General features: G+C 42.7%; 7 protein-coding genes across 14 annotated transcripts; 5 read left to right on the top strand and 2 right to left on the bottom strand.

Annotated features, from left to right (window-relative positions):
* The first annotated feature begins 100,958 nt into the window (after positions 1 to 100,958).
* On the top strand, positions 100,959 to 114,868 carry HSF2 (heat shock transcription factor 2). 8 transcript variants are annotated; one of them, XM_083435021.1, is made up of 13 exons: positions 100,959 to 101,314; positions 105,532 to 105,640; positions 106,641 to 106,768; positions 107,334 to 107,458; positions 108,401 to 108,476; positions 109,044 to 109,105; positions 109,234 to 109,318; positions 110,155 to 110,300; positions 111,511 to 111,774; positions 112,787 to 112,892; positions 113,180 to 113,233; positions 113,841 to 113,925; positions 114,168 to 114,868. In XM_083435021.1, the coding sequence occupies exons 1-13, from the start codon at positions 101,186 to 101,188 to the stop codon at positions 114,452 to 114,454; spliced, it is 1,656 nt and encodes a 551-aa protein (XP_083291147.1). In that variant the 5' UTR covers positions 100,959 to 101,185; the 3' UTR covers positions 114,455 to 114,868. The 8 variants fall into 8 exon arrangements, with proteins under 8 accessions (XP_083291147.1, XP_083291148.1, XP_083291152.1 ...); XM_083435023.1 differs by lacking the exon at positions 100,959 to 101,314 and adding an exon at positions 101,681 to 101,781; XM_083435024.1 differs by lacking the exon at positions 100,959 to 101,314 and adding an exon at positions 102,196 to 102,306.
* Positions 114,777 to 126,101, bottom strand: SERINC1 (serine incorporator 1). Its single transcript, XM_083435078.1, has 10 exons — positions 125,873 to 126,101; positions 123,754 to 123,915; positions 123,059 to 123,219; positions 121,593 to 121,672; positions 120,291 to 120,428; positions 119,612 to 119,781; positions 119,048 to 119,138; positions 118,192 to 118,333; positions 117,871 to 118,101; positions 114,777 to 117,596 (listed from the first exon to the last, which is right to left on the bottom strand). Exons 1-10 carry the CDS (start codon positions 125,909 to 125,911, stop codon positions 117,458 to 117,460), a joined length of 1,353 nt encoding a protein of 450 aa, XP_083291204.1. The 5' UTR covers positions 125,912 to 126,101; the 3' UTR covers positions 114,777 to 117,457.
* A 13,268-nt stretch (positions 126,102 to 139,369) lies between these two features.
* PKIB (cAMP-dependent protein kinase inhibitor beta) lies at positions 139,370 to 180,416 on the top strand. Its single transcript, XM_083435172.1, has 3 exons — positions 139,370 to 139,833; positions 177,443 to 177,620; positions 178,558 to 180,416. The coding sequence occupies exons 2-3, from the start codon at positions 177,473 to 177,475 to the stop codon at positions 178,641 to 178,643; spliced, it is 234 nt and encodes a 77-aa protein (XP_083291298.1). The 5' UTR covers positions 139,370 to 139,833; positions 177,443 to 177,472; the 3' UTR covers positions 178,644 to 180,416.
* Positions 180,417 to 185,363: 4,947 nt separating this feature from the next.
* Positions 185,364 to 189,617, top strand: FABP7 (fatty acid binding protein 7). Its single transcript, XM_083433659.1, has 4 exons — positions 185,364 to 185,572; positions 187,004 to 187,176; positions 188,388 to 188,489; positions 189,378 to 189,617. The coding sequence occupies exons 1-4, from the start codon at positions 185,500 to 185,502 to the stop codon at positions 189,426 to 189,428; spliced, it is 399 nt and encodes a 132-aa protein (XP_083289785.1). The 5' UTR covers positions 185,364 to 185,499; the 3' UTR covers positions 189,429 to 189,617.
* Positions 189,618 to 196,061: 6,444 nt separating this feature from the next.
* On the top strand, positions 196,062 to 214,746 carry SMPDL3A (sphingomyelin phosphodiesterase acid like 3A). Its single transcript, XM_083432306.1, has 8 exons — positions 196,062 to 196,793; positions 200,251 to 200,464; positions 201,110 to 201,254; positions 201,958 to 202,054; positions 205,346 to 205,524; positions 206,416 to 206,596; positions 209,597 to 209,721; positions 212,711 to 214,746. The coding sequence occupies exons 1-8, from the start codon at positions 196,682 to 196,684 to the stop codon at positions 213,026 to 213,028; spliced, it is 1,371 nt and encodes a 456-aa protein (XP_083288432.1). The 5' UTR covers positions 196,062 to 196,681; the 3' UTR covers positions 213,029 to 214,746.
* Positions 214,747 to 229,527: 14,781 nt separating this feature from the next.
* Positions 229,528 to 231,756, bottom strand: CCDC185 (coiled-coil domain containing 185). Its single transcript, XM_083433637.1, has one exon. It carries the CDS (start codon positions 231,716 to 231,718, stop codon positions 229,628 to 229,630), a length of 2,091 nt encoding a protein of 696 aa, XP_083289763.1. The 5' UTR covers positions 231,719 to 231,756; the 3' UTR covers positions 229,528 to 229,627.
* A 21,395-nt stretch (positions 231,757 to 253,151) lies between these two features.
* On the top strand, positions 253,152 to 287,798 carry CLVS2 (clavesin 2). Its single transcript, XM_083435110.1, has 5 exons — positions 253,152 to 254,538; positions 260,576 to 260,750; positions 280,380 to 280,490; positions 282,819 to 283,039; positions 287,075 to 287,798. The coding sequence occupies exons 1-5, from the start codon at positions 254,150 to 254,152 to the stop codon at positions 287,160 to 287,162; spliced, it is 984 nt and encodes a 327-aa protein (XP_083291236.1). The 5' UTR covers positions 253,152 to 254,149; the 3' UTR covers positions 287,163 to 287,798.
* Positions 287,799 to 288,358: the final 560 nt, after the last annotated feature.

The following is a 288,358-nucleotide window of genomic DNA, read 5'->3' as shown; positions in this document are numbered from 1 at the left end:
TTAATGGAAAAGTTGCAGATCATCTTGTTTTAAAACTGTATCTCTTTCATATGGTGCCAGAACAATGGGAGATGCTTAGTTTATGAGTCCTGAGGGTTCCTTCCCCACCCTTACCTTCATACCCACATGCAAACTCTATTCCAATGAGCCACGACTCTGCTAGGCTTTTGGGAAACAGACACCCGGTAGCTGCCAAATAAGACTGGAAATATATTATGCTGAAGTAAGAGATAAAGAGATAAAGAGTTAGGTGAAAGGACGATCTGGACATGCTCCTCTATTCAACCTGTTAAGGCTTGCGCTGCTCCCGTGGTTTCACATGGGAAAATATCTAGCACAATTATAGTTATAGTAAATACGTGTGTGTGTGTGTGTGTGTGTGTGTGTAACTAACCTAGCATACCAAATGTTGACGAAGAGCTTATCTTCTATGGGAACATAGAAACTAGTTTTTTTAGAATGTAGAAACTAATTTTCAAGGGTTATAATTGGATGTCTCTAAATCTGAACAAGTGATGTCAGTTTGCTCCTGTGGCTGTATGATTCCAGCAATCTTCGCCAACCTGAGGGGGTTGCCAACCTTATGGGTGGAACCACGATGTTAGCTTCCTGGCTCGTGAGTCACTGTTGCTTACTGGGAACCACAATGGGAAGCCATGGCCAAAGGCAATCTAAGTGACAGCGATTGTAGTTAATGATGTGTGGAAACAGAAATGGAAAGGATCCATGAGTGTGCAAGGTTGCCAAAAGAAGATGGGCCTAGTTGTCAATTGGACGCACCGCAGAGAACTCACACGGTGTAACAACTTGAGTCCAAAGGTGATATTGAACTGAGGGATGTCAGACTAGGCCTGAATGAATGTGGGAAAGGTGGCTGCATCTCCATGAAGCCACCTAGCGCCAATACATCAGGGGTCCCTTCCAACTCTACAATTCTATGATCCTTTATGAAAGCGTCTGGGTGCACACACTGTTGTGCACCAGTTTCAGGCTACCTACAGGCATCTGTTTGGCTACTGTAAAGAACAGGATGCTAGACTGCTAGTGGACCGGGTGGGCCATTGGCCTGATCCAAGAAGGCTCTTCTAGGGTCTGATTAAGTCCTTTAGAGTCCCAAGATTATGAAAAGTTTATCGTGCCCATATGCATAATTCACAGTACAATAAAATGTTATTTTTCAAAATGGCACAAAACGTAAAGGTTTGTTGAAATAGACATACATGCATATAATGTGCAACACATTACAAGATCTGTTTTCCTGTTTAACTGGGGATAAGGAATAAAAGGAGAACAGAAAAGTGTGGGGTGGAGTGTAAGAAAGTCTTGACAAAGGTCTAAATTTTCAATTCTTTTTTTAAAAAAAATCAAATGTCAAATTCCTTCTGGAATTTCTCTCTCTCTCTCTCTCTGGTGTTCCTGCTTTGCTGATGCCCCAAGCACATGGTTAGTCTGCCTATTGGGTAATCTAGCACTGGGCTCATTTTATACACTTCTTTGATTGCACAGGCAGTATTACAGCCAACCTCATGGGTGTAGCCGGGAGGGAGGCAGAGAGTGGCAGCTGCCCCCCCATCAACAAAAATCAAGAAAAATACATAGCTAACTGAGGTTCTCCCCCCCCCCCGCAAAAGGCCTGCCCCCCCCAACAAAAATCCTGGCTACTCCCATGGCCAATGGTTAGAATATCAGACTAGGACCTGGGAAGGCAGGGTTCGATTCCCCTGTTGGCTATGGAGTTCACTGGGTGACCTTGGGCCAGTCACTGCATGTCAGTGTAACCTACCTCATAGGGTTGTTGTGAGGATAAAATGTGGAGATGGAGAGCTATGCCACCTTGAGCTCCTTGAAGAAAAAGGTAGGATATAAATCCAAGAAATGAAAAAAACAACAACAAACATTTGTCTTACCCTCTTTCATCTGATTCAAAAAATCACCTTTTTTGGTGACGTTTTCGTAATAAAATAAAAGCTCAACAGGTTTCAGGGTTTGAAATATGGCAGCCCATAGGCCCATGCAACACACCATTTTTAGACACACACATTGATCCTCAAGTGAAACAGCTAGGTGGCTGAAGGAACATAGGAAGAACAGACAATATTAAAACAGGATTGTCTAGTGTCTAATTGCTATGTTTAGAAAATTAACTTTCCTTTAAAGCAGGATTGTCTAGTGACTTAATTGCTATGTTTAGAAAATTAACTTTCCTTTTCTTAGAGGCTGCCACAAATGAAGGTCAGGGGAGAGACCTCACTGGTGTGATGAAACCCAGATGGTAAGGAAGCTCACATTATCAGGATCTCTCTGCTGACACACCCATGATAATACATGCAAGACAATGTAATTTCTGCAGCAAGCTAAAACAAACCTGTGCATTTGCCAGCAGTTCCTCCCACTCAAACCAGATCATACATTTCCGAGTAACTACGTTTTGAAAGTCTTATCTGATTGCACTGCTTGGGTGAGGGTGCATCTATGACTCAGAAACTCTATCTACGTGCTGATGTGACTCTAGTTGTGCTAAAAGCAATGAGCTAATTTAGCTCAGCCAAACAAGTCATTGCTAAATTAAGATTTATGCCCCGGTCTTCAACTACATTACTAAAATGATTTACAATAGAATATTTTAAAAACCATAATGAAATACCTTAAAATAAACTTTAAAAGGCAGAGCCTGGTGGAAGTAGGTGGAGGAACGCCACTGCCCAATACACCACCATCCCAGCCTGACAAAAAAAGGAGGCTGAATTGCAGAGTCATTCCAAAAGCAGACATTGGTGGAATCTACACACATATAAAAACTGTTCTGAAAATGCTTTTTTTTAAAGCGTTTTTAAAAATACATTGAATTTTCCATAAGGCTCACCATCACGTGCCACATTGTATATTGCGCTTAAAGCACTCTTAAAATGTTTTATTTCCAGCTGTATAGCTGAATCCCTTAAAGCCCACCTCCTTCAACCACATACACACAATCACAGTCACTAAGAAGTAAGCCAGCTAAAACATCCACAGGCCTTGGCCCAGGATACCTGAAGGAGCGTCTCCAGCCCCATCGTTCAGCCCAGCACCTTCTGGCAGTTTCCTCACTGCGAGAAGTGAGGTTACAGGGAACCAGGCATAGGGCCTTCTCAATAGTGGCGCCCATCCTGTGAAATGCCTTTCCATCAGATGTCAAACAGATAAACAACTATTTGACTTTTAGACGACATCTGAAGGCAGCTCTTTACAGGGAAGTTTTTAATGTTTGATATTTTATCACTTTTTTTAATATTCTGTTGGGAGCCATCCAGAGTGACTGGGGAAACCCAGCCAGATGGGCGGGGTATAAATCATCATCATCATCATCAAATGCCCAGGGAAGGAGGGAATTCTTTGACTGTCACTGAAAATATGTCAGTGTAGATGCTGGGCAAGTCTTCTTGGGGACAGCATTCATGATGGGTGGACCACCACTAAAAAGACCCTTTCCTTTTTTTTCACCCTCCAAGCTTATGTCAGATGGGGTACTTGGAGTAGGGGCCTCAACAATGATCCAACAGTGATGAATCATTGATCAGTTTTCCATCTCCAGGTAAGGCTAGAAAAGAATCCTACCTAAAATCCTGGAGAACTGCTGTCCGTCAGTGCAGAAAACATGGTGCTAGATGGACTAGTAGTATGACACAGTACAAGGCAGCTTCTTATATCAGGCTTATGTTGGAAGAGACTTTCCATAAACTATTGTGGTTGTGACCTAGCAGAGGAGATCTGGACCTGAGAGAACAGGCTCCGAAACACTGTTCTGTCCTAAAACCACTGTGCTGAATTGCCTTGAGGAAGTCATTGGCTCTCATCCCCAGGTTCTCCATTTGCAACATGGTGACCTTTAAGAAATGACAACCCAGCATCCGCACAGGAATGTCACATGGATTCCTAATTTATTGTGTTTCCTCCAAGGAGCTCAAGGTGGCATACATAGTTCTCCTCCCCAGCAACAACCCTGTAATGTAGGTTAGACTGAGAGTGAGTGTCTGGCCCAAGGCCACTGAGCTTCATGGCTGAGAAGGGGATGTGAGCCATGGTCTCCCAGGTCCTAGCCCGATACCCTAACCACTGCACCCCTATTAAACAATGAAATGCTTTATGGGCAGTCACAGATCAAACAGTAGCTTGCTTTTGAATGCCAATTATCTTGTAGTCAAACTTACTACAAAAGCCTTTTCTTTTTAGCTGGGGAAAAATCCAGTGCTTTCTGATTGGATTAGTTTTTAATGCCGGAAAAGGCTTTCTTTCATGAATAGCAGATTGTAAGGTAATTCTTCGATGCCCATAATATCGCTGGTTTTCCCTTGCCTCGTAGAAGAAATCTGCTTCAGATTTTATTGCTGAAGCAAACGTCCATTTGTGCCGCTTTTTGCAAAATTGCATTCCTTTCCTTTTCTTTCTTTCTTTTTCAAAGTGAGGAGGATGTAGAGCACACCTGCACCACCTTATTAAAGTGCTGGTCCTTTGAGTGAAATGTGGAAAATACTGAATTCCACTGAAACAATGCCTTTCCTTTATAATCCAGACCCCTGCCCAATGTGGCAATAATATATTACAAACTGTGATCTGGAAATGAAGTGTCAGACTGCTGCAGCTCTTGCCGTCACTGTCGGGGGGCTGGAAAGCAGTGGAATCACACACATGTGGACCGCAGGCTGCCTCCCTGGCCCAGCGCAGCCGATGACCAACTCTCAATAAAATGCTGGCTGCTGGACATCTCTTGGTCAGATAATTGGAAGCAGAAGGACCCAGGCCTTTGGTGCCTTCCTTTCAGTCCCAAAAGCCTGCTCTGTTACAATTTGTGCAATCTTGGCTACAAAACCTGCACACTTACTTGGGAGACTGCCCACGGAAATCAGTGTGTCTTCCTTCTGACTAAACACCCATACATTTGGGTTTATTGATCTCGCCTAGTTGGAGAGGAATTGACAAGACTGGAATTATGTCCTGACAAGACAGAAGTACTGGTTTGGGAGGACAGGAGGCGGGCAGGTGTGGAGGACGCCCTGGGGTAACTGTGACCCTGAAGGACCAGGTGTGCAGCCTGGGAGTCATTTTGGACTCGCAGCTGTCAATGGAGGCGCAGGTCAATTCTGTGTCCAGGGCAGCTGTTTACCAGCTCCATTTGGTATGCAGGCTCAGACCCTATCTGCCCGCGGATTGTCTCGCCAGAGTGGTACATGCTCTGGTTATCTCTCAATTTGGACTACTGCAATGCACTATACATGGGGCTACCTTTGAAAGTGACCTGGAAACTACAACTAATCCAGAATGCAGCAACTAGACTGGTGACTGGGAGCAGCCGCCGAGACCACATAACACCAGTCTTGAAAGACCTACATTGGCTCCTGGTACATTTCCGAGCACAATTCAAAGTGTTGGTGCTGACCTTTAAAGCCCTAAATGGCCTCAGTCCAGTATACCTGAAGGAGCGTCTCCACCCCCATCGTTCTGCCCGGACACTGAGATCCAGCTCCGAGGGCCTTCTGGCGGTTCCCTCACTGTGAAAAGCCAAGTTACAGGGAACCAGGCAGAGGGCCTTCTTGGTAGTGGCACCCACCCTGTGGAATGCCCTCCCACCAGATGTCAAAGAGAACAACTACCAAACTTTTAGAAGATATCTGAAGGCAGCCCGGCCACAGTGGCTGGGGAAACTCAGCCAGATGGGCGGGGTATAAATAAATTATTATTATTATTATTATTATTATTATTATTATTAAGCCCTCACTCAGGGGCAGGCAACACAGCACCCTTCAGGTGCTGCCGAACTACAACTCCCACATGTGGGGTAGCATTCCTGTTGCAATAGGACAGGCACCCGCTCTCTGCACTTTTTGAAAAATACCTGAAGATGCTTTTGTTCTAACAGGCTTCCTCATTTGGATGAAATGATTTTTCCCATGAGTGTCCACTTGTTAGGGTCTCAGTCTTGTTTGAAATGTATTTGTCGCTTTTCTGTTTCAAAATGTTTTTAATCATCTCTTGCGTAAATATCCTTGAGATGGTGGAATAGAAGGCAATTCATAAATCAACAGTAATCATAATAATCAACATCTGCCATGTTGACTGAGGCTGATAGGAGTTGTGGTCCATATGGATGGCACATTGCTACACCTGACTTAAATATGTGGGGCGGACTATTTATCACTGTGAGCAGATAGCGCAAGGCAAGAGCTTCCTGCAGCCGCAGGAAGATGAGGGAGAGACACTTACGCTTTGCCAGGACTGACCACAGCCTGTGCATCTCCACCCAACATGTCTGGATCATACAAGTCTCTTTTCTGGACTTTTGGCTCACTGGTGTCCTCTTTGGGCTCCGGCGAGGGTCTCCTCATGAGCCACAAGGACTTTCCAGCTCTCTCCTGCCATTTCAGGTTGGAACTGATTTATTCACCTCGCATATACGTGGTCATGTGCGAGTTGATCGCATGAAAGTGGGGATGCCTATACTCCATTTAAGCTGATGGTTGACAAATCTCCTCCAATACTCACAAATAATCTGAAAGTACTCCTGAAGGGCTCCAACAAACATACCCAAGAACTATCAAAGTTACCCAGCTTCTGAAGAGTGTCACTACACTATCAATGGCTCCCACTTGTCTTTTTTGTTTTCCAGTTGTACTGCCCCTGACAATGCTGGCCCCACTGGGGGCATTGCATGTCACTCTGTGAATTTATTTTTCATGAATGCCATCACAAATCCCATTTCTTCCCCATAGCGGCAACACTGCTACAGAACCTGCCACTGCCAACAAATCTGAGATGGATCAGCTGAGTCACAGAGAAGTCATGGTGGGTTGTATCCAGCTCACATACAAGCAAGCTGAACAAACACTGCATCAGCTTTCCGATAAACCACATTTCTGATAGGCTTGTGGCTTGAGAGGAGGATTACACAAGGGTAAAGCATGATTAATAAAATATCAGAAAACTTTCCACCACGCCCATGAAATTTTCAAAGTAATATTTCTTTTTTCACTACATTTTGAAAGAATGTCCAGTCAATCAGAAGCAAAAATGAAAGCATCTACAAAGTAAAAATATAATTATGAGTGAAACATTCAGTCACATGTTCCCATACTTCTGATGCATATCAAATCAGTAGGAATAAGGTACACAACAACACTTTCACATCATGAGCGGGTTTCAAAAAAAATGTGCCCCTTTTTGAAAAGGCAGAAGTCAATACCTTTCCCACTGCATATAAATTCAATATTATTTTAAGATCACTAGGCTTTTGCTAGCAGTAAGGAATACATATAAATGTTATAGAAATGATGACTAATCATTGTCATTACTATAAGCAGATATGGATTGCTAAACTTTTCTGGTTAAACATAAAATGATGGGCATCGAGTTTGGCGCACCGCAAAATGGCTGCTGCGGCTTATGAAAACAGAAAAGAAGTATTCCTGCGATAAGAGAAAGGAAAGGAGTAATGGAATACATGTCAAAATTTATGAGGGACTTTACAGTAGCTGGCTTGTGATGTTTAGTTGTTATTGTTAGTTTCAGTTTATTTTTACTGGTTGTATTTTAATATTTTTGATACACTTGTATCCAGCATGCATGTATGTACATTCAGTATATATATCCATATAAATCTATATTTCCAAAAAAAAAAAAATGCCCCCTCAATGAGCAAAAGCACCTACATCAGCTACTATTTCACTTCTTCAGAGAGAAGTCTTTGCAAATTGCCTTTGTTCAGAATGGAAGAGTGTCCAATCTAGGCACCCCATTAAATGTGGGCTTCTTTAAGGGAATGTGTTCAATGGCTGAGAGACCAAGCCAGTGCAAACAGGAACTGCACAGAAGAGGAGACATTTTTCAGGGGATATTTTCTGAAACCTTTCACGGGTGCCAAAGAAAGTACTGCTGCCCATGGGCACTGCGTTGATGACTCCTGCGTTGGTGTCTACCTGTGCCAGTAAACGAAAAACTAGGTTGTAAACTCTCCTTTTCCTAATTCCTAATTTCACCTTCCGTTTAGCCTAGATTGGACTGTGTTCAGGACAACTTCTTGATGCTGCTGAGTAATCCATAGCTCAAGCCACCCCCCTCCCCTTTCCCCTCCACCTCATATCATAAGAGAGCTGTGACTGTGGTGATGAACAAGCCACTGGGTGCAGCGAGTTCTCACACCAAGGCCACCAAGGCCTGTCGTCACATATGCTTCGTGCACTTACAAAACCAACCACTCTGTCATGTTTCCAGAATGCTATGACGCTAACCACTCTTTCCGTAAACCATCCTCAGTGATCTGTGTTCACACCATTATAGTGTAATGCTGCACAATTTATTTCAGCCCTCCCATAATTATATTTCACCGTGAAAGAATTTTGCTCTCTCAAGGATTTCCCTTTAACTTGCTTCACAGAGTTTGCTTGCAAACGACATACCTGCTGGAAATTGTGTGTGCCAACTTGGAAATACTTTTCCTGAGCTTTTAAGCTGTAAAGAAAAATGACAATATTTCGGCGCAATCAAGCAAGAGAGGGGAAGGTTTGTGTTTGTTTCATGAGTTTCCAAGACACCAAGGGGGGTGGGGGAAGGATGTACCACAATATAAAGTTTTCAGATTTCTTTAGCATGAGGGAACAATTTCCAGCTGTCGGGAGATTCTTTATTAACTGATGGCTTTATATCACCTGATACTTCATCCTTGTGCTTTCATAAATCATCCCTCCAGTGCAACATGAAGGGGGCAGCCTCCTGGGGTCTCCCCAGATCTCTTTTAAATGAAAAGGGTTGAGGTGTTTCTTATGCAGCAGAGAGGGAGATATGAGCCAGAAGCTAGTCTTTACAAAGGGCCCAGTTGGGCTGCCAGACAGTCTGAGGAAAACAACACCCCGTCCTCAGCCATCTTGCTTTTTTTACATGCTGATTCCCTAGCCCCTTGAGATTGTCAAGAGTGGCAAAGAAAGTGCGAATAACAACGAACAAATCTGTTTTGTATCAGTTCCAACCCCCTTGAATCGGAGGTTCTTGGATTAAACGTAATCCCATGCCAAACAGGCCCAGCTGGCATGGATATTATCATCTCTGCTGTTAAATATCCAAAGCCTTACTCGTGTCCTTGGATTAGAGATGGAAATTCCTCTGGAAAGCACTCTCTTCCCTTGGTATTTCCGTGGAAAATACCACTGGATTACCAGCTGTCCTGAAAAATGGGGCGGGGGGTGGAGAAAACTGTATTTTCAATTTATTTCCTTTCAGACATTAGGGGCACTTTGGTCTTAACAGCAGCCTGCCGTTGACAGGGAAACCACTCATTCTGTAGCATTCCTGCAGCTAACTAATCGAGGGGAGAACCTGCTTGGGGCTCTTAGCCTACTTCCAAATCCACAGCATTAAATTCTTTAACTTGCATACCACAACACTACCCATGAAACAAGTTGGGTTTTGTGATTCCCCCCTTCCTTTAATGAAGGATTTGCAGGCTTCCCCCCGCCGCCACCTTCTCTCCATGGCAGCAAGCCTGGACATTTTTGTCTCTGATCCATCATAAACACTTAGCTTTCCAGCTACCCACATTCCCGCTCTTTGAAAGCCAGTGGGTACATTTGGGCAAAAAGCCCACTTTAGCTCTCTTGCCAAAATGTAGGCACATAAAGCATTATCTATTGAGGTTAGTCTTATCCAACCAAAATCAAAGAACATCTATTGCTGGTTTTGCTATTCATGAAGTGGGGGAGACACAAGACCCTATCCCTTCTTCTGCCATGGCCTGTGTACCAGAGTGAGGATAAATGGCCCTTTTTGCCTCTCAAGGCAATTCCTCCCTCCTCTGCCTTGCTGTTCCATGAATTGCATAATCCTACTTTTCTACTCAAATAGGCTTTTTGCAATTAATGCTTAAGGCTGCAACCCAAAACACACTTGCATGGGAGCAAACACCATTGGAGGGGGTTAGGCATGTATAGGACTGTACTGTAAGGTAGCAGATTTTCTATATGTCTCTGGCAAGGGGGTACAGAAGACATGGTGACCCTCTCGCCTATGGACCAAAATTGGTCTGGTAGAGGTTTCAATTTGGCTGGTGAGACAATTCCTCACAAACCACACCCAACCGCTCCATGCCTGACATCATATGAGAAATCAGGTGTGGGGTGACCAACATGGTGACAAAGGAGCAAACTGAAAGCTTAAAGTGAGTAAAAAGCGCACCCACCACCCATTAACTGGGAGCACACCTTGCTCCAATAGCACAAAGTGGTTTGTATTGAAGCCTGCTGAAATTGAGCTTTTTTCTGTAGCTGCTACAGAATAATAGCAACATCACTGTATGTTTTTGTTTGGCTTCAAACGTGCTCTGCATGGCATCCATGGGCACATATGCACATAGAGTGCTCTGTTGGAGAGAGAGGTTTAGGAGAGATATTCTTACTCTCTCAGAGCAAAGTTAAGCACAATGGTGATTGCTCCAAGCACATTAAAGTGTGGTTAGATTTATATCTGCCTTCATCCACTTGTAAACAAATGTTCCCCACAAAAATATATAGGCTAGAATAAATCACAGACACTTAGCTTTGTGAATAAGTGAATGTTTTACTTGCAGATTTTCCAGATGTAACAGTAAACAAGTCTCCACCCACTGGCAGCAAAACAAAGAAGGAAAGTTCCAAATGACTTAAAAAGAAAAGTACTTGGTTTCCATACAAAAAGGATCCTACAATTTTGGGGTTAGCAAGGATGCAGGCTCTCCTTTTAGAGCAAATCAGTTCATTTGTAGGGAGCCATGGCCACATGACTTCCTGCTTGTTCCAGGAAGAGCAAAGAGAATCAGGAGCAGAGGCTACTGCAATACTGCTAAACTACATCTACTAAACTCAGGGCTTAGGTTAACTCTTTCATGCATGCAGGTGTCAGTCAGTAACTGCATATTACAACAAGGCCTTCCCTGTTGCCCACAGGATCTCCTTTGTTGCCTCTGCTCACTGTTGAAAAAAGCATTTGATTATAGCCAACAGACTAGACTGCGGCATGTTTCTCTCCAGTTTGCAAATGTGCCCACAGGCCCAAAGCAGGTTGGTGACCCCTCTTCTGCAGAAATTCAGCAACACAAAAACAGAAAAAAGTTTATGAAGAAAGAATCTGACATTGAAACAAATTCCTGGGAAAGAGGACAGGGCCAAAACAGAGAAAATACTGGTTTTTTTAAAACCCCAAACCAAACCTTTTTATAAGTGCCTGACAGAAAACTTTTTTTAAAGTAAACTGCATAAAACATCCACAACAAATGTCTTGTTTCTCCAGTTAGAGTGGCAATCTTCAGCATTGGCATTTTCACACACCAGCTGTGAAATGTCACAAACACTTGCCAAATGCCTACCCGGGCTGATGTGTTATATATATTTATCCCTCTGGGAGAGCGCTGTTATGAGGACCCAGCTCTGACAGCCAGCTAAGGGAGCAAGAATCTGAGGGTTGAGTAAAACAGGCAGAAACCATAAACAGAAGGGTGCTAGTGCAAACAAGAGCCAGGACTTCTTTTAAATTGTGCCTTGACCTGATTCACGAGGCCAGGGCGGAGATGATCTGATCAAGATACCCTGACCAATATTAACAGTACAGTCATACCTTGGGATAAATGTGCTTCAAGTTAAGTATTTTCGGGTTGTGCTCCGCGGTGACCCGGAAATAACGGAGCGCTTTACTTCCAGGTTTCATTGCGCGCGCATGCACAGACAGTCAAAATGACGTCACGTGCATGCGCGGAAGCGGTGAAACACGACCCGCGCACGTGCAGACGCACGGACGCGGGTTGTGTTCGCTTCAGGATGCGAACAGAATGGATCCCGTTCACATCCTGAGGTACCACTGCACAGATTTTTAGATGAAGAGGATTCTCAGCTCTTTTTGGAATATGTTGATAACCTTCAATTCTATATATAATAACCGCAACTGATGTATACATTTTATATGTATTTTTTAAAAAAGGTAGAAAGAGGAATTCCAAGTTGTTGTATATCTGCTTTTTGCCACCTGACTTTCATTCATTTTCTGCCACATTCTATTGCTGCTGTGTACATAGAATGTCTTTCCTGCAGAATATGGCAGAAAAGGAATAAGTCAGACTGTTATGTACTGAGTTGAATAGGATCGAAACTGCAGCAGTCTGATTGGTCCTAGAACAATAGGATCCAAATCTCAGCAGTCTGATTGGTCCTAGAACAATAGGATTCAGAATGCATCAGTCTGATTGGTCCTAGAACAATGCAGCAGTCTGATTGGTTGGCAGGAACCACCCAATCATGCTCCAGATATAAGTGAATCCACAACCTGATTGGCTTACAGTAGAATTCCAGAATTAGCCAATCATGTGCAGCCCATTGTGTAAATAATGTATATAGAGCTGATACTTTGAGGGGACTTTCATTCATTCCTCCTCACCACTATGAGCTGAATAAAGAGCATGAAATCACTTTGCGACTCTGAGTATATTTCACTGGCGACGAGGATGGGATCCCGCTGAGCTGACTGCCACACACCGCACCGCAGCACCGCCACCTGCCGCACCGCTGCCTCGCACCGTGTATCCAGGCTTCAGCTCCGGGACACAAGGAACTCAGAATGGCAACCAACAGCAGCTTCTCGCCGTTCAACCCAGCATCTGGAGACTGGGAAGCGTACGCCTCCCGTTTCACCTTCCTCCTAGAAGCCAAAGGGGTCACCGATGAAGAAGACGCCAAGAAGAGGGCAATATTCTTCAGCGTCTGTGGAGAGGAGACGTTTGAAATCGCCCGGGCTCTCCTTGCGCCTGAAGACGTTGCTACAGTTCCATACAAAACAATAATGGAACAGCTGAAGGGGCACTTTTCGCCACAGCCCTCAGTGGTGGCTCGTCGAAATGCCTTCTACGCAAAGCGCCAAGCCCCTGGGGAAACCATAACTGGGTTTGTGACCTCTCTCCGCCAAGCCGCCCGGTTCTGCAACTTCTCAGAGCTGGAGAACAGGCTTCGTGACCGCCTCGTCGGTGGCCTGAAGGATGAGAAGCTGCAACGACGCCTCTACGCCAAGAAGGACCTAACGTTCCAGGTCGCTCTGGAGGAGGCCCTGGCGACGGAAGCTGCTGAGAGGTCGACGCAAGAGGCACGGCCGAGCCAGCCGTCCCAACCGAGGGTCCACCACGAAGACCTCACCGACGACTCAGGATCCAACAGGGAGGAGGTGCACCGTGTACAGCAGCGCACTCAAGCAGCCCACATACCACAGCTGCCTCGACGAGAAGGAGGGAACTGCGCAAGCTGTGGAGAAAGTCACGAGAGGAGGACCTGCCGTTTCCGCAACGCAGAGTGCAGGCAGTGCAGAAAATCGGGACACATCGCCCGGGTGTGTCGGGCTCGGCCTACCCGACGCCAGGCATCAGATGACCACTCCAAGAGCCCCAGGTCCCGGGGCCCAACGCACCAAGGCAACTCAACGGAGCTCACGGACCTCCAGGTATACCAGTTGCCCTACCCCAACGTAGAGAAAATTTATGTAGAGGTACAGATAGAGGGGGCCCCATGCCGCATGGAGCTTGACACGGGTTCAAATCTATCCATAATCTCGGCAAAGACCTTAAGGAAACTGTGTCCTACTGGGGGTCCCAAACTCAGGCCGGCCCCATTCACCCTCCGGGACTTCCAGAAACGTAAGGTCCCCACAATGGGGGTGGGGACCTTCAGGGTGCAATACCGAGGGCGGACGCGGCAACTGGACTTGCTTGTGGTCAAGGGCCCCTACATTAGCTTACTGGGATTGGCATGGTTTGGACCACTGGGGCTAGCCGTCACTGGGGTGAACAACACTAGCTTACAAGTGGACGTGGACGCCATATGCAAGGAATTTCCGGGGGTTTTTGATGGGAAATTGGGACAGTATACGGGCCCCCCCATTGCTCTACAGCTTGACCCCGCAGTACGACCAGTCAGGCTCAAGGCCCGCCGGGTCCCGTTCGCCCTGAAACCCCGTATAGACGAGGAATTGGACCGGCTCGTGGAGCAAGGAGTGCTGGAGCCGGTGCCTAATGCCCCCTGGGAAACCCCAATCGTCACACCCGTCAAGCCTAATGGTTCGGTCCGCATCTGCGCAGACTACAAATGTACCATAAACAAGGCCCTCACGGCCCATGCATACCCAGTGCCAGTGGTCAGCCATGTCCTTGCCACCCTGGCTGGGTCGAAAATTTTTGGCAAGCTGGACTTGGCCCAAGCATATCAACAGCTACCAGTAGATGAGGCCACAGCAGAGGCACAGACGATTGTGACGCACAGAGGAGCGTTCAGGGTAAAGCGGCTGCAATTCGGCGTCAGCGTGGCACCAGGCATATTCCAGAACCTAATGGACTCTCTCCTTAAAGGAATTCCTGGCGTCACCCCCTTCTTCGATGATGTGTTGATTGCCGGGCCCACACCAGAGGAGTTTGAGGACCGCCTCCGCACTGTTCTGCACCGTTTCCAGACAGCGGGTCTCAAGGTAAAGCGGGAAAAATGTCTACTAGGAGTGCCTCAGGTGGACTTTCTGGGATTTATGGTGGACGCAGAAGGGGTCCACCCGACTGGGGACAAGGTACGGGCCATTTGTGATGCCCCAGCGCCCAAGAACAAGACTGAACTTCAGGCCTTCTTGGGACTATTGAACTTTTACCATTCCTTCCTTCCCCACAAAGCTGCGGTAGCAGAGCCCCTACACAGACTTCTGGACAAGCGGGCCCCTTGGGTGTGGGGCCAGCGGCAGGAGGCTGCATTCCAGGCAGTCAAGGACTTGCTTGTCTCAAACTCGGTCTTGGCACACTTCAACGAGAGGCTGCCGGTGGTGCTAGCATGCGACGCCTCACCCTATGGCATTGGCGCTGTCCTGGGACACCAACTCCCGGATGGAAGAGAGGTACCAGTAGCATACTTTTCCCAGACACTCAGCGCAACCGAACGGAACTACTCACAAATAGACAAGGAGGGGCTGGCAATTGTGAAGGGAGTAAAAAAAATTCCATGATTTCTTATACGGGCGGCCCTTCACCGTGGTGACTGACCACAAGCCGTTGCTTGGCTTGTTTGCCCCCGAAAAGCAGACCCCCCAAGTGCTGTCTCCTCGCGTCCTCAGGTGGTCAATTTTCCTTGCCAGCTACCAGTATGCACTGATTCACCGACCTGGGAAGGCGATGGGCCATGCGGACGCCCTCAGCAGGCTACCACTACCGGAAACAGGCCCCGACCCAGCACCTGCACAAGAGGTTATGAGCCTGGAGCTGCTTCCCGACCGCCCCATTCAGGCACAAGAAGTTGCACACCATTCCAAGAAAGACAGGGTCATCTCCCGGGTCCTGGACTGGGTGTGGAGGGGATGGCCCAGCAACAGCCCTGGGCCAGAATTCGCTGGCTACACAACCCGCAAACATGAACTGTCGGCCCACAAGGGGTGCCTGTTATGGGGAAGCAGGGTCGTTGTTCCCCAGCCCCTCCGCAAAAGGGTCCTCACAGCCCTACACGAGACACACCCAGGGGTAGTAAGAATGAAGGCCCTGGCCAGGAGTTATGTGTGGTGGCCGGGGATCGACGGAGAGATAGAGGCCTGGGTCAAACACTGCCAGGCCTGCCAAGAATCCCGCCCAGATCCCCCAAGGGCCCCAGTCCAGTCCTGGGAGTCCGCCCGAGCACCATGGTCACGCCTGCATGTGGACTTCGCTGGCCCCTTTCAGGGGAAAACATTCTTCATAGTGGTGGACTCCTACACCAAATGGCTGGAAGTCGCACTGGTACCGTCCACTTCTACATCCGCAGCCATCCGGGCACTACGCAGGCTGTTTGCAACCCACGGGCTCCCTGACACTCTCGTCTCAGACAACGGGACTGCATTCACGTCAGGAGAATTCCAAACCTTCACAGCGCAGAACGCCATCCGCCACATCCGTTCGGCGCCATTCCACCCTGCCACCAATGGCCAAGCAGAACGCATGGTGCGGACCACCAAGGACACCCTTCGCCGCATGACGCAAGGGGATTGGGAGTACCGCCTTGCCACATTCCTTCTAGCACAGCACAGCACCCCCAGCTCAACGACTGGCCGGAGCCCCGCTGAACTACTAATGGGTCGGCGCCTTGCAATCAGATTGGACCGCCTTCACCCCGATAGAGCTCAGGATGAGGTAGTGGTGGGGGAAGGCAGGAACCCCCGGACCTTCGAGGCCCAGGACCCAGTGTACGCAAAGAATTTTGGGGCAGGCCCAGCATGGGTACCCGCCACAGTCACCAGGGTCACTGGCCCCGTGTCATACGAGGTGCTAACGGATGGGGGGCAATGCTGGCGCCGCCACTGCGACCAGATACGGCGACGATTCCCGGGAGAAAACCAGGAGGAGGAAAGGTCAGAGGAGTCCCAAGGGAACAGAGCGGCAGTGAGGCCCATAGAGCAGGAGGGGCCAGCAGGAGAGGCAGAATCAGTAAATACAGAGAGGACCCACGAGGCCGAAAGGACACTGGAACCAGAACCACGACTGAGCGAGCCGGTTGCGCCAGACCAAACAGGCCCATCACAGCCAGCATCCTTGGAACACGAGCCAGAACCTGAACCCCGGACCAGGGAACACCACAGGCCGCAACGTACACGTAGGCCGCCGGCGTACCTCGAGGACTATGAATGTGACCTCCCGGGCAGGACTGGAACTTAGAGGGGAGGGGTGTTATGTACTGAGTTGAATAGGATCGAAACTGCAGCAGTCTGATTGGTCCTAGAACAATAGGATCCAAATCTCAGCAGTCTGATTGGTCCTAGAACAATAGGATTCAGAATGCATCAGTCTGATTGGTCCTAGAACAATGCAGCAGTCTGATTGGTTGGCAGGAACCACCCAATCATGCTCCAGATATAAGTGAATCCACAACCTGATTGGCTTACAGTAGAATTCCAGAATTAGCCAATCATGTGCAGCCCATTGTGTAAATAATGTATATAGAGCTGATACTTTGAGGGGACTTTCATTCATTCCTCCTCACCACTATGAGCTGAATAAAGAGCATGAAATCACTTTGCGACTCTGAGTATATTTCACAGACTCTATGTGTTGTATTACAGATGCTTACCTGCTAAGTGAACTGTTTAAACCGTTACTTCAATAGCTGGATGTACACTGGTTTCATGTTGCCTTTTTTCTGGAACAGGAATAAATAAAGACCTTTGAACTGAGTATGAAGCAAGCTTTTTTTACCCTCTGGGCTGTCCCAGGCAACCTGTTTGTTGAACATTCAACTTGATTTGTCTGCAGAGAGGTTAGATGAATCACAGAATTGTAGAGTTGGAAGGGACCCCAAGCATCATCCTGCCCAACCCTCTGCAATGCAGGAATCTCAGCTACATCATACATGACAGATGACCATCCAACCTCTGCTTAAAAATCTCCAAGGCAGAAGAGTCCACCACCTCATGGGAGCCTGTTCCGCTGTCTATATAATGTTGGCTATTTAATGAGCATTCATTCTGATTTGTTTGTGCGGAGGTCAGATGCTGCTGCATCTAAGCAAGTCTTATCCCTCACTTTCCAGTGCATTTCCCCATTGTTTTCCTTACTGCATTGCAAAACATCTGATCTTGGGGGGAAGTGGGCTTGTTGTGTAAGACCTGTCAACCAACCACAGTTGTGGAACCTGAATTTGTCAGGCTGTGATTGAATCCCACCCTAAAATAACCACAGTTTGGAAGCGCCCCCATTATGCTCACGATAGTTTCAGGCACATTCAGAAATCTAGGTGCAGTGAATATGGCAGATGGACAAGACAATATGTGCATAGGCACCAAGGCTCCATGCAGTCTGGAGCCCCAACCCTGAACACCGGAAAAGGACATTTGTGTTCGCCGAATCTAAGAGTCCTAAAGGTAAAGGTAAAGGTACCCCTGCCCGTTCGGGCCAGTCTTGACAGACTCTAGGGTTGTGCGCTCATCTCACTCAAGAGGCCAGGGGCCAGCGCTGTCCGGAGACACTTCCGGGTCACGTGGCCAGCGTGACATCGCTGCTCTGGCGAGCCAGAGCCGCACACGGAAACGCCGTTTACCTTCCCGCTAGTAAGCGGTCCCTATTTATCTACTTGCACCCGGGAGTGCTTTCGAACTGCTAGGTTGGCAGGCACTGGGACCGAACAGCGGGAGCGCACCCCGCCGCGGGGATTCGAACCACCGACCTTTCGATCGGCAAGCCCTAGGTGCTGAGGCTTTTACCCACAGCGCCACCCGCGTCCCAACGTCCTAGAGTCCTAGCCAATTTATAAGCACAGAAGTCCCGAGGTGATTTGTGACATTACTGGGATTGTACTTGGAGTAGCAAAGAGGACAATTCCTTGTGAGTGCATACAGGGTCACTGAGTAGAGGAAAGACCACACTATGGAAAAAGCTGAAGCTGAAATGATGCTGCTTGGAATCTGATTTTTTTCTATCCTCATATCGTCCTCTCCTTTATCCAAGTTGCTCATTTGCATTAACAAAACCAAACCCCACAGATATAATCAAAGGTTATAGGGAAGGAAAATGCTATAGGGCACATGGGGTTTGGAGGACTCCAGTTGCTTGTTCCATGTTGCTTGGAATTTGCATGTTGGAGCAAATTAAATAGAAAATTAATTGGTCAGAAAATTTGTATGGAGATGAATGACTACGAGGAATCGAATAAATGACTCTGCTGACAGCAAGCAAACAAGCTTTATGTGGGGCAATTGCACTTGGTGGGCCACACATCATGCTATCAACTCTCTTAGCACAGGAACAATAGACCACTTGTTTCACCAGCTAATCAACTTAGAAGCACACTCATGTTGACAATCAAGGCAATACATTTGCTTTTCTGATTCTGTTTGTTGTGAATTACCCAGTGCATACCATGATGTGCATGTTTCATTTGCAGCTTTTGATGTGGGGTGATTTTCTTAATTCCCAGTGGCTGCTGCCAAACCCAGAGTTTCTGACATGCTCTCTTTTCCGTCCTCTTTCCTCTGTGCTCACATCCACTCCTTGCAAAGTTGCAGTGGAAGGCAAGCGACCCTGTGGGTCTCCCATACAGTGCGCAAGACAAGGGCAGGGACCCATATGCAGAGTGGGGGACCTGCTCAATTTTTCCCCATGAAAATCAATTAGTGACTTAAAATTGTTTAACTTGGGAGGTGTTTAACACACACTATTTCCTGCCTCTCCAAAAAAGGAGGGGGAGACAAAAAGACACCCCCACCCCCCACTTGGATAGGCTGTTGGTGTCTAAAAGAAAGGCAACAGAAACAACAGTGACTAATAAAAAATGGACTCTCCCTGAAGAAGCTACTGCATAGCTTAGGGGTGCTCTCGGATTCAGTCTCTCCCTGGAGGTGCAAGTGTCCTCCGTTGTTAGGAGTACTTTTTACCAACGTGAGCTGGTAAGACAGCTATGGCCATTCCTGGATTGGGATAGTTTGACCAAAGTTTTGTCCATGCATTGGTAACATCCTGGTTAGATTACTGCAATGTACTCTATGTGGAACTATCCAATGGTGCAGGTGGTGCGAAACCAGTGAGCCTCTTGGGCTTGCCGATCCGAAGGTTGGTGGTTCGAATCCCCGCGACGAGGTTAGCTCCCGTTGCTCTGTCCCAGCTCCTGCCAAACTAGCAGTTTGAAAGCACGCCAGTGCAAGTGGATAAATAGGTACAGCTGTGGCGGGAAGGTAAATGGCATTTGTGCTCTAGTTGCCACATGACCCGGAAAGCTGTCTGTGGACAAACACCAGATCCCTCAGCCTGAAAGCGAGATGAGTGCCGCAACCCGCTAGTCGCCTTTGACTGGATTTAACCGTCCAGGGGTCCTTTACCTTTTTTACCCAGTGACTGCAGCTGGGGCTTGTGGGATTTGCACTGGCTGCCAGTCTAATACTACAGAGCCATAATTTGAACAAACCACCATTTAAAGTTACGGTACCTCCAGGCTTCAACATTTTGTGTACTAACTGATTGGACTAACCCTGTCCAGAACTGTGTCTCCAGATTGGCCAAAACTATGTCCCTCCTCCTCCTCCATCATCACCCTCCTACCCTACCTCCCCTCCTTTTGTGTATAACCCTGACCAGTGCTTTTTCTGGGGGGACATGGGGGGACGCATACCCCTAAACATTTTGTGAATCTAAGTCTGGCCTCATTGAGGGGCAGTATTTCAATATGAGTAGGAAAATGAGAGTACCCCTAAACATTTTTTTTAGAAAAAGAAAGCACTGACCACAGGCGTGTCAAAGTGCCTGCTTGCTGATCCCTACAGAAAAGACTCAATGTTGCACCACGTTATGGTAATAGCAGGTACCAGTTTCTACACTGTGTGTTTCCCATAATGCAAGAGCCATGTTTTTTCCACATACACACACGGTTTGGAGCCATGATTGGCCCTGTGTCCTAAGCATGTATATTCTGCATACAAGCAGGACAGGGCTGAGTGCTGGGGAGTACGAATATTGTAAAATACTGAAATTGACATATTTGTTGCCACCTACTGGCCAAAATGCAGATTAGTTTAGCAAAATGGGATTGAGCATGGTACTGCAGTTCAGTTCCCCATCAGCCTCCTGGATGCATGTCAGGCTGGGAACGTGTGAATTCTGAAAAAAACAATCAACTCTAGCTGGCATTTCTGCTGCAACTCTTTCTCCTGTCCCCTTTTTCCCTTAGAGTTCCAGGCACATCCTTAAAAGATGATACAGCACTACAGAATATCTGAGGAACCATAGCAAGAGGGCCATGTGCATCCTCATCCACACAAGAATGCTCAAGATCCTTCCTCACAGAAAGGGAAGCGATACAGAAAGATTCACGATAACTCAGAATACTTCACTCGTTTTCTCCATCCCACCTTTCAGGACAAGAGGAGCAAAATAGAACATAAATACCAAGGCAAGGTTGTTGGCTCCTAATACAGTATAAGGAGGTCAGTAAAGAGCTGGAGATAATTGAGAACATTGTTTCTGCCCATCAAAATTTGGCAATCGCTTTACTGTTATTGTTTCTTGTTATTACAAAAGGAAGGTACCAGCACAGCGTAGATGAGGTGAAAGTTTTGCTTTGGATAATGTATCATAACTTTGGTGCTGAGATGGGAATGCGATCAAAGTTAAAAGAGATAAGAAGAAAACATTTCCTGGAAATGCAATTGTTTTGTATGGAATTCTTCAGAACACACTCACACATCTAAAATGAAGACAGATTACGGGCAAGCTTTGCGCAATCATTATCAAAGCTCTTAATAATTAAAACAAGAGATCTAAACACACGCACACTGTATTGCAAGACTTGACAAAACTATAAGTGAAATCATGCAGCTTCCTAGTTTTGGGGATGAGGTGGTGGAAGGTGCTTGACGGCAAATTGGAGAAGGGGGGCGTTAATGTGGGGAAATTGTGGCTGGAGCACTAAGCACTCCTTCTTCCTCCATACTGCCTTTCCACATGAAAACACACACAATCCCAAATCTGCTTTAGTTTACTACCTGAAACTGATTATCAGGGCCAAATATGGGCAAGTTTGTGCCCCTAAACACTGCTATACTCATTTAAAGAATACTGTTTAATGCTAACTGGTGCACCACCAATTTTCTCCTAGGAACAACCTGGTGATTGAGCATTTACCCTGATTTGTATGCAGGGAGATTACATGGCACTGGGCTATTTAATGATCCTTCACTCATTTGTTTGCAGGGAGGTTAGATGCTGTTGCATCAAGCAAGCAGCATCCCACACTTTCCAAGCACACCTTTCCATCACTTTCCTTATCACAAAAAGTTTGATCTTTGGGTAAAATGAGTTTGTTGCACAAGACCTTGCAGTCAACTGTAAATGCACGACCTCTATTTACCAGAAGGTGTTTGCGGCCCACTTGAAAATAGTAAGAGGCTTTAGAAACACTCTTAGACAGCTAGAGGAGAGATTATCAATTATTACTTTGGATTCAAGTTTTTGACCCCATTCATTTCCTTAACAATAAATGAATATAAGCTCTTGGGATGGGATGGTATCTCTGCAGCCCAGAAAATGTAAGATTCTGTGGCCTTTTAAGAGCCTCCCAAGCCCCGTTCATGAACCCATAGCAGATCATCTCAAGCACTCCCATTCCAGGGAATAGTTATCCAACCCCTGTGACATTTATAAACAAGACCTTCTCCCTGTTCTCTCATCCCTCCCTGGTTTCTTTTCCTGGAATGAATGATGCAACATTTTCAGGTCCTTCCACTTATATTTCCTGAACTACTATTTGAAGGTTGTAAAAAAGTATAAACCTATTTATGGGGGCAGGGGGAGATACATGCAAAGAAGCCATTATTTTCTGTTAGATGCTTACATCTAATAAAACCATCTTTTTATGGACAGTCACCATTGTGACATTGCCTATAATGGATATATGTGGGGTTTTCTGTCTGGGTTTAGTATCTAGAAGTTGTTTTCCTCCTTTTATATATAGTTGTGGCTTGTCCTGCATATAACTCTAAGATATGTCCCTGAAGTATCATTACATGCCACCCCAATCTCCGCAGTGGTATGAGATTCAAGGAGTCCAGGCGCTTACCCAGGGTTGGTGCTTTCTTTTGGAACTGAGGTACAGTGGAGATTGTGGTATATTCATGATATATGGCTTATTTATACATATATGCAGCCTAAGCCTATGATGGAGGGGCTCACAGCATTACACTCCAACAAGTTTTTGTGTCTTCCATGACAACAGTCTTAGATGCCAGCAGAAATCAGCCATGGCACTCTGTCTCTCTGCTCCAGCTTGTTGCCTTTTACAGACTGCAACCTTGCTGCCAAAAACACCAATCCTAAACTTTCCAGCTCGGCCTTTGTCTCCAAAATAACTCAGAGCCCATCCTATTGCCAAATGGCACAAACTTTGGCTTCTTAGTGGCCTTTCCTGTGATCCATGACCTTCCCTTTGACTGTGGTTAATGTCTGATCTTCCAAGCAATCTTCTAAACATGGGAAGCTGAATCAAGCTGTTAAGAGCCTGAATCCCAGTTTAACTCTCCAAGCAATAATTAAATTCTAACACTTACTAAATCAAAAAAATAAATAAATAGGGAAATCTGGCACTCAGAAACCCTGGCACCCAGAACTCATTAGCAATATTTATTCAAATTAACAAGTGAATGCAGAAACACAAAGCGTAGCACAGACAAAACCACAACAAGTTCAGAAAGTTCCCACTTCCTCCTGAGGTCTCCATGTGTTAATGTCAGGCTATGTCCTTTGGTCTTCTTCAGTCATTTCAAGGATGCAGTCTGCAAGTTGGTGACTCACACTTTGCTCTGGCCAAATGCAAAGTGTTGAGAGTGTTGCAGTATACCAACCCAGCAGGTGGCAGCAAACAGGTTCCTGCAGTTCATTTTGTAGTTCCTCTTGGTCTCTGCAGCTTCAGCCAATGGGAACGGCAAACCAGGGTCCAAGTTCCCAGAAGCCACTCTGGTAGCTGTGAAAAGAGTAGGTGTGGAAAAGATCTAGGGGTCTTAATACACCACAAGCCTTGACATGAGTCAACAGTGTGATGCAGTAGCAAACAACAACAGCTAATGCTACCGAAGTATAGTGTCCTGATCAAGGGGTGTAATAGTACCACTCTGTTCTGTCTTGGCTAGACAACACCTGGAGTACTGTGTCCAGTTCTGGGCACCACAGGATACTGACAGTGAGCAGAAAAGGGCAGTCAAGAGAATCATGGGTTTGGAAACCAAGCCTATGGGGAACGGTTCAGGGAGTTGGATATGTTGAGCCTGGAAAAGAGAAGTCTTGAGAGGTGATAAGATAGCCATCTTCAAATATCTGCTGGGCTGTCACACAGAAGATGGAGCAAGCTTGTTTTCTGCTGCCGTAGAATGTAGATTTAATGGATTCAAATGATAAGAATGGAGATTCTGACTAAACATCAGGAAGAACTTTCTAATGCTGTTCAACAGTGGAATGGACTGTCATGGAAGGTGGTGGGCTCTTCTTCATTGCCAACAGAGGTTTGGTGGCCATCTGTCAGGAATTTTTAAAAACTGTGGTTCCTGCATTGCAGGCGGGTGGACTTGATGAGCGAGTTGTCTTCACCAAGGCTTCACCAAGGGTTCCTTCAAACTCTAGAATTCTATGAGTCTATGGACTTCCTATGTACCCATCCCTTTGAAGATCTGGGTTTTAATATTTCTCTGCATGCCCGTCTAGTGGTCTGTGTTTTTACTCAGCCATCTGTTTATTTAATTAAATACTTGTTTATGTTTAACATCCAACTTTTTAAAAAGATTAATATTTACTTGTTTAGAGCCAATCCTGGGAGGTCCATAGTAAATGATGTGGAGGTATACACTGGTTTTCGCGAGGCATTGTTAAATGCTACAGAATTAAAGATAATGACTTGAATAAGAGTTTGGGTTTTCCTGTTTCAGCTTAATTGGTACTCTCAAAGAATTAATTATACACTTCAGGCAAAACCCAGCAATTTTCTTTTGTAAATCATACTTGAATGGCTTTATCATGTGGGGTAATTGCAACCGGTGGGGTAATTGCAACTGCAGATTTTAAATTGTATAGGGCTGCAATAGATATGAGAACTATAGTGTGGGAAACTGAGAGCAACTTTCTCTGAACAAATTCCAGAGTCAGGAAAGTTTGCTGCATGGTCAAGTGCACTGGAGGGTCATGGGACAGCATTTCTCATTGTTCCTAATCCCTGGGCTGCTATTACTTTAATTCATAGCAGCAGCATGGGAACCAAGCAGGGACTATGGGAAAGGCACCATACACCAAACCTTCTACTGTAACTGCAGAATAAAGTTCATTGATAGGAGAGTTGAATTCAAAGTCTGGAATGGGCTCAGGAAAAATAACTTTCTGGTTGTTTGGAAGCTACGTGATTTTACCTTAAGACAGGGATCATCACCTGTAACCACTAGCCACTTCTTTCGCTAGTTCACGCTTTGCATATTTGGGGGGGGGGGTGTGAAATATTAAAGATTAAAGTGCATTATATTTTGGGGATGTGGCACAAATGTAGATGTTCGGCAAAAATGCATACAAAAAAATGTATTATTAGGAGTAATGTGCAAAAAAATGCTGACCGATTTTCCTGAGGACTAGAATAAAGTCTTAGAAAGGAATGTGTAATGCTGATGAGTTTTCTCAAAATGAGAAAGTAAAATTGACAAGATTTGTGCAGCCTTGGTATACAGACAGCAAGCAGTCTACTATACACGGAAAGGCCATTACATTACCTGAGGTGTGTGTGTGTGTGTGTGTGTGTATACGCACATACACAGTGGTACCTTGGGTACTTAATTCGTTCCGGAGGTCCGTTCTTAACCTGAAACTGTTCTTAACCTGAAGCACCACTTTAGCTAATGGGGCCTCCTGCTGCCGCCGCGCCGCCAGAACATGATTTCTGTTCTCATCCTGAAGCAAAGTTCTTAACCGGAGGTAATATTTCTGGGTTAGTGGAGTCTGTAACCTGAAGCGTATGTAACCTGGAGCATATGTAACCCGCGGTACCACTATGTTGTTTGCCTAGGCATTTTGTTTTGGCTAAATAACATTACAAAAGAAAGAAGTAATAGAAAACATATCCCTTGTTTTGGTCTTTTCTTCTTGCTTTGAATGTTATTATTACCAACTTGATTAAAAATAATTACACCAGTAATCATTTTTTAAAATGATTTTGTCTATATTTAATATTACTATTTATTTATTAAGCATTTTTTATTTCCCTTGAGCTGAAAAGAAAGTTTCCAGAAACTGTTATAAAGATAACTAATAAAGATAACTAATAACTAAATGACATGAAATGAAAGGAAACAAAATTGGGAGGGGAGGAAGCAAACTGAGGCACTAGTTCTTAGTTACAAGATGACACCGTTAGCCCAAAAGCAAATGGCTCTGTTCTTGTCACAGTCCTACCCTACTGGTACAAATAACAAAGAGGGAAGAGGTGGCAGTTTGACTTGCTGAACCAACAACAGCTGGTTCCTTCCAATGCCTCATTGAGAGAGAGGAGGCAGTGCCATTTTCCCAGAAGGCTAGTACAAAGCGTTGCACTGGTTTAACACCTAATGCAAAAGAAACCACACTGTAATCAAGAAGGCCCCAGTGTCTGCCTTGTAAATACCTCCCAGTTAGCACCAAGGCAGCCAGGTATTTACAAGGCAGACACTGGGGCCTTCTGGGGCCTCAACACAGGTTGAGGGGAAGGCTTTATTCAACACTTCAAAGGGGAGTGGACAAAACCGCCACTGAAGTTTGTGTTCTTTGTTCACCTAATTAAAACAGACTGATAAATTCAGCCTGCTAAGTCTGCACAATTCAGGTCCTTTGTTTCCAACGGTAGCCAAACAGATCCCTCTGGGAAGCTCATGAGCAGGGCATGCAGCCCTGCTTTCTTGTTCCTCCCAAATATCTGGTGTTTGGGAGAATTCAATATAAGGATATAAGAACATAAGAAGATCCCTGCTGGATTGGAACAGTGGCCCAACTAGTGCAGCATTTTGTGCTCATAGTGGCCAAGCAGGTGCCTATAGAAGCCCACAAACAGGAGATGGGTGAAACAGCTGTCTCCAGTCCTATGATTTCCAGCATTCAGAAGCATGTTGCCTCCAACAGTGGAGGTAGAATGTAGCTATGGTGACTAGCATAGCAGCAGCCTTGTCCTCCATGAAACTATCGAATTCTCTTTTCAAGCTATCCCAGTCAGTGGCCATCACTACATCTGATGAGAACGACTTTCATGGTGTAACTGCGCACTTTGTGAATAAGTTCTTCCTTTTGTCTGCCCTGGATCTTTCAGTGCTCAGCTTCAATGGGTGGCCCCAGGTTCATGCCTTATGAGAAACAGAGAAAAATTTATTTCTGTATCCACTTTGTCCACATCCCTTAAGGTTTTTCCAGCTGTTAAAGATTTCACTGATACAGAGATGAAGAACCTATTGTGCAACTACATTTCCCATGCTACGTTTTTATATATGCAGAGTGGCTGGGGTAACCCTGTAAGATGGGTGGAGTACAAATGAATTCTTCTTCTTCTTCTTCTTCTTCTTCTTCTTCTTCTTCTTCTTCTTCTTCCCTGGCCCTTGGCCATATTGGCTGGAGCTGATGGGTGTTGAAGTCTAGCAACAGCTGGTTGGGCCACCGGTTCCCCACCTCTGCACTAAAGGATAAAAAAGGTAAAGGACCCCTGACAGTTAAGTGCAGTCATGAATGTTTCTGGGGTTGCTGCATTCATCTCGCTTTACTGGCCGAGGGAGCCGGCATTTGTCCGCAGACAGTTTTTCCGGGTCATGTGGCCAGCATGACTAAGCCGCTTCTGGCAAAAGCAGAGCAGCGCACGGAAATGCTGTTTACCTTCCCACCGGAGCGGTACCTATTTATCTACTTGCACTTTGACATGCTTTCGAACTGCTAGGTTGGCAGGAGCTGGGACCGAGCAATGGGAGCTCACCCCGTCACGGGGATTCAAACCGCTGGCCTTCCAATCGGCAAGCCCTAGGCTCAGTGGTTTGGACCACAGCGCCACCTGAGTTCCAGCACTAAAGGATTGTTGTTGTTGTTTAGTCATTTAGTTGTGTCCGACTCTTCGTGACCCCATGGACCAGAGCACGCCAGACACTCCTGTCTTCCACTGCCTCCCGCAGTTTGGTCAAACTCATGTTCGTAGCTTCGAGAACACCGTCCAACCATCTCGTCCTGTCGTCCCCTTCTCCTTGTGCCCTCAATCTTTCCCAGCATCAGGGTCTTTTCCAGGGAGTCTTCTCTTCTCATGAGGTGGCCAAAGTATTGGAGCCTCACGATCTGTCGTTCCAGTGAGCACTCAGGGCTGATTTCCTTCAGAATGGCTAGGTTTGATCTTCTTGCAGTCCATGGGACTCTCAAGAGTCTCCTCCAGCACCATAATTCAAAAGCATCAATTCTTCAGCGATCAGCCTTATTTATGGTCCATGGTTTTCCCAGTAGAGATGTATGGAAGTGAGAGCTGGACCATAAAGCACTAAAGGATAGTTCTCAGCAATTGCTACTTTCTTCCCTACACATATCTTAAAGACGTGAATAGAGAAAAATTAGTAAGATCAGATGTGATATTATTGGTGGCATTTGCCACACTTCTGAAAAATCATGTGCAAATAATACTCATTTCTCGTGTTTAAGAAAGAATATAATACACAGCTTAGTGATGGGCTGAGTTTGGGGGGGGGGGTCAGCTGCATATGGCAGGGACTGGTGGTGATGCTCAACAGAGAAAAAGGGAGTGAAGCAACCGCAGCAGCCACTGCTACTGTCATTTCTTGGAGGGGGGGAATAGGGTGGTCAAGAGTCCTATAGGGCTCATGCCTACCCCACATCAAATTGTGTGCTGGACTATTTATAATTATTATACAATCATGTGTACGCATGAATAACTAAATAAAAAAAACCTAACAACTACAAATTCATTAAAGAAAAATGGTAGGACACTTTTTAAAAAATTCAATTAACCATGACTACGACAGCAGTCTTTTTTGCTAGTTGTTACAGAGGGAACTCAGCCCTCTTTGGTCAGTTTTAGGGGCTCCTCTAGTCTCTCTGCTTGCCCCCCAATTCTGGGCTCCATGCTTCCTGAGGTACCAAAGATCCTAACTAGGTGGGGTACCCTGGTTTCAAATCCATTGTGTACAATCTTCTCTCTCTCTCTCTCTCTCTCAATAAAAGTCACAAACTGTATTTTGGGTGTTTTACATTAGCATTGCCCGTTGGGAAGTTCTGTTTATATTATTTCTGCGGCTAAAACATTTGGACTAAATATGAAGGGAGAAAAGTCATGGAAGGAATTCTCCAAGAAGAGAAATGCGCTCCACACCCTTATTACAACATTATGTCTGTTGAGCCAAATATTTTCCTTTGACAAATGGCCTGATAATAGAACCTAATTAGGAAAAGGTGTGAAAGACCTGATGCAGCCAGGCTGCTCGAGGAAAGAAATTCTGGCAAGCAGACAGGCAGGAAGGAAGGAATGGAAGAAAATGGAAACAAGGAAGAAAAACAAAGAAACAGAATGACTTTAATTTTGTCTACAAGTAGATGAGAAGAATATGGAATGTGTACCAGCTGAATAGACAACAGGACAGAACTATCACCCTCACGTATACACATGCGTACACCCAAGTAAGAACAGCGAGAAATTTCCTAAGAGGTCATAAGATCAGTATGAAGGTCCTATTCTGTTGATGTCTTGAGGCCACAGACTGTTAAGTGACCAAAGGCAAGAGAATGTCTTAAACTTTAAGGGCTGAACTAGTCTTTACATCTAGCTTGCAGATGTTTTTAAAATTACAAATTACATCAGCTGTATGTTTGTGACAATTAATGGAATCAAGGTAGACTTGAAGAAGGGATCCAACCCTATTTTCCCCAGCAGCAGTCATGAGGAAGATCTCTCCTCTGAACATGCTATTTGCATTGTGGGTGGAGAATCTGCCCCTGGCAGCTGTGAGGGATTCCTCCCCCCCCCCCACAGCAAATACCAGCTTTCCTCCAATTAGGAAGAAAGTGTTACCTTCCCCCTCCACACCTGCTCTGATCCCATTGGGCTGCAATCCTAAACACACTTACTACAGGCTAAGAACCATCAGACATGGTGGAACCTATTTCTCAGTAAACATGATTAGGATTGAACTGTATCTTTAGGACTGCAGCGCTAGGCCCACTGTAATTTAGGGTTGGACTGATAGAAAAGGGCTCCTGCACTTTTGATGTTTGTGTAGCAGAATTAATTTCCCTCTGCTACACAACTATTAAAGGAACGGAGCCTTTTACATCTGGCTACCCTAATAAGATCCGACTGCACATGTATCTTCATTGCCCTAAATTAAAGCACGAACAATGAAGGCCCCAACCATTTGAATTCTTCCTGCACATTTGTAAGTGTCTTCTCCCACTCTTGAACTATTCTGGTGTTTATTAGGGTTTCTTTCTTAAAATGTGGGTTAATATAACACAATCTCTACTATGAAACACTTTAGGTAAGTTGGAAAAAGTTGGAAAGACCCTGCTGCTACTTTCAATTTTCTTTGATTATGTGAGCAGACTAGTTATGTCATGGAGTAACTAATGTTATGGAGTAACTTAAATGAAGTTATAAACACATGTCTTCTGTCTCCACACAAAGAGGACTGAAAATTCTGTTTTGTTTAATTGATATAGTTTAGACTTCATTTACCTACTGAGTCTGCAAATTATCTGCTAATAGAAGATAAGGTAAAATCAGGAGCCTCTTTGTCCAAGGTTTATAGCTTAAAGCAAAAATGATGTTTGGTCTACCATTAAGAACAGAATTCAAGAGTGTGTCCTTGAAGCGAAACAACTTTCCACAAATGATATCCGCTCGTATATCCAAAATTTCCCTCCTTTGGCTGACTGGGAAAATATTACAGAACAGGGGTGAATATAGGTCTGTGCCAAATGTCTGATGATTTAAGAGGGGCAAAAGCAGTCTTCTCCAAATTTATTTAAATGTACTGTTTTCCATTTTTGTTCATGGCTGACTGCAACCTTGCTGCTTCAACACTTCTTTAATGCTTTTCATAAATATTTCTTTCTGCAGTGATCCAGCCAATCAAGACCCACATAGTGAGCATGATTATATCAGGACGCTACAAAGCCAATTAGATTTTACTGAATCATGACATCAACAGGAGCAAACATAATCAAGTCTGGGTGAGGACACTGAAGGAAGTAGTCACGTCACTCTGAATAGGCTTTCTTTGCCCTTAGCCAGAGCAGCAGTATCGTGCAATATAATGAGTTGGAATGGTGGATAGTTTTGTTATCACTCCAGTGACGAGCACTGAGTAGGACAATGCCAGACACGGTAGGAGTCTGATAGGTTAGAAGATGCATAATACGGTACCTCTGCTTTTATTTAGAATGGGAGGGAATCATATGAAACTGTCTTCCATATGTTTGGACATTCACACAGAGGGCCTAATTCATACCAGAGATTGTTTGCATGATGGAGAGAAGAGGTCCTCAATGTGCGTGATGTAATTCTGTCTAAGAAGATCACAAAAATTATCTTGCTGGATCAAAGTCAAAAGGTCCGGAGGGTGGCAACATGAGAATGGGCCTTCTCTGCAGTGGCTCCCCATCTGTGGAATGCTCTCCCCAGGGAAGTTTGCCTGGCGCCTTCATCATACACCTTTAGGCTCCAGGCAAAAATGTTCCTTTTTAACCAGGCCTTTGGTTTATTTACATCCTATGCCATTTTAAAATGTATTGGGGGGGGATATTGGGTTGTTGTTTTTATTTTTATTATGTATTTTGTGGTTTTCATATCTTGATTTTATTCTGTGCCCTGAAACTCCTGGGTATATAAATTCAATAAATAATAATAAAGTCTAATCTCACACACTGTTCTGTGACCAACATGGGAAAGTCAGATCCATAGGCAGTGTGTCTCTGAATACCAGTCTCTGGGGAGTGCAAGCCGGGAGACTGCTGTTGTCCTGAAGTCCTGCCTATGTGCTCCGCAGAGGCATCTGGTTGGCCACTGTATTAAACAAAATGCTGGACTAGATAGTTCTTTGGTCTAATCCAGCAGGGCTCTTCTTATATTCATATGGACACATACTAGCAAAGCATGAAGATGGTCACCTTCTCCTGTTGCTTGTACCCAGTACCTATTAACTGAAGTTACATACCTGCATCTGTACAGGTAGAGTCTGTTGAGATTTTGTAGCTCAAAGACCATGAGCTCCATGAATCTACCCCATCGTTTTAAAAAGCCATTTAAGCTAGTGGCTAGTTCACAAAAACCTTTACCTTCAACTGCCTAAATCAATGTTTGTGCAGCTGCAACTTAAGCCAATCAATAGGACTGAGATGTATGCAATCAGAAATCAATGGAATGGAACTTCTTGGATACTGAATCAAGCATTTGGACCATTTGTTGAAGTTCTGTCTTAATGGCCTTGTTGTAGATTAGAGCTGTGGCTGAGCCATACAGGGTTAATTGAGGTCTATTGAAGGACATTTTCAAACAGTGCTAGTAGAATGAAGCAGAACATTTGTGCTCAAGGTTCTGATGTCTGGTGAGGTTTTCCTGTTTTCAAATAAAACAAAAGCCAGTAGTTAAAACCCACAGCTTTAGCACCTCAGAGAGCTGGGAGATTAATTTATCATTAGGTGTCCTCAAGCGAAAGCCAAATTTGCTCAGTCCACATCTGCTCACCAAATGAAAATGTGGTGTGTTTCAATAGCACCTTGATCACAAGAATTTATCTTAAAATGAATCTGGATAAGATTTATTCATAAGTAGCTCATTTCCTGCTGACATTTAAGGATCTCCTTTTTAAAAGCACATGCAAAGGTTTAAAGTTAACTATTCCATCATTCCTTTCATAGCACAGGATCTGTGTTTCAGCTAATGACTGCAACTGGATAGACTTGCAGAAACCAAAAAGTCATATAGCAAATGGAATGTTCCATACCTATTTGCACATACAGATGTTGATGCAACATAAGTATGTGCTTGTGTGTTTGCACACGCATCTGCTATTTGCAAATATTTACATAAGAAAAAGATGTGATTTAATAACAGCTAACAGATGTACTGAACTTCTTTTATCTCAGGCTCCTCCACAGCCACTTGACAAACATTATTTGCAGTTCTCAAGACGTACAAAATCATATCCAAATTTCTGGCAAACTAAACATTTTGCAATCTGCTTTCATAAGAATCTCTATTTGGATTGGTTTTTGAATGCCCTATCTGCATCTGCACAATGTCCTTATACAAACCTACATATGTTCAAATGTTGACTTTCAGAACATGAGGCCTGTTATTTTCTCCCATGGGCAAATCACACCTGCAGGAGGGAGAAGAACTGAGTGGCAAATAATGCACCTCTCTTTATAGGAACAGGACATGGTACATTCACCAACTCATGAGAACCACATTTCTAGGGACTGTCACTTGAGTCGATAACCAGTGATGTTCTCCACATCACAAGTTACAATACACAAATTGTAAGAGAAAAAAATTAGTGAAGGCTGGAAATATTTTTCCACAGGGCCCATTGAAATGAATAGGAACCGTAAAAGAGCATGGAGAACATCTCAGTGGATTGTGACAAAAATGTGGAGAAGGGATGCTTGGCTTGTTGTTGTTCTTATTTTTATTATGTGTTTTGTGGTTTTTATGTTGCAATTTTGTGTTGTGAACCATCCTAAGATCTACAGATGAAGGGCAGCATACAAATTTAATAAACAATAGTAATAATAATTCTGGTCTGAACGAAGTCTAGCTGCTAAGCCCCACATGCTTGCCTCAGATGTCCTTATTGTAGGAGCTGTTGCGTGGCTATTGCCAACTACTGGCAAAGGAAGAGTGGCAATGTCCTAGAGCTCTCACACCTCCTTCCCAAAGCTGGGCAAGTGCTTACTAGGTTTTGGGAAGGAGGTAGAAAGGTGCCCCCTTGGCCCCTGCACCCTGGGGGGGGCAGTCATGCTGCCTTAAACCCACCTCTGCTTTCAGCACAATCCAATGCGTATCTACACAAAAGTAAGTTCCAGGAAACTGTGTATGGGATTGAACCTGGATCTGTGGTTTAAGGAGTGCTCTACACAGGATGCTGCTCTACTCCACAAGCACCACATCTACTCAGAAGCAAGTCCCATGGAGTTCAGTGGGACTTCTCCTCAGGTAGATGCACATAGTTTCAAAGAAGGACTACCATTAAAAAGAAAGCCTGAACTGGAGCAATGCTGTTCTGCAAGCTGACATTACTCAGGCTGGAGTTTTCTACTTGTTGAAATGCTACGAGCATCTGCATTAATAAAGAAACAAATAGCACCATCTACTGATGCAGCAACAGCATGTTCAGAATCCCAAGTAGGGCTGCAAAGACATGTTATGCAACAAAGGATCTGAAAATGTTTATATTCTATAAGCCTTCTAAAAATATTGCTAATAGTAACAGCAGTTCCCAGGACAGATCTTGCAGCCAAGCTCTGCGCAGACGATTAAACAAAGATAATAAAATAACAGATAATAAAACAAAGCAGGTAATGAAAGAGTGGGTGGAATAAGATTGGCATAGACACTGCGGAAAGGCCACTTCATTCGACTACCTGGTTAACAGCTTGAGAAAGGCAATTATGGGCAAAGACTACCAAATCTGACACCTTACATAACATCACTATTTATTGGCTAATAAGGGGACACATTTGTACGTGAAACATCACGGCTAAAAAACGACTTGCTCAACCTTTGGAACCAACAAGTTTAGTATGTCAGTAACAAGCACAAGGCCAGGAAAATCCAAGTCCCAAGACAACCTTTTCTCACGATGCCAAGGTACTGCAATATGTGTTTGTAATGCTCTGGGGACTCTGAGACATCAAAGGCCAAACACAGTGAGGTGAAGTGAGGATATAGTCGATCGGACTTGCTGCTATTCCTTTCCATTCCTGTGTTATTTTAAGGCTCCAGGAGAAAGGCAGTGAGCACAATTTTCCTTTAAGATACAGTTTACTAGTGACGAGGTTGAGCCTGCACTAAAGACAACTCAAGGCTTTTCCTATCCTGCTCTCCTTCTTCCATATTCACTTTGACAAGTACTAGCTCATTCCCAGAACAGACCACAATTTAACATAAACTTTAGCGTACTGAGGTCCACAGAATTCTGAGCTGTTTCCATGAAATCCTGCCTAGCCCCTTCCATAGCCTTTCTTCTACTTGCACTCAAATAGCAAAATCTATTTCCTGATGTGCAGCCTTCATGAAAATGCTTCCACCTCTTCCTTTTACACGTCTTCCTCAAAAATTAATTTTAAGCAAAGTCTTTCTTAAACCAACCAACTGCAACTGGTATTCAGAAGCACCCTGCCTCTGACAGTGGTGAGAAGGAATATATCCATCATAATTAGCAGCCACCAATAGCCTCAACCTCATGAATTTGTCTCAGCCTCTTTCAAAGCCATCTAAGTTTTTGGCCATCATTGCCTCTTGTGGGAACAAGTTCCACAGTTTAACTATGTGCTGTGTATGAAGAAGTACTTCCTTTTGTTTGTCCTGAAACTTCCAATATTCAGCTGCGTTGGCTATCCAAAGATTTGAATACAGTGGTACCTTGGGTTAAGTACTTAATCCGTTCCGGACGTCCGTTCTTAACCTGAAACTGTTCTTAATCTGAAGCACCACTGTAGCTAACGGGGCCTCCTGCTGCTGCTGCATCCCGCCGGAGAACGATTTCTGTCCTCATCCTGAAGCAAAGTTCTTAACCCGAGGTACTATTTCTGGGTTAGCAGAGTCTGTAACCTGAAGCGTATGTAACCTGAAGCATATGTAACCCGAGGTTACATATATATCCAAGTTATGGTACTTTCAATGGAGGCTAAGCCTCTAGTCTGTCTGACCTGCTGCTGTTTACATGTAAATGTTTTATATTGGATCTTAATTTACTGGCATTGTGTGATTTGATTTATTTTTATTATGCTCAACCACCTTACAATTTCATTTGAAAAGAAAGGTGGTCTATACTTTTTGTTTACACATATATACACGTTTGCATTCGTACACACTGCTGAGAGGAGAGAATTTTAATGTTTAGGGCAAAAACTTGGTACAGTCACCATATTGTGAATACTTTAAATTACCCAGTGTGATCATTCCACACAGCAAATTGTTCTAATGCAGTGGCTCACCAATGATTTAGGATGAGGCAGCAGCAGGATACATTTGCATTGGAGTGTGTATGGAGCACACAGTAAGCTTATTGAGTCACTGCAGGTGCATATCAACAGCGGTTTTTTAAGTGGCCTCACATGGTGGTAACATGGAAGACAGGCAGATATGTTCTTTCAGGTAATCAAGGCTGTTTTGAATCAAAATCTATACAGTGGTACCTCTAGATACGAACGGGATCCATTCCAGAGCCCCATTCGCATCTAGAAGCAAACGTAACTAGCAATGCACATGCGCGTCGCTTTTCGCTGCTTTTGCGCATGCACGTGACATGAAGAATTTTGCCCCTAGTGTCCCAACTCAGTTGTGTTAATCCAGATTCTGCCCAGCTGGACAGCAATGCAGAGGAGGTATGACCGCTTAACGGGCTTTCCAACTGACATATACAGAATGCTGCGGCTAGAAAGAAAAGCCAGGAGTCTTGCTGAGCTTTTAGTTCAAAGGCATACATCCAAATTGAGGTGTCACTGGTGGGAGCAGGCAACAATTCTTGCTGGTTTCCCCTTCCCCCTACAGTCCTTTTGCCCCCCCCCCAAAAAAAATCTACTGTGAAGGGTTGGAGCAGCCTCCGGGGCAGTTTGAGAGGCAGCTCAGGGAGAAGGGAAGATGGACAGCAACAACACCACACACACAGCCCCGCTCCACTGGTTCCCAGCTCCTTCCATGAATGGAAGGCTAGTGGGGATCCAAGCCAAAGAATCTCTGGGATGTTTTTGCAACAAGAACAAACAAACAAACAAAAATCCAAGAAATTAGTGATGATTAGTCAGCTGTTCTAATTAAAACGACTCTGTTCTATTTTCATAGATTTGCAGTCATGGAAAATTCTTTCCTGTTGTTGCTGGAGTCATTTGTGTGCCATGAAAAAATAAATAGGAACTGTTTGCCTTGAACATTTTTGGATGATTTAAGACTAGGAGGCCCTTCTTTTACACTGATAGCACATGGGATATATTTGATACATCTTCCTAGAGCCCCACTGCTGGGCTCAAGTCAGAGTAAATCATAATGGTGTTGTTTTTACGCCTTTCCTGCCAGGTTAAATACTTCTGCAGACAGATCCACATCCGCCTGTAGTGCAAATTGTAATATTGCCAAGTTCAGTCACTGGCATCTCTGTTCCAACGGATCTCAGGTGACAGAGCTGAGAAGGCCTCTGGCGGAAATCTGAGAGAGATGCTGTTGGTCAAAGTACACAGACAATACTGAGAAAAATGAACCAATGGTCTGTCTCTGGATTAAGGCAGTTTAATATCAGCAAGAAGGAGGCATAAATGGTTGTGAGTAGAGGTGTGATTTCCTCAGGCTTCTCAGCATTGTTGTGATTGTTACGTTAGTGGTAGCATAGGAGACCAGTGGGACAGGTTCCCCAAAGGCCTTGTTTTTGTTTGTTTATTTTGCAGACCATTGCAATCTTCTCTTGGGGTCCATTTGGCTGGCAGGCACACAGAACAGAGCCTTTTCAGTGCTGGCCCTGTAGCTGAAGAATTCAGTTCCACAGGCTATCAGGTAGGTCTCATCGCTCAGTGTTTTTAAATGGGCTTTAAAGGCCTATCTTTTTAATATAGATTTCAATGGTTGGTAGAAACAGTGCTATAGTTGTGTTGATATGGCATATGGCATGCTGAGTGATAACTGCATAAGCTTTTTAGTAGCATGGTGATTTATGAAACTGCATGTTTTAATTATACTTTATTGTATAATGTTCCGTTACACTATTGATTACGTTGTAACACTATTTTGTAAACTGCTTTGTGCAGATGTCTTTCTTGAAAAGTGGGTGATAAGCCTGTTTAATAAAATAAAGAATAAAGAAATACATTCTGTGGACTCACAGTTGCCCTATGCTCATTCTGTTCCTTTATTCTGCCTATTATTGTAGCCAATCTGACTTTATTTTATCTTCATTACTCTTGAAGAGGCTCATCAAGCTAATTAGAAAATCCACTGTGACAAATGGATCTAAGAGAAGCACAATAATGTATTTGTATAGACCTTTTCCCTCTCTTTATATATAAACACAAATTACCCTACCCACACACACACACACACACACACACACACACTAGCACACCAGTGTAATGGCTATTTATTACAATATGTCAGCCCATCCATGCAAAATGTGAACCTATCCTGCCTTGGATAAAATGTGTTTTCACCAATTTATCAAGTGTACGAAAAGTGCATTCTATGCAAACAGAGTATTATTGCTTTAAATTACACCCATGCCTATCTACATTTATGTTTTAATGCACCAGTGCTCATTCATTTTAGCCACGCAATCGATCCCTGTTATAATGGAATTCAATTATATGCTTTAAAACATTGTACTTTATTAGAACTAAAAAATGAGCAAGCATTTATATAATTTGTGTGACTGTGGCATTATTTCTGAGCTTGAAGTGGCAATTCTGCATGTTCTCAATAGCAGCACCCCAACTCTGGCATAGGGATGCGGATGGCGCTGTGGTCTAAACCACAGAGCCCAGGGCTGGCCGATCAGGTCAGTGGTTCGAATCCCCGTGACGAGGTGACCTCCCCTTTGCTCGGTCCCTGCTCCTGCCAACCTAGCAGTTCGAAAGCACGTCAAAGTGCAAGTAGATAAATAGGTACCACCCCAGCGGGAAGGTAAATGGCATTTCCGTGCTCTGCTCTGGTTCACCAGAAGTGGCTTAGTCATGCTGGCCACATGACAGCTGTCTGCTGTCTGAGGACAAACGCCGGCTCCCTCAGCCAGTAAAGCGAGATGAGCGCCACAACCCCAGAGTTGTCCGCGACTGGACCTAACAGTCAGGGGTCCCTTTACCTTAACTCTGGCATGCCCTCCCCTCTTGGATGTGAGAACTACCAACATTGATGGAGTTTCAATAGCAATTAAAAACACGGCTATTCCACCAAGCATTTGCCTAAAGTGGTGCCCCTCACTTGACAGAAGGAGTTATGTTGTTAGTATATTATCCAGGTCTTAGTCTAACACTCCCAAGTACTACACTACACAACACAGCATCCATGCTGCTGAGGTAAAGCATACTCTCCCACATTTCTTCAATGAAAATAGGGACGTCATAAATAAATAAATAAATAAATAAATAAATAAATAAAATTTGCAATCCAACCATCTGACTGGGTTGCTCCAGCCACTCTGCGCAGCTTCCAACATATATAAAAGCATAATAAAACAATACAGGGCTGCCTTCAGATGTCTTCCAAAGGTTTTATAGTTACTTATGTACTTGGCTTGGAGGTCAAGTAACTCCATACCCTTCAACATTTCTCTGATGAAAATAGGGACATCAAGTCCTTTTTTTCTAAAAAAAATTAAAAATGTTTAGGGGTACTCTCATTTTGACTCAAGAAAATCACCATTTTATAGTTCAAATCAGGAAAAATAAATACAGTAAATGGACAAAAGCACAAAGAACATGCATTACCTCATATGACACAGCTGACAGCTCACAGTAATTTTCCTACTCATATTGAAATACTGCCCCTCAATGAGGCCAAACTTTCATCAGTAAAACACCACACATCCACATTCTCTGCTGCTTCACAAATTAAACGCTCGTTTCCGCCTGAGACTCAGGAAACACTGGGAAAGGAAATGAGGCCGCCATCAGGGGTAGAAACGGAACTGATGATTCACCGTGCTAGAGAAGAAACTAAATTTTAGTATCTTCTCCCGTTAGATTCACAAAATGTTTAGGGGTATGCGTTCCCCTGTGTACCCCCAGGAAAAAAACACTGGGGACATCCTAAGGGAAAGCAGGACATTCCAGGATCAAATCATAAACTGGGACAATTTCTGTAAATCTAGGACTGACCCTGGAAAATAGGGACATATGGAAGGTCTGGGTAAGGGTAAAGGAGCCCTTCAAAAAGAGCAGATGAATATTGGTTGAAAGAATGGCAGTTTCTTCATCAGGTGACCCAAGAAGGCCTTCAACTGCTTCCAGTGTGAACATGAAATTATCCGCTGTCTGGAACAGTCTGCAGTTACAGAACACTCATGTGCCTTTGACTCCTGGCAGCAGAAATCTTTCCAGCGTATGCAGCCTTGATGACTTGGCTCCGATTCTTGCCTAAGGTAAAGAGCCCTGAAAATACAAAGGAATCATTTCAGTTCTTATGACTTCGGGTGTGTGAGCCACTGGTTCTGGTGAGGATATGGGCCCATTTCTGTTTTTTCTTTTTTCTTTTTTTCATTACAGGAATAGTTGTACAGGAAAATTAATGGGAAATGATGCCCAGGAATGCGGTTGGAAACCGAAGAGAAAATTGTTGATATAAAATACATATTCCGCACTTCATAAAACACACATAAAGGGGAAAGAGAAACCTAAATGTTTTGGAAGTGATGGGCGAGCCTCTTACAGTTTGGTTCAGATAAGCACTCAGAGGCTTGGAAGCAAATTTGCAGCACTTGGAGCTGGTCGCTTAGCCTGAAAGCCCCATGGAAACAGACTTGCCAGCCAAAACTCTACTGCTATTTTGTTTCCACTCCCAGATGAAATCTAAAGCTGTAACCCTTAACCTGCTTAACTCAGTTTAGCCCCCAATGAAATCGATACATCTGCTCTGGAATAGGAGCTTTAAGGGCTACAGCTTAAAAGAGGAACATGGGGGGCGGGTAATGTTCATAAAATCCTACAGTGGCGGCTTGATGTGTTTATGGAGATCCTATTTACCCCCATTCATCATTTAGAGGGTTAGGGCCAAAATACACTTGCTGGCAATGGATCCAAGTCTTTATTTGTGTGGCAGCCCAAATCATGTAATAAAAGCAGGTTTCACTTATGATTTAGAGCACAGGTGTGGGAGCATGGGGGCTGCTGAACCCTCCATCCACCTCCCTACACATTTCCCCCTACAGTCCTCTCTGTCCTAGTGGTGGTGGTTTCTACTCAAGTTGACTTGCAGTATGGGAGCCCAGCTGGTCCATGAGGGGAAGTGGGGCAGCCCCACCACCTTCAGTCTGCCCTCAGCCATCCTCCACCTTCCTGGCCTGCTTACTTACAACCTGTCCAGGAGGTGGCACAGCCTGTCAGCTTCCTCCTCCTCATTCTCAGACTTGCTCTTGTAGGGAAGAAGGATGGGTAAAAAACCCTGGAATGTGTTGGCTTTGACTGCCATTGGCTCTCGCTCCACCTACTGATAGGCCCCCTGCCTTCTGCTCTACCAGTCCAAATGAACACCAGCCACTACTATACAGACCACAGCTTAGCCCGAGAGAGGGCTGCACCAGGGAGGTAATAAATGGAGATGTTACTTCAAGGAGAGACACCCCACCAGGTGGAATGGCTGTAGACACCCAGTGTTGAGAGAGGCTTTCAGACTCCAAGGAAAGATGTAATGGCCATCATCTTATTTGCCCTGTCATGAAAGGTGTGGGGGGGGGGAATAGCAGGCATACCACTGGTAAGTAAGATGAGTCAGCCAGATAATTATTGTGGTGTATGTCTGGGCTCCTGCCACAGTCCCAATGGAATTTTCTCCCCCATACCTGCTATTTGAATTGGGTGGAAAGAGCCCATTGGTGCAAATGGGACTTTTCTACCTCCACTGCTGGAGTACCAATTGCTGGGAATCACAAGTGAGGAGAGTGCTGTTGAGCTCATGTCCTGCTTGCAGGCTTCCTATAGGCATCTAATTGGCCACTGTGAGATGAGGATGCTGGACCTTCGGTCTGATTCATCGGGGCTCAATGGAAAACCATTTCCAATAAGGATCACTGCAAGGACAAAGGATTAAATCCCCTCCTCACCCATCGAATGGCCCCAATCTCACACTTTCCCCTACCCTATTAGTACCAGCTGTTTCTTTTTTAAGCAGTCTTGCCTGCCAGAGCTACCCACACGACATCTGAAAGTAGTTTATGCAATCTTCTTTCTTAGGAGTCTCCAAGGAAAAGTTTGGGTATCATCACAACAGTGTCAGAGATGCTCTCCATGTGTAGGACATGGGCAAGGGATAAGACCAAAGCACTTGAAGCCTTCCTTCCAGCTCTATTATTAATCAACAAATCCACTGAATGAAGATTGCCAAGGCAGATTAAAAAAAAAAAAAACCCAAAAAACCACCCAAACTTCACAAGATGAGCAAAGCTAGCTAGCACATGTTGCACACTTAGTCATCATGATGAATTATAGACTTCATTGTGATTTACTCCATTGCTATTGTGGCGGTTACTCAGTGCTATTTTTCTAGAAAAGGGGGTGCCAGAGCTCTGTGTGAACTTCCCTCTTGTTCTCTTAGAATGGCAATGGTGTCAACCTGAAGGATGCTGGAACTGAGCTCCTGTGAGGTCTGGCTTAAAAATAAAGCCCTGGGGTTACTGTTGTTTAAGATTATCAGACAGTTGACTTTTTATTTTATTTTTTTAAAAATGTAAACACTGATGCAAATGAGAAGCATGATAACCAAAAGGAGCATGCAAAAGACATTCGATGCCATTTAGTTACATTCCTGTAATTCAGGGGTACCCCACATGGCTTCCTTCAGATTTTGCTGGACTCTAGTTCCTATCAGCCTCAGCCAGCATAGCTAGTGGTCAAGGATTATGGGAGTCATAGTCCAGCACAGGTTCCCTGCATCTGCTGTCTTGTTAACAGTGAACTCTCAAAAAGTTCTCTACCAAGGACAGCTTCGGATATGCACATATGGGTCTTTCTTCCCCCTCCAAGTACAGTGCTCTCCAGCATGCCCATGTGTGAAGGGGATGCCGCAGCCGTTTTTAGCAACATGCATCTGAAAAGAAGCACAGAGTGCAACTTAATGTTCAGACACTGCTGGGGCTCAGTGTGTATGTATCCAGGTCAGAAGCAGCCCATCAGTCCACAAGCCCTCACAGATATGGTGTAGATGTGTTCATTGTACAGCTCTCTGCTTCAGATGTGTTTCTTTTCTTTTAGACTTTAGAGGTGTGGCTACCACCAGAACAAGGAACTGTACCAGCATCTTTATTCTATGTAGAGTGGCTGGTAGAAAAATTATCTGGCCCAGTAATCAGCTGGCTGGCAGCTGTTTGCCAGCATTTCAGATGGGCTGTGTTGTTTCAACCTAGCACCGTCTGCATGTAAATCATATGCTCTGCCATTGAGCTAAATCCCTTTTGTAATGTCTGCTGTGGGTTGTTCTCTTTTTAGTGTCAGAATGGTGAGTTGGGGTCCACTGAAATTATTAAAAGCACTGACAGTTATCCAACTATTACTGACTGGCAGCACAGAGCCAGCACAGATAACAGAATAATAAAATTGTGGAGCTGGACGGGACCACAAGGGTCATGTAGTCCAACCTGCTGCAATGCAGGATTCTTTTGCCCAATACAGAGTTTTAAGCCCATGATCCTGAGATTAAGTGTCTCAGTCTCCACCAGTTGAGCTGTCCCAGGCAATGTTAGACACCAACTCCCATCCTCCCTCACCTCTGGCCATGCAACATTCAACTTCTAGAAGGCACCACATTGGCTACTCCTGGACCAGCACATAGGTTATTTCCAAATTACAGTACAATCCTATGCATATCTGCTCAGGCATAAGTTCCACAGAGTTCAATAGGGCTTATTCTCCAGTAAGAAGATGCAAGAATGCCGCCTCCATCTGCACCAAAAGGACTGGTGTGTCTTTTATGCTGCATTTGGAAGCTTAGTCTATTGATTCCTACTGACAAACTTACCTTAATACTATGGTAGATGTAATGGTTCTTGATAGCCATATTTTCAGTGCTAAGTGACTGCAGCTGGCACTTCTAGTTCGCAAACTTCAATGTGATGGAAAATGCCTGTTAAACTGAGAAAAAAATGCCTCTTCATTTCAGGAGGCATTTTTATAATTATTCATCTAACTAACCCCCCAAATTCCCTACAAATAAAGACTAGGTTTCCACAATGCATTTGCTATGAAGTGTTTTCATCTGAGCATTATAAAAGCATGGCTCAGCTTGAACTTTTAATTATTCTACGCTGACTCTCAGATTTCAATGGTCATTTCATGATGGTAGCTCTGTTCAGACCCCTAAAAGTGCTGGGAAGTTTTTAAAATGGTATATTAAATCTTCATAGTTTTATTTGGCTTTTTTATTTTTTAAAAAAGTGGCCTAGTAAAAAATTTAACAACTTTTTCTTTACATTAACTCCATTTACTGGCTGGTTTGAAAAACTCACAGTAAGAAGGCATTTCTACCCATTTATATTTGGACCACATGGGATGGATAATGGCACCAACATGCCCAGGGCTAACTTCAGGGAGACAAAGCTATTTATAAGGGCTGCCTGTCTTGAAAGAATGTGTTCTTCAGAGAAAACATACACACACCCCACCAACACACACACTCAACACAGTGTAATCAAAAGCATATTACTTTGTCAAAGTTTGAAAAGACCTTCTGACTCAAGGCATGCTTTTCATAATCACCCCCAATTCTACAGAACACCCTTTGACTCTGCTTACATTAGGCTTGTTTTTATCCCAGGGACACTTTTTCATTTTGAATCTGATGTAATGTGATGTAATTTATCATTTAATAAACAGAAACTATCATCAAGTTAAACATTTTCTTTCCCTGTAATATGAGTTCCAACACATAAAGTTTTAGTTGACAGATCTGGAGTTTATATCAGTTCCAACTACCAGTTGTTCATCCATTCATACTTATGCCCTATCAACTTGAGTCACAATTTGACAGGGACCCAAAAAAACTAGACGGGGGGGGGGGAGGCAAGGGCGGTGGGGAGCAAGGAGAAGAGCTCTGAATCCAAGAATCCAAGATTTGATGAAGGGCACAGAAACCTGCTCTTTGCATCCCGGTTTTCTTCGTTTTTATCCAGCGGGAAGAAACTGTTCTTCAACGGAGTGAGAGTGGAGGCAGGCAAGTTGACAAAAGACACCCATTTCCTTAAAATAAGGAGGTCATAATAACGCAGTAACACACCAACCACTTGCTCTCTTAAGAACAACAGAGGAAAAAGAAATTGTGTCGCGGAAAATTTTAATACCAATTTTCCATTGCATGCAGCACATTTCAGTATTTCAGAAATATAAACCACCTGTAGCAGGAGCCCTAAGGGATTAGCAGTAGTACAGGCTGGGCCATTAACGTCTTGGACCCCCTCCTGTTTGCAATACATCTCAGGCAATCTTTTTTTCCAATGAATGTTTCATGATCTCCTCCTGCAATAATTATCTGGAATTCATTTGTAATAAATGCCTGATGTTTCTCTATAGGGAGGCATATACGCTGAGCTTTCACAGCCGTTAGTTTGTGGAAGGAGCATTCCACTAAGAACTGTAAATGAAGGAAAATAAAATTGAGTGTGTTTATTTTAGCTCAGGCAAGGAAATAAGACATGTTTATTATGCACGTCCATCAGGGCCTTTTCATGTCGTATTTTCCTTAGAAAACTTAACAAATGTTGTTGGACAGCCCCAAATTATCCTTGGATAAGTTATTCAAAAAGTTGTGCCAAAAAGGAAGATTAAAATTACCACTCACTTTCAAGGTTCATTTATACTGTGCATCGACAAAACTACTAACTTTGAGCTCAAGTTTTAAGCAGTTACTCACTGCTTATGAGTAACTGTATTTAAACGTAAAGGAACTGTATAGGCAGTGGTACAGTCTCGACAAGCTAATATATTCTTTTAAAATTCTATGTGCACTGCATGAAAATGTCATTCTACATCAGAGAGGTGCTCAAAGAACCTGCACATCATTTGCAGAAACTGACAAGTCCAATCCAAAAACCCATGCTGTTGGACAATGTTAGGATTCACCACTGGCTTCAATGCTACATATAAGAACAGGCATATGTTGGCTTACCTGCTGCTGATGCCAATGGAACTCCATGTTCTCATTGGAATTGTTGCACCTGTAAGGAGCGATTCAGAATGAGTATCTATTAAATGTTTTTTTTTAAATCTGCTTGATATTATCTGGCCATGTCTTGAAGAATCGAAGCAAGGAATTGTCCAGGAAGGAATCTCACATGCAAATAATTCTCTTTAGGACTGCTGAATAGGTCTGGTGGCAGCAGTTGGCCATGTCAGGCACTGAACAAGTGCCCCAGCAGCTCAGAAGGGATCCTTATCATGATAATATTTTATTTATACCCCACCCATCTCGCTGGGTTGCCCCAGCCACTCTTACTTGTTCAACCCAGCTGTGTTGCCATACCGATCCTCTTGCCAGGCTCCTGGGTGGACATTATAATGTTGAGGGGGCACTTTTGAGCAGGAGCCAAGCAGTAGGGACCCCATGTTTCCTGGACTTCTATAACTTTTAGATTTTGTCACATACACTGAGACATTCTAGCTGTATCAGTGGAGATGCTAAATATACTTTAAAACTAAAGACAGTGGTACCTCGGGTTACATACGCTTCAGGTTACATACACTTCAGGTTACACACACTTCAGGTTACACACTCCGCTAACCCAGAAATAGTGCTTCATGTTAAGAACCTTGCTTCAGGATAAGAACAGAAATTGGGCTCCAGCGGCGTGGCGGTAGTAGGAGGCCCCATTAGCTAAAGTGGTGCTTCAAGTTAAGAACAGTTTCAGGTTAAGAACAGACCTCTGGAACGAATTAAGTACTTAACCCGAGGTACCACTGTAAATAAATGAGAAACAGCAAAAATCAAAGAACAATTGTGGCAAGTAATCATTTCTGAATGGTTCAAATGATTTTAAAATCTATTATTATAAGGTCTACAGGCTTCTTTAAAAACAGCAAGCACCCTATTGCATTTACATAAAGAACAGTCAATTAAATGGAAAATGATCCATTCTTGCCAATGTAATTTAAGCAAATTAAATTGCCTCTTTTCCAGTCTATTCTCCTATAATCCCTGCATCCATAATACTAAAATATCTGGTACTGGCAGTAAGGGAACTTTTCTTAGGACATTAATCCTTTCTTATCTTCTGATGCATGTCATCTGGAAATTCCTGCTGCCAGAATAAGTCAATCAAGATGGCTTACTACACCAAACAGGGGTATACTTCAAAGCCAAATGTAGAAGAACTAGAAAGATGAAAACTATTATGAACATTACTGATATTACGGTAGTCTTTGATAGTTATATAACTAGTGGTACCCCTGCCAAGGAAGTTGCAATAGTGATGTGAATTACTGACATTTGTACTATAACCATATCTCTGAAGCATTTCAGTGTCAATTTCAGCTTCGTAAAAATGGGAAACAGGCCAGCTTTGAAACCACCTGCAAAATGAGAGCAAAAAAATAACAACCCTCTATGTCTTCAACAGCATATAGACCTTACCAGATTAAATTAAAAAGTGCTAACATATAGTTGATGAATAAGACAATGTGTTGCACTTGGCCTCTGAGAGGCTCAGTTTTGTAAGATGGGGCAAAGCTTTAATCAGGTGAACCAGGGTATTGGTAGGAATCTGCTTGCAGCCTGGAGATCCAAAATATTACAATGCAGAGATGATCCGGGCAATGAAATTGTTGACCAGTTGTGAGCAGGTGCTCAACCTCAGCACCTTTAGCTGTGGCACAAGTGGGATAGGGCAGGTCAGGTGCAATCTTTTCCCCAGTAACTGGAGAAGCAGCTTGCTGAAGGGCCCCTTAACAGAGAAAACATGGCGCTTGAACCAGGCGTCCTGCATGTACCCAGCCATATTCTCTGGGCACAGCCTGTGAGTGGACTTTTCTCCTCTTGGGCATGGAATTCCTTGATGTGCTGCTGTAGTACAACTTAGAGAAGCAAGTGGAATGTTCACAAAACATACATGACAGGCAAGCACCAAAGCTTCACCACTGTTCGACAGTGGAACTTGCTGCCAAGGAGTGTGGTGGAGTCTCCTTCTTTGGGGGTCTTTAAGGAGAGGCTTGTCAACCATATGTCAGGAGTGCTCTGATGGTGTTTCCTGCTTGGCAGGGGGTTGGACTCGATGGCCCTTGTGGTCTCTTCCAACTCTATGATTCTATGATTCTGTGATTCTATGAAAGCACTTGAACTCTTTATGGATCTTTCATTCCAGTTTGTTTGGTAGGTGGGGGTTAGACGATGTTACATCAAGCAAATGTTATTCCCACACTTTCAAGTGTATTTTCCCATCACTTCCTATATACTGCAAAAAGTCTTCCTATATACTGCAAAATAATAATAATAATTTTATTATTTATACCCCACCCATCTGGCTGGGCTTCCCCAGCCACTCTGGGCGGCTTCCAAAAATATTAAAATAATGTAATACATCAAACATTAAAGGCTTCCCTGCATTGAGTCTGCATTGCATGGAGCACACAGAGTGCCTAGAAAATATCTAGGCATCCAGCTAGTTTCAGAAGTTGCTTTGAGGAACAGTGCAGAATATGACCATAGTTAAGAACAAAAAAATGCCAGTCATCTTTTCGGGGTTACAGTACTTGTTAGCAGACGCTTTGCTTCAAGGCAGCTGCCGCCCTGCTTAAAAGAAACTTGAACCATGGTAGCATTTTTGTGGGGAAGGTTAAAATATCTGAAAACCAATTCAGCCTGAATTTTAGAAGAGAGAAAGAGTGCTTGTCAAATATGATATAATGCTTCTGCAGTTGTCCAAGAGCAGCCTTTGCACTGCTTTCCCTCAGTGTGTTGAAAAATGCAAACAGACATGTTAAAGCCATGTTTCCACGCCAATCACATTCCCGAAAGAGGACTCTGAGTAAGTGCTAGACAGGTCTGTGTGTTCCAGGAGTGGCAGGAGGCTGCTGAGTCATCCTATGCTGAGTCATCCTATGGCTGGAGAGATGTAAGGAACCAACAGGAGTGTAATTCTCGCTTAATAATAGAGTTGTTTTGCAGCTATGTGATTCCTAGATTTCCTTTTTGCAAAAATTGTGTGTGGAGAAGTACATTTCCGGTTGGTTTCACTTTATTATGTTCACTCTAACTGCACGGTTGTTGTCTAAGGATTTGTCTTCATGGTGCTCTATTCTGACCTCTGTTAGGACTGAATGTTTGATCCCTCCAGTTCATGTGTTTGGGAGACTTTTACTTGTGCTTGTCTCTTCATCTGCAAGGGTTGGGAGAGAGAAAGCGGGCACTTGCCATTTATAAACACGTTAATTTAAGCTTCATTTATCAAATTATTCCATTCACCTCCAAGAGGTGAAGACATTTTTTAAAACAAACAAACAAGCACAATGTCCAAAAGGCTATTCTAATATGTTTACAAAATGGTTCCAGCTTTCAAAAGGTTAGCTTTTAGGATTTTCCAGTTCTTGGTCCATGTTTATAGTTACTGAAATATAATGAAGTAATGTTGAATATCTTCCTGATTTTGGCAGAGAACAAACTGGCCAGTCCTTCCATATGGCAGATGTAGTGGGGTTTTTCGATGAGCAACGAGAAAGACTAAACTGAAACACACTTACTAGAGGATACAACCCACAAAACACAGTGTTTTCTCACATCCTTATAAAATCAAGAGATTTGTGCTAGCTTTACAAATTAGTTGTTCAGATTTCTCTGTGTGATTCCTCGCTATTCTACCGCTTGCTCCTCTCACCAGTGGGTGAAGCCTAACAGAAAATATCCCAGGTAAGTGTTTTTCATCTCTACCCTCAATCATTCTTCTCCATGCTCCCCCCCCCCCCCGTTAACTTACAGGATTAAACTGCAGTTGTGTTCTTTAATCATTAGTTGTTACCCAACATTTCTGTTCTGTTAGTGCAAGAACTTTCTGCTTGAAGAACAGAGATTCTCTTCTTCTCTGCTGTTCCCTACCCACCCTCAGTCAGCTCCAGGGGGTTGAGGGAGGAGAGGAAGGGGAGGTCCCTTTGGGAGCATTGGCTACATTCCTTTTTTAAAATAAAATAAAATGTACAATTCTGATTTAACAAAATCGTGCTAGATCTGAAATAATAAAAGCAAATTTGGGTTGCTTTCCTGCTCTTCGTGCTAAAGAGCTTTCTCGCCAGCAGTGATATATAATGGGTTATCTTTACTTAGCAGCTTTTCGGTGGTAAAGGGAAAACCAGATTAAGGTAATGGCTTGCATTTTGATGATGTCATGGGGATGCTGTGGAAAGCTGCTGAGGATGAGCAGCAGCACTATAAACAGCCCTGTGGAACTGCCTAAAATGTATCAGCCTTATAGAAGCCACTGATCTCTCAGCAGCCCATCTCCCTCTCGGGATGGAGTCATCTGTCAATTTCAGTTTCTTACTTTTCCATTCTTAAATTCAGTTGTCCACGTTGCACAACTTTAACAACAACTAAAAATCTTCATGGAAATCCATCAGCATTTTGGTGGTGAATTTCTCCTAAAATACACAATTTTCCCGTAATATATGTGCTTTTGTACAGAGCTTAGTTGGAGAACTGCATCACAAAATTTGGAAGAGTGAATTTCATTCCGGGCTTCAGTTCACATATTGGTTCTAGAAGCACAGATTACATAGTTTCTCATTAAAATTGGAAATAAATCTGAATTTCTCCCACCCTGCCCAATCTGGAGATATAATATTGGCTTTCATTACAAGACTACTTATGTATGAAGTTCTTTGAATACTTGGAAGGTGCTATATAAATGCTAAGTGTTATTGTTACTAAATGGTTATTTGGAATATTAACCAAATGAAGCTCGAGCCCAAACAACTGCATCAGTGGCTTAAATTTCTCCATTGCAGAATATAAATGATACATAAGCACTGCCTATACAATGGAGTTGGCAGCTAGACATTTTAAAATGTTAGACTAATTGATACCATCAGCACTTAACCACACAAATATGCCACGGAGTTTACAGAAGTAAACGGATCAGAGAAGATAAGGTACATAACATACGGTAATGGTTTAGCAGAGTGGTTAAAGAAAAATGCATTGCGTAAAGGAAGCTGGTTTCGCGCTACTGGTGGTAGATGGTTGCAGTAAGATGCAATATCAGTCTTTAAATGAGAACAGAAGATTTCTGTTCTTTCAAAGGCCATTAAACTTTTCTGCTCTGTGGTCATAGTTTACAATATAGCCTACTTAGCCCTTATTACATTAATTCTCTCAAATGCTATGCGGAATTGTGTTCGCTGCTGATTTCTAGCAAAACGCATGGTTAAAGCTACTATCCTATTGACATATAATTGTCATCATCAAAGAGCAATGGAAGAAAATGAGAAGGAATAGGAGTATGTGCAAGAGATTTTAGAACTATCCAAAAGGGGAGAGGAGAGAACAAGAGGGGTCACCAGAATAAATGAACATCTTTTCTGCCCCAGGAATTGTGGGGCAGTTCTCTGGAAACTTTTGACCAGCAAGCAGGGATGAAATTTGATTCAGTTTGCATTTACAGGTGAACCTACCTAATCCACACTTCCAGAAACAATATGTGAACCAAGGCACAGCCATTTTTAAAATTTTACACTTCTTCAATTTTGTAGTGAGGTTCTCCATCGAGAAGACCAAGAATAACAGGCAAAATAGTGTTCTTCTAAAGGTCCATGGTGGACTAATAATAATAAATATTCATCATTTGCCAGAATAATAGAACGGTGCATGACCTTTTGTTTCGTGTTTATATTCTCGCATTAAAAAGCCAATTATTTATCCCTAATGTGAAGCCTATTTTCCTTTAGATTAAAGCAGGCTTCACAGCACAATTCTCTGCATGTTCACTCAGAAATAAGGCTGCCGTCCTTACCATGTGTACTCAGAATTTAATGGGCCTTACTTCCAGGGAAGGAAGTAGGGATAAGTCCATAACCTTAATTAATATGTTTGACAAAGGGTCATGGATTCAATTTTCAAAGACAACTATAAAAATTATTGAGTCCTCCCCATATTGCATTTTAAACCAAGTTACTATTTAAAAATGAATTAAAACACAATCGATATAAAAACAAACAAACTACTAATTAAATTTTAAAATCTGATTTAATGGAAACTTTTTAATTAATAATAAGTAAGTCCCTTTTTATCCACCCTGACCTCAAGACAAGAACATGGCATAGCATGAAGTTTGTTGTTTTTCCATATTACATACCATGACTAATATTTCTGTAGGAACTTGGTACTCATTAAAATCAAGAGTTATTATTTCTGGCATCTGTCAAATCTCTTAAAATATTTAAATATTTTTTTAACAAATATTTGTCTGTAGTGATCTTAAGGCCCACTCACAATTGTCCTCAGTATTCTTGGACCCTGCATGCAAAAACCTAACCTTCGTATGTTTGTTCAATGAAATCCTACTCAGGGAAGGCATTTTTCCTCAATTCAGGGAAGTCAGCAACTCAGCTGGCAGAAAAGACCAAGCAAAATACATGTCACTCCAAGATGCACAGAAAGAGCTCAAGAATACCACTAAGTTCACTTCGCATTACAGTCATCATATTCTGTCACATCCACCTCTGTTGATTTAATTTAAGGAAACGTTGAAAGGGGCACTCCAGGGCTTGGAAGAAAAGCAACACTAAAGCATAGGTCTTGTGAATTCAGCTGAGGGGCCAGAGGATGATACAGACTTCCCTCTCCCTGGCTGTATAGTCACATGCAGCCCCTTCCCCTGGTATAGCCACAGAAAGCACTACCAACATTGCTGGTGGTTGGGGACATAGCAGCTCCTGATGGAGCATCTCCACTCCCATCATTCAGCCCGGACACTGAGGTCCAGCGCAGAGGGCCTTCTGACGGTTCCCTCACTGCAAGAAGCAAAGTTACAGGGAACCAGGCAGAGGGCCTTCTCCATAGTGGAACGCCCTCCCATCAGATGTCAAGGAAATAAACAACTATCTGACTTTTAGAAGATATCTGAAGGCAGCCCAATTTAGGGAAGTTTTTTAATGACGGATGTTTTAGTGTATTTTTATTATCCTGTTAGAAGCTGCCCAGAGTGGCTGGGGAAACCCAGCCAGATGGGTAGGGTATAAGTAATAAATTGTTGTTGTTGTTGTTGTTATAGTATACAGATTGGTGGTCGCTTTGGACCCGCCAGAGCAAACAAACAAACATTACCTGGATGTGCACCTGGATCAAGATGAAGAGTACCGTATGTTAGCCTTTGAGTTAGTATATTTTATCTCCAATCAAAATCAATGGGAGGAGGAAACCAAGGAGCTGTTTTCCTCAACTTCTGCCCTGGCTGGCACAAGCCTGGCAGGGCTTAGGAAGTCATGGTTCCTTCCACCGTCATCCAACATAGGATTGCTTGACCTGACTTGCTTTATACCAGGTTAAACTACTTGTTCAGCCAGCCCAGTACCAGTTACAATAATAGCTAGCGGCTCTCCAATATCTCCAGTGGAAGTCTTTCCCTCCCAAGCCCTGCGACCCGATTCTTTTAACTCGAGATGCCAGCATGTGCATGTTTAGGATTGCAGTCTAAAACAATTAATTTAACCTAGCACAATTATACAGCAAAATAAGGCAAAACAGCATGTAGCAGAATAAAAACCAGTGGCACAGCAGCAAAGCATGAATAGCAGGAGAAAGGCTCAATCAGGTTTTTTAAAAAAAAATGCATAGCATTCTGTTTGTTTCATCTGGATGAAAGAAAACTGGATATTTATGGAGGCTTTGAAATGACATTTTCATATATACTAGCAGAGCATTTTGGAAACAAATAGACACTCATAGAGAAGGCAGCAAATCCACTAATCCTGAATAAAATTCCCAGGGAACCATCTTTTACCCAAAGATTATTCCCCTTGCAACCAACTATTTCCTCCCCCCCCCCCATCTCTCCCTCTCTCCCTAGATGTTTCCAGATTGCCACTATTTTGTAAGTGAGATTCAGTTGCATGACAGCAAATTCAGGTTGTGCACTTAAAGTGGATTTGGGGTCTTGCACAACAAACTCACTTCCGAAAATGAGATTGGACATTTTGTGATAAGGAAAGTGACAGAAAGATCTACTGGAAAGTGTGGGAAACAGTTGATGCAGCATGGTATATTCTCCCTGCAAACAACTCAGAATGAATTCTCAGTGACTATTGGATGTCATATAACTTCTTGCAATCTAATCAGAATGAATGACTAATTAAACAGGTCATCCAGAAGAGACCTTTCTCTCGGCTGTCTAACCTTCTAACTTTTCTGCAAAACAAACTCTTAAACTATTTCCATTTGTTTTCTGTCCTTCATACCACATTTCAGAAGACAAGAACTGAGAAAGTTTCCAAGGAGTGCCTGGAAAAATAGCTCCAGCATTCTGAATATGTTCCCTCGGTTGGGGAGGCGGGTGGTCAACTTATGTTTTAAATGCCCTTAGGTCTACCACACCTTTCCAGCACTACTTTTATATGTTGCTCAGATGAAAAAAATCATCCCTTCCAAGGCACATTTACTCCTTTGCCGAACATCTAGAAAGAAGCCTGGATCTTGCTAAGATGCATTACCCCCAACATGTGAGTGGCAGAGCTCCCTGGAGAAAAGGATAAGTAAGCTTGCATTATTTGATCTCCCAAACGTTAAGCTTAGCAACTGCTTTGTCGCAGATAAAGTTATTCCGCCTGCATTCTCTTGATGAATAATTCAGGAGGGACTGGGAGTACCAGAACTATAGTCCTTGCCAATTATGGATGCTAAGTTACATAAGACAAAAAGCATGGTGCTCTTTGCTGTAAACAACTATTCTTTTCGTAAGCTTTCCCGAACGCTTCCTTCTTCCTCCCCATCCCCTTCGCCCCTGTAAAATGGGCCTGTAAAAATAAATCAGTCTCATTCAAAGCCCTTGAGTAGGCTGGCTTGGAACAGTGTGGCAAGTTATTCAAGGACAGAATGGTGACATCCCATCCAGGGGGAACAGTTGGGCACTATTTCCAAAAGGTTCTTCCCTTTTTTACGAGGCTGGGTTTGCCAGCAGCTGCACAGCAGTGACCCCTTATGGAAAAGTTGCTTGTGTCGTTAGGTTTCGCTCCCTCTTTTCTCTCTCACACACTCACTTTCTTTGATAATTTACTGTTCACTTTGCTGTGTTACATAGTTTATAAGAAGTCCCCCCCCCTCCAACATGCACATCCCAATCTACAGGTTGCAGTAAGAAATCCTGTTTTATCTTGTCATAAAATAAATACTTGGTGGTAGTCAGCAGCAGAGCTACACAGAAGGACTCGACAATAGAGCACCGCAGAATTGCAGTCCTGCTGCCTGGAGGAACAGGGTTCCACTCTTGCAAGCCTGTCTCTCAGGAATGAATTCATAATCTACAGGCCTGAGAAACCATCAGAACCATAAGGCAGGTCTGCATAATTGTTCTCCATCAAACCAATCACAGTCCATCTGCTGTGAATGGTGTGCCATCCACCCCACTGACCAAAGGCTCAAAAAAACCTTGAGAACTACTGAGCAATATATATCAGGTGAGTTGTGTGACAGATCAGAAATTTTGCCAAGCGGCTATGCATGCAGTTAAGAAGGGAGTTTGGGGTAGAGGTGCGGCTAGTCAGATGTGTATACACTGGTACCTCGGGTTAAGAACTTAATTCATTCCGGAGGTCCATTCTTAACCTGAAACTGTTCTTAACCTGAAGCACCACTTTAGCTAATGGGGCCTCCTGATGCTGCCGCGCCACCGGAGCACGATTTCTGTTCTCATCTTGAAGTAAAGTTCTTAACCCGAGGTAATATTTCTGGGTTAGCGGAGTCTGTAACCTGAAGCGTATGTAACCTGAGGTACCACTGTACCTGGTAATCAAGCCTTATTGGAAATTACAGTCAAAAACCGGAGAGCTTGTGGTCTTCCAGATGGTGTTCAACTCCAATAGGCCCCAGCAGGCATGGACAGTGGTCAGAGGTGATGCGATGTGTTGTCTAGCAACATCTGCTGGGGTATAGGCTCTTCGTCCCTTCTATCCAGCTTAGTCTGTTCTCCCACCTCTACTGTGTGGAAGCTGGCTATTGTTATTCAGCGGTGATGGAAATACATTCAGTTCAGACCTGGTGGTGTTCCAGAGCTGAGCTCCAATATGTCTTGCTACAATTTAAGACCTGACTGGAGGGGTTACTGTGATGACCACTCAGACACTCTTGTGCATTAGAGTGGTTTCACCTGTGCACTTTCTCTGCCCACAGTGACTTTCGGGTAGCTTGTTTTTCTAGGCATGGTCCTCTAGTACTCAAGACTTATATCTCCATATGTCAGCTGCTGTGGGTGAATATCACTCTCCTTCACAAAGGATGGGAAGAAATGCACCTGGACACATGGGAAGGGCCCATTGAAGTCATCATTCTGTGAGGAATAAGAAACACTTCACAAATTGCTTTTTGAACAAATTTAAACCAACCAGTATGTTTTTCATTTTATTTCTGACATGATCATCAGATATACCAGTAATCACCCCTAAAGGACCTTTTTTTGTTTTTTGTTTTTTTTTGTGGACTGTAAAATGATCATGCTTTCTCACAGGGCATACGCAAGCTAGCCACAATGGGATTGATCACCCCCAGTTTCCACACTCTTTTTTCATTTTCAAACTGACTCCTGCTTTCTGCAAAGTTGGGGGTTATAAATAGTGTCCAATCACTTTTAAAGTTTCAAGGGTGGAGCGTCTCTGTGCCATAACTCTAGCCTTCAAAATCCTCTTTTTGGAAGAGAAACCATGACATGGCCTGCTTTTGATTTTTGCGGTTTTTGAGGAGTTGTCATTATTTATATATTAATTTCTAGATTTGGCACTGCATCTGTGAATAAATTTGATTTCCAAGAGTATGGAAGCCAAACATTGTAATTTATTCCGACCGATAAAGTCTAATGAAAAGAAACAAATTGATGTCTGAAACATCCTGTAGTGACAAGTCTCATTTTGAATACAGCTGTTCCATTTTCTGCTGTAGTGACATTGCCAGTACCTTCCAGATTTATTTACTGCATTCTTTTGTCCTGAGTGCTTTACCACCAAGTGCATGAGAAGAACAAAAACAACAACACAGCACTTGATGTGATGCTCTAAACAACATGTTCCTGCCTCTTACTTCTGCAAGACTTCTGAAGAAGAATCAAATGGCATCTTGAAGCCGAGTGTGGTATATACTGGCTTAGAACATGAGTTGAGAAGAATCTGATCCAAATCTCTGCTCAGTCGTGCTCTCAGAAGACTGTCCTAGATAAGTTACTATCGCTTGATCTTAGCCAAAAGGCTGAGAAGCAATGACAAGCTACTATCTCTGTGACATGGGTATCATAATACCAACGAATACCAACGTTTATCTCTCAGTGTTGTTTTGAAGGTAATGTTAAATGAAATGGTTTGGGGGATGCACTACATGAGAACACTTGCTGTTTCTCATCTTGTAAATCAGGGATGGAAAATCTTTGGCCTTATTTCATGATATACAAGCATGTTGCCTTGCCCAGTTCATGATGCCATGCCCGCAGGTCTGAACTTTTTTCTGAACCAAACTTGCAAGAATTCAACAAAAGGAGCTAAATGTTGGGACCCTATGAGGACAAACGTAAGTTCCAAAGGCCAAGGAGTATCAGCGTCCAACTGCCTTGATCCTATCTGTTGCCATTCTCCATTGGGCCATGGTGGGAGCTCCTCCAACTGTGCTGCAGCTGGGAGGAGGAAAAGCCCCACCCACCATGGCCATGCCGCAATCTTAGCTCCCCTATGATTACAGAGGTAACACCCATTTTGTCCTAATGTACTTACTAGTCCAACTGATTTAACTGGCTGCATTATTCCCTCACATTGCTTCCCAATTTTTTTTTTTTTAGATCTGAAGTCATGAGCCAAAGTGTAATCACTGATTAGAGATGACAAATCCATGATTTAAGACCTGTTCTGACAGTCTTCCACAAATTTTGTTTTATTTTTATTTTTTATTTGTTGGAGAATAAATGCAGAAAGGGGAGACAACTGCATTTCTTCTCAACACAGAGAAGCAGAAAAATGGTTTTGTTTTCAAAAACTCGGAAAGAGGTACAATGAGTCATTAAACATTACTCAAAGGAGATTAAGGACAAATAACAAAAGTAAATCCCTACTTCTACAGCTGAATACTAATCTAGTACCATGGGAAGAAAGTAAGTATCAGCTTGTTTCTGGCTTTAGTACAAGCAAACCCAAGTTCATGTCCCATTGTATTTTATGGGATGTAGCTCAGTGGTAGAGAATCTCCTTTGCGGGCAGAAGGTCCCAGGTTCTATCCCCAGAATACTAAGTGGTCTTAGAAACCCTGAAGAGCTACAGCCAGTCAGTGCTGTAGACAATGCAGAGCTAATAGTACCAGTGGTTTGATTTGACTAAGACAGCTCCCCATGTTTCCAGGATTACAACTTCTTAAAGTCTAGTGAAGGAAGGTGGTCTTTACATTCATCCAAACATAGAATTCATCAGAAATTGATGTCATGCAGTTTAATGTGGCTATTGAAAAGCAGTTCAGAGGAAATTTATAATCCTATTGCTATACTCAACAGGAAAAAACTATGAAGATGATGATGATAATTTATTAGATGATGAAGATGATGATGATAATTTATTACTTATAACCCATCCATCTGGCCGGGCCTCCCCAGCCACTCTGGGCAGTTTCCAACAGAATATTAAAACATGATAAAACATGAAACGTTAAAAACTTCCCTAAACGAGGCTGCCTTCAGATGTCTTCTAAAAGTCTGATAGTTGTTTATTTCCTTGACATCTGATGGGAGGGTGTTCCACAGGTCAGGTGTCACCACCAAGAAGGCCCTCTGCCTGGTTCCCTGTAACCTCACTTCTCATGGTGAGGGAACCCCCAGAAGGCCCTTGGCGCTGGACCTCAGTTTCCAGGCTGGACAATGGGGTTGGAGATGCTCCTTCACGTATACTAGTCCAAGGCCATTTACAGCTTTAAAGGTTAGCACCAACACTTTGAGTTGTGCTTGGAAATGTACTGGGAGCCAATGAAGATATTCCATTGAGCAAAGCAGGCTAGCAAGAAACTTTAATCAACATTGAAAAGAACATTTGCTTTCATGACTCTTTCTTGTGAATATACATTATATATATTATTTATTAAATTTATATCCCCCCTTCATCCCACAGGTGTGGAACGTCCATAGAAAAGCAACACTAAAAGGGCACTAGCATGGAGGCAAACCTTTGGTCATTATCTATGATAGTGTGTGATAAACTCCTGCAATTTAGGTTTACCAAAAAGTAGAGGTGGCTGAATATGACAGTTTTGGATTCTCTATTTCTTGTTTTTCCACTTCCCTATGTTTCCACATCAGTTTGAAAATTTTGTAAAATACATCCTCCTGAAAATTCATCAGAATTCTGACATTAATTTCTCTTCTTATACACATTTTTATATGCACTTTTGCTTAATATACACATTTTGGCAAAGCAGTTTCACCATACAACTTGCATTTTTGGTGTGCTTTTTCACTAACACATTCATTTCTATGCACAGTTTACCCTGCATTTTTGTAGACATCTCCTGGCTAGAGAACTGCATTGCAAAATCAGAGATGTGTGAATTTTCAAGGCTGGCTGTGTTTTCATTTGTGTGGTGTTTTGGAAAGTGAGAACTATATAGATAGGTTCGCCTTTAAATGCTAACTGAATCTCATTTGTCCCCCACCAAAATGCAACTTTTTTCTCAATTATACACCGTGGAAGAAAACCAGAACACAGAAACTAAACGGGAAGGAATTCGGTGACTAAAGAACAATTTAAAGTGAGATAGGAGCATTTTTTAACCATGTGGATTTCATTACAAGTGATCAAAGTATGACATGGAATACAGGGAAAGGAAATAAACCCACATGGGCCTTTGATTGATTAAATGCGACCTAAATCTAGCAGTTTGACTGCTTTTAATAGTTAAAGATTTATATGGACACAGTTAAGTTTTTAAAATCAATCAGGTTGGGTTTTGTTCTCTGAGCAGTGCTATGACAAGCTCTCCATATAAGCAGCAGATGCAGCTAGACGAAAAGCTGTTCACAAGCCCGTTAAGGCTGAAGTCCTATATAATTACCTGGAATAAGTGCCCTTGAACTTAATGGGGTTTACTTCTGTCTGGACATGTCTAGGACTGCAATGTTAGTAGCCTTGCTGCATTAAACAATACATGGACTTCTTGCTGGAGAATAGTTATACATGAGAATAGGTATTTAGAGTCTCTTGTTTTTAACAAGACCTCTATTACCGAACCCTGGTCTACAGTTATGTGAAAAGCGCCATATAATAAATGCTCAGAAATTGCATGTTCTGCAGATTACAAAGTGGTAATTACATCTGAAGTCACCCAAAGGCACAGGCAGTGATTAGTGGGAGACCAGAAATTTTGAATCACCAGATTTCACTTGAGGAAGAACCACTTAATTACCTGACTCTTACGTGGTCCGCGAATACCCTATAATTACTAGCACTTTAGTAGAACCCTACTGAAAGGATAAGCTTGTTGAGTGAGATGGGAGCTCTTCAAATGCATTTGATCTTTTAATGGCTATGTATTGAAATCCATGGGAAGCAGTTCCCACTATTAATTCCTCAAGGAGCCAGAGCAAGCCTAGATTTCATCAGCGGCTGAATTAATTTTAAGAATTGTCTATTTGAGAAGGCAGGAAATCACGAAAGACCAAAATTGTGGCTGGATCAGCTGTGCTAGTGAGGATGAAAGTTCATACAATACATTCCCAACTATTTTTACAGAGGGAAACTTGTTTTATTTTGTTTTTTAAAACTAATTTGGGTAATTAGTAGAATTACTAATTTTTGCACATAGAAGCAACGTACTCATAAAATGGATTTTTAATTATTTCTGTGATTTAACATGTACACATGAATCTAGATGGAATAAGTATATTTTAAAATATTCCCTAACACCTAACTATACTCTATCCATAATGGCCTATTTATAAGTGGCATGTTATGCTTTTAAAAAATTGTAGTTTCTTAAAAGCCTCAGTTTTTAAATATCATGGTGTATTTACTTGGGTTTGGAGATAGCTATGATTGAATCGTTGTAAGTAGTGAATGAGCTCCAAAGCAGGGCCCTAAAGCCCTGCTACCTCCTCCTTAAAGTTCCTTGGCAGCGCCCCCAGTGCTCTGCTCACAGTGCCCAAAGCCATCCTTGGCTGCAGTCTGTTCTGTATAAGGGCTATTCCATGCTGGTCGCATGATCCAGAAAGCTGTCTGTGGACAAACGTCAGCTCCCTCGGCCTAAAAGCGAGATGAGCGCTGCACCCCAGGAGTCCTTTACCTTACCTTTTTTACCTTATTTCTATATAAGGGTTTGAGCCCCACCATTGCAATAGTATCGTTATTCCCACAAGCCTGTAATTATTTCCACAACAGCATTGTAAACAGCAAGGGGGGGTCAGTATTTTCTCAGCAAGCAAATGTAACTGAAGTCCAGGATTGCTCTGACATAGTGTTACTTTGTCCTTACATGTTCCAGCCTTATATGCTCCACACACACACAAAATCATTTTCAATACCCATACAATGTTTCAGAACTAACCTTCTGAGGATAGCATGAATCTTTTATTTGAACTTAGTTATTAATTCCTTTTCACAACTTCCACCTCATTTTTTTCCTTCAATAGAAATATTGTAAAAGAGGTAGATGGAAATGGACATGTTTTACAGCATACAAGATTTGCATCACTCAACCACTAAGTGCTAAAAGAAAGAATAGGCTAGGAATGGTTTGGGGTGCTGTTAATCTGGTAAGAAACAAGTGACAGTCACTTTCAGGAGGTGATGGAGGGTAGCCCTGGAACATAGGATCTATATGAATCTGCCTTATACTGAGGTGGTCTTTACTTCAACCTGCTGTCCTCCAGGTGTTTTGGTCTACAACTTCTGCCACTCCTGACCACTGACCTTCCTTGGTGGGGGTGATGAAAACTGCTGTCCCAAAGCAGAACTTCTAGAGGGCACCATGTTAGGGAAGGTTGGTTTGCTCCAACAGGTACTTGATGTACTGAGTCTCAGATGGTGGCCTTTCCAAGACCAACTACCTGAGATCCTCTGAGCTCAAGATGTCAGGGATCTTTGTGTGCAAAGTATATGCTCAGCCACTGAGTTACTCTCCTGAATTTGCCCGATTTTAAGACAGACCAATAGCCAAAACTACTGATCCCTCCTCACAAATTCGCTTCATCTTTGATCAAATGCCCTTTTTGTCAGAAGGGACAAAATGTGACCTCTGGGCTTCTCCGATGTTGCTAAAACTAGAACTGGTCGAAATACTGCTGCATAAATTTACAGCTATCCTTCTGAGCAAATTCCATCCTCCAGCTGTAGAAAGAAGAATTTTACAACAGGAAGTGGAAAGATATTTTCATTCCAGCCAGAATATGAAGAAAAAGGTGGTGGTGAAGGCAGACTGGATTCTTTGTCTACGTAATGAAGAGGCCCATGCAAATAATACTTAAAGTGGATGCAGGGATTAATTTGAACCAGAACAGACCAGAACCATCAAGTAAAAATAAAGATGGAGTTCTTTGAAGAGTATTTTGCCTTTGAGGCCAAGTAACCTCAGTCAGCCAACACAAAGTATCCAATATTCCAGGTGTGGGGAACATTTTGCCCTCTAGAAGTCAGTGAACTACAACTCCCATCATCTCTGATCACTGACGATGTTTGCTGAGACAGATGAGAGTTGTAATACAGCAACATCTGGCAGGGGGCATATACCTGCAATATTCTATAACATAATTTGATGGAAGGGGAGGTGTCAAAATCAAAGGTTGTCATTCAGACACTTAGGATGCTGCCTTGCCTTATAGCCCAGTATTGTATACTGAGTGACAGTGGTTTTCTCCAGGATTTTAGACTGAGGTTGTTCCTTTCCCTACTTGGAGATTCCAGAGATTGAAGCTGGGACTCTGTCCCTGAGATGTGATTCTTCATCTTTTCATTTTAGAAATTTAGCACTCGTCATGCTCCCTGTTACAGTCCTACTCAAATCCTTTTACAGTCATGCCTTGGAAGTCAAACGGAATGTTCCAGAAGTCTGTTCAACTTCCAAAATGTTCGGAAACCAAAGCACAGCTTCTGATTGGCTGCAGGAAGCTCCTGCAGCCAATCGGAAGCCACAGAAGCCGTATCAGGCATTCGGCTTCCAAAAATAGTTCGCAAACCGGAACAGACACTTCCGGGTTTGCGGCATTCGGGAACCAAAACATTCAAGAACTAAGCTGTTTGAAAACCAAGGTATCACTGTATTTGTAAACACTCCTCCTCAATATAACACAGTTTTCAGCATTCTTTGCACTGCAATCTAAAACCTTACTGGAAATGTGTGGAGGGGAATAGAGAAAAGGGTTTTCTGACAGTTATTTGTCTCCCGATATGAAACCTGTATGCAAACCAGACCTATGACGTAAACTTTGTGGAATGGGATGTTTGCTTTTTCAGTCTTGATGGTGATATCATTTGCAACTCATTTAATCAAAAAGATGCAGATGGAAGATGGGGTTCACTCTTTTTTTAAATCCTGGTTTCTTGCTATTTTGTTTCCCTTTGTACATTTTGTGTGCTATTAAAAAATAACATAGGAAATTGCATTAAATGAGAGGAAATTGAATTAAGCAAGAGGAAATCAAATTAAGCAAACCTGCTCCACTAATGCTAGGCGCTTGACTTAAACCAGGCTTGGGATTCAAAATGTCTGAGGCACCCTTGACATAAGCACGGTATTAAGGACCCAGAACCATGGCAGCTGAAGAAAAAAATAACTAATTTCTCTAACAAGTTACTACTTCTTCTCTACTTTATTCAGACCAGCTTAAAAGTGCCTGTAAGTGTTGCATCGCACATTCAGAGAAAGGGGTGGGAAGAAAAGTGGTTGTGCAAATAGCAAATCTGAGTTTTGCACTTTCATATAATGTTCGGAACAGAAACTTCGCAGCATCTTTCCACTGAGAAGAGGTACTTTTTCTCTCCATATTACCCAGAATTCACCCACACACACACTTTTTGCTAAAACGGTTTAGACAGCTCAGTTGGTTAGACCAGTGGTTTTCAACCAGTGTGCCATGGCACCCTGGGGTGCCTTGAATGATAGTTAGGAGTGCCTCAGGCAACACTGGCCTCTGTCCCTCTTTTCTTCCCTCCCTCCTCTGATGCCTTCCCACATCTCTGCCTCCCAAAGGCTTGCACAGCTGTTTGTTGCTGGCTGCAATCTCCCCAGGTAAATGGTGCCTCTGGGGCTGACCAAGGGGTGCTAGTTGCCAGGAGCTGAGGTGGCCCAGAGACCAGAGGTGACTGCGGCAGCTGACTGGAGGGCTCCCAAAGAGAGGGGAGAGGAGAGGAGGCTGAGAGAACACTCCACAAGGGAGGGTGTTTGAAAAAGGGTGAGAGGTTGCCAGGTACATTGCTGAAATATCAAAGGAGAGCCAATGTCTTTTTGACCGCTATTGCTCTGCATCGATGCAGTTCCTGATGGGTATTTTTATTCAGATATTTGTGCACTGGTATACTGTACAGTTTTCTTTTTCCTTTTCTCAATGGAAACACAATCACAAGACCATCTCTCCACTCCCTACCATTGCCATGCTCATTTGGACCAAACAGGCCCTTCTGCTGAGTGCAACGTCTAGCCCAGCTGCCCAGACTTGGGCTACCGTGGGATGCTGTCTAGTTTTAATGTGCTGGGGCAAGACAGCTGTCAAGCACTACAAAATATTTGTAGATCTAGGAATGCAAAAGAAAAATATTGGTATTTGCCTCTGAAGCATGTGGATATCTTAATGGAGTTCTGTATTTCTTGTCTTTTATTAAAATAACTTTAAAACAATTGTATTTGATTACCACTGGGATTTGGATAATTGCATCATTTAATAACTAAACTTTACTAGCATATTGCCGCTAGTGTGAGGTTGTTGGGTTTTTTTTACTTTTTAGAGCTAAAAACAGCTGGAAAACTGTTTTTCAAATGTTTTTCTAGCATTTTGTTTCTGTGTTTTGTGTGTGTTTGAGAGAGAGAGAGAGAGAGAGAGAAAGAGAGAGAATTTGATTTTTAGCAGCTGAAAGAGAGACAGGCCATTATCAGACTGGCCATGGTGTGCAAATTCATTTGCTGGCTCCCTTTATTGCTCTCAACAGCATGAGTATGGTTCTAATCAGGGGCAAGATCTCTGAACTCTACCTTTGTGATTTCAATTAAGGGAAGACATTTTTTAAAAAAAGAAAAAGGAAAAAACCCACAAATGTAAACAAAACCACAAAAAAAACCTGTTGAATAATACCATTTTTCTCCAAATGATTTTTCCACTTCTGCTGCCAAAGCAAACACATGGTACATGTTAGGCAGTCGGGTCTACATCAATTCATCAGTTGAATGAACTGCACCAGTTCAACTGCCAAACCTGTTACACTAAATCCCACTGTTTTTAAAGCCTAACTCCAAACATCCTTTTAGCCTTGCAGAGAATTCAGAGTACTGCTTACACATACTGTATTTCTAAAATTTCAAAGAGAATTTCTCTCTCTTGCAAAATAACTTTACAAAATATTCCTCTAAGCTGGAAAATAAAACTGAGTTGAAGACAGTACAATTAAAAAAGAAAGAAAGCTTTTTCAGCAATTCCGAGAAATGTCTTCCCTTCTGAGCAATTTTTCAGCATTCCTTGCTTACATGTTTGCTTATTCATTGACACTGCCCTCGGTTGCCCTTAGTGGGATCATCGCATAGCTAAACCTGGTTTTATGTAGCAAAATGACATCATCCCAATTACTGTGTGATCTCCAATTGGATAGGGACACTCATGTGACTAACAAGGGAGTAGTAAGCAGCTGCCACAATAGAAACAAATGGCAGTTCCTAATAAGATTCTGAAAGTGAATAGTCACACAGTCAAATGTTTGGGAGAAGGTTTCTAGTTTCTATCTGAGAGCATATGCCTGTTGCAGCGCCAACTGAAACTCAAGGAGCTTAAGGGAGGAATTCAATTATGAAGACCCCATCATCATACGTGTTGCAGCTTGTCAGGTGGACCAATCCAAACTTCACCTCCCGTTTCCCTCCTCTCTAAAGCCCTGTTCTGTGGGCTGCCCAAATGCCCCTCCCTGAGCCAATTTTGGGGGGAACCATGGGAGGAGAGGGGGGGAGGCCCATTGCTCAAGGGGAAGCACCGATGTGCCTCATTAAGAGAATCCCTCCCTCAGCTATTTATAGATGTAGCATGGGTTGAGGAACTGAGATAGTTAAATCAATCCAAGTGTAACTTTTAACTCACAAGTGCAAATTCGGTGAGTCAGTTTCCACACTACACCACATTACCATGGAACAGATCAAGCAAAGAAGTTAGTTAACGTCATTGCTAACTTGTCTCACTGGTTTCTATGGGACCCAAATGCAACCAACTAAATGCACGTCAAGCCCCTTATGTTTAGAAAAGGCTCGTGTCAGCAAAAAACCTACAGTCGTAGCTCAGCTCCCGAACGCCTTGGGAGTCCAACATTTCCGCTCCCGAATGATCGAAAACTGGAAGCGAGTGTTCCGGTTTTTGGATGTTCTTTTGGAAGCCGAATGTCTGACGGGGCTCCCAAGGCTTCTGATTGATTGCAGAAGGCACCCTTTGGAAGTTAACCATTTTGGAAGTCGAAAAGACTTCCAGAACAGATTCTGTTCGACTTCTTAGGTATGACTGTACAACTAACACTAATGGTAGTGTACCTGAAAAGGGTAGTCTATACATTCCTTTTCTCTTTACTCCTCCCGCCCCAGATGGACTTTCCAGCTCCCATATTTGCTGTTCTAAAGATCATTTCTGTCTTTGGAACCAAGTGAATGGAGGGTCACCAGGGTTTTACTTTTCCCAACACATCTTCACATTGACTTCATTCCAACGTAGGTGAACATTAAAGGCTATGCAAGGATCACCTGTATCCAAAAGTTATATGCTCCCTTTACACACCTGGAAATTTGGGTCAATGCAATGTATAGTGAAGCTATAGTAATAGCATATACTTGTATGTATTAAGTCTCAGAATGAATCCAAACCCATCCAGGCAGCCCTGGAAAACGTCCTCTCTGAAACCCTGGAGACTCACTGCCAGTCAGCACAGACAATTCTGAGCTAGAAAGATCAATGATCTGATTTGACAGAAGGCAACTTCTGATGCTCCTCAGCAAGTCTGTTTCCAAACTCATCCTTATACATTACAGCAGACACAGTGAACTACCAAACTACAGGCCAGATGTGGCCAGCTGAGCCTCTAATCAAGCCCCAAGCTTCCCCTTCTCAGCCCTCTCTGTGAACCATAATTACACTACATTAATTGAGGCCACTAAGTGGCTTGTACAAGCCTAAACTCATGCAGGAGTCTATTTGGGGTGGGGGTGCACCTGGGAAGTAATAGCTGCCTCCCCCTCCCAATAAAAAGAAAACCTGACCCAAATTTAGGCATGTTCACTCTCATGTTAACAGTACAAAACAGAGCAGAGACCATCCTATGGTGTACACTGTGGTTTTGCCATTGTTGAACTGGGTCTTTGTACGAATGGGAAATTCATGTAGGATTTGTGTGGGGGATTAAAATACTTGTTATGCTTATACATATTCCATGGGAGACATGGATGGCAAAAGAGGGTTAAAAGCTCCTAGTGTTTTCTGGTTTGATCATGAATAAGGTTAAAACATTGACACTTTCTTGTAGAAAGAGTAGCTGCCAATTTAATCTGACTTCTCAGAAATCTTTTTTACCTGTTGTTGTAGATTTTAACGTGCCAAAACTCTGCAAAACATTCTAGGAGTTTTCTTCTCCCATCATGTTGGGTGGTCTATTTCATTCGAATAACTATCAGATGGTGCCCATTTTGGGGGAGGGGGGAATTCCTTACATTTCAGCATGCACCCTTGGCTATGTTGTTTATACTTTTTTGTTGCTTAATTTGACCACAAAAGAAATTCCTTGCTGGTACATGACAAAGTGAATTATCGATACAAATGTTCAGTTAGGCATTCAGGATCAGATATAAAAGCAACAATGCACAAGGGAAACCACAATATAAATTTGACATGATTTGGCAGATAATAAAACATGTCTGGAGAAGAACGTATCTGAAAATTCAAGCAAACAGTTTGCAGCTTTATAATTAGCCTTAATAAGTCCCTCGTTCTTTCCTGTTAGCAAACCATGTAATAATTGAAGTTGCTTTCTGCTTTTAAGAATGGAACCCACTCTTCTTCTTTTCAAATATTCATAATTCACTATATCATCTAGTTCAGACATGGGTACTTCATCTCCTGAATGCTTCAGGGTTAAGGCATTTCATCTTAGACGGTCAGCAACATAAATCACAAAGCAAGCTTTGTATTTGATAAGAAACCTGCTGCTGCCAGAAGGAACATGAATTTGGTATGTTCTAGCACAGACACTCATATTCTTAAACAATTAGGGAGAGATGACTCTGTAAATTTTGGTTCTCTAACTCTCTCATTTTTTTCCAATTTTAAACACAGTCATCCAGTGATTTGTTTTGTCTGGGGGGAAAAAACCCTCATGAAAAATTATCAGCAATTTTGTGCCAATTTCTCATAATAAATTTTGTCAGCAATTTTGTACACAGTTTTGGCTAATATACATATTTTTGCAGAAATTCTCCCTATTATTCTTTTCCTTTTCATTAATATAGCCTCATTCCTCCACTAATATATGCATTTTGTACATATTTGGTTGGAGAACTGCATCACAAAATTCAAGGACGTGAATTTTGAAGGAGAGCTGTTTTTCAGTTCACGTGTTGGTTCAAGAAGTGCAAATTACACAGTTTCTCATGGATATGCAAAGAAAATCAAATTTCTCCTCCATCCCTAAACAGTAAGCTATTTGAGCTTTCATACCAAGCCTAGCTAAAACCATGAATAAAGAACAATCAATGTAATCCCAGGACAAATGGAAATTTAAATGAGCCTTAAAAACATCAAGAAACATATTCAATTAATGTGAAATACCTACAACTGGAAACCTCTGGAGCAGATTTGGGGGTGAGGGCAAGGAAAGAGGAAAGGAAACAGAAGTCCTGTTCTGTGTTGGATACAACTCTAAGACTACAGTTTTTCCATTAATAATGTACTAAGAGAAATTAAGGCATTGGACATGCAACAAAGCTGTTTGTCATGGAGAAATAAAACACAAGCCAGTAAAATATGTAAATGACTTGCACAAAAATACTGAAATAATTACTAGGTTTTTGAATAATTCCAGGACAACTGATTTCCAGACACACAGTTTAGAACAGTGTTGAAAATGGATTTGTTGTGGCAAGGTAACTGACTACTTCAATCCACTTGCAAACCTTTGATTATGCAAACCTCTGCACTTGAATTGCTCCTGCAAAATGCACACAGTCTGTAGGTGCCCTTGGGATGTGTTCAAACTAACCCCTTTGAGAAAAACTACATTTTTTCACTTTAATCTGGAATCATTCAGGCTGGTCCTCAACATGCTGTTTTCAATCTACACTGATTCTGAATCCTGCCATCCACAAGGGTGGGTGTGATTACTTGGTATACATTTGAAAAACTTCCACTAAAGTTATCCATTTTCCCCCCTTCCTGCACATGTCCCTGTTGAAGAAGGATATGGTGTTTGCAATCTCGGTGGAAAGTAAGATGGTGATGAGAAGGTTGCATCTCCTTTGAGCTCTGCAGTCTGCAGTTTGTTTTTAGTTAGCTTTTAGTCTCTGCTTATTAGCCAGGTAAGTTTTTATATAGTTAATCTTATTCTAATACTTCTTGGGTGGTTTTGAAACCTTCAAGAACTATTAGTGAAGTCAAACAACTCTGTGAGCAAGCAGAAGATACATCTCTCTTCCAACTTGGAAAAGACGATCAACGTCAAGCATTAAGCCAACACTTAATTATCTCTCTTGGCCAGGAGAACCCAAGAGGACTTGAAAACAAGAGTTATGGCGCTTATCAGAATCTTGATATAAGCCCACCCATGATGTCATTGGGGAGTGTGGATACGCCCTCCCACCATTGTTAAGACTATATCTCTTTTCAAATGGAAACACTGCAAGATAATGCAGAATCAATCTGCAATAAACTTTTTGTTTTGCAATGAAACCAGTTTCTCAAGAAGTGTTTTTAAGGTGCTAATAGGGTGGCGCTGTGGGTAAAAGCCTCAGCGCCTAGGGCTTGCCGATCGAAAGGTCGCGGTTCGAATCCCCGCGGCGGGGTGCGCTCCCGTTGTTCGGTCCCAGCGCCTGCCAACCTAGCAGTTCGAAAGCACTCCCGGGTGCAAGTAGATAAATAGGGACCGCTTACCAGTGGGAAGGTAAACGGCGTTTCCGTGTGCGGCTCTGGCTCGCCAGAGCAGCAATGTCACGCTGGCCACGTGACCGGGAAGTGTCTGCGGACAGCGCTGGCCACCGGCCTCTTGAGTGAGATGGGCGCACAACCCTAGAGTCTGTCAAGACTGGCCCGTACGGGCAGGGGTACCTTTACCTTTTAATATGTGATAGATCTAGATTGTGCATGTACTACATAGAAGTAACAAGTGTGCAGTCTCCATTAATTCTAGAATAAAATATTATGTGTGCAACCTTAGTCCAGCAACATCTGAAGGGCCACTTCAGATCCCCTGCCCTTCTCATGAGAGAGATGTAGGTCATGAATCTACTCAGATTGTTTCTACATACCATAAAATACAAAAGGAGACTTTGGTTGCAAACTTTTCAGCTGGAGAGTTTTTTATTTTAAAAATCCAGTTACACCTTTATTTTCTTTACGTGATTATAGATCTACCCTTCATTTATAGAAAAGTTTCCTTAAAGGATTTCTAAAACTTCACATTGGTAGCCCACATTTTCCTGCTTTTTATCTCTCAGAGGAGGAACAAGCCAGTTCCAACATAGTAAATGAAACCAGATCACTATTTATTAACACCGTTCAGCTGAGACCACTTTGATGCCTGAAAATCAAATCCTTTGTGGTGCCCGACTCTTTTCACATTAATTGAGAATGACTGTTTGGCTTTTGTGGCATAGTAATAAAACACGTTTTTATTGAAGACAGTGTGTCTCAAACTTTATGAAATCTCGACCCTCTTCCAAACTACTTTGATCTCTTCCCACTCCTTTTCAACCCCATCATGTAAACCTGACTGGTCCCTATATCACAAGGGCAAATAATCTTCTTCAATCTGAGGACCAATCCAATCGGTGCCTGCCCCATAACTACCTGCTAAAATCCTGTAACTTCCTATTTCATGAATGTTTTTCTCCCACTTTTGCTGCACTCTAGAGCAAGAGTGTTAGAAGCATTGCAGAACAACTAATCAAGTAGAATGATGTGTGGCTGGTCCAGTATAAATTCACAATGAAAGCATTGTTATTGGGTCAATAGCATTTTCCAGAATACACTTGCAAAAAACCCCATCAGTCTATAGGGACCCTGAGATGTGCCAAAGCTACAGCCTCTCTTAGGGGAGCACAACCAGTTTGGTTGCACTGGGTGCAGAGCCTCAGGGGCACTACAGGGGGTGCTGCAACTATTATACAGAATGGAGGGCAAGAGGTGGGGCCACAAAACTTTGGCATTGCACAGGACACCACAGAAATTTGAGACCCCAAGGTCCACCACTGTCTCCACTCCACTCTTTTCCCCAATTGGCTTTTACATATACACTTTCCCTCCATGCCATGTATGAGCCACTGCATTCTTCACACCAATAAAACACACAAAATTTGTTGGTCAGGCAAAAATGGGGATAGTGCTCCTGCTTCAGTGCTTCAAATTGTTGCTTAGAAGAGGGAATTTTGGCAGCTGTAGCTTGTCATGATGACATTCCCTCTTCTACACAACTATTAAAAATGTAGAAGCCCTGCCCTCCATTGTCATCTGGTCGCCATATGCAAAACGGCTCGCTCACTCCTTAGGCATTCCACACACTTTGGTTTGACAAACACTGATTTGAATAATTTGCTATAGGTCTGTGTAAATGAGCAAACTTCTCACAGCGATTGGTCAGTCCCTAATCAACTCACCCAACACATACTCACCAATGTATCAAGTTTGTCTCTCATGCTTCCCTGTGTGGGATCCAGGACATATTGAGTGAAAGCATGGTCCTCAGAAGTGTGAGGCATCTTCTTGAGTTCGTGCACTCTTTTCCTGCATTCCTCAGTCTCTCACTGAGGGAACTGTAGGCATCCTTAATCAAGTTTCCCAAGAGAACCACAAAAGCTTCAAAACATATGAATAGCCGTGCTTTGTTGAGACCAAAGGCCTGTTCAGTTCAGCTTTCTATTCCGACAGGATCCAAACAGAATCATGAGAACACTCCGTACCCTCCAAAAAATCAGGACATGAACACAATAACACTCTCCCATAGTTTAGACTTAGTCTTCCTAAGGCAGTGAGGGAAACCTGTGGTCCTCCATTGGCCATGCTGGCTGTGACTGATGGACATGGAGTCCAACAGTACCTATCCGAAGGTGCTCATGGAAGGCCACACCATTGCTAACTAAAAACCCCTTCTTTGAGTTTTTATAAAGCTACATAGCTACAACTATCCTGGTAGCCCCAATTCCAAGGGCTTGTACTAAAAGCTGCCAAGGACCAGCAACTTTTGGGGCCCATTCTTCCATTTCCTAGCTGGAGAAATCTAGCACACACTACAACCTCTGCTACAGACTAGAACTGAATCCTTCTTTCAAGTTGAATTTCAGTGGAGGAAGGGGACCGTGTGGGCACCAAGGAAGGTCTCTGCGGATGCATCTGCACTCATGGCTACCACACTGTCAACCCCTGAGCTATGATGTTCTCAATTTGAAGAGCAAGACAAGGATAATGCTGTTCAGCAAATTGCCAAACTACCCCTTTTCTCATTTCCAACACATAGACCGCATGGAACATCCATGTGGTATCCTCTTTTTTAAGAACCCCCAGTATATTAAGCATGTAATTCTGAAATGAATGTTTAAAAAACACTAATTCAAACCATGAAAATCAGCTGTAAATGTTCTAAATATCAAAGCAAGACAAATCACGCTTTCATAGCTTTAATTTTTGAATGCTCTGAACACATTTGTAATTCATTTTTATATTATTACTTTCTTTAGTGTGTATTTTTAATTTGTTTGTCTTACAGCTAACTATTTTTCCACTGTTGTTTCCCACTGCTTCATCTCTTTGCCAAATTCATAATGGTCCTGGAACCTTGCTGGTTTGTTTCGGACAATACAAGGGAGCCAGTGTTTCTATCTGCATCCAAACGTTAATTTTTTTATTTTTTTAAAAAAGAGAGGTGCCATTAGTTCAAGACAAATTACAGCTCAGCAACATAAATCAGCCAATCTTTCTGCAAAAGCACCCATTTACATGAGACATCACTTGAACCGGTTTGCACAATTTATTTTTCACACTAGTTTAATAGTATATCATCCATCATGTGCCACCCTATGGACATTAAAACAAAGGACTAGACATTTCATATATTTCAGACAACTACATTGCTCACTTTTGGGGCAGTTGTACTCCGCAGTGGCAAATAGTGACATTCCCCCTCCCCCCACTTGCTATGGGCATGATTCATCATGCTATGCCCTTGCAAAAACTTTGTTTTTGTGGTGTTTTGATTGTTTGCTGGGAAGATCAATTATTTTATCATAAAAAACTCTGAAGTTCACATAAGTCAGGCAGATGTGCAGCGCTGAATACTTGCAATTATTGTTGTTACAGAAAGGACCAGTTCAAATGAGGTGGCTTCATAAGCCCTGTTTTATGAAGTCGGGAATGAGCATTGGGCTACACCCTCCCTCCCCAGATTCAGACTAGAGATTCTGGTTTGTTTAAAACAAGCATTCTTTGGTAAGTCTGTATGGGGAAGTTTAGTCTAATGTTGGTTTACTAACCAGGGTATTAAGCCAGAATGAGATCAAGTGAACAAATTAAGCAAACTAGGATTTCCATTCTCAAACTGGGCCTGCAGTCCCAACTTTATGTCCAAAACAGCCCAGTGCTTTTTAGCAATAAAAATGTTCTGTCTCAATTATGGAACCCTGCCCTGTCTGTAGGTCCTGTGTGGTGACCATGATTCAGTATGTCTAAAAGCAAAGTGGAATACAGCAGCTTTCATATAAATATTGGTCAGAAAGGGATGGAAGGGCTGTCAGTTTTGGTTCTCTCAGCTCTCCACATTTCCTCAGCAATTTGTGATCTTTTAATATTTCTAATAAAAAATATTTCAGCATTTTAGTGCAAATTTCTCCTTACAAACACATTTTTGTACGCAGTCTTGACCAAGGCACACATTTTTGTGAACAATTTATTCTAATGGTGTGCTTTATTATGTCGTTTGCACTAATATATTCATTATTTATGCACACATTCCCCCCCTAATATATGCATTTTTGTAACCATCATTTGGTTGAAGAACAGCGTAGCAAATTCAGGTGTGTGAATTTCAGAAGTTGGTTATTTCCCTCTTTCTCATATTGTTTCAGAAAGTGTGAATTTGTCCCCAGTCCATACTACTGGCATATCTATCAGAAACACTGGATTACAGTCCCTGAACAAAATCCATTACTAGCCACTTCATTGCCCCATGAACATCACTGTCAGTATTCTGTCCCTATTTCTGACTTTTGGGGATCCTAACTCTAAGTTAGGATGCGGGTGGCGCTGTGGGTTAAACCACAGAGCCTAGGGCTTGCCGATCAGAAGGTCAGTGGTTCCTGCCAACCTAGCAGGTCGAAAGCACGAAGTGCAAGTAGATAAATAGGTACTGCTCCGGCGGGAAGGTAAACGGCATTTCCATGCGCTGCTCTGGTTCACCAGAAGCAGCTTAGTCATGCTGGCCACATGACCCGGAAGCTGTACGCCAGCTCCTTCGGCCAATAAAGCGAGATGAGTGCCACAACCCCAGAGTCGTCCACAACTAGACCTAACATTCAGGGGTTCCTTTACCTTTAACTCTAAGTTTGCTGGTGTGAATAGGCAATGTCTATACTGAATATATTGGCTAAATAAATGTCAGAATGTAGCAGCTGGAGTCAATATGGTGATGGAAGCTGACCAACAAAGCTGGCCCACCCATGAGGTAAGGTGAGGTGACCGCCTCTGGCAGCAGAATTCACCAGGGGCAGCAGATCCCAATGTCAATCTTTCTCCCCACTTTGCTCCTGATGTCTTCCCTCACCGATTTTCCTTACTGGGCAGGGGGTGCCATTTAGGGATTCACCGCTGATACCAAAATGCATTTGTCTGGGTGGCTAATCAAGCTGGTGATATTTCAGCAGGGATCCTGACCTTGGCATGTGGAATGTTACATATACAGGTTCCTATTTTCACCTGTGAAATAGTGGTGGGGTAGGCAGTTGCCCTCATCTGTGAACTTCATCATGTGAGATTTGTGGGCTCTGCGGGTTCACAGAACAAGCAGCCAATGACACAGATGATTTCGTCTATGCAGAAAAAGTGGAAAATATTGCACAGCCCTTACTGAACTCCTGTTCTTAAATGACTGCCCAAACCTATGCATCTCCACTCAGAGTCAAGTGCCACTGAGTTGATGTTCCCCATCACTACAGCAAAAGTGGTGGTGGGACCATCCATAATGAATCTGAATAGAATCTGATTTTCCATGGCCACTAAAACATTCCAGGCTTCAATTGCCCATGCCAAAAGCTTTGTTTGAGAACAATCTAATACAATAAAAAGTTAACATTATTGTAAACACTTTGGGTTGGGTGGGAGTGCAACTTCTATTAAGCCATTTGAGAAGGACAAACTGTATTTCGCTCAAGGAATGTCAAGGGCAGAGCCAAAGCTTTATTTATATTGTTATATTACACAACATGAATGGAATTGTAGGGTGGAGGCAAAAGGCTTCAAACAGCACCTGATCTGTTCCTACACTGGGCAAGGCTCACTGTACCTGAAGGTCATGGAAGTTGTTGATCTATTCTGGTCCATAAGGGTTGAAATGAAAGCAAGTACTTAGGTTTCAAAGATCTAAACATGGTTAGTGATTTCACTTGTTATTCTTTCCAGTGTCAAAGGCTCGGGACAAATAAGTCACATTGATTCCAATGGGAGAGCTCTATGTGCTTGCACAATTCACCCACTGAAATTATAGGGACCTAAATTTGCTTAATAATGATGGGATTGTGGTCTGTATTTAGAATGCTGGTACACAGTCACAAAAATAAGCTCACAAAAGACCTATTAAAGTACCCTATTTTAGTAAATTTTAGAGGCATATGGTAAAGCTTTTATAGAAGAACATTTACTTAAATATTTCCCCAAAGGACAGAGATGTTTAACATGCACTGCCATTATGAGAAATTTCATTTACAGTCTTATGGGTAATTGTGTTTTAAGGTTAGCCAGGATCTGCATGAATGTTGCTTGTAGCTGTCCCTGACACCTTTTATTGCCCACACATTCATTTCATTTCTAGCCAATTTCAAACTCACTGTGAAAGTGCCTCAGAAAGTCTGATGATGGCAATTTCATGATACTATGCAGTAAACAGTAGAATTAAATGTGTTAATTTTTATCAATAGCCCTTAACACTGAAGAAGTAAAGCAATAAATTTGCTTGTATTGTATAGTGATTGCCCATGGGAAAGCAGGGTAGCCTAACCTAGATCAATTCATCACTAAACAAAAATGTACCCCAAATTGCTGCCCAGGTACAAATGTTAGGGAGTTCCTAAGAGTTGTGCAGGCCTTTCCTAGATGGAAGCAACTTATTTGTTATGTTGATCAATAAAGATTATGCCCTGGGTGTATTTTATTGAGCCAGACACAGAATTCTGCTTATTATTTTGGACAGAGGGGCTATTAAAGTTTTGCTTAACTGAACACTTTTGACATTTCAAAAAGCCTTCACCTATATTCCCAACTCCTGTTAAGTACCTCAGCCTAAGCACTGCCCAATAAAGAAAGCACTTTAACTTTCCCTGGCTCCTGGCAGCTTCATAGAAATTATGTCTGCTTTGCACATGCTAAGGGGACTCTATTCTTTCCAATTAATTCCCATCTTCCAGAACAGTGCTTTCAGAAGGTTGAAGCTGAGGCTGAATACAGCACACAATTCCTCGCACAGATCTGCCTTGTCTGTAGTGATGCTTTTCTTATGGAATGACCTCCCCACTGGACACAGGTAGGCACCATATATATGACATTTCTTTCTGGACTCAATGGAGATGGAGTGCTTGTTTTTTCTCCATAGTCCACACACAATCTAGATCTATTGCACATTTGTTGTCCCTGAAAAGCACTTCCTGAGAAACTAGCTCCTTGCCAAAAACAAATGCTCGTTGCAGATTGATTCTGCATTGCCCCGCAGTGTGTCCATTGGAAAACAGTTGAAAACAGATGGAGGTGGTCCTGGCAATGGGAGCATATCCATACCTACTCAATGAAGTTGTGGGTCGGTGATTGCCAAGATCACAGCTACCACTTCCTTCTTCATTCACTGGGGGCAGGGGCAGTGAGAAAAGGCACAGATAACCTAATCAAGGGGAGAGTTTTCAACACATATCCAGTAACCACAGACCCCCTTGTGGAAGGCTAGAAGCAATCTAGGTAGAAAACATATTGAGCAGAAGCATGAATGATCTCCGATTAAGAAAAATGACATTTTTGTGCTGCAAATGGATTAGCGTGTATGCAACTGATGACATTTCAGCGCTGAACCTTTGCTGGTGTTTAAATTCCAGTAGGTGGCTATGATTTAAATTCTAACCTAAGTTATCTGCTGGCTTTAATTCTGCCCTAGGTTATTTATTTTTTTCTTGTGATGCCAACACTACATTTTCAGTATCTTCTGTACTCCAGTTTGAGATGGATGTGGGAGGTGCAATAAAAAAGTTTACATGGCTAAATAGTGATTTCACAAGCGTCCCCTCCAGATAGCAAAAATAATTAATACATGTAATCATTGAATGCACATAATGCATAGGTCACCCTATAACTTAAGGTCTCTGCATAGCTTACAAAACCTGAAACAAACAAATTCATAATCAAACAATGCCATTATAAAATTGCAAATCACTTTAAAACAGAGAGAGGAGGAAAATAAAGCAGGAAATCAGTTTAAAAACTGAGGGCAGAACTTCTCCCTGTTCAGGAAGCAAAGAGGAGGAAAATGCCTATCATAAAATAAGTGGAATGCAACATATTCCTCTATTGGATATTTCAAGAGTGGCAGACAAAACCAATGGCTAAACATGCAATATAATTTTTACTCAATGCATCATTGCGCACTACAGAGCAAACCGAGTTGCCGAAATCTTTTTGATTAACATTCATGCCATGTGGTCATGCTTCAGTAAATGATGAAGTCAAAGGACATGCTGTCAGAAGCTGAATTAATTGTTGACACTCCTGTCAATGTGTGGCCTGTTGCATTAATAGTGATTTATTTTCCTCTTACAGCTCACATTCATGAGGTTTTAATTTCTCTTTGGTCCTATTTTTTTTTTTTGTCTTTGTTCTTTCCATTAATTTATTGAGGCCTTTCTTGTCATTTTCTACCTGAGGCTTTTAGCAGTCAAAACAAGTGTTCAACCAGTGAGATGCAACCCATCCCCAAGGATCTGAGTGTTCATCATAAAAGCGGGTGAAGTGGCAATGGCTGAGTCATGCATCACAGAGGTTCCAGTTCAAATGAGACTTTTGCCCCTGACTTGTGTGCCTTTAAAAAAAAGCCTCAGACCAATCCCCCCCCCCCCAGCAATGAGGGCATAACAGCACAGCCTGCTTTTCAGGCTTGTTGTAAGGAGGGTGTGGGAGGTGTTCAAAAATGCTATAGCACCACCAGCAGAACTATCCAATTGATGCCTGCTTCACCCAAACATACACCTATCTATTGCAGAACTTTTGGTTATATTGTGCCAGTGCTGCAAAAACTACAGAAATATGGAAAGGTCAATCGACCAAAGCACATGACAAGAAATGGTGTAACTGTTGTGAATACAGCAGACAATGACAGTCCAACAATACCATCTCCAGATCCCTGAAAATATATTTTCTGTACAAAGCATAAGAACATCCTGTACAGTGGTACCTCGGGTTAAGAACTTAATTTGTTCTGGAGGTCTGTTCTTAACCTGAAACTGTTCTTAACCTGAGGTACCACTTTAGCTATTGGGGCCTCCTGCTGCCGCCACTCCGCCAGAGCACAATTTCTGTTCTCATCCTGAAGCAAAGTTCTTAACCTGAGGTACTATTTCTGGGTTAGCGGAGTCTATAACTTGAAGCATCTGTAACCCGAGGTACCACTGTTTTTTATTTAGTATCCTTGTTTCCCACCTCTCTCATTCTCATCTTTTATCTTATCAGCCTAGCTATTTCCATCTCCCAGCCTATAAGCCTCAGCACTGTCTGCTAATTATTACACCATTTTAAAATTACTGGTGATTTTTTTGTTTTTTCAAATTTGTCAATCCAAGTGCCTTGATATACCATCTGAAGCTTAAAAAACTGCCTTATACTGTGTCAATCCATTGGCCCATTCATTGAGCTCAGGGGTTAACCAGGGCTTCAGACAAGGAGTTTGTTCTGGCCTCAGCTGGAGAATGAACCTGAGAACTTTTGCATACAGCGCATTATCTTTTCCATTGAGCTACTGTCCTTCCCAAACAGTATCTGACCACACTGACTTATCTCCAGCTTACAGATACATCAATAATGAAATAATTTCTTCTCTTAAACCAGGGGTCAGCAACTTAAGGCCCATGGGCCACAAGCAGCCCACGGGGGTCATTTTACCTGCCCACGAGCTGCCCCCAAACCGAGCTGCCTGCTCGGCAAGCCCCCACGCACTGCACTAAACCGGTGCAGCGTGGCGTGGGGACTCGCTTTCGCAGTGCCAGAAATCGCATCTGTGCAGGCACCGGAAATCGTGGGCACACGCTTACGCACGCCCACAATCTGGCCCACGTAGGGGGCTCTGTGGCAGTGAACAGGCCCAGGCAAGGCAAGCTTTGCCGACCCCCGTCTTAAACTATAAATGCTGTATTTACAACATACACACACTCACATTAACATGTTGCTGATTAGGGAAATAGGTAGGATTTTTATTTTATTACAGGTACTGGATTCAGTCTGTGCTGGAGTCACTTTTTTATGAAGTGCAACTTATTCTGCACGAAGAGGTAAAATGGTATGAACTCATAAAACCAGCAATCTTGGACCAGATGGGTCTCGCTTGAGGGACTCATGCTTCACCCTGATCAATTTAAACTCAGAAGAACATCACAAACAGCATTTCAACAATAACGTTATTTATAGCCTAGTCCTGGCCATGTTTACTTGAAAGTCAGGACTGGTACATACTTAACACATAGGTGCTGGTAAAAACAGGCTTCCTGTAAACAGCAAATGGCCCAGAGGCATCTTAAAGACTGATTTACTGCGGCATAAGCTGTTATGAACATGGAGGCATATTCCACAATAAATCTATTAGCCTCTTGGTGGGGGATTGCTGCAGCTAAATAACATGGTTACCTCTCTGGAATTAAGTTTCCCATAGTCCATTATCCCAATCCTGGCCATAACATCTGTAACTGTTTACCATGCAAATCACTGCCATCTTGTCAAGATGATCCCAAAATGAACATTGTTCATGACTGTCGTTGGCAGCACAAAGGATCTGAATACAAGAGTAGCTTGCCATAAGGGAGGCTGGTTTTGTGGCAGGTTTGTGTTATTAATATGGACACCTGTCCTAGGTTTGGGTTATCCAACCTGAAGTCCTCCAAACAATTGCCATCATCCCTGGCCATTAGCTATGCTTGCTAGGGCTGATGGAAGTTTTTGTCCAACAGTCCAACTCTTGTCCTATGCCATGTTGACTTTCTCCAGTTAACTGTGCACAGGGGTGAAACTTTGATCTTGGGCATCAACTCAGCAGGGATGCTTAAGATTGATTTATTTAAGATCCTATGTTCACTGGGTGCCATCTCCATGTTACAGGCATGGTAAACCCTGAAATCCTGGACAGTTGCTATTAGACAACAATGGCAATAATGAGATGGTTAGAATATTAGAGCCACTGATCTCCCCGATCACGAGCAACAAATTACATGTGGAGATGAAATCTTGCAGAGCCTGCTTCATGTACTCTCTATGACCAATGTATTGCATGTAAATCAACTGCGACGCAACACTAGGACAGCATATGAGGTAACTGCTTAATATTTCCAGAAGTTTCTGTAAGATCCTTCCATGCTAAATTGGAAGAACAGATAGGAGATATAGTTTATTTGGCAGTACACAATAAATCCTTTCATTCGTGAATTCCAGACTAAATACAACCACTGGGGCACATCAACCCAAAATCATCCTGGCACCAGTGGCACTTCCTTCCTAAGGCAGCTTTATGGTTGGCATTTGTATGTGTGCCAATTTTAACCAGGAGCATAGTGTCAGGAGGAGTATTATTCCCTTTGCCCCAGACTGTCATCCCAGGTATTTGTAAAGAAAAATACACAATATTGCTCAGCCCATACACACTTAATTGGTCTCCTTTGGTCTTCATTGCATGGAAATTCATGCTGTTTCAAGGAGTACCAACATTTCAGTGAGAGACTTTGCCGATGGAGTCACTTTGGCTTAGGACACGAAGGCCATACTTCTCCTTTAACAGCAACAATTACAGGATCCCCAAAAGAGATTAAAGCCTGCAGGTAGGGCAAGCAGGAAAGCCAAAGACCCTGTGTTCCTACAACAGTAATTTCTTTTAATAAAGCTTGAAGGCCACCAAGATTTTTTATTAAAAAAACCCACAAAGGAACAAAATGGATTCTGAACACTTTAGATGAGTTGTTAGTAGCGCATGTTGGTTTGGCCGGTTCTATACTTTTCTGTGGGATTCATATTATTTTTCTGGGAAATTATGTGCACTTCTCTTCAATTGTTCAGAGGGCTTGCCAAGACTCACAGCCTTTCTTGAAGGTCAGAATAAATGAGCTTCACTATTCATAGGAAGTGTCCTCTTCCAATTACTGTCAGTTGTGCAACACACATAATCCCATACAAATATGGCGGACAGCAGGGTATATATGGCCTTTGGTAATGCCCTCAAAGGGTTGTGTTTGGAAACGGAAACCCAGGGGAAACACGAGGAGACAGCTGCCATCAGGTGGCTGTTTACCACTGTCGTGAAGAAACAGGGTGATGAATTGCAGGCTTTGAAGCATAAGGTAACTACTCTTGAGCAGGATATTACTAGAGAAGAAGACTTACGATTGACCACCTGTGAGATCGTAAAGGACTCTGCTACTGAATTACAGCAGGAGGCAGCACAGCTCATCTTAGCATGCCAGTATGTCTCCCCAGTATGAATGCCAGTTTCCAGCAACTGGTATTCAGAAGCATTGCTGTCTCCAACTAGGGACAAGAAAGTAAATCCCATTGTATCTGGAAGATGTATAGAAGTCGTTCTTAATGTTTTTGGGGTCACTGAAAAACTGATGAAAGCTATGGACCCTTTCCCAAGAATCCCCCCCCCCCCCGGCAGCAAAGATCATTCTCAAAGTTAACAGGAAGGAAATCAAAGAAAAAAACGTTTTGCTCTTGGTTCATGGACTTCCTGAAGACCATCCACGAACTCCTTAAGTGTTCATGGACTGCAACTTAAGAACCCCTGGTGTACAGGATTATGGCTGTGGATGAGAGCCATATGACGATTATTAGAGGGGAATCAAAGTGTGTCATGTGCATCAGATGAGGAAAACCCCAACCCTTCTCCATCTACTGGATCAGGCAATTGGCAATGTGGAAACACATCAGAGCATACTTAGGAGTGCAACAATGAGAAATTTCAATTTGAAATGCAGACCTCATTGTGTTTAAAGCTGATACTATGTGCACAGCCTAAGTTCATTTCAGATAAAGTAGTCCTTTGCCTATGACAAAAATATACATCTAGCAGACATTAGCTACAAAACTGTATCCTAGCTGCTGCCTTAGCTGAAAGGAGTGCATCAAAACTTTGGAAATAATTCCCCTCCTCTGGCAGAGATACCTCCTGTCAATTTAGAAGGTCCATTTCCAATTCACTTTGGCAGCAAATAGAACAGGAAATGCCAATGGAGCTTATCTTTGCACCCGTAACAATGAACACAATACTGGTTGCAGCCTCTCTGGGTTCCAGCTGTGGTTTTTGGCATCCCTATAGTCAAAACATCTTCCAGAAGAATGCTCCCAGGAATCTAAACTTTATCAAGTCTTGTCACCCTTTGCCTTCAAACGGATGTCTTCCCTTCAACAAAACTAGACAAGCCTTGCAGTTTGGGGCATTAAATTTCGCCATTTTAAATGCCATATTCCTTCTCCTCCACCACCAAATATATTCTTCAAGTCCTTTTATCTTTTACAGAAGCCACCATTGTTCAATGTATGAAAAGAAAACTATCTGAATTTCTCAAGAAGGATTGCAAGCACATCACTAGTAAACAGTGTGTGTCGTCTCAGATGTAGCTCCCTGGATAAAAGGATAAAATGCATTTAATTGATCCATACCCTCAGGTATCTCACCATCTTATAACACTGCATTCTCATACTAAGGTTGTGTATCTGAACTGGTTACCTCCCATGATAACTTAACAGATATTTCTTTTCCATTTGCAACATATAATGTTATATACATAATGCAATAGACAGTTCTGTGATGGCTTCTGAAGTGTGTAGTAAACTGACCTTTTCCTTTTAAAAAAAATAGAAGAGTTGAACAGAATGTGTAATCTCACAGTGAATCTGGTTATACTTATCACAGAATAGAAACATTCCACATTCCAGTTCATCTGCTGCAGCAAAAACAACAAAGAGGCTTGTGGCATCTTCAAGGCAAACCCATTTATTATGGCATAAGCTTTCCTGGACAACCCACTTCATCTGATGCATGAAGTGTTGTCATGAGTTTCAGATGTGCATATGCACGTGGTTAGGGATGGGCTTGTAAATAGCGTGGTCAGAGTGAAATGGAACGTTTACTGTTTGAAGAAACCAGGGGTGGACAACCTTTTTGAGCCAGCGGGCACACTTGGAAGTTTAAGGAAGTGATGTTGATGCCAATCACAAAATGGCTGCCACACGGATATGAAACAGGACCACAAAAATAGTGCAGGCATGTCCCACCAACACCAATCAATGATAAAAGGCACCTAACATTTGCAACATGCCCCCTCCCCACAAACAACATGCCTGCAGGGTAAAACAGGGGTAGATATTCACCAAAGACAGGCACAGGTGGTACAAAAACGGGGACAACAGAACCACATGTTTCTGCCACTGAAGTCAACATGACGAAGTGGTGGATATTTTGCTTTGCTGGAACAGAATTCAGAAGTTAAATTGTTTACAGCATTCAAAGATTAGCAGCATCAGACCCAGATTTGTAGTGGAAGCAGATTTCAAGCTGAACACTCAGGCTATGGAAAAACAAGGAGAGACCTCGCACACTGGTTTGCTTCTGATCAGCCTGGCAGCCTAGACTCATCTGAAAGTATTTCAAAGCACACATCCTTAATGCGGAAGATTTCTGACACCTACAGGCCAACCTAGCTCACTGCATGGTATAATTCTTCAAAAAGCTGTGGAGCAGTGATGGCCAAACTCGGCCCTCCAGCTGTTTTGGGACTACAATTCCCATCATCCCTGACCACTGGTCCTGTTAGCTAGGGATGATGGGAGTTGTAGTCCCAAAACAGCTGTGGGGGGCGAGTTTAGCCACCACTGCTGTAGAGGGAGAAATCAAACTGGAACAGGCCACAAAACAATTAATTTTAAAAAAGAAGAGTAATTCTTGCAGGTTTTGTGAACAGTTCTGGGTTAACACATGATTGGACCAGCACCAGATCCCCATTGCTACCCAGCTGGATGTAAGAACAGCTCAGAATCCAGCAGATTCCAGGCCACCTCAGGACCTCCCTCACCTCATCCTCAGAAGGGGCTTTCCGCTAGGTTCCACTGGCTAGGATACCAGCAGTGAGCCTTAGAGTCACACATTCAGCAACCAGCAGCAGGTCAACCGAACCAACAGAAGTGAGCAGAGTGATGCATCCACTCAATCCAAACCCTCCATAACCTGGTAAGGGGTTGGCTTGCATCTTTACCAAGATACCTCTACGTGGGGCTACCTTTGAATGTGACCTGGAAACTACAACTAATCCATAATGCGGTACCTAGACTGGTGACTGGGAGTAGCTGCCAAGACTATATAACACCAGTCCTGAAAGTGCTACACTGGCTCCCGGTACATTTCTGAGCACAATTCAAAGTGCTGGTGCTGACCTTTAAAGCCCTAAGTGGCCTTAGTCCAGTATACCTGAAGCAGCATCTCCACCCCCATCGTTCAGCCTGGACACGGAGATCCAGCGCCGAGGGCCTTCTGGCGGTTCCCTCACTGTGAGGGAACCAGGCAGAGGGCCTTCTCAGTGGTGGCGACCACCCTGTGGAATGCCCTCCCAGCAGATATCAAGGAAATAAACAACTATCCGACTTTTAGAAGACATCTGAAACTTCAGGGAAGTTTTTAATGTTTGATGTTTTCTTGTGCTTTTAATCTTCTGTTGGGAGCCGCCCAGAGTGGTTGGGGGAACCCAGCCAGATGGGCAGGGTATAAATAATAAATTATTATTGTTAGATTATCACCATCTGTTAAGCCTGGATACCTGACAGTAAAATCAATTCTTAAAGAGAATGAACACCTATTCTGACCCCTATACAGAAAGACGCCTTTTCATCATTTAAAGACTTATTCACTTTGTAATTACCACTTTTCCACTTATTGTTTTATGTTGTGTATGTCTGTTGTACTTTTTATGCTTAGAAACCACCCAATAAACTTCATTTTTATAGTTGTGACCCAGAGCATGGCACTCAGCATATACCTATGAATCTTGCTTGGGAACAGAATAGAAATGTCTAAAAGAAATATACATTCCTAAGATACTTGTATTTTTGAAGGATTTGGAAGATTAATGTATCAGTGTGGTATGGAAATAAGGACCTGTCAAAAGTTTTGTCCCTCTTGTACCAGGGGAAACTGTGAACCTTCCAATGTTGTGGGACAGCATCTGTAGGACCATCGGTTCTTCATCCCTCTTTTACATAATGCCATTAAACTTACCATCACATTTTCTCCCAAAGTCAACTAATAGCAAACTCTGGAGACCCAGCTGTGTGAAAGATAATTAATTTGGAACTGAAACCCTGGAGCCAAATCAAGAGTTTGCTCATCTCCCTGCAATTCCAACAAACTATGACTGTCCTTGGTTTGTTATAGCAGCCAAAAGGTTTTTAATGAACTCAGAAGAGGCCCACACTTGCTCAACTATACTGAAAGACTATGGGAAAATAATTTCATGTGATTGCCGCACGAGGCTCGAACTTTTCCCTGTACAAATGCATAACTGATCCTTAAAGCACAGCGCTTTGGTTGCAGATGTTTGGCTTAACAGGAGATTACTTCACCGCTGCTCTCTCCATGCGTTGCCAGCTTTTATGCTTGTCAACACCCCTTCCCACCAACAGAGCACAGATCCTTCTGCCTGCAAAGGCGGAAAAATTAGTGCGACACACAAGTCTACGCTTCTGGCTCCGCTACAAAAAAATAAAGGGAAAAGTCAACATCTATTGGGCTGGAGACACAAGGAAGACACTCCAGGATCAACGCTATAAACCAATGTGGGGATCATGCTCCACTCGCCTTGCCTTGGTAATCTGGCCTGCACTTGGCCACAATTCCCTTTGTGAATTCCTTTTTCCTCCCAGATTATTTTCTTCTCCTCGGACTATAGGTTTTCCAGTTAAGTGTGAAGAGAGATATTCAGTTAGCGGTAGGTGCACTACTAGTATATTTGGCAAATCAACAACTCACTTCAAGAAACTTGGGGAGAATAAAAACATACCAAATGCCAGCCGTAGAACTGCAGTTCTAGTATTTTTTGGCAGATGTACAATATTTCTCTCCAGGAGCAAACTTAGGAAAATGGTTCTGCCCGTTTGCATTAGATGCTTACTGTGCTAGCTCTGACTGGCAGACAGCAAGGGTGAAATGGAAGATTAAGTCAGTATTGGAATCAGAAGCAAGTCCGTCTGCTTGCTGTACAAGGATGAGGCAAGATGGGCACAACCCCCCCAAAAAAGTCTTTTTTAAAAATAAAAAAAAGAACAGAATGTGCCAACACCTGTTTTAAGTATTTTCCATGTCTGGTGACATGGGCTCTGGTCTCCAAGGCTTATGCCATAAAGTATTTCTTAGCCTTCCAAGTGACACCAAGCTTTTAATCATTTATTGTTGTGTTGTGTTTAGAAGTACAGCCCTTGGGAATTCCTTCTTGCCTAGGAAGTCAATATGTGAAAGCTTCAGCACAATTCTATATGTGTCTACTCAGAAGTAAGTCCTACTTTCAGTGACACTTACTCCGAGACAAGTGGAGACAGGATTGCAACTTTAATGCCTTAGTGGTTTTTGAAAGCTTTAGAATCTACAGAAGAAAAAGAGATGCATTTTATAAGTTATGGGCCATATTCAATGAGCATGTTGCTCTAGCGGAAGCCATCACAATGATTCCCACTAGCGCAGCAGGGCTTCCCTCTTCCCCCACAGTGCCCTCCCCAAATCTGCTTCAGAGGGTTAGGAGGACCTCCCAAATACCTGCAAAACAGCATGCGAGGAGAGGAGATACCTGTTTTATCAGAGAAGCAGAAATGCTTGCGCTGGTGGAACAATCTTCTTGGCGTTATACTGAATGCACCCGTAAACTATTACGTGTGGCTGTGAGGGCGGAGGAATGCTAGGCCACAGGTCAGTGGTAGTGAACGTGTTTTGCATGCACAAAGCCTCAGGAGACTTGTTGCCCCTCATCTATAATCTATAGTTGTTTTCCATGTTAAAACTTACTGAACGCATTCATCTAATTCTAAGAATTCAGCAATTCAGATCATCTTTCAGGCCAACTAATTCTCCATTTGCAATAGCTATTTCGCTAATTGAATTGAGAGCTCCTTTGAGCACATTTAAGTGCTTGAGCATGTGCATTGTTGTGGGTCAGAGCTGGATGAGAGGGGCCGATGCTGGAAAGCGAGGACTTGGACGCCTAAACTGCACACATGTGGAAGGGAACTGACTAATTGGTCCATCTCTGCCTCTTATCAATCTTTTCAAGCCAAATGTCTCTAATTAACAAACTTTTCTGTACAAATTTTTGTTGTGTTTTATTGCTTATGCTTGCACTCAGGATTCCAAACTATGCACAGCAAAAGGCATTTCACCACAAGCGAAAAGATCGCCACGCTTATTGCACAATGAATTTCTTTTCTGTTATGCCAACGCGTAGAAAATAAGGAGACCCGTTAAGGGGAAAACGTAAAAACACCAGAGAGTACATTCTGTTCATTTGTTCTCCAAACTTCCTCCTTGGTCTTTGTGCAATAATTGATACCAATTATTTTCATAATGTCTTCTAGCCCTGTATGTGCTCAGCAAACCAATTGAGTCAGCAGCAGGAGGGGGGCGGGAATTGGCTATAGGCATGCATCCAGCGACACCTGCCTATTGGCTCTGAAATCAAATATCCTTCTGCACAAAGGGATTCAGCATGGCAGCTTGTTTGTGGCCAGTTTGAGGAGCCACTGAGCTAGATTAGGAAGCTCCAGATTTGGGTTTTCTGACACCCCTTGCCACTGCAGGTCACCAAGAACCCAGGGCTACAACATTTGATTTGTCAGCTTTTGGCTCCTTGGAAGACTAGCAGCAGGAGAGGGAGGAATCCCTCGAGTTACCACTGCTATACTGTAATGCCACCCTCCCACCAACAGAGCCTACGGTGGCCATGGGAGGACAGATGCACACCTTGCTGTCTCATATGCATCCACATGTGAAATGGTGTGCCAGTACACCACAGCAATGGTGGTGAAGGGAGGTCAGGTATACAAGTTATACCCTGAACAGACTTGGACCAAACAACCCTTCAAATAGAAACAAGGCATATGGTGACCTAAGTCAAACAAGGCCTAGTGAATAAAAGTGATCCTAGCCACTGCTGAGACACAACATCGCTGATGCAGAAGTAGGTCCAAGGAAAGGCTGTGGCTCTAGGAAGGGGTGTCTTTGCTCTCGGCATTTCTCCTGCAGCTGGTGCAGTGAGAAAACCATGCCGACTGTCGACTTCTGAGCTCTAAAGCCACATTGTGATAGACCCTGTCAGCAAGTGACTGTAAACTTCTGAGAACTACACTAGCAAAGCCTTTTCCACCACAGTACTCAGTAGGGAGATTCCACGGTAGTTGTTACAGTTATGGCAGTCACCTTTGTTATTGTATAGGGTCACAATGCTTGAGTTTATAGGAAAAGGTATATTGTACTTTTGATTTGATTTTTGTTCTTTAAATTCTAAATGTAAGAGAACCACCGTGTGCTAGATGGCACCAGCAGCAGAGAAGGTTTATATGCAGGTAAGTATGGTTAAGGGACACGGGTGGCGCTGTGGGTTAAACCACAGAGCCTAGGACTTGCCGATCAGAAGGTCGGCGGTTCAAATCCCCACGACGGGGTGAGCTCCCGTTGCTCAGTCCCTGCTCCTGCCAACCTAGCAGTTTGAAAGCACATCAAGGTGCAAGTAGATAAATAGGTACCGCTCCGGCGGGAAGGTAAACGGCATTTCTGTGCGTTGCTCTGGTTCACCAGAAGTGGCTTAGTCATGTTGGGCACATGACCCGGAAGCTGTACGCCGGCTCCCTCGGCCAATAAAGCGAAATGAGTGCCGCAACCCCAGAGTCGGCCACGACTGGACCTAATGGTCAGGGGTCCCCTTACCTTAAGTATGGTTTTGGGGAGGGGGTTCCCCCAGAACTGTTGTTTAAATAATTAAGCAAACAATGTTTTTTCTCCCAGAAATGTGGTGTGAATAATTAAGCAAATAATGTTTTTAACTTTTCTTCGTGATTTGTTTAGAAGTGTTGGGCTCTAAAAATGAATCAGCTAGGCCATCAAAAGCTTAGAATCGTTTTGGGAATTGAAGCAGATGTTCAACCTGACATTTAACCAAGAAAACGGACGGCAGCTGAGATCCAGTGTGAGATCCACCATAGTTGTACCTGAGTCTTCTATGAGGAGTTACTAAGAATCATAGAATTGATCAAAAGATGTCAGATTGTTTAAATAAATATGTTACATTTTAACAGATTCCTCAATAAATGCCAGAGCACAGGGCTTCGGAAATAAATATAACATGAAACATTTGTTTTAAAGGGGTGAAATTAAACTTATTTCTCCGAGCCCCACCTTGGGGGTTATAGATGCCATGCCTTTCATTTACAAGGCTCCAGAAGCATTCGATTATAGCAGATTCTTTCGTGTATTTTTCGCCCAGCCATGGGCAAATTGCTTAATAAAGCCTTTATTGCAGCTCCATCATCTCTTCACCTACAAAATGGAAATAATACCCTCAGCAATGAGCTTGCAGGAGGAATTTGAGATCCCTCTCTCCCACCTGGCAAAAGGACATGTATGGGCCCCGTATCTCTGGGATGACTCATAAGACTATAAAATGATTCAGAATGACTCATGAATATTTTCAATACCTACAAGCAAATTGATACTATCTTAGGATGCAAGTGCTGGTGGCATAAAACTGTCACGGCACATTTGCAATAGCCGGATTACCCCTCCCCAAATGCTGGATTATTGCACGCCGCAGATGAACTCCTAAAGAGCAATTGTGTGCGTGAACTTTTAAACCTGCAGGTACAGCTTCTATCCAGCATGCATGCAAGCAGTATCATATCACACAGTACTATCAAGAGCCAAAACAGAGCTGATATCATCTAACCAGATAGAACCCTTGAAATGGAAATTGGAGACAGGCTATATGGATCCAAATGTTTCTACAATGAGGCCTTTAGCCAACATGGTTTTCTGACCTTGAAAGTGCCTATTAGACACATGCATGCAACAACTAACCAGAAACACATGGAAGTTCTTTATTAGAACCTGCCACAGAAGCATTACCAGACTCTAAATCCATGCCTACATTAGCAACACTAATAACAGCAGTAGTGGGAATATTAGTGGAATAAAGCCAATTTTTTAAATGTAATTCAGATGCTGGCTAAGTTCTTATCAAAGTTCACTGCTTTCAAGGGAGTTAAATAACAGCTATGTTTGGGCTAAAGAGAGTAGCTCTGTATTATTAATGATATATGGGAGACCTAATCCTAAATTTGCAGCTGCCCAGGATTAACCTGACAATCCCAAAAGAACCTTTCCCTGGATATTTAGGCTCTTTGCTTATGAATGATGCATACAGAGATTTCTCAGGATTTGCAATAAGTACAGACACCTTCCCTGCAAGGCATTTCCCAATTCACCAAGGCTTCAGCTCCACTCGGCTTTGTCTGGACAATTCAGATGGTGCCAGTGCAGATTTAGGGCTAGAAAAATGGGAGCGTTGAGGTGAGGAAAGTGTTCCCACAACTCATACAACAACATGGCTGTCTGGGGTGTGGGGAATGTGAGCACTGTTGCTTACAGAATCTCTACATTCCAGGCGGGTATCTGCTGTAAGGTGGGTGTTCCTCACACATGCAACCCTAATATAGAACTACCATGCATGTAAATCCCTTTCTGACGATTCTCCCAAATGCATTGGTGGAAAAAGGCCCAAAGCTCAGAATAACCAAGGCAAGCTCAGATCCTGAAGTCTCAAAGTCAAGAGGACATAGAACTGTGCAATGGCTGCAATCTAGCTGACTGCAAGCAGGTGATACTCAATGGATAACAATGGAGAGACAATGATTTATGGTCCCACAGACAGCATGTAAACTGTTATGTACTGAAGTTCTCACCCTGGGCCAGCAGGGGGATACTGTAGATAGTTATGCAAATGAAGGATCGAAAGTGACATTCAGTGATTGGATAGTTTGTATGCAAATGAAGGATCGAAAGTGACGTTCAGTGATTGGATAGTTTTAGAAAGTTGTTACAGTAACAAGGTACTGGAGCTCTATATAAGCAGACTGACTGAGCCCTTCAGTTCAGTTCTGTTCTGGCATCTGAATAAAGAAGAGCTGTTTGAAGAATTGCTGTGTCGTCTGATATGTTCACCCACAACATAACATAAACTTTTTTTTTCCACAGAGAATTCCAGATCACAGCTAATGTTACAACATTTTTTCCAGCCGAGGTGTCAGTCAGAGACTTTTATGCCAGAATGCATATCACTTCGAGTTTTAATAATGGAAAAGAATGAACAGTACTGTAAAGTTCAATGTTTCTTTTCAGCATTTAAAAAAAAATAAAAATAAAATACCAATGGTGCTGCACTTGTCTATAACATAAATCAAGTAAGTGAAATGAACTGGGCACAGATTCTTTGTGTGAGTATTCTGCAAAGCACTCTGAATAAGAAATAATGGCTCTTTAGCATATTAACCAGGCGGGTACAACATTTGTTTTCACTTCATTAGAGTCCCTCCCCCTTTCTCTCTCTTGGCCTCATGAAAAATTGTGAACAATCAACTTACTGCTGCCAATGTCTGGGACCCATTAAGGAGCAGTAGTTCCGTTTCATAACTCCGTAGCCAGTTAGACTTAGAATAAAAGTATACAGCTGACCACAAAAATTAGCTTTGTACTCATAAAATCTAACCAAAAAATGTTGATGGGGGAAAATATGCGACTGAAAACTTTTTATGCAGAAATGGTTTTGTTTAGCGCCTCATCACAGCCAGCCTTTGTAAAAGCACTTCGGATTTATATGGTGCCTTCGGTGGCAAAGGATCTCAAAGTACTAGCCAGGCAGGAGTCTGTGCACAAGTGAATTACGGGCTGACTTCCAAGGGAAGAAGACAACACACAGGGGAGAAAATGTAACATGCTAGTCCTCACCTTACAGGGCTTTAGCCAGGGAGTGCAATCAAGTGTTGTGACTGGCAAGGGACCTTCCTGGCCATCATCAGCCAGAGCTGCCTTTCTTCCTGCTTCTGTCGCACTGCTGCCCAGGCATTTGCAGATAATGATGTGTGAACATTGCATGGGTTGACTGAGTTTATGTCCTTCAGCAGCAGTAGCCCTTGTGCACAGGGCCAGATTTAGGTTTGTTGAGGCCCTAAGCTACTGAAGGTAATGGAGCCCCTTATATGCGATATTTTAGGGAGCAGCCTAGCAGGCCATTACTTACATCATAGGAGCCTACACAACGCTAAACACGGTTGCTGTATGTAGGCTTTATTTTATTTTTGTTTTTTATCTTCTATTTTGGAAATGTACATCCAGTTTTTTTGGGAGGGGGGGCCGAAAGAGTGGGGCCCTAATATAGTTCGTTTAGCTCATACATAAATCCGGCACTGGCTGCCCACCATTCTCTCCTTGTGCACATCCAGAACAAGGTCCCAAAAACCCAAGAAGCCCCGCTAGGCATACACATTGAACAACAGCAGTTATGATGACAATAAATGCTTCCGTACAGCTTTTTGATATATATTCATTTTATTTCCAAGGAATAACACAGTACACAGCTGACCTATCAGCTTTTTTGAAGAGATATAAAAAGTGTACATTCAGCTTATGATGGCATCGAAAAGTTCTGATAATTTTTATAGCTCTTTATATTTACAAAAAAAATAAAAAATCTGGACTGAACAAGAGAGTTTATTTGTCTAATTAATAATAGCCTGTTTTGAATGTGGTCCTTCCCAGCATCATTTCTTGGGTGCAAGGCTAAAATCTTAATCCCGTTTACCTGGATGCAAACCCGATTCCATTCAATAGGATTTACTTTTGAGTGGACATGGTTTGGATTCTGCTGTAAGTCAATGGAATTTACTTCTAGGGTCGTATCTACCTCCCTTCCATCCTAATTTTTAAAACAATTACACAGTGTTTACTTATGTGTCACTGTCGATATTGACAGGAAACTAATACTGATTATATTTTTACATTTCTACTATCGGCAAGCTTTTTAACTTTTATTTTGGCTTGGTCTGATTGAAGCTGGATTCCAGAATTCTGGCAGGCAACAGGTTTCCTATTCCAGCATGGTGTAGTGTTAGTGTGTTGGACTAGGACAGGGGCCAGCAACCTAAGGCCCATGGGCCACAAGCGGCCCACGGGGGTCGTTTAACCAGCCCATGAGCCACCCCCAAACCAAGTTGCCTGCTCGGCGAGTCCCCGCGCGTTGCACTAAACCGGCGCAGCGTGCAACTCGCTTCCACGGTGCTAGAAAGTGCATCTGCACATGTCTGCGCAGACACTGACCCCGGAAATCGTGTCTGCACAGGCGCCCAAAATCGTGGGCGTGTGCGATCCGGCCCATGGAGGGATCTCCGCTGGAGTGAACTGGCCCAGGCGAGGTAAACCTTGCTGACCCCTGGACTAGGACCTAGAAAAGAGCCTCTCAGCCTAACCTATGTCACAGGGTTGTTGTGAGGATAACACAAGGAGGACATGAACCATGTACACCACCTTGAGCTCCTTGGATGGAAGGCAGAATATAAATGTAATTAATAAATTCCTGCACTTGTGAGAAGCAACCATCAGAATATGATTCACTGGATACTATCAATCAGCTTAAAAAAAGAAGAAGTTCCACAACTGAACTATAGCTCTTGGTTAGCACAACAAAAAAATTCTCCCAAGTCTTCCCCTCAGCAATAATTTGGTATTTTCTAGACATAAAACCCAACGAGCAATATTCTAGTTTTAAGGAGAGAGAAAATCCCAGGGAGGAGGAAGATGAATTAAAGTAGTTTCCGTATTATGGAGCCAATTCTGAATATTTGTGGGATGAGAACCATTGGTTGATAAAATGAAAAGTAAACTGGGGTCAGGAAATCTTTCTTGGCAATCAGCAAGGAGTCAGGGGCAGGAATGTATGAAAGCCACTGAAATTCCATTGCTATTTCCACATTTTCCAGAACCAAACAATAGATTTCTGTGGAAAATCCTTTGTCTGAATCAAAATTTTGGTCAGTTCATTATGGGATTCTATTCTTTACTGTTTTCTGTATTAGTTGGATCACTAATTAATGGACTTTAAAGATTTTTTTGCCTGTAAACAGCATGCCTTCCAAAACGGTTTGCAAACTATATATCAACATATACATATTAAAAACCCCTTTAAGCACTCATTTAAAACATCCATTTCTTTAAAAACACTATTAAACTCCAGCATAAACAATACAATAATAGCAACCAATTTATATTGTGGACCCAGAACACAGTACTGTTTCTATAGCCCAAGTATGGTTAGCCACCAACATCCTTGATAAAAACACAGGTATTTGAGGCCTTTTAAAAGTAATGAAGGCTGAGGTTCTTGCCTGGTCTCAGAACTGAGTTCTACAGCTGTGAGGTCACTGCCCAAACAACTCTGTTCCATTCCAAGAATTTATAAGATTTCCATTAGGCATGGATCCTATGGTGCCTCAAGCAAAATGTGTTCTGTGTTTCAAACATTTGTAAGGTTTCCCTTTTATGTGCTCTCTTGTGCACCATAATAATAATAAATAAAAGGCAAATGTCATACATTTACTATACGTGCAGAACCATTCCAAGTCTGTTTTCTCAGAAGTAAATCCCGCTGACCTCAACAAAATTTACTCCCAGGTGTGAATAGACTTGCAGCTGTAAAGCTGTCTGAACACACCATTTTTGTGCATTTTCAAAATCACACTGCATCATGGGAGTTGAAGCAGCATGAAGGCACCAGTGAAATAAAAAGTGAATATTTATTTCACTGGTGCGTTCATGCTGCTTCAACTTCCATGATGCAATGCGAAAGAGTGAGAAAAGGTATAGGATAAGGAATGGGCACAATTACAGGAGTTTTGGTGCAAAAGTTAAAATATTGTGGGAGTAACTTTGTTACAGCAATGGTGGTGGAAAAAATTCCTGGATAGACATGAATCAAAGGTAGTTTTTGGTAAAGCTGCCTGTAAGTTCAGCACAATATTCTAGTCTGACAAATTTCAGTTTGAATTATCCTGTTACTAACAGCAATAACCACATCTACCGCAGCAGTAGCCCTGGTCAGCTATGGTTAAAAATATAACGCAAAGAACTTCACAGTTTGATCTATATTGCTTGAGGACATCAGAAAGAATTACTACAGCTATTCAGTTAATCAGCTGTGTACACAAGCTTCATTCCTGTTTGCAATTTCACCATTAATTGAAGTTCAGTTTTGACTTCGCTTGCTTCAGGTAGGGCTGCACTGCCACTGTGTGGCAAGATTGTTTGCAAACCTAGCAGTGGTTTCTGTGGCACAGTGAGCAGAAAGGGCACAGCAAACTGGGTATAGAAATGTGAAGGTCAAGTGGGGAGGAACTGGGGGGTGGGGTATTCCAACCCCTTTCCACTTCTGTTCCTACATTGTTATGTCACAAGGTCATAAAGACTGAATTCAGGAATCAATTTTTTGTGACTTAAATGAAACTTATGCAATGTCTTTTAACGCGCAGCCATTCAAACACCAGTTACAATCTGAGCGCTTTTTCCAAAAACATGGTAATCCCCATGTGTTGTTGTGTGTGTGTTTTGGGTGGAGGGGGTTTGAAACAACATGTATAGTTGACCTTAGATTCAGTGCTCTAGCAGATATATTCACAGGATGGAACTTGCAAGGTTTCCCATCATACCAACGTGTCAGATCCCGAGGAAGTGGAACTTTGCTCACATAATGTGATTTTCCTGGCCTGCTTGCAGAACGTCCCAGCTTCAGTCCCCAGCATCTCCAGGTAGGGCTGGGAGACAACTTCACTGGAAAGCCTGGGAAGCCACTGCCAGTATGGATTACCCTGAGCTAGCTGAACTAATGGTCTGGCTCACCACAGTGGTACCTCAGGTTACAGACACTTCAGGTTACAGACTCTGCTAACCCAGAAATAGTACCTCGGGTTAGGAACTTTGCTTCAGGATGAGAACCGAAATCACGCAGCGGCCGCGCAGCAGCAACGGGAGGTCCCATTAGCTAAAGTGGTACCTCAGTTTAAGAACAGTTTCAGGTTAAGAATGGACCCGAGGTACCACTGCATAAGGCAGCTTCCTGTGTTCCCTTGAGCCCACCCACACCTCAAAAGCTGTTCCCTATGGGACAGCATGTGATGGGGCAGGAGGTAGCAGCAGTGGCAAGGAAACTGCAAGAATCTGGCAGGTCTGCCTAACTTTAAGGGCCTTTCTGCTCATGCAAGATATTTTTGCATGCAAGTCACTGCCACCAAGTATCACGTATTAAATATAGATTTAAAAAAACATCCTGCACAAGTGTTTTGGTTTAGCTTCCCAACATGTCTCTGAACATACGTTTGGGTCTGCGAACTTCAGTGGAAATTATGTAGGCGTGCTCTTTCTATACGTAAACCAGTAACATTATGCTTATTGAATAAGCTTACTACCAGAAGTAAGAAAAAAAAGGAAGAAGACAAGAAATGGTTCTTTCACCACCACTTTTTAACACTGGAATGACACTGGCACCACCTTGAGGTAGATGTTAACAGTATACAGTATTGAAATTTTGCAACAGTTATTTCTCTTTTGAAGAAAATTTAATATTTTAGCAATCATACCATTAAATAACAGACAGTGTTGACACTGTTATTCACAAATTCAGGCAATTACTTCTTCATACCAGCCTCTGAATGGGATCATATATAAATATGTATAGCTGGGGTGGGATATTGTTGTGGGGGGTTGTTGCTGTTATTGATATGAAAATTATGATACAAGAAAGTAACACATTATTTATGTGGAAATTGTTCAGTTTGTTGTGTACATCGTGTGTGTGTTTTTCTTATGTTTGGAATCTATTATACTTTCATGTTGAAGCCACCTTGAGCAGGGTTTTAAGCTATGGCAAGGTAGTGTACCAATAAAATCTCAAACTATTTCCTAGCCATTACTTTCCATTGAAGAAACATCAACCAATATCCCAGGCCTCTAATAAGCAAGCCTGTTAGCAACAAAAGGCATGCAACTTACAAGCATACACACTATTAGTGCAGCTAGATTATCAAAGCCAGTTTTCCTACCAAAATGAGGGGGGAAATGGCACCAAAAATATAACAACGCTTGACACATTTCGTTCAGAGGAGCTAGACTGATAGCAAACCTTCGAAGCATTAATGAACAGAGCAATTATTATAATTTATCTGGAAGGGGTTGAGGGAGGAAGAACTCCACACATCAAGATCCACATTTCATTTTTTTCAAACTCATTAAAAGCTTTTAGACAAATGTATCCTGCTGCACCTAGCATTATGGGCTGGCCCTCACTTAACTGCAAACATAGAAAACATAGCACAAATCATAAAAACCCAGTGCTTAGTGAAGTCCTATAAAAACCTTCCTCTACTAGTTCTGTACACCTATGAACAAAATCAATTTAGGATTGAGGGGGCTGGGGTGCATAGTAGTGGTAGACATTATGTGACATTTGTCCACTCCATGCTGATTGCTCCCCAAAATATGAGAGACTCTGCCCACTATTCTGGGCTTCTCAATTAAACAGCCTCCTCATATGTTTCTGAAGTGCCACCTTTTTTTGGCAGAAAAAGCTGGAAGGTAGTCAGGTGGGTTATTTTGCACTGTGGTCTTAAGTCACTATCGCACACACCAGTGTGAATACTCAAGATGGAAGCTAGTTCTAGACCACATGCAAATTACAAATGTCACACAGAGGTCACGGTACACTTTTTTAAGGTCAGCAATAGTTGATGAGCTGTACATACATTGGCAATTTTCCAAAAGTGTCGTCTTTGAGACTATGCAATGCAAAACTGAAGGTTGAGTTTCTTTTAAAATTCAGTTTCATGAACTACAAATTTGTAGCTGTCAGGAATGGAATTGATTCCTCAGCAGAGGCAGGTATCGTTCATTAGACGCTTAAATTATTTGCTTATCCAGCGAATAATTTTTTCTTCATTGCAAGTTATAGCCATGGGTGGAAATAAATCTAGGACACTTAAAAAAAAATTAAGAACATATATGCTTGCATCAATTCTTTCAAATCTACTTAAGCAGCATGATGTATTTTTAATTCAGTTGAAATATTAGTATGTTCAAGGGCTATTATTATTATTAAATTTAGTTATCCCTTACCTATTCCTTGACAGGAACTCAATGCAGAAAAAATTACAGATAAAATATTACAATTACAGATTAAATAAGAACAGCTGTCAGGAATCGTGTTTTCAGATGTGTTAGTGTTGCAGATTCATATTTCTCTAAGCATATAATGCTCTCCCATCATTTTAATTGCTTTAAATAAAGCTCTCTCACTGAAGTGATCTATTGCTTTTTCCCTTCCCCAACAAAATGGATTAATATTTTCTGCCATTTTTTCCTATTCATTTCTGAGGAACCGTAAAGGCACGTTCCAAAAATAAAACTACAATTTTTATGAAGGACATTTGCCATACAGATCTTCAGATGTGCCCACTTATTTAAGTCATTTTCTTTTGCTTTCCACATTAATTTATTAGGATTGTATTCTAAGATCTCTTTCCATTTTTTGTGTAATCCTAGATATTGAACTGGCTGTCTCTCCAAGCAATGCGTATTGTCTTCTTTGGTAGGTTTGTTTATATAAGGGATTGTCAACCCTGTCTCTATCACCCACTAGTTGGTGTTTCAGGATTCTAGGTGGGTGGTTGAGGGTTCTACGGCCACAAGCTGAATCCTCCTTCCATCGAGCACTGGTGGGCAGTAAGGAAATTTTACCATCAAGAAAGATGCATTTGTCGGCGGTAGGTATAAAAAGGTTGAATATATTATATCCAATTCATTTGGGTTCTGTATCCATAAAATTTGTATCTATTAAACTTTTACCCAGAGACAACCAAAAGGTTAAGAGTCGTCCCCCAAAAAATTTCAGGATTGGGTGTAGTATACATAATCTAACAACACCAGGGCACAAAATAATTTTTAATACTTCCCTGCATATTTTGACCTCATTAATTGGCAGCTTCCCAGCCACAACAGCCTCCTGCCTACCCTACTCCCCTTAAAAATAATAATGACCAGTTTTTTAAGAGCTCACTGCTCTTTCAGGGCCCCAAACCCCCAAACACATACACTGAAATAAAGTGTGAGAGGTGTGTTTTTTTAGATCTGCCTGCACATTCCTGTTGCAGAAGGGACTCTGCAACATAAAGGGGCAGGGCCATGGAACACACCTGAGCCCAGCAGCTGGATGAGCCCAGCCAGCCTTTACCAGTTCGTTGTACTGATCTTGTAACTGTCACTATAACACTTTTCCAGATGTAATTAAAGAGTATCACAGTGGTTTAAGACCATAATACTAGTCGTTAGGAAGATGATTCACAAACATAGTAGTGATCAGATTTCTTTTTAAGAAGAAGAATTCTAAGAGACAGTGCAATGGAGTGCTAGGTAGGGGGAGTGAGAACAGAAGCACTTTTCCAGCTGAGCAGCAGAGGATAATTGCTGGGAAGACAGGGAATCTGTCGCATCTGCTCCATCCAAGCACACTTTGAGTAGCAGCAGCTGCCTAGGCTTCCCAGGCTGTACCCGAGCATGGTCGAGGGTGGATCCCCAGCCCTTCTCCATGCAAAGAAGTGCTGGATTTACGTATGAGCTAAACAAGCTATAGCTTAGGGCCCCACTCTCTTGGGGGCCCCCCAAAAAATAAAGGGGGAAAAAACCGGATGTACATTTCCAAAATAGAAGATAGAAGATAAAAACCAAATAAAATAAAACCTACAAACAGTAAGTGTTTTGTGTTATGTAGGTTCCTATTTGTTATGTGCAAATGGCTTTAGATACCTACTAAGTCCATAAATTACAATATATTCAACACAAAAAACAGTGACAATTTGTTGATGACAAAGGACAGCTAGACATATAAAGGGCCCATTACCTTCAGTAGCTTAGGGCCTCATCAAACCTAAATCCGGCCCTGATGCAAAGCACCTGCTTGTGTCACCAACAGCTAAACCCCGCCCCAGCTATTTCTACGGGTGCAGAGCTTGGACCGCAACCTGAATTACTATAAGCGTGGCAACTTCAGTGGCAAATACTAGGCTTCTAATTCCAACGCCAACGCCTCCCAACCCAGAGCTTTTCTCTCCCCCCCCCCCCCTTCTTTAATTTTTCCCCACCATTGAGCCTCGCCCACTTTCCTTCCCTCCCCTTCGCGCCCGCCGCTGCCGCTCCGGCCTTCCATTCTTATTTGGAGAAACTCTCCCTGATTGGCCGAACTTACGGCTATCTCCAAATTTGCATTTCACGTCGGTGGAAATTTCCGTCTCCCGATTGATATATTTATTTATTTATTCCGCGCCCGGAGCCAATGGGAGCCCCTCCGCTCGCTCCGGCGCTTTTGCGGCCAATGAAAGGCGAGAATTCTCGCTGTTGTGGCACGTGAGGGCCGCGCACGTGGACTCGTTATGTAAAAGGCGGGGCGAAGAACTCGCGAGGGCCCACCCCCGCCGCGCGTGCGGGGCGGCGCGCACGCGCCTTGCGGGGGGAGGAGCGGGCAGGCAGGAGGAGGAGGAGGAGCGGCGGCGACGGTATTAGCAGCGGTAGCGAAGGACAACGGCGGCACCGACGGCCGAGACTGCCTCAGGCGCACTTCAGCGGGCGAAGATGAAGCAGCAGCAGCCGGTAACGTCGGCGGCGAACGCGGGCGCCGCCACCGCAGTCCCGGCCTTCCTCAGCAAGCTCTGGGCGCTGGTGGGCGACGCGCCGAGCAACCAGCTCATCACCTGGAGCCAGGTAGGCGCTGCTGAGGAGAAGGAGGATGGGGGCCAGGGGAGCGGGATGAGGCGAGGCCTCCTCGCTCGGTAGGCGACGCGGCGCGGAGCGAGGCGGGAATGAGGGAAGGGATCGGCCTTCCCGCCATCTCCCGTCGCCGTTTCATGGATCCCGCGCTCCTTCCTTCCTTCCCACCCTTTTTCTCTCCGTCTCCCCTCAGCCGCCCATCTTCCCGTCTGTGTTGCGTCTTGGGCCTTCGATGGGACAAAAGGCCGGGGGGGGGGGAGAGAGAAGGGAAGGGGGCGTGGTCAGGCGTTGGTCACGCTTTCTGTTTTCCTGACGGGGTGGGGGGGCTTCACGCGGCCTACCCGCGAAGGGCCCCGTGAGGCCCGAGGCGCACTCGGGTTCGCTATTAGGGCGCCTTCGTCCGAGGGAGCGGGGGGGGGGGAGAGAAGGAGGCCTCGGCAGCCGTCTATACACACCACACGGCAATCTGAAGGCCGCGCTTCGGTTCCCGCAACATGGAACCTTACCCCCCCCCCAGTCTACCTAATGGCTGCGAAACAAGTTCCAGGGGAAGGGAGGCGACAGGCAGCCAAATATAAAGGGGAGGAGGATGTGCCGCGCGACCCTTCCCAAACGTGGCTTTGACGTAGGCACGTGTGGATCAGCACATATCTACCCGCGTCCTTAACACGGAGGTGGTTCGCATGTAGGAGAAACGCCTTGTATGGAAATAGTCCGCAACCAGAGGGTGGGGGGTGTTCCTGCGTGTGGTGTACACACAAAAAAAGGCACGAGTTAAGAGAACATACTTAGGTCGTGAGCATCTTACTGACTGTGTTAAGATCTGGTTTGGGGGAGTCCCTGGTTCATGCATTATTATTTTCTCCTTAGACATGAACTTGGTCAGTAGTTCTAGGTGAACCATTACAGTATTATCTTGCCCATTACCTCCACAACATGGGGCCTTACAAAACTGTTAAGCAGGAGTGGCAGAACTGCCCTTACAGGTACAGGCTCAGCCTCTTATGCACTAACACACATACATGCCATTTTATTGACTTCCAATAGTCCATTAATTTTGAGAAGGAAACATAAATACACGCAAAGTGTTGGAGTCAGTAGAGAGGTTTAGACCTCTGTTTGTAGCTCCAGGAGATCAGCAACGCAGAAGGTGGTTCTCAAGTCAAAAAAGGTTACTCACTTCTCTTGTAAACAGAGGTAGCCATGTTGGTCTGTTTTAGTCAAAACAGCTGTCTTGTGTATTGAGATATGGATCATTTTGAATGCACCAAAGTGCTAAATAATCACTATAGTTTCTTGTCCTAGGTTTGATTCTAGTAGTGCTCCCCTGTAGGTAGGCTTACATGGAGAAGAGGAGGTGGTAGCTCAGTAGCTCCGTAGACCATATTGAGCTACAGGTTGTTAGATTACTGCTTCTCTGTTTTGCCCAAAATAGACAAATTCCAAGAATTATGGAAGGAGTTACACCTGTATGAATAAAACCTTATGGTGAGAAGCAAAGAACTGAGATGGTTATGAACAAATTGATGAATGTTGAGTACGCTCTTTCTATAACAGTGTAGAAGAGGTCCTCTTTCATTAGCATCACAATTGTCTGGGAACTTGTACAAATTGGAACAGCAGGGTAGGAAAGCTTTGGTGATCAATTTTCAGACGGTCTTTGTATGCCTAAGGCAAACAATGTCCAGATCTCAGGAGGCATTCATCTTTTGCATAGTTTTTGTGTCACATTCCCTGTCCTGCTAACAGTGACACTTTATTTTTAGCATATGAAGTTTTAGGTACTTAATTCTTTTGTTTGATTCCAGCCTTAGGAACTATTTGGTAGGTAAAAATAGGCTATTTAATCATCTTAATATAAACAGTAAGATTTACACTGCATTCCTATTGCTCATTTGCAGTCCATTTTGTATGTCCATGCATCCATTTCAGGTCTCTTTAAGAGGAAGGACACTTTCTATTAAGGAAACAGTTGCAGGAATTTGTGCAGTCATGTACACCAGTTTGGCAAAGAAACAAAAGCCAGGGTGTTATGGGTAGATGAAGGGTCAAACAATATAGAAAGGGCATTGGTGGCAGCAAAGGTTAAAAGCTCTGCCTGAGTGCTTGTCCAGGAAATCTCTCTTCATCTTCCCTTGCAGCATTTCTTTGGAAAGCTGCAGATGTGGTGACTTGGTCAAGTCTTCATCCAGGTAATGGGAACAATTGAAAACATCCAATCTCTCCTAAAGACCTTTCAGGAAGTAGTACAATAAAGAATGCTGCCGAAGCGCTTGACAACAGGGAAGCAGTAGGTAACAGACCAAGGACAGTGGTGTAGTCACTGGTGCCACCAGTTGGAAACCCAAAATTTGCAGGGGACAAGCAGAACAGGCCAAATCTTGCAGTTAATTTTGTAAACAAGAATTTGAAAAAGAAACGCCAACACCACCAATAATGTACACACTGCACATGTGCTCTGATGTGCACATGAAACTTTTGTTCAAGTAGACTTTTTCACGGAGAGACAAGTTGGAAGAATAAGCCTTTTGGGCGGCTCCCTTTCATGACCAGAGCTTTTGAATATTTTCTCCACCAAGAATTCTCGTCTTTGTAATTTTCCAATTACTGAGCAACATGCATACCATACTAATAGGGAGTATGGTCTGCCTCCTTCATGTTTTATCTGAGTAACCTTGAGGAGTTGTGGAAATATGCTTGTGTTTTGTCTCCCTTTTTTTGTAAGTATAAATAACAATTCTGAAATATTCTAAGCTCAGCCATGGTAAGAATGAATATTACTCGGGTATGTATGCAGCAGAATCGTTCTGCAGTTGATTCTTATTTATCTGTTTCATTTTTAATTAGCCCCTTCTTCCTGATTTACCTGATCTTGCTGCACTCTGCACATTGTTTCAGTATGCACAAAGATTAGCATAAAAATAGTGAGGAGCAAGATGCAATAGATGATTCCTAACTTGTATCAATGGAGTTGCATTATAAATGGTCCATGTTTCACAAGCATACAGTAAGGTTGGTAGTACAATAGCTTTGTAAACAAGCATTTTGGTTTCCCTGCGAATGTACCAGTCCACAAACACACTGCACTTCAATCAGGAGAAAGCTGCACTTGCAGAGCTCAAAGGTTGTTGGATTTTGGCATCAATGTCAGCCCTTGTAGAAAGGTAACTGCCCAGGTGGGGGAAGTGATTGACGCTTTCCAACATTACACCACTGAGTTGGATTTGTAGCTATGCAGAGGCGTTGTTTTGTGCTTGTTGGTACAGCGCTTTGGTTTTTTGGATGTTGAACGATAGGCCAAGCTTTTTATAAGCTTACGTGAAGATATTTAGGATGGTTTGGAGGTCATCCTCTTGAGTGTGCACACGCTATGTTGTCATCAGTATGCTGAAGCTTTATGGCAGAAGTTAAGGTAACCTTACTCTTTGTTTTCAGCCTACTCAAATTAAAGAGCTTTCCATCTGTTTGATATGATTTTTATTCTGGTGGGGAGTTTCCCTTCAACAAAGTGTAGGGTCATGGCAATGAAAATAGTAAATAAAGAGTTGGGGTGATATCACAACCCTGTTTAACACCTGATCCCACTGTGAATGGTTCACTTTGAGAGCAATTATCTGCAATTGTTGCTGTCATATTATCATGGATGAGCCAAAAGATGTTCACAAATTCATCCGGGCAGCCGATTTTAAGGAGGACAGTCCACAGGGCATTACGATTTACAGTTTCAAAGGCCTTAGTCAGGTCAGTAAATGCCATATACAGGGGTTAATTTTGATCTTAGCATTTTTCTGGAAGCTGTCGAGCGCTGAAAATCATGTACACTATCCCCCTAGAAGGTTGAAAACCATTTTAGGATTCAGGAGGGGTAGCCTCGGATATTGTTCGGAGACAGCTTGCTAAGATCCTTGCAAAAATTTTGCAGGCTGCAGCTAATAAAGAGATCCTTTGATAGTTTCCGTACTTTGTTCTATCACCTTTTTAAAAGAGATTCATAGTTTTGGCATCCCTAAAGTCTGCTGGGATCTCTCTCCCATATTTTTTCGATGAGCTACTGAAGTTGTTGTGTAAGTTTAGCTCCGCCCAGGTATCCCATCACATCCGCTGGCTTTGTTGTTTTTCATTTGGTTAATGATAGTCTATGCTTAAGAAACTGTTTTACATTTCTAACCACATTATTTAGGCATTGAATGTGATTGTGATCTTCATTGCAGAATGGACAGAGTTTCCTTGTGTTGGATGAACAAAGATTTGCCAAAGAGATTCTTCCAAAGTACTTCAAGCACAACAACATGGCAAGCTTTGTGAGACAGCTGAATATGTGTGAGTTTTATAACAATATGTAGTATTAACCTTTAGATATGCTGGTCTACATTTAAAACATTGAACTCCATGGAATTCAGTTCTGAGATGGATTCTACCTTTTATTGTAATAACAGATTCTAACTATTCCTCAGTTTTAATCATGTATTGTACAAAACAGTATCGTAAGGCATTCTGCTGCAGTCACTGACTGGAATGCAAGGGGAAACAAGCAGAATGCATACTGCATATTGAGTGAATCAAAGAAATGTAGACTTGGAAGGGACCCAGAGGGTCATCTATGCAGGAATCTCAACTAGGAGAAGGACAGCTGACACTGAGAGAATTGATTCAAAGGAACGAGCCATCCTCATAGCTGCAACCTGCAGCTTGGTTTTTGTGTGAACTTCAGTCATATTTGACAACCAGTAATAATGGTTTTTATAAGTGTTTTGAGAGCATGTGTGGCAGCTTTATAAAAAAGAAATCCCATGATATTGATAGTATCTTCTTCCAGAAGGGACAGGTTTTGACATGACATGTAGCAGTATAAGTTCATCTCCTTATTTTAGGAAGGACACCCATCTTGTAACACAGCATAGCGTTGTGATGATTGAATGTGTATGTCATATTTTAAGTGGCACTTTAAAGCTAGAACTCTTAGGTATAGCCTTTATAGTACTAATATATGAAGGCTGTGGTTGGCTTTGTTGTTCTGCCTTCCGCTGCTCTTATGAGAACGGCCTTGTTATCCCAAGATAAAATCCAGGACTAATAAGGCTGGAAGGGAAACAAAATGGGACCCTGCATAGGTTGATAATGCACCTAGGGTTAGTCACACAGAAACTTGCACAAATGAAGGGCAGCTTGTAGCAGAATAGCTTTCACTAAAGGTAAAAGAAATGTGAATAGGCAGTGCTGCTACCTGCACAAAGACAGCAACAGTTTTCTCTCAACTGAATGAGGATTGTAGCCTTGATTATTCCAGTAGGCTTTTCCATAGCTGATTTATTTTTTTCAGATGGTTTCCGTAAGGTAGTCCATGTTGACTCAGGCATTGTCAAATTGGAAAGAGATGGCCCTGTTGAATTCCAGCACCCCTACTTCAAGCAAGGACGGGAAGACTTACTGGAGCACATTAAAAGAAAGGTTAGTGAAAGGGAGTCTGGAAGCTTTGTACCTTCTGTAAGCACTGACGTAGATCCATGTGAGGGTTTGCCAGGATCTTACAGATAGTGTAAGTGGGAACAGAAATCTACATTACTGAGTACAAAGCAATGCACATGCAATGTGCAAAGCAATGCACATGCCAACAAGACTGCCATGCAACGGTTCAAAACAACTGCATGAAAGCCTTCAGTCACATCAAGATCTAGAACTACAGATCAAGGATGGCTTACTGTAACCTAAAATATGCCTTCAACAAAGGGGCATGGCCAGTTCTCTGATCTAAAGGCAGAAGCAAGTCTTGGACCTATTTTGATCAGTATAAGGAAGCATAGCCTTTGTTTATTTAGTTCATTTTCAGATAGCATATGATCCCTAGATGATCTTGCAGATTCCATCCATGTGTACATTTTTGTTAATTGAAAGCAGAAGTACAAAGCTCTGCATGGATTCAGAGCAAAACCTTATTTATCAGTTAAATAGTCACTGTAATCCATATTTTTAAAAGTAACATGTTAACTGAAATTTGTGGTGATAATTTTTACAGGTTTCTTCTTCAAGGCCTGAAGAAAATAAAATTCGTCAGGAAGATCTGTCTAAAATCATAAGCAGTGCTCAGAAGGTTCAAAGTAAACAAGAGACTATTGAATCCAGGCTATCTGCTCTGAAGAGGTAAATAAGATTTCTAGCTTGATTTTTCAGGAAGAAGAGTATGAAAGACTACTAGTTCATCTAAAACCGTTTTTAGATTGCTGTAAGCTGTCCAGAGTGGCTGGGGGAACCCAGCCAGATGGGCGGGGTATTATTATTATTATTATTATTATTATTATCATCATCATCATCATCATCACCATTATTATTTATATCATTACTGGTGGGTTTATGGCACCTTTAAGGAAACAGTTGTTTATTAAAGCTGGTATTCACCTGAGTGTTACTCTGAGTAGATGCATTGAAATTAATGGCCATGACTATGGGTCTTCCATTTCAATGGGTCTATTCTGAGTAAGGCAACTGAGTACTCCCTGTAGTGCTGTCTTTGTGTATTTTGTATTACAAAGAAGAGGTGTGACATTCACAATCTAAGGAGAATAAGCATGAATATGTGATTATTTTAATTATATATGTTTTGGCTTAGTTAACAATAAGGTATAATTACAGTTCCAAGTTTCACTAGGTCAGTTATTGGGATGCAGGTGGCGCTGTGGTTGAAACCACTGAGCTTCTTGAGCTTGCCGATTGGAAGGTCAGCAGTTCAAAAATGTGCGATGGGGTGAGCTCCCATTGCTCTGTCCTAGCTTCTGCCAACCTAACAGTTGGAAAGCACACCAGTGCAAGCAGATAAATAGGTACTGCTGCGGCGGGAAAGTAAACTGTGTTTCCGTGCACTCTGGCTTCTGTCATGGTGTCCTGTTGCACCAGAAGTGGTTTAGTCATGGTGGCCACATGACCCGGAAAGCTTTCTGTGGGCAAACACTGCCTCCTCAGCCTGAAGCGAGACGAGTGCCCCATAGTCACTTTGACAGGACTTAACCGCCCAGGGGTCCTTTAACTTTTTACCTTTATCTGGGTCAGTTAGTAATCCTTATATTGACTGTAAACATTTTGAAACAGAGAAAATGAATCTCTTTGGCGGGAGGTAGCAGAACTGAGAGCAAAACATCTGCAGCAACAGCAAGTTATTCGAAAGGTAATTATGTAACTTCTTTCTTCAGAAGAATAATTTAAAGTCATCTATAAATGCAGTGCAAAATTGGAAGGGAAGCAGTAATTTGTGTGTTGGAAAGGGGCAGGGGTTTTAGTGGAAATTGGTAGCTTGAATGGTAGGTGACTTGCAATAATTCAATAAAGCTTGAAATTATCTTCTCGGAGATAAAATTATGAGCAGGGATATACACAAAATATAAAACTTGCAGAAGTCCATGTTTTATATTTTGAATGCCTTTAAGTTCCATCTCATAATTTTTAAATTGTTTTTAGACAAATCTGATATCTAAAACATACAAAAATTAGGCTGTTTAGGGATTTGCACTATTATCTCTGCATTAGAATGACACCCAGACCTCTAAATCCTCTTGTTCTTAACTTTCCTATTAGGAAGGTGACTCTAAGCCTTTGATATTTCAGGCTTTAATTCTAGCCTACTTGACTCTGTATAGTACCATAAAAAATAAAATTGAACTATTGAGTTCAGTTGAACTTGCTCCTAATTGTGTGTAGGATTTTTCTAAAGGCAGCATTCTGTCTTTTTCTGCAGATTGTACAGTTCATTGTCACCCTTGTTCAGAATAACCAACTTGTGAGTTTGAAACGAAAACGGTAAGTATCAGGTTGACGATACTGGAATTGTAACACAGGTTTATTTTGTGGATATATAGTGTTTATAGAAGCATAAGTTTAAATCCTTGTGTTTTTTAAAAAACTTTTTTTTTTCTTTTATGATTTAGCCCATTGCTTCTGAATACTAATGGGACACCGAAGTCCAACATATTCCAGCAGATAGTCAAAGAACCAGCAGAAAACAAACATCATGTGAGTTAATTCTGAAATTTACTTAAGGAAAGTATTAAAAAATGGACAGAATCACTGCTTGGTTGGACAGAGAAAATATAATATTCCCCATGAAAATGAGTACAGTAATCATTATTCACATAACCCTTGTGTTGGCTGTTCTCCTTTATATGGAGTGAAAATAGATCAGGCATATAGCAGTAAGGTACCAAGAATGCTGTTGACAGAAAGGGGGGGGGGCACCAAGTGATGCTTTTCCATAGCATTTACACCCAATACTGCATTGTCAGATTATTGTTTAGTTTTGATAAGCTAAATGGGGTGGAAGCAGGGTAAAATATTCAGCTAAAAGAACAGGTGTCATTGATGTGGGAGCTATTTTTTTCCTTAAACACAATCTGAAGAAGTCTTGTCTGTACACATTGTACAGATTTTGCATTCTTTCTGCATCTTCTCCCACAAATTATTTCACTATGTTGTAACTTTCTTCCATTCATCTTGAACCCTCTAAGGCCCACATTGGTTGTGAAGGAGAAAATGTATTTCCCCCCCCCTTTATTGTGTACACACAACTTCCTAATTAGGATGGCAGCTTTTGTTCAGAACTGTACTTACTGTCTCACCCTCACCTTACAAAGTTAAGCGGAGGGTGGTTTCTCCAGATTCTCGTCTTAAGCTGCTTTTTACACTTGTCAAGAAAGCTCATTTGGAAATTGTATCAGTTTCCTCCTAAATGTTTGTTTAGTATGATGTCTGAATTTCTAATGATTTATAAATCTAAATGGGTTTCAATTTATGGTTGATTTAAATTTTTAAAAAATAATTATGACACTATTTTGGTTCTTGTAAATGGGCAGGTACCACACAGCAGGACCGATGGCTTAAAGCAGAGAGAACAGCTGTCAGACGATATTATTATTTATGATATCACTGATGATATTGGTGATGAAGAAAAGCCTCCAGTTACTCCAGAAAGCAGTGAAGATGCTGCTTCAGACTCAAAGTAAGAAACAGAAACAATATTTGGAATTAAATATCCTCAGGCACACTGACCTACAGAAATTATGTCCATATCTTGCTTGATAGTTTGACCCTCTAGGTCTTGTGTAGATCCCAAGATACCTGTGTAATCAAAAGATAAGATCCAAGATATCCAATAGGTTAGTCTATAAATTTTAACATTAAATCAAAATTGTTCTGAAAGGTAACTGATGAAAGGTGTAGGCTAAAGGGAGCCTATGGACCGCCTCTCCTGGTATGCCCTGTGGAGGACCTTATGGTCCACAAACAATAACACTTTGGAGGTCCTGGGCCTCAAGGACGTTAGGCTGGCCTCGACCAGGGCCAGGGTCTTTACGGCCCTGGCCTGGTGGAATGCTCTGTCGCAAGAGACATGCGGTATTTGACATCTTTCCACAGGGCCTGCAAGACAGAGCTGTTCCAACAGGACTATGGTCGGGGCCCAGTCTGACCCCCCCCCCCCCCCCCCAGAAATACACAAACTTTTTTTTTGTTTTAAGACCCAGTATATAAGTGGCCGTCCTAAGCCTTTCCACCAACTCATATAAGACCAGCACAGTTGGGCCTGGTGAGCAATCAGTTTTCCCATCCCCTATATGTATTTTAATCGATTGTTTGATTTATGTTTTTAATGTATTACACTTTGATGTTAGCTGCCCTGAGCCTGGTCGTGGCTGGGGAGGGCAGGGTATAAATAAATAAAAATTATTATTATTATTATTATTATTATTGGAAGTGTAGTGAGTGTAGCTTTGCTGTGGGGTGTCATAAAACACCTGCTAGAGTCTCCCTGATGTACACTCACAAAAAGCTCCACAGGCATATACTCCCAGCAGTATAGGACAAAATGGGGTATGTTGGAGCAGATTTCTGGGGGCAGGATAAAAAAAAAGAATATTAAAATATGCTACCACCTGCCATCCTAGCCACATTTGAGTTGGAAGAGCTTACCTCTCTTCTCTTTCCCTGGAACCCAACAAACAGGTACTTCCCGCTTCTACCCTTCCTCCGAAAAAAAAGAAACGTACTGGTATTCTCAGTATTTGAGCATTTAAGGAAGTGCAAAACAATAGCATTATGTAGCTCATAACAAGGGCAGCAGTTTAATAGCTGTTCTCTACGTTAATATGAGCTGCAAAGGAAATGTGGTGGATGTTGCTTCTCTTGAATCACATTTTATATATGTATTGCAGTTACAGTCCTGACATTGTAATAGTCGAAGATGACAATGAAGATGACTATGCTCCTATAATCCATGAAAATACAACTGCTGAACCAGCCACAATTCCATCCAGTGATTCTGTCAGTCCTTCCCCTTATGGTGCAAGCCCATTAATGTCTGGTGCTGTTCAGTTAAACAGCCAGTCAACCTTAACAGCAGAAGACCCAGTCTCAATGATGGATTCAATACTCAGTGAGAATGGAGTGATTTCACAAAATATCAATCTTCTTGGAAAGTGAGTCACATTCTTTAAATCATCTTTAAAGTTCACACTTGTTCTCTCTTTTTTTTAAGAGCTTAAAGAAGAGCTACATGAATATTTAAATTTGCACTAGTTCTCTGATTTGTTGCTTTCTGAAAATGGCATAGTGGATGAGATTCAAATGTTTCCCAATTCTAAGTGCTGGTGCTGACCCATTTAAAGCCTTACACAGCTCAGGACCTCAATACCTTAAGGACCGCCTCTCCCCATACAAACTAACCCGGACCCTGTGCTTGTTATCCAAGGCCCTTCTCTATGTCTCTCTTCCCCATGATGTTCAGAGAGTAGCAACACAAGAATAGGCCTTTTCTGTGGTGGTTCCCTGTCTGTGGAATGCCGCCGCCAGAAATGCTAGCCTGGTGCCATCATTACATGTCTTTAGGCACCAAGCAAAAACATACCTCTTTACCTTTGGGTATTAAATAATCTGTGACCTGTTAAGGAGAGGGAGACTGTTATTGTACTATTATATATTTTTATATGCTCGGCCAGTAAAGCGAGATGAGCGCCACAACCCCAGTCTCGTTCGTGACTGGACTTAACTGTCAGGGGTCCCTTTACCTTTAACTAAAATATGTTTTTAATGTTGTACACTGCCCTGGGATCTTCTGAATAAAGGGTGGTATATAAATCAAATTAATATTTCTTCAGTATTCCTCAGTTTTGGATTCAGTAGAAAAGGGACAGATAGCTGTTAGAGTAGATGCTCATTTCCTTTTTTAATACTGAATAATGTCATGCTTAGTGTTTACTGAAAGACTAGTGGTCTTCTGTAGAATCAATGCATGCTTGATCCACTATATACCCCCATGGTATATAGTGGATCACTTTCAGATACCTAGAATTATACTCATGCCTGTTGAATTCCAAATAATCCTATTGGTTGTCCTCTTTACCTTCATTTTTCTTCTGCACTTTGATTCATTTGTACAATATATTTCTCAGAAAAGCTAGAATTTCATGGAGTTTTCTTGCACTCCTTTAGGGTGGAACTTCTGGATTATCTTGAGAGCATTGATTGCAGTTTAGAGGATTTCCAGGCCATGTTGTCAGGACGACAGTTCAGCATAGATCCAGATCTCCTGGTTGATGTAAATATTTACACTATATATTTTTTTTACTTCTATTTTCCTTGCAAATTTGGCTTTACAAAGATTTTGTGTAAGAAAAGTACATTTGCATTTTTTTAAATGTTATACCTTAAAAGGTCTATATTAACAACAGCTTGAGACTGCAGTTTCAGAGAGCAGCAGGTTTGTGCAGAACATTTCTATTTGTAGCTATTTCAGGCACAAAAGATTAATTTGGTTTATAAGTCACCCAATTTATATCTAGAATATAGAATTTTAAAACTTGGTGTACATTTTGTCTTGTCCAGCTTTTTTCAAGTTCCGTGCAGATGAATCCTACAGGTCATATCAATAGTACAAAAGTAAGTTTTAAAGTAGCACAGCAGTGGGAAATACGGTGTAATGTCAATGGCCAGTTGTCTAATCCAGTTGCATAGCATGTTAATATTTGTTTTAACATTTTGTGTACCTTAACAAGGCTGATATTGACACATTATTTAAAGATGCAGCTGTTTTCCTTTTTGTGCTTTCCAGATTTTTTTTTCTGCATTTTGAAAAATTACACATGTGCATCTTAAGTTTTCAAGTTCTATATTGGGGGGCATCACATGCTGGCCAGAACATCAGTTTAACACATCAGTATTTTTAAAAGTTATTATCAAAGTAGATGTAGCATTCAAAAGAGGGCGAAAAGCACAGGCTAAGAACTGGTTTTGAAATGGGAGATTTGCATCATTTTGAAATGTATTGTCCTTATTTTAGACATGCTTTCTAGAGTAAAATTTGAATGTGATTGGGTGGATATACCCATGGTGACAGTCTAGATTTCTAACATTTCTGTGTCCCAGCTGCTAGATAAGTTCCTGAACATTTGCTTGTAGCAGTTATCTTCTAGACAAATGTTTTCTCTGTTCCTTAAAAAAATTAGTATGAAGTCATCTGATTTTTGTAACCATGCTTGCTTTTAAGGTGGAGACAAAGGGAATTGAAACGATGAAGACTAATAGTGCTCAACCATCTACACAAGATGTGCCTAATTCTGACCCCAAATCAGGTTGATATGCAAGTTCTCTTAGTTTCAGAAATGTAGATTGGGTATAATTTAACCTGCATTCATAAATACCCTTAGTTTAGACATGAAATGAATAAAATAGTTAACATATACCCAGTATGTTTGGAAAGCGAGTTGTAGTTGTGCTGTACATTGACAGGTTTCTCTTCATTTTTTAGCCTTTTCTGTAGGAATATAGAGCAGTTGAGTAATTACTTTGGTTTGGTTTGTTTCTTGCCCTGCAGATAAACAGCTCATTCAATATACTGCCTTTCCCCTACTTGCATTCCTTGATGGAAATCCAGGCTCAGTGGAGAATGCAAATATGACACCTGAATCAGTATCTTCTGTGGATAAACCAATAGAAGTGGATGAACTCCTGGAAAGTGGTCTGGATCCTCAACCAACCCAAAGCAAACTGGTTCGTCTGGAGCCACTGACAGAAGCAGAAGCTAGTGAAGCTACACTATTTTATTTGTGTGAACTTGCTCCTGTGCCAATGGACACTGATATGCCACTGCTGAACAACTAATACGAGAGTTAAAGCAAACTATTTATTGAGGCTATTGTTTGGGATCTATCTTTTGTAAATGGCATTTTGTGAGCAGCTACTGTGGAACCTTAAACAGTTTGTTCTATCACTTTCCCCAAAACTCGGGTCTCAAAAGAGCAGTTTAAACATTTATACAAACCATCAACAGTTCACAATGAGTTCATTCTAGTGCTGTCATATTTGGAATTATGTATTCAGAATATGCCAGGTAATTGGATGCTCTGTATTAGCCACTCGCAGTTTTTCTTGTTCACTTTTAGTCCTAATGTATGACATACACAAGTAAATAAGTAACTCTGGATGGAGGTCGTAGCACTCAGAGTTTAATTCTTCTGTACTTTGTTTTCTATTTTTACAACTTTGTTTAAATAAAACTGTGTTAGGGGACCAGAACTGAATATAGTGCTTCATTGAATTGACAAGTGTCCATCTTAATTTCATAGTCGTAAGAGTATCCACTACTTGCTTCACCCCATAGGCACAAATGCTGTTGAATGGGTTGGGGGTTTTCTGTGAATGTGTTCTTTGTTAAAGGGGATTTTCAGTAGCAGGCTAGAGGAAGTATATTCAGTACTATGAAAATGTATGGTCTATAGCCACATTGGATAAAAAATCAAAACAAGACTAGGAAGACCTAAACAGCCATTTTTTCTGAATGTTTACTAAGTTATAGCATACACACAAAATGACTAAATATTAAAGCTACCTTGAAATTGCATTCATGTTGAGCCTAAGTCAGCCATTAAATATATCTAAGTATTTTTTAATAGAAATTCACCACTGATACTCAGTAATGCACAACAGTGCTACTACAGCTGAAACTGTTCTCTGTCAGCTGTGCAATCCTTAAGGAAAAGCAAACCAGAACTGTACCTTCCCATTCAAGCAGCAAAGCACAGTATTTGAAGATTTCCAACAAACAAACTATGCAAAACACCTAATAGTTTCTGAGTTATGTAGACTTAGGATTTTCCAGGTACAAATCCACTGCCGGCAATGGACACACAAAAGATAATACCTTTGACACAAGAATCAATGACATACGTGAAGAGATCAGCTATTAAAATGCAAGTGTGCTTTAACTAAAAATGAATATTGGTATATATCAATTTATCCAGGAAAGTATTTTTATAAAGATACAGAACTTGATTTACAAACTAAGCTCAATTATACCCACAGAAGGAACAGATGGAGCCATGATAGATTTTTTTAAAAAGCTATAAAAATAAACAGCAGTACCTGAAGTCTACCTCATCAGCGTGAAATATACTATACTACAGCTACCAGCAGTGGGGGGATAGCAATCCATTTCACTCCTTAACTTCAATTTAATGAGTGCTAGCCCTAAATAACCTTCCAAGTATTGATTAGGTTTTTTTTAAAAAGACCATCTTGGTATCAAATGGTTACAAAAATGAAAAGCCCATAGCATGCATTAATACTTCACTGCACTTCACTTTAAAAAACAAATCTGGTCAAAATGGCAACTATTTTTGATACCCCATGCACATTTTGAATAATTTCAAGTACAACCTTAAACATTTACTCCTGTTCACATTCTTTAAAGAGGCCTTGTACTTATTCAAACCTGCAAGTACAAAACCTAGTCCTACAGAATTGTAACAGCTGTTTTCTTATATGCTCACACCAGCCCTAGTGACAGCTGGGGCTCTTTGTCGTTTGAAGTGTGGAAGGGGGAAACCCTCCACAAATTGATTAAAATGGCAACTGAATCACAGGTACAATCTTTCCCTTCCTACTAACCCCCCCCCCCCCCTTTGCTCTGCTCTATCATCAGCTAAGGCTCATTAGAGTTGACCTTCCTGTGCTCCTGTTCATCTGATGTTTGTTCAACAAACAAAAGATCATACCTCCTGCAGATCAGCTATGATCTAAAAAGGTAACCTAGACTTAACACACACCTGATATGTGATTCTCATTCAGCATCAGACTCTCCTAGACAACCATCCATCCATGATTCAGCTGAGGCAATAGAGTATCCTCCAAAGGCTTACAACCATTACTGTCTCTCCTATCTGCCATAGCCATATTTTTCTCATCTTTTCTGGGCAAATCTCACAGTTGTGAAAGATACTTCCTTGCTAGACCAAAGTTGATATTTTACTAACTAGAAAACTGCTGTGTAACAATTATTAAACTGCAATAAAGGCCAGTAAGATTGTCATAGATCGCCCTAGCTTCTAACACTCTTCATGGTTCCCCATCTGATTATAACTGCAAACATCTGACTTTCAACCTCGGCCTATCTAAATGCACTGAAAAATACTGTTTTAATGCACCTTTGACTGTACACGATCTAGGAATTCTCCAGTAAGCAGTAGGGCTGAGCCAAATATTTGTGGAGTTTGAAACACATGGAACTGTTGTTCTCACATCTAGTTTGACCCCAAATCCCTCTCCAGGTGCTAGTTAAGGGAAAGGAAATATACAGAAGGGAGCAGTGGGAAAGATCACACTAGCTCTGCCCAACATTGCCTTTTTCATCACTTTCCAATTGGTGTTATTGTGAAGCGGAGAGATGTTTGTATCTGTGAAGGCTCCCTAATGGAAAACCAAGGTTTTCACCCACAGAAGCAGGTAGTCTCCATGGATGCAAAAGTCTCCCTGCTTCACACAGTCACCATTTACAAATCGTAAAAGTGACAAAAATAGCAGGGTGATAGTGGTGGTAGAATCTTCATCCCTACTCTACCCACCGTATGTGTTTACTTTCCCCCAACATTGGAAGAGGGCTCAGTATTAATCATTAATATGTATTATTATCATCATCAAGCTCAACTAGAAAACAGTCACTGAAATAGCAAGTGAACATGATTTAAAAGTATAACCATGCAGAAGACATGATAAACTATTCAGACGATACATACACGTATTATTTACAAATTACATCTCAATGTTGAATACTGTTAGCTTCAAATTAGCAACAAAATAAAGCAAGAGCTTTCAGATGAGACACTTGGCTTAGTCAAATTCACGGTTTGTTAGAACAAGTGGAGCCACCAGAGTCCACACGTAGAGGACTATGCCAATCCAGCTGGAAGAGATCTTCACCCAGACAGATGGCCACTTACTGGTCATTGATGCAGAGGCAGGGTCAGGGCTGAGAAAGAGGAGAGATAAAGTGTTAGCCGATTCATTTGTGGAACTGAATAGCTTCTTTTGATCACCACTTATTTTATTAAAATTGAAAAAATTATGTAAGAATCAAATTCACTGCCACCAATAATCTATGATAAGTGGGAGAGGAGATTATGAATCCAACATTTGCCTCTCTGCCCACTTCCACCCCTACAGGTGATCAGCACTGATAATGTCAATGAAATGTAGTCTATGGAAGTGTCACCCTTCCATAATTTCCTGCAAGATCCACATACCTGTACCAGTTGGTTAGGGTCATCATGATGTAAAGCGAAGCAAGAAAAAGCATAAAGTGAAAGAATGAATAACTGTAAGTAACTCCATCTCTCTCATTATCAACAGCACGGTGCAAATCATCTCCTTCATCAAGAGAGCCTTCACTCCTGGGAAGTCCATCTTCTATCAGTGTTGACTCATCACTGGTTAAAGTCAGTTTATTTACCTGACTATTATTGGATGTCCGAATGCTGCAGTTAAAAAGTGGATAGTGTCACTACATGTCCTTTAAAAAAAAAAATAACTGAAAATTGGAAAAGGTTTTCCAAAGTTCTGCTCACCTTGAGTACAGGACACACATTAAGAACAGGATGAGGCCTACAATTCCTTGGGCATCCCACCAATGGACAAACTGACCCTTACTTGGAGTGCTTGTGGAATTATAGCCAATTATGTTCAGCAAGCTTGGATTGCATTGTCTGTCTAGATCAGTAAAGACACAAAAAATTGAAAGTCAGATTATTCTACACAAAACAATCTATTTCTCACAGAAGCAATGTCCAACATAATAATATACACTAGGTGCTAGCCTTTTACACGGCACAAAACTGTTTTTGAGCTGTTTGTTGTGTAGCTTTCCAACTGCAATGAAATACAGCTATGGCCTTTCCATACAAAGGATATGGGATTAACAGTGCTTTCTTTGAGCACTGTACTAGCAGCATCCCCATGCAATAGAAGGACACTGGCTAGTCTTGCTACTGTGTGGTGAGAGAGCAAGTGTTCAGAACAGTGTTAGAAACGGATATATGAAAGCTAGGAGAGAAATGACACCTTAAACCTAGGTTATGCGCACTGCAACGGAGTGTCTAGGTGCACTTTTTTAATAACAAGAATACAAAGCTGAAAATGAATGAACTGCCCGCCCTACAAGAAGTCTTTTGTATACCAAAACTGCAATCCTAATCATGCTTTTAATCATGTTTTTTGTCCCTTCAAAGCTTCAAAACATTCAAAAGTTTTAAAATCATCCAAAGTAGGTGTGACAGCAATAAACAAAGGAGTTCTGCCAGAGTCACTTCTGGATCGTAACAACAACAACAACAACAACAACAACAACAACAACATGAAATCTCCTTACCTGGCTCATTGGTCATTGCAGCCCACAACAACAACAACAACATGAAATCTCCTTACCTGGCTCATTGGTCATTGCAGCCCAGGTTAGATACATTGTATAAACGGTGATCACAGATGATTGTAACAACCCAGATCTCGGTTGTGATTCCTATATGCAGACAGAAAGCAAAACAATACAGGTAACTTGCATATTGCGCTGATTTTTCTTATGTGATCACAACTTAGCACAGGGTGGGAGAGTAGGAAATGAATGAATGGAGAGCAGATGAAACCAACTTTCCATTTACTTATTCCCCCCCCCCCTCCCCTGCGCAAAGCTGTAATTACAGGCTTGCCAGACTTTGGGAAGGTGGTGTGACGGCTCTGGAAATGTCCCAGAGCCCTTGTGCCTCCTTCCCAAAGCTTGGTAAGCAGTCCTTCACCTTGTGGGGTGCTGGGATCAGTTCTAGGGTTTCCTGGCTTTATTTGCTTTTGCATGTATGCAGAGACTACCACCCCCACCCCCCCTGAACCAAATGCTTGCATAAGATGTGAATTACCTGTATGTAGAAATCTGACGAAAGGCTGATGTAGTAGCCAGAATCTTATGAAAACAAATATCCACTTAATGTAACCTCATACCTGGATTTTAGGCAGAATTGACATTACAGATGCTCCAATGCACAGCAGCATATTGACACTGATGAATGCCTTATTTTCAGAACAGCCATCAGGCAGAGTATAATAGACATAAAATAGGACAATTGCCACCAGAGACAGAAGATAGTTTAATGCTGTGGCAGACAGCAAAGCTGTGAAGAAGCAAACAAAACTGGAGTCAGGTTTTATTAGTACTTTTGAAGGAGGCTCACTAGAGCAGTGATGAAAAATAAATCCTATGGATTTATTGGATAAGAAAAGTGATCTGCTGGATTAACTTCAGTAGGCAGACTAAACTACTATTGCCTCTAGAAGATCTGGAAAAACTGAATCAATCCTCAGTAATTATAGTTGTTACTACAGTCGCATCAATTCAGGCACAACTTTTTCCTCTTCTGGCCCCATGTGATCAATATCACTATTATACTTCTGGAAACACCAATTCCCTCTTAACTATGGGATGTTGGGGATGGGAGGGATTCAAACTCTCAGTTCCGAACATGCACAAAAACACACCCTTCCATGGTCAGCAACTAGCGAGTGAAGAGCAACATCAAAGAGTTCTGAGCTCATGACTCCTAAAACTGAAATTTGAGCACCGCATGTCCCAATTTTAATAAACAAACCCTCCTGTGATGCTGACCAACAAACCACTACATACCTGCATACCAGCATCTTGAGTTTCCTTCTTCCATCTTTTCGACCCAAGATTCATTCCAAGAGTGGGCAAAATCAATAAGTAAAACCAGCTGGATAAGAATGAAGCAGAAAGCACCGGCCATGCCAACATAAAACCACACTAGAAAGAAAAATAATTAATATATTAATTTTCATAAATAATTTTTCTCAGTTTGAATTGTTAGCATGTATTGAGTGATTCAGAGTCATCAGGGTAAAATTTACTCGTAAAATAAACCCTTAAAGAGTTTGACAATTAAAAGATAAAAAAGGCTATGTCCCCAGGTAGCTTATACAGTGGTGCCCCGCAAGACGAATGCCTCGCAAGACGGAAAACCCGCTAGACGAAAGGGTTTTCCATTTTGGAGGTGCTTCCCAAAACGAATTTCCTATGGGCTTGCTTCGCAAGACGCGAGTTCCTGCGATTTTTTTTCGCTCCCCACCCCCTTTTTCTAAGGCACTAAGCTGCTAATAGCCTTTTAGCAGCTAATCCGCTAATTCCTTAAGCCTTTAATAGCCGCTAATAGCCGCTAAACCGCTAATAGCGCTAATCCGCTAATAGGGTTGCTTCGCAAGATGAAAAAACCGCTAGACGAAGAGACTCACGGAACGGATTCTTTTCGTCTTGCGAGGCACCACTGTAATCTAAAACCAACAGTGAGGAAAGCACAAGGATTTAAGAGATATATATGAGTATGTGACTATACATACGTAAAACTAGATTCTTTGGGAATGAGAATTAAGGGATTATGCTGAAGTAAGGAACCTCCAGCCTGCAGGCCAGATTTAGCTCAGTTTGGCCCACAAAACTGTTTTCCCTAAACCATGGCCACCTGACATCATATAGGATATCAGGTATGAGGCAGGTACAGACAGCACTGGATTAGCTGTGTAACTGAGCTCGGCATGGGGAACTCAATTGGACAGCTGATTGCTGAGGAATGCAGCTTTGCCAGTCCTATACTGGCAATACCCCTTGTGCTATGGTTTCCAAATGCCTGACAATCAGCTGGCTGTTGGGCACTTGAGAATCGCTGCTCAAGGGACACTGACAGGTAGTTGGGACCACCCACCTGTCAAAAGTTGGCAAACTGAGGTAGGGACTGATATGACCTGTCAGGCCAGAAAGGTTTCCCAACCCTGGGTCATGCCAAAGACCTACGCATCTTCTCCAGCGTGACAAATCAGAACATTAAGATCTGTTAAATAAGAACTCAGTATCACATTGAAAGCTATTGGAAACAGTTTCTGTGCAAAATATACATGACTTTCAATGCAATCATACCTGTTGTAAAGGGTCCTTCTGGAATAAAAAACGCTCCAACTGTAATTGCAACAGCTGTGATGAATTTAAAGAACCAGAATCTGAAATATCACCAAAGAACCATCAAAGTTAGGGTATCAGCAGTATTTTTAAAATTTATACTTTACATAATATACTGTATGTAATATTTCATATGATCTCTTCACTGACCTGAAGCAACAGCCTTCAGGTTTTGTTATTTATATACCTTGTGCAGGAAACACAAGACTACAATTTATCTCTCTCTCTCTCTCTCTATATATATATATGTAAATGAATTTATATACCACACTATACCCAGAGGTCTCAGGGCGGTTCACAGAATAAAATCAAAATATAAAACCAAAATACGTAATCAAAATAAAAACAACAACCCAATAACCACCACCCCCAAAACCCCCCACACATTTCAAAAGGACATAGGATGTCAATCAAAGCAACCAAAGGCCTGGTTAAAAAGGAGCATTTTTGCCTGGCACCTAAAGGTGTATAATGAAGGCCCCAGGCGAACTTCCCTGGGGAGAGCATTCCACAGATGGGGAGCCACTGCAGAAAAGGACCATTCTCGTGTTGCCATCCTCCAGACTTCTCAAGGAGGCACACAAAGGAGGGCCTCAGAAGATGATATGTTCATATGAAAAGAGACAGTCCTTGAGGTATTGCGGTCCTGAGCCGGTTAAGGCATTATAGGTCAAAACTCGGAAACTACTGTATTTTTCTGTGTACAACACGTCCCTATGTATGAGATGACCCTTTTTTTGGACCGCAACAAAAGGGGGGGGGGGGGGAAATTGACCAAAGTTGTTGTGCTTGGCTGGGAGGGAGATTGCCCACAGTTGCTGAGCTTTTTTGGGGGGGGGGGTCAGCACTGCCAATCGCTCTACAGCCTGCATGCCAATCAAAATTGTACACATCGCTGCAGCAAACAATCATCTGCACGCACGCCGCCAAAAGCCCACCTGCACACTCAGCACAACAACAGAAGATTGCACACACACCTTGATGCCGAAAATAGCACGTACCATTGCCAAAGCTGCAAACAATCGTCAGCAGGCCTTGCCACAGCAACCTATCACACACCCAATCGCCGCTGCATGCTGTCTGATGCCAACAATCGCCCATTCCCCCTCTGTTATCCGTGTATAAGATGACCCGCTATTTTTGCATATTCTTTAATAGGAAAAAATATCATCTTAAACACAGAAAAATATGGTAATCAGTAGCCAGTGCAGTCGGACCAGGATCAGTGTAATATGCTCAAACCATCTTGCATGAGCAACCTGGCCAATGAATTCTGCACCAGCTGAAGCTTCCAAACCGTCTTCAGAGGCAGTCCTATGTATAATGCATTGCAGTAATCTAACCTTGAGGTTACCAGAGAATAGACAACAATAGTTAGGCTATCCCTGTCCAGATAGGGGCATAGCTGGGCCATGATTTCTTCTTACCCATTGTGTATTGCTGCCCTTGGATCACTGCTGCTCTTCACTTTGATCATCATTAAGGAGAACAGGAGAAAGAACATGGCCATGCCAAAGCACACCCGATATACTGCTTTATAGCCTACTAGAACATCACAATTCACTTGGCCATCACAAAATCCAGGAATCTGTAATGAACAACATAAAATATATTAACATATGTCAATGAAGAACCCAAACTTTTTGTTTTGTTAGGAGCCGACTATGACAGGATTATTTTAACATCTCTTCATTACTTGAAATTTGTACATATCTAAGGGTCTCACAAGCCAATGTTAAATTGAAGATTTAAATACATTATATATATATTTAAATACATAAAATATAGTCTCCTGGTGTTTTCAAAAGCCACATACATACATGTATGTATACTCCTGGTCTGAAATAGCAGCTAACTAATACGGGAAGAAGGCAAGGTTTTGCAGACAACCATTATGCTAAATGTTAAAATACTTCAATGAAAGGCAGTCATAATGAGAGAACTGCTCCATAGTTAGGCCTTAGCATATGTAAACAAAACACTAAATAACATTCTAGAATAAAAGGAGGTGCGGATACGAAGGTGCTCTCTAGAGCAAGCAATGCTTCTGAAAAGAAAATACAAGTCAATCCCAAACTACAGTAGCAGTGCCACAATAATTCTACCATAGTTGTAAACTGACCTTCTTCAGCTGTTCTTCCATTCCTGGAATTAACATCACACATGCAACGCCCACTCCAAGGAGCAAGAACAGGGCATATATCACCCTTGTTATAGTGGAGTTATTTCCACTGGGGCAGCATCGGCACAGCAGACATGGGGCACTGCCACACAAACATGGTATCTGAAGAAAGAAAGGGAGGAGTATGAAGACAAAATAAAAAGTTATGCTCAGTTAATTACGTGGTTAAAATGTTTAACTACTGGTTCTGATGTCATAATATTTAAGGATCACACCCCCACTAATGTAATATTTGTAATCTCATATTCTGTATTACGTTTTCCTGTATACCCATTACTGCAAAGGCCATAGTTTTGATAGTAAAATGTGTGCAGATATGAGCAGTAGGTCCTTGGGCTCTTGTTTTAGTGCTATAACACTAATAGAAGCATGAACAAATCCTGCAAAAAAGCGAAGGTGATGTTGCAATGCTGCTTCTCAGATGGCTCTGTGATTGCCCCATGTACAGCCAAGACAGTCAACAGACTGTTTACACAAGTTGTTAGTTATGCTTAGCAGGGCAAATAGTGATGTACACCATAGCCAAGAAAAAGTGTATGTCTTACAGTTTGGTAGAGATTTGTTATTACTTTATGCCTGCATCAAAGGTATATACTGAATTACACATTTTACTTCAATATCCTCAAAGGTGTAGGGAAAAATATAGTATCCCCTGGGATAGCTCAGTTGGTAGGACAAGCTCTTACTCTAACTTCCAGCAGGTTAGGAGGAATGCACAACAGTTAAATCAGCAAAAGTTTAAGCAACATTCTATCAAGTTGCCCAGTCTGACCACTGTAACTTTCCACTCTGCCTTTATTATTCCATAGCAGGAATTTATCCCAGGGAACAGGAAAAAAATCCACAAATTTCAGTCTCACAAAACAATAATATGAATTTCTACTGCTGCTCAAGATATTGTGTTGTTTTTCCTCAAAAAGTCCACATTTTCTCTAGATTGATTTGATTCTCTCTTACACACCTACAGATGATCCTACTTTAATGCAGGGTTTGTCAAAAGGAGGTTCACTCCTTCACTCATAATTTTCAGTTCTGTAATCCCACATATACTCCTAGCATGGTGACTTAGCATACACTGCGGTATAAGATGGTACAAACATTTGCCACATGCCTTGGAACCATAAACGACCCTGTAAAATTAGAGATAACGAAACCCCACCACACACACAAACACCTTTCACATTGCAACTTCAGAACCCCTTTATAGAGACATTCCTAAAAATGGCCTTAGGAAGCTATCCACAGAGGAGGAAAGCATGAGGGCTGGATAAAAGATGATGCGGGGGGGGGGGGGGGAGCAACTACCTAGATAGCAAACTGCCCTCCAGGAAAAAAGCAAGGAACTGTCAAATTTCAAAGGACCAATGTTTAAAGAGGCAACATCACCAACCCTGTGCTGGATTTATGTATAAACTAAACAATCTATAGCTTAGGGCCCCACTCTCTTGAGGGCCCCCAAAAAATTAAAGGAAAAAACCTCCGGATGTCGATTTCCAAAATATAAGATAAAAAACAAAAACAAAATAAAACCAACATACATCAACGGTGTTTTGTGCTGTGCAGGCTCCTATGATGTAAGTAATGGGCCCCGCCTGCTAGCCTGCTCCCTAAAATATCACATATAAAGGGCCCCATTACCTTCAGTAGCTTAGGGCCTCATCAAACCTAAATCCGGCCCTGCACCAACCCATTGCTTTCCATTACTAAGGGTTTTTAATTTGGGGTGCATTGTCATTTTGCCATAGCACCTGCAAGGCGCAGACAACAGGGTCGAGACGTTAAGGCGCCTCCTCCATCAGTTCTAGGGCGTTGGCAAACGAAATCATATTATATATGATTTAAACAAAGGGGACGCATCACGGACAGGGAGGGGCCGCCTCGCCGCAGAGAAAGGACAGCGCGCGGGGATGCATGGGGGGGGCGCAGTCAGAGAGCCCCCTCACTGCGCCTGCGCCTCTGGAACTGCTGCAGCTACTGAATAGCCGCCGCCGCCCCCGCGACTCCCTAACCCAGCGAAGGAGGGCCCCGAAGGAGGAGGCCGCGGTTCTGGCCACATTACCCAGCTCGCCATGGAGCAGAGGCCCAAGACAGCCCCCATCTTCTTCCTCTTCTTCTTCTTCTCCTCGCGGCGGTTGAGTTGCGCGGCAGCCCTTTAAAGATGGAGCCAGCAGCACCGAGCGGCGAGGGCTTGTTTACTCTCCAGCCTGCCTCGCTCACTAACCACGAGCTTTGACAGGCAGCAGCGCGTCACTTCCGGGCTGAAGGAGGAAAAGCCGCCCCTGGCCACCTCCCCCCTCAGCGCGCAGGATTTAGTAGTGTAGACTCGCACAGGCATCTGACTTCTGGGTTACCTTAAAAGTATTTTATGTTATGCTGTTTGGTTTGGTTTGGTTTTTGCGGCAAAACAGTACGGGGAAAATCCAGGCTTTAAACGTAGGTGTGACTGGGCAGCAATGTTTCCTGTCCCCATTCGCTAAATGTAGCTTTAATGTATTGTTAATCTTTTGTTAGAAGCCGCCCAGAGTGGCTGGGGAGACCGAGCCAGATGGGCGGGGTATAAATAATAAATTATTCTTTTTATTTTATTTTATTTTAATAACCTAACCTCAACAGAGGGACGCGGGTGGCGCTGTGGGTTAAACCACAGAGCCTAGGACTTGCCGATGAGAAGGTTGGCGGTTCGAATCCCCGCAACGGAGTGAGCTCCCGTTGCTCAATCCCTGCTCCTGCCAACCTAGCAGTTCGAAAGCACGTCAAAGTGCAAGTAGATAAATAGGTACTGCTCCAGCGGGAAGGTAAACGGCGTTTCTGCGCTGCTCTGATTCACCAGAAGCAGCTTAGTCATGCTGGCCACATGACCCGGAAGCTGTACGCCGGCTCCTTCGGCCAATAAAGTGAGATGAGTGCCGCAACCTCAGAGTCGGCCATGACTGGACCTAATGGTCAGGGGTCCCTTTACCTTTTAACCTCAATAGACAGAATCCAGCTCCTCCATCTCAGAAACAATCGTGCAGCATGTGGTTATAATAGCTGGAGGGCTGTCCAAATTATTGCAGTTTTGAAAGGTTGAGTCCAAGGCAGTGATCCATGAAGGGGTGCATGTGTAGTACATTATTATTATTATTATTATTATTATTATTATTATTATTTATACCCTGCCCATCTGCCTGAGTTTCCCCAGCCACTCTGGACGGCTCCCAATCGAGTGTTAAAAACAATACAGCATTAAATATTAAAAACTTCCATAAACAGGGCTGCCTTCAGATGTCTTTTAAAAATAGGATAGCTGCTTATTTCCTTGCCATCTGATGGGAGGGTGTTCCACAGGGTGTGCGCCACTACCGAGAAGGCCCTCTGTCTGGTTCTCTGTAACCTCACTTCTCTCAGTGAGGGAACCACCAGAAGGCCCTCCTTCAGGTATACAAATGCATTCTAGTAGCATTAAGCAAAACATTTGGAAGTCCATGTCACCTGACATGAATACAGGAGCGGGGAACGCATTTCTTGGAGGAAATTGTAATGTTTTTCATGCCTCTCAGTTTTCCTTGAAAAAGATTCCCGCCTCCCCTGCTACTTCCTCCACTGGATTTATTTCTAGAGGCCAACTGAGAAAGATGATACCCTAGCTGTGGATGGGGAGGGGGGATCAATAGATATGGAAGGGATAACCCCCTGATTCTTCTGCTCCCTTCCCTGCCCTTCATGCCATTATGAGGCAACTGCAGGGCTGAAAGCCGTTGTCCCCTCAAAACGTGTATTTCTTCCCTAACTCCTAGAGGTCAGTCTAAGCCAAGAAATGGATGAGCCCTTTAATGATGACCAGCTCCTAAAATTGTACACCCTCCCTAGGCTAAAGCAGATTGTGTTTTTCCCACTCAGGGATGTCAATTTGAAAAGTGTCATCTAACTAACATTACCACCATTACCCAGAATGTATTTGTGTACTGAATATCTCCCTAGATGGCATTTATTTATATATAAGCTGCACGTACAGCAGCATCAGTACAGATGACGGCCGTTATTTTCAGCAGGGCAATCATTTCCATGACAACAACTGTCTGTGGCTTTCCAAAGGAAGAAATGGATTCTTAGGCTACAATCCTCTACCCTTTCCTATTGAAGTCAATTAGACTTACTTGTGATGAGTCATGCAAAGGATTGTGCTGTCAGTAAACAAATGTTCCTTTTAAAATGCAAGTGAAGCCAGAAGTTCTTAGTTTAAACAAGATCAAACACTGTACGTTTAATACAGGGAGCAGCCTGTTTAAAGAAATAGCCTTGAGATGGGGTAAGAGCTTTCGGATGACTGTGCTAGAAAGTACATTCCGTTGTTCTCTGAGTGCTGAACTGCTTTGAAGAACACCCAGTTGTACAAAATGTAAAAGACTCAAATAAAACAGTGTGTCAAGTGTTCCTTTAGTAGCTGTGTCAGAGACTCCCAGCAATGTGTCACAAAAGAGCCCAGCATCCTACTGTGAAGTTATTGCAAGATTTAAAGCACAATCCTAATTTTGATTATCATTCCTAAAATAAAAACCCTTGTGTGATGTGTCTTGGGTTCCTCGACACTGTCTTTTCTCCTCTTCCTTACTTGCCCTATGCGGGGAACGCTAATGTCAATGAGTTTCGCTGCTTGCTATAACAAGGCCTGGACAAGGGGAGGTCTGGGTTGTTGCTGGTGGTACTGCCACTACTAACAACTAGGGAACTACTGCAACCTTTTCCATACCCCATCCGAGTGCTGCTGCTGCTGCTCCAGCCTCTCTCACACACCACCACTACATGTTTGCAAAATGTGCGCAGTGGCAAGCCTTTCTTATCTATATTGGGCAGGGTTCAATCCTGATTGCAACCCGTTACCATAGAGGAAGGAAGGAACACTGAGATTTGGATGTAGCAAAAAGTCAAGCCTGCTTATTTTCTACAAACGGGTATATTTCACCTCCATAATCTTTTGCAACAATTCGTTCACCTGGAATTTTACCAATGACAAATCAGGCGTGGTTGAGAACATTTAAGCTATAACGTAACACCTTAGACCGTTATATGGTTTGCCTTTACCCAAATGTATTATTCAAAATGCTTCTCGGGGAACATTAATTCATTTTGATAAGGGGCTGGACTGCTACTGAATGCTATCTTGGGAAATATATTTAAAAACCCAACATTGTCAATTGGGTGAAACAGTCTATAGGAATTTACTACATTTACACTCTACCCAAATGTGTTGTGCCTTAAAGTGTGGGTGTACTTCTTTTGATGCTCAATTTTTGTCAGTGGCTTAGTAGCCATTGTGCTAGCTGGATACTTCTACTACTCATTTACCCCCAAGAAAGAATCCAACAACTTTCCTGTGATTACCCGTCCCAAGCGATACATTGTATCTTCTACACAAACAAAATATTTATTTGACAAAGGCATGTAACCTAAAAATAGCCTGTGGAATCTGGGTATTTTTGGCTGTGGCTTAATAGGTTAAAGTGAAACCAAGACAGTTTAATTCTAAATGGCCTTGAAGCTTTGCTCCTGATATCAAAGCTGAGCTTATACACAGATATCAAGTCCAGATGGTACTTAAATTAATCTGGCTTCTGGATACTTTCCCTGCCTTACCATCTTAAAGTAAAAGTGTTTCCAAATTCTGTGCATGCCGGTTACTGACAACATGAGCAGCATTTGCACATTTCAAATTAAGCCAATAGGCAGGTCTTTCGGCTTCTGTAAACTTTTCCTGGCTCCAAAAGCTGGTTGCCATGATATATATATGCAGAGTAGAAGATAAAGGCCATTAGCTGAGCAGATCTTTGCATTGTGACCAATATATTTTTCCTGATTTTTTTTAAGGAAGCATGTTTATCTGATCTGTAGAAAATGCAACTTGAAAAAAAGAATGCACATATTTTTGTAAACTAAGAAAAAAATTATATATATTTTTCACTCAAGATATCCCTCAAGTAATTAAGGAACAAAAGAAGAAAAGGCACACTAGCCTGGGAACCTCCTCTCTGCCCAGAACATTGGAGGCTATACACCACACCTCCTCAACAGTATTTATAGGAACTCAAACACTGAGATCCTGCTCTGTTCCAGTAACAAGAAGCCGAAAGCACCAGCCTGAAGATGACGAGTGAGACCTCGTCGAAACGTCGCCTAGACACCCCAACTTTTACACGGGAAGACACCCGAAGACACCAAAACCTGCATTCCTGTACCCGTGAAAATCTACGAAAGCATATATATATATATATATATATTGCATGTTTATTTAAATACTGAAAACTGATCAATTCCAAATTTCTCCTTAGAATATGAGAGTTTATTTATTTAGAAAATTTATCTCCTACTTTTCCATTGCATGATAACCTTTGAGATCTTTTCCAGTTCTATGATCCCAAAGAAGGTTTACGATAGATTGAAATAACACACACACACACACACACGTACACGTGTTCAGATCTGAAACCTACACAGCCTGGCCGTCCTTATCCTCCTGACATGGTGGATGTGCCACAGAGTGCTTCCTTTCAACTCCACTGTCTCAGGAAAACTGGCAGCTGGAGCTGGGTGCTCTTTCTGACAGGGTGGGGCAAGCAAACTCCCTGCAGCTCCTTCTCCTTTCTGGCTGATGGATGGGGCCAGGCTGGTCCTGCACTCACTGTGTTCTTCTTCCTGCAACCTCTCAGTGACACTTTGGCTCCAGGGTTTATTCTAATGTGCAGCTAGACACATTTTTGTGCAGCATCCAAAAAATGAAAAAATAGTTTGCGGTGTGAAATGTGCACTTGGGCATATGGGATTTAACAAGAAGCTAAGTAATTTATTGAAAAAAGAAAAGAAATAGATGAGCAAAGATAAAAAGAAATGGAAAATGAAGATGAATCCTGGTTCCTTTCAAATCTGCACGACCTTAATAGTACATGATGGGGCTAATTACTTGACTAGTCAAAGGCATTTATTACCTCACATTGAACTCTACTCACACAGTATATGTAGGTTTTTAATCGCTACACACCAGTACAAAAGAAACAGATTACACAATTGTGCCATGGTGCTTCATCTCACATTATGCTGAGTACATTAAGATTTCTTTTGTTTTGAGAAGGCGTGGGAGCTCAGCTTCATAGTTATGCTTTGTAGGTTAAGGAATTTAGATAATTTATTCCCCCAAGTAATTGGGGGATCCCTTTAGAGTGGTACCTCGGGTTACATACGCTTCAGGTTACATACACTTCAGGTTACAGACTCCGCTAACCCAGAAATAGTACCTCGGGTTAAGAACTTTGCTTCAGGATGAGAACAAAAATCGCGCGGCAGCAGTGGGAGGCCCCATTAGCTAAAGTGGTGCTTCAGGTTAAGAACAGTTTCAGGTTAAGAACGGACCTCCGGAACAAATTAAGTACTTAACCCGAGGTACCACTGTACTTCCCCCATTCTTTTCAAGGCACAACTCTTTTTCTTGCTCCCTCACTGCCTTTTTTATTATTTTCCCAAACTTTCTTTTTCTGTTACGCTTTATTTGTTACCCTTCCTATCTATTTCTCTATTAATTCTTATTTTCTCTTCCCCCTTTCATTTTTGTTCTTTTGGTTAGAATAATGCTCAGGGTGGGCAGAGTGATGGCTACGTGTGTGCAGCAGGGAGGAAAGTGTATAAATAAACCCTGCTTGACTCTTTGGCCAATGGCAGGGACAAGAATGAGTTTCCCTTCAGCTCGCATCTGACTCACAGATCAGAGATCTGAACTTCCACAGCTCCAGGCTTTCATGATCTAACCACCCCAGCCCACGGTTTCTCAGCACACCTCCACGCTCCTAGCATGGTTCATGAGCGCCTCAGTGTGCAACACAATAGCTGGTTCATAAAAGTGCATGTGTTCTTCCTTCTCCTCAGAGACACACCTGGCTGTGAGGTGTTTGGGTAGCACTGTGCAAAGCACTTTGCAAGCCCTGGACTCAGCACTTCCTGAACTGGTCAAAAGAGGACAGCTCCATGAAAGGAAAACCCCAGATTTTCAAAAGCAAGTAGGCAAACCTCCACTGATAATCATCTTTTGCTGGAGGCTTGGCTTGGAACCCTCAAGGGGAAGTCAGAAATGTGCTGTCTCAGCAAGAAGGTGGTGCCATTTGAGGCCCTGTGGAGGCAACGTCAATACTGCACTTGACCACACCTCCTGGTGAAGCTGTGCTTCCTCAAAGGGCCCTTTGCCCAGCTCTGCCAGGGCTGACATCTCTAAAGTGATGGAGATGTTACTGGGGACTTGTCCTTATAGTCTGAGGGAGGTGGGAGAGCTATGTCCTCAGGTCAGGAGGTGTTAGGGACTGGCTGGATGCAGAGAAGTGGGAGGCAGCAGCTGGGGAGTGCCCAAGAGAAGAAGGTTCAGAGCCAGGGGGTTGGTGGTGGAACAATGAGTGGTCAGAGAGAGAAGAGGGAGCAGACTGGGGGGAGGAGGTGTCAGAAGCTGGAGAGGTAACAGGGCTTAGTGAGCAGGGAGAGGTTGTGGCAGAGAGCAGTCCAGAATCAGAGGCAGAAGCATAGGCTGGAGAGGAGGTGGGCCAAGAGGCAAGAGATCAGGCAGACTGCTGAAGAAGCCTGGAGGTTCTCTCCCTTCCTGCTGTGTCTCCCTTCCTTTCTAATGTGAAAATACTATTAATTTCAAGAAAATGCCATTAAAACTACCCTGGCACTTCCCTTTCTTCCCACCCTATGGACTTGTCTCAGATCTTTATGATTCTAGACGTACAGCACAACCTAATGCCTGCTTACTCCTAAATTCTATTATGTCTAATGGGGCTTTCTCCCTGGTGTATGTATGCTTTGGATTCTGCTCTGTTTAAGGCCTATCACCAGCCTTTTAGAAAGCAAATCTTTGTTTGCAGCTAGCACCATTGAGAATTCTTGAATATAGTCTCCAACCATTAGTTATCAAGAGTCACATCACCACCACTTAGATTCTCTGCTTTCCAGTTGCAGTCTGCACAGTTATTTCATTAACCTTGGACCAATATATTTATACCTGCAAGGCACAGAGCAAATTATGCACTTCATTTCCTAAGAGCATCTTGCCAGTATTAGTGAGGAATCTGTTAAATCAATGCAGAGATAGCAAATCATGATAAATGACCTGAAATAGAAACTGTGATCATTTATTCATTTGAGACAAGTCTGCAGGAAAGAGTTGGCTGTAGCTATTTGTGAAGCATGCATTCTTGAGTAAAAATTGAACTTCTCACCCCTGTTACACACTGAGTTTGGGAGTGGAAAGGAATACAGTAGTGAACTTTTAAAAAAACAACCTTGCTGTGTATGCCACATCAGCCAAGTTAGAAACACACAACTCAGAAATATTTTCTTTGCAAAAGGGAGGTGCAAGGGCATGGGTAGGCAAACTAAGGCCCGGGGGTCAGATCCGGCCCAATCGCCTTATAAATCTGGTCCACGGAGGTCCGGGAATCAGCGTGTTTTTACATTAGTAGAATGTGTCCTTTTATTTAAAATGCATCTCTGGGTTATTTGTGGGGCATAGGAATTCGTTCTTTTTTTCCTCTCTTCAAAATATAGTCCGGCCCCCCACAAGATCTGAGGGACAGTGGACCGACCCCCTGCTTAAAAGGTTTGCTGACCCCTGTGCAAGGGTATTGGGATATCAGGATAACATAACAATCAGATCAAAGTGACCTCCACGGGGCACAAACCTGGGCAGTGTGAATAGAGGCCCTGGGCTGCCCAGATGCCAAGACTCCCCTCTCAGCATCAATGATGTGGTCCAAAGGAAAGCAGAGCAATACATTTGGCACTAGCCTGGCTGCAGGAGTTGCCGGAAGGCCCCATTTTAGGGACTCTACTCTGGATTTGTGTAGGGTTTTCTCCCTAGCAATTCCTTATCCCAAAGATCTCCTGCATGGCAGTGAGTACCGATTTTTTCTTAGAGTTTACTCACAAAGGCTTTCTCACAAATGAATACAGCCACAAGGCAGTGGAAGTTTAGGACCAGAGTTTTCCTTCTCTTAGATGGGCTACCTTCCCAGGTTGATGAGCCCCATCTGCCCCCACTTCCCTTATTGACAGTTGGACCCATTATTGGTCTCATCCACTTAATCTGCCAGAGCCTGTCTTCACATGGAGGGGAAGTCCCTAACTCACCTTGGGCTTGAGACCCAATGGCTACCCTCCCTTCCCCTTATTAAATAAAGAACAAACATATCTACAGTTAATACTTCCATTGCATTTTTTATGTGGACCACTTAAAGCCAGTGCTGAAATCGAAGGTCACTCAGATTTCATATTTTCACAACTTTGAGAAAATCAACATGGAACATGTGAACATTTCACAGTAAAATCCACATTTTGAGGTGACGCATTCAAACCATGGTCCCATTCTATAGTAACTTGTATCATTCATATGTACAGTTTCCAAATTGTTGCCTTCTTTCTGTTTCAGCTTGTTGTATATTTACTGTTTTTGACACCACACTTTAATTTCCATTTGAAAAAGAGTGAAGGCCCTCCAGTTTTGCTTTTCAATCTTTAAAAATGCCTTTTATAATGCTGAAGGGTTTCAGCCATGTAATAGCTGAGCAATGATAACAGCTTATAGTATCATATTGTCTTATGTCTCACACTTATTACCAAATACCCCAGGAGATGCATAGCTGGCAATCATACACATTTATTTAATTGACTCTGACTTTTAATGAACTTTTACTCAACAGATTTGATAAGAGGTTCATGAATATATTTAAAATTATAATTCAAATTATATGGTACTTTTCTTATTCGCAAGAAGAATCAAGCAATATGCAGCCATTTTTAATAGTATACTCAACTTGCAGAACTGCACTTTTAGCTAATTAATCCCAGTTGGTTTTACATTCATCAGAATTCAATAGGATAGAAATAATAAGGGGGGAAAAACCCACCCACCTTATGATATCTTTACTTTGTCGGTATGATTGAGCTGAGCTGATGATTATACTAATTATCAAAGGATCTGTTTGGCTCTTCATCACAGGCATCATTTAAAATGCATGTCTTTATCTCTAATTGTGCTTCCAAATGGCTCTGTAATTGCTTGTTCACTGTTGGGAGCATGTTTGCATGTGGATGCGGGCACACTGGGGAAATGACTCCTACCTCCTGGCCCCTGGTCATCCAACTCAAGTCTTGCATATTCACTAACACCCAAGCTCTGATCTAGCACACAGAGTAATCTTGTGCATGTTTATTCAGATAGAAACCTCATTGGGTTCAATGTAGTTTACTCCCAGGTGGGTGTGCATAGGACTGTAGCCAAACTGTAGGCGAATTAGGGCCTAAGGGCCTAAGATGTTTGATTCTTAAGGAAATTAGCCCTAAGTGCTCACTGGAAGGACAGATTGTGAAGCTGAGGCACCAATACTTTGGTCACCTCATGAGAAGAGAAGACTCCCTGGAAAAGACACTGATGTTGGGAAAGATGGAGGGCACAAGGAGAAGGGGACGACAGAGGATGAGATGGTTGGACAGTGTTCTCGAAGCTACGAACATGAGTTTGACCAAACTGCAGGAGACAGTGGAAGACAGAAGTGCCTGGCGTGCTCTGGTCCATGGGGTCACGAAGAGTCGGACACAACTAAACGACTAAACAACAACAACATGTTTGAGGTGGTACGTAGATGGCATCCGTTTTCATGGACTTAACTGCATTCACCTTGCAAACTATAGTTGTCTCCCTTTTCCTACAATACCTTAGACCACTGAGCTCTGGTCTCTGCTTTTACCTGAACTGCTCCTTTTCCCTTTTCAACCTGTGTTTAACATGCTGATCTGATCACTTATTTGTTCTGCCCTTCTTTTAAAAAGGGGCAACACTTTTCATACTAAAAATGCTCCTAAAAGAGGAGTGGTGGCTTTGTGACTGATACAATGGACAGCACTATGTTGTCTGTTGCAAAAGAGAGAGAAAAACAGGTTCTTCTGAGCTCTCACTAGGGGAAGAGATTGCGTGTGTGCAGGCCCATGCAGACAGGCAGGGGTGGGTAGCCAGGTACACTTGTCTCAGGCCGCAGATGCCAGGGAGCTGCTGGACTTATGCTGTCATGCCAAGAACTCCCTGTGCCTCCCTATCACTAATGCCTGATGGCAGTGCTTCTCCCTTTAACAAGAATTCTGACCAGGGTTGGGCAGCTGGATCAGGGAGCCCCTATTTTAAGTTTCCCAAATGCCTCTTTAGTGCAGCTCCAGGCCGTTGGTGGAAATTCTAATGGCTGCTTTCAGAACACTGCTGCTACCCACCTCTGTCACTCACTAAAGCAGAGTGGTAGGCAGCAATGTTAGAAAAGACACATCAGAGGGCACCTTGCCAGCACCCCTCCCAAATCTTGAACCAGACTTATTACTGTGATGCAAATAAAATGTGCTGAACAAAGATGAGCTGGAAAAAAGAACAAAAAGGGGCACACACGCTTTGAATGGAGAGCCAGCAGTAGGATGACAAGAATATTATGATAACTAGTTATTTGCAGCCTCTCATAACTTCTGAAAGCTTTCTTTCCTACCCTGTCCCTGTTAATATATATATACATATTCTGTTTCTCTCTCTCTCTCTAAGCTGCTTCTGATAATGCTGCTTCTTTCTGGAGATGCTTCTTGTAATCCTGGTTTCTGACTGCTCATATATTTCTTTGCAAAAACTGCACATCAGACACAAGCTGGGATGAATGTATGGAAATTAGCTAGTCAAGGAGACTCTTGGCAAGGACATTAACAAATCTGAAGTGGGGGCAGGCCATCAAGGAGGCTGAAAGCTTGTCTCCAGGAGCTTGCTGAATGTGTGTGTGTGTGTATATATATATATATAGTCATCATTTTGCAAATGAATCATTAATTAGAATGAGGTAAACCAGGCAAAAGAGGGGGTGATTCAGTTTGTTAAATGTGGCGGTGTAATTTTTTGCGATGTTGACAACATTCAGAATTACCTGTTTCAGAATACCAGTGCATCCACCTTGCAATGCTTAGCTGTGTGATGAACCAAGCTCTCCCGCCCCAAAAGTTGCTATCTAGTTCAAAATGGAAGATAAGTTTCAGTGCATGCTTGATCAGTATTCACAAGGACATGTGCAAAAGTGTTTTTTGACATTAAAGCCCATAGTGCTGCTGAAATGTAGTTCATGGTAATCAATTAGCACTGACCAGGTTGCTCAGCCAAGCAACTTTTCTCTGTTCTGTTTGATGTCCTTGGTTGCTTATTGCAAACGTAGTATTTGAGTGTTGTCCCATCCTGACTCATCCAGGTCTAAAAACCTGTCATTCCCAGGTGTGTTTGGTTTAATTTCTCTAGGTAGGCTGATGTTGGGAACAGCCATTCCCAGAGGGCAACAGAATAAGGTGCATGCCCATGACACCATTAATACACATGTGCCAATCTTATGAAGAAGTAAAATACTCTTGGAGAACAGCCCTGTTTCCCCAAACACTTACCAAGAAAGCTTGTAATTCCTAAACAGATTCAGAAATGTGATGAGGGCAACTCATCTTTTTATTTTGAAGTGTCCTTGTTTATTTACAGCTTCATAATGCTGATCCTTTTTGTGCTCCGAACCTTCCATTAATACAGTGGTTTTCCGTGGCACCCTGGGGTGCCTTGAATAGTGGTCAGGGGTGCAGCGAGCAACACTGGTCTTGACACTGTCCTTCTTTCCTTCCCTTCCTCCTATGATGCCTTCTCACATCTCCCCAAGGCTTGTACACCTGTTAGCTGCAGCAGCCCTGGCTACAAGCCCAGCAGGCGAATGGTGCCTCTGAGGCTGGTATGGGGCTGCTGGTTGCCATGAGCTGAGGTGGCCTTGGAATAAGCAAGCAGGTGGTGGAACCCAGCCAGCCAGTCCACCCACCCTTGCTGTTGGGAATGGACAGACAAGTCCCAGGCGCCTGTGGGGCAGTGTGAGGAGGTACCTCTCTTAGGGGGAGGGGCAGGTCAGAGACCAGGGGTGGCAGCAGTAGCTGCCTGGAGGAATTCCAAGGAGAGGGGAGAGAAGAGGAGGCTGAGGAAACACTCCACAAGGGAGGGTGTTCAAAAAAGGGTGAGAGGCTGCTAGCTCTGCAAGCAAGGGATCCTGAGCCCCACAGGAGTGCCACAGAAAGAATGTAGTTGGTCAAGGGAGCCATGGACTCAGAAAGGTTGAAAACCTCAGCATTAATATGTAGAGACAGAGGTGTGGAAGGAGAAAGGTGCTAATTTGGGGAGTGTGTATTTGAACAGATGCTTGAATAAAGGAAATGTAATCTCTTCTTCTTAGAGCTGTCAACTTTGTTTAGCTGGCTCTGCTCTTCTCCCTGCTGCTGTTAGCCTAACACTCAGAGCTGCTAGATCAAAGCAGAAATCCTTCCAGGATCCTTGGCTTCTTTACAAATTAAGGCTGTGATGATCCTATGCATTCAATGAGATTTTCTTTTCAGAGAGAAATGGAACAAGCTACAGCTTGGCTGCAGGTAAAGTACTTTAGAATACATGGACTCTGCCTGGGTAGCTGACACCCAGCGGCATTTATTCTGCCTCCTAGGAGTGTTTGCTCTTTGCCTTTGCTTATGCTCTGCTTGTGCATTTGATAATAAAGCAAATATTACAAGTCTCCAGTACTCTCTACTCGAAATGATATTAAGGCTGCAATCTCACACCCACCTGGGGGCAGGGATCGTATTGAACTCAGTGTTGCTTACTTCTAGGTAGATATAGAATTGCACAATCATAGCATTGTAGAGATGGAAGGGACCCCTGTTTATATTTAACTCACATTGTTTAAATAAAAACCAACATAGTATTTTATTGTACGGTATAGCATTTTAATCCAACTGCTTATAAAAACTGGAAGTGGCAAGACCTATCTTTAAACAACTGCTCTTCATTCCCACTCATGCAAGAGCAAATGCTTCTTTATCTAAGATGAAGATTTGCATCATCTAAATATGCGTACAAACTTACAAAATCCAAAAAGCTCCAGAGAAAAAGGTGGGATATATATAAATATAGCAACAAACTTTAAAACTTTTTGACTTTCCCCCTTCATTTCTTTTGTTCTACTCATATGGAAATCTAATTAAGGGGAACACACCCAACCCTACTGCCCTGGTATGCATGCCTACTCGAGTCCTATTGATTCATTGGGACTTACTCTCAGGTAACTGCGTCTATGATTGCAGCCTAACTGGGGACGAAGTGAAAGTCCTCATCGGGACTTGACCTGTTCCCTATTAGCAGAGAAGTCGCTGCTATGGGAAGAAATCCGGCGGGCTGGCTCAAATTATGCCCTGATCTTTGAACCATTAATTGCACGCGTGCTTTCAAGTATATGCACTTCCACGAACACTGACGGAGCCTCCCACTGATCCAACCCCTCTCATTGGACACCGGCAGCTCCTCTCCAATCACAGCGCCAAGGATTTAACACGATCGAGCAGCGCGCTGTAAATCTCCTTCGATCCCTTGCTCGATCCCGCCTACAAACCAACCGGGATTTATTAATCTTCTCGACAGCTTGCGCGGTGGGGGGAGAGAGGGGGTGGGAAGAAGGGAAAAAAAGGAGAAAACTGAGATCCAAACAAAACGCAAGAGGGCAAGAAACCTTCGGATCGCTTTGCCCCTTGCGTCAGGAGAGCCGGATCCTTGGGGTTTTACGGCGGCCGAGCTGGGAGCGGAAGGCAGGGCTGCCGTCCCTTCCCTTCTGGGGACCGGTAGGAAGGATTTCATAGGATCTTCCCCTGCCGAAGCCGCCGTGAGCGCCGCGCGAGTTCCCGCCTCCTGCCTTCGCTCATTCATTCCCGCCGCCGCCGCCAGCAGCTGCTGCTCCATTATGAGCGGCTCCTTCCTGGTTCCTCGTTGCCAGACGCGCGACTTGGACGGCGAGCCTGAGGCGGCGGGAGCCGGGAAGAGGAGGCGGCAGCAGCAGCAGGAGAAGCCCGGCGAGAAGCCCTCCTGCCCTGCGCCCGGCGCCTCTCGGGGCTCCTGCGCCGCGTAAAGAAGGAAACACAGACAACCAGCGACGGGTAAGGACGGGTCGCCGCGAGGGGCTGCTGGGCTCAAAGTTTCCGCCGCGGTCCGGGCGCTTTGGGTCTGTTTCTACCCCCCCCAACACCTCCCTCCCCTAACGATCTGCCGTCGAGCTTATGCAACAGAGCCAGTCTTGTCCCAGGAGAAAATGGAAGCGCCTTCGGGGTTTGTCGCGCTTTTGGCCCCTTAAAGCGCGCCAGCCAAAGGGGTCGGCGCGTCTGGTTCGAGCCCACCCGGGGATGGTTTGTGGGCAGGATTTCTGCATGGCATGGGGCTGGACTAGATGATCCTCGGGGGCGCCGTCCAACTCTACGATGCTTTGATTCTAAGCCCCGGACAGGAAGGACTGGCTTGTTTTGCTCGTTTGCAGGGGGAACTCTCCGAAGTAATGGTTTGTGGGGAGGGGGGTTCTGTCCGTCGGGATGGGGGTGAAAGTGGGGAGGTCTCGAACTTGCTTTTTCTTCTCAAAAGCGTGGGAGTTTGGTACAGAAGCAAACTGGGTGAGGGGCTGTCCCCGCTTTTGTTTCAAGCACGTCCTGGTGCTGTTTGATACCTGCTCTTGAAAGTCTCCTTTGCCCAAGTTGTGCGCACGTGTGAATGTTGGTGATTCGTGATAGGAAGCGAACAAGAATCTGGTGTATATGTATATGTACGTGTGTGTGTGTGTTCGTGTATTCTAGCTAGTGGAGGGATTATATCTGCAGGTGTAAATATCAACAAGTGCCCGCACTCCCCAGCCCGCAGGTGGGCAATTCAGGACTGCAATCTTGTACACACTTCCCATTGAACTTGGAAGCGCCACAGAATCTGCCTTACATGCAAAAGGCCTCTGGTTGAGTCTGACATCGCTAGGTAAGGGCTGGGAAGAACCATGCCTGAGATGCTGGGAAGCTGCTGCTGGTCAGTGTAAACAATACTGAACTAGATGGACCAGTGCTCTGGGTCAGTGTAAGGCAGCTTCCCATGTTCCTTCTGAGATATGCATCGGATTGCGCCATCAGTAGCCCTCTTCCAATCCACTGCCCCAAGAGAATTGTCTGTTCTTGTGACCGCTTCTGGAGTAAAAAAACCAAAAAGTTTATATGCTCATAATGCTCCTGTGATAATTTGTCATGTTTCTGTGAGCCATGTAGCTCTATTTCTGTAATAGGCATTTCCCTATTTATTTGCAAAAGAGGAGTGTTGCTCAGTGTGATTAGGTAGTCATAAAGCACAGGTTCCCAAACTCTGGGCCACCCAAACTTCTTCAATGTGGTTACAGTGCCTGCATTAAATATCCAGTATAGAGGTGATGATAGCTTTTTGCCTTCCAAGATCATAAACAAGGATTACCAAGCTGGGGCTCTTAGGCTCTAAGGCAGGGTGCTCTTGTTCTGCCTTTCCCATCTTCTGCATTCAGTCAATCCTGTCCCAAGCCCTGCTGGGACAGGCTGCTGGTTGTGGGGAGATACTGGCAATGCTGCAGCCAAGGGTAAGGGTCAAAACACTGGCCGTTTCACAGCCCTCCGTGGTTCATGCTTTAAAAAAATATGTCCTGACCCCAGTTTTTGCCATCTCAGTCTTCTATATTTCACACTTGGTTGCACTGATGAGGTGCTCTTCCAGGTGACTTTCATGTGTGTCTGACAAAATGATGTATTTTCAAAGGATAGTGCTAATAGCACTTTAGTGGAGGTGTTCTTGGAGGTGGGGCAGAGCTGTTGCAACAAGCACTGATAAACCTGCTACTGGCACAGCCTCCCTTAGCCTTGAAGGCAAGTAGGTAGCTGATATGAAGACGTAATTATTTTGACATGCCGAGTTGCCAGCTGAACAGTGTGCATCTGGAGAGAAGAAGAGTTATTGCCATAAATACTAACAGGATGAACTAAGCTGGTCCCACAGTAGCTTAGGAATGAAAGCTTTGGTTTGTTCACAATACTCTCTAAAGCTGTGCATATACTGTAATTAGGAGAAATGCTGGTTGTGCATCACCTTCTGCCCTGGAAACTCTTAACCCTTATCCCAGACTGGAAGCTAGTTCTATTAATGAGTTGCAAAAAAGAAAAAAGAAAAAAGGAGGCAGTTCATGATTGCTTAAGTGTTCCACTTCCTCCTTACTATACCGTATTTCTCCTGTTCTTTTCCAAGATCTGGTGCCGAAATGGCCTCAGCTAATCACTGTATGAACCCCAAAAGAAGCACAGTGAGAACTGAGTGTGCTTGGTGGCCATGGAGTGCTCATTGACTTTTTTGGAGGGGTGTTTGGAAACATGGGGGGAGAGTGGAATGGAATATCTTTTTGGAGGGCGTTGTTGGAACCCTGAACATTCCTTATGGCTACATTTTGTCGCAGGCCCCTTATACGTGTGGATTATTTCTGCAGCCAATCAGAATAGGTAATTCATGGATTGCAAAAATATGAAATGGCAAGTTGAAACAAAATCCACCCTGATGGGTGCACACAGAGAGAGATTAGTGTACTTCTGCACACAGGCCTTCCTTGCTGTGTCTGGCAAATACATGCTCAGAAACTCCTTTCGAAAACAGCTCAGGAAGGAAAGAATTGTTTGCTCAGCAATGTATTGATCATAATTAGTGTTTTCCCCCTGTGAAAGTTGCAGTGATATCATAATTAACTACTAGATGTTTTATCAGTTGCAAGTCACGTAGGTCTTCAGTTCTATGCACAGCAAAGGCAGCAAAAGTACACAAAGTACTGTAATCTCCAGTGCTTCGTTGAATTACAGCAATAAAACAACACAGTGGATTTGCTCCAGCTCACTGTGGGTGCAGCGTCCTTGGGTGGATCCCCATAGGGCATAATGTAGCTCACTTTCCTCCCTTCCCCCCACTTATGGGCACTCAGTGCACCAGACCATTACAGGAAAGGAGGCTTCTAGCTCAAGTTCCATGACTGAGTGGGAGGAGGAAGAGGAGGTCTGGATGGGGATCTGGAAAGTGTACCACACTTTTTCTCCATAAAACACAAGTCTAGGGTGAGAGTCTAGGGTGATGCCTGCTGTTTCCAAGATCTTTTTCCATTGTGAGACTTTTGTGGGTGAGCTGAGTTTGTCTGAATGCTGAGTGAGAACACGAGACTGAGAGGAAGGGTTTGTTAGAAGGAAAATGAATTTATGTTGATTTGTATACAGTATAGTAGTAACTTTGTATAAATGTACCATTTTTATATGTAACTGTGTATGTTCATACTGTTCTGTTTAAGTTTTCTGTTGTTGCTTCAGTTTTTTTGTACCCCGCTTAGAGATATTTTTATTATGTTAAGCGGTATGGAAATTCAATAATCAATACTCAAAGTGTGCACACTGAAAAGGGTAGTGGGGAGGAGGTGGGGCTGTTATTCACTGTAAGGAGCCTTTGCACCCGCAGCACGTAATCTTCAAAAACTGGATCCTGGTCATTGACAGTAATAAAGTGAGTGATTCATACTCTTCAAAAATAGATTTTATTGCAGCAATTCAAAACTGTTGTGGCTTACACAGTGGGATTATTGAGTTGTAATCTCCAAAGTACAACAAGCTTATCTTTCTCTTCTGGTTTAATAAATATCTCCACGTGGTGACTATGTTTGGCATTATGTTTTTACTGCCATGTGCCCAGGCAGCAATTCAGGGGGTGCAGCTTCTCTTGCATTAAGTTACAGCAATGGGGAACTGTTTCTTTTGAATTTTTACCTGAAGTACAGACATATGCACTTTTAAAAGGAGCTCCTGATACATCACAATGACAGAGGTTTGTCCTGACTTATTTACGACTTGCTCACTTAACCCTGAAAAGGTTAAAACATTTATTAATTTGCCTATCTTTGGGCACCGAGTGAAAACTTTTCTCTACAACCAAGCTTTTGGCTGATTAAACAATATATGGTCTTTTATGTGTGTTTGTGGGGCAACTGGTTTGTTTGGTTTTTTTGTTGCGTACTTTGTGTTCTCCTTTTGTTTTTTTATGTTGTAAACCACCCTGATGTCTTCAGATTAAGGGCAGTATACAAATTTAAAAAACTAAACCTGGGTTGTGTTTGATACTTACTTACTTAGTTACTTACTTACTTTTACTAATCTATTGCTGTTGTTGCTGCTGTTGTAATATTGTGTTTTTATGTGGTACACAGTCTTGGTTTTTTTTATGTAAGTGTGGTTTATAAATATTTAAATTAAAATGTATAATGTTTTGAGGAGCGGGTAATTATTGCCTACCAAAAAGTGCAGAGGTTACATAGTCTCCACGAAACCCAATTTTCTACGCACTTTCTTCCTGTTTGCCTTGCAACCTGTGTGAATGGCTGTTCATTGTTCAATATGACAATGTTTTAAAGACTGAAAAGCACCGGAACCTTTCAAGTTCTTTATCAGGCATTAGCTTCAGGATACTTGATCGGTCCCTGCTCCTGCTAACCTAGCACTTCAAAAGCACGTCAAAGTGCAAGTAGATAAATAGGTACCGCTCCGGTGGGAAGGTTAATGGCGTTTCCGTGCGCTGCTGTGGTTTGCCAGAAGCGGTTTAGTCATGCTGGTCACATGACCCGGAAGCTGTACTCCGGCTCCCTTGGCCAATAAAGCAAGATGAGCACCGCAACCCCAGAGTCAGCCACGACTGGACCTAATGGTCAGGGGTCCCTTTACCTTTTACTGATAAGACTGAATATTTTCCTACCTGGCTGTGCTAGGTTGCTGATCACTAGGGGCGCTTGGAGATCAAAGAGTGGTCTGGATTACCAATGAAGTGTAGACCTGAAGAGTTCTGCCACTACTATTATGGTGTCAAGACTTTTAGTGGCAGTTCTGTTGTCTCATATTAAAATCGCAACCCCTGCTTTCACAAAATGGATTATTGCAATAACGTTTGCATTTGAGAAAAGCAATGATAGTCTTCCAATATTCACCTACAGTGAATCTCTAAAAGCATGATCTCTTTTGTTCTCTAGAATCCTTCCAGTGAGGTGTGATTGAAATATCAAAAGCATTTACCTGCTAGACATTCCAGGTATCTGCTGTCTCATTTAACTGGTGCTTACTGGGCGATTCTCATGTAGCTGCTGATTTGCCTTGGAGCTTGCAGATCACTGGTGCGCTCACATGGCATGCAAATGTCCCAGTGTGTTGCAGGGAGCATCTGTTAAATTAAATGACTGTGATATGAAACGCCTTAATGTGCAAGTGCTTTCTGCGGGGCCTTGTCACATCTATGTCTATCCACAGCTTTCTGTTGTTTTGCTATAGTTAAATGCATGGCTGCTTTTACCCCCTTTTGTGATGTGGATTAATACTTTGCCATACATTTACAGTTTGGTTTTCCTTTACTGGCTGGTTATCAGGTACAGCATTTTTGCCTAAGAGCAAGTGCATATGGTGTTAGAAATAATACCTAGCTTGTAAATAGTATGATGTTTATAAAACCCTTCATATCTGGAACACAAAACAGTGGTTTAAAGAAAGGAACTTGCAAAGATACAGTTACTGGTATTCAACTTAGTTCATTGTGTTCATTAATTTCAGTGGGTCTACTTGGAGTCAAACTTTGTTGAATATCACCCAATATCTTTTCAGGGGTTTGATTGATAATCCTTAATGCGGCAGGATGCATCCACATCTGGTTATGTAATGGCATTCTCCTAAATGATTAGCTGTCATCTTAGAAACCTAACAAAGTAATTTAAACCGATGTCAAGCAGCTTGCATACTTGGCAGCTTATGGTTTGGAGGGTTTTTCAGTTCTATGTTGAACGTAACCTCCTTGCAATTTAAACCAATTACAGAAGGATTGAATTACCACCACGCGGGTTATAAACACATGGGCTATGTTTAGCTTGACCTGAAATGGAAAGGGAATACTGTGATGGTGTCCTCCCTGCACCCTCATGGTCCATCTGCATTCCTGAAACTATCATAAAGAAGTTCACCTTCCTCTTTTCCTGGACATCAGAAACATTGGTCTTTTACCCTCCATAAGATGATCTGCTTAGCCTACCACTACCCATTCCCTCAGTTTTCCCTACAGCAGAGTGTGTACAGTACTTGGAAACCACAAATCCTAAACCTAGGATATCAGCCAATTGTTCTAGGGACTTACTGACCCCCCCAAAGAGCCAGGCCGCTACGAAAGAGAAGTCTCTGCTTGATGCCTCACCAAAGACAACCTTAAACCTGCTGTTAACCTGCTTGACTGTCATGGCTCTCAAACAAGAAGTGTTGAGACTTTTAGGACCATGAGGGAACTCAAACAAAACTTCTTCAGATCTTTCTAAGCAGTCTCAGAATCCCCAGAGTTCTTTGCATAACATCCATCACACTCCAGAATGACTCAGTTTTTCTTTTTATGTAGAAGTAACTTACAGAAACTCAAGGTTCAGAATTCCCACTTCACTTTTTCGCTACAGTGGTACTTCTGGTTATGTACTTAATTCGTTCTGGAGGTCCGTTCTTAACCTGAAACTGTTCTTACCTGAAGCACCACTTTAGCTAATGGGGCCTCCCACTGCTGCTGCACCACTGCTGCGCGATTTCTGTTCTCATCCTGAAGCAAAGTTCTTAACCTGAGGTACTATTTCTGGGATAGCGGAGTCTGTAACCTGAAATGTATGTAACCTGAAGCATATGTAACCTGAGGTACCACTGTATAGTGGTGCATCCCCTTGTTCTTGTTCTCACCAGAACTGGCTGTTCATTGTACACTTCTGAATACTAGGGAAATTCCTAACTAGAAAACTTTATTAAAGCTACATATATGTAAAAACGATCCTAGCACCTTCTCTTGGAGTTCCAATTACAGTGATTGCTGAACATTTCTAGGCACAAGTTTGCGATTTCCAGGTCTGAGTGCTTTTTATTTTTATCTTTTTGCCCCACCAATTTCCCCATGAAAACCCACTCTTTACTGCTGAATCAGTGCAAAGAGCAATCCATGGAAAACCTGAATTGCCATTTGCTTTGATTCAGCAGTAAAGATTGGACTTTCCTGTGGAAAATGTCAGGGCAAAAAAGAAGTGCTCAGATGCAGACTTGGAAAGTGTGGACATATGCTTAGAAAGCATGGCACAAAAGATAAATGTGGATGGTGCATGATTGTTTTTCATGCTTTATTAAATGCCTAAAGCCACTGCACTCAGGTAGTTCACTTCCATGTGGTAATCTCATAAAATAATGCTTTTACATGTAGTGTACTTTAGACTCATCAGCCATTTCCTTTTGAACTTCCACTTTTCTAATTTCCCTATTTACCTCATGGTATCTATTTACCTCATGGTAATTCTCCAGAGCTTTCAATTCTGAAAGCTATTACCTCTTATGACAGTGCTCTGCCTCCTCTCACTTCTCACTTTTGTTGCTTTGGTTAAATTTCCTCTTTTTGTCCTACCTGGGGAATGGAAAGAGAGAAGCATTTATTCAACCTTAAGAGAGATTCCTGCATTCTATGACTCTGAAACTTTGCTTTGTGATTGCAGCCCATCAGCCTGGTTACAGCCCATGTGACTGCAGTTTGTAGCCAAGCGGATTAGAATTAGCTTTAGAGAGTGGGTTTTATAAGGCACTGAATCAAAAGCTCAACTGAAAATACAACACAGCAACCACTTCCTCAATTCCTACTAATTTGATTGTCTCGGGGAAATGTGTCAGTTTTGTCTGGGTGGCTCTGTCATCAAAAAATCCATTTTGCTTATCTCGGATGGTTTTGAAATTTCCTAGATATTCTGTGATTTTTCTTCCCCTGTGTTAAAGGCAAAGAGTTGGCATATCATGATTGCCTAGGATGCTTTTGTGCCTTTTCCTTTTTTAAAAAATAATAATTCCTAAATATGTGTTCTTTTTTCAGTTTGTCATAATTCACTGACATCCCACCCGCAGTCTCTCTCCCAGTTCTTCTCTAGACAAACCAGACATGTTGGTGGTGGCTGTCTTCTTCCCAAGAGGAAGCAGAAGTTGTGGGCTGCTGATTTATGCAAATGAAAGTACACATCAATATGCTGAATTGTGCAGACATTTGGTCCCTAATGTATTTTTGATACATCCATTAGGAATGGCTCTCTGATACTATTTATTGGCTGCCCCACCTCATCTGCCAAAGGAGAGCCTTACAAATATCAGTAATAAGACCATTCTTGCCCTCACACTCATACATACAATTGAGAAGACATGATATGAATGGAAAAGGAATTGGTAGGGAGGAAGAAAAGCAAATGGGCTTGGACACTCAAAACACTTTGTCATGTCCACTGGCTTCCAGTCAGTTTCTGGGTCCAACTCAAGGTGCTTGTTCTAACCTTTAAAAACCCTAAGAGACTTAGGGCTATTTTAGTTGAGGATAATTTCCTTCCACATAGTCCTGCCTGTGAGCCTCCTGAGTGCCTTACCTGGATGACAGTGGAACTGGTGTTAACCAATTTGGCCAGAGGAGCAAAAGCCCAAGTTTTCCAATCTTTCACATGGATTAACCTGGACAAGAAACAATAATATCCTTAAGTGGCTAGTTTGCAAATGGCTGAGAGATGATAGCCTACCAAGTACCAGTCGTGGTTCATTTGTTCATCATTGCTATCTCCACTAAAGTGCTTTCCAGTGTTCAAGCCTATAAAACTAAAGCTTTGCACTCTTGAATTTTGTAGGCATAAGTGTTGAGGACTTCAAATCATGTTATAAGCTCTTGAGCTGTTAACAGTGTTCACTACTTGGCTCCAGTTTGCAAACTTTTCTTTATGCTTCATGGGACTGGAAACTTTGAGGAAAACTTAGTGTTTCAGTGTCCCAATGAGTGAATGTTTCTTCTTCTTCTTCTTCTTCTTCTTCTTCTTCTTCCTGAAATAGTTTGGATTCAACCTACCGTATTTTCTTTTAAATTAGAAAACGGGTGAGGGCAGGAATTTTTAATAATTGGGTTGTATCCAATCAGAGTAGACCTACTGAAACTAATACTTTCTCACTTGGGTCCATTAATTTCAATGGGTTTACTTTGAGTAGGATACAACCCATTGTCCTTTCTCCCTTGCTGCTTCTTAACCTGTGTCCTTGAAAATAAGAACTGCAAGTAGAGGCTGTACTCTATACAGTTCTTTCACGTACACCTAGAGACTTGGGGAGAACTTCGATTGTTTTATTCAACCACATTTCAGGCTACATCATGGACTCTGAAATTCTGCCGTCTGCTATAGGGGCTGACTGGTGGCAGTGACCACTGCTGTTAAAAAGAAAGGTCAGAATAACTTGCTGAGCATGTGGAATTGACAAAACAATACTATCCTTGTTTACGTGGGAGTTCCACTGTGCTCAGTGCTTTAGAATTGGAGCTTCAGAGAACAAAACTTTTGAATAAATGTTAAGTGTCTTTCTGTGTTCAATGCATTGACACACTTTCCAGGAGTAAGCCCCATTGAACAAGTTTGTATACATAAAATTATCTAGAATAACACCATTAAATACAACTTTACTGTTGAGTAAACAGTCAGTCTTGCAGTTGTCTGGATTGGAGCCTTAATTCAGATTTGGAATTTAGTTCATATAGATGGAAGATTTATAGGCAGTGTCTGGTAGATTAGGGGCTCTGTGGTGGATTGTACAAAATATGAAACTGGCTTCCCAAATCTTTTCTGATACCATCTGTCCCTTTTGCATATTATTATCAATTATTCTGATATTTGAAACTCATGTATTGAAACCTTAGTTAATGAAAACATGTTGACTTTTCTTTGTTTTATGTTTGTCTCTCTTACCCGACCCCCCTTGTGTGAAAAACGCAGAAATTACTTGAGACTCATGAGCTGAACAATCTGATTTAGCACAGTGGGCTATCATGAGTCATAATTAGGAAGATCACAGCCAATTTCAACGCATGTTAGGCACACTTTATTGCCACCAGCTGAAACTTTTCCCATTAAAATGTACATGACTACCTAAAAGAGAGGTTTGTTCTCTGTGTGCTTCATACTGGGTTTTCCTTTTATTTTTGTACAGCAGTGCTTGCCTTAAGTGGTATTTCTTCATAGTCAAGAATCAATTACTTCCGTGTAATTACTTCCATGTTTCAAAGTACACTCCCACCAGTTGTGTCCCCTCCAAGGTGGGAGAACAGAGAGTTCCAGCTTTACTATCAATGTTCAAAACTAATGAATCAGCCTCTTAAGCCATGAGCTGGCTTAGAAATAATTAGTTTTAAAATAATAAGTTTGGGCTTATCTGCCTTTTGGTTCCTGAGCGGAAATTATATGCTCGTCTTTATAATAATCAGGCTTGTGTTGTTGTTTTTAACTAACTTAATCACATCTTTACTGTAATTTTTTATCAACGTTCTAGCCTAACTTGTCGCACCCAGTTCAGCAATAAAGCAAACTAGCATTGTTTGTATTTGTTGTAACCGGCGTGTGGCGGCTTTTGCAATCATTTTGTCAAAAGCCCGTTCCTCAGATTTGTCAGGTTGTCAAAGAAAATTCCTCAAAAATACGCAGGATTTCCGCCCTGTCTTCGCTTGCTTCTGTGCAGGCACAGTCAAAAATTTGCCCTTTGAATCAGAGATACTCAGGACAAGCCCGATTGGCTCTGAGTAATATAATACATAAAGCTTAATGGCATTTTATCTGTACATACTAAAGAGACCTTTCTTTTCTGAGATAAGTGTTTCTTTAAAATATCAGCCAGCTGTTTTTGTGCCCTGAGAAGAGCAAATATAAAAAATTCAGCAGCAGCGTTCTTGTTCTTTTTTGCTCTTAACACACAGTCTTTTAAATAGCTTCTCTGGAGTGGGAGAGTTCAGTAAAAGCTCATGCTAATGAAGTCTCCAGAGGAAATGGGAGTTCTTTGCTAATCTGCTATTAGGATTTATTTAAGGCTGCCTGAAAGATGGATTGTGTCTCTTGCTGATCTGGCCACACTTATGTAAACCGGTGGAATCTTGTTCCCTAAAGTTACAGAAGCAGCCTGGCGCTTTTGTGTGTTTGAATGAACATGTGTATGTTATGTATTCAATGGTCTGTGTTTGCCTGAGCTTGAGTCTGGAGTCTGGATTGTGAGCCGCTGTGTTCTGATTCAATACATGATATCCAATCACAGAACAATTCAGGATTTGGACCTCTACCATTGGCCCTTAAACTCTGGAAGTCTAGACAGCCAATCACATTGGGAGTGGGAGTGGCTCAGGCCTTCAGAAATGTATAAGCAGTTGTTTTGCTCCTGTTGTTTAGTTCTGTCAGTTCAATAAAGGTTCTTGCTGCTACCACTGTGTCTTGCCTCGTGGGAACCCACCTACACTTCAGTGTACTCTGGGAAAGGTACAAAAACCCACATCTTAGAACACATGTTATATTTATATTTCTGCCTGATTAGTTAAGAAACTTTCCACCCTTAACCTTGGAGTATGAAAACTCAAAAAGATTTGGACCCAGAAATGGTTGGGTATGGGTATACATAACTTGAACAAACAGTGATTTCTCTCTGCCTTGCCTTGGCAAAATGTTGTAAATGATTACAATTCTCTATAAGAAACCTAGAGCATTTCTGATCTACTCATTTCATTCTTTGTGATCCTGCTATCATAGGTTTATTAATCCAAACAAGGTATCAGAACAGGACACTAAGGAATATTTGTGACAGGTTATGTTTTGACTGTGAAGAGATGACCTCCTTTATTCTCTCTCTCTCTTTAAAAAAAGCTACATTCACATCTAATCCGGAAATAATGACTCGTCCAATTTTTATTTTCACTATAAATTAATGGCTTTCTGGATCCTAGCTATAAAAGGTATGAGAAATAACTATGCATATGAAACATTTAGAGACTGGGCCATGTTAGAAGAGCACTGGGCTATGGTGCCAAGAATCATGACATAGATGCCCTTTTTATGTCTTAATAGTGGTATTGTATTTTCTGCATTAAGTAGCCATTTGAACTTACATATATAGTAAAAGAGAGAGCGTTCTGAAAAGTAATGTGGTGGGTGGAGGAGAAGTGCAACTGATTCATACTTCCTCTACCCCCTTTTTCATATCTAAAGTAGCTATGAAACTTCCTGGCCAGAATAGAAGATGTGGGGTGTGGGGTATACCGTATTTTTCTCTCTATAACACTCACATTTTTTCTCCTAAAAAGTAAGGGGAAATGTCTGTGCGTGTTATTGAGTGAATGTGTGGTCCCTGGAGCCGACTGGCCCGACTGCAGGGGCAAAAATCAGGCAAAAATCAGATCGGAGGAGGGAAAGCTGTAGAGAGGAAGCTGCTGCTTTCCTGCATTCTGCCTCAGGGTCTTACTGCCCACCCTCTTCTGTTTTCGGTTGCTGTGTTTGCTCAAACGCAACAAAGAGCAGGGAAATCCCCTGCCCTCCTGGCAAGCAGAGGGGAAAGGAAAGGATCGCGTCCTTCCTTCTAATTCCTTCCTGGTCACACTGCGCGCAGGCTCCAGCCCACCTGGCTCAGGTTCCGTCGGCTAGGAGCGCAGTCGACAGCCACCACCTCCTCCTCTCCGTGCTCCGGTGCTGCTGCTGCGTCCAGCATTATAGGGACTTGCAGGCAGCCGGAAAACATGCAGGTGGGAGAGAGAGAGAGAGAGAGAGAGAGAGAGAGGGCTGGCTTCAGTGGGTGGGGAAAAACTTTTGCCTTCCTTTCCTCCCTCCCGTTAAATCCCTCTCCTGCATTGTTAGCCGGCTGCACATCCCTCTCGTGCTCTTTGTCCCTTCTGTGTTTTTCCTTCCCTCCCCACTTAAAACGTGGTTACAAAGCACGGATCCACATGGATCCTCAGGATCTTTGCATTGGGTCACCTCAAATTCACCATCAGATCACATAGCATGTCCATGGATACAGCCTGCACCAAAAAAATCACGCACCCACTGTTGCCTGGGGCAGCAATGGTGCCAAAACGTGGTTACAAAGCACGGATCCACATGGATTCTCAGGATTTTTGCATTGGACCCCAAACTCACCGTTAAATCACATGTCTGTGGCCACAGCATGAAGCACAAAAATGATACATCCACTGTTTCATTCAGAATTTTTTTTTCTTGTTTTCCTCCTCTAAAAACTATGTGTGTGTTATGGTCAGGTGCGTGTTATAAAGCGAAAAATACAGCACTCCATAAATAGTTGAAATGGAGAAATGTTTTGCTCCTACCACATCATTATCTGTATTAGTAAAATGAGGTGCCCATATGCAGGTACTTCAGGATCTTAAATGAGATACAGTATAGGAGAATGGAGAGCTTTCGGTGGAAGGTGTCCTACATGCCTGCAAACTCCAAAAACCAACAACACACTTGTAGAAAAATCTTGTGCACAAGAACTTTCTTTGAATGTTGGGTGATTTCTGCTGGCTGAGGAACAGGGATACCCAAAGGGAGTGAGCAGCCTCAAGGTCAATACAATGCAATATAAAGTTCAGTGCTGTGGCCTGAGAAGTTTTCTTTATAACTGATTTGTGGTCTTCCTCTCTGCTTGAAGATACTTGGGTGCCTCATTCAGTGTCACTGTTGACACAGATGGAATCTACACACATATAAAAAAATGCTGTGAAAATGCTTTAAGAAAACATTTTGAAAAATGCATTGAATTTTGCATAACTCACTTTCGCCATCTAGTGCCTCATTCGTATATTGCACTTTACAACACATTTAAAACGTTTTATTTGCAGCTTTGTAGATGAGTCCACAGGCTTAGCTTAGGTGCTCTTGGGTCAGACCCAATAAAAAGAGGCAAAAATAATAGCCAAGAGATCTTCAGCTCCATAACTCCCTTTAGTTTTGGACACTGAGCATGATCCGCCCAAAGTGAAGCACACTTAAATCCATTGCATTTTAATGAGAGAGATAAATGGGTATTAAACTCTTTCCATTGAAATGGGTGGGACTTAAATGATGGGTTGAATAGATTGCACTACATTTCTCCCCATACCACTTCCATATCTTACCATTTTTCTTCCTCCTTTGTACTACCATCTAAAACTACAAGTCAGTGTTCTCTTTGAAACTCATCCTGTGCTGCTTTTCCTCTCTTTTTCTTCATCCTTTTTTCATCATAGTTGTCTTTAGCAGAAGGGCTTATGTAGGCTGATAGATTTAGGAATCTAGCGAGAGCATCCATCTTCCTTAAAACACAGTAGGTGTGGCAAGACAGCTGTGAGGTGGATGATAAATCTGTCCATTATGTATCTAGATGGTGGTTGATGGATGGTTGTTTGTGAAGCCTTTACTATTAAATCCTTTAATGAGTTTTATGCAGCAAGCAGGTGGGAGAATCACCTTTAGCCATATACTTGAGTGACTGACTCTTCATGTATAAGTCATTTTTCTTTACCATTATGTATAAAAGTCAAGCATGCTTACATATTAGGCTACAGCATCATGGAGCCCACTTCAGGTGAGATATAATAAGCACTTGAACAAAAACATTTCCCATGGAGAGGAAGCTGAATGTCAGTTTTCAAAAGCTATTGTAGTAAGCAGGGAGCCTGAAAACAACAATAAGGAGGGCAATAACTAATAAATAAACCCATTTTTTCCTCTTTCTGCCCCACAGCCTGTGCCATCACACCCCCCATTTATTTTGCCTCTTGTTGGCTAGATTGCAAATAGTTATATATTTTTTAAAAATTTACTACACAACGTTACGTGCTTATAAATAATGTAAAACATTTTTTTTTGTCAAAGTGAAGACATTAACTGGGTCAACCCTTGTGTTTCTTAAGCTTGATTCACTAAAATAACAGCAAGAGACGATATCTGACACCTGTCTTAGCCAAGCACTGCTCCCTTGGGAAAGACACGGTCTGATGATTTCTGCTTCTGAAATGGAAATTGCTGGATTCAGGGCAATTATAAAGATTTGGCCCTACATCAGGGATTTGAGCCCACCCAGGAGAATCCAGACCAGTTTTGTGTTTGTTTTTGTGGGTATATTCTGGAACATGTCAGTGATGCAGTAATACAGTTGGGTTACAGACGCTTCAGGTTACAGACTCTACTAACCCAGAAGTAGTACCTCGGGTTAAGAACTTTGCTTCAGGATGAGAACAGAAATCGTGAGGTGGTGGCGCAGCAGCAGCAGCGGGAGGCCCCATTAGCTAAAGTGGTACCTCAGGTTAAGAACAGTTTCAGGTTAAGAATGGACCTCCGGAACGAATTAAGTTCTTAACCCGAGGTACCACTGTAGTGCATTTGTGGTGGATGTATACTGGACCATCCAGACATAATTTTTCAATTTTCAGTTGGATTTTATATGCAATTTGATTGTAGCAAGACCTCTCAGTGGTTTACGAGAAATATTAGAAGTGTCAATGAAAACAGTTTAAAACATCTGAAAATCATTAAAGTGAAGGAGATAAAACGCGTCAACATCTATTTGTCTTTGTTCAGGCTTGCATAAACAAAAATGGTTTAAACAGGCACCGGAAAAGAGTACTGATGTCGATCAGCAAAGTACTGTATCTTAAAGATGGATTTCTTGCAACTTCATTAGTTCTGTGATGCTTCCCAAAAGTTGTTGCATTATTGCTGTCTAGTGGAGGGGCACTCTTGCACTACAGTGAAATAAAAGGGACGTATGAAGGGCTCTTCAGTTTGCAGGGGGCGGGGCAACACTGGAGAAGCCTGAATGAACCAGGTGAGTCTTATTAATTTCTGTTAGTTTTAGCCTTTGATCTTCAATGGCAAGAGCTTGGGAAACAATAATGCTTGCAGATACAGAAGATTGCCCCACTCTGGCAGTCTGCAGAAAGTATGAGTATATATGCTGTTCCATATTGCATATATTGGGGGGGGGGGGAGGTCTCATTTCCTGGCCTAACCCTGGCACAAATGGGAACTCTGAGTTAGCAGGTCCTCTAAGACTAAGGTTGTCTTTGGAGTCTGTCTTGGTCTTAGAGAATCTTTCAGCAGAATGGTGTGCTTGGGAAACGGACTGGGACTCAGATCAAGATGGTTTTCTTGTAGTTCCACTTTAGGTTAACCTTGCCACACCAAACCTTATGGGGAGTATTGAAGATTGGAGAGTGGGAAGAAGGATACAGGTATGTACTGTGAGAAAACTGCAGAACAGGTTTAGTGTGCGTGTGTGTGTGTGTGTTTGTAAATGGTTGTTTATCTGTGGTAACCAACATGGTTGCTTCTGGATGTGGTGGAGCTGAACCCCCACCAGCCTTATCCAACATGGCCAGTGGTCTGGGATAAGAGTTGTAATCCAGCGACATCAAGAGTGTGCCATATTTGCTACCCCTGCTACTAGAAGGATGTTGTTATAGCCCTCAAATCTACCAATTGTCCTTTTATTCTACCCACTGAATCTGCACAATGAGATTATTTGGGGACCTAGTCCAGTGTGAAAGCACATCAAAGTGCAAGTAGGTAAATAGGGACCGAACGGCGGGAAGGTAAACGGCATTTCCGTGCGCTGCTCTGGTTCGCCAGAAGTGGCTTAGTCATGCTGGCCACATGACCCGGAAGCTGTACGCCGGCTCCCTCGACCAATAAAGCGAGATGAGCGCCACAACCCCAGAGTCAGCCACGACTGGACCTAATGGACCTAATGGTTACCTTTACCTTAGTCCAATGTTAACTGCCGTTTGACAGGCTCTCTGCTTATTTACAGCGGCTCTTGTGTCCTGGGAAGGGCAAGGTTGGCTGCCATCTTTAAGAGGAGTGCTTGTGTTAGAGGTGGTGATACACCACAACGTTTTGTTGCCAGTCCCGGTTGTACCACATTATCGCTGAACAGTGATAAACTAAAGGTGATGTGGGTGATGGACTATATGGAATTGGCGGAAATGATCTGCAGAATCCGAAACCAGGGAGAAGAGTTGGTGGAGGAAGATTGGAAGAAATTTAAAGATTATTTACAGAAATATTATAAAATTAATGAATGTTAGAATGATGTTGGATTGAGGTTAAGGGGCTTTTAGTAATAACGGTAGGAAGGAATATGTAAAAATGGAATGCTAACAGGTGAAAAAGTAAAGGCATAATATATTAAGACCAAGATAAGGATAAGGTAGAGGGAAAGGATTTGCTGAATAAATAAACTGAATTGGAATACAAAGAGGGGAGGTGTGGGGAGGTCCGGGAAACAAGCAAATGCAAGATGTCTTTTTAAAAATCTTTTTTGTATTTGTACTTTTCTTTTTCTTTTGTGTGAAAATTTTAATAAAATATTATTCTAAAAAAATAAAGGTGATGTGAAACACAATTTGGGAAACGCTGAAGACAATAATTAAACAGAGAGCCAGTAAGGCATGATTTTAAAAATCAAAGATATTAATGAGTTGATGTGTGTGGTTGGATTTACTTTGGATGAGCAGCATCGCTCCCACTCAACAATTTTCTAGATGAAAGACTTGTGATTCAGATGAATTAGGCACTCTCGCTACTAACTGTTTGCAGGTTGAAGCTGTAGAGGCAAGGCTGCAAGAAGAAAGGTGTTTTTATCATAGCGAGCAAAGCCATTCATTGAATGGGAACTAAGGTTGCCATCTTTAAGAGGAGTGCTTGTGTTAGAGGTGGTGATACACTTATGGATCTGATCTGCAAGCAGAACAATTAAACAAGCAAATAAAATATGTTACCACTACCTGCCCCCCCCATTGACTTAACAAAGTCAGGGATATTCCAATTAAGTGCCATATTTATAATTACATACCGGGTAATTAACCTTTTAATTGACATTCTTGAATCTACATTTTTGAATTCCCTCTTTGTTTTTTGATAGTATTTTAAACAAAAATGCATGTTAAGTAATTGCTACTTTTAACCTTTTCAGGAGGAAAACAGGGAAGAAAGCTCAGCAAATGCTTCATTTTGTGATTAAGTGTCAGTTTTGTGGAAAATAATGCAGATGCACTGTGTTTAAATATCCATATGAAGGGGAAAAACCTCATTCTGTTGTCGTATGCTTCTTTTCTGTGGGCTAGGTCTCCTTCACTTCTTTTACAGTGCATAGACTTTTTAATAAAGTCACATTCAGGAAGATTTTCTGAAGATAACTTTCCTTTGCGCTCTGACATCTTTGGGTAAGGAAAAGGGTTTGACAACAGGCTGCTTATATAATAGAAAAGACGTAAAGCAAAAGGTCATGCTTGATGGGGGCTCCGGAAGCATCCTGTGATGGACATCTTGTAGACTTGATTTGTCAGCACCTCGCTACAATTGCTGCTGTGCTCAAATCCTACAAATACAGCTTGTAAGCTGGGGGCTAGTATGACAGCTTGTCGGGGTAGGAATGATAGTTTTGTTCTCTCATGGAAATTATTGGAAGTATGCTGCCTATGCACTTAAAGGTTGGGGTTATTGTGCAGATTGAAATGTCTGGGTACTCTGGGGAAGAACCAGTGTCCTAACATCTGAATATCCATATAGGTTTATGCAATAATGGGTAGGGACCCTCCAAATGTTGCTGAACTGCAACCCCCATCAGCCCCAGCCAACTTGTCCAAAGGTCAGGGATGATGGGAGTTGTAGTCCTCAGCATCTGGAAGGCCACAGGTTCCCCACTCCTGCTGTAAGCAATAAATCATGGCTTAGCATTGGCAGCATGTACTAGTGGTCTAAAGCACTGAGCCTCTTGGGCTTGCCAATCAGAAGGTCGACGGTTCGAATCCCCGCGACGGGGTGAGCTCCTGTTGCTCGGTCCTGCCAACCTAGCAGTTCGAAAGCACGTCAGAGTGGAAGTAGACAAATAGGTACTGCTCCGGTGGGAAGGTAAATGGCGCTTCCGTGTGCTTCTCTGGTTTCAGTGTTCTGTTGCGCCAGAAGCAGTTTAGTCATGCTGGCCACATGACCCGGAAAAACTGTCTGTGTACAAACACCGGCTCCCTTGGCCTGTAAAGCGGGATGAGCGCCACAACCCCAGAGTCGTCTGCGACTGGACATAACTGTCAGGGGTCCTTTACCTTTTACCTTTTTTTTTTTTTTAGCTAGTGTACTGCTTATTTGATCACTCCCACTTCGCTCCACTCTGCCTGGAGCCAAGAAAAAGTGAGCCAAGAATAAACCATGGTTTCCTCATAACTTGAGAGAAACAAAGAAACCAGACGGGGAGACAAATAAACCAGTTCTAGGCAGTGTTCAAAATTACTCAGGCACATTTTGCTAGTGTCGTGGGTCCAGTTGCAACTACATGGAGATTTCTGGGCACTGGGTTGGTGGCCACAGTTTAAAAACCTCTGCCATAGTCCGTAATTAATACAATCTCCATTTCCACTGTGTGTGTTTTTCTTTCTTGCACACTGAGACAAGTGAATTGTTGTAAGAGCAAGCTACAGTCAAGCAATGTAGTTGAGATCATAGAATTGTAGAATTGCAGCACTGGAAGGGATTCCGAAGCTCATCTAGTCCACCTGGCAAATAGGCATTCTATTGCGTGTAGACCTGCACATGGTGTTAACAATTGTGTGGGTTGTTTGCATCTTCTATTTTACTTGATAATCTTCTAACATACTAATATACTTGTTGATCTCCATGAGCCTGGAAGGAGGGGTACCTCCAACACAAAATGTGTGTGTGTGTGTGCGTGTGTGTGTGTGTGTACACACACACACACACACACACACACGTACATATCTGAGTATACTGTGACCCCCATACAGACTATTCCACACGCCTTTCAAATGGTAGTGTGACTCCAGTGCACATGCGCTTCCTCTTCCACGCTTCATTCCATGTTTTTGTGTAATATGGATAAATGTATGCAAACACATGAGTAGCTCGCAGGAGCTATTTGATATCTGACAGAACGTGGCGTATTGAATAAGCAGCCTTCTGTGTTGCATTTGTTAGCGGCACAATGTATTCATAGTGTCAACCTTCTGAAATTCTTTCCAAGCCTTGCTATTGAGTCATTTGCCTCTGTCCCACATTTCTCTATCAAGACTGATTCTTTGTGTGATTCTTCAGCACCTGCCCCCCCCCCAAAAAATCTATTCACGTTTAATTTCCCTATTGAGTGAGATCAAGTTCTTAAATAACAATGGAATGACTATGCATGTTTGTGGGCTTATTTAGAGATTATGTAGATTCATGCTGAATAATGCCATAAACTGGATATTGGTACTATCACTATCTGTTAGCCCATTCAAGTGCTGACGTGGATGATTTGTACTAATGTTTGCACAGTTGATCTGAAATGGTGGGAGAGCCATTACACGCCTTATTTGCTGTGAGTAAACAGCAATCCAAACTCAGTACAGTGGCAGCAATGTTCTTGTCACCCGTTTGGCTAATGTAGGTGTTACTTGAACTTGCTTGTTCCTGGGAATTCATGTGATTCTCTACCCGCATTCTGAAATGACATAAAGAATTGTTATCATGTGCCTTTTTGTCTTAATGAGATTGGGGGGGGGGCAGTGATCTAGCAGGTCTCTGTGCAGAGCTCAGTTTACTGAATTATTCCCAAAGAGGTATTATGCTGCTGAGAGAAGAGTATTCTTCAAAGAAATGCCAAATGCATTTTAAAAAGCCTGGGGTTTTTTTTGGGGGGGGGGGCGTCCATTGCAGCAGAAAGAATTGGGAAATTCAGCAAAATGATACTTTGCAGGGGGTACCACCACCAGTAGCAACAGCCTGGAAACAGCTTTGAAACGCTATTGAGACATCAAGGAAGATGTTTTAGGAGGGAGAAGGAGGGGAATGACACACACACACACACACACATATATATATATACATATACATACATACATATATATATATATTCTGCCCTATAAGGGCTGTGCTGTGTTTTCTACTCTTCAACTTCAACTGATCCAAAATCCAGTAGCCAGATTACTGGCTGGGATTCCATTTAGATCTCACATAGCCCCCATTTTAAAAGCTGCACTGGTTCCCAGTTTGGTTCCAGACCCAATTCAAGGTGGTCACATTAGGGTTTGAAGACCTAAATGACTAAGGCCCCAAATACCTGAAAGACTACCTACTTCCCTGCAGACCTCTTTGAATGTCAAGATCAGTGGAGATCTCTTGGTTTCACCATCCTCAGAAGCTCATGGAACAGCAACTTGAGAGAGGGCATTTTGTGTGGCAACCCCTAAGTTGTAGAACTCCCTCCCCACAGAGGTGCATCTTGCACCTCTTCACCTTGGCTGTTGATAGATGCCTGCAATCTATCTTTTCAGGACCTCCCCCCACCCCACTTATTTCTGTGATCATAAGTTGTTTTAAACTGATTTTCACATTGTTTTTTAATAGTTGTAAGCCACCTTGCAATGGATAGTAATAGTAATAATTAATGGTAACAATGATGGGAGATGTGCCCAGAACATCAGGGCAGCCACTGTTTTCCCCTCCTGCTTTAAAGACTTTGGAATGTAAGCATGCCTGAAGGAGCGAAGTGCCCTAAATTCAACTGCCCCAGATTGGTGTTACTAAACATATCACACTTTAGTTTTTGGAGTGCGTCAATAATACATTATACAGAAAGTAAACACACAGCTAGGCAGGGCCTCTCTTGCCTTATTTGATGTATTGTCATCTCTCTTGATCTATTTCTTACCCTTCCTAATGAGCAAGCTGACATTACAAGCTCATAAATATCTCTTTCCCAGAGCACACATTTCTTTTTGTTGCCTGAATCTCTGAGAAAGCAGTACCTTCTTCTTTGCCACCTAGTCACACTTTTTTCTTTGCTTTCTTTCTTGTGTATTATATGTATATAATACCAAGTAGTATTATAGTTCACACTCACTGGTTAAAGCGATGTGGGTGTATTTATATTGTTCCTTGCAATATCTAACTTGATGGATGGGGCAAGCACTATATTGCCAGATTTCAATTTTAATCTCTACACCCTGGATGCCAGGCATTCTGTCTCTTACTAATTTGCACAGGGCCTGGCAAAGATTATTGCTTGATAGGCTTTCTCCTGTTGACAGGTAGCATGTTTCTAGGCAGTGATTTTTTTGGGGGGGAGGGAAATAGATGCAGAGGTACGTATACACTTGAACACTTTGTGAATCTTTGTACTTTTGTCCATTTATGGTGATTTTCTTGAGTCAAAATGAGAGCACCCCTAAACATTTTTTTTATAGAAAAAAGCACTGTTTCTAGGTCATAAGAAAGTCATTTCACCAGGGCGGCTGTTTCTAAAAAGCAGCTCTCAAAGGATAGCATATTTCTCACCCATAATTCGATTTATAATTTTAATATCCATTTCAGTAGAAATGCACTTCGAAAAAAGACCTACACATAAATGAAAATTATTCCATCACATGTGTTAAATAATGTGACCTGCAGAACTGATTCTTACTATAATAAATGTCACAATTTGTACATTTTAAAATGCAACACACATTAGTTGATTCAAATTCATCCCCTCTACTTAATACAGTAACAGCACAATCCTACATAGGTCTTCTCAGAAATAAGTCTCATTGAACTCAATGGAACTTTACCCCCAGGCAGGATTCCAGTCAAAGTTAATTTCAGTGAACCAGTTATTGGCTAGGACTTGTTTAACAACTGCAAGGCAATAAATCTTCTGACATTTATTATTTTTTTGTGCTGTCAGTAGATGAAACAAGCTCAACTTTGTCCTTTGATTTCTTGCAAATGACTCCATATTACAATTACATAGCAGTTGTGTCCATCAGCTCTTCTTGACTTCTGGTGTGCTGTGAAGACATCCTTCTTTCTGTGGGTGAAAGTTGATTATATAGTTCTAGCTGATGCTTTTGTAGTGCAGTTTCTGCTTTTTTATGATGTGATTTCATTCTATTTAGGCTGCTTTTTACTGTTCTCCTTTGGAAGCTTGTTAATGTTCTCTTTTGGCTGACATGTTTTTAAATTGTATTACAGGCAACAACCGATTTATGCACACTCAACTGATGTGCAACCACACACACGTGCATCGCAGTGACTCGGAAGTGGCTGGAAAAGGGGGGTGGGGTGGAGCAGGCTTATACACGCTCCATCACTGTGTGCAGTGACCCAAAATGCAGCCCCATCACCAGTCAGGGGATTGCCTGTATTATGTTGTCTTATTTTTGTTAGCCATCCTGAGAGGTCTTTCCAATGGAATCCAGGGTTAATCTCTCAGTGAAAAAGAACAATACTGATGTGTGTGGAATATAGTTTTCCACCACCACAAATAAATGGTGAAGAAGAGCCTTAATTGGGTTTCCTGAGATTAAAGGAGGTATTCACTTGTTAGTTTTGACAAATGTTTCTTCTCTTTGATCCAAGAAGTTGTGAGGTGCTCTCCCCCCCCCATTCATCTCAATGTTATTTCTTCAGCAGATAATACAGATGACATAAGCTGCCAATTATATTCAGTAGAATGGGAAAATATACTAACCCTACGCAAGCAAAACCACTTACATGGTTGGTTGGTTGGTTGGTTGTCTGTGTGTAGTGCAAATGTAGTGAAGATTCCTCCATAAATACCAGTGGATGGGGCTAGTTTGCGTAGCCCCACTCAAGTGTTGTGGTTTCATCTGTGTAGATCTTGATTGGCTGGTGAACAAATGTTGGCAGTAATCAAGGTTTTGTTCAATTTGACTCTGCCAGAATCACCTGCACCCTGGCTCATTCAGCCCATACTAATTTTGACACCGGAGCCATTGTTTCGGGAATATAGTAAGTGGCAGTCATTACCGAGGAGGCAGGTTTAGTCGTTGTTTGAAGACTATCCCTGCCTCCGGGTCTGGCCTTGACCGGATGGATACTGGAATCAACAGGGGAAACCCACATGACCTGAAAGTGTTGCTGTGCAATGCCAGGTCAATGATGAATAAAACCACTGCCATCCACGACTTGATTGTGGATGGAGGATTTGACCTGGCATGTGTGACAGAGACCTGGTTGGAGGAAGCAGATGGGCCTGTCCTTGCCGCTGCTTGCCCACCAGGTTTCTCTTACGCACAGCAACCCAGGTCATGTGGGCGGGGAGGGGGGGTTGCAGTGATTTTTAGGAAGTCACTAGCTTGCACCAGGCGTCCTACTGGGAAGATCCAGCTCTCTGAGTGCATGTTCTGGAAGTTGGGCAATAAGGGCAGTACAGGATTCCTTTTGGTGTACCGACCTCCCCGCTGCACCAAGGATTCCCTGTCCGAGCTGCTTCAGGTCGTGGCGGATTTTCTCCTGGAGACACCTAGTTTGGTTGTCCTAGGGGATTTTAACATCCATGCCGACACGACCTTACAAGGGGCTGCTCGGGACTTCGTGGAAAGCATGGCCTCCATGGGGCTGTCCCTGAATAAGTTTGGCCCAACTCATAGTCATGGACATGCCTTAGACCTGGTGTTCACCTCTAGCGACGTGGGTGATCTGACACTAAGTAAAAGTGAAACAAAAGAAGTGCCATGGTCAGATCACTTCCTGGTGCAACTGGACTTCTCCGCGACCCTTCCCCTCTGCAGGGAGGTGGGACCAATTCGGATGGTCCGCCCCCGCCACTTAATGGATCCAAATGGTTTCCAGAGAGTGGTAGGGGATGCTTTAGCCCATGTTGATGGCCTTTCAGCTGATTCCCTGGTGGCCCGCTGGAATGCGGAGTTAACCAGGGCTATCGACTGTCTGGCTCCGAAGCGCCCTCTCCGATTGCATGGAGCCCGAACAGCCCCGTGGTTTTCTTCGGAGCTGAGGGCGATGAAACAATCGTTGAGACGGTTAGAGCGTCGGTGGCAGAAAACTCACTCCGAATCTGACAGGACACAGGTTAGAGCTCAACGTCGAGCCTACCAAGTGGCGATAGCGACGGCGAAGAAGACTTTCTTCACCGCCTCTATTGCATCTGCAGAAAATAGTAGCAGGAGACTCTTTCAGGTGGTTCGCAATTTAACGGAACCACCTTTACCACCGGGGACTTGTAAAGACCCCAAGATCTCCTGCAACGATTTTGCAAAGTTTTTTGCAGATAAAATCACTCATATTCGGAAGGAGCTAGACACCACCGTGGGAGCAGGGCCGGGGCGGGAGAGTGCTAGAGCTCTGTCTGGTCAAGTTGCATGGAATCAATTTCAATCCGTTACCTCCGAGGATGTGGACAGGCTGCTTGGACGCGTGAAACCAACCACCTGTCTCCTTGATCCTTGCCCATCCTGGCTAATAAAAGCAAGCCGGGAAGGGCTGGGCGATGGGCTCTGCGGGGTGGTGAATGCTTCCCTCTGTGAGGGAACATTCCCAGATCCGCTGAAAGAGGCGGTCATTAAACCGCTTCTTAAAAAACCATCTTTAGACCCGGCCAGTATGGCCAACTATCGCCCAGTCTCAAATCTTCCATTCTTGGGCAAGGTGATTGAGCGCGTGGTTGCTGAACAACTCCAGGCACGCCTGGAGGATGCGGACCATTTGGATCCCTTCCAATCGGGATTCAGGCCTCACCATGGGACTGAAACTGCCTTGGTCGCGCTGGTTGATGATCTCCGGCGAGCTAGGGACAAAGGTGAGAGTTGTTTCCTGGTTCTGCTGGATCTCTCAGCGGCCTTTGATACAATCGACCATAACATCCTTCTGGACCGTCTAGAGGGGCTGGGAGCTGGGGGCACTGTTATACAGTGGTTTCGCTCCTTCCTCCTGGGCCGTGTTCAGAAAGTGGTGGTGGGGGATGAGTGTTCAGACCCCTGGGCCCTCACTTGTGGGGTGCCTCAGGGTTCCGTCCTCTCCCCCATGCTTTTTAACATCTATATGAAGCCGCTGGGAGAGATCATCAGGGGGTTTGGACTGGGTGTCCATCAATATGCAGATGATACCCAGCTCTACCTCTCTTTCAAATCAGAACCAGTGAAGGCGGTGAAGGTCCTGTGTGAGTGCCTGGAGGCGGTTGGAGGATGGATGGCGGCTAATGGATTGAAGTTGAATCCTGACAAGACAGAAGTACTGTTTTTGGGGGACAGGAGGCGGGCTGGTATGGAGGACTCCCTGGTCCTGAATGGGGTAACTGTGCCCCTGAAGGACCAGGTGCGCAGCCTGGGAGTCATTTTGGACTCACAGCTGTCCATGGAGGCACAGGTCAATTCTGTATCCAGGGCAGCTGTCTACCAACTCCACCTGGTACGCAGGCTGAGACCCTACCTGCCCGCGGACTGTCTCGCCAGAGTGGTGCATGCTCTGGTTATCTCCCGCTTGGACTACTGCAATGCGCTCTACGTGGGGCTACCTTTGAAGGTGACTCGGAAACTACAACTAATCCAGAATGCGGCAGCTAGACTGGTGACTGGGGGCGGCCGCCGAGACCACATAACACCGGTCTTGAAAGACCTACATTGGCTCCCAGTACGTTTCCGAGCACAATTCAAAGTGTTGGTGTTGACCTTTAAAGCCCTAAACGGCCTCGGCCCAGTATACCTGAAGGAGCGTCTCCACCCCCATCGTTCTGCCCGGACACTGAGGTCCAGCTCCGAGGGCCTCCTGGCGGTTCCCTCATTGCGAGAAGCAAAGCTACAGGGAACCAGGCAGAGGGCCTTCTCGGTAGTGGCGCCGGCCCTGTGGAACGCCCTCCCAGCAGATGTCAAAGCGATAAATAACTACCTGACATTCAGAAGACATCTTAAGGCAGCCCTGTTCAGGGAAGTTTTTAATCTGTGATATCTGTATTTTTTGTTTCTATGGAAGCCGCCCAGAGTGGCTGGGGAAACCCAGCCAGATGGGCGGGGTACAAATAATAAATTATTATTATTATTATTATTATTAACAAATGTTGGTGGCTTGTCAGGAGAATCATTGGGCCAGTCACTAGCTCTTAGACCAATCTACCCCACGTGGATGCTGTGTCGATAAAGAAAAGCCCATGTATGGGACTCTGAGCTTCTTGGAGAAAAGTAAGCTACAAATACCGTCATTTGACTGAGCTTTCAGTATCAGCAAGCGTGGATACAAGTTGATAGAAGTTCGCTTCTCATGATGTTGAATGAGAGGGCATACAACCCAAATGCCACCTTCACTTTTGTAGGCAGTCCTGAACTGTGATGGATACAATAGATGGGTTGCCTGGCTGGGTAGCATCTATAGAGTTGACCTTGTAGATTTCTATCGCGTATATTCTGATGTGAAGCAGGTGGTGTTTGTTTATATTCAAGATGGGCTTGATAAAGGGATTTTTAAAGTTTAATTGCGCCAGCATTGGAACAGCACATCAGCGCTGGGCATTGGGATTGGAAATGATTTATTACCTTTTGATTCACAGGGGACTAGAGATGCTAAATGTGGTAGTTCACAAATGGAATGGAATGCTGAGCCAGTAACTGTGCAGGTGTGGTTATTTGCAAAGGTCTTTCATTTTTGAGACAGAGGCACTCAGGGAAAGTATATTTATGAGGTTTGAGCTTCTAAAGGAGACAGAGCCCCACAACTGCGACCTAATTTGCTGACGTATTACACGGTTGTGTCAGAATGTGCTGAGTGATAAGTATCCTGAAGTCATGGTTCTGAGCGATAAGTATCCTGAAATTGGCACTAAAGAAGAACAAGGAAAACATGAACTGATGATTTAATGTTCCCTCAAGTCAACAAAGAGGCTTGAAGGAGGAGACCTTGGATTTATATCCCCGAAATGAGGGCATATTGGCAGTCCAACAGAAACTTTGATGTTTTTACCAATGGAGACTACAGGCCATATTGTCAATTTTCAGACGCAATTTTATCAGCACCAAGTCAGAGATTTATCAGAAGAAAATCTCTTCTTTTCACCTCTCCTGCTTTTTCCCTTCCTTTCTTCTTTGCACTCATTCTCATGCCTCATCTTCTCTCCTGTTCTGCAGTCCCCTTTGTACACAAGCCCCCCAGGATAACCCATTACTGTATCTATAAGGTAAACAGAATCTGAAGAGCAAGCTTGTTCAGTTAGAGACTATTAAGTTCAGTTGGTGTAGCTATACACATATGTTTGCTTGTTAATGAAATATCTGTTCTACACTACTGCATGGAATCCGGAGCATCTTGTAGAAGACAACCCATGGCCCCAGGAGTGAAATACACTGTGTGAAGTTACTATGAAATGTATGAGGGCTCTGCATCCTTTATCTCTGATGAGGCAGCTGAAGAATGGAAGAGGGAGACATTTGAGTACAGTGAGAAGGGAGTAACACTGACATATTCCCCTTCATTTCTCCTATTGCTTCTTCTTACTCCACCACACTGCAAATGCTCCTTTTAATCCTATCCACTTCCACCTGCCTGCTCCCTAATTCTTCCTCCTCTCAAGCTTTCTTCGTTTCTGTCATCAGAGCCCTGAAACTGCCACACACTCGCATCTACCTTCCTACCTCTTCCTTTTCCCTCCAAATGCCACATTTATTCCCCCCCCCAAATTCCACCTACCCCTTCACCACTTCCTCCTTCCTCTCTCCTCCCTGCATCACAAGAGGACTAAAACTGTTGCACACAGAGATGCCCTCCCCCTTAGCCCCCCCTAAATAATTTACTACTGACCTGAGTCCCTATTTTTTCTTTCTGCCCCCTCCTTCCCCTGCCCCTGCCTCTAGAACCTGGGGAAGCAGCCAATGGGAACAGCACAATGATGGACTAGTGCAAATATTATATATCCATTGCATTTTACAGAAGACCCCTGTTAGCTGCAAGTGTATGGATTCACACTTCTTCACTCCCTCTCCCTCCTCTTAAGATGTCATTAAGTCTGATTGGTATCGAGTGTAGAATACAAGGTGATTTAAGAAGTTGCTATGGTAACTTCTCTTTTAAATGGGATGATGAAGTATGTTTGCGCTAGAAAAGCATCAAAACCAGTTTAGGGAATAATAACCAGCAAGCAAACAAGTCCTCCATTTCCCTTCCTGCCACTTTTAAGAAGTTGCACTGTCTTTATTTAAAAGCCTTGTGATACATTTGTGACTCCTGTCTCTGAAGCAGGTTGAAGGAGAAGTCTGTCCTCCTTGGCTCTTTCTCCCCCACCCCACAATATTCTGTACAGTGGTACCTCGGGTTACAGACACTTCAGGTTACAGACCCAGAAATAGTACCTCAGGTTAAGAACTTTGCTTCAGGATGAGAACAGAAATAGCGCAGCAGCGGCACGGCAGCAGTGGGAGGCCCCCATTAGCTAAAGTGGTACCTCAGGTTAAGAACAGTTTCAGGTTAAGAACGAACCTCCAGAATGAATTAAGTTCTTAACCCGAGGTACCACTGTACTGTATTGACACTTGACAGCCTTTTATCTGAGGGCAGAAACCAGCCTGGCATTACTGTACTGTACTTCATACTCAAAACACTCATGCCTAACATCAGGATTAGTGGAAGTAGATGCCTTATAAAATGGTAGCAAAGGTGGGACACTGTGTGAGATTGTTGCCTTCTTTTTATGAGTAAAGCCAAGACTGTGGCTAACTATAGTAAAGGAAGCTGTTTTATCCCAAGTCAGACCATGGCCCATTAGCCAGCTCTTGTACTGCTCTATTCTACTCTGGTCAGAATTCACCTGTTCTGGGCGTTGCTTACAATGTATGTTCCCAGCTAGCTGCCCCTTGAGGATAAAATATTTTTTAAAGTAAGAAAGAATAGAAAGGTAAGGTGGACCTGAGAATATGCTCAGTAAATATAAGAACAGAGGGTGCTGTTTTTAAGGGAAAGAGAGAAACTATTTTGACAGTGAGGGTAACACCAGCAAAGAGAATGGCCAAAGTCAGGATTATATCTTGGAATTGATTTTGGCATTTAAATCGCTGCACTGTGATAAAACTGACTCCTAAACTGGTGTCTCTGTCTATGGCGAAGACAGGGACTCAGGATAAATTATTAAAAAGTGAAGATGCAGTTGTTAGAAGCTACAGTGACAGGTGAAGAAATCTTTCCTTTGGCTGAATGTTAATGGAAACCATATGCGTGCAAGGATTTTGCATAATGTATTTTTGAGAGCAAGCAGATTCCATGTGTGACGTAAAGCCTCAGAGTAGAGGGCAATAATCCAGCTTTTGATAATGCATCCCTGTCTAATTTTGGTTTTCAGCTTTTTCTTTTTGCCCTAAAGCAGGTATAGAAGTTCTTCTGTTGTGATTATAGCACTGAAAGCTTCCACAATGGCTGAGCTGGTGGAAAGAGTCCAATAGCACAGGTGTCCCACCCACCACCCAGGAAAACAATGCTACTACCAGCGTTTTCAGAGGAGACATGGAACTGAGGGAGGAACAGATTGTGAAAAATCTCCTTGACCCTTTGGTTAGAAAACTAATGTTATGAGAGTGGGGGAAAACAGGAGTTCAAGCAAGTCTTAGTGAGAGGCCAGGGGCCCATGTGGCAGTCCAGTTCTGGTGAACGCAGATCAGTGTTCAAAGAACCAGAGGCAGGTGATTAAGGCAAAGATGGACCTGTGCTTGGGATCCAGGGCGAGGTGAGAGAAGTCTGTTCAGCAACTTCTTCCAAGAGTTATTTCCTTAGACTGGAGGATATGGAGAGGGGAGAATGTAGAGAGCAGAATCTATCAGTAGATCTCTGGGTGGTTTGCAGCAGGTGACTAAGGGTTTGACTCCCAGTTGCTTTAACAGTAGAAACCACCTCCACCTTCCCTTCAAGTTAGGATGAAAGCTTGGAGAGGAAACCAAGAATGTATGTTTGCGTGGTAGAATAGAGTGCCCAGTTATGGTGCTGGAAGTATATTCATGGGCTATGATGTCTGGTAGCACATGGGCAGGTTGTGCAAGCTTTTGAGCACCAGAACAGAGAGCTGCACTGAGGAAGACTGTTTGTGAATATAAGGCTAATATTATCTGGGCCAAGAACCAAGCAGGGGTCTTAGAGTTAAACTCCGCATACTAATTGAACAAATCAGTTCCTTGTCTGCTGGGCTTCTGAATTTCCCACTATGCAATAGAACGGTGAAGATGGCATAGACACGAACTGTCTCCTCCGTCTCCATTTTTTCCGCCGAGCTTTGGTTTTCCTGGTTCTTTCTGCATTTTGTATTTTAACTTTACATGAAAAATAAATGAGGACTATCTCCCAAACGGATCCAAGGATAGCTACTGGTGCAACGAAAGCCGCTCAAGAATATGCTAATTTATGAAAATAAATGAGGTTGCTTTGCTGACAGGCTGTGAGGCAGTACTTGATTAAGGAAGTTATAGAAGTTGAGTTTTGGAAGCAGATAATTTGACAGCCTTAGCAATTAGAATATTTTATTCATTCATTCATTCTCCATTTTCAGAAGAGAAGCAAAACCTGTTCTTTGCCAGAATGCTAAGGTTGCCACTACGTCTTTGGCTGTTTTCATACTGCTGTTTGCTGTAGACCCAGTGCCTTTCCATTCCCCCCCCCCCTTTTTAGGTGGAGCAAATGGTCCAAAAAGGGGACACATTCTTATGTTCTCGGCAAAAAGGGTGTAGATTTGTCTGTAACTTATTTTTCTCAGCAGATGTCCTTCAAGATGCATGCTGCACAACTCCAGTCTGTATATCAAAGCAGCAGTGTTGTATTACTGAAGGATTTACTGATTATGCAGATCTCCCTTCCCACTTTTCCTTCCTGCTGTTATTAAAGGAAATAAAATGCCATGTAATGAAAGCCAACCCATCTAAGCACAGCTGCATATTAGTAATATGAGAAATCAGTTTGGGGCACTATGCAATGGACCTGACAGAAAAGGTGTTAAAAGGTCACAGGTATCTAGGTGGAAAAAGCAACAGCTTAATATCCAGACACTAAACAGTTACTGTACCATTTGTTACTACAGATAGAGTTGGGTTGGTTATGCTTCATACTAGCAAGCCACAGTTTAGCTAGTCATGAAATGGCATCGTGGTTTGTTTCTTCCCAAGAAGCCTTCGTCTTCTGTTTGTGGTTTGTTTGGAAGAAATGAACTTTGAGCCTAGGCTGTGTGCCAAACTTTTGCTTGTTTCCTTCCCTGAGTGGCCCAGTCAGGAACAGGTGCAAGCCACGCACTCATGCACATCAAGCTGTTGTTGAAAAGAAAGTATAATGTTGTGTGCAAATTGGGTCATTTTTGTTTTATCAGTGAGCCTTGAAGCCAGCATTTTCTGGAAAGGAACGTACAAATAGGCTGGCAGGAAACCTGTAAGCATAATTAAGAGGGCTCTTATCTGCATTGTAGAAAGTGAAGTTATAGGGAAGGAAAACAACACTGACAAGTTAATTCGAAAGAAATATAGGGACAATGAATGTGTGGCGATGGAGGTGCAATTCACTGCAAGTGCTAGGACATGATCTGAAGGGATAGCCAAGGATGAAATAAAGGTTGAGAATGGAGGTGAAAAGCAACACTATCAATTTAGCAGGAAGTGGGCAGGACTGCACTGGCCCTTTGCATCCAATCATACGGCCCTGCTAAATGCCTAACACAAACCTTGCACTAGCTGTAAACCCCTTTTAGACGTAAGCAGCTGCCTGGATCTGCCGTTTCTTGCACACTGCACTGCTATAGTTTTCACTGGCTCCCCAGAATTATCCAGATGCCAGTATATTTGTGTGCATGTGTTCTAGCTATCTGGAAATTTTTAAACTTCAATTACCAGGTTCTGGATAGACAACAGAGTCAGAATGAGCTTACTTTGAGGATGAGTTGCATTTCAAATCCAATTGTATGCTGAGTCACCCTTGTGCTAGTCAGATTTCTATTCGTAATTTCATTTAATTCATTAAAGCAGGAGAACATCATGGAGATGACGCTTGAAGATTTATATTAGAAGAGTACATAAAGTGTTAACATTATAGCTACCATGCATTAAAAAAAGGAAAAAGATGACATTTAGTAGAGAGCTATGGATAGTGGCAACAGAAGTGAGGAGTGAGGTCCACTCAGGGAAGGGCCCCATGAAGGCATCTCTCCCAAAGACCCTCCAGAGCCTGGAGGTCACACTGACTTCAACCAGCCTGTTATAAGATTTTTATTCCAGAGCCTGTGTGCGCGCTGCAGTGCCGATTAGTGAAATGGCTGCCTTGAATCACTTCTCTTGTTTCTTTTTCCACTAAGTAGAGAGAATTATGCTAGCATCTTAGGACAGGGCTGAGGAACCTCAGACCAGGGCCCAAATGTGTGTGCCCGAGGAAAAGACCTTTTTAATGATGCACCAGCTAACTAGAGTGCACAGCTCTTTTCTTAGAAACCACTAGGGAGGGTAAGTGGGCCTATTTGTGTTTTAGTTATGTATTTTGTGATTACAGTTATATCTCACCTTTGCTCTAAGGAGCAAAAGGCAATGGACGTGGTTTTCCTCCTCCCCATTATATCCTCACAACAACCCCGTGAAGGAAGGTGAGGTTGGGAGACAGTGGCTTCAGTGTTTCTCAGACTTGTAGTCCAACAACAGCTGGAGATCCAACTCCCAATATCTCTGGCACTGGTCCCGCTAGCTAGGGAAGATGGGCGTTGTAATCCAACAACAGCTGGAGACCCGAGTCTGAAAACACTGGCCCAGGCTAAGGTCATCCAGTGAGCTTCATGACTGAGTGGGAACTAGAACCCCGGTCTCCCAGGTCTCATGGAATCATGGAAATGTAGAATTAGAAAAGTCTTGGCTAAATGCAGGAATCCCAACTAAAGAATCACTGGCAGATGGCCATTCAGCCTGTGTTCAAATACCTCCAATGAAGGATGTTCCATCACCTTCTGAGGTAGCCTGTTCCAAAGAGCTCTTGCCATCGAAAAATTCTTCCTAACATTTATTCTGAATCTCTTTTCTTGCAATTAGAATCCATTGGTCTGGGTCCTACCTGCCACAGCAGCAGGAAACAAGCTTGTTCCATCTTCCTCGTGACAGCTCTGCATATCTTTGAAGGGGTTTCCTTTGTCAATCAGCCTTCCCCAACTTGAAGCCCCCCAGTCATTAGAGGGAACCAGGCTAGGGACACTTGGCAGTTCAATACTAGCCACTATCCCAGACTGTCTCTTCTGTTTAAAAATAGGAGTAGTTATTTTTCTATATTTATTATGCGCTATGGGATTTTAAATATATTACATTTATAAAACACTCATATACAGTGGTACCACGGGTTACATATGCTTCAGGTTACAGACTCCGCTAACCCAGAAATATTACCTCAGGTTAAGAACTTTGCTTCAGGATGAGAACAGAAATCATGTTCCGGCAGCGCGGCAGCAGTGGGAGGCCCCATTAGCTAAAGTGGTGCTTCAGGTTAAGAACAGTTTCAGGTTAAGAACGGACCTCCGGAACGAATTAAGTACTTAACCCGATGTACCACTGTAAATTGTTCTTCTGCGATTTGATTTTGAATACATGCAAGAACGACCCTTTAAGCTATGCTGAGAACCCACCCCCCAAACAAGAAATCTGAACCGTTGCCTCAATCCAGACCTTAGCACATGTCAGCATTGTCTTATCTTTAAAAGGACAGAATTTACGTCATCTTTGCAGCTGACTGAGAGTGTTTCAAAAGGGACAATCTAAAAACAGCAAGTAGCAATGTGTTTTTTCTTCTCCTTTCAGCACCCTGTGTGGAGTGGAGGCAATTGAGCTTTATAACAATTCCCAAGGAACTGTTTCCTTTCCTGGGTGAACTATTAAGCGTGCATTTGTATCCATCTCTCCCAGCAGCACTCTGCACTTGCGTGTATGAGCCTTGCATTCAGAGGGGAATAATAGTGGAGGAGAGGGAAACAACGGACCACGTCTGTCAGAACTTCCTCGTAACAGAGGGTGTGAGATGGGCACATACATTAAAATATTCCATGGACAAACTCTTCACTCCCATCCACAATGAACAATGTTTGAACCTGAGATAAACTACTGTGATGGTGCTTTGAGAGATCTGTGTTCTTTTTCTTACTTGCTTTAAGTGAATTCTGTGACTCATTTCCCACAATTAAGCTGGCAGTGAGGATAAGCTGCTGACATAGTCCAAATAAAGAATAAGCAATCTCACTCCCTTTCTTGTATCCCTGCTGGAAAATTTGTGCCACATCTGGGCGAACTGTGCTTGCATTTTTTTAATGCTTTAGTTAATAACCATCTTGGAATGAATCATTAGTGACAGTTGGCGCAAATGCGGTAATATTGACATGTTTATCTTGATCAGGTTTCAGAAGTTTTATTTTACATATTCCCTTGAGGGATAAACACCAGACAGGCAAGACCTGCTCATTTTTAAGCTCACACTGGGTCTGATACTTGGCAAAAGAGAAATGTCTTTATGATGACTGGAAGCTTCCGGAAAGATGGATAACTTTTTCAGCTGGAAGTGAATTATTGAGTCATATTTTTATGGTTCAGAACATGGCAGTGAAAATCTTAGTTTTTGTTTTTCACTTGAAGGCTTGCTCTGATGTGTACCAAAGGTTTACAGTGCCAAAGGCAATTAGAAAGCAGTAATTTATACAGTGGTACCTTTGGTTAAGAACTTAATTTGTTCCGGAGGTCTGTTCTCAACCTGAAACTGTTCTTAACCTGAGACACTACTTTAGCTAATGGGGCCTCCCACTGCCACTGCGCTGCCGCCATGCCGCCGCCGCATGATTTCTGTTCTCATCCTGAAGCAAAGTTCTTTACCCGAGGTACTATTTCTGGGTTAGCGGAGTCTGTAACCTGAAGCGTCTGTAACCCGAGATACCACTGTATGTGAATTAATTGGTTGATGGCTTTAAAGCACAATCCTATACATGTCTACTCAGAACTCAGTAGGACTTACTCCTAGGTTAAGTGGGTACAAGGTCAGTAACTCAACTGACATGATTTTAGCTCAGTAACTCAACTGACATGATTTTACAGACCGATTATGCTCAACATACCCCCCCCCATAATAGTATGCAACAAAAACCACTGAATACCTATAGGTCTCATACATTTATCTGCCTACAGGATTGCAGCCCAAGTCTGTAGTGTTTTGCACACAAATCTGGGAGTAATCCCTGTTGAACACCTTGGGACTTGCACCTGAGTCAACATGCATAGGGTTGCTCCAGAAGAGTGTGAACTAACCAGAGCTTGAATCAAGTTGCTTTCATGACTCGTGGCTTGTTTTCAGCTGGATGGAGTATTTTGTTGACATAGTTTTGAGTGCATGACCTCCACTGCCCTTATGAAGGCCGGATGACAAGAAAATATAGCTGTGGAGTTCTTGTTGTGACTAGAGCCAGTCCTGTGAAGTAATAGCCATGTGTGTGAAGGAATTCATACAGCACCACCTGCTGCTCCAACTTCAAATCTAGGCGATTCCATATGCAGCTGAGCCCTGTCTTATGTCCTGGTGTGGTCCATGTATCCTAATGTGAGCGAAAGTTTATTCGGTCTGTATGGTTATTTCTCATTTTAAATGAGCCTCAAGCCCGGCTTTTCAACTGGATGCTTCCCCCCCCCCCCAGTACAATATTATTTCATATCAGGGAATCAATCTTAAAGGGTGGCACTTGTTGTGGACTGGGGTGTTGCAAAGAGGCCCATCAAATGGAAACTCTGGGGAGGGAGGGAGAGCACTAATCTGAATTTATCACCTTATCCTTCCTGGTCCTAACTCCTCTTATTATGGGTCTTCACATCCAATCTCCCTTTACGGCTGCATTATTCCTGCTTCATGGGGCCAGATCTTCACAACTGCACTTCTGCGCCTGAGCAACCACATCACTGGTTCTGTTATGGGGAAGAGCACTTTGCAAGTTCCCAGCAGCCCCAGGAAAGGCTCTAGAAATAATTGGGGGGTGTTCTCCCTTGTAGTTCAGGGGTGTTGAAGATCTGTGGCTCATCACTGAACCACTGCCCATGCTGGTTGGGGCTGGTAGGAGCTAAAGAGCTGCAGGTCCATCCCTACCATCCCCCCCACCCCCCGTTGTAGTTACATGATAGCAGAGCAGTACTTCTTTCTAACTTCAAAAATGTGCTTCCTGGATTGCAGAGAAAATACATGCTTTTAATGCTAATACAGTGGTACCTCGGGTTAAGTACTTAATTCGTTCCGGAGGTCTGTTCTTAACCTGAAACTGTTCTTAACCTGAATCACCACTTTAGCTAATGGGGCCTCCTGCTGCTGCTGCACCGCTGGAGCACAATTTCTGTTCTCATCCTGAAGCAAAGTTCTTAACCTGAAGCACTATTTTTGGGTTAGCGGAGTCTGTAACCTGAAGCGTATGTAACCTTAAGGATATGTAACCCTAGGTACCACTGTATTTAAAAAGATTTTCATATGGTTGTGCAACCAGATCACATTACCATAAAACCGTACTATGAATCCCATTTGTATCTATTTTCTTCAGACGAAAGCCTGCAGCTAGCTCCCAGCCTGTGCCGTACATTTGAAACAAAAGTTTCCATTCTTTCTTCTCCCCCCCACCCCATATCTTTCAGAATTGTTGGGAAGTTTTCTCTCCAACTTAAAGAAAATCCTCCTCTGAGATAGGACAGTAACACAGAAAGCTGGTCATCTTCTATTTGGCTGACCAAACTACCCCGCAAAATACACAAAACAAAATTGCCTATTCAAAGTTGTGAAAGTCCACAGATGCTTTTCTTTGTACTAGTCATGAATGTGGAGAGTTTTTCTATTATGCCTGCTCAGTACTGGTGGTTGAAGAACAAATGGGAAATGGAGAGAAAGGAAAAGTGGATTCTGTGGATAGAATTTCAGCATCGGTGTGCTGAACCCCTGACATTTACTAAGGAACAACTGGTTCTGTGCTCCCTTCAGCCAGCTGACATTTGGGTTTTCAAAAGGCGAGCTACCTTCCTCTGTCAAATAGCAGGATTACTTTGTTCTCTGACACTAGACTCTTGAAGCTGACAATCTTCTTTTTACTCTGTGTTTTCCAGTCAATGTTGCTATGAGGAAAGAAGTCAGAGATGACTGATGTGGAGCCTGTGGTCACAGATTTTGCAGCCTCTGGACGGGCCGGTCGCCGAAATGCCTTACCAGACATTCTGGGTTCTTCCGCTGGTGCTGGAACATCGGACCTACCACACAAATTAGCTGAGCTCTCAATGTCTGAAGGTAATGCAGACAAAACGATTGAGAACAAGATGTTACCCCTCATTGATGGTCAAGGGTTGTACTGTTTCCTAGCTAGTGACTGCCAACTGTACGGGCCAACTGGGACATGCTTGGACTACTGCAATGTGCTCTGCATGGGGCCATCCTTGAAGGTGACTCAGAAACTACAACTAATCCAGAATGCAGCAGCTAGACTGGTGACTGGGAGTGGCCACCGGAACCATATAACACCAGTCCTAAAGGAGCTGCACTGGTTCCCAGTACATTCCCAAGCACAATTCAAAGTGTGGTGCTGACCTTTAAAGCCCTAAATGGCCTCAGCCCTGTGTACGTGAAGGAGCATCACCACCACTATCATTCAGCCCAGACACTGAGGTCCAGCTCCGAGGGCCTCCTGGCAGTTTCCTCGCTGCAAAAAGCAAAGTTACAGGGAACCAGGCAGAGGGCCTCCCATCAGATGTCAAGGAGATAAAGAACTACACAACTTTTAGAAGACATCTGAAGGTGGTCCTGCATTGGGAAGGTTTTAATGTTTGATATTTTATTATGCTTTTATATTTGTTGGAAGCTTCCCAGAGTAGCTGGGACAACCCAGCCAGATGGGCAGGGTATAAATAATAATAAATTTATTTATTTATTTATTTTGGGTGCCAGAGGAACTCAGGAACTTCTGAAATGTATATCTTCACAACAAAAAACAGCAACAGGCTACCTTCCATGTAGTATATACATGCTTTTTTCCTGCACAATGAAATTAGCATATCATCTCCATTATCCAAAGCTTTATTGTAGAACCTCCCAGATTCTCTGAATTCCAAATGGTCCAATATTAACATAATCCATTTTTAACTCGGAATTCTCTTCACCAAACCTCCTAACGATCAGAATGTTTTGACCAAACTGTTCAGGGTACATCTAACATGTTGTTTCTCTTTAGATGAAGGAGCTGCTGGCGGGGAAACATCCTCTTCCAACACCACAACGGAAAATCAAGAAACAGAAGGGAAGAGCATGGATTCCTAATATTTGTGAAATGCTTGGTTTGTGGAGATCGCCAACAGATTCCACTCCCAGCGTATGCAAGACTCTGAAATACACAATACTTCAAACAGCTGGCAGACATGAATAAGGAGCTGTTGAAGGTTTTCAGTGGTGTTACTTAATCCATGAAATAACAAGTTATTTGTGTGCTATAGTCCACAGCCAATACCTGCAGAATGCATGTCAAGGTTTTAGATTTGTTTTCAGTCCTGTAACAAAATCAGCGCCAGCATATCCTCTCGGATACAGTGTAAATAATCAAATGCAACAACCACCCAAATACTTGCTGCTGTTAGGTTGATCTCTTGGGGGCTTTTCAGAGGATAAATCCAAAACATTTCTATTTGTGTTTAACGTGAAACATTCCTAGCCCTGATTGAGAGCCGGAGGCACACTGCACTAATGTAAAAGATGTAGGGTTCACTGTGCTGCAGCAACGGAGCTTGACCAAGGCTTTAAAAAAGAAAGTAGAAAATGAATCCTGGGAGATGGGAGCTTCAGAGTGGAGCAGGAGAGCTCAAACTCCAGAAATAACAAACCATTTCTAAAAGCTGTAAAATGGTAGGGCACTGATGCAGGAAAGGCAGCCTTGCCAGTGTGCTTTTTGTTTTAAGGGGTCCCTAAGAACTGTCCTTGCAGCACTTCTGTAGCCCAGCCAAAAGGAGCACTATCTAAAAATGTCAACAAATGAATAACATGGGAGCGGCCTTATACCAGACCAGATTATTTGCCCAACTAACTCAGTTATTGTCTACATAGACTGGTAGCAGTGCTTATCAGTGTCTCGGGAAGAGATAGGGAGACAATAAATTGTACAACCCCACATTCACACAATGTTTCAGGAATGGGGATTGTTGGGCAGGCACCATGGGGACAATCTAATAGGTGCCCATGGCTCTCATGCAAGCACAATTCACACAACAACAGCTATTGGCTGATGGGAGCTGTGTTCCACACAGCCGTCACCATGGCAATGGGCTGCTCTGAGTACCACATTTTCCTGGCCAGAGAATACAGAGTGTTCAGAACATGGAAGTATCTCTGAATCGTACGAAAGGTCTCTGGATCCCTTGTAACAATGGCACAAGTGTTGTGCTACTATCTGGAAAGGCCCTCCTTTCTTCATTTCTAAGGTAACCTTTTCTCTCTTCCCCCAGCCCTATAATTTTTTTAATTTCTCCAGAATCCGAGGCTATATTAAGCCGTTTATTTTTGACATAGTAGGCTGTCTAATCTTTGGAGGAAATGGAATGCCACCTGTCTATAACCCCAGGATACCCTTTTGAAGTTTGGACTCTAGAGACGTCCTGGTATACAGAGGAAAATGAAAAACACTCTTTCCTCACTCCTTCAAAATGTCACAAGGCACTGAGATCACTTAGGATTTTAAAATCCTTTTGAGAGCATTCTGCGCTGCCCTTTCTCAAATCTGACTTATCCAGTGATCTCAACCTTCTGTGTATCCATAAGTTTCTAAAGTGAACTAGTGGCATTTGTAATTGATTTAAACTTTTATTTCATTTCAGCATGAAAAATGAAATTGGTTATCTCTTCATTTGGTCTTTGTTTGTCTTTTGTCACTCGTGTCTTCACAAGACCCAGGGACGCAAACTTTTCACTTGAGTTAGGATGTGGGTTTATTGGCTCATAACTGATCCTGTTAAAATCAACATTCAAAGCATTTTCTTTCAATATATATTTTGCCTGTACCAAAGGATTGATTCACGTTTTATAATAAAGGTTGTATTTAAAATATACTGCATATGTTATTTGTACAGCAATTCAAGAGCACACTTGTATGAATTCTTGCACCCATAGCAGTATATTTTTGGATGGGGTACCATCCAACTTTGTTATTTCCTCTTGCATCAGAAGTTGTTGTTGTTGGCATCCATCTGTCTTGGGAGACAATGGAAGAGTGTACCTTTGGGGTAAAGTCAAACCATTGGAGAGTTACAGCGCCTGCTGTGGCTGTAGAGACCAATACGGGAGAGACATGTTTTATTGCAGGTGGGGCAGATGAAGGCATCCAGTTCCGCTGTTACAGATGTTTCTTCTCTCTGCATTCCTTCCAGCAGTCATTCCTCCTCTGGTCACTGCTGTAGATACACAACCTGACTATCTGTCTCCAGGCACTGCCAAAGATGCCTTGGGTAATGAGTTGCAAAATGTAGTGGGTTGTACAGTTGTGCCAATAATTGCCATAATTACCACATCAGCATCATACAGAACTATCATGCAATACAGAAATACGGGCAAGATGATCCCCATCCTTCCTTGCCAAGAATTGACCCAAGCGGAAGTTTGGCTATCAGCTAGGGAAAAAATGTATACATTCGATACCTAGCAATTGCTTGTTGTTATAGGCCTTGCAAGTGACAAGTCAGCAAAGCAGAATTTTCTCGTTAGGAACACAGAAAATGGCCTCAGGATCAGTCAGATCATTGGTTCATCTACTGTAGCTCAGTATTGTTCAGGGAGGCCTGTGGCATCATTTGACTGCACCCAGGCTGGGTTCTGCTAGCCAGTCTCTTGATAAGAAGATTGCATGCAGCTCCAGCATACCTTGGTCTCTGCTGCAAACAACATTCTGTGATAGGAAAATGGGTTTCTCCTCCCGTCTATTTCATACCACAGATGCTGCATTCATCCTCCTATGCTCCACGGCAAGTCTGTAGCAATTTGTACCAAATGTTGTGGCCTGCCTCTGGGCAGGATTCAGCTGAGTTGTGTGCATGGAAAAAGGCCTGCTTGCGCAATGGGACTTTCTCCCGCTCTTCCCTCCTGTGTGCCCCCCAAGTCTATTCTGGAGGGTTGAGGGGTAAACCAGAACAGGTTTAGGGGAAACTCAGGGAATAGAGGAGGGGAAAGTCTCATTGTGCAAGCGAACCTCATTCCATGTGCACATACCCCACTTGGTACTACACTGTGTTCCACCCAGTGCTGGATTGACATATAAGCTAAACAAGCTATAGCTTAGGGCCTCACTCTCTTGGGGGCCCCCAAAAAAAATTAAAGGAAAAAACTGGATGTACATTTCCAAAATATAAGATAAAGATAAAATAAAACAAAACATACAGCAACAGTGTTTTATGTTGTATAGGCTCCTATTTGTTATGTACAAATGGCTCTAGATACCTATTAGGTCCATAAATTACCATATAGCATATATTCAACACAAGCAACAGTGACAATTTGTTGTTGACAAAGGACAGCTGGACGTATAAAGGGCCCCATTACCTTCAGTAGCTTAGGGCCTCAGCAAACCTAAACCCAGCCCTGGTTCCACCCCACTGAGTCCCACATTTTGGGGAGGGGGGTAATTGAAATGTTTGATAGTGGTAGATACTACAGTATTCTGATAATGCTTTCCTACAGGTAAAGGTGAATGGTTTCCTACAATTCACTTAGAAAGGTCACATTTCCTCATCACATGCAAGTCAATCATGTGCTGGCTGTCAGTGATTCTGCATCTATTTTCCAAAGCTAAATATGATGAACTGGAGTGTACGTATATGTTACCTTAATGTTGCAAAATATGAAAACCATTCTGCAAAGTCTTTTACCCTTTTACTTGTTTCCAAAGTTCTTTACAAGCTGTAAAGTTCCAAGATAAGGTGAATGGGCCACAAAGAACAGGCAAAGTTGTTATTGCTTGCTGCAAGCAGTAGATGGCACTCTGCACCCATTTGAAGTGAAGCATGCTACCATTTAATGTCCTGCAGCCTAAGCTGTTCCAGGCCTTCAGCTCAATAAGGCTTGTGCTAGCTGAACTTTTGAGGAACAGAACCTGTCTTGGACATGGATTTTCCTCTCTGCACCGTACTTCCAAACACACAGAAACTCCTATGCAAACTGCACTATTGTTTGGTGATAGTCGTAGACTAGCAATGCACTTCACACTATTTATTGAGCTGTGGAGAACACATGCTAAACAGCTAGAATATATTAATACATTTTTATGACACCTCCCACATTGGTCACAAGGGAGTGTACAAAAGTTTTAAAATAACATAACATTACAACTGCAATGCAGTTTAAAACACAGCTCATAACAGCAGGAGTAAAGGAAAAGCAATGTACTGAAATTATAACAATGTAACAGCAAAGGCTGGGGGGATCCAAGTAATGTTTTTAGAGGACACTTAAACATCAAGGGTTGTCTGAGCTGGGAGAGAATATGATCTCAAGAGAAAGGGAGTCACCACATACCATCTCATGCCAGGACACTCTGAGAAGAAGAGGGTATGAGAAAAACTGGATTGAGGGAGCAAAAAAGTGTGGGAAGGCAGTGATTTGGAGAAAAACGTCATAAGGGCAGTGGAAAATTGCTGGTGGTGCAAGAAGCTTACTATCCACATTAAATGGCAGTATGGATGAGCCAAATAGTAATCTAGCCTTCTGAGTCCTTGGAATTTCACCGGGTCCATGGAATTTCACCATCAGATAGCTGTGTACACAGGATTTGATCATTTCTAAACAATTTAGGAGACCTTATCACAGCGGAAAGATTAAGGCAGATTCCTGCAACTATTTGTCTCTTGAGAAATTTCCATTATGGCCCTGGTTCTATCAAAAAGGATGCTTTCAAATGGTGGACTTGCTTAGATAGGAAGGAGATACAGAGCCATGCCCCTTTTTGAGCATTCAATGGGTGGGGGAGAAATGAAACCAACCCCAAAGTTGGCCACCTAGCCATAAGGTCATAGGAGTGCTGTGAGCTCCTCCTGGGATTGCGTGCTTGCCCCCCAACATTTCTCCAATGAAAATAGGGACGTCCTAAGGAAAAGTGGGACATTCCTGGATCAGATCAGAAACCATGACAGCTTCTGTAAATCTGAGACTGTCCCTGGAAAATAGGGACACCTGGAGGGTCTGTTGCATGTATGCGCGGGTATTTAGTTTAAATACTTTTACATTGCCTTTCATTAAAAGTACATCTCAAGGCAATTCACAATAAAACAGTAAAAATATAGTAAAAGCAGCAAATACCACAGCAACAGGCGTGGGGCATGGGTGAGGGACGTGGGTGGCGCTGTGGGTTAAACCACAGAGCCTAGGACTTGCCGATCAGAAGGTCGGTGGTTCGAATCCCCGCAATGGGGTGAGCTCCCGTTGCTCAGTCCCTGCTCCTGCCAACCTAGCAGTTCAAAAGCACGTCAAAGTGCAAGCAGATAAATAGGTACCACTCCAGTGGGAAGGTAAACGGCGTTTCCGTGCGCTGCTCTGGTTCGCCAGAAGCGGCTTAGTCATACGCCACATGACCTGGAAGCTGTATGCCGGCTCCCTCGTCCAATAAAGCGATATGAGCGCAGCAACCCCAGAGTCGGCCACGACTGGACCTAATGGTCAGGGGTCCCTTTACCTTTTACTGCAGCAACAGAATCACAGTAAATTCAGCATCCTACACCACAGCATCAACTAGCTTAAAATGTATCAAATAACTCTGGGGCAGCTGTTCCTGCATAGCAAAAGTGTCGCTCCAGTTCTCTTGATTTCCTTTGGTGATTGGAAGAAGAGGCCATTGGGTTTGTTATCCCTGAATGCCATGTTCGTATGTGCAAAGTATGACAATGGCGGGAAGCATATACCCTATACTGCCACAGTGGCTATCTACCTAGCAATTTGGGAAGCTGCTTTATCCTGAGTCAGGCCATTAATCCATCCAGCTCAGTATAGTGACTTGCAGTGGCTTTCTAGGATTGCAGACGAGAGACAGTTCTACTGGGAGACGCCGGGGATAAAATCTGGGAGCTTCTGCATGCAAAAGAAATGCTCTGCATCTGAGCTAGGACCTTCCCCAAAATTATTGCTACGAACATAGGAAACTGCCTTATGGTCCATCTAACTCAATATTGTCAGCGCTGACTTGCAGCAGTCTTCCAGGGTTTCAGGTAAGGTTCTCACTTAACCCTTCCCTGGAGATACTAAAAGCTGACACCTTTCGAATGCATGTGCTCTATCAATGAAGTACAGAGTTATTGCATGTTTTCTTGGTGACCCATACTTCTGCACGTAAGGGCGGGGGGAAGCAGTCAGTGTTAAGTCACAGATCTTTGGGCCTGTCTCTATTCAGAGTCAGAAAAAAATATTTTGTGTGCACTGCGTTAAGTGACATTGTTGTAACAATATTCTATACTATATCTCACTTCTTAAATACCCTCCATTTTCCTTGGGGAAACAATGTCGCCTTAAGTCCGTGTATATTACCCCACCTATTGATATATTTAATTCCTTTTTGGCATGGGTTGGGGGAGAGGAGGGGTGGGCAGATATGCTAATTCTATCTTTCATACTTTCCTCTTTTTAGGGAACAAGGGGTTAATCCTTGGTTTTCTTTGCAAGACAAATAACAGCCCAGTGTCTTTTTAAAATCTTCACCAGCATATAGAGTTTCAGTGGAAACTAATCTGAATGTCTTATTGTGTGGCTCTCCCTTTTGAGGCCGCCACCTCCCTATGCCAAGTTTTCAAACACAACTTAAAAGACCCTCAGACATTTTTACATTCCCCTCACTCACAGAAGAGCCTCTTCTTCTCCCTCCCCTGATTTCCAATCTGAATAGGATGGCTAGTCCAACCAGCTCTGTTGACCCAGTGGCCTGATCCAATCATCTAACAGACTGGAAACCTTCCTCCCCCCCCCCCTTACTCTGCCTCAAAGGAGCAATGAGGAGGCCTGGGTGGAGCCTCCAATTTAAGTTATTTTCGAGTTTGCATGCCTCTTCTCTCAGTAAAGAAGGGGCTGAGCTGGAGTGAAGGTGCAAGATTCTAACACAGGAATAGTAACACCTGCTCTCGCGCCAGCAGTTGTCTATCCCTCTCATTCAACAGCTAAAATGGTTGAGGCATTCTGTGCTACCTGGAAGCTGATTGACAGCCAGAACTTTGATGAGTACATGAAGGCACTGGGTATGTAGAAGTAACTGCTTAAGCCAGGTCATCCTAGGTAATCTACTCATGCGGTTTGTGACTGTTTCTTCTTTAGCACAGTTATAGAGTTTGGGATTTTGCAGCGTGCTAACCCATTACAGCGATGTAAGTCTTGTGATACTGACCGAAAAATGATTTTAATATTTTAAATAAGCATGCATTGCCACAGGGAAGATGAACTAATTTAGACCGGTATGAACTAATCCACAACTGCTTGAATTTAAGTACCAGTAAATGCTGTTTGCAAGTCTAAATATGCTTGTGAAGAAGTAAGTCTGAATGAACTAAGGCTGAGATTCTAAGCATGTATGGTTGGAAGTGCACTTATATTTATTAAATCAAGTTAATTTGCTTCAAAGAAAATATAGTTAGGATTGGAATGTAAATGTACATAGATATTGCTAGCATCATTTGAATGAATGTTACTCCCAAGTAAATATTTTCAGGAATCTTAGCCTAACAATATGATACCCAAGCACACTTATTAAAAAGTTCCATTGGAAATTAATGGACTAAAATGCTCATCGCAGTAAATATTTGAGCATAATAGAATTGGAAACAAAATTCTCTTTCAGTATAGCTGTTGTGGGAACTGTTTTGTGTGTGAATTAAAAAGCAGCTGAGGGACAATGAGGGTGCACTGGCTCAGCTCTGTAATGGACGGCCCATGCTTTGTGTCGCTTTATTTTTTGTGAAAAAGAAATGACATCTGTTGCAGTAGCAAAGGCAAATATAAACCTGGTGCTGATTAGAGCAAAAATGTCATCTGTGTGAGCAAAATGCAGCAGTCAGTAGACAAGGTAATGAATTGCATCACGGATGATTCTATATCCTCATTATTGCTTTTCAGTGAGCTAGCTCAAGCAAGTATTGGAAGAGGGGGAAATCTCCATGTGCATAGACAACTATGCAATGAGTTGCAAAGTAGATGACTGAACAGAAAAATAAAATTCATGAGATCTTCTCCTTTGCAGGTTGACTCTCATGTAAGTCCCATGTAACTGCACCTAGGATTACAGACATAACATTCACATCTTTATTACAATCACTTTATCTTGATTCGGTGTAATCTCTTGCACAATTCTGATTTTGTGAGCAGTCTTGAACAGACCAATGGAATGGTGAGCTGTAAATACAATAAATAAGCAGAAGGAGATTTAAGTACTTCACTGGGATGGATTTAAGCCAAGGCTGGATGGCTGGATGCCATGAGTGCTGTAGTTGCATTCTGCACTGATTCTACATTGAGCAGGGAACCAGACTGGATGATTATAAAATTTCTTTGTTTCTAGGGGAAACACGATTTTTTGAATGGGGTGGCAAGATCTCCTCCCCTTTAAACTTCAGAATCCAATATGTAAAATAACCCAGTTTCATTATTTTCATTTTAAATTATTTTTAAAATCTTAGGAGTTGGCTTTGCTACTCGCCAAGTTGGGAATGTGACCAAACCAACTGTGATCATCTGCCAGGAAGGAGGCAAGGTGGTGATCAGAACTCAGAGTACCTTCAAGAACACAGAAATCAGCTTCAACCTGGGAGAAGAATTTGATGAAACTACCGCAGATGACAGGAACTGCAAAGTAAGTAAGAAACAGCTTGAGCTGCCGCAGAGACTTTTTTTTAAAAAAAGCTAATCTTTCAGAATTGACAGGAAGTAAAAGAATACAGATATTTTTTGTCTGTTACTGATGGGAGCACTAAGTAAATTTTAAGCAGGGCTGTTTTTCAGCCAGAACTCACCAGAACTCAGTTCCAGCACTTCTCAGGTGGGCACCATTGTCATTATAAGAGAACAAGGGAGGTGTTCTTGGTGAGTTCTGGCACCTCTTTTTCAAGAAAAATAGCACTGGTTTTAAGGAAGGCATGAAATAAAGAATGATTGATTTGAACTTATTCAGCATATTGAAACAATGAGGTTATAGGGTTTTATTAAATTTTTGGGCCACCTAAGATGACACAAAGCACACCTACTTGGAAGATCTGTTCAAACCAATGAGATCTGGTTCTAAATAAATGCATTCAGTATAGGGATGTGATCGTATACTTGCCTTTCATCTTTTCCAAGGCCTCTGGGAGTGGCATCACCCCCTTAGCAGAGACCTCTGGGCATGCAAGGTAGGCATAGCGTATCTAAAGAACATTCATGACTCTATTATGCATCACCCCATGACTATGTCTCAAATGGTCCAGAATCTGCTGGATAATAATGGTTCCTTGTTCTGTTCCAGAAATGCTCCTGTTCTGATCAGAACCTGTGTTCTTGACTTCAGATGAAACATCTGACGTTTAGAGTGAAGGATTTCAACTAAACATTGAATCCATTTACTGGATGATGTTAATCATACCCAGAGAAGACCCACTGAAATCAATGAACTGAAATGTAAGCCCATTGATTTCAGTGAGCCTACACTGAGTATGACTTGGTTGGATGACATCTATTACCATTCACTGAAACGTGAGAATGGTCCCTACACCAGGTCAAATATGAATTCTGGTACAGCTTTATTTGAACCAACTACACATATAAGAATCAAATTACTTTTTATATATAGTTTGCATTTTATTACCAAGCTGTTTTTAACTGTATTGTTACCAAGTTCATTGATTTGAAATAAATGCTTCTGACTAATAATTCAGAGATTTAAACATATGATTAATTTATCCATTGATAATCAAGAAATTTTGAAAGCCCTTAGCTGTGGCTGGATGGGCTCAGAATTATTTCGATAAACTTAATGACACTTGTCCCATTCTAAACGAAACATCTGATGTGTGTTCTTTATACTCACAGTCAGTGGTGACCATGGATGGTGATAAGTTAGTTCATGTACAGAAATGGGATGGCAAAGAGACAAACTTCGTTAGAGAAATCAAAGATGGTAAAATGGTCATGGTAAGTAAATAAAGGTTTATTGAGGCTATATATGCTCATGTTGATAACACTGTGAGGTCTTATGTCTCAAACTTTCTGATAATTCCCCCCCTCTTCTGACCACTTATAAAGAACATGTTTCGCAGAAGTAACATCTGCAGTTCCAATAAACTAAACTATTATGAACATTTAAAAAAACAGTCAAGGTGTAGCCATCTTACTTCTGAGTAGACATGGTTAGGATTGTGCAGTAAGTCCTACTTAATGTGCTGGGGTTTACTCCCAGCTGAGTAAGATTAGGATTGCAACCTCAGCTGGAAGTTAGTTGGGAATGTTCTTACAATTCCTCTTCCTGCCGTCACATATTGGCAGAAAATCCATTACTTTCTTCTTCGGACATCTAATGAGAATTCTCAACATATCATTGAAAGGTCTGTAAAGAGGCTTTCTCTTCTATTATTCTTCATTCCTTGGTTTCCCTTGAAATTGCATTTTGTTCCATATCTTCCTTCAAACCTTAATGGTTTTCAAAACCTGCAGTGGTACATTCTAATGTGAACATCTTTGCCCTTGGTAAAATGGTTCTTGACTCAAACCACATTGTGCAATATACTGATGAAATAAATCATAATGCAGTATATTGATAAGGTAATATACTACGCAGGAGGCCCCTTCTCCTTCCCTGTTTGCACAATTTTTGAACGTAAGAGCTGGCTGGATCAGGCTGGCCCATCTAGTGCACTATCCTGCTCTCACAGTGGCCAACCAGTTTCCTGTGGGAAGCCTGCAAGCAGGTTAATTTTTGCAACAATGGCTTGTTGAAGAATCACAGGATCCACATGGTGCTTTGTGTTATGTCCAAATGGCACATACCGGTCCTAATCACCCCATCTCTCCTTGAATTTGCAGACCCTCACCTTTGGTGATATTGTTGCTGTTCGTCAGTATGAAAAAGCATAGAAATGTCAATCTCTTGTTGGAGTTTGTATGAAGAACTGTCTTCAGACTATCATCTCTGAAATGAGCAATGCTGACATGGAAGGAAAACCAAGTGCTAGTTTGTTTTTTACCTGTATATCATCAAATTGGCAAACTCTTGCTCTGTAAAATGGCAGCAGTAAAACTTTGCAATAAATTTCTGAAATTCTTGCTTGTCTACTTAAGGATTCCAATAATATTTAACACTTCAAACGAAACTGAGACCAAGAGAATCTTCGGGCTTCATACTATTGGCACAGTTCAGTGAAAATAATTTTGGTGGGATAGCCCTTTTATTCAATAGTTGATCACAGGGAGGGACAAACTACATGTTACTCACCCCACTCCATTTGTCTTTAAAACATATGCATATTCTCTTACATGAACATCTATATCTTTTCTGTTACTCATACACATGCCAGGTGTGGGATACCTTTGGCCCTCCAGATGTTGCAGGATTACATCTCCCATTATCCCTGGCCTTTGGCCATACCTGATGCGAACTGTAGTTCAGCAACATCTGGAGGATCAAAGGCTCTCAATCCCTGTGGCATATGCTTAAATCTCACCTGCAAAATACTGGACACACACAATCCATATTATAAAAGAAAAGAGATTAAATTCCAGTTTCTATTACCAATATGGGATTTTATATGTAGTTATACATCCATATACACAGAGGCTACTGTGTTCTGGCCGATGCACATGGGGAACTTGCAGTCCACTCCATGATCATGGCTATTTCTAAAATGCAGCTGTGATTTTGAAAGGTGAGGTCATAATGTATCACTGCAAGAAGTAATTTGATGGTGTATGAATTTATTGTTCACAACTTCATAAGCTGCAACGATTCTGGACGTTTATAGAATCCCAAAGCTTGTAGCACACACTCTAAGTGGCAGAATTGTAAAATTCAAAGTGTACTCAAGATTGGGTAAATGCTTTATCATGGTTGTGTATATTTAGAGGTCCTTGTCTCTAACGATCTAACAAGAATAAGAATGGTCCTCTCCAGCATTCTTGACAGGCACCCAAGAGCTGTAGTTATTTCTGCTTAACTAAGGGACGATGAAATAGAGAATCCACGAAACATACAGGAAAGGCACCATATCGATCAATTCATAGTTGTAAGGCATGAGAAAAAGCTAAGTTATGTAGTGCAGCATTTACATGTGTGGTGCGTGGGGAACACAGTTGAATACCCTTTGAGAAGGTAAGTTTAGTTCAGGGGAGTGCCTATGCTCTTCAGATGTTGCAGGACTACAGCTCCCATCATTCCTCACCATTGGCCATGCTGCTGGGGTTGATGGGAGTCAGAGTCCAACAACATCTGCAAGTCCACAGGCTCTGCACGTTGGTTTAATTGATGGTTCCCTCTGCACATTATTAAAAGGTCTGGAGAACACACACTACTTCTGTCAGTACTACAAGGATGCAGTACTGCATTTTCAATGCTTTGGGGAAACATTCTTGATTGGATGGGAAGTTATATTCATAAAGCCAGTGCTGAGAAGAAATGACCACCCAGTCTAAACAACTCTCTTTGCTATTGGTTCCATCCAGACAGAATCATAAACAGCTTTGGAGACAACTGGACTGAATCTGCCATGGTGGAGAGTGATGAAAGTGTTGAAGTCGAACCTTTTCTTTGTCTTAGGGTTTTAAAATATTCCAGCATTCATCCAAGAATCTTCTGTGGGTGGGTGCTGAGCTTGCACTTGAATTGGTTTGGGTCCTTATTCATTAACTGCTACACATTTAAATGTATTTATTTATCCAATTTAACAAGCCAAAGATACTACACTGATTGCAGTGCCCATTTTATATTTTCTTTGCCATCAATTTGAAATATGTGCAGACTATTACTTATTACAGCAGCACATGAGAACCAAAGCAGCTTACACTGCTGACAACTCATTCCATCCTTTTATTTCATCGTATACTTGAACTCAGAGCCATCCTATAAAGTGAAAGCTGTTGTGCAGGTAATGAGGCATGCATACTTAACCAGTTGAAATAACAATTGCATGGTTTTCACATTTTAAAAACTTGTTACAGGCCATTAGTGCTATAGCTGGATTACAGCGTTCCCTTATCATCAACGAGGAAGGAAAAGGTCCTTTATTATTTTACTTAACACAAGAAACGTTAGCACCCCACGGGATGCAACAGGAAATAAAAAGCTCACATTTAAATCAGATAAGTGGTAGCATTGCTTTCAGTTACAGTGGTGAACATAATCATCTTTCACAAGGCTGATCAGAGATATAGCAACATTTGACACTATTTCTCCCAAAGAACGCTGTAAGTGTTGAACGCATATCTCTCCAATGAAATCATTGTTGCCTACAGCTGCCTTTACAAACACTAGTTTTTCCTCACTGCTGTCATCAGCATCGCTGGAAGAGCAACCAGTACCACTTTCCTCACTCTTTTGTTATAGCAGTGGCTTTCTTACATGTGCACAGTATGAGCGTATGAATGAGAGGTTACCTTACATTACTTGCTACAAGCTTTGTCCTCAGTTCTGTAACAAAGTTCCTGGTGGTGAAGAACATGCATTTGGCAGGCAGGCCCACCTACGAGACAAGCTGAGGCGACTGCCTCAGACAGCAGGATCCACAGGGACCACAGATCCCGATGTAGAACTTTATTCCCCCTCCTTCACCCCTTCTTTCCTGGTGAGGAGGGAGGCGGCATTTGGTGGTTCACCTCAGGTGCCAAAATGTCTTGGGCCAACCCTAACATTTGGACAAAAGTCTTGAAGGTGGACAGGTGGGAGAGACCTTTTTAGCCAAAGGGCTGCATTCCCTCATGGGTAACCTTCCAGGAACTGCATGACAGAGGCGGACAGGGCCAGAAGCAAAAGTTAGTGGGTTAACAGATATGACTCTTAATTGTGTACAGTAGGAGTCAGAGGTTTCTACACACCGAGACACACACATACACGCACACACACCACATCTTCCATCTAGGCAAACAAGGGGGGTTATCACAGTTCCAGGTCACATTCCATCCATGCAAAAGCACTCAATGAGATTCAGATATTGGGGACCATTGCCATGGGATGTGTGGCTGGGGAGGAGCCCTAAGGGCTATGTAGAGAGGCCCGGAGGGCCAAATCTGGATCTCGGGTCTGAGGTTTCCCACTCCTGCCACGATGGAACATAAGGGGCAGTGCCGGATTTGTGTATAGGCTAAGTAGGCTGAAGCCTAGGGCCACTAAATCTAGGGGGCCTCGCCAGCCTGCCCACTCCCCAGTGCTGCAGTCTCCCCTCTCCCAAAATTGCAAACCCAAGACTTCATGCAAGGGCAGGGCAACTCAGGCCCAGCAACTATTAGACTCAGGGCTAGCCAGTGAGGCCCAATTTGAAACAGTGGGATGAAACTTGATTATTATTTTTTTGTAGGGTCCCAGTTCACAACCAAAGTCTGCAAAATTTTATAGATATAAATAAAATCCATCTACAGCGGTACCTTAGGTTAAGTACTTAATTCGTTCCGGAGGTCCATACATAACCTGAAACTGTTCTTAACCTGAAGCACCACTTTAGCTAATGGGGCCTCCCGCTGCGCCACCGGAGTACAATTTCTGTTCTCATCCTGAAGCAAAGCTCTTAACCTGAATCACTATTTCTGGGTTAGTGGAGGCTGTAACCTGAAGCGCATGTAACCTGAAGCGTATGTAACCCGAGGTACCACTGTATATTGCCCTGGTGCAGGGGACCCCCTTAGGAGCGGCCCGTGGGGTCCAATTTGGCCCAATTGCTCTAATTGCCTTAAGGCCAGCCCTGATGATACTGTGCAGGGGTTGGACTGACAAGCCCTGCACCTTCTAGGTCCCTGGTGTCACCATTCAGAGTACAGACTCAAGGACTTGTTAGGGAAATAAAGGGGGGCACTTATTGGAAATAAGTTTTGTCACCTCTTCCCCCAAACCCCAAGACAATGAGCCCAGCCACCTTTTATTCACAGTCACATAAGCACTACACTACAGCATGGCCATAAACCTGTATGTTCAACCGCTGAAATATACACCCAATATGTAGCAATGGAAATTTATGTTACTGCTTTATGAATGAACACTGTGTTTTATGAATGGACTCTGTATTTTGTGAAATACCTAAGAGCCACCAATAGGGAGCTCTAGAATCTGACAGCTAACTTATTGGGTACTACCAAACAGCGACACCTACTGCTGAAAGCAGGTAACCAGCAGGGAATGCTTCAGCTCAGCCTTTGCACTGTTGACTGAACACCCCCTGCTGTGCAGATAATGGAGAAAGCTCATAAATTGTATACCTTCTGGCATCATGGCCAACTCTATTACGCTGGTATAAACCCTGGTGCACCAGAAGCACAGAATAGTAGCAAATAAAATCCGCTCATACATCAGCAACTGATAAGACTTGTCAACCAGTTCTTCCAAAGTCTTCCTAAATTATAAAACTCCAAAATACAGGCCAAAAGAGAGCAGGTCTGGGAACAGCGAGGCATACAGTGGGCACCACACCAGTGAAAAGGCCCTCCTCCGTGTACCTCCTGCCCTGTCATTTGCCCTCTTCTTGCCCACTTGCCCTCCTTCTTGCCATGGAATTCTCTCTATTGGAGTCTCCAGGTCCAGTACAAGACCATAAGAAGGGAGAGCAGAGACCTTGAAGTTCCCAACAGCTGTTAAGCAAGCAAGCAAGCACACAGGGCACCTTTGTCACAGTCAGGATGCCTATGTCCTGGCCTGACCCAAACCTGTTTTTGTACAATCTTGTTTGTTCTCAGTAACCAAAAACATATTATCAACATATACAAGAAGAAAAGTTGTTTTCCTTCATTTGCAAGGAATTGTACAAAACAAAGGGGCACAAATAAAGAAAAGTTCCAAGGTGGCAACAGAAAGCAAACTAAAAATGCTTTTGCAGTTTATCAAAACTATCCAGCAATATAAAGTTATAGGAAAACTGGTCCTATTAACAGTAATCCTTCTAGTTGGTTAACTGGTTCGGCAACTTCCATGCACATGACATGTGATGCTAATTATTTCCCCCAAGAGTTAAATGAAAGCTAAGGGAAGTTTTTAATATGTGACATTTTAGTGTATTTTTCATCTTTGTTGGAAGCCGCCCAGAGTGGCTGGGGAAGCCCAGCCAGATGGGCGGGGTACAAATAGTAAATTATTATTATTATTATTATTATTATTATTATTATTAATTCTTTGAGGCTTTAGGGAAACCACAGTCTCTCTGCTTCAGCCCCACAACTGTAATATAGGGATAATAGTGAGCTACCTTTCAGGGTTGTTGTAAAGATTACTGAGATAATGTGAACTGCTGTCAAAATTCTATAGAGCTTCATAGAATACTAGGTAAAAAGGTAAGTTAAAGGACCTGTGCACAGTTAAACCCAGTCAAAGGTGACTATGGGGTTACAATGCTCATCTCGCTTCAGGCCGAGGGAGCTGGTGTTTGTCCACAGACAGCTTCCGGGGTCATGTGGCCAGCATGACTGAACCACTTTGGGCGCAATGGAACACCGTGACAGAAACGAGAGTCATGGAAATGCTGTTTACCTTTCTGCGGCAGTGGTACCCATTTATCTACTTGCACCAGTGTGCTTTCAAACTGCTAGGTTGCATGGATCCAAACTGCCAACCTTTTGATCAGCAAGCCCAAGAGGCTCAGTGGTTTAGACCACAGCGCCACCCACTCCACTAAGCACCCAGGCACTGCAGTAAATAATGAGGAAGTGTTCATGCCTGCAGAAAGACCTGTAGATAGAATTAAAAATATTTCCAGGCTGCTCTCCTATCCAGCACTATATTTGGCAGTGGGTCCTACACAGGGAGCTGCTGCTGCTAGTGTACTGGGAATGTCCAATGTATGGATGGAATCAATGCTGGAGTGTCCATGACAATAGCATTTAACAATAGCACTAAGCAGGAAGTTCTGTCAGCACTAGTTTTCAGAAACTGCAGCCCCAGTACAGATGTAGAATCATGATGTCTGTGTGTGAATCTATGCAGGACTGTAACTTATTTGTGTAACCTCATAATACTCTTCTTCAGAGCTTGCAATGTTTTGTGACTGCAGTATGGTAATACACATTGTGTTTGTAATCCATTAATACAGCTCACATCACTGCTGTCTGGCTTGTGAGTTCAAAACAGATGACTGCCTTTCCCAGACCTCCCATTCCCAGGGATGTGAGAACAAGGTTGTTGACTTCATCTCCATGGAAAAAGCCATCATTCGAGTGGCGTTAATTTCCATGGCAACTGATTTATGGTGGTACCAAGCAAAAGAAAAAAGACGGATTAGGTTAAAGGTGGTGAGGAAAGAAAAAAATGGTTGGAAAAGATTCTGGCATAAATACTATGTTTAAATGATAAATAAATATTTGACAACGCAGTCTCTTCTGTTGTGTGATATTCTTCACACACATTACAAACATACTGTACTTCAATTCTCCCTTCCCTTCTTTTAACTACACACTTCATGTTATGCATCACAACTTTACTGACTTGCAACTTCATATGTAATTGATAACTGTGAATATCGAAGGACAAGAACATGTTGCTACTTGTCACATCTTTTGGGGTGTTTGGGAAATTAGGCTGGCTAGCTGCTTGAAGATGTAAAAATGTAAAACACAAACAAGGGAAACTATGTATTTTGCGTGGAAAGTTTACGCAACATGTGAGCCTCTGGAGACCAATAAATCAGCAGGCAAAACGAAAGGAGAAGTGCTCCTCCCGAGTCAGCACGAAGGTTACGCTTCCTCAATCGAGGCAGGCAAAAAGTGAAGAAGTGGATCATTGCCTTCCATGGAAATACGGGCAAGAGACGGGGGTCGGGCAGCTACACCTGTTGGGCACCTGCCGCCGGTGGAGCCCTTCTAGGAGCGGGGAAAGAGAGAGGTGGCTTTTGCCGACGCTTTGCATTTGCGCGACGCCGCTTCGGGGTGCCTTTCCCCGCTTCCTGATTTACGAGGCGTCGGCTGGCTCCCTTCCAAGCTCCTCCGAGCAGGCCGCGCCGTCTCGAGAAGCAACCGCCTTTCCTGGAAAGGGCTTGAGAAAAAGAAACTCCGGCTGCTCCTTCCCCAGCGAAGGGAAGCGAGCCAGGCTTCTCCGCGCGCCTCGCCGAAGGGGAAAAGCCAGCTTGGGAAGGGGAGCCGAGTGTTGCGCTGCCGCAAAGCCCTCGCCTTCCTCCTTCCGCGGGGTTGCAGGAACGGCCCAGCTGAGCATGGGAGGGCGGCGCGGCTGTCGCGGCCTGGCCCTGTGGGCACTTCTGTTGTGCGGCTCGCTCCGGGACCTGGCCAGCGCCGCCCCGGCCTGCGCGGCGCCCTCGGATGCGGGTGAGTCGAGCTGAAGCCGAGCGCGGCCTTGAGTCAAGCTGGGAGCTGCCAGCCGCGTCGTAGGAGCGGCGACCAAACAAAGCGCCTCCCTCCTTCCCGCCATAACAGAAAAGTAGGTCGAGGGGCCGCTCCAGTTGGAGGCGAGACAGGGCTGGCCGGCTGGCGCTGGGAAGGCTGGCACCGAAAGCGCCGAGGGAGGAGCGCCTTCCTCTCCTGGGCTCAGCGGCAACTCAGCGCCGCAAGGCTTCGCCCTCGCCATTTGCACCCACCTCGGGCAAAGGGTGCACCCTTGCATCGAGGACTCCTCGTAACAGCGCGTTTTATTGTGCCTCGAGACAGCATTGCGCAGAAGGCGTTAGCGGCCTGGCCCTGATGGTTGTGGTTATGGTTTATTGCAATAATAATAATGCAGGCAGGTGGTGATAACAGTGGGCGTGCTGACAGGTGAGTAGGCAGAGGATTTCAGCCATCCATCCAGTGCTGCAGGAGCCTGCTGCAAGTTGCTGCCATATGGAAACTGGCAACAGCAAGGAAGTACTGTCAGACAATCCGGATGGAGCTGGTAGAGAAAATATTCCTCTAACTTAGGGTGAAAGAGTGTCAGTTAAAGCGTTGGCTGCATGAGGGAGATCCCATTGCTGATTTCATTATTGCACAGGTATTGCATACGGAACTATGTACATAACCAAGGGGCTGGGTCACATCAAAAGTCTTGCCTAGTTCAGCATTGTGGCTCTTAAAAGTGGCCAGTCAGATGCCCTTGTGGCATTCATAAGTGAGGGCACCCAAGAAGAGCCTGCTGGATCAGGCCCAGTCGCCCACCTAGTCCAGCATCCTGTTCTTACATGCACCTTAAGTGGTGCTGAATTCAAAGTGGACACAATCTTGCCCAAAATTGGTGCTGATGACGGATGTGCTTCTCTACTAATAGCAAAGATGGCGGGACAGACTCACAGGGGTGCTGCCTCTGGGGCTTCTTCTGTCTGAGGCAATAGCTGCACCCTGTCCCATGGCCTGGCTTTGTGTTCCAATAGAGACAAATGAGTGGGCATTCCTCCCTCACCTGGCTGGATGTCATGTTGTCCTATGGGTGAGAAAATAACAGGCCAGGATTCAGTGACTGAAGTTGTGATAGGAGCGACAGAGTGGCTTGGTTTGCTCTGTATGCTGAATCCAAAGCTATGGCTTTGGGGGACCCACTAGAAAACTAAGATCTTCCGGAATTTCAATGTTGCAAGCCCTTCCACCCTGTGCTCAGGTTGTATATACTTGTAAATAAAACCATATATCCTAAAGACACAACAGTCTCCACTTTTGTTCCAAGGAAACTGAACCTTCAGTAAGCAATGGAACCCTGGAGTCTCTGTTTCTCGGAGATTGGGGTGCACACAACAATACTTTGCAGTGAGTTTGGGAGCAGAGCTTGAATTTGGGAAAATGGGAAAGAGGAAGAGAGGTAATTGATATGCTCAAGCCACTGCCCTGGCAGCTTAAGGGAAGTATCATGAAGGAGGGATTAGAGTCGGGAGAATGCTTTCCCGTTTCTAGAACTTCATACCCCACAATATTTTTTCTCAGTACAGGGACTTAGACTCAATGACCTTTATGTCCCTTGCATCCCAATAATTTGATGGTTCTATTATTCCTTGTCCTCAAGTAGCTTTTACCATCTGGGACTGTTGTTACAAATAGAACATAACACATGCCAAGCAAATAACTACCTGAAGTACAAAGTAAGTAAATGGATATCTTTTAATTAAATCAGTCTCCATTGTTGAAAGTATGCAAGCTTTTGAGTCTATTGAACTAATTAAGAATTCTGAACTTTTCTCATTATTACATTCCCTTTTGCGATGTCATTCTGAAAGAGCTGAGCAGTGGGCAACTGTTTCCTCTTTTTCCAACAGGTTTCATAATTTCTTATCCTTCTCTATTCTGAAAACAAATAAATCCCAATGTGTAGCAATAAGAGAGCTGGTTGTGTTCTATGCTGTATTGACGTCACCTTGGCTTGGATCCAAATCTGCAATAGCAAAACTCTGCTTGTAATGAGACTTTCCCAACGTCCGTCCTCCTAAAAAGTTTCCCCTGATGATTGGCAAAACCTCAATAAAACGGTGTTTGACGTGGTGCATAGGAGAGAGTAATTGGTTGAAATTGGAAAGCCCTTTCCAAGTAGAAGTGCCTTCTGCTAACAAGCACCATTAGATCCTTTTCTTTTTCTTTTTCTTTTGGTCTCAAAGCACAGTCTAATCCTTAAACTGTGAGCAAAGGCAGTTCCTCATTTTCTGTGTGATTTACTTTCCCCATTATTTCCAGAAGTGGCATGTTTGCATGTTCTTCTGACTCATGTTCTCAGATCCATACCACTGAGACAGTATTGATAAAATTTATTAAGATTGGCCTGAAAAACCCAATTGCTCTGAAAAAAGAATGATAACACTCAAAATGTATTGGACATCAATCTGGTTTCACTAACTGTTCCATTGCTCCTTTTGATATTTGTCTCTTCAACTTTTTGTAATTACACAATGACTTCTGAGGAAGAAATTTAGTTCTCAGAGATTTGCTGCTGTTGCGTCTTCGTCGTCTTCTTCTTTTTAAAAAAGCTCATAAATTTAGGGCTCTAATCCAGTGTTGTTGTCAGTTTTGTCCCAGACAGTGTTTAACTCCATGTAAATCACTTCACCATCTGTATGCCATTTTCAGAACTAAAATTTGTTTCATTACATTTAAGAGACTTGAGAAAATAAACTTTAGTTGCTGTCACTTTTTAAATCTTCTTTTTAAAAAACACAGTTGTGTAGCTGCACAGCTGTGCTTCATGAAGTGCCACAGATTACTTTCCATTTTTTATCTCCCCGTGCCCTGGAAGTTATGGGATCCAAAAAATCCCCTAAAACACTGCCAACTATGAAGTAGCCTTCCATTGTAATCACTGCCATGTGACAAGGATTTCCTTGAATAATTTAAGAGGAAGAAAACACTATAGTACAGTGTGTAAAAGCACCAAGAGCACGCCCATTTATAAAAACAAAGCAGTAAAACAATGCCTCAGCAGTGTAAAGCTGACTGGTGATTTGCCCCAAGTCTGGAGAAACAACATAAGTAAACCTAGGATTGCTTTCAGAATTGTTGTGATACAATAGTTCATATCTTTCATTCAGAAAGTTCTGTAAATCCAGACAAGAGTTAAAAGAAAAAAGCCTAAAGTTTATAGTGAAAGCTTAAAATTCTGCAGGAGTTGATGATTCAGACCTTGTCCTCACCAGGGAAAAACTTTCTGGTCAAATGAATAAATAATTTCTAGGTACTGGCCAAGGTGATGAACCCTTAATGGGAACATGGAGTCTTAATGGGAGTTTCAGGATTTTTCAGTAGCAGTATTTTTTTTACATTTTGTTAAGAAAATGTACATCTAATTCTCAGTTTGTTCTTCTCTTTTGTCTGGAAACAGGCCAGTTCTGGCACATCTCCGATTTACACTTGGACCCCACCTACCACATTACAAGTAATCACACTCAGGTTTGTGCCTCTTCCAAAGGAGTGAATGCCTCAAACCCTGGCCCATTTGGAGATTTCATGTGTGATTCACCATACCGGCTTATTTTATCAGCTTTTCAGCACATGAAGGATTCTGGTCAACAGGCATCCTTCATGATATGGACAGGGTAAGTAAGAAAGACACTAGTATTTCTGATGCAAAGCTACTGAAAGGTTAGAGCAAATGTATTTGGCCATTTCATAGCTTTATTTTAACTTATGGGATTAACTTTAAGGGCCAAGTTACACATTTTATTTGACTTCTGAAGCCTTGATTGACTTGTCCCTGGGCTCAGCATGCAGGCAAGTGGAATGGAGGGGGCAAGGAAGCCCAGATAGATCCTGATTTTTGGGACCCGGGATTACAGTCTGGCTGACAGGAAATGTTGTATGCTACATCCTGGGGGTTTTTTCTCTTCATATTGGCAGATTCTCCAGTACGCACAAATGGGAGGGATAGTAATATTGCTTCCTGTAGGTTAGACAGATTGCAGGTTACAAAGACTGAAGATTGCGTGCAAATGTCCTTTGAAGGGCCTGCAGTTTCTTTTAACTCTGGTTAGTCATAAAGCAATTTATGTAATACATGAAAACATTTCATGCTTAATTAATTTCTTTGAAACTGTTTGAGTACGTTAATTATAACTTTAATCACTCTCAATATGCAGTACTGAAGTACTTTTAGAGTACTACAGAGAAACTAATGTTTGATTTCAAAAATAATTACACAACTACCAAGTTGAGTTTTTTCTTTTTCTTTGCTTTTCTTAAAGAGACAGCCCTCCACATGTTCCTGTAAAAGAACTCTCCACAAAAATTGTTATTGACATTATTGGTAACATGACTTCTACCATAAGAAGTTTCTTTCCAGATCTCCAAGTTTTCCCTGCGTTGGGAAATCACGACTATTGGCCACAGGTAAGACAAATTCTTCAAGAGAGTGAATAATTTGGCAACCTGATCCTATGTTTCTATACTCCTTGGAGGTTGTGGGTGCAAGTATAACTTAACTGGGCACTATCTGCCTTTGATTAGTAGTCAGCATTATAAAAGATGGCTTAACAATACAACAATGCACATTTGCTTTGAAGAAAGTGCTGCTGAGTTCATTGAGACATACTCTCAAGTAAGTGTAAATAGTATTACAGCCTAATGTTTGTACATCTCTTAAGTCGGGAAAATCCTGTTGCCCCAGAATGAATTGCTCATAGAAACACAGTGTGTTTCAGTGCTAAAGTACAGAGGAGCAAGCAGTTGGATAAAGTGTGTTGTAACGATATGGAGTTAACTGCTTATGGTTGAATTCTTACCTGTTTCAAATACATTTGTCACTATTTGAGGATTCAGATGTTTAGGGTTTTTGTTCTTAAAAGCATCTCATGCACCTATATGAGAATGTGACCTGATCTACCTGTAGTGCAAAATGAGGTGGGGTAACTCTGAGACGATAAAATCAACAATGCTATTTCAGAATGTAGGTGGGGGTACAGAATGATACTCTCCTTTCATCCAGTGTAGAGATTGGGGTACATTCTTGGTACATATCCAAACTGAAAAGCTAAGATTTGGAGAAATAATGATTAGAAAAGCATAGTCTTAAGGCGATGTCTGTATTTTAAAGGATCAGTTGCCTGCATCTGTCAGTGAAGTTTACGATGCTGTAGCGGATTTCTGGAAACCTTGGCTTACGGATGAAGCAGTCAGCACCTTGAGAACAGGTAGGATGGATAGTAAAACAGCACACATTTGCTAGGGCCGCTGTCTTTATTTGGCTGTGCTGGATATGCGTGAAATTGACATGGTAAAATTTCTAATATTGGGTTCTTATTGCAAGTGAAAATGTTTCATATTTCAGGGCACTTTCTGTCCCTGAATCGCCAAGGCCTAATCATTCTACTGATTTACTAAACATTACAATTATATGTGACAACACCCACGGTGTTGTATATTTTGAACTGTATATCCTTGATAGTTTGCATGGGCGTTTCTCAGAGTTTAAAGTGTTTCTAAGTGTTTAAAGTCAATGTTAAGGATGTTGTTTACAGGAACAGAATGATGTGATACAAGATATACTCCTCCTCTTTGTTGTTGTTGTTGTTTAGTCGTTTAGTCGTGTCCGACTCTTCGTGACCCCATGGACCAGAGCACGCCAGGCACTCCTGTCTTCCACCGCCTCCCGCAGTTTGGTCAGGCTCATGTTTGTAGCTTCAAGAACACTGTCCAACCATCTTGTCCTCTGTCGTCCCCTTCTCCTTGTGCCCTCCATCTTTCCCAACATCAGGGTCTTTTCCAGGGAGTCTTCTCTTCTAATGAGGTGGCCAAAGTACTGGAGCCTCAACTTCGCGATCTGTCCTTCCAGTGAGCACTCAGGGCTGATTTCCTTAAGAATGGATAGGTTTGATCTTCTTGCAGTCCATGGGACTCTCAAGAGTCTCCTCCAGCATCATAATTCAAAAGCATCAATTTTTCGGCGATCAGCCTTCTTGATGGTCCAGCTCTCACTTCCATACATCACTACTGGGAAAACCATGGCTTTAACTATACGGACCTTTGTTAGCAAGGTGATGTCTCTGCTTTTTAAGATGCTGTCTAGGTTTGCCATCGCCTTTCTCCCAAGGAGCAGGCATCTTTTAATTTCGTGACTGCTGTCATCATCTGCAGTGATCATGGAGCCCCAAAAAGGAAAATCTCTCACTGCCTCCATTTCTTCCCCTTCTATTTGCCAGGAGGTGATGGGACCGGTGGCCATGATCTTCATTTTTTTGATATTGAGCTTCAGACCATATTTTGCGCTCTCCTCTTTTACCCTCATTAAAAGGTTCTTTAATTCCTCCTCACTTTCTGCCATCAAGGGTGTGTCATCTGCATATCTGAGGTTGTTGATATTTCTTCCGGCGATCTTAATTCCAGCTTGGGATTCATCCAGCCCAGCCTTTCGCATGATGAATTCTGCATATAAGTAAATAAGCAGGGAGACAATATACAGCCTTGCCGTACTCCTTTCCCAATTTTGAACCAATCAGTTGTTCCATATCCAGTTCTAACTGTAGCTTCTTGTCCCACATAGAGATTTCTCAGGAGACAGATGAGGTGATCAGGCACTCCCATTTCTTTAAGAACTTGCCATAGTTTGCTGTGGTCAACACAGTCAAAGGCTTTTGCATAGTCAATGAAGCAGAAATAGATGTCTTTCTGGAACTCTCTAGCTTTCTCCATAATCCAGCGCATATTTGCAATTTGGTCTCTGGTTCCTCTGCCCCTTCGAAATCCAGCTTGCACTTTGGGAGTTCTCGGTCCACATACTGCTTAAGCCTGCCTTGTAGAATTTTAAGGATAACCTTGCTTGTGTGTGAAATGAGTGCAATTGTGCGGTAGTTGGAGCATTCTTTGGTACTGCCCTTCTTTGGGATTGGGATGTAGACTGATCTTCTCCAATCCTCTGGCCACTGCTGAGTTTTCCAAATTTGCTGGCATACTGAGTGTAGCACCTTGACAGCATCATCGTTTAAAATTTTAAATAGTTCAGCTGGAATATCATCACTTCCAGTGGCCTTGTTATTAGCAGTGCTTTCTAAGGCCCATTTGACTTCACTCTCTAGGATGTCTGGCTCTAGGTCAGCAACCACACTACCTGGGGTGTACGAGACATCCATTTCTTTCTGGTATAGTTCCTCTGTGTATTCTTGCCACCTCTTCTTGATGTCTTCTGCTTCTGTTAGGTCCTTTCCACTTTTGTCTTTTATTATGGTAATCTTTGTACGAAATGTTCCTTTCATATCTCCAATTTACTTGAACAGATCTCTGGTTTTTCCCATTCTATTGTTTTCCTCTATACAAATGATCAAACAATAGTTTATTACATAAATATTCAAGCAGTGATCATAGAATTGTAGAGCTGAAATGGACCACAAGGCTCATCTAGTCCAGTGCCTTGCAATGCATTGTAAGAAAGCCAAATAATTGAGGTCATCGTTTATTTTTCCCTTGGTTAACAGTTTGCAAATAGTTAGCATGATATCTATAGTTAAACTGTTCTATTTTTGCTCTGAGATAAGCAGGAGCTACAACCTGCTTATATAATCAGCAGGCAAATAAATTTCCAAATCTATTGTAGCCTCTTAAGCATTTGAAAATGGAAAAAGGTTTCCCCCTTGAATTTGATCCTTATTTTGCACATTAAAATTCAGGAAGTAAAATGGAGACCTGTAAATCAAATTTTAGGTTACATATTTTTTTCCAGCAAATGTACAGAACATTAGAAATATGCAGAATTCTTAAATGTTAAAGATGTTAGAATTCCTGCTCCATGATTACAGTCGTGGGATTTTAATCTATCACATGATGGTGTATGTTTTGACTCCACAGAGTGGGAAGTGACGGAGACAGGATGTTTGTGTTACTGTGTTCTGTGAAGTGGGACTATGGTCCTTTGTTCTTTTTCTCTTTGCTGTCTGATGCTAGAGAGAGAGGGAGCCAAGTTGCAGTGTTCTGTGTGTGTTTATATGTAAATAAATTAGATTAGCCAAAATGCTGAGTTGCTGAGGTCTGTTATGCAAGCTGCGAAGACTGTGGATCCCTAAGTGTGCCAATGTCTGTTGGCATTGCCGCTGTGATGTTTGGGCTGAAGAAAGCTTTTGAAGCTCCCAAACGATCGGCCAGTAGGGAGAGAACATGCCAGTCAGGCATGTGTCTCTGCCAGGGCCCTACTCAAGTGTAGAATGAGCTCATGACAAAAGATGCAGAAGTTATATTCCATTACTCCTGTTTACCCTTTATTAATTATCCCATTGGAATTATATCCATGGAACATCTTGAAGAATGGTATTACCCAGCAGGAATATGTATGTTAGATTTAGGCCCATAGAAAGGATATTGCATTTAATTTGCAAGCCAATTCTTAGATACTTCTGTCCTATTCTATTCTACCTGACTGGAGAAGACAACCAAAAATCGGTGGAACTTATCCATAGTAAATTAAAGACATACATCTTCTCTCCACCCTCCCCTAGGTGGTTTTTATACACAAACAATTCAGTCCAACATGACTGCACAGCCTCTTAGGATAATTAGTTTAAATACCATCTTATACTACCCTCCCAACACTATGACTCTGAATATGACTGATCCAGCAAACCAGTTTGCATGGCTGGAACGTGTATTAGAGACGGCACATCAAAACAAGGAAAAGGTAAGGATTTTTTTAATAAAAAAAGTAATATGAATGAGAAAAGGGTAACTATTTGTTTCAAGAAAGTTTGCAGTTGGTGGGACTTTTGAGCAAGGTAGGTATGTCCCCTGAACTTCCACTGCTCTGAGTAGAAAGCATACTAAACTTGTATCAGTTAATCCAGGGGAACTCCTAACTTTGGTAATAAGGCAGCACCCCAAAGGCCACCCATACACAATGCTAAAGTATGGGGACACTCTTACTCAGTCTGGTATGCTGCCAAAAGTATTCAGAGTGCCAAGTACCAGGTCCCACCAAATAGTTTGGTGCTGCCAAATGCCAAGAGTTGGAGTTGCTTTAATCAGTAAATGTGAATGGGTTGAAAGCATGTGAGCTTTTCTGTGTGTGCTTGAGCCTGGAGCAGGTATAGTCCTGAAGTTTGGAGTGTCATCTAATTCTTCATGGTGCTTATGTCTATACTGGGATCATTAGTTCAAGGCTTCTAACTCCTAAATACATCAGTTGTTGTGGCCAAAAAACGAAGAGACTAATTAAGATAAGTCCTACCTGAAATACTACATATGCTGTTTGAATGCAAGACTTCTTGTAACAAAGGTTTGTGCAGTTAATAGGAAATAAGTTGTAACTCATGCCTCTAGTCAATGGCATTGTAGAACTTTGGTTTATTCGACCTGTAATCATTATCCTCCAAGCTTGTAAGCCTTTATGCCTGTTTCAAAAACTCTATGACTTCATTCTTAGTAGGGGGAAAAGTGTTTACCTTTCAGAAAGCAACGAATGGAAAAGTGAGATTATAAGCAATTTCTTTCACGTCAACATTATAGTATACACCTAACGTATTTGATGTAATATTAAAGTGCCTTTTCTAATATTTATATTCTTATCTCCTAGGTTTATGTAATAGGACATGTGCCAGTAGGTTATCTGCCTTACTCTCGAAATACCACTGCCATAAGAGAACACTACAATGAGAGGTTGATAGAAATATTTCGCCGGTATAGCAGCGTGATTGCTGGGCAGTTTTTTGGACACACTCACCGAGACAGCATCATGGTTCTTCTAGATGAAAAGGGTAATGATGTTTGCAGATGACAGCTTTCTTGGCTGGTGACACAGATTACACAGAGATCTTTTTTATGGTGCTTTGGGGATAGGCAAAGGCCATATTCTCTAATGGGATAAATCAGAGTTAACCCATATGATGCCATTCATATGTTGCCAGGTTGCAACTCCCATCAGCCCCAGCTAGTGTGGTCAGGGAGGATGGGCGCTGCAGTTCAGTAACATGGAAGGCACCACAAAACTTGACCCTGCAGTTGCCAGCTTGAATCCTCCTCCTCCTTCATACCCTTGCTTCATGATTTTTGTACATTCTTACCCTTCCTTACCCTTTCTGTGTGCGGCTCTGGCTCGCCAGAGCAGCGATGTCACGCTGGCCACGTGACCCGGAAGTGTCTTCGGACAGCGCTGGCCCCCGGCCTCTTTGAGTGAGATGGGCGCACAACCCTAGAGTCTGTCAAGACTGGTCCGTATGGGCAGGGGTACCTTTTACCCTTCCTAAATCTATCTGTTCTATTTAAAACTATCACAAATAATCAACGTCGCAGAAACTAATTCCACTTTGAAGAAATAGATGGTTAAAAACAAAGGGGCAAAACCAACCACATTGAGTAAATGCATCCCAACAACTCTAAAATTCACACTGGTATTATTACAATCAGTACTTTTCTAAGTACCGAATCGTGTTTTGCAAATGGTTTGGCTTGTGCTTTATTTTCAAATAGGAGCCATAACAGCTCTTTTGTTAGGTTCGCACTTCATCATAAGACAATAGCAGATCCTATACAAAAATCTTTCCTTCCTGTTTCTTCAGAGACAGTCGCAAATTACACTGGCCAGTTCCTATCCATTGTAGAATGTGTCAAAAGGAAATGTTCTCAAGCTTGTTAGATACACTCAGTTTTTCTGTGTGTTTCCTGCATCTTTACTAGGTCTCTGTCTGTACTGGGCTCCCTGCTGCTTCAGAGTTAATTAAGACAGGAACAGAGAGTGAAGATAGAAGGAGAGAGGAGTCTTCTAACCCATAATAATCTGTAAAATGTAGCCAACACCCAACTTTCAAGATTATATGCAGTATTATATATTCTTCTCTAAAGTTGTTTCAGATTGAACAAAGAAACTTGCAGCAGCAGGAAGCATTAAAATCTAAGAAACACCACCTAAATATTGTATCCCTTTAAACATCATGGCCTAAACAAACTATAAGCATATTGGCTTAGTGTTGCATTTGCTGGTTCGGACATCATGCTAAACCAAGGCACGTTGTGGTTTAAATGAACAAATCACACAGTGTTATTTGCAAAGGCAGTTGTTATCTCAGTAAGGCACTATATTGAGTTTCCAATAGTGATATAATCATTTGGTCAATTGATTAAAAAGCAGGTGTTTAACCAACTGGATGTTCTTTAATTTGATGTCAATCCCAATACAGTGGTACCTCAGGTTACATACACTTCAGTTTACAGACTCCACTAACCCAGAAATAGTACCTTGGTTTAAGAACTTTGCTTCAGGATGAGAACAGAAATTGCACAGCAGTGGCGGCGCAGCGGCAGCAGGAGGCCCCATTAGCTAAAGTGGTGCTTCAGGTTAAGAACAGTTTCAGGTTAAGAACAGACCTCCGGAACAAATTAAGTACTTAACCCGAGGTACCACTGTAGTAGCATCCCAAAATGACATAAAAAATAAGCAAGTTCAGTGTCTGCATTGTAGAAGATCCACATTTGAGACATGCTGGCATTCATTCCAATTGATGACAGTCTGCTTCAGTTGCCTATGGCTTAGAAGGGAAAGCAAAATCGTTTCACCCAGAAAAGCAGAGCATGTACTGATTTTTTATATACATAGTGATAACCTATCCTCTTCATTTAATCTGGTATCTGTAGATGTAAACCAGTATGCTTGTGTAACCTGAACAACAGCAGGTTTTTGAAGCATCCAAAATCCGTTTGCTTGTTGATAATTGGTGAGCAATTAAATCTTTAGTCCTGGAATCTGGAACTGGAGAGCCTCTGGTTGTTCAACTACAAATCCCATTATCCCTGGGCACTAACCGTGCTGGTTGGGACTGATACAAGTTGGACTCCAACAGCATCCCTTCTTTAGCTGATTAATTCAGTTAATTGATATGCAGCCAAATCCTACCCATGTTTACTTGGAAGTAAGCCTGACTAGTTCCCATGGAACATACTGCCAAGTAAGTATGTGACAGGTTCCAAAAGCTTTGAACTAGTCTAGTTAATAATGCCTGGAAATTTCCACATGTTAAGTAGAAGTACAAGTAATTTAATGATGTGAATGCTGATGCAATTTGACTTTTTTTAAAAAAGCGGTCCGTGTATTCTGTATGGACAAACTCAGTGTAAATAATTTTTTAAAACCCTAAGTAGTCAAATTGAATTGTGTTTTTCTTTTTGGACAACTGTGCAGTACAAATTTGTGTATTTTTACTTAGAAGTAAGTCCCACATGTGACTGACTCTCTAGTAAACGTGTTTAGGTTTTCAGCCTAAATTCATCTGAAGAAGTCTTGCTTTTACAAAGCTTTCTTAAGCATGGCTTTTGTAGAGATACCTTGACTGCCTTTCAGAGGATTACCCAGAATCAGATCAAGACAAGGGTCATAAAAGTTGCTTAGGTGCACACGAGGGGCTTTCAGTGGCTTTTTAAGTCTTTTTTACTCTGAGCAGTAGACACCCCTCCCAATTTCAAAACTGTGTTCATTGTTATTTAAATCTATCCATTGCCCAAAAATGTGAAATCTCCAAAATAAGTTTTACTTCAGGGAGTTGGCATAACTTTAATGATTGGCAAGCATTGATGACTGCATCAGAAATTGTGGCGAGGGGTTCCCATGTGTGGTTATTGCATAAAGATTTTTAATAATGTGCCGGTGGAAGAGCAGGACACAAAGTACATGTCCTAATGTAGTGAACATATGTGTAAGTTTAAACATTGCCACTTATTAAAACCTTTCTCCATTTCCCCAAACCCTTTGTTTTGTAATCGTTCAGAAAAGCCAGTAAACTCCTTGTTTGTGGCACCTGCTGTGACGCCAGTGAAGGACGTATTTGAGGTAGACTCAAACAATCCTGGAGTGAGATTATATCAGTATGACCCTCTTTCTTATAATCTACTGGTAAGTAAAATAACAAAAATAAATCAGGACTCCTGGAAAGTAAAAAATTAATGTGATGGGTTTTGTGATTAATTTTTCAGCTAACACTAACTTCTGTGGTTAGTGGTAAAGCCATTTGTGCTTCCTAAATACTCATTTTCCATGTTTCCTTAATTGTGTATCAATGTTTAACGTATATGAACGGAATTGAAACCAGTAGCTAGAAATGTATGAAGAAGTATGGGGAAACGTCTGTACATTTTGTATCCTTACCTGTCTCCCAAGTTTCACATGCTTTAGAATTCCCTTGTTCCTCCCTTCTTCCCCAGTGATTGCACAGATATTTATTTATTACACTTTTTTCTCCAAAGAGCTCAGTTGCTCCTCTCTCCATTGTTAACTTCACAACAACTTTGTTGAGGTAGGCTGAGGGATTGTGGTTGCTTAAAGGACACTCAATGAGCTTTTTTGCCAAGTAGGGACCCATATCTCTCTAGCCCTAGTCTGCCACCCTAACCTCTACACCACACTTGTTAGAAATAAGCTACTGTTCTCTTTGCTAATCCTACAAATGGTCTTCTCTTTCATTCAGTGGTGCAGTTTAGACTTATGCCCCCTGCATCCCTCTTTAGATGGCAGTGCAAATTACTCCACTTACATTAAAACTTGGTAATCCATTTCTGCTGTATTTGTGGGTCCCCTCCTGCTCATTCTGCTGCATGTGGCCCTGGACTCCTGCCCTGAAGGCTCCACTGCTTTTTTCTTCATTCTGCCTTGGTTTCTCAAACTGTTTTCATTTGCAGGAAAGGAAGAGCAGCAATCAATATGAGGCAGCTCTGCAAAGAGGAGGTTGGGGAGAACATGCCTTGTTCAAATGTTATTTGTAGTAATTTATTGAGGGAGGTGTAAATCACAGTTCTGCCGGAAGCATTATCCAAAGTGGTGTACATTAATGAGCCCTATTATTGCTAAAAACAATGGGATAAAACAAGCCACAGACCAGGATGGGGATGCAAGCTGTAATTAAAGCAGGCAATAAATCTGCAGGGCTTGCTTGTTAGCAGGCATTTACCAGTTGCTGAAAGACCCGTAATGCAAAGACCACCAGACAAGCATTTCCATAGTTTGGAATGTGTCGCCAGAGAGACCGGGAGAATTTGGTTCCACACCTTCACTTTTAAAAAGGAGGACACGGAGCAGGCCTGCCCCAGTGGATCTGAGAACATGGGAATAGATGTATGGGAGGAAGAGACCCTCCCTAAGGTGTGCAGACCTAGAGCATTTGGAGCTTTAAAGGTCAGCAACTGCCCCTGGAAACAAACATACCATTGAGCTAGAACTAGAATAGCTGTTGCTGCAGAATCCTCTTCAAAGGCAGGCCCATGTTGACCACATTGCCGTAACCCAAACAGAAGATTGCTGAAGCATAGATAACTGAAGCCCACTTTCTGTTTGAAATAAGAGGTTGGAATCAGCTCCTCAGCCTAAGCTGGAGAAAGTAGCACTCCTGATCACTGACACCATGTAAGAACCCAATACTAAAGCGAGATCCATGGGCATACCAGACTCTCAGCCAGCCTCTGCCAACCTAGTGCCCTCCCATCAGTATCAGCCAGAATGTGCTGGCTGGGGCTGATGGAAATAGTACCCCAGACCAAGAAGGTGCCAGTTTGACAAAGACTGCTCTAAGCATTGTCCTTCATGGGGTGTCTTAACTTCATATGGGAATGCCACATTCCCTTCCTGTTTTGGGCTGTCACAAGGTCATGATGCTTGTTCTGTCTGGATTCAGTTTCAGTTTGTTAGCCATCTTCCAGCACATAAATACAACAGGGCAATTGTTCAGGAAATCCATTGTTGTTCCTGGATTTGCTGGGAAAGGAAAGCTCATGCTGGATGCTGAGTGACGCAGCACTCCATGCTGTCAAAGAGCTCTCTCAGCAGTTGCCTGTAGATGTTAAAAGTCTTAGGGCTGAGATACAACCCTTTGGTATCTCTGGTTCTGTTGGGTTTATCAGCTGCCTGTCAGGTGGGAGTGAAGCTCCTGCAGAGCAGTGTCCTTAACTCCCAGCAGTCTCAAGTAGCACAGAGATATCTGATTATATAGTATCAAATGCCACTGAAAGGTTTAGGAGACTGAACAAAGGTATAACTCTTTCTATTCCAGACACAGGTAATAGACTGGAGCAGCTAATGTGCTTTCAGTCACAAACCCCTTTCTGAACTTCTATAATATGGGTCTAGAAAATATTTATCATTCGAGAGGTTTTGTTGGTCTGGTACCTTCTGGTTCAGGAAGGCAAATTTATACTGTTCTATATCTGTTCACATAACTATCTCAAATGAAGATTTTATTTTTTTTAATCACGAGAAGGTGGATTGCAGCATCTCTTAAGCGTATTGGCACGATCCTCATCTCTACTAGTATGTGAGAAGCCAGCACCATGAACTATTGGGTTCTGAGACCTTTATCAATCATGCACATTTGCATAGTTTCACTTCTTTTGCCCAGATTATTCTACAATAATGGAGAGAGAAAAAGAAATCCTACTACACCTACTAAAAATCTACTTGGCCAACAGGCATTGGTTTGCACATATTCAAATATAATTCAAATTCAAATATAATTTTGCACTAATGTGGTGCAAAAAAGTTGAAGGTTTTGTTCTCAAGAGGCTATTTTGTGCTCAATTCCACACTCATGGGACACAGAGAGTAATGGGTTATGTTGGTGTGAATTTTCCTTGAGCTGGATATATTGTCGTCTTATCTGCAGGCCATGCCCAAGAGTGTTGTTTTTGTCTCTTTTCTTCCCATCCGTTCCCTTCCCCCAGTATTAGCATATGACAGAAACTGAGCTATATATGAGTCCACGTCTTGTGGTGGGACATGACCTTTCTCTTCAGTTGTGAATAATAGGCAGTGACGGCTTCTTAATCAATACATCACTCTAGAAGTTTAATGAAGCAGTGGATACAATTGTGCACTTTTTGTTTCCGTTTAATTCCAGGATCTTTGGCAGTTCTACTTGAACCTCACAGAAGCCAATATGAAAAATGAATCAGTCTGGAAACTTGAGTATGTTATGACCAAAGCTTATGGAATCAAGGACTTAACGCCAGAAAGCTTGTATGAAATGGCAAATCAACTTAGTGTACCTCACAGCAAATTGTTCCAAAAATATTACAGCCACTACTTTGTGAGTTACGATGATCCAAGCTTGTTCTGTGGCGAGCACTGTAGGATCACCCAACTCTGTGCAATTCAATACTTAGACCTCACCTCTTACACTGATTGCATCGAACATAAAGGCAAATTACATGGGTAAAAAGTAGCGCTCACGCTAAAGAATTGTGTCCTCTAGGGCCTGGTTCTGATGTAGCAACTTTAACCGTTGTTCCTTCAGCTGAGAACTAGTGTGGTGTCTATCCACTCCAACCCACTTCTCTCTTCCTTAGTTTTCCAGTACAAATGAACTGCTCTTGGTTTGATATCCTGGTTACCAAGCCATGATTAAACCACAGTTTCTCAGTTGAAATGTAGCAGGAATTGGTGGTTTCAACTAAACAGAATGGAAACACTGAAGCTAACATGCATTGGGGGGGGGGGGACGCACAGGCACAACATTAGTTTTTGGTGCAATAAACCATGGTTTATATAAGCAGAGGTCATTACTGCTGTATTGAGCCTAAATAAAGTCCAAATAATATTTTGCCAAATTAATTTTGCCTGCAAATTAATCAAATGGAATGTTGTAGAAAGAAACCAGGTATTTCATCAACTGGAAGGGGGGGGGGATGGGGTGCTTCCCTGTACTTTTAAAGCTTAGCTATTTCTTCAATCAACTCCTGCAGTGTATGCACACACACAAAATATCTCATTCAAATGACTGTAAGCGTATATAGCTGCATCTTGCAAGCCTTTTAGAGAATTTTTCTTGAATGTATTATTCATTTTCAAATATTTTTAGAGATTTTTATATGGAAATTGTACAATTTGTATGGTAAAATTGTCATACGTTGAATCATGGAAAGTATCTGTATATATACAAAGTTATGGATTTGTTTCTTTGTAAGCTTTAAGAACTTGTGATTTTGCTCAAGGGCAGGCAAGAATTCATATGGCCATAAAATAATTATTTTTCTGACACAACTGTGTCTATCATCCGTATCCATGGGGAATGGTGTTGAAAGTAAAACAATGAAAGGAGGGAGCAGTCTAGTTTCTTACCACAAATAAAAGATGAAAATAAGAAGAACACAGGCTGCACAATTTGCTTCATATCTCAGGTTCAACAAATGCTAGAGTTGAACTTAGTTTCATACATGTGATTTTTCACATTTTCTTTCAAATGAAGATTTTGGGTTATATATTTGCTTTTCTTGCAGATTTATATGAATGGCTTTGTCTAGCTGTTTGTATAGGCTTGGATCCTAAGTTGCTTCTCAGTTCATGTAAAGGGCAGATTTTTGACCATTTCCTCTTTGTCTGTAGCCCTTCACTCACACCATATCCAAGAATCCCACAACCCCAGGAGCAAAAGTTCAGGGGCTGCAGTTGGATGGGATGAGGCCTGAAATCCCTGTTTTGTGAATGTGAACTCTGTTCCACTTATGGAAAGAAAGTTAGGATCCAAGTCATGGTGTTTAAGAAAGATTTGGTTTTATGAATCTTTTAGGTGTGGATTCCCCTTCACCCTGGAATAAATAATATGGCTTGATCCTAAGTATAATTTACTTCTAATGCACACAGGCTTCAGAAATTATTTGGTGGTGTACTAGCTCAGGGACTTTCACAATCTTATTTTTCATTGTGTTAAAATAAAACTTGCTCATTCCAAGTAGATCTGCTAAAAATGTGTATGTGTAAATGTTTGGGTGTTTATAAAAGAAGATCTAGAAGAGAAGCTCCAGTGGAGAAGATGGGGACAAGTTACATATTTTTGTTAGCAGATCAGTAATTTCACTTTTGAGTTATTTGGGAACTTTCTGGTGGATGCCATCTGTCAGTTTTTGTTTTGTCAATAAAGTCTAGTACTTATCACCACCATTTGTCTCAGTTCCTCAGGTTCCCTGTGAAAAGTTGGTTAAAGCACATGGTCTACCTTATATCTTCCCCTGTGAAGACAAGTGGAAAACATTTATTCAGTTTCTTTGCAATCTCTGTTAGCACATCTTTGACTCCCTTGTCATCCAAAAGCCCAACTGCCTCTCTAATCCTGTTCCTGCTACTAATGTATTTAAATATTTTTTGTATTTTTTGGATCTTGGTCTTCATGTTTTTAGCAATGTGTTCCTCAAATTCTTTTGTTTAGCATCCCTTTTTGCCTGCTTGCATTTCTTTTGTCAAAGTTCCTTTCCCTCCTTATTTAAACTAAGAATTCCATTTAGCCTCTGGTCTTTGACTATGCTGGCATCCTCTTGGCCTTGTTGGTACCTGCTTTGCTCTGCTGTATATATTCCAGCTGAGCTTCTAATATTGTGTCATTAAACAATTCCTAAGCCTTCTGGAGAGATTTGAGCCTCTTGCTTTTTTTGCCTTTGGAGACTCCAGTTGTCATTCCAGAACACATGCAACATTCTGCTGCAGCTGGATGTTTCAAGCGAAGATGGATAGCAATGGGCAAGTTGTCTTTTAGAGAACGTTTGTGCAGTTACCAGTTTTCCCACTGCAGAATCTCTCAGGCTTCCAAGAAATTGAGGAGTCTTTTGAAACAGCTGAAGCTCAGTGGGAGAGCGTATGCTTTGCACACACAAGGTCCTAGGCTTAATCTTGGCATCTCCAGATAGGACTGGTGGGAAATACCCCTAGCAGGAGAGTTGCTCCCAATCACTGGAAATTACTGAACTATACAGATCAGTGATGACAACTCAGGATAAAGCAGCAGTTCCCTTTGGGCCTATTTGTACTATGGAGAAATTAGCCTCCTACATACCTGGGAACACATGCCTGAGTGTCATTTCTGTACTGCAAGGCACATTAGAAATGAGTAACTAGTGCTGGATGTCCCAGCATTAGTGAAACAGCAACAGAATAGGAATCTGTTCCATTTATTTTTATTCAAAAGGAAAACTACAAACCACTTTTTTAAAAAAAATAAATCTCTTAACACTGAGAAGGAGTGGATGCTGTAATGCCTGAGTAGTCACATCACTAACATAGTTGTAGCATGGGCACAGATTTAATTTGCCACCAGGGCTTCTTAGGAACTCTGCGCTAATCCTTCAAATGGCCATGCAAGAATGCAGTGAATTAGAAGAATCTTTAAGCAGGCTGTTGTATTCACTCTATGCTCTTAAGATTCAAATCACTTCCACAGCAGAATGCTCTCATTCATTGGAAACTGATGCAGATTTCCTATGTGGATGGACTTTAAGATATCTGCATTTTTCATCAAACATAAATACAGCCTACACAGTTCCTGGAGAATAGCCTAGAAAGCAGAGAGAATCAAAAGATGCCCTTTAGCTACCTATACTACTGCTGCAATCAAGAAAATGAAACTTCTAAAGATCATAAATGTGTTTATATGAGTGAGCAACTTAAAATAAGCTAAATTTACTCATTCCTGTGCTTGATTTGTACCTGCTCAAGATTATGTTTCTTATTTTTCTTCTACCAGTGATCCATCCATGCACATGTAACTTCAGCAAAGCGATGGCTTCATGTGCTTTTAAATTGTTCTGTGATCCAAGCTGTATTTATTTTAAAGCATTATATATAGTTTTTCAGACATAACAGTCTCCCAAAGTGGGTTGAAAAATGCAACAGAATCAGTAAAGATTCCTAAGGCACAAGAAGATCATGGCAGATGAGCCAAAAAAACTCATCACTCAAAAACCGGAGGTTCTGAAAAGGCTGTGTGAATAATAATATTAATTTTGGATGGAATTCGAGATCATGAGAATGTTAGTAGTCCACCAGCTCAAGCATTTCTGCTTGCCAGATGGAACACTATCTTCCCTCCTTCCCTTGCTCACTGTTCTGGGTATTCTCCCAGCCCTTGGGGAATTTATGTTACACTTGCAAGAGTCATTGCATTCTAGAGCAACGGTTTAGTTGAATCTGGCCCAAAATGTTTTTACTTAACGTGGAAAGCTCCAGGGATGTAGCACCACAACAGAAAGTGAAACTGAAACTCCACCTTCATGCTCGTGCAATGGATTATTGCACAATAAACAATATTCTCCAGTGCAAAAGTAGGACATGTTGTTGGACTACAACTGCCATCAGCCCCAACCATTGGCCCTGCTGTCTGGGCCGGTTGGGAACTGAAATTCAACAACATCAAGAGGACCATATGTTCCCCATCTCTGTCCTAGTGACACTTGGAACAGCAGCATCCCAATCCAGTGATTACCAGACAAAGGAGATCTGTCATGTACATATATACCTTTTCCATTTAAAAAGACCTCCATTTCCTTCAGTGGAAGAAAAATGCTCCTCATATCAGCAAGGACACATGTGCCCCCTCCCACCCCCTCCAGTCCAATGAGGTATGACTCTGTTCTGGGCTGGACTGGTGCAAATGGGGCCAGGGTGGCAGATAGCAAATCTATATATACCATATCAGCCTGAATATAAGTCTCACTTTTTTCCCAAATTCTCACCAAGAAAAGTTAACTTAAATTCGCAACCTTACAAAAAAGGGCTTTTACAATATTGCTGCTGAAGCAGACATACAGTAAAATGAAACAGGTGTTCGTGCCTGCGGAATTTTAAGGGAGTGGCTTATATTCAGGTATTGTCTTTTCTTCTTTTCCCCCTTAGAATTTTAAAGGTGTGGCTTATATTCGGGTGCAACTTATATTCAGGCCAATATGGTACATAGTACAAAAATGAATTAACTAAAATTTGTAAGTGAATGGCTGACTTTAAAATATGCATAACAGTGATATGCTCTTAAGTAATATCTGTGCTCAGATATTCCAAAGGCCATAAGAAATGTGGCACTGTTGTCTTCTGTGCACAACTTCACCTTTGAATATGAGAAAATACCAAAGCTGTATAAAGAGCCACAACATTTGTTAGAGTGTGAAACCTAAGACGCTGGCAAATTAGCAATGTCATGTGACTTTAAGTAGTCAAGCTCGTTAAGTTGTTAAGTTGCTCAGTATATAAAGAGTGTTTGTTTTCTCTGCCTGTGGGGCGTGCTGGACGTGAAGCAAAATGTGTGAAAGCTCCGGAGGTGTTTCTGTTATCTTTCTGCAATAAACCTGTCTTTGGAAAGACAGGCTTCCCTGTGTCCTTATTTTGCTGCTGCTGAGACTTTGAAGTTTGTACTGCAACAAGAATCTCTGCACTGGACTTAATTAATACTCTGCAAAGAAAGCTGTTGCTGGTGGCGCAGCGGAAGCGCTTACTGGACCAGTACACAGACTCTCTTAACATTTCCTTAGAACTTTAAGCTGTTGATGATGATGATTATGCAGAGAAGCTACTTCACCACATACAGATGTGGTACAATTTTTAGCTAAGAGCTTTAAAAGTATCCAAAATCACACTGGCAGAAATCAATGTGATTAATGGATCCTTCTACTGTGGAACAAAAACTACACAGGGTTGTCACTAGATAGTTGCTATGGTTTCTTGAGGCCTCCTGGCAGCAATTTGCTAGCTTAGCAGGGAGCAAAAGTGACACAATAGAAGAGCAAAGTGTTCCATCGACTGTTCACAGTCATTGCAAACATGGCCCTCTGCATACGTCCTTGAAGGTACGGTTTCAATTTTTAAAAGAAGAAAACATTATTAATGACAAATATATTTTGAAGTAGGTCACACAAGCAAAATGTTTTTGTTGAAAAGCAATCGCAAAGATTCCATCTGGTAAATAATGGACTAACCATAAGGCCTGGCTGCTCTGGCTAGTGCTGTCCACGAATTTATGATGTAATGAACCAAGATTTAAGTGATTGCTAGATGCCTCAACTTAACAACAATTAACATTTGAAATTGGTTTAGAATCATGTGGAAAGGCTTTTAAATAAATAACTTTCATTATAACACATAAAAGATTATTTAATAGATACATAGGGCAGCACTTTCAGTCCTTAATCAGTCCAGCCTGTCTAGAAAGCTCCATGGTTGATGGTCTTCGAAGCTGCTGAACAATCCAGAAGAATCAGCAAGGCAGAAAATTTGACCATCAGAGAAGTTTGAACCAAATACCAATAAGGGCTGTGGGAACTTCCTCTCTGGTGGTATTTGAGCAAACACTTGATGAGTCATTTCCTGGGGATTACATGGTGCTGGATTGTTAGCATCAAGTAGAGGCTGATCAGGATAGCCTACAAGAGTCCTTCAACTCTATGATTCCCCCTGTCCATCTGTCAGCATAGGCCATCTGTCAGAGTGACCAAAGCGGTTTCAAAGCCAAACCCAGGCATGAAATCTAACTGAAATGGAACTCCACCTCATCCAAATAATGGAGGCATGAAGCCAGAGTTAGTTAGGTGTGTCATTTTTCATTATTCCTATTAAGAAATAATTACTGTTGCTAATTATCAATTTTGGCTTGGCTTCACTGGTGAGAGAAAGGGAAGAAGCCACACCAAACACAGGACTTTTGCAAGTTTCAAAACATAAGCACAGAAAAGCATTCAAGTTACATTCACAACCCAGTGATTTGAAGACTGATGTGGATTATTAGGAGAATTAGTTGTCATTTTATGCCATTAGCTATTTACTTATAGTTTCATAACCTTCACTGTGATGTTCGTGTATACTGAGGAAAACTGTAACAAAATCAGTATCTTCACAAATACCCCTCCACCCACCATAAAGACCAAAACAACTTGATCCCACAGAACTATGAGCCATGTTACAAGAACACAAGGAAACCGTATGTGTATGTTTATTGTACTTAAAGGTTTGTAGTGATGTACATTGGTCTCCAATTCAAGCACTGACCAAATTTGACAGTGTTGAACAGAAGGTTGGTCAGGACCTCCCAGTAGATATCTAAGATACTATTGCACTAGATTAGCCAGAGATTTTACAGTAACAAGACTGTGCCTCCTAGCATTAAGAGATGTGCTTGTCTCTAACAGTGGAGGCATAACGTAGCCATTTTGGCTAGTAGCCATTGATAACTTACCTTCCACGAATTTGTTTAATCCTCTTTTAAAGCCATTCAAGTTGGTGCCTCCGGTGAGAACAAAAATCATAATTTAACTAAGCACTGTGTGAAGAAGCCCTTTTGTCTGTATGTTTATCTACTGCCATTAATATGCAAAATGAGCCATGCGTTTCAAAGCTATTTGGGATTTGTGGGTCACACTTCAGAAATTATAGAGAAGGAAGAAATGTGAATCATAGTGTTCTGCTCTTTTTCCTGAAACAGAAAATTGGGAGGGTGGGAGGTGAGTGAGACTAGAGCTAGTTCAAAGGTTAGAAAGAAGAATCTCTCTCTCTCTGAAACATTCATGTTTTATTATCCAATGTGTCTATATGAGAAAGAGAGAGCCATAGTTCATTGGGTCATATACTGTACAATATTCCCTTTTAAAATATATTTGGCACTACATTTCAAGGCTTTTTCCCACCCTGGCAGAAATCACTCCTCAAACAATACAACCCTTTGTTAGGTAGGAGCTTAGTAACAATTGGATTGTGTAGAATAGGCTTTCAGGCTCCTTTTCATTGAATCCGCGTCCATCCATTCTCAACACGTTTGGCACTGCCTTTAATGAGCCTGCCTGAACTGTAGTAACCCCTCTGGCAATTTGTAAGGAAGAGAAATTAGATGGATCGCTCTCCTCTGTGTGTTGGGGATGAAGCACTCAGCTTTCATTACAGGATTTTCATTTATAGGTAGCAAATCTCACCCAGAAGTTCCAGAACTCTCTATGGGCGTATGAAGTATTTTACCATTCCAAAGGGTCAAATAAATGATCTCGTGTGACTACACCTGGCCTCCCACTCCACACTCTGCAGTATGGAATAAGCACTAGAAAAAAACCTCTTAACCAAGGACCAGCCTATGCATGAGGAAAGGTGAGGCAACAACTTTAGCTGACAGGATCCACAGGGGCCGCAGATTCCGATTCCCCCACCTTGCTCCTGATTTAGTTCTTCACTCACTCCTTCCTCATCAATGGGGAGGGAGGTGCCATTTTGTGGTTTGCCTCAGGTGCCAAAATGTATTGGGACAGCCCTACTCTTAATCTACTGTTTCAAAATGGATAATTTACCAGACAGAATTGATAAGAAAGAAGGACTACTCTTCCAACCCATTCATGTTGCAGATAAATAGATGGATTTTACAGCTTATCAGAATGTGCCCTGACATCAGAAAGAGTTAGTGTTTTGCTTCTGAAACCTTTCTTATATTTGATTTGTTTCATTTTGTTTTCCAGGGATATTTGTATTTTTTAAAAAGGGAGATATCTATTTATTGGGTGATATCCCACCCTTTTCTCCAAGGGACTCAAGGTGGCATGCATGGCACACCGCTCTTCATTTGATCCCCACAACAACCCTGTGAGGTAGGTTAGGCTGAGAGGCAGTGAGTGACTAGCCTAAGGTCATCCAGTGAGCTTCATGGCCAAGTGGGGATTTGAACCCTGGTCTCCCAGATCCTAGTCCAACACTCAAACCACTACGTCACACTGATGCGCATGTTTCTTCACATGACCTTATTCTCCTTCTTCCGAAAGGGGCCATGCCTTTCTTAAAATAAAACCCAAACTTAGATTGAAAGCACATGGCCAACTGGGCCAAAGCAAGTGAGAACAAGGGAGCAGATTGTGCAGATTAGACCTTGTGAATTTAATAATGCTCTCAGTTGTCACTTGCAGGCACAAAACCTTTGGCTATGTATACATTAGTGGTTTAAAATACAGCTGATGATGTTCCTCCATATCCCCATCCCCCATGTTTCAAGTTGCTTACTTATATTGCTGTACGCAATGAGGATGGTGGTGATGAGGATGCCTTTGCTTAATGCGCAATTCAATGAAACCACCTTCTGTGCATGTGCAACAGCTGTCTCCGCCTTAACTGTAGCTTCCATTTCCTAATGATGGAAGCTGGTTTGAGGCAAACAGCACCAAACAGGAATATTTCTCAAAAAGTGACAGGATACTGATGGGTCATCTACACCCCTTCAAACACTAGTGGTGGGTGTACACCAGACCTGGGGTAAATGGCAATGTGTACACATCCTTTGCTTTCTCTGATTGGAATCAGGGCTTTTTTTGAGCCGGAACTCAGCAGAACTCAGTTCTGGCCCCTCTCAGATGGGCACCATTGCCATTATAAGAGAACAAGGGAGGTATTCATGGCGAGTTCTGGCACCTTTTTTTCCTAGAAAAATAGCACTGACAGGAGTATATGGTTTGTGCAAATGTTTCCATGATCCAAAGACATGCTAAAACAGGCATTGGAAACATTTGAGATATTCATTTCTGCCATTGCTTTCTGCTCCTATTCAGTAATCGGCAAAAGCTGGCAGAGTGGGGCAGCTGCCTCAATCAGCAAATTCTGAGGGGCAAAAAGTGGATGTATGTTATTCTGAGCTCTTTGAAGAAAGGCTGGAATAAGTAAGGAAAGTGAGTAGAACTGGCTATTATAGCTATGTTCTTAAAGCCAATGGCCAATGCTGTGTCGGTTCTTGTGCAAGCAATTTGTGGAATGGCACCACCAGCTAATTTCCTTTTGTGCTTGTTCTTTGGATCCAACCCACAGTGCTCTGCTTTTTGAAAAAGCAGTACAGTGGTACCTCAGGTTACATACGCTTCAGGTTACAGACTCAGAAATAGTGCTTCAGGTTAAGAACTTTGCTTCAGGCTGAGAACAGAAATCGTGCTCGGGTGGCACGGCAGCAGCAGGAGGCCCCATTAGCTAAAGTGGTCTTCAGGTTAAGAACAGTTTCAGGTTAAGAACAGACTTCCGGAACAAATTAAGTACTTAACCCGAGGTACCACTGTATTTTCTGAGGGCTTCAGCAGCCAAGTCCCTAAAAACGACGTATCACGGAAGTGTTTCACTCAGCTATCTTCGTCTGTCTCCCACCTGAAGATCCAGCTTGCATATCACAAGGAACAGGAAAAAATTGTCGCCCCCCATTACCACATGGCATAGTCGCCAGCCTTTAACTGAAAGAGCTGGCAACTGTCTCTCTACTGAATGCAAGATTTCCTTTGCTTTCATGCTCGGCTGGTGCTTTGTTAGGCTGTGAATGCTTTTTCTTTAGCCGTCTTTTGTAAGGACAGATTTAGCTTCAGTGTGACAGTGTTGTACACCGACTGCTCTGCCATGTGTGGACAAAACATGACCAGTTTGGCTGCAGCCAGTCATCGTGGATCTTCTCCATTACATCACCATCAGACGATGGCTTGGCCTAACAACGCAAAACAGACTTCAGCTTGTGGGAGGTGGGTTTTTTGTTTTGTTTTTTAAGTTAAGAAGAAAGCCTGGGGGGAAAAAAACACCGGTTCCCCAGACTTCTTTTTTGGTGAGGGGAAGAATAGTTGAATATCGTCTGCATGGTAATAAAGAAAACCAAGTTGGAAACATCATATTCTAGATTTACACAAGAAGGCTTCAGAGTGGGGAACGGGACAGAGAAATGTTGGGAAGCAATGTCTTCACAATTCCACAATATAATTTATTGGAAGAGAATCCAAGGGATAAATAAGGGATATTGGTTTCATTACTCTCTTCATAAACTTTTCTGTAGGAATACCATGAGCAAGCAACAGAAAACAAAAAGTGATCAAAGCGATCATTTGTAAACTAGTACATTGGTGTTAACCAAATATACAAATAACACTCGTTTCTAGTCCTGCTATAGCTATAGCAATGGTAGGTTCTGCGTTCTTTGAAAGAGAGATCATGAGACTCTTACAGATTTTTGTTGTTTTGGTTTTTAATTTTTTACAGTTTGTGTATTTAGGAATGAACAGGTTGAGAGGAGTGAGGGGAAGGAAACAGCCAATACACACAAACCTTTCTTAAGCCAGGGGTGGACAACACATTGCCCTCTAGACATTGTGGACTACAAGTCCCATCATCTCTTACTATTGGCCATGCTCACTGGACCTGATAGGAGTTATCTGAATAATAACAATTCCCTGTTCATCCTCCCAAAGGAGCCCAGTGGAATATGTAGAATCACTAGAATCCAACAAGTCCTGCATAAATCCAACACTCGTAAACTATTATTGCGACATACCTTTGGTTCCTTTCTTTAAATCTGAGTCAATTCTTCAATTTAACCATTGCAGTGATTCCTCAGTTTTTTCTATCTAATAGGCAGAGTACAAGCTGATTTCCACATTTTTGCAAAAAGAATTCTGACTGCAGGCAGCATGCAGGGAGACCATTTCCTGGTGTTCTACTAGGTCACTAACACAGGTTTGTGCTAAGTCAGACTGCTGTGACTGCCGGTCAGTGGTGGATCTTGGGGTCTCAAATTTCAGCAGTGCCCTGTTTGGCACAAAAATCCAGCAACCCTCTGCCTCTCATCTTCCATTGTAAATCATAGTTTTTAAATATATATATATATATATATATTTTGGTGTCCTCGGGTGTCTTCCCGTGTAAAAGTTGGGGTGTCTAGGCGACGTTTCGACGAGGTCTCACTCGTCATCTTCAGGCTGGTGCTTTCGGCTTCTTGTTACTGGAACAGAGCAGGATCTCAGTGTTTGAGTTCCTATAAATACTGTTGAGGAGGTGTGGTGTATAGCCTCCAATGTTCTGGGCAGAGAGGAGGTTCCCAGGCTAGTGTGCCTTTTCTTCTTTTGTTCCTTAATTACTTGAGGGATATCTTGAGTGATTTCTTGAGTGATTTCCTGAATCCCACTTAGGTGGGTCATTAGGTGTGGATTAGTTGCTAAAGCCTTCGTGTCTTGAACTCTTGAACTTTGTGAAGAGTTTTTCTGAGAAGATGGCTGTACTGCACTTGGTTGTGCTCTGGCTTGGCTTCGTGTATAGGGGCGAGCTGTGGTTTTGTGGCCTGTGCCAGCCAGATCTGTGTAGGGATTGCAGGGGGGTGCAGCATCCGGAGGTGCCACCCTGGTTTGGCTACTGGATGGTGTCTGTAATTTATCTGTGGAGAGGGTCTGGGTTTGGGTCTGGTGTGGTTGATTGGTGATGGCGTTCTGTGTGCCTCTGGATCTGGTGTCAGATTTTGTGGGGAGGGCTAATTTCCAGATGTCTGGCAAGCGGGATGTGTCGTCACGCTTGTTCATGTTGTGAGGGTGTTTCTCTATCTCGATGGCTTCCATGATTATTCTCTTGTGGTGATGTTCCATGTTAAAGAGCAATTTGGAATCTGCAAAATTAATTTCGTGTCCTGTTTCTTTCATGTGTTGGAAAAGAGAGGAAGTTTTTTCTTCTTTTTTGACGGCATTCTTGTGTTCTGCGATCCGTGCATTTATTCGTCTGTTTGTTTGTCCAATGTACGTGGCTGGGCAGACTTTGCAGGGTATTTCATAGACCCCTTGGTTTTCCAACTGAATTTTATCCTTGGGGTTTCTGAGGATATTGGCTATTTTTTGGTTGGTGCAAAAGGCTGTTTTGATATTGTGTTTATGGAGGATTTTGCTAATTTTATCTGTAGTGCCCTTGATATAAGGAAGGAGGGCTATGCCATTGTTTTCTTCTGTGTCTTGGTTTTTGGGGGGTGTTTCTTTTTGGATTAGCTTCGTAACCCTGTTTTGCTGGTATCCATTGGCAATTAACACATTTGAGAGATTCTGTAACTCAGTTGTCAAGTGGTCTTCGTCAGCCAGGCGTTTGGTTCTGGAGATGAGAGTCTTGGCTACGGAGTTTATTTGTGCAGGGTGGTGGTGTGATTGTGCATGTAAGTAGCGGTTGGTGTGTGTTTTTTTCCGGTAGATAGTGTGTCCTAGGGAGCCATCAGGTTTTTTGTAGATTAGGACGTCAAGGAAGGGAAGTTGGTTGTTGGCTTCTATTTCCATAGTGAATTGTATTTTGGGGTGTAGGCTGTTGAGATGTGTGAGGAAGCTATCCAGTTTTTCCTTCCCGTGTGGCCAAATTACAAAGGTGTCGTCAACATATCTGAGCCAAAGTTTGGGTTTGTGTTCTGACTTGTCTAAAGCATTGGTTTCAAAGTGTTCCATGTACAGGTTAGCGATGACCGGTGAGAGGGGTGATCCCATAGGTGCTCCTTCTATCTGTTTGTATCTTTGTCCATTGTGGATGAAGTACGTGTTGGTTAGGCAGTGGTTGGTCAGGTCCAACCACTCTGCCCAGAACATTGGAGGCTATACACCACACCTCCTCAACAGTATTTATAGGAACTCAAACACTGAGATCCTGCTCTGTTCCAGTAACAAGAAGCCGAAAGCACCAGCCTGAAGATGACGAGTGAGACCTCGTCGAAACGTCGCCTAGACACCCCAACTTTTACACGGGAAGACACCCGAGGACACCAAAACCTGCATTCCTGTACCCGTGAAAATCTACGAAAGCAAATATATATATATATATATATATATATATATATTAAAAAACCACATACCCATATTTAAGATAATATCTACTTTGGCACTGGGAGAGCACTATTATATACTCCCTGAGTACCGTATTTTTCGCTCTATAAGACGCACCAGACCATAAGACGCACCTAGTTTTGGGAGGAGGAAAACAAGAAAATTTTTTTTTCTGAATCCCAGAAGCCAGAACAGCAAGAGGGATTGCTGTGCAGCAAAAGCAGTGATCCCTCTTGCTGTTCTGGCTTCTGGGATAGCTGCGCAGCCTGCATTCGCTCCGTAAGACGCACACACATTTTCCCTTACTTTTTAGGAGGAAAAAAGTGAGTCTTATAGAGCAAAAAATACGGTATATAATATGGCAAGGCAACCAACCTGGTGCAGGATCAGCTGAAACTTCTGGACAGTGTTCAAGGGGTGTCTCACATAGTGCACATTAGTCAAACACCACCTCTGAGGGAGTGTGGCTTTCCCTCATCCCAATCTAGAACAGCCAATCCCATCTTCCTTACATCAAACAGCCCACCCATCACCACCACCCATTCATTATAGTGTAGAGATGCAAGTTCACAGCCAATACCATTGCCCTTAGATAAACAGATGATGGAAAAAGGACTATCATCAGCAGACAGATGACAACAGCCCCCGTGCCCCCAATTTCACTCAAGAGATTTCATATAGATTCTTGAAATTGCTGGGGAAGTTCTTGAAGAGCTGAGATGCCTGCACATTTCACCTTTTGTAACTTTTATTTCAGGTCAAATCTGATGTAATGACAGTTCATAGCAGGAACCATTTAAAAGCAGAAATGAGCAAGTGACCTCTAAAGGTACTCTGTGACACAAACAGAATATCCTCTCTCTCTGCCTCTAATAGGTTACTGGAGGTCTAGTAACTGTTAACTGGCTTTTAATGACAGACAGACAGACTCACTTGATATGCAGGGGAAGGCTATAGTAGCTGATAGAGAACATGTGCAATCGATCCAGCATTTACAGCAGATAGGGCATCATCTGAGCAGTTAAATGAGCACCATCTGGTGGAAAGGCAAGATACAAATTTAACAAATATATAAGAGACTTCTGCATCCCATTGATTCCAACAGATAATAGTCAAACATTTGCTTAACTCTTCAATTAGGATCAATGGGATTTTCAAATTTACCTTGATTGGACCAGGCCCATAAGGATACTTTATAGTAGTGCTTCCCCCCCCAAAAAAAATTATTAGGGGTACTCTCTTTTTCATACTCATATTGAAATACTGCCCCTCAATGAGGCCAAAGTTAGATCCACAAAATGTTTAGGGGTATGCGTACCCGTGTCCCCCCAGGAAAAAGCACTGCTTTAGAGTATGCCCCATTAAATAGGTTGGGACTTGCTTCTGAATGAGAGGTTTGCACTTGTCATGCATACATAAGGCCAATAAAATGATTCCAGCTCCAAAATCTATTTTAACAGCTCTTTCCAGATGAGAAATCATTGTGCAACTCTTTAGTGCCCTCCTCTGGTCCATTTTAGAAGCGCTACATTCTGGTGAGGAATCTTAATTTTCCGGAAAGAAGCATCTACTTCCCTCAAAAGAAATATTGTGAGCTATGTGTTATGCAAAAAGTAGCCTTTCCTATATCCAAATATAAGCATATCAACTTTTCTAAGATTAAAATGTGGTGGCAGTGAGATTGCAGCACCTAAGTGGAGAACATTTATTTCAGTGATACACCAGTTCTTATACTTTCCAGAGTGTCTTAGGTATATACTGTGAAATCCAAACTTGGTCAGCTCCCGGCAGGGCCAGGGTCATATCCACAGTCCTGCCATTCAGGTCAGCCAGGGTGGAGGAGACAAAAGTGATTGGGCCAAGATTGGGTTTGATTGTGTCATGTGATGGTAGTGGGGCCCACTTGGTCTGCATCTAGGCCAGTTTTAGAACTTAGATGGAGGGGGAAAGGAAGCCATGTGGTCCTGTTTGTTGTACCGTCTGGTTACAAGTCCAAACCTTAGGCTCCAAGTGCTCTGACCCCGTTTCAGTCAAGTATCAGATGTGTGAATCTTGAATGTTTTGGGCACTCGTGGCAATAGAAGTGAAGTTATTGTTCCTCAAGTTCTGTCATTTTATTCTCTCCAACCAACCTATCAAATAACACACATGCTTATTATTTTTTTAATTACATTAAGATGGGTAATTAATTCACCATACTTATGATTGTTTATTATCTGTTTCAGATCACAGATCAACCCAGAATATGAATGATGTAATGATAGTTTCCTGGAAGGTAATCTTAGAGGACACAGGATAGGTGACATATATAAGTCTGATGTTAAGACAGAGAAATCTGATATCAAAACCTCCCTCCTCCGCAATCCTTCCCCGACCAACATCAGAGCTCCAGGTTGGAGGAGATCAAAGGGGAATGATTTGGGAAGCAGCTTGGATCCAAGATTCCAAATCCTCCTGGTTTCCAGGTAGCTATTTAGTTATACTTTTGTGCATGACTAAATCTCTCCCTCCCCATTCCTTCCCACTGATTTCAATGGGAGAGAGGTTTTTTTTAAGCAGAAAAATGTATATAGAAATGTAGGGTATTCCCCCCTCTCTCACTTCTGCCTTGCAAATTCAAGCCCAGAGTTGGATATGACAGTGGAATCATCTCCACATTCCCAACTTAGTCACGGTTACTGAACATAAAGTAATGCAATTCCTACTTTTCAAAATATGGAAATATACTGATCAAACTTTATTTTAAGAATACTTTATAAATTATACATGGTTTGTGTTCCTGCAGTTTCCTTCATAAAAAAAGTTTCTAATTCACCACATTACAAACTTGACAGAGCCATCATAGCCATATGCTAAAATATATTCATTATGTTTGCCAAACTACGGCGATTGTGCGTGCACAGAAATAAGCATATGTGCTCAGCTGAAATAAATGGGACTAGTGTAAATGGTTGACTATGCAGATTGCAGGCAACTGCTTAGGTTATTTAGCTATAAAAATAGTATATTTTAAGATAATAAATGATTGGAATATCTTTAAATTTGATTCTATTCTTGATGTATGATGAACTGCTACATACTTTGAAATGAAGTATGTGTCATGAACCATTCACAAACTGTGTAAACTCCATAATTTGTGAACACTTCAGACATTCATTGTAAAATAGAATTTTACAAAATCACAATCTGTTACAAGAATACTCAGTTCAAAGTGCCTAGCATTAAACCAAGGCCACTTTCCATAAAGAGTAGCACAGGGCCAGAGTTCAATTCTTTCTCTTCATGATCAAATCACAAATGCAAGTGATAGATTTTTAGTATAAACAGTAAATGTTTGTAAACCAAACACTTATGAGTCAAACAGTAATTAAGGCTCAAATCACTTTAGTGTACAGCAATGCAGAGCGAACGCATTACAACCATCTTTTTTTGACACAACACAGTCTGGAATGTTTCCTTAAACTTCATTACAGGCCTCTAAGGAGGCTTGCATTACGTTGCGCATCTAAAGCCATCTGGTCGAATGAATTGCGATTTATCAGGTCTCTCACTTTTTCTCTAAGGTCATAAGATGCTTTGGCTATTCTCCTAGACTCGTCGATAGCTGCGTCCTTGTGCCTTAGAATCTGATTGCTTTTCTGAGCTTTCCTTCTTAAAGCTTCTTGCATTTCCCGTAGGTGACATTTTTCGTCATAATCAAGCTTCTGTTTGCGAAAATGGTGGTTCCGTTCTTTCATACAGTTCAGCTCTCTCACGCGCTGAGATCTGTCTCGGATATTTTTGGACATGATTTCTCTGGCCTGCTGGATCTTCATCTCAGCTATCTGCAGCAACATCTCCTTGCGCCTCCTCTTCTCTTCCTCCGTCTCTTTGGCTCTCACCTTGGCTATCAAGCCCTGCTCTTCTTCCTTTAAAGTCTTCTCCTTCAGTTCCCTGTTCCTTTCTTCAAGCAGCTGCTCCAGGATTTCCTGGGACCTCTGAAGCTTTTGTTCGATACACAGCCTCTTGTACAGCTCGTCGGCTTTGACCCGATCTTCCACCTGGTCCTTAGCGCTCATGTGCTTGGTCTGCTTGTAGTCATTCATATCTATTTTCCTCCTCTTCCTTTCCATATCCTTTATCAGCCTCTTCTCCAGGGCCTGCAGCATCCTTTCCTTGTACAAAGCGGAGTTCTGCTCTTTGGTACGCCTATCGCTTAACCTTTTGTCCCAGAGCTGCTTTTCCTGGCACCGTTTCCGATACTCGGCCTGAAGCCGAGCATTCTCCAGCTTCTCCCTCCGCCTGCAATCCTGCTCTTTGGCCAGCTTCTTCCACTTCTTGTCGCGAAGCATCACATCCCTCTCCCGGGCTGCCAACAGCTGCTGCTCCTCTAGCCTGAGCTTGGCTTTCCGTTGATCGCGGTCCCTCTGCCACTGGTCCAGGCTGTCAACCAACTGGTACTGCCTCTCCTTCTCCGCTCTGGCCTTGTGCTGCTTCTCCTTCCTCCTCATCTTATCCCAGGCGTCGGAAACCTGCAGCTGGCGGTCCTTCATCTCTTCCTCCTCCTGGTGCCTGGCGAGCATGAGGGCCGCAATCTTCTTGTCCCTTTCGGGGATCAGGTCCTCGTACCTTTTGTCCGTCAGGTCCTGCAGGCTGACCTGTGGGTCTCCCTTGCGGGGTTTGCGACGGGGCTTGCGGCCCAGAAGATGCTGGTGCAGGTGGGCGCTGGGGTCGCGGGGCAGGTAGGCCTGAGGCTCCTCGTCCTCATACGGCCTGGCCAAAGAGTGCATGAGGTCTGCCAGGCTGTGGCTGCTGTCACAGGGCTCCTGCCAGTCCCTCCTGGGGAGCTCCTTCTTCTCCAGGCGAGGGGAGGCCTTGCTGTCGAACTGGGCGAAGGAGAAGGAAGAGGGGCAGATGGAGGGCGGCTTGCTGGCGTCGGTGGGGAGATCCGTGCCGTACTCCAAGGGCCGAGGCACCGGGCTGGCCCACTGGTCGTCGCGGAGCAGCTCCTCCACGCGGGTGCACCTGCCCACCGGGGAGCGCCCGGGGAGATCGGGGTGCCCCGGGAAGTCCCCGCCGTACAGCGTGGTGCACGAGGTGGTGCACGGCGTGGCGCAGCCTTCGCCCGCTGGCGCCAAGTGCTGCTGCTGCCAGGCGGACAGGCGCAGAGGGGACGCGCAAGAGGCCGACGCGGCGGGCCGCTTGCCGCGCGGCGCCGTCGAGCAGCCCTTGCCCTTGCGCGGCGGGGGCAGCAGCAGGCCTCCCTCGTCGCGGTACGCTTGCGCCAGGAGGTGTCGCCGCAGGCCACCCTCGCCGCCCGCCACCTCGGGCTCCGAGCTGTAGGCGTCCGGGAAGGGCCGCGGCGGGGAGAAGCGGCCGGGGCTGCTGCGTCGCCGCGCCATCCTGCGCGGGGTCTCGGCGCCCGACAAGCTGCAGCACGACGTGGCGGGCGCCTTCTTGCGGCCCTTGCTGGCGCTGGGCGCGCCTCGGTCGCTCGGGGAGACGCGCCACCCGGGCTCCGCCCCGAGGTACTGGCCCGACCCGCGCCGCGGCCGACGCCGCTGCTGGTGCCGCCTCATGGCCGATGTGGCCTCGGGCCCTGGCGCACGCCGCCCCCGGCTGCGCAGCAGCACAGTCGGCGCCCGCGCGCGTCACAATGCCCGGCCAAGGAGGGCCTGGGCCGCAGCTGCCTCGGCCCGCCGGCGCCCTCCGCGCAACCCCGCCCGCCCGCCAGCGCGGGGACCCTGGCGCCGGCTTGTTCCGCACCCGGCTTCGCTGTTGCCCCCAGCGCCTTCTTCCTCTCTTCCTTGGCGCTATCTTAAGACGCGCGCTTGTTCTCGCTGAAACCAATGGGGTGAATGAAGTCATTCCACCCCAAGTTTGCATTCAACCCACTGTTCGGTCCTGGTGGGCACCAAACACGTGAAGGGCACCTTGGCTAGCCCTGCTGCCCCTAGGTGCCAATGCACGTGTAGTTTACCGAGCTACACTTCCCAGGATTTGTCAGGGGAAGCCCTCTGCCTTCAGGCACATGTGGTCTGACACGTTATCATACAGCTTTTTAACATGAGGCTTTGTAGGCTAGAGTGAGAAAACTCATCACACAGTAAAGCAGTTTGGATAATCTGGGATGCTTTCCTGAGTAAACCCAAGTGGCATTAGAGAGAGACTTAAATTTTGTACAGCGACTTAATGGGATACATAATGCTATGCTAAATATAGCTATAATGCTAAATATATGAATTTTTCAGTGACCTACATATCAGCTAACACCATATTCCTATGCAAGTCCCATTAAGTTCAAGGTGCCTTCTAAGTAAGCGTGCATTGGATTGCAGCCAGGATTACTGAAGTCACAGGATTACAGTGTTTTAGGCTGCAATCCTCATGAAAGTAAGCCTTATTGAATGCAGTTGGGTTAACTCTCAGACATAGCAAATGTGCATTTTTAAATACTGTTGGCAGCCTTTTGCAGACAAAAGATCAAGTGTGGTATAGTAACGGATAAAGTCTTGGACTTGGATCAGGAAAGAAAATCTGGTGTATGGCAACCCAAAAACTCCTTTTTTTAAAGCTGAACAACTTTGGGCAAATCTTTAAAATGTCACAATGTAGTAGCTGAACAGTCATCTCAGTTTATCTGGAAAGTGTTGGTGAAGTTTCCAAAGATAAGGCTAAGTCTGGATGAGCTTGTGCAACCAGCCCCTGCAGTTCACATTGCATTGCAGCGTACTTGTATGCAAGGTGCTTTCACCTTGGCTTACCTTGCTTTCACCTTGACTGTGTTCTGTGCTGTTATAAACCACACTGATTTTTGAGATACGTGTTACTGCATCACCAGTCCATTTGCACCTGCTCTGGAGTAGCAGCACCAAACGGCACTGATTCAGCCTCACCATACTCTGAAGGAGGCTTCTAAGCACTTTCAGATGAAGGTATCTGTGGGAGAGGATGTTAGAGGTCAGGCTTGCATGCATGACCCTGCTGCCCTCTTCACTGACTGTGAATGCTTGAAGAGGACTTTATTTACAACTGAATTACAGCACCTGCTTTTTATACAGAAGTTAAACTATGCAAACTACTGCTTTTTAATTTTTAATGTATTGCTGGGTCTCATTTTGACCTTTAATTAAAAATTATTAGTACTGACAAGCTATTTTGAGAAGATATAATTCCTCATACAGTGATACCTCGGGTTACAGATGCTTCAGTTACAGACGCTTCAGGTTACAGACTCTGCTAACCCAAAAACAGTACCTCGGTTTAAGAACTTTGCTTCAGGAAGAGAACAGAAATCGTGCTCTGGCGGTGCGGCGGCAGCGGGAGGCCCCATTAGCTAAAGTACCTCAGGTTAAGAACAGTTTCAGGTTAAGAACCATAGCTGTCAACTTACAGATTTGAAAATAAGGGACCAGCAGCCTCGAAAATAAGGGATCAGCAGCCAAAATAAGGGATTTTAGTCAACCAGCAGCCAAACGAAGCCTCAAGCAGTGGTTCCCACAGCGCAGCAACCCAGCAAAGGGGATGCAGCAAGGAAAACCACGTCACCTCTTCACTGGGAAGCGCTAAGCAAAGGCGATTCCCCAGGCAGCGCGGCCAATTTGATCGGCACAAGGCATGCAAGCTCCACCCCCCAGTCATTCTTAGACTCCTAAGGGTGAGCAACGCAGCCAAGCAACACAGTTAGAGCCTCCCTCCTCCCTGGCCGGCAGGGAGGGAGGGAGAGGAGCTGCTTCCTTTGAAAACCGTGAAATTTACGGGATATGAATCTGGGACAGCAGAGGGAAATGGCGCTGAGATAAGGGAGTTTCCTCCAAATAAGGGACGGTTGACAGCTGTGTTAAGAACGGACCTCCAGAATGAATTAAGTTCTTAACCCGAGGTACCACTGTACCGTCAAATCTAGATAACTGGACTAGGGTGTAAACTCATTAAGATCGCTTGAAAGGGCTTTCTGTCTTCTTGAGAAGATGATAAATATACCAAGTATTACCACATGTGCAGGAATCAGGCTGTTTCAAAAACAAATAAGCATCCTATAGGAAGTTGGTTTGGATTTAAGGGGTTAATTTGTTTCCTGTTATCAAGCCTTGCCTCTCAAGTAATCAAATTGGAAGGTATTATAATTTAATTAGCGAAGTTTGGTGCAGATCCTATGGCAGAGCTTTCCCAACTTTTCCTGTTGGTGACTCACTTTTTAGACATGCATCATTTCGCAACACAGTAATTCAGTTTTACAGTGGTACCTCTGGTTACGTACTTAATTCATTCTGGAGGTCCTTTCTTAACCTGAAACTGTTCTTAACCTGAAGCACCACTTTAAATGTTAGGGACTGCCAAGTCTTTAAATGTTAGGGACTGTCTAATTATGGGCTAACCAGATGTGTTTATTCCTACGTTGATTTCTGTACAGTGGTGCCTCGCAAGACGAAAAGAATCCGTTCCGTGAGTCTCTTCGTCTTGCGGTTTTTTCGTCTTGTGAAGCAAGCCCATTAGCGGATTAGCGCTATTAGCGGTTTAGCGGCTATTAGCGGCTATTAAAGGCTTAAGGGATTAGCGGATTAGCTGCTAAAAGGCTATTAGCAGCTTAGTGCCTTAGAAAAAGGGGGTGGGGAGCGGAAAAAACCCCCAGGAATTGCAAGACATTTTCGTCTTGCGAAGCAAGCCCATAGAGAAATTCGTCCTGCGAAGCACCTCCAAAACGGAAAACCCTTTCGTCTAGCGGGTTTTCCGTCTTGCGAGGCATTCGTCTTGCGGGGCATCACTGTATTTCCGCTCCTTTTGGGAATTGCTTTGTATGCACATAACCACTCATCTGCTTAAGCCTCCCCCCCTTCTAAGAACAACTTACCGTTTTAGTAAACATTTAACCATGATTCATAAAACCTTGTGGCCTCCATTATTTTAAACCACCCTGCATTTATGAGCCAACAAACACCATTCTAGCTAAAGAGAAGGAAGGTTAAGGTAGCCAGGGAAAAGCAGACTTTTGACCTGGTGGCTGTGGACAGCTCATTGTAAGGGAAGGCAAAGTAGAGAAGAACACATTATTTTGGCCAGATCTCCCTTCCCATCGTGGTCCTGAGTGCAGGGTGCAGCTGGGGTGCCATGACACCACAGTATGTGAGAAAGTTTAAACAATGGATCTTTATGCCTCTGAAGAAGTGGGGGTTAGGTTAGATACATAATCTTATTCCAAATGATTACAAGAGCAACAGAAGAAAATGAATGAAAGACCTAAGAGCAAGAAAGTGTGCAATTGTTTGGTAAGCCACTGGGTGGATACTGATAAACCTTTCTCTCAGACATTTTACTATGTTTTGTGCACCTTCATACTGCTGTGCGGTAGCCATTTTTCTGTGGGACTATGTCATGTTGCAGTGGGTAGGCTGATCAATTGAATGGGCTATTTTCATATAACCCATACTGTGTGTGTGTGTGAATTTCAACTTTCCATTTGGTAGGGTAATACATTTGATGGGCACATTTGTTAGGACAAACGGAAATTCTTCCCCTTACTAAAAAAAGACAGAAAAGAAAATGTGTCTACATGGTGCCAGTACGTTATCCTGGCTGCTTCAAATATTTGTTTCAGTAACAACTGGAAATTTAGCAAGCTGCAGAAAGAGCCATATGCCGGAGGAAGACATTTACCAGGAACATAATTGTAATTGAATTTAAAGTTTAATTTTCTGCCTTAGTAACATATAGGATTAGCCATTTTGACCAGACATTTCCTAGCAAAATTTCTCTGTGATACCTGAGGACCTGTCTAATTGTGTGACTGCTATAAAGACTCCACTATTGCATTCAGATCTCTGTGTCTTTTTTTATCACTGCATTTCAGGCAAAGTGACAATGAATCGATGGGCTACGGATTTGCCAATAGAAAATAAACGATAGGCAAAAATTTGGCACCTATTTTATAAGGGGAAAGATTAGGAGAACTGCAAAACTTATTGGTTGGTTGCCTTTGGGCACTTCCAGACTCTCACTATTCTCATGTGGGCTTCAGTCGCATCCCAACTAGTTCATCCTGGGCAATTAAAGCTGTCTTGGAGTCCTTACGAAACAAACCTGCTTCCCCAAAATGATCATTTTGGGTTAAGGAAAGTGATGAATAAATGCACTGGAAAGTGTGGGATAAAACTTGCTTGGTGTAACATCGTTTACTATCCCCCAAACAAATCAGGATGAATTTGTTTTATATAGCCAGTGTTGCCTAAACTCCATAAACCAATAAAGTTGAATGATCATTATAACAGGTTGCCTGAAAAAACCTTTGTTACTTCTGTGAATAGGGTGCCTGCATTCCTAAAAACAGTTTCATAAAGGCATGGATGGCGAAACTGGGGCCTTCCAGATATTGCTGGATTAAAGCACTTATCACCCCTGAGCATGGGCCATGGCGACTGGGGATGTTGGGGGTTGCAATCTGACAATGCCTGGAGGACCACATGTTCCCTGTCCCTGCATTAAGGGAACTTCCACGAGTCAGTGACTCCATTGCCAGGTTATGCTTCATGCTGTTTTGGGAGCCATGGTTTAATTTAAGTCCCCCTTCTCCCCCCACCCCTTTTCTTATTTTTCTCTAATGTCCTTTACCTATTTATTCATTTTGCCCCTGAAGTCTAGTTTTCATGCAGTTATAACCACACTCTCTTTTCTGTTTTGCTTGTACGATTCTGCAATGAATATTCAAATAAAAAAGTGGGGGGAGGGAGGAATTTGTGTGTAAGAAATATTCCACAGAGAGTCCAGTAGAGAGCACTAAGGGGCCATTGGAAGTGCACCAATCTGGGAATTACACTGAGGGAAATAATTTAATTCTCCTAATTTCTCTGGAAACCTAAATCTAAATATGGCAGTATTTTTAATGGTATAATATGTTTTGTAATTACCTTTATAACATCTATGGTGTTACTTAACAACTGCCAATTTTTTTGCTGTTCTTCTTCTGGAGGAATTTCATTTTGACACAAATTCTTCCCACATGTTACATCATTAGGCATGTCTGAATGGACACAGTTTAGGAGAAGACACTTCTTTTGAGGCACTCCAGTGACAACAATAGGGCACTAGTTATGCAGGCTTCACAAAGCATGTGCTAGTTCCACAGTTTTCCTCATCAACCATTTAACTTCACGGCATCATCACTGCAAAGACAGATAATGGTTTTCAAGGTGAAGAATCCTGAAGGAAACTGGCGCTAAAACTTCATTGACGGTTCCCATTTTTCTGTTTCAAAAGTACTGACCTTTCTGCCTCAGGACTAAAGCAACTAGGAAGGAAGGAAGGAAGGAAGGAAGGAAGGAAGGAAGGAAGGAAGGAGAAAGTCAAAAAGAGAATCAGTAATATACAGCTCCTACTATCTAAATGTCACTTTGCTAAGTGGAATCTATTTTACATAATAATCATTTGTTGGTGTTTTGTGATTTTCTGGCCACAGCTTACATGCTTTTTCTGTTGAGTTAAAAATCAGAAGTCTTTTAAAAATAATAATAAAAACATAGATTCAGGTAGGTAGCTGTGTTGGTCTGACACAGTCGAAATATATTTAAAAAATAAATAAATAAATTGTCCAGTAGCACCTTAGAGACCAACTAAGTTTGTTCTTGGTATAAGCTTTCGTGTACATGCCAAGAACAAACTTAGTTGGTCTCTAAGGTGCTACTGGACAATTTATTTATTTATTTATAATAAAAACATATTAAAGCAGTCCACAAAAGAGTATGCCACAATAAATCTATTAGTCTTTAAGGAACCACAAGACACTTGTTTTTGCTGCAAGAGATTAACATGCCTACCCCTGTGGAAATAGTTACATTTTGATAATGAAAGATCAGTGTTAGCCTATATAACTGTAGACTGTTAGAACTGTATGTACTACTTTGGACAGATCCCCACCATACATTTCAAGTAGCTCTAATACACATTTAAAGCATGTAGCTTCTTCCCCCAAAGAATCCTGGGAGCTATAGTTTTCCCCTCATGGAGACCCTTTCTCAGCATACTTAAAACTACAGTTCTTAGAATTCCAAAGTCACATGCTTCAAATGTGTGTTGCATGAGCTTTAAATGTATGGTGTTGATACATGCAACCCCCCCAAACAATCAGATTTGCCCACAGAAACACAGAAATATAAAAGTGGTATGTTACCGCCAGATTTGTTTTCAATCGCTTTGCAAGTGTTCCCCAATACGTAATTCGCTTTTTTCACAGTAGCTATACACCGGGTCAAAATTTTCATTGAGCTATCCTCCACAACTTTAAGATTCTTTCCCTGGTCATTCATTGTCAGCTCAGACGTCAGCAGTGTATATGTGAAGTTGATATTCTTTTGCTCCGATGTGCATAAGTTTACACTTGCTTCCACTGAACTGCATTACAATTTACTGCTTATTTGGAGATAACCTTTTTGAGTTCTTTGCTATCCCTTCTTGTTATAACTACCCTAAACAATTGGGTTCCATCAGCAAACTTGGACACCTCACTGCTTACCCCAATTCTAGATCATTTATGAACAAGTTACAAAGCACCAGTCCCATGCAGATCCATAGGGTACACTACTATTTACATTCCTCCATAGCTAGAGCTAGAGCTGTCCATTTATTGGTACTCTCTGATTCTGAAGAACATAAGAAGAGCCCTGATGGATCGAACCAAAGGCTTATCCAGTCCAGAATCCTGTTCTTTTGGTAGCCAACCAGATCCTATGGAAGTCCAGAACGGACCTCCGGAACGAATTAAGTACTTAACCCGAGGTATCACTGTAATAAAGTAAAGGTAAAGGTACCCCTGCCCGTACGAGCCAGTCTTGACAGACTCTAGGGTTGTGCGCCCATCTCACTCAAGCGGCCGGGGGCCAGCACTGTCCGGAGACACTTCCGGGTCACATGGCCAGCGTGGCATCGCTGCTCTGGCGAGCCAGAGCCACACACGGAAACGCCGTTTACCTTCCCGCTAGTAAGCGGTCCCTATTTATCTACTTGCACCCGGGAGTGCTTTTGAACTGCTAGGTTGACAGGCGCTGGGACCGAACAACGGGAGCACTCCCCGCCGTGGGGATTCGAACCGCCGACCTTTCGATCGGCAAGCCCTAGGCGCTGAGGCTTTTACCCACAGCGCCACCCGCATCCCTATTTACCCAGAACAGACATTAAGTTAACTGGTCTTTAATTTCCTGGATCCTCCCCCTCCCCCCTTCAAACAAACCTGGACGCTCAAGTAAGTCCAACTGGACCATCAGTGAAGGCAGAAAAATATCTAATTATGTTACTGCACTGAGGATGATTGAACAAGACACAGATACTCAAGCCACCCCCTTCAGTACAGTATAGCAGTTCTTCTAAATCCAGCTTGGCAGACAGTATGTTTAATGATTGGTACATGATTGACAAGGCGGCATGTTAACACGGGCTAGGACTAATTCTCTGGTCTGATGCCTCCTTCTCTGAATGCTAATGATGTCTGTCCCAGTGAAAATGAATGAAAAGTACATCAATCCCTCGTGGCTTTGTGCAGATGCTCAGCTGTGACAGCTGAATTTGCCCAGGAGAAAACTCACAGCTATAGGGCCATCTGGTTATATAGCATAAACTTTAATCTGTCCAGCCAAATGTTTGGCACATCAGCAGCTGATAGAAAAGGATTTATTGTTTTCATGCTAGATAGCGCCAAAACCTCACAGGGAAGAAACAGCTATAGTTATGTTATGGGAAATGTGTAGGCTAGGTATAATGAAATTAAGCATCATTTCTGGACTTGGTCAAATAGACATGATTATACCTAGCAAGAAAAGCTGAGAAGTAGTCACCATATAATGAGAATACAAAATAACTGTGTGTTTCTAGTTATTCTGGATAAACTAAGCATTTGCTCTGTTTCAGGCTCCTTAATCATCCTATTATATCCAGCTCCTGTTATAAAACCCATGACATCCCATATTGTATCAATAAATCATAACCTTTTTTCAATTTTTTTAGGTAGCATTCTCACAGAATATTATTTCTGAGCTGCATAGTCTATCTTTGAGTATGACTTTTAATATTGATGATGGATTCACACTCCTCAGTGCTTATGAAAGGTAGCTGTTACATCTACTAAGGCAAGGAGACACAACACGCCATCAAGGACTGAGGCATCTGGGTGGCTAGGAACATTCAGGAAGGACCAGAAAACGGATGACATCCATACCATACATCTAAAGACCTTTTGGTGCCACTTTTGCAGTCATGGCTGGCCCAAAGAATCCTGGGAACTAGGCACAGTTAGCTATGGAAAGCTCCTGTCTGTGTGCTTCCCACAGATCTCAAGTTGGCCCCTGTGGGAAACAGGATAGTGGGAGTCCTTTGATTGACCTGACTCATCTGAGCTCCTCTTATGTCCCTGTGACATATTTTGTTTGGCGTAATGTAAACTCGTAATTTAACAAAGTTGCTCTTCCAGCAACGGACGATTCCGTTTCCAGAACCAGGCAGCCAACTAGGTAATTGCTGCAATTCTCCCTCAATCTCAGTAATAAAGTTATCATTCTATTCAGCATCCATTTTGGCCGGGTTTCTGCCAAGGCATGACCTCACACAAGCTGTAGCAAAAAGAGTTGACGGGAGTTGAAGAGGTTTAAAGTAGGAGGTATATCTTGCCTTGCAAATCTGTCATCTTAGTGCCTTTTTAGGGGTGTTTCCAAAGAGGCATGAAATTGTGCTTAGAAAGGTGGGATCCCTTCATCTGTGAATATGGCTTATAAGGTGTCATATCTTCATTAGGCTGTTTTGCTTGCTGTGGAAATAATGCACACGGTGGAAGCATGTATATATATTTAAACTGACTGTGCTATGCTACTCAGTTTCAGTTTTCCTTCCAATATTTCTTTCATGCCCACATTTTATTTCCTTTTGTTTGATAAATGTAAGCACAGTTTTATTGATCTCCTTTTATCATTCTTGCTTTATGGTGCAAGAACTAGAGTGTCGTCTAAATCAGTTTGATATTGCAACTGTCATCAAACATGTAATGATTTCCCCTCCAACCCTCCCATCTTGAAGTAATATCAAGGGAAGATTTATACATCCATCAGTGCAATATTATTTGCCCAGTGGCAAAGGCAAATTTTACATAACGGAGAGAGCAGCAAAACCAAAGAATTCAGTAGCTTCATATGCTGACTTACAAGGCTATTTAATTTTTCCTGTTTATTCTTCTTCCTTTTCTTATTTGATCCTGATGACCTTTTTTCATTTCACTCCTCTAGCACCAAACACATGCACGCAAGACAGAGAGATTTCCTTCTTACTGCAGTTTGCAATCATTACCGAAGGATGAAATTTCAGTTTATGTTCAGTGCGGGAGCATTTCAGTCTTATGTTTCTAATGCCCCCTAATATTTTATGAAAAAAGTCTTAACGGCAATAACAAAGCAGGACGGTCTTCCTGTTGTAGAGCAGTTTATGTTACATAAAGCTGATATTTTTTACAAAGCATGAGTGTAACTTTATAGTATCCCAGTTCGCAATATACTTCCTATCTCCAGCTCATCATTTATCATTCCATTTCCAGTAGCCAGGCTGTGGGTGCTCTTGGTTATACATACACACCATACATCTAAAAGTGCAGGACTTCCCCCAAAGAATCCTGGGACCTGTTGTTTGTTAAAGGTGCTGGGAATCAAAGTTTGGTGAGATAAATTACTGCTCCCAGGATTCTTTGGAGGAAGCCACATGCTTTAAACAAACTGTAAGTGTAGGGTGTTGGCCGAGGGTGCTGCTGCTGCTGCTGCTGCTTCCTCACTCACTCACTCACAGAGGAAGCTGAAGAGATGTGCTTTTGAGAAGACTAGCTCTGCTCCTTCAATGCTGGGAACAGGGTACAGAGCAGATGTGTGGTTTGGGGGAAATGGCTTCACAGGCCAAATTGGACCTCCTGGTATGCCCACAGCTATAGATGCCTCACCCCTAGTGCAGATTCTGCGCTAGATGGACCAATGGTTTCACTCAATATAGGAAGGTTCCTATATGTCCGCATTTTACTTTCACACACACACACACACACTGAGGGGGGGGGAAGTATTTGATCCCCTGCTAAATTTGCCCGTTTGCCCTCTGACGAAGAAATGACCAGTCCATAATTTTAATGGTAGGTTTATTGTAGCTGTGAGAGACAGAATAACAACAATATATATGGTGTGTGCGTGTGTGTGTATTGTTCCATGTATAAGACGCCCCCTATTTTGGGGGACTCAGATTTAAGGAAATGGGGGAGATCTATCCGTGTATAAGACACTCCCAAATTTTGGACATTATTTTTTAGGGGGGAAAACCAAGTCTTATACATGGAAAAATACGGTAATTCTTTTCTACAACAACATTAAGCTCATCCCCAAGTACATGTGCTTAATATCAAGACACCAGAATCAAACTCTGTTATGGTTTAAGTGCGGCTAAAATTCAAAACCGCACATGTATACAGTATTAGTCTTAAAATTCATTGTTAGCAAACTGTGTTTTCTTTGTGTTTCGCTCTAAGAATCAAGAATGCAGCAGCAGTTGTAAACTATGAAATGGTTGGGGGATTATGGGGAGAGAAGAGAAATATTAACTGGGTGCTTCACAACCTAAGTAAAACACATGACCACCTAAAAAGAAGCATTAAGGCCAAAGTCTAAAATTACCTTGCTCTATCACTGATCAAGGCAGTAAGTCGTTTTCAAGGGAATACTTAAATTGTGTTGGTTTAAGCAAACTGACTGATGTTTCACGTTCTAAAATACGGGGCTTATCTAGGCTGCCACCTTGCGGAACACATTAATCTCTTTTACATGTGGCTTTAATGTGTGTCTCATTTGTAAGATCTGCACACGGCACAGCTGGTTAGAAGTGTAGTCCCTAATGAGTGTAGCCATGGCTCAGTGGGAGAGCATCTGCACTGCATGCAGAGTCCCCGGTTAAATCCCTGGCGCAGCCAGGTAAGGCTGGGAAATATGCTTGCCTGAAATTCTAGAATGCTGCCGTCAGTCAAGGCAGACAAAACTGATTAGGTGTGATTCCTGTGTACATTACCAGGGTGTTTGTGTATTGGACAAGATTGCCCTTTCGGACCCTTCCAACTCTACGACTCTGTGAGCTAGATTGGAGGATTGGCAGCCAAGTTCTAATCCATTATGTGCAACAGGAAGAAATAACAATGTGTGTACTTGCCACTCTGAATACTCAGCTGATGCACAAGTGACGAGCTCTGACAATGCCTATAGACAACACATTTATTGAGAAGTTATCCTTATTTTACTTGCACAAAGCTTATTTGGAGGTTAGACCATACCTCAGCTTTATTGAGGATTCACTCTGATTTGTTTGAGGGGAGGTTACAGTATAGGACCGTGAGCATTCATCTTGATTTGCTTGCACGGTGTTTATACGTATGTTCGTTTGTTCCACAATCTTCAATGCATTTTCAATGTATTTCCCAGTCAGTTTCTTAACAGCAAAAGTAATTGTTGCACTAGGGCAGCAGAGAGCTGGACCATAAAGAAGGCTGATTGCCGAAGAATTGATGCTTTTGAATTATGGTGCTGGAGGAGACTCTTGAGAGTCCCATGGACTGCAAGAAGATCAAACCTATCCATTCTTAAGGAAATCAGCCCTGAGTGCTCACTGGAAGGACAGATCCTGAAGCTGAGACTCCAATACTTTGGCCACCTCATGAGAAGAGAAGACTCCCTGGAAAAGACCCTGATGTTGGGAAAGACGGAGGGCACAAGGAGAAGGGGATGACAGAGGACGAGATGGTTGGATAGTGTTCTCGAAGCTACCAGCATGAGTTTGACCAAACTGTGGGAGGCAGTGGAAGACAGGAGTGCCTGGCGTGCTCTGGTCCATGGGGTCACAAAGAGTCGGACACGACTAAACGACTAAACAACAGGGCAGCAGGGTGCTTTAATCCACTCCTGTTGTGCAAACCTATACATCCTGATTTGTTCTCAAATTCCTCCTGCAAAATACTGAGTCTGGTGATGCCTTTAAGGATATTGTGAATTTTATTAAGCTGCTGCATGCTACCCCAATCTCTGAGCAGCACAAGATTCCAGGGGTACCGGACACTGACCCAGAATTCCAGCAGAAACCAGCCTTGGCTCACTCTCTCTGCCTTTGCAGCCTGCAGCTTTTGCATCCAGCTTCTAGCTCAGACCACTCAACTCTGGCCTTTTGTCTTTCTAACTAACAGACAATGGAGGGATGGAGGCTCACCCATTTGCCCACAGAGCCACCCCCTTTGTTCCCTTAAAGACTTATCTTTAGTGGGCCATTACCAGGCTGGCCTGGCTATTCCAGCAATGGAATCCATGGTAGATCCTGGAATTAAAAGTGTGGTTCGGGCACACAGTGCCCCCCCGCCCAAACTCATTTTGTGGGTTTTATTTTCATCTTGCAGTAATTATTATTTTATGGTGAGCTGCTTACTTACATTAAAAAGTGCAAATACTTTCCCCCTTCTTTTTTGTAGAAAATGATTAGGTGATCAAGGAGGAAAGAGTAAGAAATCACCAGTCCTGGGACAACTGCATTTTCAGTCGTGATTCCTGAGACAGCTTCTGAACTGACTTACAAGAACAAAGTCATGTAGAGAACAGCACTGCAGAAACAGTGGCATGGTTTTATTCTCCTGTATATTGTTTAATTTTATTTCTGGCTTGCATGCGTGATGACATATTGCTTCTTCCCCACTTTTAATACTCCGAACACGGGAAAGAATAATCAGTACTTTTAATTGCTGAATTAAAAAACATCCAGATAACAAATGCCCCCTACTTATATAACATTTTGCAACTTCAAAGTGGTACGCAGATCTTAACTCATTAATCTCAAAATATCAGTGTGAGGAAGTTAATTAAATATTACTGTGCATATTTTAGAGATAGGGAAATGGATTTCAGGAGACCGGTAAGAGCCTCCAGCAAGGTCACAAAGCTATAATTCATAAAACTGCTTCAACTGGAGTCCTTAAATTTGAGGTGTTGGGCAGTGAAAGCGCTCGTTCAGCTTCAACAGAGCTGAAAGAGGTTTGTATTACAATCGGCAGAGACTAGTCCATTAGGGCAAATGAGGCACTGCCCAACCAGTCTTAGTCTGCCCTCAATCAGCCTCTATCTGCCCACTTTCTTATTTATTACCTCCAGTCCAGGGAGTGGCCTTGGATTCTTCCTCCTTAGTCTCACATGTAGGGAGGAGGGCAGGGACAAAACCAGAATTAGTTGGCTCTGCCTGTCATTGGCTCTGGCGCCACCTACTGTTGGCCTCCCAGCCTCCCACCGCACCAGTCCCAATGGCACTAGCCACCACTGATTGTACCAGCCAAAGCAATATACTTTGCTTAGAAAATTGGGCCAAGGAAAAGGGAACAATCTCCTTGCAATCAAAGAACTGTCACTGAATTTCTTGAAATACTTAAAATAATAATAATAAAGACACCCAGAATTGTGCTTGTTGCAGAGATCTGGGCTTCCAGAGTTTCATGGGACACAATTTAACTGGCCATGGGTAGTGAAAAAGATAACTTTGGGCCAGGTAGCACACAGAAGGTGACCCATGTGGGGTCATAACATGAGGACCCCTGAGACCATGCATTCCTGAATACACAAGAGAACACAATTTCCTTTCAATGGCAAAAGATGTGCCTAAGCATATGAAAACATGCTGACAATGTTCAAATTTCCTGTCTTGCATTGCAAGAAGATGGCTTTACTGAAACTAATGTCAAATTGAAAAAAGCATGTGAGTATGGGATTATCCTAGATATTTCCAGAAATTGTTCATAAAATGGAATGCTAAATCTAATACTGCAGAAAACTAGAATTGGATCAAAGGGAGGAGGGATTTAGGCCATGCTTGCAACAACAGATGAAAATGTGAACAATATTGTTCAAGCTAAAAGAACAGTTCAGGGTAACTCATTGCTAACAAAGGTAGAAACTGAATTTAGTCTTAAGAGTCTCTCTCTCTCTCTCTCTCTCTCTCTCTCTCTCTCTCTCTCTCTCTCTCTCTGGTGTTCTTTAGATCCTTCAGAACTACAAGTATCATTTGGGATACATTGTCATTCTAATACTTTTTTTGAGGTACCCTCTGTGTGCTAAGCATGGATAAATCCCTTGGTTGTGACTGAGGAACCAAACTAGTTAATTTCAAACTATGAGTGCAATTACGGTATATGTACAGTGGTACTTCGGGTTACATACGCTTCAGGTTACATACACTTCAGGTTACAGACTCCGCTAACCCACAAATATTACCTCGGGTTAAGAACTTTGCTTCAGGATGAAACAGGCGGCACGGCAGCAGCAGGAGGCCCCATTAGCTAAAGTGGTGCTTCAGGTTAAGAACAGTTTCAGGTTAAGAACGGACCTCCGGAACGAATTAAGTACTTAACCTGAGGTACCACTGTACTAGATATGACAACAGAGGAGATTAGGATTTGTTCTAAATCGTAGACTAGGGGTCAGCAAACTTTTTCAGCAGGGGGCCAGTCCACTGTCCTTCAGACCTTGTGGGGGGCAAGACTATATTTTTTTTGGGGTGGGGAAGAACGAATTCCTATGCCCCACAAATAACCCAGAGATGTATTTTAAATAAAAGGACACATTCTACTCATGTAAAAACACACTGATTCCAAGTCCGCAGGCCAGATTTAGAAGGCAATTGGGTCGGATCCATTGGGCCTTAGTTTGCCTACCCATGTCCTAGGCCACCACCAGTGTAACATTACACCAGCCAACAAAAGATGTGGTAAGTCATAACTCTTTGGCACACAGGGACACAGGAAGCTGCCTCATACAGAGTCAGACCGTTGACCCAGCTAGCTCAGTATTGTCTCCACTGACAGGCAGCACATCTTTGGGGTTTCAGACTGGGGTCTCAGTCCTCCTGGAGACGCTGGGGATTGAAGCTGGGAATTTCTGCATGCAAAGCAGATGCCCTACCACTGAGCCTCAGCCCTCCCCTACTCTATGGAGAACCACCACCTGGTGTTCTGCAGACCCCCCACTAAGCCAGGAACCACTTCGCAAAGCCAAGCTTGCCCCTATATACCATGGGTAGGCAAACTAAGGCCTGGGGGCCGGATCCGGCTGAATCACCTTCTAAATCCGGACTGCGGACGGTCCAAGAATCAGCGTGTTTTTACATGAGTAGAATGTGTTCTTTTATTTAAAATGCATCTCTGGGTTATTTGTGGGGCATAGGAATTCATTCATTCCCCCCCGCATATAGTCCAGCCCCCCACAAGGTATAAGGGACAGTAGACCAGCCCCCTGCTGAAAAAGTTTGCTGACCCCTGCATTGCACAACCCCCAATATGTCTAGACCTGTCGGCATAAACGAGCATCCTCTCAAACAATATTTTTCCATGTGTTTACTGGTGATGCATCGCAATGAATAATAGAGAAGCCAACAGGCATAGGGGCACCTCTGGCGCACTTTCCTCACCAGCAGCGCAAAACATAAATCAAATATTGATAGAGCTTTAGTTTTCAGTTTCACTTTCCACAACTGCAAAGTTCAATAGTTTCTCATTGTGCCTTTCAGCAAGATGTCAATACTGTATTACTAGAGGGGGGGAGGGAATTCCCAATTAACCTCTCTGAAAGCCTCTTCTACCCTAGAGCAGCCTCCAGCCCCATAGCAAACTGTAGATGGTGCTGAGCCTCAACTTCCACCAGCTGCAGCTAAAGGTTGACTGCGGTGGGACTTGTAGTCCAAAACAGCTGCCTGAGAGCATTCATTTCCAAGCTAACTGCAACGAATGAACATTTCCTTCTTTGTTTAACACACACTGTGTTTTTATTCCCGCTTTCCTTGTGTAATATTTGGACTGTGATATTTGCTGTTATTCAGTGGAAGCTTCACCAACTTTGTTAATATGGAATTAGGCCCATGGATTTTAGGTTGCTGTTGTTGTTTAGTCATGTCCGACTCTTCGTGACCCCATGGACCAGAGCACGCCAGGCACTTCTGTCTTCCACTGCCTCCTGCAGTTTGGTCAGACTCATGTTTGTAACTTCAAGAACACTGTCCAACCATCTCGTCCTCTGTCGTCCCCTTCTCCTTGTGCCCTCAATCTTTCCCAACATCAGGGTCTTTCCCAGGGAGTCTTCTCTTCTCACGAGGTGGCCAAAGTACTGGAGCCTCAGCTTCACGATCTGTCCTTCGAGTGAGCACTCAGGGCTGATTTCCTTAAGAATGGATAGGTTTGATCTTCTTGCAGTCCATGGGACTCTCAAGAGTCTCCTCCAGCACCATAATTCAAAAGCATCTCAATTCTTCGGCGATCAGCCTTCTTTATGGTCCAGCTCTCACTTCCATACATCACTACTGGCCAATAAGGATTTTAAAGCTAAAATCACCAAACTTACAGAATGGCATTTGCCAGCCTGGTAGTCTCATAGCCATGCAGGGGGAATTTTTTTATTTGTGCTGGAGGGGGGAATGAGGATCATGGCTAACCGCCCTCTCCCCATGTGCTGCAGTCCCATTAACAATCCCTCTTCCTACGCGTGTAATTAAGTAAAGATGAAAACCAGCTGCATGGTATACACCTTGTATAGTTAGCTTAAGAGGAGTTATCACAGAGGTGTACAAAATTAAGCATGGTAGACAATTTTTTCTTTCTCATAACAGAAGAACTTGCTGTTTATAATTTTATAATGTTCAGAGACAAAACTGTCTTGCAATTCTTAAACTTGATGATTAACTTGATCAGTTGATTTTCATATTTCTGGGTGGTTAGAGAACTGCAGGAGATGATTCTGACTCCAAAACAACCAAGTTATCAGTGTCATAGCAGCACTGCTCTGAGTGAAGAGATGCAGCAGCAAATATAATTCTGAGTGGAAATATAGCCAAACAAATTGTACAAATCATCTAGTCAGACTGAGTCATCACATGCAGCCAACTTATTCTTGAGGTTCAGAATAACATAATAAGAATGTTTGCACATATAAAAGAATCAACCTTAAGAAATCAGTTTCTGAATGTGTGTGTGTGTGTGTGTGTGTGTGCGTGTGGGAGTCTTGCAAACAGAAATTAAAATTATATATCACTTCTATTCCTCCTTTTTTTTGGCCATGCATGCCAAATCAGCAAATCAAGTAATGTTTACAGTGCTTCAGTTCTATAATTTAATGAAAGTCCTTGAGAATATCACATAAAGACTGGCATATTCTTTGGTTTCTTAATTCCATCTAGAGCTTTTCTATGCACATACAGTGCATTTGGAGGAGCTTTGGGATCTGTCTTAGAGGGGGAAAAGGAATAAATATTCCATAAGTGAATTTTTGCTATGAAACTCATCCAAGTGATTAATCAAAATGATATGCTGAGACTCCCTGTTTATAGCTTCATATTTCAAGGGACAGAGTTAAATATCATGAAACAGTTTAGCATCTTGGCCACCAGACACAGAAATGACAGGCAGCTGCATCTGAATTAAATTGCAGATGCACATGTAAAGGTCAGAGAAACCTGGTGACATTTGGAGATACATATTTACTGGAGACTATTTCCTTTGATACAGAACTAACATGTGTCCAGATTGAAAAACCTATTTGTTGTCTTATCCCACGATATAGGGGTTTCAGAAGGCGCAGATTCATCACACACACCCACCCCCCCCACACACTTCTTATTTGTAGACAATATAGCATTTCTATAGATACAGGTTGTTAGCAAAATGTATTCTTCAAATTATTGGATTTTTCCTGGGGAAAATCCTGTCGGTACTAACAATCCCACATGGATGCTTTGAAAAATATGCATGTGTGAAGAGCACCCATCCCACAATAAACATCTGCCTGGAAACATCCTCCTGCAACAAGCCCTCAGTCTTCTTTGTGTACCACACAAAGTCTTGGTTTAGCAGCCATATATCCATGTAAGAGAAGAACATTGGGTATATACAGTATACAATCACAGGGATTTATGGAGTAGAAAGATGTGAATACTGTGAAGAACCCCTTAGGTGAGATGCATCTCCTATGCACAGAAACACTTTCTGGTACCTTGTCAGGTGTACCTCACTGGAGGCCAGTGTGGTGTAGTGGTTAAGAGCGGTAGTCTCGTAATCTGGGGAACCGGGTTCGCGTCTCCGCTCCTCCACCTGCAGCTGCTGGGTGACCTTGGGCCAGTCACACTTCTTTGAAGTCTCTCAGCCCCACTCACCTCACAGAGTGTTTGTTGTGGGGGAGGAAGGGAAAGGAGAATGTTAGCCGCTTTGAGACTCCTTAAAGGGAGTGAAAGGCGGGATATCAAATCCAAACTCTTCTATTGCCAAGGATGGGCAGATTTTGACCCTACAGTGAGTGCCCTGGAGTGTGATACTTCTTCCCTGTAAGAATTATTGGCAGATAACTAACATGGGATAAATGAGTGAAATCTGGAACAACCATGCCAATATTATTGTAAGAAAGTAAGAAGAGCCTTGCTGCATCAGGCCAATAGTCCATCTAGTCCAGCATCCTGTTCTCACAAAGGTCAACCAGATGTCAGTGGGAAGCCTGCCAGAAGGAACTGAGTTCAGCTGTGGCAGCAGAACACAGCCATTGTGACTAGTAGCCACTGGTGTCTACCAGCTTTGAGTATGCCATTTCAAAAGATGTCTTTTTGCTGCCAAAAAAATATGACATGGTAAGAATGATTCAAAGAATACAGATGAGAGTCGCCTCATCTGCTGTCAACCGCCGCTCACCTTTTTATGATCGAACCAATAGCCTGATCCCTCCCTTACCATTTATCACATATTACTGGAAGTTATTGAAGCAAAACCTTATTTAATCAGATGGAAGCACTACTGAAAACATTTTCTTATAGGGAAGATAAATCCATGGGAGAATACACACCACTTTAGGTCAATTTCCAGTTATTGGTTTGGCTATGGCAGTCATGTTTATAGGATATAAAGCCACTTTTTCAGTATACAAAGATCTATGCAACGATTATCACGCACAGAGTCAAGGGCAACTATAGCATCATCTAGATTTTCCCCTCAAGTGGAGACTGAACTGCACGTGTCAAACTATGATCACCATACGGTTGGACATCACATATTTAGCTGTGATTTGACACCTTGTAAGCAACTCCTCTGTGTATGGAAGTGAGAGCTGGACCATAAAGAAGACTGATCGCTGAAGAATTGATGCTTTTGAATTATGGTGCTGGAGGAGACTCTTGAGAGTCCCATGGACTGCAAGAAGATCAAACCTATCCATTCTTAAGGAAATCAGCCCTGAGTGCTCACTGGAAGGACAGATCCTGAAGCTGAGGCTCCAATACTTTGGCCACCTCATGAGAAGAGAAGACTCCCTGGAAAAGACCCTGATGTTGGGAAAGATGGAGGGCCCAAGGAGAAGGGGACGACAGAGGACAAGATGGTTGGACAGAGTTCTCGAAGCTACCAGCATGAGTTTGACCAAACTGCGGGAGGCAGTGGAAGACAGGAATGCCTGGTGTGCTCTGGTCCATGGGGTCATGAAGAGTCGGACACGACTAAATGGCTAAACAACAACAAAAAGCAACTCCCCCCCCCCAGTCCCCCATGATGTGATGTGGTGGGTGCTGTTGTGACACCATGATGTCCTGGCATCGCATGTGTGAGCATTGTGCCTCCCTCCCTAAGCCGGATAGAAGCTTTCTGGCCTTTGGGAAGGAGGTGCCATACTTTAATACTCTAACTGACCAGGCACATTTAGGGGACAAGCCTAAATATGTGCCTGGCCTAGAGAACCAAGAAACACTTCCAGGCACTTCCCACTACAGTACTTCCTATATAGCATTGAGCCCATTTTCCTGCCCTTGCGCTCGGGGTCCTTTGGCCTACATAGGTACGAATAATCTATCCAATAATTGAGGCTGTTATTGACCGGCTAGCACCACCACCTTGCTTTCGGCGGCTCCAAACTGCCTTGCCTTTAGCCCCAATCCTGTAAGGCCTCGGGCCCTAGGAGCGCCCCAAAGCAACTCATCCTGCGCCACTTTGCGCACAAAAGCGCAACAGGCAAGGCGCATTGGGGGGGCAAAGGGCTTTCTTTTTCGGGTGCGTATGTTTGTGATCTGGCTCTACGTTCCCGATTCCGAGCGTAGATCGGGGAGGGTTGGCGGAGCAGGTGGCGAGAGCGAGGCACGATGCGGGGCGGCTGGTGGGGCTGGGCTCTTCTTGGGAAAACGCCCCTCCTCCCCGCGCTCTTCCTTCAGCTTTCTCCTCCCGGCCAACAAAACCGAAGACTAGCGAGCGAGAGGAAGGGTCGTGCTGGGTAATAACAATGCGCGCGCGGGGGGCGGGGGCTGCATCGGGAGCCACTTGCCGCGGCGACAGCAGCAGCAGCAGCGCCGGCTGCCGCCCAGGGAGCCTTGATTGACGTCGACCTGCTCGCGAAGCGGCGCACCGAGCGCCAGGCAGAGCCAAACAGCCGCCGAAGCAACCGGCTGGCTCACGCCAGAGGAGCACAAAGAGGCGGCAGCTCCATCTTTCCCAGCGGCAGCAAATCGGCCCCTCCGAAGAGGATCGCTGCCCGCCTCTGCGGCCAGACGGCGCCGGCATCTGGGCAGGAGGGCGAGGAGGAGCAGGAGACCCACATGGGCATGTCCTTGGCTCGTCTGACCGCGCTCCTCGCCACTGCTTCCCATCGCAGGGAGCTGCCGTAGCTGATGGATGCCGGAAGGTGCCGCATTGCCTTGTGTGGCTTTGCAGCCTGCTTTGCTGGTGCGGATTACTTGGCTGTTCCCTTTTCGCCCCGGATGCCTTTCTCCTGGCGGATGGCTGTTCTGTTGCGAGGCGACTGAATCCTCTCTGGTCCTGCGACTCTGTCTGTCCTCGCGGGGAGCGGGGCGGGTGGTGGGGAGGAAAGGACCTGGAGGATATTTTTACCCCCTTCCTGAGAAGACCTGGGAGCGAGCGAGAGGGACATGCGACAGTCTTGCTGGTAGTGGATGAGATCACTGTGTACGTAGGAGGGGAACTGGGGTGGGTGGGGGGGAGGGCGAATCCATCCCAAGCTCCATGGGCTAAAAGGGGTGGGGTGGGGGTGCAAATAAGAACCTCGGGTTTTTATTTTTATTTTTTTAAAGAAGCACCCTTCAGCGGACCAGTTGCATGCCCTTAGCACCCTGTCACGCACTGACTTCTAAATCCACGAGGATCTGAGTTTCTTATTTTGCGGGAGGAGGAAGTCCCTGGTGGAAACATTGCATTGCCACCTGATTTATTGATACAGCTCTTCTTGCTATCTCCATTGCACCAGTACCAAGGGTGAGATCACTGGTTTGCACAGAGGAGTGAGGTGGGAATATCTGAAGACAGGGGTGGTGGGGGGAGGGGGAGGAGAGAGATATCCAGTACTGATCGCCCCCAGCTTGGGGAAAGTCACTGTACAGCGGCTGTTTGGCCTTCCTCTCTGCCATCATGTTGCTTTAACAGTACCTGCTGATCAGGGAACCTGGTGATCCAGCCAACATGACTAGTTAACCCAAAGGACAATATTGTGTGGGAGGGAGGCAGGGAGCACCATTGCCGGAGCCAGGCTAGAAAGAATACCAGCTCCATCTACTTGGGCCGTGCCAAAGCCATTATTTCTGTCAATCAACAAGCAATTGCAGTGGAAGGATAGCAATTGGGGGTTCGGTTATATGCAAGGTATAGTTATACTGCAGCTTTGAGCTGTTAGTGGGTGTGGGAAGGGTGGGAATTTGAGGGCGAGGAAGAAAAGCAGCAGCTGAGTGGAGTCACTGTGAACGGGCCACCGTGAGATGGAAAGGGGAAACAGGAGCTGAGCGGGTTGTGCACACTGGGCGACATCAGGGTATTTGCTTCGGAGAGATTCATGCTGTGAGGCAAAGGAGCACCAAACTTGTCGGTTCTGGAAAGGGAAATAAGAAACTCCCCTCTCTCTTTTTTTTGGAAAGAAGAACAGACTTTGTGGCATTAGGGTCTGTCTCCCTTTTTACTTAAGAGGAGTATTGGACGGAGTGGCACAATGACTCATTTGCAGGCAGGCCTGTCCCCAAAGACGCTGGAGAAAGCCCGGCTGGAACTGAACGAAAACCCGGACACCCTGCACCAGGACATCCAGGAGGTGCGGGACATGGTCATCACCCGGCCAGACATTGGCTTTCTCCGCACGGACGACGCCTTCATTCTCCGCTTCCTTCGGGCCAGGAAGTTCCAGCATTTCGAGGCGTTTCGCTTGTTGGCCCAGTACTTTGAGTACCGCCAGCAGAACCTCGATATGTTCAAGAGCTTCAAAGCCACGGACCCAGGCATCAAGCAGGCACTCAAGGATGGCTTCCCAGGAGGACTGGCTAACCTTGATCACTACGGCAGGAAGATCCTGGTTCTGTTTGCTGCCAACTGGGACCAAAGCAGGTAAACATAAGAGTTTTGGTTGTGGGCAGCTGGGGTCAGATGAGACACTCGCCTGAATTTACCATCGTGCTGCAATCTAGAAATGTCACCTCATCATAGCAAACTGAAATCCCGTTTGGCCCCAGTGATGAAATGATGTTAATATTCCTTTCCCAGCCAGCAGAATGCTGGGTGTAAGGCATCTTGTTTTGTCCTGGGTTCTCCGTGTGGCAAATTGCAATTTTGATGATCCAGATGTCCTGTCACAGTGGGGTGGTTTGATAGGTGTCCTTCAAATTCTTTCCAAACATAGAGCTCAGAGACAGGGAGAACCAACATTCTTAGGTTCACATTTGCATTGGGCCATAAAATGTTGGAGAGGGGAACGATGAATGGAAACTTATTCTTTTATCTTGGATCCTTCACTTGGAGGGCTGTTGACTAAGGCATTGTAGAGATCCTGCTCAGTAGGGGAAGAGGGATGGTCTTGATATACCACCTTTAATACCTTTCTGTGACAAGAGCTGTGATGCCTGTAAAGGAGCAAAAGTGTTGGCCGTTTGTCCTGTCACTAACATAGTTATCCAATGCAGTTTTGCCTGCTTCTGTGAAATAAGCAGTCAGCTGGGACACAAACAGAGGATGACGTTCAGGAGTGCTCATTTGCATGTCAACCATAGTCTCTCAGGTCCTGGTCCTACACTATTCAACCCATAATTATTCAGAATTTGCCCCAGTTTGGAGGTAATTTTTATAGTGTTTCCCTCTGGTCATCTTCCATGTTGTAGCAGCAAAGCCTGAATTTCTGCATCAACATGGGTTGCCCAGAAGATAGAGGTATTTCCTAAGACAACATTCCACTTCTCTTGGTGTCTGCATGATGGAAATTACCCATTGTGATATATAATTTCAGATGATACCAATGAAATGTGGGAGCCAAGCATAGTGGGACAGAAAATTTGAACTCTGACTTGTTATTCTACCAGCTTGGTTCAGTGGAAGTTGATGGAACTCAGCTGAGATAAGTGCTGCACACATGCTGATTAAGCACTCTGTCACAATGTTATTGAGCCCACAAGGAGCACCCTATGCACTTGATCCAACCCTCTTGCAGGTACCTTGGAAAAGCAAGGACTTTATCTCGGAGGCAAACTCCATGACTCCTGCCAGTAAATCTATTTATCCTAAAATTTATCAGATGCCTTTCAAGGCAATGAACATCAGTTGCTTAAAATGTAGTGAAATGATAATGCAAATGCAAAAGCAGAGTAGTCCTAAAAATATCTTGTAGCAGGAAATTGAATATTCATCCCCTTTATTCTCATAAAATCCTGCAAGGCTCCATCAAGTCTCCAGAGCATGCAGACTTCCTGGCCCAGAATGGTCCGTTTCCATTGTCTGGTGTGTGTGAGCAAGGGACCAGCCTGGTTTAACCCACTGGAATCTCTGATGTGCTGGGGATGGATATGCTTTAGGGCAGTGATGGGGAATCTGTGACCCTCTAAATGTTGCTGTACTAAACTCCCATCATCCCTGACAAGTGGCCACGCTGTTTTGGGTTGATGGACACTGGAGTCAAACAACATCTGTAGCGTCACAGGTTTCCTACTCCTCCTCTACAATTAAAAGGGTATTGGCTATCAGGTCTGGCAAAGTCCTTTGCCCAAGGTTTTGGAGGGCAGGAATTACTAGGCATTAACAACCTTGAGTTACATGTTCTGTGCTGTGATTGTTCTTGTTTGCTCATTCTCTCATGTATATACTGAATGGATGGAGAAGGGAACAGAATTAGTGTTTGGCTCCATCTTTATCAGGAACAGTAAAACAACAAAATAGGCCTTATTATGGCATAGGTTTTCATTGACAACAGCTGTATTAATCAGATGCAGGAACTGAACTGAGACGGTAGGAGGCATGAGGTGAAGTGTAGTAGAAAATAAATCATACTAACCTAGTTCTGAATTTTCATTCAAACCCTTCCATTTATCAAATTAATACATGTAATACAAATGATTGTACATAGAGCAGAGGGAACAATACATATCTTGTCAAAATGACAGCAGAAACAGAAACACAAGGAAGCCATATTTGCTTATAAGCACTTACACTTTGGGAGGGAGGCAGTTACACCCAGGAGTTGATGTTAAACACTGCCACCATCACAAGGTAATGGGGGGGGGGGTTAATTAAAAAGGTAAAGATGAGATCATCAGGATGCTGGATTCTGTAGTGTCAGTTTTGAGCTTTTCCTGCAATTGCACATAACCATGAAATAGGCACAGCCCTGGTTAAAACCTGCTGAAGCATAATTTGTAAATTAAGCCTTTCCAAAAGGAAATTCTACTCTGTCAATAGTTTATCATTTACATTGGTACAACCCCATGCTGTATCAGTGTGAAAATAACAATAGCACAATCCTATATATCTTTGCTCAGAAGAAAGCCCATTTTGTTCATGTTGGGGATTACTTTCAGGTAAGTGTGCATAAGATTGCAGCCTCAGTATGTGCATTTACTTTTAAATATGTTTTGAGAGTTGGCAATGGTAAGAGTTAATTTTGCTTATAGCACACAAGTGCTACAACCACTTTACAGATGCGTAATTGTGTCTCTTTTCTTAAGGCATACAACATTTTAGAAATGGGATAAACAGTGGTTTTCTAACAGCATGCATAAATAGGGGGCATTAAGCATAGTTAAATTAATCATGGATCTCAGATTATCTTTAGAAATTAGTTACACACTACTGAGTACATAAATGTGACCCATGAGACACTATAAGAAAACTAAGTTTCAGTGAAGGCAGCTGGATATAAAACAGAATTTAATTTACTGGCATGCTAATGCAAATTTTCTCTATGTTACTGAAAGGCAACTAGCTTTTTCAGCTCTTGACATCCTTTGCTATTTATTTGAGAAAACTTGAAGATGGAGAAGGAAGAGGTTACTCTTACTTAAATTGCGTCTAATTTTGACTTACAGACACCCTACAGTGGCCTTTGGGAAATTACACATAACTTCATATGTGGCAACATACATACTGTTGTTGTTGTTGTTGTTGTTTAGTCGTTTAGTCGTGTCCGACTCTTCGTGACCCCATGGACCAGAGCACGCCGGGCACTCCTGTCTTCCACTGCCTCCCGCAGTTTGGTCAGACTCATGTTTGTAGCTTCGAGAACACTGTCCAACCATCTCATCCTCTGTCGTCCCCTTCTCCTTGTGCCCTCCATCTTTCCCAACATCAGGGTCTTTTCCAGGGAGTCTACTGCTTACTTTTAATCACTTGATAAGTCATTGAAATGGATTGGGTAAATATTTTATAGGCACTCCCTAAGTCAGCAAGTTTGATTTAGCTCTGAAACAAACTCTGGGGCTGGGGGATCCTGAAGCATATTCTCCAAACTCAGTTTGTACACAGAAATCTGAATGCATGTTGACCCAGTCCTCCCTGCTCCACAAACAGTCCTCTCATGGATAGTTTTTGATGTGGTGGTAGTTGTAAAAGCACTACATTTCCTTCAAAGAGATTTACAGGATTGCAAATTTAAGTGTCCCTCAGAACAGAGCACTTGGGAATTTTTCAGAATTCAAACTCTAAAATGTTGGCAAATTTCAAATTTGAGAAAAACTTCGTTTCAGCTCTACTTCAAACATAACATTTAAGTCCTTAAGGTCTATTTCAGAATGGAGCATGTGTTGTGTTTCATCACTCAGGAGAATACGTTAATGTAATCTGTCACGAGCCTGTGATGGAACTTCAAGTTTACATTCATCCGCCTTACTGTGCTGTCAACATAAATAACGATAAGGATGAGGTGAAATGTTGGATATTGCAAGTCTAGGGTGAATTTATGCAAATAGTTCCTTCTGTGGGAAGACTTCAATGCAGATGTCTTTCATCATAATTTGCTTGATGCTGCCGCTTTGAAAACAAAAGCTTACAATTTGTGATTCCTACAATGAATCATGGGGCTAATGGTTCGGATGTCTTAGCCAAGCCCGGAATCAAGACCTGGTATGCTAACACCAGTTGCTGGGTTTGTCGGCTGCCATTTACACTTCCCAGGACATTCTGGACTAACATTATGTTGGGCACTTCGGAGCATTGCTAGAAATTTAAATGCCAGCTCTCAATCATCCTTGCGACTGCCCATCCATTTTCAGATATGCCTGAGGGATCCAGCAACATGAGAAGGGAGACACAGAGGGCATTTTGCTCATGCCTCTTCAAACATAGCTTTGGCCCTGGTTTATCACTGAGCTATTTTTTTTTAATAAAAAAATGCTGCCTTAAATTGTGTCCTGTAGTGGATATTATTATTCATCAGTGGTGGTGCAAAATGAAGCTTCCTTATCTCAATGCCACGTAAGGCAAGGAGAAGGCCACTTAAGAAAACCAAGGTATCCCACAGAGATTGCATATTGACTGCTATTTTTAAGTACTTTTAATAGGTCTTTCTGGATGAACAGGTTCTTTTAATGCTCTGTTCTTTTTAAAGTTAATGGCTGCAAACCTGAAAACAGTTACGCTTCAAGAATCCAATTGACTTCCATGAGCTTTAAGCAACTCAACAGGGAGCAGGACTGCAGCCAGTATTGCTACTCTCTCAATACTGCAGCCAGTATTGTTAGCTAGCTAATGAAGATTCCACAGTAGGTAAATCATGGAGAGGCATAGAGAAACATGCTGAAGGAACATAGCTCAGTGGTAGCGCATACACTTTGCATGCAAAGAATTCCAGATTCAATCCCTGGCATCTCCAAGTAGGTTGGGAAAGATTACTTCCCCAAATCCTTGAGAGCCACTGCCAGTCAGTACAGATGAGAAAGGGATGGGAAACCTCTGGATATTGTTTGCACCATCCCTGATAGTTGGCCAGCTGGCTGTGGCTGATGGGAGCGAAGTCCAACTGCATCCTGGGGGCCCTGGTTGCCAGACCCTTGAACCTAGTACAGTGGTACCTCGGGTTACATATTCTTCAGGTTACATACGCTTCAGGTTACAGACTCTGCTAACCCAGAAATATTACCTCGGGTTAAGAACTTTGCTTCAGGATGAGAACAGAAATCATGCAGCAGCGGCGCAGTGGCAGCAGGAGGCCCCATTAGCTACAGTGGTGCTTCAGGTTAAGAACAGTTTCAGGTTAAGAACGGAACGAATTACCGTATTTTTTGCTCTATAAGACTCACCTTTTCCCTCCTAAAAAGTAAGGGGAAATGTGTGTGCGTCTTATGGAGCGAATGCAGGCTGCGCAGCTATCCCAGAAGCCAGAACAGCAAGAGGGATTGCTGCTTTCACTGCGCAGCGATCTCTCTTGCTGTTCTGGCTTCTGAGATTCAGAATATTTTTTTCTTGTTTTCCTCCTCCAAAAACTAGGTGTGTCTTGTGGTCTGGTGCGTCTTATAGAGCGAAAAACACGGTAAGTACTTAACCTGAGGTACCACTGTACTAAGCTAGGCCAATGGTCTGACTAGGTGTAAACACCTTCCTATGTGGATGAGGCTCAGTGAGCCTGAACAAAGTGTTGGGCTTGCAAACTCTTCCCTCTCTTCCCCCTCTGCCTCCTCTGAAACTGGAGTAAGGAATTATGCTAAGTTTAGTTTCATATTTAAAAATTCTTGCCTTAGTGTTATGTACCAGCCAGGAATCCTAATTTAAAATACAGTATATTCTAGCCAGTTTACAAGAAGCCAACTTCAAAGCTTGGGCTATTATTAAGCTAGGCAAAGTTTGTTGCAAGCCAAGTAAAACTAAGATCAGACTCTTTAAAACTGAAACTATAAACTAAGAAGGGGGGTGGGAGTGTACAAACCTGACCACTCGGACTCATTGAGACTTAGCCACATAGTTTCATGTTTCATACAAATACTGCTGTTTTGCAGTGTCATCCCAATCTTAAAGGTTTGTATATTTATCTGATCACATATAGTGAAACTGTCATTACCATACTTTATCATGTGCAAACGGGATACTTTGACAGCAGATTGCAAATAATATCTTTTCTTCTAGCATCGGAATATTGTTAGCTAGCTTAATACGATCTTGTCTTTGTTGGCAGGTACACACTGGTGGATATTTTGCGTGCCATACTTCTTTCCTTAGAAGCCATGATTGAGGATCCTGAACTTCAAGTAAATGGATTTGTTTTGATTATAGACTGGAGCAACTTCACTTTCAAACAGGCTTCTAAACTGACACCAAGTATGCTTCGATTAGCCATAGAAGGCCTTCAGGTAAAAAACTTTTTTAAAGCATTACTCGTATATCTCCTAATCTTCCCTCCTCCTCACCCCAACCCCCTGCCCCCAGTTGGTGTGGTTCCATGCTAAAAACAGAACAAGAAGAATATAAATTCAAACAACCCAGTAATTGAAATGTTAGGCTATATATCCATTTCTCTCAATTTGTGACCTAACTGAAGAATAATGAAGTGGTTGTTTATTTTATGGCTGAGAAACTGAGTCTCATATTTGATGGTTGCCTCAAATCAATCAGCTCTAAATTATTATTGAGGGAAGAGGAATAACAAAAACTCCCAAAGGAGGCAGAGTTGGATTCCTGATGGATGTTGTGCGTTGTCCAGCCAAAGCAAGTTCCTCTTCAATAGTGGTATTAACTTTGGGATTCCCAAATGTGGAGTATAAGTTCATTCCCTATGAACTTGTTTGGAGTCTTCCCTCTGTGTTGCGTCTGTCTCACCTTTACCTGGGGCACATACTAGTCTGGATTGCAGCAGTTGACCTCTTGCGGGTGGGGAAGAGCATCTAAATGCAGGGAGGTGGAGTCAGTGGCAGAGCTTCAAGCTCTGGCGGGGTGTGTGGAGAACAGGCGGGGGCGTGGCTGGCGTGCATCCTGGGGGTGTGGCATGCCACCCGCAGGGGCGTAACACATGTTCTGGGGGCGTGACACGCATTCTGGGGATGTGGCGTGCCGCCTGTGGAGGTGTGGTGCCCAGCGCAGGGGGGGGGGCAGCCGTGATGGCACCCCACCAGGATTGTGCTGCTGGAAGCAGTGCGCTCCTCCGCAGCCCTGTTCCTCCACCAGTGAGTGGAGTCAATGGTATTTTGGCCTCTTCCTTCTGTAACTCATGTTTTTTCACTGATATCTTTTCTAATAACACAGAATAAGTTGGTTGTGCTAGTTGCTATGTATCACATGTAAGAAAACTGAAATTAACCCCCCCTCCAACAAACCTAACAGATGTGCTACATTAGGTTTCTGGTGTGTTGTGAGGAGAGAGACAGAACACATAACTGGATATCCATGCTTGTATGAATGATTGCAGAATTAATTTTACACTAGCCACGCTTCGGCCACCTCAGGACTATGGAGATGCATTTCTGAGATTGTGAAAATCTTTCTTTCAGTATGCAAAATGTCATTCCTATGCAAGCTTCCCACCTTGTCTGTTTCTAAGCATCGCTCAGCACATGAGTTGAGTGTGTGTGTATTGCACAGCCCTGCCAGCTGCCACCATTGCCTTGAGTAATGCACAGTGGCCCTGTTTCATGTGGTGAATAAATGCTTCACAGCATTTATTTGGGAGGTAGGAAACTTGCTACTGGGACATTGACCGCTGTGGTGAAAGTAATGTCTAGATTGGCTAAAACATATCTTCATGTCCTCAGGATAGAGTTCTGAGGTGGCCTCAGTAGTTCGCAAACCACATGGAGAGCTTATTGTTTGTAGTTTCAGGCTATACAGTAAACTGGCTGTCACCACACACCCAGTTCTCTCAATTTTCTACCATGTTTAGGAGTGGGGTGATTCTTGGCCTGAGGGCAACAGAAAATGAGTTCATTAGTGTGGTTAGAGGCACCACAGCACAATGTTTTCAGAGGCCACTATGCGGTAAATGGTTGTGTGATTCAACCCTGTATCTTGAGAGTTTGCTGATACCTTAATGCTTAATGGAGGTTGCTGTGAGCTTTTTCTTAGCCATTAACTGCATACTTGATTAAAGTTATCTATAGGTTAGAGTGCTTCTCTTGCAATGTTAAATCATTGAATCATGGTACATAAGTGCTTTATGTTGTATTTAATAAATGCAAAACTATCTTCATTAAAGCAAATGTTTATCTAAGAGGGAACTGAATTTTTATATCCAAATATTGAGTTTTTTTGCCTCATTTCTTACTGCAGTCGGTTCTGCTTTAACTCGAGGAAATGCTTTCATTCCCTTACATTTCAAGCTCTGAAATGTTTTTATGACTCCTATAAAGCAAATGAGCAACCATCTCTATGAGCTTTTATGCGCTCTGATATTGCAGTCAATTTTAGCAGGGCCTGCTGGAATTTTCATCGTTCTTCTGTAGAGTTATGATCTAAGGCCACTCTCCCATGTCGATTCTACACTCAGTATATATCAGGCTAATGAAATGGATTCGCATGTCCCTGGACTTGACACAAGACTGTTAGATAAATGCCACGTTGGTTGAGGAAATGCACATTTCTTTAGGGCTGGGGCAAAAATGACTCATTTTTCACCCTCACCCCTGAGTGCAGAAAGTCACTTTCCATTTCTGGAAACTTTAGACACACTTATTTGTTCTTCTGGGCACCATTTTCCTGCTTCTGTGCAGGAATGTGCCCATTCTAGCACATTCTTCAGGTCTTCTAGCTTCTGTATAGAAGAACATAGGAGCAGGGCTGCACTCAGTAGCCCTGCCTCTAATATGATGCAAATTGAGAAGCCAGTCTGCTGGCATCCACACATAGAGAGTAGATGTCTACTGGGAAGGTGCTCCCCCAACCATACAGCTGGATGTACAAACATCTACAGATGTTCTCACTGTTTGCATAGATGCTGGGAGAGGGCCTTCCCAGAACACATGATATTAGGAGGGGGGATACTACTTGGCCTGTTCCTGCTCCTGTGTCACTGCATGAGTGAGCTAGAATGCCTGAAGAGGGGCCACTGTATTTTGCCCTGTTTGCCCACCCGGTTGTTTAATCTGATTGGTGGTGGTAAGCCATGTGACGTCACCATAGTATTCTGACATGATGATGCCACAGAAACATTGAAACAAAATCACCCGAGCCCATAAGTTTAAATGACATTGTGGGAAAGTCAGAAAGGAAATAGTGTCCCAGAAACAACCAGAAGAACAAAAGGAACAGCATGAAAACAATGGAAATATTCAGTTGGAACTTAAATCTGCCTCTTATGTATGTTGTTTTCCTCTTCCATTCCACATGAGCTGTGGTTACTCTTCCCTTGAAAATGCCCACCCTTGGAGTGGATAAAGACAACCCACAGGTTTTTCAAACAAAAATTAATCTAAGGAGGTAGACTTACTTACAAAGCAATCCATTACATGTCTACTCAGAAGAAGTTAGTCCCATTGTGTTTACTGTGGCTTGCTCCCAGATAAGTGGCTATAGGATTGCAGCCTTCAGTGCCCTTCTCCTGACACCTCATATGTGGATTTGTTTTGGGTATTATACTTCCTTGAGATATATTGGAATTTGGCTTGGGGACTGTCAGTTGTTCTACAAATCATCTCTTTGTTTATGTTCCTATTTATGAATGTTAAAGCATTCCTGTACATTGCAATATTAATTCAGCAGCACCCACCAAAACATTTTAAGGAGCCATTCAGGACTCATGATGACTGCTCTGAATGGGCTAAAGTGTGTTGGGAGGCCACTTGCTGAATCTGAATGAAAACCTTCAGGTGACAGTCAGAAAAAAATAACATTTATAAACTGGTTCCTTACCTTTTCTTGCCATGTGACGGGCACATCAGAAACTGGTCTATCTGAGTTACAGAGCAGGTTAAAAAAGTACAGATGGGAGATACTGAAAAGGGAGCATAACCAATAAGTACACATGGCATACTTGCTGTCTTGATAAACAGCTACGCTATTTAATCAGTGGAATTGTATTTGCTTTGGCTTACAAGACTTTGCCGAGATCACATGGCAGCTGAGGAAGAAAAAAACCTAGCACTCTAGTAAATTAATTGCTTTTACAGAAAAAGAAAAAAGACACAGAGATGGGTGGACGGGTGACTCCAGCAGACTAGCACAGGCTGTTTAGCACTAAGTGGACCTGTATACCAAATCAGCCTGCTTAAAGGTAGCCAACACTTTGTACTCCAGACGTTGCACTACAACTCCCATTATCTCTGATTGCTGTCCATATTGGCTGGGGCTGATGGGAGTTGGAGTCCGTCTGGAGGTCACCACATTGCCAGTCCCTGATCAGCAGTGACCTGATGGGGTTAGGTGGAGAGCAGTCTACAATAGCTCCTCAAGCTGCAGTTCTAACCCCACTAACCTGGAAGTGAGGTCCGTTGAGGACTTCTGATTGTGCACAATGAGGATTGCACTGTTATTCCAAAAAATGGTTGGCATGCATACTGAGTGACTCTTTGATGACCTTCTTTCCTGCAAGGTACAGAAGCACCTTGGTTGTGTGTGAGAGATAAGGGGAAAATACATGGGTTCTCCAGGGTGCCCTATTATCTTGTCTCACTTTCTGGACCCACACACATGATTTCCCTCTGGATGTCATTAGGCAATATTTGGTCCACCTCTACCTAATTACGTTGTATGGATGACATTTGTGTTCCAGAAACATTTCATGAGTTGAAAAATAATTTCATACAAGTGAAATGGTAGAGTTTGGTGCTCTTCTTTGAAGGACAGCTTGTTGTTTTATGGTTCTTCATTTTCATTGCTTAGCTCAGAAAAATCTTGCTCTTGGTGTAGAATGGTAAGCAGTGTCATTAATCTGATCAATTTTGGTAGTCGAGTTGCATAGAAAGCCAGATTCTGAGTGTTGTGATAAACAAATGTGGGGATTTGAACCCTGTTCTTTCGAAAACAACAGGTATGTTGGTCAGAGGTGAAGACTGAGGGCCACATTTTCTTCTAGGCTGTCTTATACCAGTGCTGGGCAAGGCGAGATGTCAACGTGAATAGATGCAAGAGGTCGAGTGTTGGGCTCAGTGCTATGGAGCTTGTGGAGTTGAGTCAGCATGGGAAAACTCATTCATTGTGTCTCCTTCTGCATCACAGGAATTATAATAAAGTGCATTTTCATGTAAAAACCTACCACAAGACTCTGAAGCAGTGCTTTTGCAAAAAAAAGAAAGAAAAGTATATCAAATTGTATTGAAACTTTGTAGGTAACCTGGATTGAAAGTGTGGCGGCTCTACTGTTGAAACAAAAATCACACTGGAGCTTGTTTGTTTGTAGCAAATAGTTTTCAAATAGTGTAAAAGTCTTAAGCACTTACTGCTGCCTGAGCAGGGGACAATGAAGTCAGACAGATCTGATGTTGAGGAGTTCCACATTGTCGCAGTGGTCGTTACACAGGATTGGGCTCCCAAGTCCCCTCTTGCCCAGCTCCCGTGACTTTCAGGGATTAGTGAAGGAGGTCTTCTTGTTTGTACAGTGGTACCTCAGGTTACAAACGCTTCAGGTTACAAACTCCACTAACCCGGAAGTAGTTACCTCGGGTTGCAAACTTTGCCCCAGGATGAGAATAGAAATCGCACACCGGCAGTATGCTGGCAGTGGGAGGCCCCATTAGCAAAAGTGCGCCTCAGGTTAAGAATGGTTTCGGGTTAAGAATGGACCTTGGAACGAATTAAGTTTTTAACCCGAGGTACCACTGTATTATTAATGCACCCAATGGCTAACAAGCCTAGTGTTTAAAAATCTGTCCCTGTTTCCTTTCCCCTTTTTATGTTATTACATGTAATTGGCCTTCACACATCGCTGAGCATTTCCAAGGAAGTCTGCTAATTAATTAAAGCAAAAATTACTTAATAGGGATCCTTTTAAGAACATACAGCTCTTCCTTGCATGAAAATATTGTGATGTTAATTAACACTTCCATAATTTCACACGCATAGGAGAAGCTCTGTGTGTCATGGCGCTTCCTGTTGTCAGTACAACCGAGTGAAGAACAGGGTCTTACATGATGATCCCTGTTCTCCCCCTGCCCCACACTTCCAACACCCTAGCTACTGGGAATACTAGAATTTTCTTCCAGTTCTGAGGAACCTTTTTCAGCCCAAGGGCCACATTCCCTTCCATGCAACCTTCCGGGGGCCACATGCCAGTGGTGGGCAGGGCCAGGGGCAAAAGTGGGCAGAGCAACAAATTTGAATGTGATATTTGTTTCTTCACACACTTGCACACCCTTCCCTATCCTGCAACCAGGCGAGCAAGAAGTGTTCCAGCTGCACAAAACTGGGCACTCAAAGAGGATACAAAAGCATAGCCAGTAAGGGGTGTGGCATGGGAACAAGGGTGCGGCCTGGAGAGAATCCCAAGGGCCAGACAGAGAGGCTTGGAGGGCCACATTTGGCCCCTGGGCCTGAAGTTCTCCATCATCCCTGATCTGCTTCCATATTCCCCTTTCCTGCATACAAGCATAATAACCTATCCCCACTTCTCCCCTCTCTCAGTGCTGAGTGCTTGGCACCTCCCGCAGGGCCAGTATTTAGTAGTTATATTCCCAGGGACTGATGGGTTATTTGAGAATTGTCCAGCATCATACTGATTCCCAGGTACCTCTGTGCATCTTGATGAGATTCATTTATACTTCCCCTTCACCCCTGACCCCTGCTTAGAGAATGGCATTCAGCATGGCGCTTTGGTTCATGGATGGCTGGGACAAGGGGGCAGCCTGGCCTGTTCTGTGCTCCCTCTCTTTCTCCTGGTTTTGCTGAGCTTACTGGCTTATTGCTCACATTATGTCGCAGCATCAAAGGTTAGCGATGAGCTAGCAGATCAACACACTGGATGGATTTCTGTGAAGGTAGCAGTGTAGTAAAAGGTGTTTGCGTGATTATATATATATATATATATATATATATGAGAAAGGATAGTCAGAGTGCCACATTATTAAAATGTCTGTGTCAAGGTGATATTTAACTATTTGAGGCAAAGTACAAGGAGGGGGAGGGAAAAGGATATCCAGTTTAGGCTGCCATCCTTCTAAGGGAGCAACCCTAACTGAACACAATGGGATTTTCTTCTGAGCAAACATGCATAGAATTGCACGCTGTGGATGTGTAAATAAATCACGTGATAGGACTACTTTTTAAAAAATCACTTCAAATGAGGGAAGGGGAAATAGCGAATGTTCCAGGTGTTATAAATTGATCGTGGGTGGACTCTCTAGACAGAATCATTGTTTTTTACATCTTTGTTTGGAAACACATGTTGGGGGGGGGGACTTGCTCTCTTTAAGGGCTTATTTAATGTTACACAAAGGCAGAAGGCAAATGCTAGAAGTTCTTTTAAAAATTATTATTATTCCATCTCTTTGGAAGTATCTTAAGGCAAAACCAGAGAAATGCTAAAGCTGCAATTTAAATTTGAGTCACAGAAAAGGTATTAGAAAAATAGAGCAAGTTTGTTTTTAAGAAGCTAAGCTTCCCAGTGTTGTCATTTGGTGAAGTCATTTCTGGGATCTGCTGCAACAGATTAAAAACAAAAACCAAAGTAGGCACAGTGGTACAATACTGCAGCTCTTCATTTGTATGCTGACAGATGGGAGAATGTATTGTTCATGCCTGGGAGGGACAAGGAAGGGCTGTCTGAGTTTGCACTTACAGTAGCTTTCTCTGAGCCTTTTTTTGTGTAAATATAGTTCTATCTATTCCCCAAAATGATTTTGTAAAAGGCTGGCATAGGCAATGGGAAAGAATCTGTATTTTATCTCAGCTATTCAATTTGTATTCATGTTTGTCTAAGGTAAACCTTCATTGCTTTTACTTGCTGGGTTTTGATATGATAAGGTATATAATTTTGAAAAGGGTTCCTGCGTCTTTGTCCAGTGACAACCTATCATCAAACACATACATCCATGAACTCCCCTTTCTTTTCAAGTCTATTGAATGGAAAGGGAAGTAATCATCACTCTTGTCAATGAGCAATTAATTACTATTGCTTGTTCTCCTGTAATGGCATAAAAAAAACCATGCTGATGACATTAATGGCTGTTATTCAAGCCAGGCTAATTAGCAGTTCTGGTCTAAGGTAATGTTGAGTTGCAATGAAAATCATGTCAGAATAATGCTGGAAATATTGTCAGTTATCAGCATAGTTCTCTGTATACTTGGATGCCAAGCAGTTCCTCACTTAAGCTGACAGTTACCATGGTGAGCCTTGATCAGTTAGTATGAAAACATGCATTAAATTGTGGTACAGGAGAATAAACACAGATCTTAGATGCTTAAAGCGTGAGGCGAATAGTTGTGAACTATGTGAAGAAAATTGCTCCATTCTTTCCTTTCTTTCTAACTCATAATGTTTCCAAAGGGCAGCCAGTAGGTTCTTCAGATACATTAGAACACCTGAAAATAGACAATTTAAAAAAGTAATCTGCCATTCAAACAACCCCCTGCTCTTTCCTGACTGCTAAATGACTGATCAAATTAGGCTTCATGTTGGTTCTAGAGCAGATTTTGGTTGGATTTTCTTAGCCATCTGAAGAAAAAGAGTCACCTAATGAACTTTCCACAATTGGATTTGCTGCTCTGGGGGCACCACACAGAGACCTCTCTCAATTGACAGTAAAGTTTGTAGCCAATGGTAGGGAAGGAAACTATTTTTTTTATTTTTTATTAGTTCCTCCAAATCAAGCAAGCAAGCAGGTCAGAATTGTTGTAGTTTTGACCTAAAAGGCAACGTTCTGGCATATTGATTTCTAAAAAGAAAAACTGGAACCTGGAGAAAATGAGTGATAGGTTTCAAAGTTTGGCTTGATTTTCTTTGAAAAATACGAAGGACGGCAACATTCAATTTGTTCTCTTAGGGTTTATAGATGGGGGCTTGGCCTGCTGTCAGAAACCATGCAGCAATCAGACAATGCACTATTGGGGTTTTATTGCTATTTTCCTCTTCTGCTTTTCAGGAAATGGGGAGGAGGAGGACAGGTACACTGAATTGTTTTCTGGCCTGTTGGCAACCCTACTACAATTACATGGTGGGGGTGGTTGCAAATTAGCCAGGTGAATAGACTGCAGATGGACTTGGTGGAGCAGAAATTATATAAATCTGTAGCAGGGAAATGACTTTGTAGAGCTGTGACTTCAGTGCTTAAGAGGCTGAGCAGAATGTAGTGGTAGCAACAGAATCCAGGAAATATGCATAGATTAGGTGACACCTGGAAATAAGATTTCATTGTTGAGAAAATAGCTAAGGGTTGTATCCAACAGACAATTGCACTTGCTCAACAGACCTCAGCTTGTACAACAGAACTTCCTGTCGTCCCTCTCGTCTGCATTCCCTTTCCTCTCAAAATCTTCTCCAGAGCGTAGGCAGACCCTCCAGAACCTGTTTTGGGGGCACACAGAGAGAGGAGAGAAAGAGAGAGTCCTGTTGTGCAAAGAGAACTATGCATGTTCAGCACTGGACACAATTGCTTGTTGTTTTAGAGTACAATCTTATGCATACCTACTCATAAGTAAGCCCATTTATATTCAGCTGGGCTTGCTTCCAGGTAAAAGTCTTAGGCTACAATCCTGTACCCCATTGCTTCTTTTTCTGAGAATATATTTATTTGTTGGTGCTGTTAAACATAGATGGTTGGACAACAACTCAGCATTTTATTGTTTCCCTCCAGTATCCATTCACCTCGAAACATGGCCATGAAGGACACAATAAATCCCTCTTTTTCCTCCATAGGAATGATGGATTTTCTTTTGCTTTCACTCACATTATGATGACAAAAAGCCTCAATAATTTTTATTGCTTTGTGTAGGAGAGTAGCACTGAAGGAAACCTTTATGTAAGTGTAACAGAAGAATTATTTAATGACCGTATTATTTATTTATTAATATCTTGTGGACCCAGTCTAAGCTTTCAGCTCTTAGACTCTGTGTTCAAATGTTATGATTCCTATAAGAGGGTTTTTCTGTGTGTGACATATATATGATGTAGTTTATATAAGGGCATGTTAACCTGTCAGCATCCTCCGTTTAACAACTGCTGCTTTGAAAAATGACATAGTTTTCAAAGAGCTATATATCTACATTTATTTCTGTGAATAAAAACAAGCTGAAGGAGCTTTGTTCTATCTAGTATTTAGTTCTATTTTTGAGTTGCAGAACCCATTCAAAGACCTGTTGAGGTATTCTGTGTGTGGACACACACACAAACACACAAGAGAGAGAGAGAACTTTGTGTACAAATTACTGAGTATAATTATTATAAATTGTGTTTATATTTATTCTTTTTGTTCTGCCACAGGATGCTTTTTATATCCATGTTATATGCATTATGAAAACCATTCATGTCCATTTGGTGATGAACACTTTTAAGCCTAGATATTGGTGCTTTTGATCAACCCCCGACCATATCTGTATAAAAACTTCATGATTAGAGTAAATTTAAAACTTGTCTAAATGCAAGATATTTCAATCCTCTTTAGTTCCAGTACAGACATCCAAATGATGATGGTAATTATTTTCAAAAATCATTAAGAATCCATAGGGTCATCACTTTCAGATATGGTGCCAAGACAATGTTTAGGCTTGGCAGTCTCCAAACATTCCCTCAGAGCTTCTTTGTTCATACAATATGTAGCAGTCATGTTTGCACCACCTACACTAATGCTGCAATGGGGGTTTCCTGCAGGAAACATATATAGCAGGGATGAGGAACCTGTGGTGCTCCAGATATCCATGGTCTACTGCTGCAGTCATCTGTGATCATTGTTTGAGGCTGGCGGGAGTTGGAGTCAACACCTGGAAGGTCACAGGTTCCTTGTCCAAGATACATAGTGTGCAGGGCAGGTGTGCATCTCTAAATATTAAAGAACACACATTAGGAAGTCATGATTTGATGCTGCTCCCTTGCACCTGTCCACCATGCTCATTCAATTCATCCAACCAACCTATTCAAGCCCTGAACAGGGTTCAAGATGATCACCATTAGATCTGTGTGAGTTGGCTTGTAGCATTAGCCTGAGGTTCTTTCATGTCAGTTACTTCGTGACTTTCATCAAACTTAACAAATTGAAATGACAACAACTGAGAAAACCTGAAAATTTTGTTTATTGATTGACCACTGGGCTTTCCGCAACTACTCTTTGGGTGTCTCCAAGCAATAGATTTGTCCCTTTAAAAACTTGCCCTCACTAATGGGCAATATATTAATGTGATTAGCTTTCCCTGTGATGGTCTGATTTGTGAATGACGTTTCCAAAGCCAAGGAATCCTATGATAATGAACAGTGCATGACGCTCATGTTGTGTGAATGAACTTGAAGAAACTAAACATAATTAAGTGAATGTTCAGCATCTGGAATAGTTCAGGGTGAATTCATACTTGCACTTTCCAACAGCAGTAAATTAGTCCAGCATTAAAGTACCTTACTCTGGACTTTCCACACAGCCAAATCAGTAGGGAGCTGGCTAGCAATATAGACAGTAATGAGGTGAAACACAACATTGTTGGAGTTACTGCTGGAATAAAGTGATGCTGTTTGATTGCATAGATGCAAACACACAACCCTTGGTGGTTTTCCACCTTTCCTTCCAAACAAGTTTCAGTATATATTTCCACAATAGAGGGTGATTTCTTTTGAATGTGAGAAGAGCTATATGGTGTGCATTTGTTAATATTTATTATTTATCAGGCATTTAGACAGTAGATTGGAACAGCTACTAATCTCTGTAATTATGTATTTAAACAGCAGGTGATAACAGCTCCAGAACAACCATTAAAACCTGTCTAATCAATAGTGTGCAACTTTCTGAATGTTTACTGATTTAAAGCCCATAAACTCATAAATGTAATACTGCTGGGACAGCATTCTGTGCATTTTAAATTCAGGCGTGCAGCTGCAGATACGATCTTCAGACAAAATCTGAATGTTCAAATTGCTGTCAGCAGTTAGAACAGGCCACTCTGAATGCTTCAGGGAGTTCAGTGTGCCAGGAAAGTTGTTGCAGGATCACTAGGCTAATGGACATAGCCCATTTGTGTCTTCTGGGCATGCAGTTACCATCCAGCAGCCTTTAGATATCAGTCTGTCTTAGTTATGTGATTGGTGCATTTCAGCACCCACAGGGCTCTGGACAGAGCAAGCATGGCTTGGAGTCAATAAGTGACTGCTGAAAATGAGCAGAATACTTGTGAATTCTAGTAAGCAGTTTCTCCAACACTTCCCCAAACCTAGGCCCTTATATCTATTTCTGCTGGAATTTGAATGAGGGCAAGAAATTCTGAGTAAATTTCCTTCCTTTCTCCTTGTTGGGGCTCAGATTAATTCATGGAATTTCCCTCTCAGTTTTTGCCCATCTAATGGTTAGGCTAAGGATGCTAATATCATTAAGATTATAGACTCATGTAGCTGGAAGAGAATGAATCATCCCAGGACAGTACATTCACTAGCTCCCTATAATTCAGCCTTGTTGAGCAAGGTGATAGCATGTCACATAGAGGGGAAAAGGTGAAAATAAACGTGGCTGGAAATAATGCTAGCTTATCACATCTTTTGTGCATATGCCATGGAATATGGTAGGTTTCAATCAACTTGACCTTTCTGAAGATTTCAAAAAAAAAGTACGCATTTCTGGGGCATAGCCAGCATTTCACTTCAATTTATTAATGGTGATAAGTCACTGCTGAATTTACAGTTCTTGACCCATTGTTCATTCCATTAAGCAAATGCAACCATTCCTAGTTGCCTTATAAAAAGAAAGGAAAAAAGTGCACAGCAGGTTTTCTTACAACTTCAGATTATCTGTGCCTTCGGTGCAGAAGGGAAATATTAACTTTATACAGTCCTTATTCTGTCACCTTAAATTTATATCAAATGACTAATAAACACCAAATAAAACATGTCAATTTACTCAAGTCTTGATAGTTTGGGGCCAAAAAAAAAATATCACTGCTTTAAATCCCCCTTTATATAAGAAGACAGTTTCAGCCAACATTGCCTTAGATTCAGCACTTTGTCTGGCATTTGCTCTGAATACACCCTGCTGCCGCCAACCATGTGACCTTGCACCTGTTATTGACTCACTCAAGTGTTTGATTGCTGGCTCCTTTTGTCTGTGTATCTGTACGGAGGTGTGAAAATGACTTTTTTTGTGACATGATCTCTAGGCTGTCTCAGCACCTGCATCCTCTGTCAATGGCAGATCGGCATAAGCAGAGTCAATTTGCATCAAGCAAGAGCAGTTTTGATTGTGCCTCTGCTTGTCATATGGCCTCACTGACGGAGGCTGCCTGCAGCTGGTGAGAATATGCCTCTTTTCTCCAAGGGCGGCTCTTGACTGTTCAGTGAAAAGATGGCAATTCTCATTCTGGGATTAAAGCCTCATCCTCTGGGAATGCTGATGCCGCAGATGCCATTTATTTAAGAGGAGCTTGAGCTCGCAGATCCCTTTAAGGAGCACTCTGGTGCAAATCTTTTTGTTGCACACTTGGGCATTGATCTAGCTCCGGTAATGTTATTTATTTTAAGGCATTCTGTGCCATCTTCCTGTCAGACATGACATTCAAGGCAGCTTATAGTTTCATAAAAGCAGAATGAATTTTTCAAAAAGCAACATCCCTGAAAACCACTGTAAGAACAGAGGGTGATGCCTAGCATAGGCATGCACACAGGGTGTGTCGGGTGTGCAGTAGCAACTGGAAGGCACCATATATCTATTTATATACTGTGCCTCAGCCCTGCATGTTTAGCAAAATACATACCAGCTCCATTCACATTCGGATGTTCATCTGTGCCCCACTGAAATGATGTGCATCTCCTATCCAGAGCCACCCCTTTAACTGCCTGGTGATCATGTCACAATTTTTATGTAGGGTGGCGTAGAGATTAGGACTAGATGTTGCATTTTTTGTTTGCCTTTCCCATTAATGATACTGCTTTAAACTGCTGCTCCTAGATTCTTATCTGATGCTTCCAATTTATTTTGTGGCCTGAAGTATTTGCTCTGTTCTCCTTCTCCTCAGCATCTGCAGTTTTGCTGTAATTCATTATCTGGGTTGTATCCAACTAAGTCATACTCACATAGACCCACTGAAATGAATACACTTACATTAATCATGCCCACTGACTTCAAAGGGTCTTCCCTTATCTCACCAAATTCATAGCATTTCCATGACTTCTGCCACCTCTTACCATTTCTTGCATCGTCTGACGTCTTTGGGGTATTAACTTCTCTTACTTCAGAACCAAGAGAAAAACTCTTAGAAAACAATAAGGAACTTCATAAAGAAAGCACAAATGTTCTTCCATCTTGAAATGGATGGAATGCCCCTAGCTTTTGTCTTCTAGCAGGTCAGTCGAAGATTGTTGCCCTTGCAGATCCTGAAGAGCTTCAGCTGTCATCTCCAACATCTCATTTATCTGCGCACTTCTTCCAACTGACATCATGCTTTCTGTGATGGTCTGGTTGGCTTGCTCTCCTAATACAGAAGTTGCTTCTCTGCTAACTCTGCTCTTTGTCCTGGACTCTGATGGCTCCCCACTCCCAATAATAGACTCCCCAGTCCTCCCTGCCCCTGAGCCTACTCATTTGATGTCATGGGCAGGCTGGATGCAAAGGAGTGGTGGGAGGTACCAGCTGGGAAACCTCCAAGGGAACTCCCAGGGGAAGAAGGCTCAGAGCCAGGGGATTGGTGGTGGGACAAGAGTGATCAGAGAGAGGAGAGGGGGCAGACTGGGAGGAGGAGGTGTCGGAAACCTGAAGAGGTAACAGGGTTTACTGAGCAGGAAAAGGCGGAGATGGAGTGCAGTCCAGAATCAGAGGCAGAAGTGGAGGCTGGAGAAGAGTGGGGACAGGACTGAAGAAGCTAGGGAGTATTTGTCTCCTGCTGTGTCCATCTCCCTTCCCTTCCAGTGTTCCAGAACATGGAGAGGAATAAAGAGCTTGGAGCAAGAGAGACAAGACAAAGGAGCCTCAGGTTGTTGGGGAAGCACCTGGGGGAGGGATCTTAGAGACCAGTGGGAAGGTGGGGACCTTCAGTCCTTGCAGTTATTGGTGTTGTCCGCTCAATCTACTGGAGCCTGTCTTTGCATGCAGGGGAAGTTCTTAACTTATCCACGGTTTGAGACCCATCAGCTACCCTGGTCTAGCTGGCCAGTCAAAGCCATTTCCCAGGGTGTAGCCACTGTTGCATGCTGACAGCTTCTAGGGGCCACAGATGAGAGCTGAGTGGAGACCAAGGCAGACAAACTACCCCAGAAGGAGCATGGCATGTACCCCACCAGAGGTACTACCCCACAAACCCCTGCAATATTATCTTACATACTCTGTCCTGGAGTCTTTTGGGTGTTCCCCTCCTTGCACAGGCAATACTGCTTTCACTGCTGAGAGCAAAATCTGCAGAGACTTGTGCTTCCTATTTATTTCTCTGTAAACAAGTGAGGTTCCTTCTTGCTGCTCTTACTTCCTGCCAAGTGTCATCCTGGCCTTTATGCCCATTCATAATTGCCTCCTTGGCGAGTATCACAGCGGACAATGATTTTTGTAGATTCCTTCTGTAGGGGTTCTCTTAGCTCACTCTGAAGGGCTTTCCCAAGGGTAGCCAGCTCTTTTATGGTTTCTTGCCACTTCCTTCATGTTGCTCTTGCCTCTAAGCAGAACCGTTTTTGTCATCTATTGTATTTACTTTAAAATGATTCCCAGAAAGCTTAGCCCTTCAATTATCAGGGCTTGGGGGGCATTCCTTTCGTTGGGTCCTCAGGCTACCAGCCTTTGCCAACCATGCAGAGGGCATCAGGTTGGTGAACCTTGAGCTGAGGAGATTTTTCTTATAAAAGGAGACACATGAAAAGGCATACCCACAGAAACCTCAGGAGGTGTGGATAAATCTAGTCAGTTTATTCAGAGGACTTCCTTTTGAACAAAAGTGAGGTTAAAAAAATTAGCAGTCTTTTTCTTGCAGATCTATCAATATCACGAAACACACGAATCAGCTTTCCAACTTATAAAACTCATTCATCAGTAATGAAATGTGTGATCCATAGCTAATGAAATGTGCAGCAACAGCTGTACACCTGAGGGGATTGTAGAACAGGAACAGATCTGACAGCTCCAACTAAACTCCTAGATTCTGGATTTTTCCATTTCTTTCATTGATATGTCCCCCCCTCCCGCAATCTGAAGGCATCAGCTGCATGTTATGTCATTCTAGGGTCATGTCAACCCTAGATCAACTTTATATTGTAAAATAACAGGGGTAGAAGTGTGCTCTCATCCTGGGAATATGCAGTGACGAACTGTACGGCATTTTAGCTTGGGGATTTAGTGGACCCGTATTTAAAAGTTCACGAAGCTGAATGAGAGTTTCTGATTTGGAACTGCAATGCACACAGGAACGTAACTCCAGAGAAATGATCTGCTGGTCAGTTTCATGAGTCATCATTGTGGATTCCTCAAGCCTTCTCTGAGTTGAAAACAAACTGGGAGCACTGCTGGAGTCTACACTGTCATCAGCAGCAGTGTGGCTGAAGATTTTGTATCCACAGCTTTTAGTATCGATAGAAAACAGAAAATCCAATAAACTAGCCATTAAGCTGCCATAGGAACAAAAGACACAGGTACTTCGGGTTTTATCCAAAGTACCACATTGCTTTCAGGAGAAAAGAAAAGAAAAACCACATGTGAAGATTAGCACTTGTAGACTGATGACCCTTACTGCATCAAACGGCTGATTCTGCTGTTTTATACTCTCACCAGGTAGCTTTTCCTGTTTTGCTGACCATGCATTCTGCAACTCAGGTGTTCTGTAGGGAGGCGGAGAGAGAGAGAGAGGTGGATGATTCAAGAAGATAATAAAAGTCACATTTTAAAGTTCTGCTGAAAATAAAAAAGCAAGGCATTCCTAGGAATCAAGGAAAATTTCACATTTAAGTGTGTCTGCTTCACATTTAGAAAGTGGGTGAAGGGTTTATATATGAGGATGGGCAGTATATAATGAAATCATGAAATCATCATCAAAAGATGTTGAGCTGAAAAGGGAAACAGTGAATCTCTTAGCAGGAAGTTTAGGAAAAAGTCAGTGGGATGATTTCTGAGCGAGTTGGAAAAACATCTTTGCTTGAATTGTTCATCTGAGAATAATCATGGTGCAGGCTTGACTGGAAAGCAGGAAGGTGACAAAGGGGACATAAGAGACTTGGCTGTTAAGTTTGAATGAATATGATCCAGCCTCTTCATAAATCTTGACAGTCGGTCAGCAACCAAAAAGTTAACCTGATTGTAGTACAAATATATCGTAGCATTAAAAATTCCAAGTGCTATATGTGTTGTTCCCTAATCAGCTCTTGCTACTATACATGGATATTCAGCAATTACATTAAATTGACATTTAAAAATCCATTGTTCCTTTGCACAATGACTGGTATAATTTCCCTAAGAGCTAGTGAAATACAACTAGAATATTGCCTGCAGATACGGTAAATAAGGTTCCGATCTTTTACACACACAATATAATGTTTTTTCTGCACCTGCAAGGAATAGATCTTTTAGTGTATATTTGTATATAATAGATATTCATGTATACTGTATTTGATATCTATGTACACATGTTTTTAGCGTATTTGTGTATGATAGATCTTTATGTATATTTGTTTAAAACTCTGTTAATTTTATTTATATTTAGATAATTTTATGTCTACTTGTTTTTGAAGTCTGTTGATTTTATCAGTGTTTTACTTAAGGTACACAAGGTATTCTTTTTTTATTAAACGGTCAACAAATCTTGCTTTTAAAATAATCCCACTTTGCCAGGAACAACACTATCTCTTAGTCTGGTCTACCTCACTGTGTTGTTGTGAAAATAAATCAGACTTTTTTTACACACACTGATGTGGTTATTATAGTGGTAGCTTAAACATCTTCACTTGGATGTAAGACCCACTGAGTTTAATGCAGCTTCCTCCTAGCTGATTAGTTTAGGATTGCAGTCTTGCTAGGAGAATGTGACATAAATAAATAAAGTTTAAGAGCATATCCCAGGAGCTGGGTAATGTATGGAAATGCACATTGGGTTGAGGGGCAGTATATAGGCGTGTCTCCCCACGTATGTGGGGGTTACATTCCCAGGTACCATGCAGAATTGTGTATAGTGCGAACACTATCTGAAAAGCCTGTAAAACCCTCTAATCTTCTGAAAACTATTGAAAACCCCTTTAAAAACCAGCAGCACTTACCAGACTGGCATGAATGGTGGCAAAGATGTCTCTCAGCCTTCCTCATCACTGGAGGATGATGTGAAAATAACGACAAAGGGAGTAGACTCAGTACCCCAAAGTGGGATTGCAGTTGCAAAGGTTCCTGGGATTGCTAGCTGTTTTCTTGCTCTTTTCAGGCGGTTTTTGCCATTTCCATGCTTTTTTTGCAGTTTAAACCTATTTATTTACTTATTTCCTGGCTTTGCATGTATTTGCTGTTGCACGTAAGTCAAACATGTGTCGGGGTGTGTGTGTCTGTACTGAAGCTCAAATCTTTAAATAACCGAATTTATTACTTGGAACCTGCCAGAAAGAATATTCTTGATCATCAAAGCTCTGCTGAAACTTAGGAAATCACAGCATTTCTCTTGCTGCTTAAAATTAATACAAAAACTACAATATGTTATGAGAAGGATGTGCTTTAAGTGATAACTTGGAAAGATGTTGCAGACAGAGGCTATGATTCTACAGAGAGGGTGGATAATTGTGCGCACAGGGAGAGGTGTATACATGGCATGAGAGAAAAAAAGTGAGAGGGATAGATGGACTGGAACGTAGATAGGAAGGTTCACCTAAGTTACGTTTTCAAGATTTCCTTTTTTCTTTTGCAACAATGAGGCCTTGGAACTTGCATTTTAATATGAAAACCCAACATGCCAGGGTTTTAACAAAATCATTAGAAACCTCCCCTCTGTACACAGATTCTGTGAGCCGCCAAGTAATGCTGCAGAGTCAAGTATTGCTTGTAAAATTGGTTTGCACTGTTACATTTTCCATTCTTTCATGTTTCTTTAATAGCCGCCTGTAGAGAAACAGCCAAAACCAATTTAGAAAGCAGTTCAGTAGAGAAGCTTTCTCCCTACATTTCTTATAGAAAAATCTCTCTGAGTATGCAGCATAGAAAGAGGTTCATAAATATTCTACAGTCACATTTAAAGAATACATAATGTAGTTTCAGCTTTATGATGTATTGTGAGTACTGAGTAAGTATTTACCTGTAAATCCCTCATCTCTTTTAATAATCTATAACATAGGAAAGCAAATATACAATTGTTAGACTGAGGAATGGGACAAACTACTGTGTTAATTTATTGAAACATTTATAGGTTCCCCCTCCCCAATCAAAGACTCACAAGGCAGCTAACAACATATATAAAACAAGAATAGTGTTCATTCATAAAAGATAAACGAAAGTGAATTTGGGTACTTGGATGGGGAAAACAACTTTAGATGGCAAATCTTGTATCTAGAATGAACATATTTCAACTGCTACCTAGCAGGCAAAATTGCCATCTCTTTATCTGAAAGATTGAGAGAGAGTTACTGACAGGAAATTGGGCATCTTGGTTATTGCTATCCTGAAATGAAAAATTGGAATTCCATTCTTTAAATATTAGCTTACTTTTGTTCTTTGACTTTTATGTTTAAAATAACGTGGCTACATTTTAGGATAGAGAATTCAAATGCCATGCATGAAATGACTTAGGTGTGATAATTGCCAATTGAATATTGGATTTGGAGTGAGAAGGTCTGGATTCAGATTCGCATTCACGCATGATTGCACTAGCCGAAATCTCAGCCAAACCTACTGTACAAGGTTGTGTGAGGGTACGCTTTGCGATGAGAAAGAAGCAAATTGCAACTGTGATGATTAAAACAAGTCCACTAACCATCTTTTATATATATTATATCCTAGGACAGTTTTCCAGCTCGCTTTGGAGGAATTCATTTTGTAAATCAACCATGGTACATCCATGCCCTCTATACAGTTATACGGCCATTTTTGAAGGAAAAGACAAGGAAAAGGGTATTTTTCTCTTGTTTGTTTGCATGGTTTTGCAAAATTGTTCTTTGTTTCTAGATTGATCACTTTGATTGGCAAGCAACACAAGCAGCAGAGGCAGTGCCCCTAGTATTGAAATAAATTCTTTATGAAACACATTCACTCATTCTAAAACTATGTTTGTTTCATCATGCAGTGTGCCAATGGGAAATGGCTTCTGTTGTTCTATTAAGAGTTTTAACTTCCAAGATATTAGGAAGCTTTGCAAAATTGTAATACACTAATCATATTTTTTAAAGAGTAAGAGCAATTGTAAATATATTTTATGTAAGAGATAAAACATTGATACTAATAGACTTTAGCATCCAAATGATAACAGAGACTAAATAAATTCGCCTTCAAACACTGTTCCTTGATCAATCAAAGCTAGCCCCGATTTTATAAGTTTTTCAGTGCTTTAAAATGTTCTGAACCTAATGCGATAAGCATAGTTTAAAAATGCTGTGTGTCAGTTAATAAAGAAGCTGTCATGAAATGGGACATAATCAAATTGCCTGTGTTTTAATTTATGGGGATGTACATTTTCACAAATCTTGGTTATGTTGGGTGCAGGTTCCTAACCTATTACTTTTATTGAGATGCATAATGCTATAAATAGCCAACATGTGAAGCATTGGAGTAAAATACTCCCAGGAAGCACCCCATCAATAACTGGACTATAGTATTTTGTACCAGCTGGTATGTCTGAATATCATCTCTGCAGATGATATTCAGAAGTATCAGCTGGTACAAAATACTATGTTGACTAGTCAAAGTTATAAAGTCATGAATGGCTCATGTTAACTTAACATTAGACAAAAATACAACACCTGTGTTTTAACATATGGTGATGTACATTTTCACAAGAGTCATAAATGGAAATCTGACCTGCTGGCTTAAAAGAGAAATGGTGGTTGGACTCTGGGGCATTGATTACTGCAGCACTCTGTGTTTTCATTGCCCATTTTCATCAGTCCAGTGTACCAATTTGTTTGATGTGGACACTAATCAAACTCCAGGAAAGTACACCAGCAGGAAAACCCACTCATACTGTATGTGTTAGGGCTTTTTTTATCCTTTTCCCAAGAACAACTCTTGCACCACATTCATATGCTGCCTTTGAAATCCATAGGAAATTCAAAAGCAGCTTGAAATGACATGCTAAGTAGCACTATTCTTTGAAGGGAAAGAAAAGAAAGTTCCACTGTACATGCTGGAGCCCTTGAGGGTACATGCTAAGGCTAGCTAGATGGCAGCTACTAGAAGCTGCCATCTTCTACTATCTAGAAGCTTCTACTATCTAGAAGCAAAATGCGGTGTCCTGCTGTAGTCAGAGCAAGTGGAATTTGATGAAGGAAGAAGAAATAAATTCCATGACACAGATCACAGATCCCACTCAGTAGGATATTTAAAAAGACCCTGGCGGGGTGCTGTGGTTTATCATAGATTTCTGAGAAGCAGAGATGCTGTGTTATCCAACTCATTCTGGGTTTTTCTCTCCAAAAACACTGTAGTGTTTCTCGGTCATATCTCAGATTTTTTAAATTTTTTAGTCTGGAAAATATGCTTGGGAATATTTGGGGGCACTTATGTACCTATGATTGCCTATTCTTTTAATATAAACACACATACACACACACACACACACTGAAAAGCCATCTTGCCGGATATATTTGCATTCTCCCTTCAGCTTCTGCCAAAAAGTGTCAGCTGCATGAAACTTATTCCGGCATGAGATGCACTGGAAGTGGTCCAAATTTTAAAATTCTGCCCAGCGGGTTTGTATCCAGTGCTGTGTGAATGGAAGTCCACTTGTACCAAGAAGTATTTTTGCAACCATTAGCTTGCACTAGCTACTTCAACCTAATTTTGGCAATCCTCCTTCCCTTTTGTACCCTCCTGCCCCACACCTCAGGCCATACTTGAGAATGCCTGCCCTTGGAGAAGCTTTTCAGTGGGCACAAGAGGCTACATTGGGGAAGAGGTATGTGAACTTCTAATCACACTGGGTACAATCCAGTACGCATGATTTCTGATCAATTAGAAACCTTTAAGTGGTCCTAAAATGCAACATTCCTTAGAGTTTAGCAGAACATATACATACACATTGCACACATACATTTATTAGCTAGAATCCATAGAATGATATGCGTGCACTAGTGGGATTTTTTTTTTTACTTTTCCTCGTTGAACATCAGACACCCCCAACATAGCTGCTTTTTGAAAACCCTGCATGGATCTGCCTTGTGTCAGGAAGGACTGATATCCGCTGAAGGTGCTACTTGTAATGTCTTTGATTCACCCTTTTAACAGATATTTCTCCATGGAAATAACCTCAACAGCCTGCACCAGCTAATCCACCCTGAGATTCTGCCTTCTGAATTTGGTGGGATGCTGCCGCCTTACGATATGGGCACGTGGGCAAGAACGCTGCTTGATCACGAATACGACGACGACAGCGAATACAGTGTGGACTCGTACAACACTTCTGCAAAAGAAGTCGAAAAGGACCTGTCTCCCAAATCCATGAAGCGGTAAGTTAGTCAGGCCTGTTGAAGCAGAAAAGAAGGGTGTAGACAAAATGACACCCTCCAGATTTTTGGGTGGACTACAATTCCTGACCATTGACGATGCTTGGATAGGGCTGATGGGAGTCGGAGTCCACAAAGTTCTCAAGGGCATGTCAGTAGCTATCTCTCATGTAGTTGATTTTCTAAACTGAATGACTTCTGCTGAGGGCCAGGACAGTAGCATATGATTTCCTAGGAACATAGGAAGCTGCCATGACTCAGTCATAGCGTTGGTCCGTTTAGCTCATCACTGTTGACACTGTCTGGCAGCAGGTTTTCAAGCTGTATTCTTTATCTACTTGGAGATATCAGGAATTTTATCTGAGATTTTTGGCATGCAAAGCATGAGCTGTGGTGCTTCCCCTATGTAATTTAGCCATTCCATTAAACTGTAATGCATATTGATGCAGTAACATTCGTTGTTTTGTATTAATGAATTTTGAAGTGGAAAAAGAAAACTCCACTCAAGGCAGCTTGCAACATAGAACATTACATTTTCATTAATGATGTAAAATACAAAGAGAGAGGGTCAGCAGTTTAAAAAGATCGTAAAAATATTGTCTGCCTCATATAATAAAAGCCTGCCAGAACAGAAAGTAGTGATGGACAGGGACCAAATGCACTTCATTGATTTGATTGACTATGTATTTCTATGCCACCTTCGATTCAAAGGAGTCCCAACGTGGCTTACCAACAATAAAGAACAGCCACAGCTGTAGGCTACAATTACAATGTCTGGGCAATTTAGAGCGGACCCCACCATTAACAAATCAACAATCACATGATCATAGGTAATTATAAAACAATTATAAAACAGCAGCTAAAACACAGGCTAAACATTCACCCTCACCCCTCTGCACATACTGCCTCAATAATCATTTACTCTACTGATTGAAATACAAATCCCAGCAAACAAGAGGCCATTGATTCTATAAAAATACCTACAAACAGAACCATACTGCAGCAAACGCCTTGTCTCCTACACACTGATCACAAAGGGGGGTGTTTGTGGGCAGCAGCCCCTCTACTGTTCCCCAAAGTCAAGCTCTCAGCAAGAGATTGGGATAAGCCTCCTCACAAGCAATCTCAATCCCAGCAACAGACAAAAGCAGTGATATCCTATTACAGATCTATAGGTGGGCTGTCCAGTAATTGGCAGTGGACACACCTCTTCTCTCTTCCCAGTAGCCACAGCTCATCAGTGTCCAGGCTGCTAGAGCTGCCAGTGAACTGGGTGGGTGGATGGAATTAGTTCCCTCCCCCCCCCCCTTGCTCGTACTACCTGGTAGTCTGACAGCCAGTCAGAATTCTCTCCATCCACATTTCATGCTCCAGCTGCTCACCACTATGGAATTTCTTTCTTTTGTCCCACGCAGCTGTGCTTCCACACTTAGCAGGACACAGAGGACAGCCTCTCCTTCTGATCTAAGGGAGCAGGTGGGATGGTGTGAAGTTATTGCAAGTCATGGCACTTTCATACCAGCCCTGTGGAGTGTTGTGTGATTCCAGATGTGGAGGACAACCCATTGGGACACAGATATCAGAAATTATCATGGGGGAGCCAAGTGAATTCCCCCTTCAGGCATTATGCTGGAAGAACAAAAGCTATGGAATTGAAACACGATTCCAGCAAAGCAAGCCCAACGAGATATGCCCAACTTGTCAGACATTGCTCATATACCTGTGCAAGCCACGCTGTGTGCTACAGAGCTCAGAAATCTAGGTACCAGAGAAATAACCTCTCAGTAACAGGTTAGACAGTATTGTTAGGAACCACATATGTGACTACATTATTATGCTGAGATCTGAAGCCATCCAATTCTACAACATCAGTAACAAATATTAAATTACATTTGAAGGGAGGACTTTAGAGAAAAAACAGCATTGCTTTTCCAGTGACTGCAGTTTCTTTCGGATGAAAAAAAATTGTTAATGGAATGTAGCTGCATGAACTCTGAAGCTTTGTTCTCTGCTAGTTGACCAGCTTTGCTGAAGGAAACTGTCCTTGCTCAGTGATAATAGGGTGACATGTTTCCCTTTGTGTTGTCAGAAATATTAGTGCAGGCTAGTTGCCAGTCCATTTAAGTTCAAGTGCAAGGGGTGCCATGTGTCACTATCCCAAAGTATCTGTTTGAATCCTTTCTTCCTAAGCCACAGCCTGAGCTCATCCACCCACTCATGTTTTTAATATCTTCCTTGGGCATTTCCAAGCCATCCACCAGAGATCTACAAACAATTTGTTTTATTAGTCAAGTAGATTAAGCTTTTCTGTTGCACCTCGGCTAGTGGTCAAGTTAATCTCAAGAAGCTGGCGCATGTATTGCTTCAGCCAAGTATCATTCTGCTCCATGGCTTTGGGGTAAATACTGTTTTGGGTGCCTGCTAATGCTCCTCTTGAAAAGGCCAAGTAGGGCCTCTAGGTAGCATGTGATGCCAGTTTCAGAGCATTATTAGCCAGATGGTGTGTTGGAAATATTCCACTGCCAGCAGACTGCAGCTGGCAAGACTTTGTATGAAATCTAATCCCCTTTCCTCAGTAACAGGACATTTTTACCTTACTGCTAGCACAAATCCTTGCTTGACTTCAGTAATAGCTAGTAAACCTATTTTTTCATAAGATTCATTGGATTCAGATATGTGTGTTTTTTTAATCTGATATTTCTATAGTCAGTATTTTATTTTTATTTTTATTATTTATTGGATTTTTTGTACCGTCCTTCATCACAAAATCTCAGGGCGGTTTGTCCTCTTTGATCCATAGCAGTTTCACTTCTACTAGGTAGCTCCCTTCCTATGAATTAAGTTGATGTCTCTGCACTCGCTCAGGACACATGCCCTCTAGACATCAGTGCACTGTGTTCAGGAATAAGGCCTTTTGAAACACAAAAGACTGGAAGGGAATTTAGCTCAAATGTGCTCGGAACTGCTTACTCGGAACACTGGCTCTTCTCTGCTGGAGGGCAGACTGCTGCCTATTTGGTAGAGATGCTTTTGCCCCACCTGGAACATGATACTTTTGCCCAGTTTTGGGTGATGTCCCCTCCTGGTGCAGCCCCAGACCACACAGGAGCCCACTGACCTGCTGGAGGGGCTTTGCTTGAACCCACCAATGAATTCAATTCCATTTGTATAACTAATGTTTCTCACATTATTTCAACACCTGACTTATTTCTGTATCCAAAATGAGTAAATTGGATGTTGAAGTGAATTAAAAGAGGTTCATTGATTTGTGCAAGATCAGAAGCTCTTAACTTCTGTATGTTTTTAGCATGGAGTAAGTGATCATGTAAACTTGAGGGTACTCTCCAAATGTTGGTGGACTCCAAGCCCCAGCATCTTCGCCCATTGGCCATTCTAACTGGGGCTGATGGGAATTGTAGTCCACAACATCTGGAGGGCACCACCTTGGTGATCCCTGATATAAAGAATTCAGTGTTGTTCTCTAGGGTGAGTGGATCAGTTTCATCAAGAGAATGGCGCATGGATGACCAAAAAAATGTATTCTTTGTTAGTGTAAAATAATGATTGAAAGTGATTTATCTGTTAGCGTAGACACAATTTGTATCTCAAGGTAGCATTCTGGGGTGACAAACCTCAAAAAAATACAGTTTGAACCTGTCCTGAGAAAAGTTTACCAGCTTTCTTTAGAGGAAGTATGGAGAAACTGTAGCCCTTTAGGCGTTGTTGGACTATACCTGCCATCATCTGTGACTTAATAATGACAATTTTATTATTATTGGCCATGCTGGTAGGATCTGATGGATGTCGATTTCCAACAACATTTGGAGGGTCATAAGTTCCCCACCCCTGATATAGTGTATGGAGGAGAGGTGTACATATTTAAATATTAAATATACACTGGTTGTAGGTATCACACCATATTTCCCAAGCGATTTTCTGGATACTGGCTAGCTTTTAAAAAATAAATAAATAAGTGAAGTCTGCTTTCATTTGTCTTAATATCAGGCTTTTCTTTAAAAAAAAAACTTTTTTCCACAGGTCTCAGTCAGTTGTGGACCCTGGAGTGTTAAAGCGCATGGATAAAAATGAAGAAGAAAACATGCAGCCCTTGCTTTCTCTTGACTAACAATGTCTGAGCATCGAACATGAATTGGGGTGGAAGGTATTGCCTTTCGGCAACAAGCAAACCATTGGGAGGAGAATGTGTACCAGCCGGAATCCTATTTTTCATGTTAATGTAGCATAACGTAATGAGGCAGCAGGTTTTGCCAGTCAGCCTGGAACATGCGAGCCCTGGGCTGGAAAACAGGGTGGAAAGGAAGAAGATGAAAAGGAGCAAATATCAATAATATATTCTGTTAAGTGCCAACCTGTTTGTAAATAGAGTCTATTCCTTCTCTCTGCATTTGTAAGTAATGGTAGGGATGTAGTACAAGAAAGGGAAAAAAAAGAGTGGCTATTAAAATATGCCAGTTGAATGCACTGTAAAAGAACGAAAAGCACTCTGAGAAAAAAGAAAGAAAGAAATCAGACCTAAGTAACATTCATCCTTTTTATACAAAGCCATATTACACCTTTCATATGGACTGCTTTATTCTGTTCAAACATTTTTTCTTTAAACGAGAAGATATAGGGTCCTATAGACATCGTTGTAACTGGTGTGATGTTACCTGTCAATCAGATTGTATTTCACAGGCATTGCTGAGATTCATGATGGAGACTAGAAACCATATGAGAGAGAGAGAAAGAGAGAGAGAAAGAAGGTATAGACACAGGGAGCCAAGCACCTTTCTTTGGCATAAAAGACAAGTGGTTTTTAATCTTTTAATACTAAGTTTGGGGTTTTGAGACCCATTTGGGTCCTGAGCATAAGGTGGGTCTCAAAGCATCTGCCTCTTATCCAGTCCCCATTTGAGAACTTTCCTCCTTGACTGGATCATTTGTAGTAATGCTCAGCATTCCACGCATAATACTCAGCAGCAACAGATTGATGCATTTCTAAACCTTACAAAACTGAAGTCTGAATACATATCTATATATTTTTACCACTCTCTACATATAAAGTGTCATTGGTAGATAAGTATATGTAATCAAGGATTTATAAAAACAAATCATACCTATTTGGTGTGCTTAGAGTTTATTATAGATTGTATATTAAGACAATGTCATCGTTAACATAGTAAAAAATTAAGTACTGCATCCTACTTTGAGCAAGATTTAATTGTTATAAGTACGGTGTAGTACAATACCATGCTAAGGCCATCTTTTGTTTTGTGATGTAATTGTGTAGATGAAACATGTGCCATATTAGACAGAAAATAC

This window comes from Podarcis tiliguerta (assembly GCF_965153285.1).
Source record: "Podarcis tiliguerta genome assembly, chromosome: 3".
Lineage (NCBI taxonomy): Eukaryota > Metazoa > Chordata > Lepidosauria > Squamata > Lacertidae > Podarcis > Podarcis tiliguerta.
This window is presented reverse-complemented; position numbering and strand designations above follow the sequence as displayed.

Excerpts from the sequence above, each read along its gene's own strand:
- FABP7 (XM_083433659.1), top strand. The coding sequence starts at position 185,500 with ATGGTTGAGGCATTCTGTGCTACCTGGAAGCTGATTGACAGCCAGAAC. Across the intron at positions 185,573-187,003 it reads TGAGTACATGAAGGCACTGG|GAGTTGGCTTTGCTACTCGC; the intron begins GTATGTAGAAGT and ends TTAAAATCTTAG. Across the intron at positions 188,490-189,377 it reads AAGATGGTAAAATGGTCATG|ACCCTCACCTTTGGTGATAT; the intron begins GTAAGTAAATAA and ends TTGAATTTGCAG.
- HSF2 (XM_083435021.1), top strand. The coding sequence starts at position 101,186 with ATGAAGCAGCAGCAGCCGGTAACGTCGGCGGCGAACGCGGGCGCCGCC. Across the intron at positions 108,477-109,043 it reads AACAGCAAGTTATTCGAAAG|ATTGTACAGTTCATTGTCAC; the intron begins GTAATTATGTAA and ends CTTTTTCTGCAG. Across the intron at positions 110,301-111,510 it reads GATGCTGCTTCAGACTCAAA|TTACAGTCCTGACATTGTAA; the intron begins GTAAGAAACAGA and ends TATGTATTGCAG.
- SMPDL3A (XM_083432306.1), top strand. The coding sequence starts at position 196,682 with ATGGGAGGGCGGCGCGGCTGTCGCGGCCTGGCCCTGTGGGCACTTCTG. Across the intron at positions 205,525-206,415 it reads CACATCAAAACAAGGAAAAG|GTTTATGTAATAGGACATGT; the intron begins GTAAGGATTTTT and ends CTTATCTCCTAG. Across the intron at positions 209,722-212,710 it reads CTCTTTCTTATAATCTACTG|GATCTTTGGCAGTTCTACTT; the intron begins GTAAGTAAAATA and ends GTTTAATTCCAG.
- PKIB (XM_083435172.1), top strand. The coding sequence starts at position 177,473 with ATGACTGATGTGGAGCCTGTGGTCACAGATTTTGCAGCCTCTGGACGG. Across the intron at positions 177,621-178,557 it reads TGAGCTCTCAATGTCTGAAG|ATGAAGGAGCTGCTGGCGGG; the intron begins GTAATGCAGACA and ends GTTTCTCTTTAG.
- SERINC1 (XM_083435078.1), bottom strand. The coding sequence starts at position 125,911 with ATGGGGGCTGTCTTGGGCCTCTGCTCCATGGCGAGCTGG. Across the intron at positions 120,429-121,592 it reads AGAAGGACCCTTTACAACAG|TGTGGTTTTATGTTGGCATG; the intron begins GTATGATTGCAT and ends TTTTCTTTCTAG. Across the intron at positions 117,597-117,870 it reads ACCCTAACCAACTGGTACAG|CCCTGACCCTGCCTCTGCAT; the intron begins GTATGTGGATCT and ends CCTCTTTCTCAG.
- CCDC185 (XM_083433637.1), bottom strand. The coding sequence starts at position 231,718 with ATGAGGCGGCACCAGCAGCGGCGTCGGCCGCGGCGCGGGTCGGGCCAG.
- CLVS2 (XM_083435110.1), top strand. The coding sequence starts at position 254,150 with ATGACTCATTTGCAGGCAGGCCTGTCCCCAAAGACGCTGGAGAAAGCC. Across the intron at positions 280,491-282,818 it reads AGGAAAAGACAAGGAAAAGG|ATATTTCTCCATGGAAATAA; the intron begins GTATTTTTCTCT and ends CCCTTTTAACAG. Across the intron at positions 283,040-287,074 it reads TCTCCCAAATCCATGAAGCG|GTCTCAGTCAGTTGTGGACC; the intron begins GTAAGTTAGTCA and ends TTTTTTCCACAG.